Below are 280,173 nucleotides of genomic sequence, written 5' to 3'. Positions count from 1 at the left end.
TCTCCCTCCCTCTCTCTGCTAACAAGCCAGGTCGGCAGGGCTCAGGTCAACCTTTACTCCTTTGAAACACCTTTTCTCTTCACAGACCGGCAATCAGGGCACTCTCTGCAGGAAGACTGCACAGGACCGAGCACAGTTGCATTGCAAGGTGTATGTCTGTCTGTGTGTATATGTGTGTATATGTGAGAGAGAGAGAGTGAGAGAGGGAGGGAGAGAGTGTGTGTGTGAGTGTGTGTGTGTGTCGTGTGTGGAGAGGGAGGTTGTCAGGGGATGCAGATGCTCTTCTTGAGCGTAGCGCAACTCCAATCTATGCAGAGACTTCAATGGCAGTGCAATGCGGACCCACAAAGCCCTTTGCAAAGCAACACGCAGATATCTGCTGCTGACATCTCTAGCTGCCCTGCTGGGGCGGCGCACAGGCAGGGACCCTGAGGTGAAGGAAAAGTCACAACAGCTTGGCAACTCCCAGCAAGTCTTCTTCACTTTTCAATGTCCTACACGACACTTTCCAGCAGCACGCTGGTAGGTAGGATCAAATGGGGGAAATGGATAAATAAATACAGCCTGCCAACACTGGCCATAGCAAGAAATAATTGTATCCTTGGAAAATTGTATATATATATATATATATATATATATATATATATAAGACACCAAAGCCAGTCATAAGTGTCCAGTAGTTCCCAGTCCAGTCAGTTTCTTCCAGTAATTCCCACAGTTTTCCTCTCTCCCACTCTCCTGCCACACAGCTGGTCCTGGAGCCGACTGGCAGTCATCCCTTTAAGTACCCCAGGTGCGGTGGGTGGAGGGGAGGGCTCAGTGCTAGCCAGGGTGTTTACCATTTCCTTAATGGACCAGCCCTGCCCATGGGTCACGAACGGTCTCCCAGGGAGCCTGTCTTGTGCAGCACAGTGTGGCAGCCTGCGGAAAGCCAGCTGCCTGCATGTTGCTGCAGCTCCACACTCGCAGGGGCACAGGGTGCAGTCTGACAGGGGCTCCCAGCGTAGCGGGCCACACTGACACCCACCCCAGAGTGAGGGCAGTGTCAACTTAAAGTCTTGGTGGGGTGGATGGGAAAATTTCTGTGTGATTGTAAAATGAAAATTACAGGGGCAAACCGAGAGCCAGTGGAAGATTAATCTCTGCTTGTTCACGTGTTGTAGGGTTTACTGAGTTCGTTTTTTTTTTTAGCACAGCCCTCTGAGATGATGCACAGTGCTCTTCTGTTTAATGGTAACTGTTTAGTGGTAAATGGGGTGCCCCATTAGTGCTATACTCACAGTCTGTCAGAGAGACTAACCAGGCCTAGCCATGCTCTCCCTTCTGTATGTTGGCTGCATTGGTGCTCGTTTTAAATGCAGGGGAAGGGGTCGGTCTGTATCTGTTGTCAATAGAATAACACAAGGCACCCCCTCAAAGTTCTCCTCAGAAGCCCTGATACAAATGTGTTTTTATTATATACCTGCTCCTCCTTCTCCCTCTCCCTCGCCCGGTCAGTCTGACCACGGGGGGCAGGTGGGGATATTTGTTCCAGGCATGATTCAGCGTCATCGGCAGCACACTCTCCCTATCCGCAGAAGCAGTGTAAAAGTCACGCCCCGGTTAGCTAATGTCCCGCAAGGTCGTGCCGTGGGGGCTGCGGGGGACACGGTGCGCTTGTTTACCCGTGTGTAAGCTGCATTAGTGGCACTCCAGAGCCGGGGCTGCGCAGCATGGAGACACTGTGTTCCTGTTTGTCATTAAACTAACATTATCACACACTCCCTGCACCTTGTCTTGTCAGGCTGACACAGTTATAGATGGGGGGCTGGCTGGGGATTGTTTTTTCAATTGTCCCCCCCACCCCATCGCCGAACACCCTCAAAGAGCATTCTCCTGTGAATTAGCTCTCAGAGCCAGCGCCAAAATATGAAATGCCCCCTCTCCACATAATTACTCTGGGTAAACAACAGTAATTGAGCTTGGCTGTTTGCCCCTCACAGAGTCCGGGCCAGGTTGCGGTTGCCACACATGCAGCCCCCTCTGAAACTGGCACTACTGTCTGTACCTGCCTGTCTTGCGGCCTGCTATCAGAACACATACTGAAACCGCTTAGGGCCTGCGACGAGGTCAAAGATTGAAAACTGCTACTCCGGCCAAAGCAACAACACAATTATTTGTGTTAATTATTAGGCTCACAGTGCTGCCACAGCAACTGAAGAGAAAGGCTGCTGGCTAATGGTTGTCTCCACACGGCACCACGGACACCTGTGTGTATGTGAATCTGTGTCGTTTGCCTCCCTGTGTGTGTGTGTGTGTGTGTGTGTGTATCTATGTATCTTTTTTTTATATATATATAGTTTTTAGAACATACTTAAATAGTTCTAATCCTACATACAGTAGCCTTTTAAATTTATTATTGAGCTTATTGGGCTTGTATTTGCATATTACAAAGGATTTATTATGTAAAAATAGATTAATTACTCTTGATCAATACTACTACTAGTACTACTAATAATAATAATAACAATATTTACATAACATAACTAACTTACTATCATGATCATGTACATGCTACTTTGTAGAACAGCTACTAACCTACCTATTTTTATACTTATACTACTTCGACCTGATATTATACAAAACTACTACGAGTCCAAACTATCACTGATATTAACCTGCATACTACTAACATACGATAATACATATCCAATGATATATCATCATATATTTACAATAACAGAGGATCGCGCAGTAGTGCAAAAAAGGAAAACTACAGATCCCAGAATGCTATTCGTCGCCGAAACTCCTTCGACTCGCGGCGGGGGGTCAAGGAAATCCCGCGAGAAGTGCCCGCCCCTGTCACGTGACGGCGGTGAGTCCCGCATTAATCACGTGAGTGGCGCACGGCAGATTCCTGGTTCGGGCCTGACGCAGCGGAGGACAGTCGGGAGACGAGACATGGGACCGACGGAGACATAAGCAAAAGAGGTGGGGGACCGCGGTAGCGTTTCTTTATCCGGTCGGTTCTGTTGGCAAGCCGCGTCCATTTATGTATGTATGTATGTATGTATGTATGTATGTATGTATGTATGAACACAGCGCTCCATTTGGAACGCTGTAGAGGAGAATTGTTTGTTTGTATCAGCTGTGTGAGACGATGCTGTTTTTTTTTTACCAAACACTGATGACTATATTTTGTATTTATTCACAGCCTCACAACCAATATGCTGTTAAAGCCCATGTTTATGTGTCTGTTTCACCTGCTTTGTTCGCGTTGTGCAGCTGCAAGTATGAAGACGTCAGCGTCTATTAAAAGCGCTTGTTTTTCTGCGCTGTTTTGAAGTTGAGCTCACTTCCCCTTCTCCACAGCACTCGTCCAACACCGTTCCGTAGATACCAGTTGAAGGCCTTTTACAGTCAAGCAGACGGTATAAATCGCACCCGAAGCTGTTACCTGCACTTAAATCGCATTCACCCATTGATGCTTGGATTCACTGTAGTCTTTGTGTATACTGGTATATCAAGTGGGATTATTGTGCTTCTCGGTAGATCTACGGACTTTATTAGTAAACGGACCCTCTTGTTTTAAATAGGCCCGTTTTCTGACACGTAATGATGAAGAGGCACATGATCAGCTGTGTGTCGTGGTGGTTCGTTTTGTGTGCTGGAGCTGTAACGCCAGGACTCTGCTCATGTAGTTCAGCACTTGCTACCTGTGCTTTAATAAGTCAGATTGGCAGGATCCATCACTGTCACATGATAGTGCGAGAGTATTGTGAAATGCATGGTCTTCGTAATGTTTACTTCTGTGTTATGCATGGGTCACGTTGTCTAACCCATTCAGTGAGGTTGTTTGCATCAGGCAACTTGTTTAGACATTGCATTCCACTGCATTTCTGTAATATTGACTAAAACTGTGTGTTAGGAACTCTCTCTACCCATGAGTTTCACTAAATCCATTCTGACTTTTTTTTTTTTTGGGGGGGGGGGGGGTGGCAGTTTTTGTTTGTTTCATGTCTGAGAGACCAAGCCGGCAGAAAATCGTGCACAGAGAAACGGGGTGCAGTGAGAGAGAAGGGGGGACAGAGACTCAGCAGGTTCAGGAGCAGTCCGTCCAAGAGGGGGCGATGTCGAGCACAGCCATGAAGAAAAAGGTGTGTGTTTAAATTGCATGTCAGTGGGACAGAGGATGTGAAAAAACAAGTTTGAAGTTCAAAATATATTGCTTCTATCATCCACTAGGTGGTGCACTTGGCACACACGAACACTAGATGAAATGAGCAGCATGTACAGGGAAAGCTGGGGAGCAAGTGGTTGTCCTATATTGTAGAAACGGGGAAAAGACACCCTTATTAATAGATTTTGTAATGTAGGCTAGTGAACTATAGTGTGTGGACTCTTCATTCATACTGAACCTGGTACTTTTAATTTTCCAGCTGAAGGAAACCCATACATTTCCACATCCTTCTGTTTAGTTACAGTACCCTCTGGTGGGCAAAGCTAACCAAATTAATGTACCTGCTAGTGGGTTTGGGGAGGGCAGGGGGGTAATGACAAAATGCTTGAAAGTGATCCAGCAGGGCAGTGAGGATGTTCCTGTGCTCTCATTGGTCTGTGAATTCTTGTACACAGGTGCTGCTTATGGGGAAGAGTGGGTCTGGGAAGACCAGCATGCGGTCGATCATCTTTGCCAATTACATCGCTAGGGACACCAGGAGGCTGGGGGCCACAAGTAAGTACTGCATCTCTGTCAGGGCCAGGGCGGGGTACGCTCTGCAGCACCACTTTGCCTGGCTTGCCCGTCTGTGGCACCTTGTTTCTTTCTCTCTATCATGGAAGGAAAGAGCCAAACTCTGTGGCCCTATTCCCAGGCCGATCGCAATGCATCATGTCAAATAAGGTTCTGGGAGCCACCAGGACTTGCAGAGCACAGGGGCTGTTTGGGAAAGGCAAGGATGCGAGCGTGAACTCCATCGTGCTGTTGTGCCTTGCTGCATGTGTAGTCTGACCTGTAGTGTTCTTCTATCAGAAAGAAAGCACTACAGCTGGTGTCCATTATTGTAACCAGGGATTCGGTGCCGCAAATATTTTGAAGTTTTGCTCCGGTTTGGCCAGTTTGTAGCTGCTGCAGCTCTGCTCCATGCTCTGGCTCAAATTAAATTAACTGTATAGGCTAAGGAATATTTGCTTTGTTTGATTTGACTTGCTTCAATTACAGGGTGATGGTCCCTGAGGGGTGTGTGTATACAAATAAATAAATATAAATAACTGTGTATATATATAAGAACATAAGAAAGTTTACAAACGAGAAGAGGCCATTCGACCCATCGTGCTCGTTTGGTGTCCATTAATATCTAAGTGATCCAAGGATCCTATCCAGTCTATTTATAAATGTTCCCAAACTTTCAGCTTCTACCACATCGCTGGAGAGTTTGTTCCAGATTGTGACGCCTCTCTGTGTGAAGAAGTGTCTCCTGTTTTCCGTTTTGAATGCCTTGAAGCCCAACTTCCATTTGTGTCCCCGGGTGCATGTGTCCCCGCTGAACTGGAAAAGCTCCTCTGGTTTGATGTGGTCGATGCCTTTCATGATTTTGAAGACTTGGATCAAGTCCCCACGTAGTCTCCTCTGTTCCAGGGTGAAAAGGTTCAGGTTCCTCAATCTCTCCGAATAGGACATTCCCTTAAAACCTGGGATAAGTCTGGTTGCTCTCCTCTGAACTGCCTCTAGAGCAGCGATATCTTTCTTGAAGTGTGGAGCCCAGAACTGCCCACAGTATCCAGATGAGCTCTAACTAGTGCATTGTACAGTCTGAACATCACTGCCCTTGTTCTCAATTCTACACTTTTGACAATATATCCTAACATCCTCTTTGCCTTTTTTATTGCTTCCCCACATTGTTTGGATGGAGAAAGTGAGGAGTCCACATAGACTCCTAGGTCTTTCTCATGTCTTACTTCATCTAGTTCAATTCCTCCCATAGTGTAATTATAGTGGACATTTTTGTTACCTGCCTTTTGTAATACCTTGCACTTGTCCACATTGAATTTCATCTGCCTGGTGTCGGCCCACAACTGAATGTTATCTAAGTCCCTTTGAATAGCCTGTGCTGCCTGGATTGTATCTGCTGAGCCACCTATTTTAGTATCATCTGCAAATTTGACAAGTTTGCTAACTATCCCAGAGTCCAGATCATTAATATAGAGTAGAAAAAGCAAAGGCCCTAGTACTGATCCCTGTGGAACTCCACTAACAACCTCACTCCAGTTAGAAGCGACTCCTCTAATCGACACCCTGTTTCCTATACATCAGCCAGTTCATAATCCATCTACTTACATTACCCTGAATGCCTGCAGCTTCCAATTTGAGGATCAGTCTTTGGTGTGGAACCTTATCAAAAGCTTTTTGAAAATATAAGTATATCATATCATATGCTTTCACCAGATCTACAGCTGCAGTTGCATGTTCAATTTTTTTAAATAAATTAGTAAGACATGATCTGCCTCATCTAAACCCATGTTGACTATCTCCAAGAATATGGTTTCATTAAGATGCTCCTGTATTTTCTGTCTAATCATTTTTTCCAACATGTTACAGGTAATGCAGGTGAGACTGATTGGTCTGTAATTTCCTGGCTCAGTTTTGTCCCCTTTCTTGTGGATTGGTATGACATTTGCTGTCTTCCAGTCAGTTGGCACATCCCCTGTTCTAAGTGTCATTTGGAATATTTGAGTTAGAGGTCTATCATTGGAAATATCCCATCTGGCCCAGGTGATTTGTTTGTTTTTAATTCTGCTAGTCCCTTTAGTACCTCCTCCTCATTTATCCTGATCTCTCTTAGGGTTTGACTGGACTGGTTGTCAACCTGTGGCATGTCATCTGTTTTTTCTTTTGTAAAAACCTCTGTGAAATACTTGCCACATCTTGTTCGTTTTCCAAGATACCTAAATTTTTGCCCTTTATCTGTTTCACTTCCTCCTTTATTGACCGCTTGCTGTTGTAATTTTTAAAAAAGCTCTTTGCATTGGTTTTAGCTCCAAGAGCTATGTTTCTTTCTATTTCCCTCTTTGCTTTCCTGATCCCTTTCTTAAGATCTCTTTGCAGCTCAACATATTCTATGTATTTTGTTTAGTCACCATCCCTTTTGTATGTGCTATATACAACATTTTCTTCCTCTTTATATTTTTTGCATACTTCTATTAAACCATTTTGGCCAATGTTTTTTGTTCCTCAATTTGCTAAGTTCTGGTACAAATTGCTCCTGAGCCTCAGTAGTATATTCTTAAAATATACCCATCCATTTTCAACTGACTCTGTATCCAGTGTGCTCCAGTCTACCTCTTCTAAGTGCCGCCTCATACCTTCAAGGTTTGCTTTTCTAAAGTTGTAGAACATTGGTTGAGACTTGGTCCTTGTGTTTTGAAAGAATGCCTCAAAGCTAACCATGTTGTGATCACAGTTTGCCATTGGTTCTCTAACTAGTGTCTCTCTGACTCTATCTTGGTCATTTGAAAAGATCAAGTCAATGCATGCTCTCTCTCTGGTTGATTCCCTGACAAATTGAGTTAGAAATCAGTCATTTACCATCTCAACCATTTCTATTTCTGCTTCTGTAGTCCCCACTGGGCTTTCCCAGTCTATGTTTGGGAAATTGAAATCTCCCATTATAACAGCCACATCCTTGCTACATGCAGTCCTGATTACACTGTACAATGCAACATCTTTCTGAATATCTGAGTTTGGTGGTCTATAACACACTCCTACCACTAATCCTCCAGATCTCTTGTTCAAAAGTTTCACCCACAAAGATTCTGTTCCGTTACTGGGATCTAATACAAGTTCTTATGCCTCAATGTCATTTTTCACATATAATGCTACCCCACCCCCTCTTTGATTTTTGCCCGTCTCTCCTAAACTGTGTGTATCCTTCCGACTTGTATTCATCCCCATCATTTTCTGTAAGCCATGTTTCTGTCACTCCTACAAGATCATAGTCACACGCCAGCACTGTGGTTTCTAGGTCTAACATCTTGTTCCTTATACTCCTGACATTGAGTTACAAACATTTCAGGACTTTCCTACTGGCAGTTTCCCTTGGTTTTCTTTCCTTAGTGGAACATCTCCCATTGTCAGAGCTCCCTGCCCCCCTGGTTCCTAGTTTAAATGATTCTCAATTTCACTGCACACTGCCCTGCTCTCCCAATGCATTAGCCCCCCTTCTGTTTAGATGTAGACCGTCCAGTTTGTACAGGTCCCATCTATCCCAGAAGAAAGACCAATGCTCCATAAACCTAAACCCCTCTTCCCTACACCAAGCTTTCAACCACGTGTTAAACTTTCTAATCTCTGCCTGTCTCCCTGGCCATGCACGTGGTACCAGAAGTATTTCGGAGAAAACTACTGTGGAGGTTCTGCTCTTTAGTTTTGTTCCTAACTCTTTAAATTTGTCTTGCAGAACCTCTGTCCTACCTTTTCCCATGTCATTGGTTCCAATGTGGACCATGACCAGTGGATTCCCCCCGGCTTTGGCCAGTAGCCCGTCTACTAGTTTAGGGAGATCTGCAACCTGAGCACCAGGCAGGCAAGATACCATGCGGGTCTCCTTGTCACTAGAACACACTGTGTGATCTACGCCTCTAAGAATTGAGTCTCCTACTATAACTACCTCCTTCTTCTGGGGGGGAGTGGGCACCATGGTGCTCTGGTGCTCAACTGCCCCCCATCACCCTCTGAGCTGTCACTGTCCAACTCGGTGTCTAGCAGTTGGAACCTGTTGGGCAATTCAAGCTCTTGGGGTGTCTCTAAGGGTTGTGCGCGCCCTTTTCTGCGGTTACGACCTACTGTAGCCCAGCAGTTCTCTACGCTGTCCTGCTCTAAGGTCTCAACTCTCCTAGGTTTTGGCGTGCACACCATTTCTCTCATGGGCTGATTGACCAATTCTTCTATATCCCTAATACAGCGCAGATCGCCAAGCTGAGCCTCAAGATCACAAACCTTGATCTCTAGGATTTCAACCTGCCGACAACGTTCACAAATGAAGCCTTCTTGGATGAGTTCATCCAGGAAGGCGATCATTCTGCAAACCTGACACTGTAGTGGCCTCATGCTTCTAAATGTTACTTTTTTGTTTTGTTTGTTTCTTTATACTTCACTTGGTTCCTGCTGCTAGTCAACTGCCTAACTTTTGTCAGTGAGAAACAGCACAGCTCTTTCTCAACAGCTGCTTTAAGTAGCTTTTGTCTACCTGACACCAATTCACACCTAACTGGCCCCACCTGGCTCCTCCTGCAACAGAATTCCTACTAGTCCTAGACAGAAACTCCCTTCTACAACCTGTTTACTTTCACCAACTCAGCAGCTGAACTGAATTGACTTCAATTTAGGCAAACACAAGTGCACACCAGTGTTCGGCAGCATCTGCAAATAGGAACTCCCATCTTCAGACACTACACCATTTTTAATTATCTTATCCAAAGTACATCTATGCAGTAGATTTAAGTTTCTGAGTTGGAAAAGATCTTTGTCAGGCATTTTGTGTCCAAAATAAGGGAAACTGCTTGGTGAGTATTATATATAGAATTATATGCATATGTTCTCAATCCACTTTTCTAAAGCAATGCAGAACCAGTGCGGCTTATGTCACAGAAAGGTTATATACTGTAATTATGATCAATCATGTGCAGCGCAAGAACTGGCATCTATACTGTGGTAAACGGTGTGTGGTGGGGGGGATGCCAGGTTAAAACTATGAAAATAATTATGAAATGTTAAAATGAAGATTGCTGAGGATAATTAGACTTTAGAAACTTTTGGATTTTGTTGTATGGGAATAGCTTTAAAATGTTCTGTTGCAAATTAACATTCTGCAAGGTCTTTCATAGACCCAGCTCTAATCATGGACTACCCAATGTAATTTTGGGTAGAGTAGTGCTAATCAAGGTCTGTGAAATCAGCCTTGACAGAATTGTTTCAGTTAAGCCTCGGTTATATTGATGCAAGCACACTTGCTGCCTGATTACAGTGGTCACTAACCCTGATGGCATGTGACCACCGTGCAGGTCCGTCCCCCCTCCTGCCGGCAGCCAGCTATGCCTGCACAGTTGACCTCGTGATACACAACACGATCCAATCAGATATTGGAAAAAAGCATGAGGGGGACTTCGTTTTCACCAGGCCTCTCCAACGTCCACAGCTGTATGTACCCTAGCACTCCCAGTGCCATCCGCATATCCGTACTCAAGTAGAATTAGTCCCCACAAATCCTTTACGGCTCGCCCTACATCACCGTACCCAGCACTGCACCTCTCTACCCACGCACATGCCCCAATATTCTCCTGGACTTCAAGCATCTTATATATATTTTTTTTTTAACACCCATGTGGTGTTATGATTCATACTGCGATGATTTGATTGCTAAGGCTATAGAGGGGTCCATGGGGTGTCCTGTGTGTACCCATGTGTTAGCCATTTGCAAATGGTGTTTCTCATTATACTTAAGCTCCCAGGGGTATGTAAGTGCAGGTGGGTCTCGCCATGCAAAAGATCAAAGGGACTTTAAAAGGTCTGTGAGCTTTTGAGTAATTAAAACCCTGGTCACTTAGTTTTTCTTCTTTCTTTCCTTCCTTGCAGTTGATGTGGAGCACTCTCATGTCCGATTCCTTGGCAACCTTGTCTTGAACCTTTGGGACTGTGGAGGGTGAGTCTCACAGCCGGTGTGCATGTAGTGTTCTGGGGCTGTTCGTTGGGTGTAGACGGACACCAATCCCAGTGATCGATACTTCAAAAGAAAAGCCATTTGACTTAACTGCAGCCAGAGTTTGTTATTGATCAATCTGCACATTGGTGGGTGTGCGGCACTGTTTGGCAAGAGAGAAAAGGACATTTTCACATGTCGCCAACATATTGGCGAATATTTGTGCCGCTGCTTATCCAATCCAAACCTGTTTTGAATTAATGTGTAGACCCCTCCCATCAGCCATTGTCCTCCTTCAGTTAACCCAACAGAGCCATCAGTATTTCTTGTGAAGCTGTAGCCATCACCTCGGCCACAGAGTAAACTAATACAGTAGTATCTCTGCAGTCTTTTTAGCTAAGGCTGAGCTTGTGGAGGTGTCCGTGAGAGATGAACATGACCTCCAGCAGGTATTTCATTTCTGAGAGCTTTTGAAGGATTGGCTTTTCATAATTGCTGTTAATGGCTTAATTTGTCATTGTTTAATTTCTAACAGCTTGTACATTTTGAGGGGTTCCTTGGCAACTAGTGATTTATAGCCATTTCAAATTAAATCTTTGTAATTTTGATGGAGAGCTCCAGTGGTCTTCTCATAGTTCATCACTGAACTGGGCTTCAACACAGAGGTGGAGAAAAAACCTTCATTCCTAAGGGAGTTGACATGGTGCACACAGAGGCCTTGTAAAGTACTTTAAAAAGCCTGTTAAAGGTTTGTGATGCATGTGTCACAGTGGGTTCTTAAGACATGAAATGTGTAGATCGTTTTATCTTTCCTAAACTCAACCGGCAGTCAGGACACGTTTATGGAGAACTACTTCACCAGCCAGAGGGACAACATCTTCCGAAATGTGGAGGTGCTGATCTACGTGTTTGATGTGGAGAGCCGGGAGCTGGAGAAGGACATGCACTACTACCAGTCCTGCCTGGAGGCCATCTTGCAGAACTCCCCCGATGCCAAGATCTTCTGCCTGGTGCACAAGATGGATCTGGTGCAGGAGGACCAGCGTGACCTGGTGAGTAGCAGAGCAGCAGCACAGCAGCCTCCCCCCCCGCGAGACTTGTGCCCGAAGGTTGATTTCATTGGGGGGATTGTCACAGTCCTGGGGTGTCTGAATCGTTGTGATTTGCTTCATGCAGGAGAGCCTCATTTCTGTGTTGGTAACCCCTGCTTTTTTCTTGTTAGATATTTAAGGAGCGTGAGGAGGACCTGAGGAGGCTGTCACGACCCCTGGAGTGTACGTGTTTCAGGACATCCATCTGGGATGAAACGCTGTATAAGGTCAGTGCTCAAGAGAGGATGGAAGCAATGGTGTCTGTCTCTGCATCGGCCCATGCATGTGGACCATATTGGATGTGGACAAAATGAGTTGCGTGTATTGGGGGGGGGACAGGTGGGTGGGGTGTAAGGTGGGATTGATGTGAGACGGGGCCCTGTGTGAGCCTCTTCCCCCTGTGTTGTGCAGGCCTGGTCCAGCATAGTCTACCAGCTGATCCCCAACGTGCAGCAACTGGAGACCAACCTGCGCAACTTTGCCCAGATCATAGAGGCCGATGAAGTGCTGCTGTTCGAGAGAGCCACCTTCCTGGTGAGTAGAGGAGAGAGGGAGGCACAGTGGTGCTTTTCCTTGGCCAGGGACCCTTGATAATATGCCCTGCTAGAGCTGTGGTACAGAAGCAAGAGGCTTAAACCAAAACTCCCCACCCCCAGGTTTTTCAGGACTGAAGCTGTGCGTTGCTGTTGCTGTGAAACAGACATTTGGTTTAAGTAAACCTCTGGCTGCATCCTGCCAGCTGTAATGCTCCCTTTGGAGCAAGCTACAGAGAGCAGGGGGATAACTGTGGTTTTGTTCCTTGATTAGATTTTTGCATCTGAAAAATGACCCTTCATAGAAAACAATCCAGCAGGTGGTGGGAAGTGAGCCAATCCTGAGTCTCCATGACTCCGCTTCAACTTTATTTAGGAAATTATTTTATCCCAAACAAATCTGGACCTTTCCAGCTGTAATAATGTTGGAGCCGTCACGGTGTCGGCTACTCTTGGTTTCTGTAGGCTTTTTATGAGTGTGCAGCTGTTGCTGTGGTTGACGATGGTCCTGGGGGGGTTGCCTGGCGTGTGCTGACTCAGTCTATCCCTCTCCCCCCAGGTCATCTCTCACTATCAGTGCAAGGAGCAGCGAGACGCCCACCGGTTTGAGAAGATCAGCAACATCATTAAACAGTTTAAGCTGAGCTGTAGGTAAGGACAACCTGCCCCTCTCTATCCTGTTATTCTGTATTTTCCCTTTTTACTCATTACTTTAGTATTGCTGACTTCCCCTCTCTTAGCTTGTTTCTTTCTATACAACTTCACTTCCTCTATTGTCCTGCCCCCCCCTCCTTCTTTCTGCTCTGTCATGTGCTTCAAAACTTGTTTGATTTTCCTTGGGAGAGGTGATGCATTATTTGGTTGAAAACAAACATCCCCTTCCCCACTTCAGTAAGCTGGCTGCCTCCTTCCAGAGCATGGAGGTCCGGAACTCCAATTTTGCCGCTTTCATCGACGTCTTCACCTCAAACACTTACGTCATGGTGATCATGTCAGACCCATCCATACGTAAGTACCCAGTAATGCTTCCCCTTTGGCATGACATGGATCAGTACAGACAGGGGAATCAAAGGGTCCACTATCATTAGTCTGTATTTCCTGTGGAAATGTGAAGGAGCTGCTGTTTACAGGGGTACTTTTTTTTTGTTGGTCTTTCCTGGTGGGCATCATTAAAAGCTCTTCTCTCTCCGTCCCTCTCCCTAACACCTCCTCTACCTCTCCATGTCCCGCCCCTCCTCCTATCCCATCTCTGTCCCCCTTTCTGGCTCTCTCTCCCTCCAGCCTCGGCAGCCACACTGATCAACATCCGGAACGCCCGGAAGCACTTTGAGAAGCTGGAGCGTGTGGACGGGCCCAAGCACAGCCTGCACATGCGTATGCGCTAGGCAGCCATCCTCTCTGGCAACCCACGTTGGCCAGTAAGGCAAGGTGTGTGTTCCCAGAGGCACCCAACCAATCAGTAGAGAGCCCTGAGCTATGGAGGGGAGGGGGGAGTGGAAGTGGGAGGGGCTGACTCTGAAATTTCTCAGGCAAAAATAAACCGCCCGAGATGTGAACCATCCACGTATTACTGTCCCACTCAATCATACCTTTTCATACCGTAATACTAAAAATCTGTTATCCTATTCTTGTTGGGACAAGAGACTTTTTTTTCTCTTCAGTGTTTTTCTGTTACCATTTTGGAAATGTATCGAGGCTTGTGTTTTCATGCGGATATTTATATAAAAAAAAAAACACATTTTCAAGGAGAGTTAATGATTTAGTGCGTTCTGTGCGTGTCTGTACGAAGTGCATTACTTTGTTTGCCATTTAAACTTTAAGGATTATGGGGTTGAAATAATGGGTGGGGGGGTGCCCTTGGTTTTGTACCTGTGTGAAGGGGAGCAGTGTTGGTTGAGGAATCAATATGCCACTTTTAAGAATGGTCTTGGTCCCATCAGACCGAGAATGTCTTTTGCGGCCACAGTTTCTGACCTTGTGCAATTTTTTTTTTTTTTGGACTGCCAAATATGCAAATGCAGAGAGAAATAAAGGGCAGGCCACCTGGAGTGTGGCCTGCAGTGTTGGACTCTTGCCTTGTGTTGTTTTTTTTGTTTGCATGGTAGTGATAACCTGGCACTGACACATTTAGATTTGTCTATCTATCCCATCTAATCTATCATTGTATCACTTTGCTAATCTTTCACTTTGCTCAGCTGGACAATGCAGCCATGCCCCTACCTTCAGCTGAGGATGTGGTGCAGCTGTGCAGGCTGCATGTAAAATGAGTGTTCAAATGTTTCTTCCCTTCATCACTTCAGTCCTAACATGTAAAGCCTGTACGACATCTCCATCTCTAGTGAGGAGCAGGAGCAGTACTGATCCTGGCTGATTGCTTGTTTCCCTTCAGACAGGTTCAATGTGTTTGTCTGCAATTCCACAGCTCTTGTCTGCCAATCTTTTCCTCCACACCAGATAACCGGGTCCTGATTGTCTCTGATTTGGGAAGCAGATAAGTACCTCCTTAGCCAATACTGAATAAATCATCTTGAACCAAGTGTGAGGTTTTAGTTATGCGTGTATGCAAGTATTTAAGTAAATCAATTCTGTATGGTTTTCTGAAACCTCTCTACTTAATTAGATAAATGAACGGCTGAGTTAAGACTTTGGAAGAGAACCTCTGCAGCATGCCAGCCTTTCCCATTCCTGGCTCTGGACATGCTTAGTCATGGCTAATCGCAAATCCGGTTGGCGGTTCATTTTCGTGTTGGGGGTGTGTTGGTTCAGGGAACCGTGTTGGGGATGTCGCACTGTTCATGTTTTTTTTTCACAATCTTTAAGCTGTGTGGTTAAGGAAGAGAAGAAAGGGGAAAAAAAAAAAAAATGTGACTTCTGTTTTTTGTTTGATCTGGAAATGCAATCTCACCCTCTCCCTTTTAGCCAGCAAGGGAGTAACACACCAGCCCCTGCCCCCTCTGCTAATTGCCACATGATTCCTGGGTGTCTAGGGGAAGAAACTCAGATGAAAAGAATGTTTGTTCAGTGTCCGGCTAATCAGGAAGTGTCCCCGCTGCTGTTGCCCCTGGGTGAACTGTCAACCGCTTTCTCTGATATTCAGCCTAGTGTTCCATTCCATTCCCCTGCCTGTTCTAAAGATTGCTACACAACTGTATGCTTGCCAAGTGAGTTTTTGCAGATTCAATTTGACATGGGGAACACAATAAAATGAGGCTGTTGAGTCGAATAGTAACTGTACTCCGCTTGGAGTACAGTTTGTGGTATGTAGTCTAAAGCTCACAGCCTCAACTCTGAACTGTGTGCTTTGACTGGGATGTAATCCCCTCCCAGATGCCTGAGCCGAGTTTAAATCCATCGGATTTGGCGTCCGTCTGGTTTTCCTTGTCTGGCAGACCAAACGCTGACACGCCCATGACCTGTAGTGTTACCGGAGAGAAGTTTGTCCTCGGCTTTAGCTCTTCTGTTTGTGCGGGGGGCTTCATGTAAAAAGCAACTGATACCCTGTGAAACAATCAGCGGGACGTGTGTATGTGGCCTTCATCTACGTCGGTCTGAGCACTGCAGCAGTGACATTAGTTGATATTTAAAAAAAAAAAAAAAAAAAATGGGGATGGGGGGAAATCAAAGCTAGGCTGTTAAAAAGATAATGTACTATTTTGTGATCACAAATACAGGGATTGAAACCAAACTCCCCAAACATAGCAGTTGCACATCTTATGGTCTGCAGGCTCCTGTGTATGAGGTAATATCGGGTGCTGAAAATGTTGATTTGCCCAAACCAGCATTGGCCCTAAGGCAGTGGTTCCCAAACTGGTCCTGGGGGACCCCCTACCCTCCTGGTTTTTGTTCCAACTGACCTCTCAATTACTTAATTGAACCCTTAATTGAACTAATTTCCTAAATCAGAGACTTTTAATTATTTTAAGCTGTTTTAAGTTAAGTATAGAATTATATGAAAAAACGTATTGAAGAAACAACTATTTTCTTACACAATTTAAAAAAAGTAAAATCTAAGCAGATTGTTACTTCAATTAAAGTTTGATTAAGTAATTGAGAGCTCGGTTGGAACAAAAACCAGCAGGGTAGGGGGTCCCCCAGGACCAGTTTGGGAACCACTGCCCTAAGGGAAGCTGTGTAGAAATCAATAACCGAGTGGTGCAATTAACACCATCCCACCATCCCTCCATCCCCCGTGGCTCAACCCTGCAGCAGGGTTAGAGTAAGTTCAGCTTGGGCACCACGTTGTTTTAGGTTATCAGAGCCCTTCTAAATGCATGGTACTTTTAAATAAGCCCGTTCTTTTCATTACTTTAAACTAGATAGAATGACATGAAGAGCAAAACGTTCTGGTATTAACAGTACGTTGGAAAAAAGACACAATGTCAATGTCCCCAGTTTCAGTTTGCAGGCTTTATTTGGTCTTAAATGGAAGAGAAGTAGAAGTCCCTAATCAGGGATACAGGGTCAAAAATGTTTTAGAAATTTCAAAATGTTTTCCATATTTAGGCCATCCGTGTCTTCTAAGTTAACTTTGTATGGATTATTGTAATGCACTCTCATACTTTCTTGGCACCAAATACTTTCTTGGCTTTCTTAAAATCTTGTAAAATAAAACAAATCCTTTCAATGCTGCATTCTTCCTGCTGAGCTTTGAACACATTGTATAAACGCATACCTTTTGATAATGGAGGAATGTACAAAAACAAAGAACCAAAGTGAAGACAAAGTAATCCCCTTAATTAACTGTTCAGCCTGTCGAGGTCGTCTGCCAAGTTTGGCTATGCAGACCCCGATTAATGAGAACTTATTTCTTGGGTTTTCTTTTCTTTTTAGTTGGATTTGCTGGATACCACAGCTCTGTGCTTAAATGAAAACAGACTGGCTGTGTGGGAACTGTTTCTCAATGAAACATTTGTACCTAACGTGCTCGTCAGTCATGGTTGTCTGGGGGGGGTAATGATCTTTTATCTGCGCATGGCCACATGACCAGGTTATTGTATAAGTTACTGCAAAGGTTTATTTTCATTAGCAGTCGACAGTGATGTATAGCATTGGCTGAAGATATAAGAAGTAATGTAGCCATCTGTTAATGTTGTAAAGCTGGGGGCCTTGAGCCCTAGAACTCTACCCTTGTCTCTGGTTTCTGTTTCTTTTAATCAAGGTCCCTTTTGATGCTGTGAAATAGACAATCTATTTTTTGGTGTTATTGAGTTCACCCCCAGTTAAAGTAATTGCCATGAAGCACCATGGACACAGTGCACAGTGTGGTTACACATCCAAGGGGAAAATGGGCCAAAAACCTGAAAATACTTTTGAATCGCATTCATAATTGTAGACTAATAATAACTAAATGCTTATCTCTTAAAATGTAAAAAAAAAAAAAATTGTAATCTGTTTGTGGGTGCATGTCTGTCTTGTGTCTCTAACCCCTGAGCCACTTGTTGGAGATCCTGGAAGGCCCTCAAATTCTAATCCCCGGTGCCCTGCCGAACTGCCCTGCACTTTCTCCTCCAGTCCTTCCCCAGGGACAAGTCCCAGCTTTGTGCAGGAAGGAGTTTGGCCTTGGTGTCCAGTGCATCCTTACCACTGTGCACTGTGAGACCCCTTCCCTGTGCCTCAGGAATGCAGATCGATGTCCTCCACAGACCTGGCAGTCCCTGCTGTCACTAGCCCTTTGTGTGCTGCCCGTCAGGTCCCCTGTGTCAGCTAGTGGGAGGTCAGTGCCCCAGTCCCACACACACATACACACACACACAAACACTCATTCTCCTCCCCTGAGCTTTGCTTCACCCCTATGTTAAACAACGAGAGATGAGGGGTTAGTACACAATGCAGTGGTACAGTGAAACTTTGTCACCTTGCCTGTGGAAATTTCAGACTGCGCCAACCATTGACCGCAGCTGTCAGCACTGCTCCCCCAAAAATAGTTGATTGTGTCATTCCGAGAAGTTATCGATTAGATATGAGTGTTTGGAGCCGTGGGTGGTCTTGGAAACCCTGTGTTTGGTAGCTTCCAACTTGCTGTGCTCCAAGTCTGATAAAAAGAGCAGCAGGACCATGCATGCCTAGATGATTTATAGTATAGCATATGTGGAACAATATAGAGCTGGTCACTTCAAATCTATAGATAAATAGCATTTAAACTTTGCCAAGGACCTCAGGTGAGACTGTTTCTGGTGGTTCAAAAGCAATGAGGAGCCACCACTAACACAGGTGACAGTGTCTACATCTCTCCCCAGTTGATGTGCTCTTCTGAGGGCTGATGCCAAAAAAAAAAAAAAAATGGTGCTGCTGAAAAACCTGAGTAGATGTTGCTTGATGCTTGATGCAGGGACATACAACCCCCCCTTAATAACAACTTGCCATAAAGAACAATATAATAAGTGTCTGTCCAAGTGGTCTTATCTCATAGAAATCAGAGCCCAAAGGCCTTACACTTAGAACCCCAAGCCTGTCAATGAAGCAGCTTCCTGGAAACAGAGCAGTTACAGAGGAAAAGAGGAAGAGATTCAATTTAGTGCCAAATTAAAGACCAACACAGTCCCAGAGACTGCAGTGTATCCAGGTGTTCATTTTCTTTAATGGATTTGTTTTTTTATTGTTTGCCTGCTTCTTATTTCAGGGACTTTATTTGAATTCAATGCTGGGGTCCTGGTGTGAAATTGGACAGTGGGGCACAAAATTCCCAGATTCTCCTAGTATACAGCTGCAGTTCCCAGTAGCGACTGTGGGAAGGGTTCCAGTGTGCTGGGTGCAGTCGGCCCTTCCATTGCATGTCGTCTCCATCCTTTGCCCCCTTCTCCAGAAAAAAACGCCAGGAATTTTACTTTGTGCTCTGCTCAGGACTCTTGGGTTATGGAGGTTGCAGTAAGGACGTGTGTGTGTGTGTAGACTGTTTCACTGAGCAAAATCAATTATATTTGTTAATGTGAATGTGCAATTTCATTGTTTTCCATTTTTTAAATAGCTAGCTGCAGCAAATTAGGGTAGCTAGCTGAGCTAATGAGCACTTATTTATTGAGCTTACCAAAGGCTGAACAGAGAAGATATCAGCAGACTTTAAACATTAAAAGAGGTTGTTCTCAGCCGGATCCACTCAAGGTTTTAGACATGATTTTTCATTTGATTTCAAGCTGCTACCGGAGGTAACTTATCCCGATGTTTACCACTATCTGGTTGATACCGAGTGCGTTTACACGAGAGAGGCCATAAAAGCAAACACACTCTTATCATAGAGTGTGTGTGGTTGTGGAGAAATAAGCAAGTTAACTCATCCAGTGATAGTGTTTAACACGGTAGCATCACTTTGGACTGTCAAATAATGTAGCATTTATCTACTATAGATTGATCTGAAACCAGTCTGAGATTTTTCTACAAAACAATGAGGGAAATGCACCCTGTGTCAGTAGTTTCACCAACTCAAACTTCAAAATGGCTTTGAAGGTAAAGACAGCATTGTCATAGTGTGTCTCATCATATGGATAATGGAATAACAGTAAAAATAAAGATAGGTGTGCTTTATACTTTATAATTCCAGACTCTGCCCTCTGAACAACAAGGTCCTAATGTTCAAGAAGATTGATTTGAAACGGTCTATATATACACGTGTGTGTGCCCGATCCGATCTGTCTTGCCTTTTCTTCAGTGGACAGCAGGGGGTGCCAAACCTTTTTAGTAGCACTTCAGACTTGCTTTCTGTGGGTTCAAATTCATTCATAAGAAGTGGAATCCTATGGGATTGTCATGGGGCTCTCACTGTAGCCAACTACACCACCTTGTGGTAAGAGTAGGGCAACGGGACCCACCAAAACATTTAATTAAGATCAAATTTCTACCCAGGTCTGTTATCTTGTGAAAGTGGGAAGTAGCACCAGAGGCCAACACTCAGAGACAAGACAGCATATACAATTTTGAACAGGGTTTATTACCCACTGAATGTCTAGGGTGCAAAGTAGCAAAAGAAAAGTAAAAGAATAAACTAGTAAAACCACCTCCGCTTGTAGGTCAGCAATACACTCAGCAATACACAGTCAGGACCAGAAAGGGAGTAGGGATGGTCCTGCGTGGCATCTCGCAATTTGGTTTATTCCACACGTTACCAAGCAAGCCTCTCTTCCATATAGCAGGTCAAATCAATAAGACCATCAATCTTAAAGAGTAAAAAACAGGCCCTAATTAAAAAATTAAAAGATTAAAACCCTGTGTAAATAAATGACTGCGCGGGGCAACTAGAAAGAATAGCACAAGAATAAAACTATTATATTGGGAGATCAAAGGCTCAGAATCAGATTGAATAAGCATCAGCACTTGACTAACTCCGTGTGGGCTTTCCCCAGGCTGTCCACTCTAGCCCGCTGACTTCAGCCTTGCCTCCTAAATCCCCCAGGTGCTTCTCGTGTGATCCTGCAGTATCTTCACCCTGTGATTTCTGCCTGCTTGTCAGTTGGTCGGTCTTCCACTCTGCTGTCGGTACCAGCGCGGTCCACAGATCTCTCCCTTCAGTCGGGTCCATCTCGTTCTCCACAGTGCTTCCCTGAGCTCGCTTTCTCCTGAGCGGTCCGGCTGCAGGTCTTCTCTCTCCTTTCCTGGTTTCCATCCAACCTAAATACAAAGAGCCCCTCACTTCTACTTCATCAACCTATCAATTAAAGATACCATTCTTTCCCCTGGCCAATAACCATAGAGCTTCAAACCTACAAATTTCAGGTCGCAACCGAGACTATCCACAAGTCCTGTCTGTGCACAAAAAAAGTAATCAATCAAATGTGACATAATAAAAAGAAGAATGTAATAAAACATAAGTATACAAGTACTTCAATAACGAAACAAAAAAATAACAAAAGAAGGTGCTCAGACAGTGGGATATAAATAGTCACTACTGTGGCAGGATCAAAGTATTGAATTTGAAATTAAATATATTGTAAATGAAAAATAAAGTTGAAAATGTAACAAATATTTTTGAGTAAAAGTGAAATAATGGATGTTGAAATGAAAAATAAAACTAAAGCAAAATGTCTAGAATTGTAAACAAAAAGTGATCTAAAAAAACAAACTTGCAAGCAAATAATTTTAAAGTGAGAGCAAAACTAATTGATTGAATCTCATCTGGAGTTACTACCAGTGGTTACGATACTAGAATCTTTGCTTTCCCTGTATTTTTTTTTTCAATTGTGAGTTTTTGCACAGTTGTTTTTGTGAAGGGTTTAGAGGGAGGCTTAGATCACGGATTTCCATTGGTCCATTCGTTTTTGTGTGAAGGTTCTACCTAACCAAATCAATGTGCAGGGTGAGGTGGTCTGACATGTCACCACTATGCGCCAAATCGTTTACTTTACCACTGATTGTACCCATATGACTGAGTGGGGTGCAACTATGCTTCTTGCATTACAAATACTTGTATTATTGATTTCCCCTTTGATCCCTTTCCCGTAGCCCTTGACTGTGACCTTACATCTTGACTGCACTTAGCTTTTACTTTCCAGGATGTAAGACCTCATTTATTGTATTTACTTGTGTAAACTGGAATTTGTACAATGTATTAGGCTTTGAATTGCTTTGTATAATGTAAATTTGAATTTGTAATGTTTGATGCCTTGTACTGAACTGTAATCATGCACTTTGTATTGCACTTATATTTTGTAAGTCGCCCTGGATAAGGGCGTCTGCCAAGAAATAAAAATAATATGTGGATTTAATTATAAACAAAGCTTGTTTTTTAATGAAAGCTATAGACATATCTTTTTATAATCACTTTCTACATATTACACAGTTGGAACGGTGACAATTGATTGTCATCTCACACAAAAATCACATAGTTTACAAATAAACATAACGGTGCATAATTCAATATTTATGCCGCTAATTTGATTCTATAGAATCTTTGGGTCCACATTCTGCAGGGGCTGTGTTTATCTGTGTCTGTATCTGTGGTTCTGGGTTATTCAGGTGCTGGGGGGTCCCCAGAGAATAGACCCAAAAGCCTGTTATCCTGTGCCCTTTCTTGTTTTAAATCGAGACAGTAACACATTTTTAATGGTGCTCAGTTTAGATTTATGGTGGTTTATATTTAGTCTTTGAGTGCCGTGATTATTGCGGGGGTTGGGGGAGAGATCCATGAAAGCAGCCTTTATCTTTTACAATTTCTATTTGCCATCCCGAAAGCAACTGTTTTGCTTTGCTTCCCTGCAGGATTGCCACGGAAGGCCCAGGGTTCCACTGCTGACTGGTGAGTCTCGTGGTGTATTCTTATAGATGATATTTTTGCTGTCAGCTACACATCTGTCTATCTATCCATCTCCCTACCCACCCATAGACATGTCTGCATTTCCAGCACCAACACAAAACAGCCTGCTCTGTGCTGTCCCCGGTCTCATTTTATGTACAATCCCAGTCTCTCCCATGAAGTAGGACCATGCCATCTTGATCTTGGAGGAGTAGAACTATGTGGCCTGTCCTGCTCGAGGGGATTACCCAGGTGCCACAGCTTTCCTAACTCCCCAAAAGGTGTGCACTGTCCTAGTCCACCTGAAGGATCATGAAAAGACAAGTGGAAAATTTGTAATAATGAAAGAAAATGTTAAAATGCACTTGGGACTGGAAAGAGGAGGGACTCCACATCTGGAGCTGACATTCATTTTTCACTCTTTAAGTTATTTTGTAGTTGAAGAGTATTGCAGAAAGCACCTCTACCTTTAAGCTGGTGGGCTAGTAGGGGTAAGCGTGGCTGTAAGCTCAAAGCATTGCATCCACCTGCTGCGTGTATCTACTCCTGAGTGGGACACAGCATTTGCGAATGCTAGAGTGTTATTTTTGCCTCATCTTTAAAGGGGCAAGAACTGTGCAGTACTGAAGGGGCCGTCAAGTCATTCCTGGTGGTTGGCACAACATTCCTAACCTCACCGGTATAAACACAGCATAAACATCCCCCAGTATTCAGATAGGCGGAGGGCCGAGAGTTACCTGGACCTGCAGTTTGTGTTAGTGGTCTGGAGTCATTTTAGGAGCCATGCAGGGAAAAAACTAAACCTTTTTGTTTTTCTCTATGCTGACAAGGTGGGAGGGGGTTACAGACCTGACCTGGCTTCCCTGACTGATCGTTGCCAAGTGCAAGCTGCTGCTGCTGTGACAAACAGACAACAGTTGAAACCAGAAAGGGAGTGGGAATGAGGTGAGGCAGACAGAGAGAGAGAGAGAGAGAGAGTTATAACAGGCCAGGGAGAGAATGAGAAATGGAGAGTTGGGGAGAGAACAAAATTAAAGAGGGCAGACAGATGATGATGGTGGGGGTGGACAGAGGGAGAGGATCCAGGTCTGCTCAGACTTGGCTCATCCCTTCTCCATCATCGTGCACATGGCTTTGTAATTAAGCTGCTCTTGCTGTTGTTCTCCCTGTTCATTTCAGGTTATTTTCCAATGCCTCTGTAGTATATTAATCGCTCATGCAGGCTGCCCGCAATAGAGCCAAGGTCATCTTTGTTTACTACAGATAGGGGAAATTGCGTTAGAGTTGATGGCACAGGAGAAATTCACTCTGACAACAGCAGTTAGTTTAATAGTTATTTGTTGGTTTTGTGTTTTAAGTTGTTTTTTTATGTGCAATGTAGTGCTGAGGACAGGGGTGGCGTGGTCAGCGATACTGCTCACTGGCATGCATGTTCATAAAACCCCAGACCACAGGAGCACAATGAAACTTTATTTCATTGTGTGCACCCTGCTGCTGGGCTTCAGGAACGGGGAGCTCCCTGACATCGTCAGAAGAGCAGGAAGTTTGTGCAGGCCAGGCTGGCTGATGTATTCCATTTCAACAAAGCAGATTCTTAAAAGAGTTGAAAATAACCAGACTGCACCCACCCCCACTCTCTATTTTTAAATTAAAAAATGTCTGATATTTTATTAGCCATTAATGAAAATTCTTCTGAGCTGACAGCTCTCCTCTCTGGCTGAAGGTTAAATGTGCATTGGCGAAGTCCAGCATGGCTTCTCCCTGCCCACTAAAGATCATACCTGTTGATTAGACGTTTCTAACACAAGTTTGTGTGATTCCAGCCTGTCGGGTGGTAATCTGGCAACGCCTCGGCTGTAGTGGATGTACCTCACACTTTTATTCACACCCTGTTACCTGTTTCTTTGTTATATCCCGCATCTCAATGATCTGTTTGCACTGTGATTGTCGACGGGTCTCCAGAGGTTTATAATGCGAGTTTATCCTTGAATGCAAATCGCTCTGGGTCAAGGTGGCAGCCTCTAGAACTCATACTGGGAGTAACAGTTTGCTGCAGCCCAAGGACACTGTGGCCCATCAGGTCTGTAGTAGTAGTAGTAGTAGTAGTAGTAGTAGTAGTAGTAGTAGTAGTAGTAGTAGTAGTAGTAGTAGTAGTTGGTGTGGGTATTAGCTGTTGTCCTTGTTCTTTTTCTTCACAGCAGCATTTCCTCTCCATGTCCTGCTGTGCTGTTCTGTGGCAGTGAACACGCCTGTCTACCAGCGAGGCGCAACGGCTCGTCCTGCCAGCCCAGCATGTGCACATGGTCCCTGGGTGGAGTGCAGCTCTCTTACTTGGGGAGATGTTCTTCGCAGGGCTCAACTGCTCTCTCAGAAGCTCGTCCAAGTGAATATCCCAGGTGGGAGAGGCATGTGCGGCTGGCGCTCTCCAAACACTTCTGTACAGTTCGTGTGGGGTTTAGTTTTCCTAAGCAGCCACGCTAACTACACTTGCACCACACCCGGCCTGCTGTTTTTGGAAGGCGTGTGGTCAGAGCCCCCCTCTCGGGTCCGAGCCGCCGTCTCTCGGGCACCGCAGAGTGACAAACCCTGCTCAGCCCAAAGACCGATGCACTGATGAAAGGCGTCATTCAGAGAGGGATGGCTTCACCATGATGGGCCCCTGGACACGGTATTTTATTTTGTGAAACATTTCTAAATCTCAGAGGTTTAGGCAGAGGTTAAATAAGGAAATGCACTCATACTTTCAGTTTTGTGAACACAATGTAGCTGTAAAAAAACTAACTATATTTGGGAGTATTCATCTGCTTGTCTACGTCTGTGTTTGCGCACATGCAGGTACATCCCAGACGTGCTCCTATTGTAATGTCTGGGCTCATACAGCTGCGACTTTGAGGGATGTCTTTAGACAAAGATCTTTGGCGAGTTTCTCATAGTTGCTATATATATATATATATATATACACGTTAAAGGGAGTCATGCTGATAACCAAACTGTAAATGTGTCAGATAAAATGTGATGGAGTGGTCATGGTCTTAGTTTAGCGTGTTTACAAATACACGGGGCAGACGCGTCTGGTCAGCACTATGGAGGAGGGCTGAGGAAAAAATAAGTGAAACAGTCCTGATTTTCTCTTTCAAGTCTGGCCTCACCTTTGCTTATTAATTTGTTCCGCAAACGTTTTCCTTGGCTGAGGAAGGCTTGAGCCTGGGGATGCAACCCTCCCCTTCCCCTCATGGGACCAGCCTCTATATCAGAGCAGTGTGGGCAGACAGCCCAGATGGATGGATTTGGCATCAGGATGAAGCGGGGGTGCTCTGGGACCCTATTGGGAATGGAAAGGATCCACATTGACCAGCTGGTGACTGGATGTTTTTATTTAGTTTATTTATCACAATATTATTTATTTATTTATTTCCTCAATGCAAACCCTGCAATGGATGTACATGCTGCAGCCTGCAGGCTCTGTGATCTATGGGCTTTACAAATTGCTAGCATATGCTCTGTGTGTACAGTGAGGTTTCTGAGTGTGGTGCCAAGACCACAGACCGATAAATGAAGCACATTTTAGCTGACTGGAACAGGTGACCCTGTCCTGCTGCAGGATGGGCTCTGCTGTGCCGATTACCTAACTGTGGGCTGTAGGCTTAGGTTACAGAGGTCTGAGCTACAAATTCGTAGACCTCTTTTCCTGTTTGTTTACCCCCGGGCTGATGCCTCTGTTAATTGTGAGGTGGTGGTGTTACAACTTTAGGAGCTGTATGCATTTCAAGTCTTTGCAATGGATGACACCCCCCCCTTTCTTTCTTCTTTTTCCTTTACTATAAACTACAGCCAAGGAAATGCACCACACTGGAACAAATTAAGAGTTTATATAGCTGTTGGGGGTGGGGGGGTTGTATTTATGGGCATTGCAGAGGAGTCAAGCATTAATGCTGTGTTTGTGTGTATATATATATAAAATATTTTTTATATATATGCTGTGAATCCTCGGTCGGGTTGTGTGCACCAAATGTTGCCAAGGTCACAGATAGCCTAAACACTTGTATCAGCCACGCCTATTTAATTTCACACCTGAAAGCGCTTTGTCAAAAGTGGTTGTAAGGCCATGGTGCAGATCGGGGCAGAGAACAGCAGAGGTGTCTTGTCTTGGGCAGCTTAAAATCTCCCATCCACCGCTGGAGAGCTCAGGTGAGTATCCTTTAAGATCAAAGAGAAACTGTGACATATTATTAGTTTATTCAGATAAATAAATAACTAAGACCAGGTCTCTCATTAGATCATTCTTGTAAGTGAATAATATGTGCCAAGAAAGGGCTATTACTCAAAATGGTTTGGGACTTTTTGCTTTGACCCTCGGGGGGGTGGGATGTATTTTCCCTAAAGCAACTGAAAATACACGTTACATACATTTTCTGTTTCATGGAAAAATATTTTTTGTATTTCTTAAGCCCATTACCCAAGACTTGATTAGAACATTCCCTAGGCTGAAGAACCCTGTCTGTACATTCGGGTTAATTGAGTAATTGGCTGTTTTCGTGCTTACTCACCAGGAGTGATTATTAATTCTGGGGGGAAGTTTTTATTTCTTGAAAAGATCGTCAGGGGACAGTAAAAAAAAATAAGAATAAAAATATATAAAAATGAGCATAAATCAACAGTTTCAATCTGATCATGTCTTTTTACTATCTTTAATATCAGCTGCTAGTCAGCCTGTCCCACCTCTACAGATGCCCTACTGGCAACAGAACACCTCTCTGCTCGGTGATATCGAATGCAGTCTCCAGCCATTTTTGTTTTCTTTATAGTGCAGGGCAGAGGGGAATGACACCTACAAAGCTTGCAGCCCATAGAGAACCAGCACAAACATGAAAGTCCAAGTGTTGGACAAGTTACAGTGGGCTCTGATGTGGCCCAGAATGGGAGCAGTGATATTTGGAGTTTGTGGCCTGGTCTGCTCTCTCTCTCGCTCCCCCCCACTTCTTTCTTCTCTCTTTTTTCCTCTTTTCTTCTAACTCTCTGTGGTGTCCTGGCTCTGTTCCAGTTCAATCTCTAGTTCCATAAAACCTGCCCTCTGTAGTTATATTTTTTAATTACTCACATTGTTAACATATCTTCACCATGCATTAAGCAGAGTGATTGCTGTGTGCGACCCCGGGGGGGTTGCAGTCTGGTTAGTGGATGAAGTAATTGCCCTTGTGCTGCAGCAATCTGATTATTCAATTACAGGGAATTGGGGTTTTCAAGGACAAGAGGAAGGCCAGCAGGGCTGTGTGGTCATGCCTGGGTTCTCCCTGTGCTGGTTTTCAGGCTGTTGCAGTTTGAGTTTGGGGAAATGAAGTGTTGACTTCCAGCTTGGTGAAGAATTCTTCTCCTTTCTCGTCCGGGCAAAAACGTTTTTCTCCCTTCTGTGACCACACATGACAGCCAGGGTTCACAAAACACTCACCGCAGCTCTTGTATCCATCGCTCTCTCGCTGTGTCTGAAGCCAGGAACGGTGCAGAAGTCCTTCCCGTCAGTAGTTTCAACGTTTGCGTTTCCTCTTCCTAAACAAAAAATAAATAAATAATAGAAATAGAAACTTTTCAGAGAAAAACGAAGGGTTGCAAAGCTCAGTGTGGAGGGGGATGTGCAGCCTGAAGGCCTCAGTGTATGTCAGTCATCCTCTTCTGCAGGGCTTGCATGCCTGGGAGGCCGTGCATATTTAAGCCCCATGGCAGACGGTCTTTGAGGGGCTGCTCATTTAAAGGGGAAGGTGTTTTCTGCTCGTGCCTCTCTGCCCTGGATCTTATCTTAACAAGATAGTTGGAATGGATTGTGAGGCTAGGACTTTAGGAGAGGCTTCTGGTGGGAAGGGAGGTGTGGGGTTGGCGGGGGTGGTGGGGGGCAGCTGGTGATCTGTGCTCCATCTCCATCTCCAAAGCTACTCCTCTCCCTGTCTGACTGTCGCAATTAGCTGGAGATATCCCAGTGCCTAACTGACACCCGCTGACAGCCTGGGAATGAGCTAGTGAATTGAGATACTAAATTCCTGGGATAGTGCTGTCTGGGTGCATGGTGGGGGCAGCAGCAGGATTGTGTGTGTGTGTACTCTGTCTCTCCAGTGAGCTATGATGTGCTTTTGTCAAGTGTCACAGCTCTGCTCCTGGAGGAACAGTTGCAGTGTCTGCTGGGTTTTTGTTTTTGCTGGATCTCTTTCTTTCTCTCTTTCTCTGTCTTGCAGGTACAGAATGGAGAGGGGGGACAGGAAATGTGGGGGTTAGTGACTCTAGTTCCAGCAGCACTGAAAAAACAGTGTGTGGGGTTTTCTATTTCATTTCCCGAGCACCCTCAAGGCTGTTTCTCTCTCCCCATGTGCTCTGGCTGTGATCGCGAGGATGGGGGTTGGGAGGAGGAGTGTCGCGTGGTGTCTCTTGAGCCAGATAGTGGGGAGCTGCTCTCTCTTTCACTGTGCCCTGTGACTGCCTGTACCTAGCCTGGCACCCACAGACAGGCACCCAAGGCTGCCTGGTGACAGTGGTGTGTTTTTCAGCCTCACACCTTCTAAATACCATCCCCTCTCTGGGTTTAAGTTCCACACAAAGGCCCCATATTGAGGTGGGTGGGCGGGCGGGCCGGAGGGTGGGCAGGATGTTCTGCAGTTTCAGAGCCAACCTGAGGTGTTCTCAAGTCGTCACATGCCAGTGAGTGCTAGTGACACTCATCGTGTTTATGCGAAGCTGGATACGGAGGGTCAAAGGCTACAGTAAGTGGTCCTCCAAAAAAAAAAAAAAAATATATATATATATATATATATATATATATATATATATATATATATAGGAAAAAGAAGAGACTTTCTGACAGAGGTTATGTATCACGTCTCCCTTTCTCTTCCTATGGGCTCACACTTCTCTGGCCTCAACACTTGCACTGATGTCTGCAGCAGGTGATGACTGAGAGAGACTGGATCCCTGAACCTGTGACACTTGTTGTTGTTTTGTTCTTTGTTTCCAATGAGGAAAAATAAAAAGATTAGGATAAATGCGTTTTCATCCCCCACACACATCCCCCTCTTTTAAAGGGGTGTAAAACTTGATGTTAAAATGTCATGAATTTCTCAAGGAGGGCCATAGACTGCTGGATCCTGGGGGACTGGTGAGAAGCGCAATGAGTACCGTCTTGCTCCTCGTTACCCAGAACCCTCCAGAAGCTCAGGTTTCTTAAAGGGGCAGAAATCAATGTATAATGTGCAGCACAAGAGTGGAAATGTAACTCCCTGTCGCTAAAAATAAATTTGAAATGAACTAATTCGTTATGATCACTTCAGATACCTCCATGCTGATTTATATCAAAACTGTGCCCTTTATCCATGGGTGGCAAATTATAGAACTGTGACCAGCTGTGGATTTGCTTAGTCAGAATTCACGTTCTACTACTACTCATTCTTATTCAATAAATACATAATAGGCAATAGGGTAGCTCACATCACTCAAACGCTCGCAAAGTGTTTTTCAGAAAACGTTTGACCTAGTTCTCGTTAATGTTTTGGTAACGTCCTGGCCTGTTGTAATGAGAAGTGAAAAGGGTGCTCCAGTGCGCTGATCTGTGCGCAGAGGAATTACTTCAGCAGTGTTTTATTGAGAGCATCTGTTCGGCAACTTCCTCTGCACTCCTTTCCTTAAACCAAATACCTACATACATCCACAGACCTGCATTTCAAACAGTTGTTGTAAGCTGTTGTCAGATTTTAGGTGGATTGCGTCACTTCATGTTTCATCTGTTGTCTATTCAGTGTCTCATCCTGCTCACCCTTTCTCCGATGAGGAATGTGACTTGAGATTGCAGACGCCCTCGGAAGTCGGCCCAGGCCCAGTTACAATCTCCCCGGACCTAAGATCATGAATCTGCTGACACAGCTGGATAAGACTGCCTTCTCTGCCCAAACATTGCTCTAGGGTATAATTGATTTAGTCTTAATATCATTTGATCAGTACCAAAACAATTGCGTCGTTTTTTGTGTCTGGTTTTGGTCTGGTTCTGGTCACTTGCCTGAGTGCCGGGCAAGGGAGAACAGTGTGAAAATTGATATCGAATGAGGATAGGTCTGTTGAAATCCTTAATGGTTTACTTAAGTATATTATATACAAATTGAGATTTCAATGCATAGTATACTGTGGTTATCATCATAAGCTGCTGTATCACACTTGCACAAAGGGATCGTTTCTAGATGCTCCGTAATGTGACGAAGGTCTCTGCAAAGCGGATCTATTTCTGACATCAGAAATAGGAATAACAGCTTCACAGCCCCCCACACTGTCACACTACAGAACTGTCACTGTGACGTGAGAGCTACATCCCGGAAAAGGCGAAAAAACAAAAACGAATAAGTCTGAAAACCGGAAACAAAAGGATCTGTGTCTTAAATTAAAACCATAGCTACTGAAAGCACATCCAAGCTGAACTGCGTTTGTATGGGCTTGTTTATTATTCTGGTTGAAGCTTGTTTGACATTGTGTTTTGTGTGGTTACATTGGACTGCACTGCAGCTCCAGAGTTTCATTTTATTTATTTAGAGAAAAACAAAATCTTAAGATCTAAAATCTAAAATGTTAAACAGCATTATAATGACTACTGGAAAATAAACAAGATTGAATACCACTAGTTTATTGTACTGAGACTAGTATAGCCTAGAGAGATTTGGAGTGAAGCTTCCCATGATGCAACAGACACCTAGAGTAGCTCATCCCATACAGTATATTTTCTTCTAAACAGTTGAAAAAAATAAATAGAAAACGTCTAAATCGATATAAACAGAATGTACAGCTGGGGAAACTAACCCTTCACAGCCAACTCCTCCCCTCTTCCACTGCAGTGCTTTCAGAATTGGTCTTGTGAAATATTAAGCTTCTTTTATTTTTGTACATAGACCTCACGAAACGAGTTCATTTGAGTTCTGCTTTGATCTCGGTAGAAACCACGATGACCACAATAATCAGCTTCATCAACTTCATTCATCAAGTCCAAAACAAGAGGAGGACAGGGGGGACTTGAGGGAGACCCGGGCTGTGTGTGCTGAAGAGTGGCAGATTGAATCAAAATAAAGATAAGAGAGGGGAAATAAATATCCACAATGGGATTTTCCCCTCGGTGAGCGTGTGTCCTTCCATCTGTTCCGGGTCTGTGGTGTGTTGCTCTCCCAGGAATGAACACCTAGACTGGCTGCTTCTTTGGTTGATGGGAATCTGTGTTCATAACCTTTTTCTATGTAGTCGTAATGCTTACTTGTTTGTTTCTAAGTTATTTGTTGTTCTCTGGCACAAATGTCTCCCCTCCCTTCTCACTCTGATTCTCAACAGCAGGATTAATGACTTGGGAAAAATGTGAAATTACTAAATTAGCAACTGCAATAACAGTAAATAAATAATTTTCATAAAAGCTCCTTGTGCAGGGGGAGAGGGCTGAACACTGCCTGGAGGGACCTGAGAAACTCGGCCACCACAGAGCTCTGGGAGGGCAGGGCACTGTGCTTCACAGGTACAATGGAGCATTGTCCATAATAATAATTTTTAAAAATCAAAAATATATCAAAACATTTTTTAAAACAGCTGTTTGCATTGTCACCTCAGACAAATACTGACATATCCCTGTGACACACATTCAGCACCTACAGTTGTGTCCATTCTGTGCCAGTGCAGTTCTGCCCGTTCTGCACAATCGTCCCCCGTTCCTCACAGCATTTTCACACCATGTAGATGAGTGGCACTCCCTGGTGTGCAGTACAATGCTGCCGCTGATCTTCCACACAGGTCTACACTGGCACCACAGTCTAATGGTTTTTCTGCTCCACCAGGGCTGTGATATTATAATAATTAGACTATTAAACTAATTCTTCACTGAATGGGAGCCAGTCCTGTCTTTTCTCCAAAGTACGGCTTTAAAGCATTTATGCATAACCTGCTGGACTGGGGCCAAGGAAGCCTGTGCCAAGAGTGTGGTGCAATGTCAGGGGTGATACTCGTGTTTCATGTGTTATGATGTTATGCACCAGAAATATAAACTTTCAAGACATTCAGTCATGACCAGACTGCACTCAGAGCCAACTCAGGCCTCAGGTCAGCGCCAAGCAAACATCTACAGGGAATAGAGTAGTCTCTGGTCAGGGGCGCAGAGACTGCAAGAGCAATCGCACAGAGCTGCACAGCCCTTTCTCAGAGAATATTCTTCCATTTTGCCTTCCAAAAAAAAAGTTAACTTTTTTTCCGTTCAGTTCCAAATCAGCCCTAAGGAGTATCAGGGCAGTTGTAATTATTGCTTTTTTTCTGAAAAGAAGGGCTCATGCAAGCGACACTACACAAAGGGTCTGTGAGTGTGTGAATGGTGAGGTCTATGCGCTGCAGTGTGGCTGGCCCGGGCCCTCCCAGCGGGCCTCTATGTGTGTTTTGATCAATATTGTTGGGCTGGTACGGAGTCACAAGACGGAGACGCATGTGACTACAGCCTCTGCCAGTGCAGCTTCTCCTCAACAGGCGTGTTTGTGTGGTGCTGAACACATGTTCCTTCCTGATGTGCACAGTGATTGAGACATTCTTGGTTTGCTCTGAAAACCGCACATGGAGCTGGTGTTTAGGCCTATCTGCTCATAGTTCTGTCCTGCGGTTTTGGAGACCTGGAAAGGACCTCAGCTATTGTCCTACATGTGGGTACCAGTTCTAAGGCTGACCAAACAAAAAGAAAAAAAATCACACAAAACCAATGGTAGAGCCACGTGCAATGTGCTCATATACCATACCAGTTATGACGGCAACAGAGGAGTGAACATTCAGTGTGTTAAATCTACTCAAAACATATTTGCATTCCACTGTGACAGAAGAAGTATTTTATGGGATAGCGCACCTAAATAAGGACCTCAAACTATTTTTTGTAGATGTTATTGATGAAATTGGGCATCGTAACAGGTTGCATTCACCTAGAAACTCTTACATCAGCAGCAGAAACCGCTTATTTCCAATGAAGATGCATATTTCTAGTAAGCACACAAATCTAAATTTGTGCATCATCACCCGTTTCAATTACAGAGCTCCACCGACATACATCTCTTTGATTGACAGGAACCAGAAACTGCGTCTAGTTTTCCTGCATAATGTCGGTTGATGTGTGATTTTTTGCCGGATGTGTCCCATAGTGATGTGTGGTTGTGCTTCATTTCAAGGAGATTTTGAGCTAAGTTCGACTGCATTTCAGGTATTTAATTTTTTTTTAATTCTGGGGGAGGCCCCCCACACCCCCCACCGTGAATTCCTCATCACTTTGCCAACATTTTGGTCCCCTCTCTGCGAATTCCTGGCTACGCCACTGAATGCGTATATGAGTGTGTGAGTGCTCGCTGCAAACAAGTTAAAGTTTTTTTTTCTCCACAACCTCATGTTGTCCAGTTTCTATACCGGGGCCCCTGAGAAGACATCCTTGTTGATCTATTAGAGATAATGAACACTGACATGTATTGCTCATTATGAGACCCTTGTTGAGCTGGCCTCTCGGTGTGAGAACAATCAGACTCCTTTTGCAAAGCCTCATGTACTTATGCTTGCAGGAATCAACAGTTTTATTATACTGGTATCGGGTCTCAAACTGGGTGCGTTCAGCCAGACCTGCTCCCAGCCTCTCTCTCTACACTACGTGAGCAATTGCCACACTTTGTCTTTATTTCAAAAATATATGGCTTTGGCATGAAAATCAAAACAGCTGCAAATAGCAATGTCACATCCAGTGAAGTTGTAAGTACCTTTTGTAAGTAAGCCTTTTCTTCTCCTACTCCTCCTCCTACATTTGTCATGTTTAAGACATTGTTATTACCAGCCCTGGGCATGATTCATATGAAAAGGAATTCATATGAAAAGGAACTTTATTATGCTTTAATTATTGTTGACATCATAGATTTTACAGCCTTTTCAAGGTGAGCATTATTCAGAAGTGTAACTGTGGCCTACATGCAATTATTAAATGTATTCTGTGTAATGAAAAGCTATTCCAAGAGCAGCACTTGTGTGAAACTCTTTTCGTCTCTGGGCCACTGGCACTCTCACCACACTCCAAGCATTCTCTTGTCTTGTCAGTTCAAGACCCAACCCGTACTTAAGGAAGGTCATTTAAAGGTACCACAGGTGAAGGCTGTGCTGGGTTTATAGCATAGGTAACTCCTGAAGTCAAACCAATCACAAATGCAATTGAAATGCACAAAATAAAAATAAGACGTAATTAGAACTGGTTTGCTGAAGATTGATTGAGGTGGGGTGGGTGAGTGTCAGCAGGGTGCTGGTAAGAGGCGCTGTATGTGATTATAGCCCTGTCATGTCCTACTCTGAAGGGGGTGAGAAGGTCAATGTGCATGATTCATTTACCATTAGATGGAGTTGAGAGAGAGGGTCACCAGCTTTATGACTGGTGCAGACTCGAGAACAAAAGACTTCCTCAGTCCCAGGACAGTGCTGCTCTTTGTTACATTTCTCTATCAGAAACATAGTCGAACATTAAACAACTTCTCTGAGATAAAAAGGGGGTCATGTTAAATATATATTTTAAAATGCATATATATCCCCATTTACATCATTTTAATGTAAACTAACTGCCTGTCGCTGCATCGGTCTGCGTTCTGTATAGTGTTTCTGGGCAGCAGTAAGTTGTACAGATCGTGTCTTAACTGTGCACAGTCAGATTAAATGTTGAGAGCTTCTGTCGCAAGCCTGTCAGCTGCCTGGTGGGTGTAAAGCACACGCTGGCTGGAGGAAAGTTATGCCTGAGCAAGATATCCCAGTATCCCTTGTGGCTGATAACTCTGCGGCCCTGACTGTGTGCCATTGATGAGGATTGTCAAAGCAGGCCCGGGAGGGGGTATCCCAGAGCTCCCGAGTCAGCGCAGCTCGTCTTGCTTATACTGGCTACTGAGGTTGAGTCCAGCTCTTTTCATAAGTACTGTTAACGGCACTCTGCAGGTATCAGTGTGTGTGTGTGTGAGAGAGAGAGAAACAGAGAGAGTGTGTGTGAGTGAGTGAGAGTGAGAAGCAGTGTGTGTGGTCTCCAGTGCTGTACCTCCCAGGGAGTGAGACAGGGACGGTGCACTGTGCTTTCACACCCTCCCTGGCTTCACTCAGTCTTTGTGCCCAGGTGGTCTGGCAGGGCTGTCTAGTTTCTCCACTACAGTAATCTGCTGTGGTGAGGCATCATAGGCGCTGGAGCGTGGAGCATTGGATAGTGTTACAGTTGCAATAACGAGGACAGCCAGTCGACGACGACATGTTCAAAACATACATAAGGATTAAGTAAGGGCTGAATCTCTGGAGATGAGTTTGTATTCTAAATTCTTGCCCTGATTTAATCCTGCCTAAAGCAATATACAAGCCTTTTATATTATTCAAAGTTGATAACAAAAGGTTTAAGTCATTAAAATAAATTATGATACTGATTATTACAATAATTTGGGTTTAAAGAGGAAAAAGAAGTAACCCTACCCTTAAATTTGCAATATCATTATTAGTGATGATGACAGGTCACCTTGGGCACCACTTACCCTGTGTTATGCTCCTGCTAACCCTGTATATAAACAGCCATTCAGCCAATTTACATTGACTAATCGCAATTTAGTAACCGCAGAAAACAATAACCTCTAAACTCTAAACACTTGTAATAATATAGGCTAGTTTCCGTCAAAACACCCTGTCTTCAGCGCCACCTTAAAGCAAAGATGCAATCTCTCTGGAACTCTTCACGCCACACTTGCAGAAGTGATCAAGACTTTGGACTGTGTGGAAAAAAGAAAAGAAAAACGAAGAACAGCAGGGTTTATTTGTGTGGCTGATGATTTGCAGATGATTTGAGTTGCTGATGATCTGCAGTCGGCTTTGCCAACACACCTGAAGGCGCGTAGCTTTGATTACAGGAACTGGACTGGAATAAGAGCAGTCATGTGCAACAGCTTTGTAAAGTAGATTAAAAAAAAAAAAAACATCACAGTTATGTCAACAAATCAGCACAGATAATGATCTTTAATGGAAGAAATCAAGAGGAGCGTAAAAATGCGATGGAGTGTGCTTGGAAAATATGTGATGAAGGAAATCTGCCCCTTTGCATTCAAGACAAGAGTACTTGTTCAGTCTGTATCATCAGAGCTCACATGTGGCTCAGAAACATTGTCATCAATTGCAACAATGACAGCAAAACTCCAAAACAATTTCAAGGGCAGGCATGGAAAGAGGTGCGCACTTGGGATAACAAGAAGTGATGGAAAAACAACTAAACAGATCCAGAAATAAACCGAAGGACAATTCAGAGACGGACTATTGCAGCTGTAGAGAAAGAAGAGCGCTTAGGAGATGGGCAGAGATGGAATCGGAAGCATCGATTTCTTTTTTTAAATCACTGGATCAGTTCAGTGAGGGCAGCTGCTGGGTCTTACACTCAGCCTTGCCCAGAGCTAAATGAAGTGGAGCAGGGATAGGCTGGGGATTTAATGACCATCCTGCGTACTTAAGAGTGGAGTGCTTTCGCGCAGAATCAAGAGCTACAAAGTGCCTCATCAGAAAGGCAGGAGGTCTGCAACTGGGCGAGAGATAGGGAGAGTGAGGGAGACCACTATATAGACTACTATATACTCAGGGGGGTGGGTTGATGGAAATGTCAGTCCTCTGGCTCAGACTGACCGTACAGTCCCGCGTCACAAAGCTGTTGTGTTTGGAAACAAGGGAGCAGGGAGTGGCAGGGACAGGACCCAGGCAGATTGTGCTGGGTCTCTGTGCTGTGCTGGGCTGGGCTGAGCTATGTAGTCCATCCAGGTCTTTATCAGTGTCAGCGATGAGCAAAGTCAGAGGAACCGGTAACCAAAACATTCCCAGGAAACAGGACCCCCACCCCCGGCTAAGATCGTTGGGGTTGGCAGGTCAAACATGCAACAATAAATACAAGAGGGAATCTGTTCTGCCCACAGAGCCAGCAAGCCCCGCCTGGGCCAAGTGCGGGTATGTGTGCAGCACACAGAAAGCAATCACACAGCATGGCCTGTCAGTCAGGGACAAGGGGGACAGTGACGGGGTGTTTACACAGCCGCTCCCTGCCACCAGAAACATGGGTGTTGGTACAAATATAAATACATAATTCAAATGAAGAGAATTTGAAGTAGGTAGTTGGATACCCATATGGAAAACTCATATACATATGTTTTCATATATTCCAAATACATACAACACACTATAAATATATTTAAAGTTTTGTGGATAGAATATGATACTCTGTGGTTTTCAAGAACCTCAGTTCCTGGTGAACCACACAGCCTTCAGACTGGCTCAACTGAATGGTGATATAACTCCAGAGGCCAGCGTGTGAGCTCAGATCTTCTCCAGAATGCCGCTCCCTGTGGCAAGCTGAGGTCTCTTTGACTTCAGTCATTCCTACACAAGTCTCAGGCCCCTTCCTGTTGGTCAAAGGGTGCTAACAGAGAGCGTCAACACACAGACACGCTGCCTGTGGGTGGGGTGTCCCAGAGAGGGTATCAGACCAATCACATACAATAACAGAGCTTTGCTGCTCTTGGACACATGTGGGAAACTGTCTGTCTACCAGTTTCTATATTTATTATCATTCTTCACCCCCCCCCAGATCAGTGTGGATGGAGATCCTGGGACGAAGCCTGTAGTTCTCCACTAAGGCTTCCGGAGTGAGGCCGAGCATCCTGGGGATATTAAGTGCAGAATTACCTTTTGAAATAAAACATGGAGAGAGAGCAAAAGCAAATAAACATGGCCTGGCAGGGAGCTGGGGCTGGGCTTAATAAAGGGAAATGGGTCTGGCCAACTCTGAGGAACTCCCCCGTTGAAAACCTTGAACAGAGAGAGAGAGAGAGAGAGAGAGAGAGAGAGAGAGAGAGAGAGAGAGAGAGAGAGAGAGAGAGAGAGAGAGAGAGAGAGAGAGAGAGAGAGAGAGGTAAAGAGTGTTCTCATCAACCTTGATAAAAATAAAAGGAGTAAAGTAAAAACAGCCCCCCTCCCCTGTACATTCAGATTAAGTGCAGTCATCTGTTTTTGCGACCGCCACTTTTCTCGCCTCCAGAGGTCACGAAGCGCATTTTACATTAATCAACGTCACTAATTTCCCTGTGTTTTGCTAAACCTGTGAGTTGTTTTCTCAATAAAAGATAAAGAAAATTGAAATCTGGAAGTAATTCGTGAGCAAAATACGCAAGAACCCTGCAGATAAAATTCTCTTAATTGGCGAAGCCTTCGTAATTGCTACACACTTCAGCCTTCCTATCGGCATCTTGGCGCACCAGACCTGGTCTACAAGAATTTGAAGGCACAGATCCCTGCCATCTCATTAATAACCGTTGCGACTGAACCTCCCCCAACGGTTTGCTGAGCACCCTGCCTGGACCAAGACAGCAGCTTTCTCCTCTTTCAGCACCTAAACACCACACCACCACAAAATCGTGCAATGCAGAGGGCCCCACCTCATGCATGAGAGTAAACTAATCTCTGACAATCTTTTTTTTTTTTTAATAGCCTGCGAGGTAAAGTTCTTGCTTTTTTATTACTTACAAATGCGGCCTGCCTGGCCCCGAGTCAGGCATCAGCTGGTTTCTGTTAAATATTAAATAGTACAAATAAAAAGGCTGTGATGCATGTGTTGGGGTCCCTATTGTGTGACCAGCATCCCACCCAGACCAAACTTGTCTAGCTTTCACACAAGACACGCATACTGTACTGATTTAGGGGATTAGCCTGGTCATCTTCCGTGAAGTTGGAAAAACTCCGTTGGTGTGAGTTAATGCGTTACCCCACTGCTTTCACACAGCGCCCTATTGGTCCCAGGACTGGCACTGGCTCTCCAAGCTTTGAAGAGGAAGGTCTCTCATAAGGGCATAGAGAAAATCCTTAAGAACTACACTGCACTGCCCAGCCCTCACAGAGACCAGCCGCATCAACACTGGGACCAAAAGCAATCACTGGCACAAAACACCAGACATCAGGTGCAAGGGCAGACCACACACATGTACACATGTACCCATACACAGAAACACAGAAAGACACACAAGTCCTGTCTTCGTCACTGCCATTACCAGATTGCTTGTGCTTGATAGGATGATTATTACAGATTATTGCCAAAAGTGCCGTGTGTGTGAGCCGCACTGAACCGCTGACAAAGCATGCAGACTGTCTGGCTCTCACCTCAGCTCTGGGCGCCTCAGCAACTACAATCACTCCAATATAATCCCAAGAGCAGGTACTGAGAAGGAGGATTAACTGGGGTAAATCCGCAAGAGACTGGCTGCCTGGGCTTGGGATTTCTCTGAGAGGAAAGGATTTGGGCAGAACATAAGAATACACAAAGGATGTGGAATTTATGGTGGCTTACGTTCTCTCTTTCTCTCTCTCCGTGTGCAAGATCAGCTGTGTAGCCCTGACTTTGCAGTGAAACTCTGCTCAGGAGGAATACTTATTTTTTTGTGCAGCTGGACCTGACATAAAAACAAATACAAAGGGAAAAAAAATACTTGACTCCCTATTCCCTATTATTCCCTAGTTGACTCCCTAATTCCTATTATTCATTGAGCTTAAAAAAAACTGTAATAACAACATCATCTACAACAACAACAACAACAACAGGAAAACAACTTTTATTTTTTTATTTTGGTCTCTTTGATTGGGAAGAAGAAGGAGATGAAAGAGTTGGGAAACCTTGAGATGAAGAGCAGCTGGCACAATGGGTGTATTCACCCTGCCCCCGTTCCACTGAAACATGACATCTTTCCTGGAGGGCACCCCCCCACCTTCCCAAAAACAAATCAAGAGAATATGTCTTTTCATCTGATTTCTCATGGAAAAGAATATATATATATATATATATATATATATACACGACGAGAGGGAAATATGGAAGGGAGGGGGACAGAGATCCGATAATTCACGGCCACCAGCTGCAAAGAATAGCGAATTAAATGAAGAATTTAAACTAAAAGAGAATAAGACCATTTAAAATCTAGAGGGCCTGTGCTGCTTGTACCATCTGAGTGCCTTTAAGACATGTCTTGAAAACAGCCTGATAGTCCTGCAGAGCTGACAGGTAAGCTAGTTCCTGTACTCACAAAACCTAATCTATTTTTTTAATTGTTATTTCCCCAGGTATCTCCGTATGCCCTCGCTGTGGGGCTTGAGAACCAGCCTCCTCGTTTCCCTGTCCGTGGAGTTCACCCTCTCCGACAGGGCTGCCAAAAAAAAAAACAGGAACCCAAAAAGAAACGTTCAGTACTCCATTCTGAGAATCGTACTTCTTGTATGCTCCCCCCCTGTGGCTCTATCTGGATGTCCTTTGATCCTCCACAATCAGCTGCCTGATTCACCGAGATGTGCAGAGGCCCAGGCGGCTGCTGTTACTGCCATGTTGTCGTTCATATCCAGATCACTATCAGTCATCCATCAATGAGAGAGGGGAGGGGGGGGACAAACACATGTATTGTATTGCAAGTCCTCTAGTGTCACAATAACCAGAAACTGGAGTCCTGCCTTCCCCCAGGATGAGCCACAGGGCACCAAACACAATCAACACTGAGAGGCTGATCTGCTGAACACTGCACACAGAGGGGGAGAGGAGAAAGAGAGAGTATGAGAGAGAGAGAGAGAGAGAGAGAGGGAGGTAGAGGGTGACTGAGATAATGTCACCGCTGGAAATCAGCAACACAACCACATGCACTGGGTCAGCCACAGCCAGGACTGAGTGGGCGACAGTGATGCTAACATCACCAGACACAGGTAGGGGTAGGGACGCAGTGTAGCTTGCAGGCTTTCCATCAGACCCAATTCTGCAATCCTCTAAAGTCATCTGTCAATCACTATTATTTCCTTTTAGATTTTTCTACATTTCTTGCCCCCCCCCCCAATTGTTTTGTGTAGTGGGCTCATCGGCTTCAAAGGGCCGCAGAAATGTATCCCACCCCACCCCACTCCATCAGAGGCAGTGGCTGTATCGGAGAGTACACTTCTGCTGATCAAACAGCTTAGTGAATCCTTATTAATTCCTGTTATTTACATAAACAGCTGAGCTATACCAGATGTAGCATCAAGGAGGAGGCAGAGAGAGAGAGAGAGAGAGGGAGAGAGGGAGGATGGGGAAGCGTGGTTCCTGATTGCACTTGGGAATAAATCATCTGGAAGTTCAAACCCTCAAACAAGCAAGTGGAAAAATAAATACTTGACAAAATTGCAAATACATCATGCAATTAAAAAAGAACAAAATAAAAAATAGCCAGACAGTATGTTTACATGATGTGCATTATTCAGAATCAGGAGACTGGTGTCCCCTGTTTCCATGACAAGCCAGTTAAAACTCTGACTGGGCTCCATAGACCCTTCTATCCATCAGACAGAGAGCGGAGCGGACATTTACTTCAGCTGTCACTTAGGAGACATTAGGAGAATACACTTTCCAAAAACTGAAATTGCTTGGCACCATTTTCCAGGCAAAAAGTATTTTGGGACATTCTGACACATTTTCTGGAGGGGGGATCGGGGGAAGCTCCCTAACTGGGTCTGCTGTGTGAGGGGCTACCATCCTCTCCCCCAGTGTGACCAATCGTCCTGACATCACAGCACAGCGCGGCGCCACCCTGGCTCCCAACTTCACTGCACATCACTGCACACCACTCCTCTGATTGAAACAGACTCTCCACTTAGCAATGCTGGTTTGTGGGCAGGGTAAAGGATGATAGGAGCTGGGGAGGGGGTTTGATTTAGTGGTCAGGATGTTGCAATTATTCAATCAAGTGAACGGCGCTTGACTATAATATTCCCATTACAGACCACTCTGCATTCAATCAGGAAGAGGGTGAAAACATGAGGAGAAATAAAAGATATGTGATTATGTATGAAGGTTTACCTCCTCTTTCTCCTTCTCCCTTTTCTTTCCACCACCCCCCCCCCCCCAGCTCTTTCAGATTTGTTCCAGTTCAATTCAGTTTGCACCCTCCCACAACCCAAATATAAAAACAGAAAGAGTCCCCTCCCATCCCCCCTTCCTCCCCTGACTGTCAGCAGGTATTCTGCCAGGGTATAATCTCTTTTTAGGGCCCGATAGCAGGCAAGTCTGTTTGATTTAGTTTTGTTGTCCCAATGTGAGTCTGGGTTACTGTTCTTCAGTTGTATCCAGAATTTGAGTGCTCTTTTCTGTATGTTGACAAGCTCCCCAAGTAGGTGTAGTGAGCGGTGTGTTCTAGAGCGAAGTGGTATCTGCTTTCCTGACATTTGGGCTTTTTTTGAAAGATAGTTATTTTGGTATTTGTTAGGGTCACTGCCAGGGACCAGGAGCCGCTGCAGCCCCTGTTCAGTGGGCGCCAGCAGGACTAGGTCATCTATGAAGAGCAGGAACTTGATCTACTGATCGTAGAGGGTGAGGCCAGGGTGTCTCTCTCTCCCTCCCTCTCTCTCTCAAGAGAAAGCCACCTCCTTTGTGGCACTGACACAAATAGTTCATTGGGTTTGACAGTGTAAATGCCCTGTAAAGTCCTCTAGTGCTGATCATCCATCCCTTTTGAGGAAACACAACCCAGGTGTTCTTAGTTTTTTTTTTGTGAGGCAATTAAAAATGTCAGATATAAAAAAAAAAAGAAATTCAAGCCCTCTGTGTGGAGTGCTAAGTTAACTTAGTAAATTCGAAACAGACAATTGTTAAAAAGTTTTACAGCCAGAGCAGAAGTGAGCCCATTAAACATACAGCACGAGCACTGTGCTTATCACAGAGCTCATAAAGCCTGACCCTTGACTGCAGATAATGGCGGCTGCCCTCATTCACCCTATCCCGTGGCCTGTAGACAGCCCTGCATACCTTCTTCTGTTGAAGTTGCTCCATAAGCAGAGATGAGTATCTGTTCTTTGTAAGCACACAGCGGCCTTTTAAATACGCACTACAGCCGAGCGCACGAGGCATGGGGGATACTGTACCTGTCAAACCCCCCACCATCCCAATTCACAGCTGCAGAAATCTCCCACCCATCCTGTCCCGTCCCCGCTGTGCTATTAACTTGAGCTCCAGCACACCAAGGGTTAAGGACACCGTAGTGGGAAGCAGGCTGGACCGGTGACCTTTGCCCTCCCCTGCTGCTGTGCTGCACTCCCCCTGTGCCTGTCAGTATCTATAGGAAGACAATGTACATCACTGAGGCCAAGGCTTCCATCACAGACACGCCTCCCAACACCCCCGCGGAGCTGACAACCCCTGTGTCTGACGGGTGGCACTCCCTGGCACAACCACCTGCCGCCTGGCCACAACTGTGATGACCACTGTCACGCTATCCTGATGGAACTGCATTGTTGTTACATTTAGTTTTAGTTGTAGATCAAGTGTCACGGCCCCAGTTCACCACTAGTCCAAGGCATGCATGTCAGTGACCAACGTCTGGAAAGGCTCAGGGACCCTGTGATTCGTGTACTGCACAAGACTGGCCGCAATATTCCAGATCAGCTTTGCTCCTTTTTATGTCACGTCTTTTGCAACAAGACCCATCGTGATGGCGAATTTGTATTGATTTGCTGTAATCAAACTCGTATTGTAGCTCTGCAACACAGAGTTGTTTAATGTTTTACTTGTTTTGTTTTGAAAGCACTTTCACAGTGTCAACTCCCATCTGTCCTTATTTCCTTTTCTCTCTACTGCGGGCCTGCATTTATTTATTTTGTTTTCTGTGTTTAGGTTTAACTCCCTGTTTCTGGTTGACCTCATGAGAGACAGAGAGAGAGACAGAGAGAGAGAGAGAGAGAGAGAGAGGTGGCGAAATAGGAACTACCCACCTATCCTGTCAGATTTTTATGTTTGGTTTGATTTTGATTTTTGTCATCTATTTTTAAAGAGAGAGAATGAACTTTTGATACAGCAAACAAATGACCATGTGTCCCTCCAAAAACAATAAATACATACATACATAAATACATAAAGCAGAATAAAAGAAACACAATTTAAAACCGTTCCCGGGTGAACAGGGAGGACACCTGATGTCAGTCTGTCCAGTTCCCAGGAACTTCCTGTCAGTGACCAGTGACCGAAGACTGATGGCCAGTGTGCTCCTGTGTGAACCCTGTGCTGCAGAACAGAGCCTCCACAGCTCCACACTTCAGTCCATCAGTCCATCCATTTTCGATTAACTCGTCTGCAGTTACTGTTTTGATAAAGTGAAGAGTAAACAGGATGGTTTCTGGTAGGGGGAGGGGATGGGAGAGAATGCTGGAGACATCCTAGCTTTCCAAAAAGAAAAAAAATGGGGGGCCCCCAAATTGCTTGTTAAAATGTTCCCACCCCAACCCAGAGCAATTTAGTAAAATTAGGCTTTGTAGCCAAGCTCTTGGGCTGAAGGACCAGCAGACATACTGTACACTCACACTCACGTGCAGACACGGACCCAGACTCTGCTTGGCAACATTGTGCAACTCTGCCAAGAAAGCAATAACAACCACATGGCTACGGTCTGTGCTGCAGGGACGGGGGTACTAAGACACTTCAAATCTACTGAAGTGGAAGTTTACAAATATCCCCTGGCTTGGCTGGCTTGTGAACAGTGCAAGAGATGGCAGGGTGGGGCCTGGGGGGGGGGTGATTTCAGAAGGAGCCCGAAGCAAATCAAACGCACTGTCTGTAGGCCGCTGTTTGGTTCCCCCACCCTGTTTTCCAGAGACACAGGGTCCAAAGGGGTTAAGGTGGCTCTTTTATTTCAACTGCATTTCTCGCCCCTCAGAGCAAGGGAACACGCTTGAGAGATACGCCTGTATGTATTTACTTATTAATTAAAATTCATCGAGCCATTCAATTACGACCCCCTTGAGCATGACCTGCCCACTATGCCAGACATAACTGCAGGGCCCTGCTCTTTGTGCAAATTATGAAACTCCACAGCTGCTGCTGGCAGAGTGTCTGTGGCAACTGACAACACCTCTTGCTCCAGTACCTCTTTCACACCATCAGCTGTGTGTGGGGTGGTGCTGGACACGCTGCCTGGATCTGCTCCTAAAATCTCCTGATAACCCCGGGACTGTAGGAGGGATTGTGAAAGGGTTCAATTAATAAAAATAATAAAAAACAACCAAACTCGTATATACAAATATCTAAAGTGAATCGGTCCTGGATCAATGCGCTAAGCAATGGGGATTTAAGAGCGTGCGCTCTACTGTCAGACTGTAACATGAGGAATTGTTTTCCTTCGCCAGAGAAAAAAAAAGGAAAAGACAAGATGGCCCAGTGAGAGAGGAAAAGCATGAGAAAGAGAAATTGTAAGACAGAAAGGAAGAAGAAAATAACTGAGATGAGGAGAGGGAGAGAAAGGGAATCGAAGGACAGGTGGACAGAGAAGTGAAAGAAAGTGTTGGGGGTAGGGAGATAGAGGGGGAGAGAGAGAGTGATTACAATGTCTGTACCCCGCCACCCCCCACCCTGGCAGGAGAAGCAGAGTGAGGCAGAGTGAGCAAGGTTGAGGCAGGGCAAAGGATGGGTGAGCCAGGGTGAGGAACACACCTGCTGCATGTGGCATAAAAAGCTCAGGTTGGAGCAACTCCAGTGTGAGAGGGAGCATCTTCGACCCCAGGTGTATTATCTGCAGTGCAACACTCAACAGCAGGATTTAGGAGGAAGCATCGTGCCGCTGCTCCTCAGCGCTCAGCATGAAACCCCTGAACTCCGACCTTGCAGCCCCAGCGTGTTCCCTGTCCCCGGCAGGCCGCAGATTTTGTTAGGGAGGGTTCTGGACCTCTCTGCCCTTGCACACTGACACAGCACATACACTACCAGTCAAAAGTTTTAGAACACCCCCATTTTTCCAGTTTTTATTGAAATTTAAGCAGTTCAAGTCCAGTGAATAACCTGAAATGGAACAAAGGTAAGCGAAAAACTGCCAAAGGTTATATAGAGTTATATACTGTTACTACACCCTCTTAAGCATTATTCGGCAGTGTTACATGCAGCTCCTGTTCATAGAAGTGACACTGTATTCCTACAATGCGCACATCATTTGAAAGCTTATTCTCTTGGCTACCAGTGCATTTAATTCTCAAACACATCAGAATTACAGTTTCCGTGTCACCCGCCGTCATTCAGAGCCTGGGGGTAAACGCGTAGTCTGCTCTGGGTGGGGGGCGGGGGGGGAGGTTTAATTCAGATGGTCACAGAAGAGTTGGTAAACAACACAACAGTGAAGAGTACACATAGGATTAAAGAGAAGAACATGGGTTTGGGTACGAGAGGGGTTTGTCAGTTTAAGGGGTTACATTTTGTTAAAACGATTCCATGATTCAATAAAAACTGGAAAAATGGAGGTGTTCTAAAACGTTTGACTGGTAGTGTAGCACACAGCACACTGACACATAGTGCACAGCACACATTGCACAGCACACAGGACATGAAGTATAGCGCACAGTTTAGCACAGGTTGTTTCTCTGCATGCTGCTGTTTTTATACATAACACAGACAAAGATGCTAAAAAACAGGAGGGAATTTAATTATATATTTTATAGCCCTGACATCCATAAGCCTGAACAGTTTTGTAGGCATCCGGGTTCCATGTTTCTACTCTATAGTTACTTTATTGCACCTAATCAGTTCATAAATGTGTTAAGGGCAGAGTTTTGGACTGCCATGGGGGTTTGCAGTTATTGTATGTATATGAATAATAATTTAACCAGTGAACCGAAAAACTAGGAATCAGAAAATGAAATGCCACCAGAGGTTTTAGGGGCAAATGTAGTGTTCTGTCCCCTGGCTGCATACTGAGCTTGTCTGATCATGGAGGTGGCAAATATGTCTCCATGACCAGAGAGCAGAGAAGACCTGACACCCTGCAGTTGTCATCTCCGAGTGTCCGCCACTGAACCCCCCACCACCACACACAGCACAAGCGACCCCTGCCCTGTCCTTATAGGACTGCATCGTCTGCACACTGCCCCCCCGCCCCACTGGTGCGCTCTTAATGTCAGGGGCTGTTGCACAGACACACAAGTAACTGGCAGCCAGGAGACCCATTAATCTACGTCTCTGGTCATTAGCCTTTTGCTCGCTTGTACTTAACGCATTTTATGGGCAGATAAGTCTGTTTGAAGTCCCCAGTCTCATTAGGAGACTTGTCCTTTAAATGTCAGCAGCATGTTTAATGGCCCCGCTGGGACAGTGCCGGTTAGCAGAGCGCAAAGGGCCTGGTCTGCTGTTTTGATGAACTCCCTCTCTCTTATTAAGCATGGGGCCAGCAGCCTGAGGGTTAGACCTGGCAGAGCTATGGCTAAATCAATACATAATTCATAACAACAATAATAAATTAGAAAGATTAGAAAGAAAAGTACAGTTAGCTTTGATGCATTCCTTTTTTCTTTTGTTTGTTTCCTGATCTGCCGCTTCGGTCCAGTACTGATAAGGTGTCACAATTACAAACACAGCTGCTGGGTTCAAAAAGGTTCTGCCAAAGTGGCTCCACTGCTCTGTCCCGCAGCGCCACTGTGTATCAGTGTAAGAAACACAAGGAGAGACGGGCCTCCCCAGTGAGCGCTGTGGCGTGAAGCCGCCGGGGGCAATGGCACGGACATTGGTGCCATGCATACTGGGTAGGAGGACCAACACACCCCCAGCTCTTCCTTTCATTTAGGGGACACACCAGATCTCCGACTCTGAAGAGCACAGAAAACAGTGAGTTTAGGACGGGACAGAAGGACAACTGCTATCAGTGGCAGATTGAAAACCAACCACTTTGGACAGCGGGGGTAAAAGGCTGCATCTCAAAATGGAAGCTCCCGGCAGTGTTGACCTCAGTCCGTTTGGTGGTGGGGGGGAAGACTCTGTGAGAGCTCTGCATGCTCTGGGGAGTCCTGTAATGGCTGGGCGTGGAGGGCTGTCACGCGCTTCGGGCAAAAAGGGCAGCTCACTGGGGAACAGCAGGGAGTGAGGAGGAAGCTGCCACGGGTAGAAAACCATAAGAATTTTAATAGAGTTGTTGAGGCGATAAATGCCAAACTCAGCTGGGCAACAAGGCACAGGGTGAGAGAGCAGCAGAAGCCATAAAATGAACAAACAAATATAGAAGAAGCAGAGGAAATGGGAAAGGTGATGGCTAAGCGTGCCACTTGGTTCTGGCTGTGGCGGTGTTGGGCAGGTGGTCCAAGGCTCTGTATGGACAGTGTGTTTAAGAATCAATCGGCTCTTAACGAGTGCAGGATGAGCCGGGGGAGCTGCGGTGTCAGTCCTGCATCTCCTGTCTCTCTCTCCTTCTGCGCTGTCTGCAGCTTCATAGCCCTCCAGACACAACCTGCAGCCGTTATCCACACCCCAGGACTGGCCCACTGCGTGAGTGCAGTGAGATGTGGGGTGACTGTGTGCCTGTGTCCCTGTGCAAGCAAGTGTGAGAGTGATTATCTATGTGTGTGTGTGTGTGTGTGTGTGTGTGTGTGAGGGTGAGTGATTGTCTGTCTCTGCTCTATTGTGTTTGAGTGATTGTCTGTGAATGATTGTGTTTCTGAGTGATTGTGTGTGTGTGTGTGAGAGTGAGAGAGTGATGGATTGTGTGCGTGTGTGTGTGTGAGAGAGAGAGAGAGAGATGGATTGTGTAGGTATGCGTGTGTGAGTGATTGTCTGTGTGTTTTTCTGGAATTTTGGCTCCTCTGTCAGTCATTCCCAGTCTCTGACCCTGCCCTCTCCCACAGAGCTGCAGTAATAATCTATAATATCTATATACAGCCCCTGCCAGCCTCCCCAACAACAGCCTCACTGTGCTGCAGAGAGTGTATACATGATATATATGTGAGAATCAATGTAGCTGTTTACACACAAACTCAGAGATTCAAATCATTAGTGACACAAACTGGGGAATGTGGTTACAAAATTCTCTGAGGCCAGTCTGGAAATATGCATCTGTACCAGGGCTCTCAATGCCAGTTCCCAGGGGAACGGTGCTGTCATCTGCTTTTCATTCAAGCTGTCTCTCGTTCTTTTGTGTGTTCTCTCATTCTCTCCGCTTCTTCTCTCCTTCTCCCTCTCTCACTCCTTCATCTGGTCATTTTATCAGTTAGATAGATGCCACACTATTTTAAAATTACATACACCAGACAGCCTGCATGGGGTACATCCAGTTCACCGGCTAATTCAGAGAAGTGAGCAGGAGCTGGTCGGATGAGAACAGAGGCCCGAGGATGCTTTGGCTGCTGGCAGCACAGACCCCTGTACTGTGTACTTTGTTTTTGTTCTATTCTTACCATTATTATTGTCTGTACTGTTGTAATTATACCCTGTAAGAAAGATCCTTTAACGGTTTAATGATGATTCATAGCAGTGGATTATTAACAAAGGGCATTAGAAGCAAGACCTCAAGGGCTTGCAAATGCCGTAAGTCACATGTACCAGTGGTCACAGGTTTGATAGCTGGCCACACCTGGGTTTAAATGATGGGTTTAAACTATCTTCTCAGCCTCTAAGTGGGACAGCAAGGGGCCAGGCCTAGACTAGCCATCCCAGGTCTTACATTCATACAATATCTGCAGAGGAGGATTGCTGCAAGAGGACAGCCATGATGAGAAATGTCCAACTTTAAAGAGTAACAGTTACCAGAATACACTGTAACCCGGCACAAGACCCCCGCATGGTGCACCAAGCCAAGCTACACAACATTCAGGTTGCATTTGTTTGTGTATGCTCCATGTTGTGCTCAGTATTTTGTTGTCTACATCCAAGCTGTATGTGATGACTGTCCATGGCAATGTGATAAGATTCCATACAATAAATTGGAAGAGAAGAAATACTTGAGGCTGTCTGAGCAGCACTGCACTCTCCCCACTAATCTGTCAATCCCTGCCTCATTCCCTCGCCCCTTTCTGTCCGAACTCTGTTGCAATCAGATAACTGATAAGCACACTTTGCTGGCCCCCACTGTCTCATGCCAGCGCGTGATTTAATAGGAGAATAAGTGACCCATTCATCTCTGGCACAGAACAACAAACTTCCATCCCTGTGCTGTCTCTACAATTTGTTTAAAAGAAAGGAAGAAAGACAAGAAAAGGCCTTAAAGACAAGGGTGACAAGCCTGATGGACTGTTTACACTGCTGGGGTCCAGACAAACCTCATCCAGACACTGCAACTTTCTGTCACCCAGGGACTTCATGAAACAGCGGGGAATTTTCAAGGCAAGAATAAACATTTCACCGAAATGGAACTCACGGCAAAGGGATTACATTGTACAGAACAGAAGACCCCTCCAGGCACTGATTTATACATGTATGGTACGTGAACACAAGCACTCACTTATTGAAATCATGCATCTGTGACTGTAAAAGCGTTTTGGCAGGAATGTGTTTGTTGCGCCGTGCGTTTCCGCGCCATCCTCAGAAACAGATTTGCTGGCTACACACTGAGAAGACAAGTCAACCTAGGGCGTGCTCCAGAGGGCTGCAGGAACTATCTGCACTGGGAAACACAAACCTTAGAAGTCTTACACTCCCAGGCAGAAAGGTCTTGCATATGTTTTTGTGAGTCTTTTTTGATCTTTTTGTATTTGCCTGTGATGCCTCATAAAACATATATATTTAAATCAATAAACCAAACAAATCCTTAAATTATATTACCCTGATGCATTTCATTATTGTTTTCACAGTATATTTACAGATGTGTGTGCGGACGCATTGAAATGATCTGATTGACAGTACCAATGGGCTTGTCAGCAGAGACCCTGCAAAGGTCTGCGTGTGGCAATGTTGCACAGCTGCTGCAGAATGGGAACATGCACAAGAGTCTGTGAAGAAAGCCAGGCAGACAGACAGAGAGGTGACACATGTTTAAGCTAAATATGTCATATAATATGACTCTCTAAAAATACAAAGAATCTCGCAAACAGCACCAAGAGCATGCACATCTCCACAGCCTCAGATACACAATACACCGGCTCTACAGATTGTGAATAAACAAACAAACAACTGATGAAGGAACATGGGCACAACCCTGTGTGCTGTGGAGATTGTCCACCACGTTATGCTGTTATATAACCCCCTCCCCTCTTTTTTTTCCAATCAAGAGCTCAGAACTATCTACCCATGTTAAGCAAATTGCGCTTTGAACGGGGGGTGGGATCTACTCCATACCACAGAAGGAAAAGAGAGGCTCTTTCTAGGCTCCTGCGAGGGTTAGGGCAGCCTCCCAGCATCCCGGACAACAGAGTACCGGAGCGCAAAAGACCTCGACCAGGTGATGGAGACTAGCGGCTAAACAAACAACCTGACACGCCTTCACATACCTGTCTCTGCATCCACTGACTGTCCCCTCCCCAGAGTTCAGGTTCTTCCTTTACTTATTTTAGAATAAATCGGACCTTTTCGGAATATGCAACCTGATTAAAATACATTTTAAAACCGCGCGTAAGATAAAGCCCTCGGCCTAAGGAACAATACGTCCATCTCTGTATGGGTATACATATCTCACATGGTACAAGGCACAGTTTCGTGCAGCCCTCGGGGCTTCCCTTGTAAAATTGAGATATGATTGACCGGGCCGTTAAAAAGACAAGGATGTCCAGTATAATTTACGAAAAAGTATGTTTCTGTTTGGTCTGGCGAGGGGCCTCTTTCCTACTCTGGATACACGGCTTAAGCCTCCCGCCCCTGGCCCTCTCCATCACAATCGTCTTACTCAAAAGCGCAGCGCTTCGGGGGAGCCATAATCCACGTTCCCTGGGGAAAAGGGCTTTTGCACGGCAGGCCAAATCGCAATGTTTATTACATTATAGCTAGAAACACTGTCGCTAGTTACAGACGAAGTTGTAAGCATTGGCATCCGCTACCTGGTCAGAAAATGTCAATGATACACAACCTCCAGTAATAGGTTTGTTCCACTTTCACCCATGCTATCAAATAATAGAAGAAGATGGAGGAGGAGGAGGAGGAGGAGGAGGGGGTGTGGTGGTGTTCAGGGTTGCCAGATCGGCTACTTGTTTCTTCACTGAGAGTGAAAAAAATTGCTTTAGGCGGGTACCTATAAAATACTGTTTTATTGGGTGTAGTATTTTACATTTTCATAAAAAAAAACAATTCAAATTTTTAATACTTGTGATTAAAAACTTTTAAAATCAATTCTTAAAATCACTTAAAATTTTTAAAATCTTTGTGATTTTAACGAAAAACAAAACAATTAACTTAAAATAAACGTGCACAAAACAACAAAACAAATGTGATTAAAGCAAAACTGCTCACCAACATAAAAGTCAAATACATTGAAAATAACTGAAAATGCATTGGACAAAATAAAGAAACAATTAAAAAGGTAAAAATAAAAAACACACAAAAAAGGTCCAATGCATTTAAAATTAAATCCAAAACGGTCAATGTATTTGACAAAAGAATATAACTAAACTAAACCAAAAAAACCCTAAACAATTAGTGGTTTAAAAACAACTAAATCTTTAAAAACAATTAAGATTCATTTTTAAATGAAACTATAAAAGAAACTACACTGGAGTCCAGTGATGTCTACCAGAAGACTAAATAATGGATGATGAAATAATTGTGATCATGTGCTTTTACCTGATCCAGGCTATGGTTTGTTTAATTATATTACAGAGCTGGACCTCATTACACCTAATTATTAATATTTTCATGCTGCATGGTAATGTTTTACAGCACATGTGCTTTTTAAAAATGTATATTAATCAATCAATTAAAAAATACCAGTGCCGGCCCTGGCTTGGCGCAGTGTGCCTGGTGCAGTATGGCAAACACGCTCGGGTCCGAGTCAGTGTGCCAAGCCCGCTCCTGTTAATAGGATTAGATGCGCCACTTGCACCACCAAGCCACAGTTACAGGGAAACAGGTCAGTGTTTGTAAATGCTGTGTGCAGTTACATCTTTTTTTTATCTGGGGTGAAATTAAAAATTAGAATTAAATGGTCAACTTCACGCTGGAAATTGTACAGTTTTATACGAATTACTGCGGAATCGATCATATCAAACTAAAGTCGATTCATAAATGCTGTTCCGTCCAAGTTTCGGAATTGATTTGGGACTGGGATCGAGTGGTCAATATTATTATTATTATTATTATTATTATTATTATTATTATTATTATTATTATTAATAATAATAATAATAATAATAACTGTGTTTCTATCACTGTACTCCACTCTGCACTTCACGGTGTCTTACACAATACACAACACTTGACCGTATCTTGAATTATTTGTGGAGGAGGCGGCATTAACCGATGATCAACTTCAAGATGGATATTGTATGGAGCTGTACAGGTCTGTGAGACACTGCAGTAAGGTACACAACACGTACCTGTTATTGATAATCGGCATAATCGTGTGATGCTGGAACATATTGAAATATGTATTGTTAATATGACAAGTCCACAATTTTATCTAAAAATGAAGATAATCTAAAAACAGGCACAATTGTCCCCCACACTTTAATTACGCCACTGGTGTGTGAGAGTGAGCATAGACTGTATTGTGTGGGGGGTGATCTTTATCTGAGGGACTCCAGCAATCTTTATGCATTTACTGCACCGACACAGGTCCCCTCACCGCCCTGTGCTGGCCTGAAGCCGCGCTGCCTGCGCTGTGATGGATAGAGAAAGACCCCCTCCGTCCCTCCCCCACAGACAAACACACGCTCACACACAGACAGCACCATGCTGTTTATAAATACTGTAGTACAGTCCACCACTGACTCTGCCATGTGATTCCCACGGGGCTGAACATCACGTTGAAGATGTGGGTCAAGGTGCGTCTCCACTGCAGGACTGCATTGTAGGTGGCGGTTGTTATTAGCGAACTGAATGTGTACGCAATTGTCTGTGATTCCCTGATTCCTGTCTTTTGTTTGTTTGTGTAAATCTCAAAACAATCTATCATAAGAATAATAACAACAACAACAACAACAATAATTGAATTTGGCTAAATAGCTAGTTGAATCGACTTATCCGGTACAGCGGGAATTTCTCTCTAAATACTCAAATATCTCATGGGGGGTCTGGTCCTGTGGGTGGTGCAGTGCTGCTCGGGCCCGGTCAGGACAGACAGACAGACACAGCCCGTCAGAGTCGTTAGGGACTCTCTTGACATGTGCTCTGAGGGCATATTTTAAAAGTAGTATTAGTTAATTAAGCAAGTAACTAAGTAAGCAAGTAATAATATGTTGTTTGTCATCGAAACACACCCTGGTAGGCTGTTTTAAAATAACTATATATATATATATATATATATATATATATATATATATATATATATATATATATATATATATATATATATATATATATTAGTATTATTCTATATATTTTAAATGGTTCGCCGAACAACCGCGTTGGAAAAGGCCATTGGTTCTGCCGGAAGGTGGGGGGAGCGGGGAGGTGGGGGGGTCTTGGGGGACAAGCGGACAAACATCTATAAAACTCAACTCTGTCCCTTCAAGCGTGTCAGAGAGAGAGAGAGGGAGAGAGAGAGGGAGAGAGATAGAGGGAGAGAGAGAGAGAGGGAGAGAGAGCACCGACGGAGTTCACACTGCGAGAAGAACTTTCGTTTTGATTAAAAAAAATATGTATTTTATTTTTTAATTTTTATTTGGGCCGTTTTCGAACTTTTCCCTTCTTCTTCCTACTATATGTATAGTTTTTATCAGTTTGGTGAGGACTTGGCCTGGATGGAATAACGTTTCTCAGCTCCTAGGAACACGTCGGCGGAGAGAGTGACTGAATTGCTCAAATACCCCCAGAACAACAGAGCAGGTAGGCGAATTTGGGTTTCTCTCATAATAGAGGCGTTACATAAAATAACAGGAAATACATTTTGACTATTCTTCTGCGCAAAATATCTTGAATATGTTAATAAATAACCAGCTAGAATATCTGCCAGTAAACTGATAATTAACGGATTATTTACAGCGTCAGGAATAGTACAAATTGACGGGAGATGGGACATATTAAAAAACTTTGCAGAAGCATCGACGCACAGATCAGGCTGACAGGATCAAAGGGGTGGAGAACGAGGCATCCCGCATGCTGTATTGTAAAGCTATAGGACCCAAGAAATGCACGACTGCAAGAACAGGAGCCAGCGGGACAGCCGGGGAGCCGGTGCGGAGCCGTGGCGCTGGCACTGCGCATCACGGGTTTAAGAGCTGGACCACATCTTCCAATTATACATCATCAAGTAACACAGCTTCTCATCCACTGCTATTAAGGCGGTGGCGTTTTAATGTTTTAAATATATGACTTGTGATTGCTAATCATTATATATATTATACATCATTATATATATATATATATATATATATATATATATATATATATATATACACACACAGACATACACACACAATGACCCCAATCTGTGTCTGTCCCAAGTTGTGTGTTTTTGGTTTGATTTCATACTTTGTATTGTAGCCTTCCAACTGCTCAAAGCTAACCGATTTCAAAACATGACAGAGTTAAAATTCAAGGAAAGGCAACATCGCAAATAGGCTAAATTAGTTAAATACGACATAGGTAATTATTGGTCGTGTCCACTGCAATCCGCGCCCACACAGAAACACGTGGTGGAATAAACGCACAATTAGATTAGCGGAGGTGGGTTACAGGGGACCCGCGCTGTGTGCGTCATTCATCAGTCAGCCCAGCTCCAGCAGACACAGCCCTGTGCCTGTCCTCTCCTCTCCTCTCCTCTCCCTCTCCGTGCAGATGCCACTGAAGTCCTCAGCGCTGGGTGCGCACTTCAGAGAAAGTCCCCACTGTGTAACATAGTCTTGCTAGGACTGATGCCTACAGCGCTTGAGCATGGTGGAATTCTTTCTAAATTGCATTTAAACTTATAATTTCCTGTTTGCCTCTGAAATCCTTAAAGGGGCCCATGAACATACTACTAGGCTTCTTCTTCTTCTATTATTATTATTATTATTATTGAGTTTATAATACCCTGGTGCATCTAATATCCTAAGGATGGTGCACACATCTGCCCATGGCTTGTTTTTCCCTGGCTGTGCGGACACCAGCACTGATAAGGAGCAGTCTCCACTCCAACCAGAAGATGTTCTCTTATAGACACCGATAACTGCCTGTATGCGACTGCAACGCTGTTTGTTGTCCCGACCTGAGATTGTTTTATGACTGTCTGGATGTGACTCATTATTCACACAAGTACCGTGCTCTCCGGCCCTTCAGGGATTAGAAAGAGCCCTGTCTCTGCGGGATGCGGCTCGTAAATAATAAAACTGCACGGTGATGTTTTCATCACACTAGTATTACTAATATGATTTCATTTGACAATAGGGTATCACGGGGCCAGTAATTTGTTTTTGGCTGCACAGATCTTAACTGGAAACACAGCCCTCAGCAATAAGTGCGGTACGGCACTGTTTTCACATAGAGGGACTGGCTCCATTCAGGACAGCGTCTTTGCAACGTCAAGCCCGGACTGCAACACACGCGAGGAGGGGGTCTCTGCTAAACGCTAGACGCACAAGGGTTTGCAGAAAAGCGCATGTCGGTGCAGCTCGCCGTGGTCATTTTCGCAATTGCAATGCGGAGGTCGTGCGCGTTTGCTGTATGTGCACATTGCATTCATCATCAGCACTGCGCTGAGGTGCACGTCCTCCCCTGCACCAGCATTGCCAAATGCACTGCGTGAGCACACAATATCACTTCAACTGTCTATTAAGAGCACCTGATATTATATTTCCAGGTATCTGTATGTGAAATAATTATTAATTATAAGAATCTATAATAATAATAATAATAATAATAATAATAATAATAATAATAATAATAATACATGAATTAATTTTGTCCTGACACAGTTGATCTCTCTAGGTATAAAATGCAGCTCTTCCTATGAACCTCTGTAACACTCACTCCTCGGGCCACCGTGTTCTGTGGATTCAGTTTCAACCACTCCTGTCCGCTGCCCTAACCACAGAGCACGAAATTAAACTGAATTTACTGCCAGGAGTCAATAGAATGACCTTGGGTTGCAGGTTGGTACATTGCTATCTGCGGGTAGGTCTGGATTTGGTCTGGGCTGGTGATCAAATAAACTTGATTATGTGATTAAGAGAGCTCCAGCTCCGATGAAAAGCAGGAGACACAGTGACCCCTATAATACTTACTAAAGAGTAATACAGCAGAGACTGGGTACTGAGACACAAGCACATGCACTAGTGGCAAACACCACAATGGTCTGGCAACTTGTCAGGCTGCATTAATGTTAACACAATGTTAAGAAAAATAAAGTTATCAAACTAAATAAAAAATGATTGCCTGGTGCATTAGCAGTAAACTGTATTGTTGTGGTTTGACAGCAGTGGATAGTTGTAGTTAGTTGAATTGAATGGTGTTTCTACCTGTACGAGCATTGTGTGCGGTTCAATGGATTGTGGTTTGACATTAAATAGGACAGTGACAAGAGGTGGAGACACAGAGTGTGTGTGTGTGTGTGTGAGAGAGAGAGAGAGAGAGAGAGAGAGAGTGAGCAGATGAGTGAGAGAATACAAGGCCTGTGTTGTGAGTGCCTCCTTTATCTATAATGATCTTTTAGCCAGCAAAACCAGCAATTCCTGCAGAGTAATGTTTCAAACACATGGGAAAGTCCCAGCTTGATACGCACACACTCACACAAACTCAGAAACACGTCACATCAAAATAGTATAATTTGCAATCTAGTGAAAAGTTATTTCTATCAGCCATTTCACAATGGCACAATAAAAAACAACGGACACCAGCACTGAAATTACTTTCAAGGTCATATTTGGTTTAAAAGATGTGAAACAAATACCCAGAGGTACATGTGACACTTCCACACTTTGCATCATTATCCTCATGAGGAAGAACAAAGTGTTAACGTAAGTTTTAACTACGACCCCCCCGGCTCTGCTATCCCTCTCGCCCCCCCACTCTTCACTTCCTGTCCACAGGTGGCCTCCACATAGCCACTCCACTCCTGGACATCTGACAGAACCAGAACCAATATCCAGGTTGCCTTCTATACCTGCCCATGATGATATGATGATAAGAGATCTTAGGAGAAAGAACGAGGGAGAGGGAGATGGACGTCCAGTGACTAATACAACCACAAAATACCAGCCCCTGGCCATGTCAAGTTTATTAATGACTGGCTCTGTGGACCAGTATGCCAAGCAGTGTTTGCTGGTGTTGTCTCAGTTTCTCAGATCCCCTGGTGCCGTGGGGATCACAGCAGTATTAAAAGCCACCTGGCATAGGAGGCTAGGCTTTCTGCTGGTAATAATGGGCTTCATGCACAACTTAATTGGAGGAATCAATGGGTATTACTTTTGCTGTTATAAAAAGAGAGAGAGAGAAAGTAGAATGTAGAGTCTACATTCAACTCTACACTCTACTTTCTCTCTTTTTATTACAGCAAAAGTAAAACCCATTGAGACTTCCAGGGATGGTAGAGGGATGGTGAGAGGGATGCAAAAAAAGCAAGTGAAAAAGAGATGAGAGGAAGATGAGAGGAAGAAAGAGGGAGAGAGTGCTTACTGTTACCCCGGTATGGTCCCACAGTGGTTGTACCCCTAGGGTCTTTTGACAAGGAATGCTAGAGTTCGTTGTTTGATTTTTTTTTTGTCTCAGTAGGAAAAAATATATTAATCAAAGTCCCTGACTGGCCTGGGGGCTCATGTGTGCCCTGCAGATGTTCAGACAGTCAATCAGTCCATTGAGAGGCTAGGAGGCGCGTGGAGAAGGGAGCGAACTTGTGATAGCTGCCCGAGACCAGGAATCGCTCGGCAACAATATGGGCCCCATGATCGATGTCATGGGTGCAATTGAATGACACGCACGAGTCTATGGCACAGAGAAGCATGGGTCTATATACAGTACCAGTGGCATATACAGTATACAGTGGAATTCATCTCTAGGATTATGTATAGTGATTATTTCACAGGGGGGTAAAGGGCCTTTATTGATAAAAAAATGCAATTAATAGAATAATACTAAGAAAATGCAATTAATGGGAATGTTTCCTTCACTTCCCGCCACAGGCAGTTACAATTAAAACAGATGTATATTAAACAACAACAACAGCAAGAGCAAAGAGCAAAGGTGGAAGTGGTCCTGTGAAGAACAGTGATCTGTGTTTCCAGGCATCCGTGCATGATGGCGGTGTGCTGCGCTGTGGTAACAACACGATCAAATGTAGTGTAATGAACCGTGGTGAAAAACAGTGAAGTAGTGTGGTGTACAATGCTACAATCAGAGTAAAGTTTGGTGTGGTGTACTGTAGTAACAACATGGTAAAATGTAGTGTGCTGCACTGTGGTAAAAACAACAGTAAAGTGTATAGTGCTACTGTGGTAGCATTGTAACACAGTACCGTGTCCTGGGGTGGACCTCAAATTCTCCACCTCTGCTTAAGATTCCAAAGTGACCACGATCTGAGGGACATCAAACCTCAACGATACAAAATTAATGATTGCAAATGTGTTATAACAGTGATGACTGAGATATAGAGAAAGGGAGACATGAAGGTGATAGTCAGCTATGGGACTGAGCAACTGACAGCTCTGGGTCTCTGCAAATTTCTACCATGTATTTACCACATTTTAACCAAATGTTACCATGTTTTTACCATGATTTCCCAATGTTTTTACAAGATGTCCCCTTGTTTTTACCACGTTACATCATATTACACTTTACCATATATTACATGTTTAACATGCTACACACCACTATGATTTACTGTATTTTTTCTAGTAGGGGACAAAAGTGTCACAGCCTCATATTTGGCCCCTGGTCCCATAAGACATTTCTTATTTTCCCTTATGACAGTTTTAAGCTGCATTCTACTCCACTCTCTTTTCATTATTGGGCTCATATTTGCATATCATAAAACGGTTATTATGTAAAAACAGCCTAATTACTCATTGGGCTATTTCCATTGTATGATAAATAATACTTGCAGTTACTTACAGTAACTTACATACTATCATGCACATACCTGATATTATAATACAGCTGCTAACCTCCTTACTTTTACATATTGCTACTGATGCATGCAATTCCTAACCTATATTACACTACACTACTTCGATTACAAACTATCACTGATATTAACCTGCATACTACCATAAAAATAATGTATATCCAGTAATATAAATGCAAAAAGTACTGTCACATACTTCTAGGTTGTCTTTTTTGCCCCATGATGTATTGCCAGTGTCCAGTCCTCTCTGGAAGAAACGCACATGAATGCACACTGATTGGTTTAGGGAGTGCTGTCAAACCTGTCATAAGCATACAGAGCTACAAACCACCATGGCACAACCGCCATTGCACTACAGTGACACGCCAGCCAAGGAGTGCCCACTTGTGCAACAGTGAGAGGCTCAATACCAGGACAGGCCGATGGGAATACACCCCTCTGCCTGTCTCAAACTCACCCTGCATGTGTGCTGCTGATAGGTACGCACTGCTAGCTTGTACCCATGAATCACCCAGTCAGTAATGTGTTTAAAGATTGATTACAGTCCACTGTCATCTTCTGTGCTCTTCCCTCAGAGGTCTGTGGCTGCGTAGGAGACAGAGGGACAGACAGACAATGACCCTACTGTGATTTTGTTTGTTCTGCAGGATAGTGCCTAGACGAGAACCTTCATCTGAACACACGACTGACCGCCCCACACCTCCCTCCATCCCTGTCCCCCCCACCCCAACCCCAATCTCACATCCAGGCGCTCCCACACACCCTCCCTTCCCCCACTGAGCACAATGAAGGCCACGCTGCTGCTGTCCCTACTGGTGCTGTACCTGGGGGGCTCAGCAGCCACTCGCTTCCCTCGTGACACCACGCAGACGAGTCCCAGGGAGAACGCAGGACCGGTGGGCGCGGGAGTGGCGGCAGCTGTGGAGGTGGCTTGGAACAGCTCCTCGGACGTCCCTGCCAAACCCCCGCCCCCCCGCATTGGCCCTTACCCCCCCATGTGCGTGAAGCCCACGGAGATCAAGCACGCCTTCAAGTACATCAACACCGTGGTGTCCTGCCTCATCTTCGTGGTCGGCATCATCGGGAACTCCACCCTACTGCGCATCATCTACAAGAACAAGTGCATGCGCAATGGCCCCAACGTGCTCATTGCCAGCCTGGCTCTCGGAGACCTGCTCTACATCCTCATTGCAATCCCCATCAACGTCTTCAAGGTGAGAACAGGGGGGAGAGAGAGAGGAAGAGGGAAAGGAGGGAGAGGGAGAGAGATTAAATGTCGAGTTTAGAGCCGACGTCGAGTGCAGCTTTACTGTGGATTTTAATTGACAATAAAGTACAACTGAAAGTTTAAAAAAATCTCTCTTTCTCAGCTGTTGGCAGAGGATTGGCCTTTCGGGGTGCATATCTGCAAACTGATGCCCTTCATCCAGAAAGCCTCAGTAGGCATCACGGTGCTCAGCCTGTGTGCTCTCAGCATCGACCGGTAAGACACACCTCTCTGCCCTCCCTCCCTGACCCCCACACACAAACTCTGTACAGGAGTCTGATCCCCTTCAGAGTTTGACTGCCCACAGTCTCTGGTACAAACATACTGTGCTGGTGAAGCAGCATTTAGTTTAGTTTTACACTTGTGCTTTCAAAAAGAAATGCATAAATACATAAGTAAACAAAAATGAGTCCCATAATCCTACAGCCCCAGGGAGAGAGCAAATTCACAGCTGTGTATGGCATGGCGATGATGGCACAGGGGAATGCCAAGCCACAGAAGCTAAGAGGCCAAATTGAGTTAGCGGAGGCTGGCCATGGCAGCCAGCAGGATTACACATTGCACAGAAGCACACTGACTCCACGCGTCAGACCAGGCCTCTTGGTTGCCTGATGTCTGATGTCTCTAGATGCAAGAGAGACGCAGAGAGAAACAGAAAGACATACAAAAGAGACAGAAATAAAAATGAATCTATCCTGGCTTGTTACAGGCTGGGGCTCCTCTCTTAACCTGACTTTCTCTGCCGCCCCCTGCAGGTACCATGCAGTGACGTCGTGGAGCCGGGTGAAGGGGATGGGGATCCCGCTGTGGAAGGCAGTGGAGGTGACACTGATCTGGGTGGCGGCCGTGGTGCTGGCCGTGCCCGAGGCCATTGCCTTTGACATGATGGAGACGCCCTACAGGGGCAGCAAGCTCCGCGTGTGCCTACTGCACCCCCAGCAGAGCTCCCAGTTTATGATGGTACATCAGAAAGACCAACCGATCTCTGACCTCTGATCCCTAACCTTGAGCAAAATCAAGCCGCCCCCCCCAACACACACACACACATACACACAACCCCTAACCCAGTTCCCAAGCTTTTGATTTCCACTCATGTCTTTGGGTATTTGTTACCTTGTTATAAAAAATCAAGGGGTGCATGACCACTCAATATCGCCCCCACCACCTTCCTTGAACACTGCCTATTCTTCAAACCAGCAGCTTAATACTGTGTGATTTGTTTATTTTTGGCTTGAGGCGCGACGAAGCGGTTCCCCCCGGTGGATGCTGCCACCGCCAGCCTGAGCGAGCTGCAGTGTAAACCACGGAAGAGCAGCTGCATTTAAACGCATTAAATGCTTCCCAACAGAGCCATTTCAGACTGCGCTGTTGTTTGGGTTTCAATTACAGATGACCAGGGATCCAATACCGCATCCAGACGAGCAGCTGTCAAGCTTTGTCAACACGCCAAAAACAAAAAAACACCTTATTGATAGCAATGTCCCATATACGTCAGCACAGCTCATGAATGTATACAAGTTTTTTCTTCGTTTTAATGATCTCGAGTGATACTGAGCTGTTTTTGTTGTGGTCAATAATATGTAATAACAAGGTTCAACTCCTGTTCGGGTCACCTGGAAGGAGCGCATTAGAGAACTCCAGAGCTGTTCCCAGGCATTCCAGGGGGCTGCAAATTACAGAGTAAAACAGAAATATAGTGCAGTGGTGATGACAGAGAGCCGCTAAGTAAAGACCGCGGACTGATGTTGGGGAATCAAGAGTGCACCAGCACTCATTCCTACAGGACCATGGGGGATAGCAGCCCAGAATACCTGAGACACAATTTTGTAATTATAAACAGCAGGAAACAACCCTTTCCTTATGTGCTGGGTATCCTTTGTAGAGTCTGACCATGTTATAGCCCTCAATCAGTGGACTATGTTTATTCCGCATACCAATGATATTGAATATATGATAGAGATCTGGTTATTTACTTTTTGTAATGCAATCAGCTACAGAAAGGCAGAGATGTTGAGAAGGCAGAACATCCTTAAAGGGTGTTTTAAATCACCAAGCTCTTCTACAGAGCCTCTCTCTCGCTCTCCTGCTATGTCCTCTGAGAGTGCTGCTGCTGTGGCTGGCTGCAGTCAAGCCATTGTGAGATCCCCTCTATCTGGACTCCCCCAAATAATCAGATCATGAAAGGGTGGCTTTCTGGCCAGATGCATGTAAATAAACCCCTTCCAACTTGGCCGAATTCTATGCAGAATTCCTTCAGAGTTTAGTCACAGAGAACACAAAAGTTATTGTCACTGAATGTTTCTCGTTCCCATTGGCGTGAATAGACGCTCGCTCAATAGATAATTAAAATAAATAAAAAGTCAGAATACTGTTGCTTCCCAGTAAATGTGCCTCTTGCTGAGGTCAGTCTCAGTTCTCCATCACTGCCTGTCTGCGTCACACAAATCACCATGTGCTGGAGTTCACATGACCTTCTCCCACACCTGCCCAACCATGTCCTTCTGTTTCAGAGACCAGACCACACAGAGGCAGGCAATGTCCTGGCTGGGATAGGGATTCAGAATCCATTGATTCGAGGGTGCAAGGGTGTGGCAGTATAAGTGACCCCTAACTCCCTCCACTGCCCATCTCTCCCCTTGCAGTTCTACCGGGATGTGAAGGACTGGTGGCTGTTTGGCTTTTACTTCTGCCTCCCGCTGGCATGCACCGGCGTGTTCTACACCCTGATGTCCTGCGAGATGCTGAGCCTCAAAAACGGGATGCGCATCGCCCTCAACGACCACATGAAGCAGGTAGGCCACAGCCTCCAAGGGGCACCGCCATCTACCCCTTATCCAGCAGGCTGGGCAATGCACCACCCTGTACCTGTTAGTTGGAGTGAGCCTGAACACAGAGGCCGCTGTGTACAGGACTCTGGCCGTGCCAGAGAACAGGGGCACAGCGCAAGCACGGCTATAGAGGGTGTGGACACCACACAGGACCCCACATGGCCACCACACTCACACCACGTACTGAGGGACTTATCTGCTGTTCAGGGGAGGGCTTGTGCTCTGCAGAGGGACCACAGTTATGGATGGCGGGGTGATGAGGGGGGATGGACAGGTTAAAAATTCCACTTCAGAAACTACATTACTGAATTTCCACACAAACGCAAAAAAAAAAATACTCCCAGAAGGCAAAAGGCGACCTCCCACAGCGTCAGCTTGTGCACAGCACAGCCGCCTGCGCTCCAGGTATTGAACCAGCAGGATGCACAACCAGAATTACGTAACATATTGCTTCCCTCAACCCAAAATAAAAACCTTAATAAACAACCCTACAAATATTTCTTGCCAAAGTCACATATTAAATGTGTCCCAGCAATGTTCTCACCAAGGGAGGAGCCAGGGGGGAGTGCATGAGAAATCAGAGCAGAAGTCTCTTCACACAGCAAGGCTTCCCTCTTGGGGGCCGGCACTGTTCAGCTGCGGGGAGTCATATGACAGAAGTCAGGGACTCCTCAGCCAAGAAGCCATCCTCCATGTCCGTTTAAAAAAAAAAAAAACTGGCTGGCCAATCAGTGCTCACAAGAAGTGGGGGCCACAGGTGACTGGCACCTGGCCAACACGGCTGGTGACGCTACGCCATTCAGAGCTCATTCCTGTGGTGCCCACATCACTGGCCAGCTCTCCACCACTCCTCTTATCCCCACCCATGGTCACTTGTCACTGGGAGCCCCCCGCCTCAATCCACTTCGCTTCAAATCAATGACACCCTGCAAAAAGCCAGTCTGCGCTCACTCTGCAGCTCTAATGAGATAATCCTCCTCGCCGCCATCTGATGAACTGTCCTAATCCATTTGCGTGTTGATTGTCGCTGAACAGTGAATCTCGTCTGTGCCGATGTAGTGTGGTGAGCGTACTGGAAACGTAACAACAGATAATGCAGGACGCAATGTTTCAATCAGCGGAGACTGAGGATCAAACACAAAACAGATGTCCAGTTAGACCTGGGGGTGAGGCATGCGTAGGGGGACAGGATGAAGTGTAGGGCCAAGAGGAGGTGCCAGATTGCGGCTCTCAACCCTGGCCCCCCACTGTCCTGCTGCTTCTTGTTACAGCCAAGCTTTACAGTTCTTACTTGAAGCCTTTATTTAACTAATAAACAAGAAAAACCTGAGCTTTTTTAATTATTGTAAACTGCAGAGATATTAAGTTATAATATCATAATATTATATAAATGCACTGGTATCTTCCTTTTTCTGGGGTACGCTCAGGGACCGGAATTGAGGTTAAGATTAGGGTTGGAGTTGGGTTTTAAGGTTAAAGAGGGATAAGGTCAGTACTGTGGTGTAACAAGACAAAGCCGGGTACCTGATCCAGAGTTCAACTGTGCCCCTCCTCCCCCTCTGCAGCGCCGAGAGGTTGCCAAGACGGTGTTCTGCCTGGTGGTGATCTTCGCACTGTGCTGGCTGCCCTTGCACCTCAGCCGCATCTTGAAGAAAACCATCTATGACATGAACGACCCGAACCGCTGTGAGCTGCTCAGGTACAGGCCAAAGTCCGCCGCCTGACACTCTCGCACATGTCCTAGTGTCCCAGTGTCCACACAAGCTCCCTGAATCATCTGCCTCCTCCAGCCCAATAAAGCTTATGAGAGTGCTCTGCCAGTATCAGTGACTCTCCCTCTCCCTCTCTTGATAAGCTTTCTGCTGGTGATGGACTACATCGGAATCAACATGGCCTCCCTCAACTCCTGCATCAACCCTGTGGCCCTCTACTTTGTCAGTCAGAAGTTCAAGAACTGCTTTAAGGTGAGGCTGGGATGGAGGCCTGGGAAGGCACCACTTCCACATTATCGCTGTTGTGTAGAGTTTGGCTTCTTCAACTAACTGAATAACTCCTGTTCTATTCTCTGCTCCCTCCTCTCTACTTCTTCCTACTCCCGTCTTCTCCTCTCTGCTCGCAGTCCTGCCTGTGCTGCTGGTGTCAGAGGCCCAACAGATGCAGCGTGCCCACAGACGACCGGGGCTCTGGGATCCGCTGGAAGGGCCACTGTCACGAGAACGGCCTGGACCGGAGCAGCTCGCGGTCCAGCCACAAGTACAGCACCTCGTAAACGGATCTGGTGGTTCATGTGGGGGGGGCGTGGGTGACCAGAAGACCACAAACCCTGCTCCTTTTCCCTTACACCCCCCCCCCCCGAACCCCTCCAACTCCTCCGCACCCCAGCCCTGTTCTGCCACATCAAACCACTCAGACTAGCAGGCTATAAATCACACTGCTTCTCAAAAGAGGAGGCTGAACGAGTCATACTCACGAGGAGCAGCTAAACTTGGGATGCTCCCTCAGTTGGCAAAACTGCAAATGGATCTGGACCGGACTCGAGATACGGAGCAACACTTGAAAAAGTTATACAGAAAATGAAATATACAAAGAAACAGCAATACAAATGTTGAAAACAAAGGAAGATAAACGCTGCACAAGACAATTTTTTGCAGGCTGTGAGCAATGTCACTGACCTGCACTTTAGTCACTGGAAATACATAGACAGTGATAAATATATATAGCTTGTTTTTTTAGTTTTTTTAATTCTCACACATGCCTGCCCACACACGGCAAAACTCATACTTACACATTCCAAAGTGCAGCACAAAAATACATCATAGCATACAAACACACACACAATCACAGCTGCCCAATGCCCTTACACAGCACAGCACAAAACACACATAATTTGTCGATCAGGCTCACTCGAGACTCTCGGCACTCCTGGAGAAGAACACCTCGACGAGGCTGGACACAGGTCACTGCAGGACACACAAAGGAGCGTGTGACACTTCATTACAGCGTGGGCGCTCCAGATCCACAGAGACTGACAGGCTACCATCCACAGACTTCACACAACAGCCACCGTGAGCAAGACTTCTAACTTCAAAGATTAAAGAGCGCATTAATTCCGCTCTGGCACTGCTTTTGTACAGAAACCCCTGAAGGGACTTGGATGAGAGAATTTATTTTAAAGCACTATATTTCAAATACATATAGATATAAAATAACTTGCGGTTTTATCATAAAACGCACACAGACAAATACTGCCGTTCACTGAACTAAAACGTTTTTATTTTCGTTTATTTTTTCATGTTACGTTGTCTCTGTAAAATAATCTCAATGTTAGGTGCACCTGTATTTCCAAGCTGTATCAACATGATATTTTCAGTATGAGAGAAAATGCAGATTACCCACAATGCTCCAGATTCTCACTGGAAGAGAGCTGGCTCAGAAATGCACCATCAAACTGGGTCAAGATAAATACAACAGCAAATTTGGAGGAAAAAATAAGAGAACAGCTGGAAAACATACAAAATGGCTTTGAAACAGGATCACAATCAGTGTTCAACACCCCCTTTCTCCAGGCCACTCATCCTGAGATCAGACGTTATTTTGTTTTTTGGGCTAAACTGAACCGGGTGGGTGCAGATTCCAGATAGGCATTTACAGGAAACTACAGTACTCTCCCTGTAGGACCCCCCCCCCGGCACTGCAGTGGTCCTCAAAGCTGTGCCTGTGAGCATTTTGTACAAGTATTAAGGGGCTGGGGTGGTGGGGGTGATTGATTAAATTGATAGATTGCAGAAAGTACAGAAATAAATAAATAAAGATGACAGAATTGAGTGCTTCACTTCACACCTCTCCAGGGAACTCAGAGAAAGCCAGTATTTGCACACAGTCGGGTGCTTTTGAGGACCACTGTACCCCAGTATGAGTCTCAGAACCAAGGCTGAACATGATCCATCATGCATGCAGCAGACAGTGCTGGCATGCAAGAGAGGGCAACCACTGAGCCCCCAGCTGTGAACACACACTACCCCGCCATGCAGCATTTTAAATGTTTGTTGATTTGCCCTCTTTATATCAGGAGGGCCCAATGTATTCCACTTTAAACTATGTTTGAAGGTATAAAGGTATATATTGTATACTTATAGATTTGTTTTTGTTCATGTCTGAAAAAGCCAAAGATGTTTATTAAAAAAATATATATATTATAATTAAAACCTCAGAAGCTTTTTATACGGTCTGTCGGTGTGGTTTTGACACAAGACCAGCCAGCAGTGAAATAAATGCTATTTTATCACAGCTCTGCTCCCAGCATTCTTTTCATTCTGCAAAATCAAATGGGACTGATTAAATAGAACAGTTCAGTTTCTTGTTTTGGTCTTTTTGCAGGCGCTGCAGGCTGGCCTCGTCGGGAGTAAACAGCATTCCTTAAATCAAGAAACCTTGAGATGCCATAACTCAATTTATCGATTCCGCATGAATGGGGTGTGGGTGGGGGTTGGTCATCTATTGTACTGCACACGTTGCAATAGTTACAATAAGTACAATTCCTCCCTAGAGTGGTCAGATTGGCAGGAGAATGAGGTTCCTTGACAAGCTGATTCAAAGGGAATATTATTATGTTGGCTATAACTGATGGCCCAACCTAATTACATTCTTCTCTCAAAAGCAATACATTTTAGAAGCTCAGAGATGACAGATTTTCCTTTCCTTTTTTTATTTTGTATTCCCCTTGCTTCCTCTTTGGAAAATATATACTATAACCCCAAAGGATGGGCCTGACCTCCCTGGCTAACTTACCACGAGTGGGGGGTGATGGAGGACAGAGGGGAAAGGTCACACCAGGGGTCAGGTGCCATTTAATTTTTGTGTTTGACCAGTCAACACAGTCACAGCACAGTCAGAGCACAGCAGGTGCATTACAGTGTGGGGGAGTCATGGGGGGGCTGGGGTCATAGGGGATCTGTCAGAGTAAAGGTGGGATCACAGATATGGGGGAAGATTGATTCTAACTGAACCATGATTAGAGATTCATTAAGTCATTAGGCTTCTATACATGTGGAGAAGGTGGGAGGGGAATCAAAGCAAAGATCAGTTCATAGGGGGAGACCCTCAAAGCAAAGCCAGGTGTCCACAGGTCAGTGTGAAGGCAGGTTTTACGGTTTTATTTTTAGTCTTGGTCAAGGAGAGAGACTGCTGTAGGCTGGAGGAGGGTAGGCCAATGGACTTGCCACCTGCAGACTTCCTCTTCTGTCCAGCAGTGGGGGATGAGTTGGATGGTGTGCATGTCTGTCTTGTCTCTGTACTGGGGTGGGGGGGGACTAGAGTGCTGGTCAGGGCAGGGAGAGGGAGTCGTGTACGATAAAAAAAAGGTGCTTCCCAGGGCCCCTCCCGCGGTCTCCCTCTCCCTCCCATCCCTTTCGGGGTGGAGCAGCTTGAAGGACGCAACTCTGGATTCAATTCAAGAGAAGAGGCCACGAAGCCGCCCCCCGGCTGCCTGGCGGTGATGCTGAAGACTGCCTTGGACATGGTTTCCTCCAGTCTCTGTCAGTCCAGACACCAACTTCCCCTCCTAATCCATGGGCACTTCCTGGCGTTCTCTGTAAGCCTTCATGCTGGCCTGCAAAAGATTAAAAGCACACGCCACCATGTGAGGGCCGCACAAGTTTACAGCACTCAGTCTGGCAGGTGTGGGTCACGTGGAGTAGATCAAACAGTCTGGGTGGGAAGAGCGGATGCGCAGGCCTGGTGGGGCTGAACGGGTTATTTCATTGGGCGTGAATGTGCAATGTGGCATCAGATCTCTGCGACTGCACGGAGAGGCAGACGTGGGTTAACAGTGCTAATACAGCAGCTTAATTTAAGGCAGGTAGGGAGAGCAGAAACATGTGGAAATCTACTAGGCCTACTTCCAAACTCAGGACCCTCCTACTTGGCTTTAATTTTACTTGCTTTGTCAGTCTGTCAGCTTTACAATGAGCTGAATACCAGACCGCAATGACCCAACTGGCACAATACATAGAATAAAAATAGAAGGGATAGGGTAGGGGGGAGAGAGCTAATCCAACATGGTCAACACGGTGCATCAAGAATGGAGGGAAATAAATGGAACCCCAGGATGAAATCCACTGATTCAAGTGGGGTAGATGGAGAAGGTGGGCAGGGTCATGGTTTTATGCACCACTTCTCCAGGTTATTCCCAAATACACAACTCAAAGGCAAGGTTGGGACACTAAGCAAGAGCAGATTTGGGCGTGTACCAACTCATACTAATGTAACCAGCGAAACACCACACACTCCAGCGCAATGGACTGGCCCTCAATGCCAGGAAGGGCTGCCAGTGCACTGCAATGCTGGGCCTTACTCCCCAGCCCTGTGTGCAGGTAAGGGACATGCTAATACAGTGGGGAAGCGGCTCTGGGCAGCAGGGGCAAGGGAAGGCAGTGCCAGGATCTGTCAGCCAGGATGCAGTCGGCACGACCTGGAGCCCAGGAGATATCCTTGAAGGAAATCTCCTATCGGGAGACTTGCCTTGAACGGGAATATGCATAACAACTGTGTCTGGAAGGAAGAAGAGAAATTGCTCCCAGATTGCCCGTCTACATCCCTTCATTTCTTGCTTTCAAATTGTATTCACTGAGAAAGTTCTTATTTTTTTATTTTACCATGTTGCTTTCTTTGCCGTCCAGTTTCCAAGAAAGGAAATAAAATCCACAGCCGCCACATAATTCACATTCATGAGCCAAGAGCTACTTGGGAACCCCAACATAACCCTGACAGACAGCAGGGCCCCTGGGGACTGGGCAGGTGTGGTGGGGGCACATAGAGAGCAAGGGCCCCCAGCTGCAGAGGCAGGGAGTGGGGGTCCTGGGTGAGAGAGCAGGGAGATTTACCTCGAAAGTGTGCAGGATGTGCTGGCAGACCTCAGTCAGCTCGTTGAGGCCGTGGCGAAATGGATCCACTGCCGGCAGCCCCCCTGAGGACACAGCAAATATATGGCTCACGCACTGAAACAGGACCAATAACCATAACAGTAACGGTAACAGGGAAGGAGGAGGAGGGGTCTCCCCTCCCCCAGACCGTGTGTGCTCTGTTCCAGGATTTCTGCACAAAGTTGACCCCCAGCTCCATCCACACTACCCAAACTCAACTTCCTACCAGCAGGTAACTAATAAAACAGTGAATATTTATTTTATTATTATTATTTATTTTTTTAAATTGCATAATTACAGCCCATTAGTGGAAAAAGCAGACAGGCAACTGGGAACTGTAAAGCTGATGCTTGTTAATTTATTTAAAGAATGTATGTTCAGGGTATTCTGGCCTGACAGGAGAGCCCTGTGTGTCATTGACTCCACAATCAGCAGCAGGGGGCCCGGTGCCAGAGACAGAACTCCCAATCTCGCTGCGAACAAATTCCATCCCCCTCCCCGGGTTCAACATGGCAGCACTGCAGCCCATTTTACATGCAGTGGGAGGATAGGAGGGGTGTCCCAGAAGCCCTGTAATTGCCCTAATATAGTCAGAGCACACAGTGTTGTCACTGGAATTCTGCTTTGATGCGAGTTGACCTTTGTAGGTGTCACGACCCTGCAGCGTAGTTCCGAATTTTAATTCCGAGTCTTTGACTCCCATCGTGTCGGGCCACTGCTGTCTGGAACACACACCACGATGATCTCAGTGTCAGACAACAAAACAAAAAAAATATTCTGCTTTGAAGATGGTCAGCCCTGCTATTCAAGAACACCACTGCCTTATATTGCAGTTTCCTAATAATCAAGTGGAAACCATTTCTACACTGTAAGACAGCAGTCCTCAGCTCTGCTCCTAGGGAAGCAACTTCCTGCTAGCGTTGGTCTCAGTACAGCTCTTGGTGACTCATTAACCTGAATAATAATTTGCCTGATCCGAGCTTAATAATAACTTAACACAGTTGGCAATCAAAGTATATATAAAATTGTATAAAAGCACATGAAAGCAACAATGTTTGGTAAAATAAACAATTTCAAAAGTCAAAATTAAGGTAATTACACCATTCAGTTAAGGTCTCCATTAAATAAGGCAGCTGGAACACATGCCCAGGGATAAAGACGAATGTCGCAAAAGATTATAAAGCAAAGCCCGGCTACCATAGTTACTTCCCGGGCCCCACCCACTGGGACAGGGCCCCGGGGTGTGACACAAGGGGCCTCAAAAGGGGAGGCCCTTCATCAGCTGAGGCCCTTCATACCAATTATGAAAAAGACACCCCTGAAAATAAATGAAATCAGGGTTTTCCTCCAGTACAATTGAACTGCCAGGATCCAGATCATGAATTCACTTGACAGGGGGCGAGCAAAACGCCAGCCCCCAAAAAAATGACAGAACATTTAACATTGAGGTGAACGGAGAGAGTTTAGAATTGAAATGGGGTTTGGGGGCCATACACAGACTACATTAACAGCAATCTGGACGGATATTCCCCCTTTTGAGTGGTCTCGTCTCTGTCTCGTACCATCAACGTGTGTCTCTGTGTGTGCGTGTGTGCGTGTACCTGCTTGCGATTGTCTCTGCTCATTAGGGCAGACAGTGAGACAGGACCCTGTGTTCCCAGTGCACAGAGACACAGCGAGAGAGAGAGAGAGCATGCTGCATTCCTCAATCAACTGTCAGAAAACCACACACCAGACTTCAATCATGCCGGTTTTGTTTTGAGGATTTTGTGAGTTTAATAGAGTGTGTTAGACATTGCACAGCTATTTGTGTTTCTGTTTTTTTTTCCTTTTCATTTTCCTTTAAGTATGCATCTCAGCCTGGCTTGCTGTATGGAGGGAGCAGGGGAGAGGGGGAGAAATAAAAGACAAAGGAACAAAGGCAGTGTGGATCACTACCGGACAGTGACCCGCATAAGCTACACAAACAAATTTATATACTAGGGTTTCCAGCAGCTATATTCAGGTTCGGTGCCACATGGCCAAAAAAAAAAAAAACTTGGGACATCAAAAAAAATGAATAAAACACAAGCACCTTTGTAGTCAGTGTCACTGTGCATAACTGTGTAATACTGCTGTGAGACTGTGTGGGTGTCAGTGTGTAGTCCTACTATAAGAGTAAGAGTGTGTGTAAGTGTGTAGTCCATGGGCCACTGTCCTCCGCCTACAGCTACAACAACTGCCAGGTCTGTTGTTCAGAGCAGTACAGCGGTGGGGGTGGCTCTCTATTAATAAGAGCCTGTTAAACATCTGCCAACCCCTCACAGACACTGGCACTCTCTCCACAGACTAACTCAACTAACACAATTAAGAGCTGAGCTGGTTTGTTTCTGTGCTGCTAGACGCAATGCCAGGACAGTCTTCTCTCATTGAGCTGCACATTGTGACAAACACTCTGTTAAAACATCTACTTTTAGATATCATGCATACACACTTTTTCACCCCCACATTGAAGAAAAACAGGACAGGGAGGTATTGTAAACAGGGTTGCAAAGAGTCGGAAACTACCTTCGATGTCGAATGTTAAATCATCAGCTTTATATAAACACACTATCATAAAGATTTATGTTGAAAACATATTTTTTAGAGGAGTTCAACTTATTTCTGTTAGAAGGGTTGCAATTATGTCTGCTTATGATAAGGTATAAGGTTTGTTTCTGTCTGTACAGCACATGGTAAATACAGCCTATGCAAATAACCCCTACATTTCCATTTTATTCCCGATAATTCCCATGGAAAGTTTCCACCAATGAATATTCCCAAAACTGTGCATCCCTAATTGGTTACACACACACAGACACACACACACACACGTGTAACCACACTCACCTCGTGTCTGAATCCTGAAGTTGATTTTGCTCTCGGAGGGGTGAGTGATGCTGTAGCCACAGAACTCCACTTCCGGGCTGCGGACACAAACACACATCACTGACTGACTGACCACGTGGGAATGATACACAAAAAAAAAAAAGGGAATGATCCTGCTATTCACAGGGACGATTCATCCGATTCCCAAAGCAGCCATTTTCTCTAGCCACCTCTTCCTGTACCAGACCTGCCACCTAAACAATAACACTTACAAAAATATGCTGGCAAGGACACTAGACTGAAGTCAAACACAGTGGCACTGGAAAACCTGAACCCTGAGGAGTAGCAAAAGCCAGCTGTGGTCTTTATGGAACGAGAGGGCGAGGGAGGTAGAGAGACAGGACACTCACTTCTTCATGACCATGTATCTGAGTGCGTTGCCCAGGGTGTGGTCTTCTTCATGCAGGACGAAGGTGACACAGGAGTTGTCATCACCCTCGGCCTGGACCTGCAGAAGACACGGGAGGACAGTGGTCACAGGGAAGCACGCTCTCAAGAGCAGAGACAGCACACCGCGCTATACTGCTCACCTGGAGCACTGTAGGGTGCAGAATGACTCCCACTCTACAGCACCCACCAGGATATGGTTTATGAGGTGCAGTGAGACAGGCAGTGACGCACAAAGCTTGGCACTGTCTCAGAGGGACTGCGCTCTACCGGCTGCTCCCACACCTCACCACAGTGCACAGGATAGCTGCACCCTGCTCCTGCTACTAACAGGAAGAGTCTATTTTCAGACACTGGGGGGGGGGGTTAGAGAGGAAGGGAGAGCAGAAGGATGAGATCAATAAGATTAAGAAAAGGATAAATGTGTGTGTGTATATGTGCGTATTTATGAAGTATAAGTAGGACAGAAAACCACAGAGGTTTATGTTAACAGAAGACATAAGGAAGAGGAAGCATGGGAGACGGCCGCCATCTTGGCGAAGGAAGATAAGACCATGATCAAACCCGAGACAGACCAGCAGGCACAGATGCATAGTTTGGCTGTGTCCCTCTGTGTGCATGCGTGCTTGGCTGTCTGATAATGAATTAAGAAAACAGGGTGTAAGAGTTCCATGGAAGGGAAAGAATGGATATTTATGCTAGGAGGCATTTAATACAAGACAGGTGCAGAGACGCGAGAAGAGATTTAAAGCAGGATGCACCCCCCTGAGCAGCCCTGCAGCAGACACCAGTGTTAGGGGAGGGGAGACGGGCTTCAGCTGCCTCTCCACACCCAACACGCATGTAAATCTGCAGCACTGGAGACGCCAGAGACCCATACACATGGGGGTGGCACGGCAGGGTGTCACCGAGAGAGAGTCACCACACAGACTCCAGCAGCACTGATCCCAGATGCCTCTTTTATTGGCAGAGAACATTCCAGGCTGTTTTTGCAGGAAGCACAGAGAGAGAAAAACATAAGACTAGACCTATCCCCCCCTCAACGTAAAAAAGAAAGAAAAAGTAGTTTTTCCAAGAATAACTCAAACAGCAGCCAAGGGGAACACTGATTCCGTTATCCCGTCGTCTCTTCGTTTGTTGATTTAGAAGACCAGCAGGATTTCGGTGTGACATTAGGAAATCCTTTTATTTGGACTGGCAGGAGCACACAGCAGCCTGTGCAGACTTGAAACATAAATATTAAACTGCATCGTAACGCCACTTCCCCGCTGCCGCCCCCTAGCGAAATAAATCAGTTATCTAGCTTTCACCTCCAAAGCAGAGCACAATTCATGAGCAGGATCCGTGCAATCACAAACATGATTATTGATTTATTTTAACTACATTTTCATCTTGCAGCCGCAGTGTGGCTCTCCGCTGATGTGACCACGACTTGCATCCTGGACTGTCAATTTGAGCATATTTGCATTAATGCTGATAAGGATGTTGTGAAATCTGTTATCCCAGAGCAATCCGCTATAAAGACATCCCCATATCATTGGCTTGCTTGTGTTGCTTGTGTTTTGAGGTTATATCAAGAACGTTTTTATGTATTCTTTTAAAACACCCTTTGAAACTCACTCACTTGCTTTGCACTTCACCATAAGCAGAAAACGGATATCTTGCAGGATTTTGTATTATTATTCAATCTCCTCCCACAACCTTTGCGCTAGAGACGCGAGTGTCTCTACCTCAGCAGGCGATGTCTGTTCGGATGTACTTTACATTTTAGTTTTATGTATGTATGTATGTATGTATGTATGCATGTATGCATGTATGTGTATGTGTGGTCCAGTCTCTTTCACGCAGGTCAAAGAGATACAACCCGTCTGTAAACACGTCTCTATAACAGAAAAAGCAAAAACGTAGTTGTATCGATTCTAGTAGCGGCATCAGAATGTCCTCGACTGCAATGGGTCGGCATGAATATATCTGCAGGTCTCTAATCGGCCCATAAGACATGTCCGATATTGTACATTTAATTCGCCTAAACGCTGCTGGACTGTTGTACTGTATTGTTATAAAATACTGTACTTCATCAAACTCACCACTTCCAGCACAGGTCTCTTTTCTGCCTCCCCGGTTGCCATGCTTGTTGCCTCTGCGTTTCAGCACAGTCGCAATGAGATGACGTTGAACCCACGACGCCGCTGAGAACTCTGGGTAATGTAGTGCAAGACGTCTCTTTCGGCGGAGATACTGTGCAGTTTTTAGTTTAGACTGGTTTCCCCGAAAGGCGACAGTATACAGATAGCGTTTTTATTTATTTTTGTACCTCTTTATAACAGTACCACCGCACTCCTGAAGAGGGGAACCCTGGGACAGCTGGGAGTTGTAGTGAAATTGCGAGAAATACAAAAATGCTCTCCCCGAGGATTTGCACGCGTTTCCAAGACATGTTTCTTTTTGTTTTAAAATAACTACTTTTTAAAAGCATCGTCCTTTGCCATGTGTTTAATTAAACCCGGAAATCCAGTGTCTTTGAGGACTACAGCTCCCATGATTCAAGAGTAAGGGGAGGCGGAAGTGGCCCTCTTGTCCGATGCAGCAGGTGACTCACAAACTGGGAATTAAAAACATACGCGCAGACGGCGAGGGACGCGGAAACAGCTTACAGGTGCCAGTGAAACCGCGATTTCGAAGAAAGATTCAGCAGAAGGCGACCCCGAGGTAGGGTACAGCGGAGTGTCATCCGGGCTGTGTCTCTCTCTGCATGCATATGTTAATATATATACATACAGGGCCGAAACAAACTGAAAGAGAAAGGAGTTTCCCCCCCAAAGCCTGTGTCGACTTCTGTGCACACAGCGGAGGGCGTTTGGTCTGTGGTTCACAACACTCCCACCGTTCATATAAAGTCATCCTACATAAGACGACAGCGACGCACGTTACTTGATGGTGGTTGGGGGCAGAGGTTAGACTCGCTGGTGAATTATAATGGTTACGCTGGTCGGTCATTCGGCTCGGCTCTCCAGTAACATTGTGAGCCTGGATGACATGCTCGCCCTTCCTCTTCTGTGGGGAAATGGGCTCCGAGCCGCAGCCCTCACAGGACCCGATGGAGAGAGAGAGAGAGAGAGAGAGAGAGAGTCCTAGACACCTTGCCAGACGTATGTTGTCTGCTTTCCGTGGGAGGTGAGAATCAAAATAAGCATTCCTGCCAAATACGAAAATAAGTAAACCAACCCATTGCTTTAGTTGCGTTCAGTGTGTGGTCTTCAATCTGACAGTCTATCCACCTGAAAACAGGCGCCCAGCGCTGCAGCAGTGTTAGGTGTATATAGGACCTTTGCACCCATGGCCTCTGTCACAGGATTCACCAGCTGCGCTGCTGCACCGTCCCATGCACTCCTAACACCTCAGTAGTGATGATTGCCTCTTTTCAGGTGGACACTGTCAGATTGAAGACCACATGCTGAATGCATCCAGAGCATTTCCACGTGTAGGAAGTGGGCTTTCCAGGGAGAGACGTGTGTTTTGTAGACACTGTCTGGGTTGTCCTACAGACAAAAGCATACCTGTATTGTAATCTTCCATGTGGGTGTCTCACTCTGTGGTTTCTCCTCCACAGCTGAGCTCCTCCTTCTCCTCCTCCAGCCCTTTCGTCTCTGTGTTTTGGCCAGCTGCTACCTGTGTATCCCATCCCCTTGACCCCTACCCACCTGCCACTTCTCCCCCCTCCTCCTGGGCCATGGCGATCTTGTTCGCGGTGGTGGCGCGTGGCACGACCATCCTCGCCAAGCACGCCTGGTGCGGCGGGAACTTCCTGGAGGTGACGGAGCAGATCCTGGCTAAGATCCCTTCAGAGAACAACAAGCTCACCTACTCACACGGCAAGTGAGTGGACCCCCCCCACACACCCCAGAGCAACACATCTGTACACTGTCAGTGTGGACGATATATTCCACAACATGTTTTTCTTTTTAATTAATTGACATTACTTTAATTCAGATGATGGATGCTAGATTCTGATCTGTGAACACTAATGTTTTCTTTGTTTTTTCCCCCCCACTTTTTCTTTTTCTACCTTTGTCTCCACTTTCCCTGCAGCTATCTCTTCCATTACATCTGTCAGGACAGGATCATTTACCTGTGCATCACAGACGATGTAAGTATGAGACCCACCCCCACCTCATTGCCATGCGGGAACACCAGTGAGTCACCCAGTGCACAGCCGACTTGTGCAATTCGGATGTTCACTGAATTGGGAGCCTGTGTGCCTGCGTTTGGGCAGATGGTTGAAATGACAGCTGGGTTTCTTTGCTGCCCAGTCAGTGCAGTGTGCTTCAGGGGTTGCAACTCATTAGATCTGCTTCAGGATTTGATCTGCCCTGGTGTGGGTGTCTCCCTGCATTTGTGCTCAGTGTCTCCCTGCGTTTGTGCTCAGATCCCAGGCCAGCCAACTCCAGTCCAATCCAACCAATCTTGAATCATCAGCTTGTATCTTGTATCAGGGTAGCAGTGTGGAGTAGCAGTTAGGGCTCTGGAGACTGGAGCGGAGGGTTGTGGGTTCAGTCCCAGGTGTGGGGCACTGCTGTTGCACCCTTGAGCAAGAGACTTTACCTACATTACTCAAGTAACTTACATTACCTGCTCCAGATCCCCTTCAGCTACCCTCCAGTTCTAGAACTAACAGACCCCACACCACTAGGACGGGCCAGGCCCAGCTCATGGTGGCAGTCACATGATGGGTGTCTCTTTGGTTTTTTCCCTGCTGCAGGACTTCGAGAGGTCGAGAGCATTCAGCTTCCTCAATGAGGTGAAGAAGCGCTTCCAGACAACATATGGCTCGCGGGCGCAGACGGCACTGCCCTACGCCATGAACAGCGAGTTCTCCAGCACACTGGCTGCCCAGATGGTGAGCCTCACCACCCCTGTCCTGCCCTTACTCAGCAGTGTGTGTGTGTGTGTGTGTGTGTGTGTCTGTGGGACTGATGGTGGTTCCCTTTGGGCTGCCCTACTGTTCTTGCAATGCCTTGACACCCATTTTGGGTTTTGAATGCAGGAAACGGCACAGGAAAGCTGGATCGTGCCACATGAATATTTCAGTGGGCTGATTTATAAGTGAATCCACTTCATTGACCCTGATTATAGCTTTGTAACATCATAGGGTTTATTTATATAACTTAGTCACGAGTTAATCAATAAGAACAAAATACATTAAAAAAAATAGTCTAGTGTTAACATTGACTGATAATATTACCTCTGACTTTGGGGGGGGCAGTTAAGGGGCTGTGTGTGCTTTGAGCCCCCATCGTAGAAAGCAGCAGTGGTGGTGTCACATGGTTGACATTAAATTAAGGCCCTGGCGGGGCTGGGTCTGTGTTCTGTGTGATTTACAGCCAGTGCAGTTTATAATCCATGCTTTACCCGGTCTTTATCCTGTGCAGAAAAATATAAATAATAATAATATCAATATAGCCTCAAAATATTACAACGACACCTTAGAAACACAAGGCCATGAAGTGGTGCCACTGATAAAGACTAGTACTTTCTTGACTTAAAGCACTGTTCTTTGTATTTTATTTTTAAACCTTTTACTCCAGGGTTCTGTAGCGCTGCTAGCTAAGAGCAGTAGCCGATGCAAATGCATGCATGCAGATTTAGCTCCAAATGGTCACTACTTAAATTAAGCTCTACAGTTGTTCAGACCTCAACTGGAACTGAAACCCAGAAGTCCTGTCCTGTGGCCCGGCAGCACCAGAACTCCAGGCCCTAGAACAGCAGCACCTAACAATGGAGCAAAACACAAACAAAAAAATGAAATGGTAGAAGTAAATGAGCTGGGACTAAATCTGCATGCTGATATCTACATATGAATTCTGGGGTAGATCTATGGAGAACATGTTCCAACCAGCCAACTGCTGGTCCTGGCAGGCCATGGAGCCTGCCGTCTACACGTGCACCACTGCCAGGCCTGTGGGGAGCAGTCATCAAAACCCAGCTACGTCCATAAGCAGGGCACTGGCGTGTCGCAGAGCTGGGCGGCAGTACAAACGGGGAGTGATACTGTTGTGGGCTGAAGCATGGCCGCCATCTCACAGTGTACCTCTTCATTTCCTGTCCCTCCTCCAGAAACATCACTCAGACCCCCGGGGATCTGACCGCGTGGTCGAGACACAGATGCAGGTGGACGAGCTAAAGGGCATCATGGTTCGAAACATTGGTAAGCTGGACTATAGGTGCATGTAGTAGTAGTTATCAGTAGCAGTCCATAGTATTGTTATTAGCAGTTTAGACTTAGAATTAGTAATACATTTTTGTTGTTCTTTGTTACTTTTTAAGTCCGTTAAGCTGCAGCAGTCACTACCACAGCTCGTTTTCTAACTGAGAGCAGTCGCACTGGTGGAACCTGCTTTTTGTGTTTGGTTATAAAAACAATGCAGTGTCCATCGCTCTCACTCTCCTGCTGTCTTTCAGACCTGGTGGCCCAGAGAGGAGAGAAGCTGGAGCTGCTGATTGACAAGACTGAGAACCTGGTGGAATCCGTGAGTCGCACACTGCCGCCTCACAGTACAGCCGCACACTGCCGCTCTGCACACATCTACACCAACACCAGGACCTGCGCAGCTCACTGCTCCACCTGCCCGACAGTTTAACACGGTGTACCAAGCTTTGTCAAGGCGTTTGTTTGAATGCAGACTTTGAATACTGTATACACAGAGATGTATATTTACCAGATTTTGTAAATTGTTAATATTCTGCAAATGCATACACTGCTCATGGGGCCTAGCTTGAATGAATGTTGGGAAGGTATGAGTCTTAATTGAGTCTCTCTCTTTTCCCCCCCATCATTTTCTGTCCAATCTCTTTCTCTCTCAGTCCGTCACCTTTAAGACAACCAGTCGGAACCTGGCCAGAGCCATGTGCATGAAGAACCTGAAGTTGACGCTGATCATTGCAGTTGTGTCTATTGTAAGTACCCCCCCAACACACACACACACACACACACACACACACTTGCTTAGTACTCTCCTACTCGTTTACTTAGTTTCGCCCCCTTTTTCAATCCACGGACCCCCTTCCGCCTCCACCCACTGCTGTGCTTCCTGAATGCACAGATGAGTTATGAGAACACATGACTGTTTTCAGGGAACAGTGTGATTAATTTTCGGAGAAATCGGATGATTCTTATCCCTCCACAAAAGCTTGTCCGCTTTTCACTCTCCGCCCACCCCCCCAGCGCCACTATTCCGCACACCAGACGTGGCAGATAAAGGCCTTTATTAATCCAATGTCAGTCCCTGTGTTTGATTAGCACAGAACAGAGCTGTCATTGCAGGTTGTTAAACTGCACAGCGTTCGGACTGTTACTGATGATAAACAACCAGACTATTGTTGCTGAACTATAATCATTTTACAGTCTTGCTTGTAGGTTTTTAATAAATCAAACTTAAAAAAAAAATAAAAAAAAATGTAAAAGCTTCTTTTGTGAATCAGCTTTTATATTGAACGTGTTTACTTAAAATCATAAATAGTATATAAAAATACATATCACATGGTTATATGCCTAAAGCAGTAATAAGTTTGTGGTTGCATACGTTTGAGTTTCATAAGCCTGCTAATGTAACCTTTGGGACTAGCCTGAGCTCCGGACATTCAATGAAGAAATCTAGTCTTGAGGCACTAATAAATTGCACGGCCACACAAGGTTGTGTTCGGGGCGCCTCTGTGTGTCCTTGTGTGCATGTGTACTGTTGTGGATCAGGGTCGGCAAGGAGGTATGTGTGCAGGGTGGAGCTGGGTTAGCGAGGTTTGTGTGTAGGTGGGTCAGGGTTGAGCTGTGTATAGTGTTGTGTGGCTGGGTTAGTGAGGGGCTGTGAGTATGTCTGTTTTGTGTATCCGAGATGGCATGGACCCGAGTTTGTGGTGCTGTTGTTCCTGCAGGTTGTGATCTACATCATTGTGTCTGCGGCCTGCGGGGGGGTGGCCTGGCCCAGCTGTGTGAAGAAGTAAGGGAATGGGGAGAGGACAGAGCAGAGGACAGAAGTGGAGGAGAGGAGGAGCACCATGACACCCTTCCATCAGCGCCCCTCCCGAGCCGAGCCCCGCTGGAAGGAGGAACAGAACCTCTTACCAGACCCGACCACCTGGACTCGAACTGACACCCAGAGACTGCGATCCCACAAAACCCTGCACCCACCCTCCCCTTCCTCTGCTTTCTCGTTTCACACTAGCAGAGAAAGACTAATCCCATGGCCGAGCTTGCCTTATGAAATGGAGACAGGGGAGTATACATTTTATATGTGTATATATAAAATCCAGATAATGACGGTTGCAACACATTCCCCCACACCAAGCCCCCCACCCCCACGGACCTGGGAGAACTCTGACTGTCGTGGTCTGTTTGCTGTACAGATCGTGATTGCGTTTTTTTTTTCTGCGCTGTTGATGCCTGGAATTATGGAATCATTGATTAATTTATAGAAGAGGAGTAGGGAAAAAAAGAAGAGAAACACACTTTGGGAGAATTAACTGTTAAACATGTATATATGTTTGTTTGTTTTAACCTTAATTGTAAACCAGTCTTGTCACCACAGAGGGAGAGTGGCAGTAGACTGGGGGGGTTGAGAGAACAGCCCTGGGCAAGGGGCTCATAGTACAAGTGATGGATAACCGGTGCACATTGTACAGGGCTGCGGTTGAGTGGGCAGTTCACATTTTCACTGGAGCTGGTTTAAACGCACTTGATCCCTTGGTTTCCTGAACCCGCCTGATGAGAGGGCGTCTTGTACATAGCTTATGTTATCCAGTCCCACACTGGCTTACACACCACCAAACCAATTGCCCGACTGACCTTTCAGCTATTTGATTGCAAGTGCTTGGATGTCAGCGGCAGAGAGCCAAGCTGGAGAGGTCAGGCTTCCCAAGAGAATGGGCTCTTTGAGGGGGTGGGGTGGGGTGGGGTGGGGTCGGGGGTAAATAAAAATTATCCCCTTCCCTCTTTCTCATGCTCTCCCCAACCCTGGAAGGCTGAAATACAGACACAAGATCCCATGACCCCTGCCCCCTCCAGCTCTGCAGTGATGGATCACCCCGTGTCACAGCAGAGTGTACTTGAACCCAGACGTTGTGTAACAGCGCACAATATCCCTTATTGTGTGTGGAGTACTGCTGCCCATCTCCAGTGGGAGTGGCTGGAGAAGCTGGGAGCGCTCCCTCTCTGAGCCCTTGCCTTGCGTGTACAGTACAATCCGGTGCACACCATTCCCTACAGTTTCCGGGCTGGAGGAGTCTGGCGTTTCTGTGTTTGGGATCTGTCTGACTGGAGCACTGATCATGGTGGTTGGTGACTTTGGACATGATTTTCACTTATTTTTTCCTTTTCTCCACTGCTCTAGAATCTAAGCCTCCCCGTCAACAAAGCCCTCTATAGTGTTTGGCTGTAAACTAACCCAAAATGATTTGTTCTTTCATTCATGAAGTATAAGTAAAGAAGTGTGTGAAGGTTGACAGTGTCACTGTGCTGCTGGAGATGAGGGCTGGGCGGGGCTCTGTGGCTGGTGGGAGGAGCCAGGAGCTGCCGTTTCATTCTGGATAATAATGGCTTTAAGATGCTAAACTGGGTGTGGCTGTTTGAGGTGGGCACTTTTAAACCCCCCCCCCACCCCCACACACACAGATACACACTTTATCGTTTTTTGTTTTTTTCACTCCTTGCCTCATATTATTCATTGTTGGTGTTGTTTGTCAAGTTTTGTTATTTAATTCCCAGTTTTAAATACAATTATAAAAAAATAAGATGCAAATGAAAAATAAAATGTAAGAATGTGTCCGGCTGTTTTAAGTTCGGTGAGAGAGCATAAGATGCAGTTTTGTTGTGTATAAACACCAGCTGCAGTATCTGAGGTCAACAGTTGGGAACAGAGGGATCTGGAATAGAGATATGCACTGTACCCAGCCGTCAGGATTAAAATCTTGATCTCATTCTTATTGCTTAAAATCAGTTCTTAATTCCACTTTATTTTTAATGAAGTCTCAGTCCTATAGAATCTCCTGATGGAAATTGATTTGCAACTTTTTACGACTGGAAAAGGAATTGGGATTTGGAGCAAAGACTATGCTATGTTGTAGCCCAACACCTTAATAATTCAGAATCCTTATTCTAGATTGTGATGCTGCACTGCACTGCAGAAAGGGGAAGTTTTCACTGCACCCATGGTATTGCAGCAGGAGGTTACCTGCTCTGTATTAAGGCCAAAGCACAGAGTGTGATTTTACTGGGGACTCTGATCTATAACCAATATGTAACCCTAATTTAATAAATTAATGCAGGAATCCGCTAAATTACTCAAAACAATGCTCTCTAAACAACCTAAAATGTTACATAATTCCTACCTTCATCTGTATCTCTAATTAAAACAACATTTCTAAATTGGATTTTGATCTATTTATATATGTTGAAAATATTCTTCAATATATAAATAATGTCATACAAATATGGCAATTAGCCTAACCGTTAAATAATATTCAGAATCTTTGTTCTGAACTATAATACTGCATTATATCAACAGGAGAGACGTTGCACAGTGACCCATTATTTATTTCTTAGCAGACGCCGTTGTCCAGGGCGAATTGCAAAATATAAGCGCAATATGATGTGCAATAATCCAGTGCAATTTACACAAGTGTATATGAGATATACAGAAAACAATATATAAGGTCTTGCATCCTAGATAGTAAAAGCAGATAAGTGCAGACAAGATGTTAAGTCACAGTCAAGGGCCAGGGGAAAGGGCGCATAGGGGAAATCAAAATAAACGATTCGAGTACTAGTAATGCAAAGCAAACAGTATGACCAAACGTTGTATAAGTGCTATCTTACAGGAGGGTAAAATACTAAATTACAAGTACTGTCTGAAAAGATGTTTCTTGAGTAAGCGCCGGAAGGAGGTCGGGGACTCGGCTGGTTTGACTTCGGTGAGAAGGTCATTCCACCAGCGATGAGAAGGAGCGGCTCTGGAGGAAGGGGAGTGGAGGGGAGGCAGGGTGGTTAGTCTTCTTGTGCAGGAAGACCGCAGTGGTCTAGAGGGGATGTATGGAGAGACGAGGGTCTGCAGGTAACTCGGTGCAGTGTGGTCGAGACAGCGGTAGGTGAGGGTCAATGTCGTGTACTGAATGTGTGCCGGTTTCAGGAGCCAGTGGAGTAGCGTGTGCGAATGTTCTGGATGAGCTGGATCAGGGGGTTGTAGTTCCAGGCAGGCCGGCCAGGAGGGAGTTGCAGTAGTCCAGGCGGGAGAGGACCAGTGACTGGACGAGCAGCTGAGTCGAGTAGTTGGTGAGGAAGTGTCGTATACGGCGTATGTTGCTCAGGAAGAATCTCCAGGTGCGTGTCAGTGTGGTGATGTGCTGGGTGTAGGAGAGCGCAGGATCGACTGTGACGCCTAGGTTCTTAGTGGATTAGCGTAGATTCCAAGGGGATTGAGATGGAGAGGTCAGCAGGTGAGGAAGAGGGGGGAAAAGAGGAGATCGGATTTGGAGAGTTAGAGCTTGAGTGCATCCAGGTGGAGATCGCAGAGATGCGAGAGGGGATGAGAGGGTCAGAGGAGGGAAAAAACAGGAAGATCTGGGCATCATCAACATAAAAATGGTAAGAGAAAACATGGGAAGCGATGAGGGGGCCCAGGGAGCAAGTGCAGAGAGAGAACAGGAGGGGGCCCAGGACAGAGCCTTGGGGAACGCCTGTGAGGAGAGGTTGGGGGGTGGATGAGGAGCTTCGCCATGTCACTTGGTAGGACCGGTCACTGAGGTAGGAGAAGAACCAGGTGAGAGCAGTCCCAGAGATTCCAAGGTCAGTGAGGCAGGAGAGGAGGATGGAGTGATCGACAGTGTCAAATGCTGTGGAGAGATCAAGGAGGATGAGGACTGAGGAGAGGGAGGCCGCCCGAGCACAACTGAAGGTGTCAGTGACTGCCAGGAGAGCCGTCTCAGTGGAGTGAGCTGTGCGGAAGCCAGATTGCTGCAGAGGATCAAGAAGTGATGGGTTAGAGGAAGGGGAAGTAGGGAGACAGGGCGGTAGTTCTGAGGAGAGGTAGGGTCAAGTGATGGTTTCTTGAGGAGTGGGATGACAGCAGCATGTTTGAAAGCAGAGAGGAAACAGCCAGAGAGGAGTGAGGAGTTGAGGAGGTAGGAGATGAAGAGGAGTAGATCAGGAGCAGTCGCTTGGAGGAGTTGAGTGGGGAGAGAGTCCAGGGCACACGTCATGGGTTTGTGACCTAGGAGGATAGAGGAAAGTTCGAGAGAGTGAGAATGAAGAAAAGAAAGCTTGATCGGTGGGAGACTTGAGTGGGATTGGACGGGGGGGGACATAAGAACATAAAAACGTAAGAACATATGAAAGTTCACAAAAGAGAGGCCATCGTACATGTTTGGTGTCCATTAATAAGTAAGTGATCCAAGGATACTCTTGGGACTGTTGAAGAGCTTGCGGATGTCTGTGATCTTGGAGGAGAAGGAGGCAAAATCATCTGCAGAGAGAGACGAGGGAGGGGGAGGGGTAGGAGAAGGTGGAGTAGAGTTTGTGGGGGTTGTTGACAGAGGATTCAAAGAGTGACTAGAAGTAAGACTTCTTGGCTGAGAGCAGGACTGGAATCGGAGAGATTGTCATGGCCGCCTGGTGTTGCTGTGCGGCGTCTTCTCGCAGTCTTCTCCTTGCTGGAACCCCTGCCCTTTGGAAATGTGGCCCTTCAGAAGGGGGCACTGAAGGCTGCTGGCGCTGACTGCTGGCGCAGGGGGCTGTTAAATATCCACCTGTAACTAATTAGGAGGGTACACACCTGCATTGCATTGAATGACACAAGGCTGTCAGGATGGCACAATCCCTCCAAGGCAGGACTGCTAATAGCACAGTTAATAGCCACTTTAGATCTGAATACAGACAAGGGCAGTGCCGGACACACACAGTTACACTGATCAATAGCTCGCATGGCATTACATCACTAGGTTACCTGGTACATTATAAGACCACATCCCCGTGAACCGCACTGCACTGTGTTAGGTAGGTGTAACTTCAAAGGGCTGGGAATCACTGCTGTAGTGTATGGAGACATCATGAGGGGAATGCTGGCTCTTACTGAGAAATGTTATTGACTGTATGAATGCAAGGGGAGAAATGGCCTGTGACTTGACAAATTCTTGAATAGAAAAGAAAAAAGCACATGATTACTCACTGTAGCTGCCAAGTCATCTCATTCATTTCATTCCTACAACTTCCTGTGCTCTGTTGCAACCGTCGGCACCGTTTTTTTGTGATGCAAGCATTATTCAATGGCAAACCGCCTGCAGAAAATCATCCAAATCAACCACGTCAACAATACTAATAACCTCAGGAGCTGCCCCGGCTTTGCTGTGTTTCTCAGTGAGTGGCTCACTCTGCACAAACTCCTGGAGATGACAGCGCACCCCACAGTTCTGACCCCTGGCCTTTTGTGCATGTGTGTGTGTGTGTTGGGGGGTTGATGGGACTGGGTTAACAGATGGAGAAAGAGGAAGTGTGGCAGGTGTTTCCGTTTCAAGCTTGTGATGGCCCTAGTTTAGCTACAACAAGTAGGGCAAACAGTAGTAAACAATCAGCAAAGAAGTGTGGGGGGTTGCAACAAACGGATGATCCCGTAGTTAGTCTAGACAAAGTCAGACCTGAAGGAATTCGACTATTACTATTACTACTACTATGACAAACTATCACTGATTATAACCTGCATACTACCATTAAAAATAAAACACATCCAGTAATATATAATGCAAAAGTACCTTAAAATGCAGACAATTCATCTTCAGGTTTATTTTTTTAAGCCACTCCCTCACCCACAGGGTTTGGAACTGCCTGACATTTGGTGTTCCTCCACCAGAAACCGCACAACATGTGCTGCTACAGTACTTCATTCCCCCCTGCTGTGGTTCGACCCTACGGCAACACTGAGGTGTCTCCCCACACGTTCTGAAAACAGGGCTCAACCTCTCAGATACAAGAGCCACCTGGGGTGATGCGGTCATTGGTGTTTGTTGTGCTCTTCTTTCTCACTCCGTGACCTCAGTGCTCAAACCTTACGTTCATAGGTGAGGGGGGGGTCTGGGGGAGTTCAGATCATGGTCAGTGCACTCTCAGAGACAGGTGGGAACTAGGTGTGAATCACCACCGTGCTCCTCCTGCGTCTCTCCATCTCTCAGTTTTTCAGTGTGGCTACAGCAGGGGTTCTGAGGGGAAGAATCTGGTCCGTCTCAGGTCCTGAAGGCTTGGGGGGTGGGAGAGGCATCCTACTCCAGGAAGGAGTTCATAGTGTGTCTGCTGCCCCTAGGAAGGACTCCACTTTTGCTCTCAGTGGGGTGACGGTGGTGGTGGGGCAGTCTCCAGGACCCGGTCATTTTCTGCTGCGAGGCTGCGAGCACAGCAAGATCAGAATTCAGAAACAGCTTTTAAAGTACTGATCTGTATACAGCAGGGGACGAAACATGACAGAAATAAACAGATTCGTAGCAAAGAAACTGGGCTGTGTTCATGTTTTGGATATTTGTTTAAGCCCTGTGTTGTCAGTGCCCATTGTTCCTGCTCCATACACGCAACAGGGCCGTTTTAAACGCCATGCACAACAGTGCCACCGGAAAGCGCTGTGCGAACCCCAGAGAGGAGGGGAGAAGGCTGTGGTTTTCGGTGAGCTTTACCTTAGGTTTCACTTCCAGGCCAGCTTTTGCTGATGACCTCTTTGCTTCTGCTTTCCTCTGTCCTTCTGGCTCCTCAGATTCTGGACAGAAGGAGAGAGAGAGAATGAGAGAGAGAATGAGCAAGAAAGCACTAAGGATGAGAAGGGAGACTGACAGCAGCCACGGCTTGGTAGTTCAGTCAGAGCAGCAAAATTAAAAAGGCAGTGGTGAACCACACGTTTCAGAGCGTACAGCCGCTCAGACACTCAGGCACACATGCAGGGTTGGCATGATACTACCAAGTGTGCTGTTCTGCCGCTTTACTGGGATGGATACTGGGGCTCTGCAGGTGGTAACAACTGAAATGGATCAGACTGCCGTGCAACATGAGTGTGGTGTCCCTCCCCCGACAGGACCATGCCTGCTCACCCTCGGGGTCGTCCGGCTGTGGCTCATCTGACTTCTTGTAGTAATAATCCATGTCAGGTGGGCCGAACCTCTGGGGGAAGAGTTGGTACACACCGTGAACACTGTGGCAGGGACCCACACTGGCAGACTGCTCACACACATAGAGATAGAGAGAGTGAGGGAAAGAAAGAAAGATACGAGAGGAAGATATAGAAAGAAAGAAGGACAGGGAGAGAGCAACAGGGACAGTGACATAGGAGAGAGACGGACAGAGAACGAAACTCAATCAGAGAGAGAGACAGAGTCAGAACATTTCAAAAATCAAGATGCGGTGAGGCTGACCTTGTCGGGCCAGACGAAGCTGATGAAGAGGACGACGGGCAGCGCCACGGTGAACACGTACACCCCCCACAGCCACGGCCGCTTCATGGCAGCCCCCAGCAGCCGCTGCACCACGCCGGGCTGGAGAGGGAGGGGATTAGTATTGGTGTTTGAGCATGTGTCAGTGTGTGTCAACACTGTGGTATCAAACTCAAGGTCAGTCTGCAGTATAGGTGTGTGTGTGTGTCAGTGTGTCAGTGCTTCAGGGCCTCCCTATGTCAGTGCATCAGTGTGTCATGTGAGTATGTACATCCGTGCCTGAGACTGTGAGTGCATCAATGGACCAGTAATTCAGTGTGTGAAGGTGACAATGCATCAGTGCACCTGTGAGTGAGTGTGAGGGTGTTAGTCAGCAGACGGCAGGCTCACAGCAAGAATGCGCTCGGCGGTCAGTCTCTGTCCCCAGGTCTGCTCAGTCCAGTACTGAGCCACCCGCCTGTCCCCACACACCAGCACATTGTCAAACAGCACCCCACCAGTCAGCGCCCACAGCTCCAGCCCCACTGCCCCCACAGGGGCCGGACGCACGGGAGGGGCCCCCTCTCCCTCTTCTACATATTCAGGGTTTGGGATGAGTCGGGGATGCCACTGACCCTGAGAGGAGAGAGAGAGAGAGAGAGAGAGAGAGAGAGAGCAGAGAGAGGTAGGGAGAGGGAAAGAGCAGTAGAGCAATACCCTTTCAATCATCAACTTCTTTAATGCTGGAAAAATGTAACTACCAGTAACTTCTGTAAAGGAGGGAGAGAGTAGGGGGGCGGGATACCTGATAGTTTGGGTTGGTGATCATAGAGGTCTTCCACTTCCCCCTGTAGGCAGGGTTAGAGATCATGGGCGGGATCCACGGGCCACAGCCAATCACATGCTTGCAGGCGGGGTTCGGAATCCAAGGTGCCTCCCACTCTCCATCCATCTCCTCATCCCTATTAGACAGCAATGCAGACAGACGCAGTAAGCACCAATCAGCAACAAGGAGTCAGTCAGGTGCATAGAGAGGATTCAGGTTTGGGTTCGTGGGTCTGAAGGTCAGGCTCCTTACCAGTCCTGCGGACGCAGTGCATGGGGATCGGGCACTAGAGGGGGCTCCTCCTCCAGCCAGTCAGAGGGCCTCTGGGCTAAGGGGTCAGGAATCTGCGGGGGCGCATCCTCGTCCCTGGGGGAGTGTGAGCAACACAAAAGGGAGTGGAAGAGGGAGAGAGAAACAGGTTTAGACAGGAGAGGAGGAGAGTGTGAGGGGGTTTTGTAGATCCAGAGCCACAGAAAGAGCAACAGGACGTGGTGTCAGCCATTTTGTTTAGGTTACTTCAACTATAAAAATATTACAGGAACTGTGATATTTACTAAAACACTTTTGGGAGTACTGTAAGTCACCCTGGGTAAGAGTGTCCCTATGTACTCCTGACTGATAATCGAATATTATGTCACTTTAGCAGCTGAAGTTTCTAATCAGAGAGTGCAAAGCCTACCAGTCCACCGGTCTTGTGACCATGGGATCAGGGATGAGTGGCCGGTCATCCCAGTCTGAGGGCTTGGTGTCCGAAGGGTCAGCGACCTCTCTTGGGGGGGCCCCAAGCAGGGTGGTGTCCGTCAGGAGGCTGCCCTTGCTGATCACTGATTGGTCGATCTGTATTTCGTAATGATTATCCGGGTATAAATCTACAGAGACACAGATAGACTCTTTATCTCTGGACTCACTCAGTGTGGATAGATGAGCTCTCTCTCTCTCTCTCTCTCTACTCACTCAGTGTATACAGGTGTGGTCTACGGTCAGTGAAGTACTCGCTCAGGTCCAGCTCAGGCTGCCGGGCATGTCTCTCCTGGTACTGGCCGGTCCGTGCGTCCCAGTGTCGGATGATGAAGTGCAGCGTGTGGTTCTGGCCGCAGCAATCCGGTCCAAACATGACGGAGTAGGGGGTGACATCACTGAACTGCGGCTGAGACAGAGAAGCAGCCAGGTGGGCAGCAGGTGAGGCACACAGACATGCATTACACAGACACCATGAAGATGCACACGCATGTATACACAAGCAAACACACAAATAAATTAATACAATGTCAAGCCCAACACTATCACACACACAACATTTAAACAAAATCTCACAAAATCTGTTACATTACTATGTTTTCTGTAGCAGAGGTCGTACCTCTGCCTCCCTGTGTTTTGCATGCTCACGTCACCCCTTAGATTTACACTAAAAGTCCCTGAAGATGCGCAGCTGCATGACATGCAAGTCTGCTTCAGTTCTCTGCAGGTTCCCCTTAAGTTTGCTCTGACACATGCCAGGCCTGCGTGGTCATGGGCAGCCCTGAGCAGACTCCCCGCATCTCAGCGGACCCAGCTCTGCAGCAGCCGACTCACCAGGTGGAGCTGCTCGGAGTGAGACAGCAACTTGATGTAGGCACCTCCGCACTCCATGCCCTGCTGAAACTGCACCTCATACCTGTGGGCAGACAGACATGCCTTCAGCCCTTGGCACGCATTTGCCCGAGTTGTGTGTATGTGGGGGGAAAGGTTGAGCGTGGGAGTGACAGTGAACTTGTATGCAAGTGTGAGAGAGAGTAAGTGTGTGGGTATATTGGAGTGCCTGCAAGGGAGTGTGCAAGCTGTGTGTGAGAGAGAGAGAGAGAGAGAGCAGTGTTACTCACTGCACGATAAGTGGCTTGTCCTGGAAGTGAAAGGCTGTGCGCAGGGGGGCTGCGATGGCGTGGTGTCGGCCCGGAGACTTCAGTACCATGCCTCTGTTACCGGGCAGAGGCTGCTCCGCAGGCTCCTCCACTGACCATTGCCCTAATCACAACCACAATCATAATAATAAGCTTATTTCTGCATATATATGGCTTCCAAATCACTAAACCCTTAGCAGATTTGAAGCTGCCTAGATCAAGGCTGCAGGGCTGGTAACTCTGCACGGGAGCAGGGCATCTCTGAAATAAATGGACAAATCAAAATTTGCAAGTCAATTTTCCACTTTACCATCATATCTGATTGTTTTCTCCTCTCCTTCTCCCTGCTTCACCGCCTGGGACAGGACCCACCTCCTACCACAAGGAGAGAGATAGAGACAGAGTGAGAGACACAGAGGGGGAATAGTGACTGGCCACAGAAGCCCATTACTGAGTGATGTAATGGGTACATTACCTCTCTAGTGAGCCTGTGTCAAATGACTCTGCAAAGTGGGCTTCTGCTGGTATCTGTGGGGGTTTGTAAACAACCTGCAACACACAGAGATATACATGACACCAAATAAATATGATGTCATATAAAAGGACCCACCCAACCATCCTCATTAAAGACTGACCTGCAACCTCTCCTGTGATGTCACGGACACACACAGCAACACCCACACAGCCAGCGCAGCTTCCGACATCACTGCAGACACAGAGCAAACTGTATTGAGAGGTAATATCTGCTTAGAAAACTGTCAAATTAATGTATATCATCAGTTTTATATATTACCATTCCAGTTTTGCCTTTTGCACTGTTCTGTTCTGACCACCCTGGACTACAGAATGGCAAATCTTTGGAAATACTTGTTGCAAAAAAAAAAAAAAGAAATCCTTGTAGCAAAAACTAATTTGAAGCTTGATTTGAATTTGATGAAAAAGATCGAGAGAGACAAGCCCACTAATAAAACACAGATGAATGGAGTGTTGTTCACACAGAAACACAGAGTGGACAGGCAGATTAGGCCACAGGCCCAGGAATTAAAACAGGCCAACTTCCTCCTGCTAGGAAACTCAAGACTTTTTACTGGAACAGCAGCAAAAAAACACCACTTCAATGAAGTGAGAAGAATAAAGAAAAGAAAAAGATTGCTATTGATGATATCAACATTACTAATAATAATAACGATAAAGTGGTGACCTTACCTGCGGCCTGGACGCCAAGTTCTAACACACTCGAAGGAGCCGATTCTTTCACTTCAGAGACTGAACTTTCCCCCTGGCCAGCACTGCTATGGCAACCTGGTGGCTGCAGGTTAATAAGTTTCTGAGCGGGCGGGCACATGAAGTTAAACACCCACTGGGCAGGCGGGCAGGGAGGTGGGCTGGGCCCGCCCAAGCATCAATCCGCACTTTGTGCTGCCGTCTCAGATTGATCCTCTGGTGTGTATGTATGTTTGCATTTTTTACTTTTGTTTGTATGTATGTGTGTACTCAAATTATTACATCTACAGTGCAGACACTTTGATTTTAGCCACGTAATATTTGCAATGCAAATTTAGAAAAAATAGAAACCCTTCCCTTTGGCAATGCTGTTCTTACTGAAATGGGCCCAAACCCAGCTTAGACAGCTGTCACACGTGTAATTAAAAAAAAACAAAAAAAAAACAATACAACTAGACTATTTTGAAGAATGCATAAGAAATGTACATCATATTTGAAAAGGTTACAAGACACTGTCCTCACTGTCCCACCCTGGCTTCTATGAGGTGCACAGTAAGGGGACGAGATCTAAAAAGGACCCTTTCATCACTGTGGAGATTGTAAGATTCCTTGAAAGCACACAGGTCTCTGGGGATGTGGGGTGACACACTCGGTACGAGCATGTATCAGAAATAACTGATCCTACATTATATAGCTTTACACACATAAGACCAGGAAATATATTAATAAACCAAAAGAACAGAGCAAACCAGAGCTAAAAAAGCACAGCGAGGATGAGTCTCTGCATCAGAGTCAGGACAGCTTTTCTTTTTCAGTTTCCCCTAAAGGACATGTCGGCACTCCTGTCTCACTGCAGGAGGCAACGCATTCCTCGGTTAACAGACGGACGTGAACACAGCACTCAGCTCACATTGCTTCCCCAGTGGAGCTGTGGACTGGGGAGGGTACACTAAACTCCTGTCCGTGACTCACCATCTCTATAACACCACCACCACCATAACCACCACCGCCCGCCTCTCACTAAACTCCTCCACTCATGCTAAAACACACAGCTGGTTTAAAGTTTAGTTAAAATCCAGTCTTTATTTGTAACAAAACGGCCCCCTTTACCAAATACCCAATGGACCCCCCCCACCCCTCCGAAAAAAACATCAGGTTTCACTTCATTCACATTCAACAGAAAAACTCTTTTATATATGGTTTTACAAGATAGGAGAAGTCTGCATTCAAACAGATGTTATAGTTAATATATATATATTTTGCTGTGTTGTCGTATTAGTACTGCTCAATCGAAGGTGATCCGGAAGCTCTTCTCCTGCTCCTTGCGCCGACTGTCGCAGAGCTTGGACACCTCCTCCACCCTCCTCTGCAACAGGACTGCAAAGGCAAACGGCAAAACAAAATTATTTTTTTAAGGACAAAGGCAGAAAAACAAATCTTTCAATACGGAAAGGAGAGCATGTGAACCCTCCACAGTGCACAATGCTGTTAAAACAGCATTCGAACCACAGGCCTGCCACTAGAGAATGTGTGTGGTGTACAAGCACCCTGCACAAAACAGAAGAGCCACACATGCCCATGATCCGGTGCATCTCAGGCCTTGGGCGCCGCTAAGGGCATGAGGCGGAATCGCTGGCATACGCTAATGCTGGGCCTTGAAGCCACAGCGTGGGGACAACTGGCAGTTCACAGGGCACTCAGCCTCACAAGGCGCAATACTGTTTGATTTTAAAGAAACTTCTATCCGAATGGACGAGTTCGATTGGCAGTTTTCTGAGCGCCACCATGCCCCCATAAAGGATAAGAACAAAATAAAATAAAGGCAATAGGTTAAAACACTGACCGGAGTTTTGATCGATCCACTGCAGGGAGTCCATGTGTGCGTTCAGGATTTTGCAGATTTGCTGAAGCTGAAGATTAATACATAATATTAATGCAAAGAAATCAATTAAAATGTGAATACTTATTTACTGGAGCAGTAGGTCTTCCCCACCCTTGGGTCCCCACATTAACCCTCTACCTCCCTCCCTCGCCGTGTCTCCTCCACCATCCTCCGTACCCCTCCCGCACCCTACATCCCTCTTCCCAATCACTCTCTCCCAGCTCCCTCCTTCTACTACGCCCACCTCCCTATCCCTCATGACCCTTCATTCCCCTGCTCCCCTCCCCCCACCATGCCCCCTCCCTCTCCTATCCCCAAGACCCGGTTGGTCCACACACGGCATCCCTGGCGTACCGGGTCGCTGGTGTCGGCCGGGCCGCTGGAGGTGTTGAGATGCTCGATGATCTCCTTCAGGTCCTGGGACATGCGCTTCAGCTGGGCGTCCACGTTCTCCGCCAGCTTGTACCTGAGGGGGGAGAGAAGAGAGTCAGTGCACAGCAGGGGCCCCGATAGTAAACTTATCCAAAGACCCACAGAGATGTTCCCAGCCCTGCCCCGCACCCCCCCCCAAATGCAGGAAGGGGAACCCACGTCCTCTCTCGTTCCTCGTCTGCGTTCTGCATATAGATGGTGCCATTCTGCTCCTTCACCGACTCTTCCAGCGGTGACAGCAGGTCCTCCAGCTCCTTCTGCTGGGACAGTATGAAATCCAGCTCCTGGTCCAGCCTGCACACACAACCACAGCACAGGGTTGTCAGGGACACAGCACTGACTCACTGTATAGCACTACATCAATGTATCTAATAATCTATACTCACGAATGTCACTAACAGCACCCACACCCCACCCCACCAGCCTTACCTCCTCTGATCCAGCTTCACCTTCTCCACCTCCCTGTGCAGACACGTGATCTGAGAGAGACCAACAGGGCAGTCATTAACCACAGTCGCTGGGGCTTCTCCCCATCCCACTAAGACTGCCTACCACCTCCCCAACCGCTCTTTATTTTACATTGCGTTCTACCACCTCCCCCTCTACCTCCCACCTCTGCCTCTTCCCTCTACCTGCCTCACCCTGTCTGCCCTCCCTATCCCCCCCACCTCTGCCTCTTCCCTCTACCTGCCTCACCCTGTCTGCCCTCCCTATCCCCCCCTCTGCCTCCCTCTCCACTTCTCCCCCTTGCAGTCATCTCCCACCTCCCTCCCGTACCTTCTCTCCGTTCTCAATGAGCACACGGTCCCAGGCGTTGACTTGTGTGGCCTGCTGCAGGAAGTGCCGCTCCTGATCCTCCAGCTCCAGACTCCACTTGTTGATCAGAGCCTCCAGCTGAGTGTATGACATCACTGGGGGGGCACTGGCAGAGGGGGAGGGGAGGTAGAGACAGGGTTAACATACACACACACACACACACACACACACACACACACACACTTGCTGACACACGTCTCACGCTCACAGTCTCACTTACACTCCCCCCTTGCACATATTATGCACACTCACTCACACCTACACAAATCAGCATTATTTTTGCTTTGGCTTAAGGCACCCCCACGCAGTGTCCTGCACTGGCTGTTGTACCCAATCGAACCACGTTACCTGGCGGTTGTGGCGGTGGTGGCAGTGATGGTAGCGGTGCTGGACGCCATGGTGCCCACAGCCGGGGCCCCCGCTGACTTCAGGCCCAGAGAGAACACAGTGGCCGCACTGGAGGAGGTCACTGAAAAAAAAACACGGCCATTAAAACTATCCAAGCTCAAATTCAACACTTATTCCTGACCAAAAACAGTTGATCTGCCAAACCTCTTCATGCATGATTATCACGGTCTTTAGGACTGTGGTGATTACAACAGTTACAGATAATGAATCTCACCAGTGGCAGCAGTGCTGGGTGTCGATGTAGCACCCAGAGGCTTAAGCATGAAACCCAGCCCTCCACCCACAGAGGTCATGGCCGGGGTGGTGGCAACTGACCCCACTGCAGAGAGAGAGAGAGAGAGAGAGAGAAAGTTGGCACCTTTTTTTTTTTTCCTTCTTCTTTCTTGAGCATTAAAAATAAGTTCATATTTAAGCTTTAATATTATTTCATAATGTATTTTAAATTGAGAAGAATGGCAGTGTTTGAGCAAGTGAGAGTGTGGCTGTGAGTGGAGTGCTCGTCTAGACTCCAGAGGGCATGGCACAGGCATGGCTGTGGACACTCACAGTTAAAGGCGTTGGCTGCGGAGGAGGCTGCGGGTGGAGCAGAAAAGAGGGAGGAGCCTGTCGCTGTGACAGCCTGGGGAGCAGGGGTTGTGGTGGCTGCAGCCGGGGCAGCTGGTGGGAGAGGGAGAGAGACTGAAATATAAAAAACTGTAAAACTTCTGGATTTTCCACTAACCAGCACCTGGTCCACTGCTGAAGCTCTATCCCTGTGCAACACTATTTAACACCCTCGCTATTCTCAAGACCCAGGTTGACCTGAACATGGGACACCCCCCATCCCTCCACCCCTTCCTCTCCCCAGCCTACCTGTGGGTTTGGCCCCAAAGGAGAAGCCGGTTCCCTGGCTGGTGATTCCAGGGGCCACTGACGCTGTGGAGGCTGCAGTCATGGAGCCCAGAGTGAGGCCTGAGAGCAGGAGAGACGAGAGACTTTTACCATTAAACTTAACCATTTTAGATAAATCCAAAAAAATACATAAATAATAAACAATAATGACAACAACAATAATACAAATAATACAAAAAGCAGGAAGCTCACCTGTAGTCTGTCCCCCCAGGGAGAGTGTGGGGGTAGCAGTGGGCTGGCTGGTTGCCATAGCAGCGCTGTTCCCAAATGAGAACCCGCCTCCCATGGTAGCGCCGGTGCTGGAGGTGGCAGGGGCGGAGACAGGCATTGCCGCTGTTGCAGGCATCTTTGCCGCTCCAAAACTAAAGCCCCCCGTGGGCTGGGAGGTAGCTGTGGTGGCGGTGCCCCCCCCCAGGGAGAACCCCCCCATTGCTTGGGTCTGAGGCTGAGGCTGAGACTGAGCCTGAGCCTGAGCCTGAGCCTGGACCTGGGGCTGAACCTGGACCTGGGGCTGAAGCTGAGCCTGAGCCTGAGCTTGCAGAGTCGCTCCCCCCAGACCCCCTGTGCCCATCCCGAAGCTGAACCCCCCACTGGAGGGCGCCATGGTGCTCTGTGTGGTCAGGGCCCCCCCCATTGCGAACCCAGACCCTGTGGAGGGTGCCAACCCACCACCCATGGACAGCCCCCCTGTGGCAGAAGGCTGGGAGGTGGTCGGCATATTCAGGCTGAGCTTCGGGGTGGAGTTACTGTGGGGAGAGGAGCATATGGGCTGTCAGCATCTCTGGGACCAACAGCACTGGGCAAACACAGCAGCCATGAGGAATCAATGACAATTCTGACCTTGCAGTCTTTGTGCTATTTGTATGTTCCCTTTTTGCCCCATTTAACTTTCCTCCCCTCCCACCACATGCAATGCTACATGTTCCACTCAAGAATAGCTGGTCCTGGGCAGAGCAATGAACTGACCACCTGGGGGTCCCCTGAGCAGTTCACTGTCACTTTTACACTGTCTTTTTACAGCAAGCTTATATAACACACTACACAGATGGATAAGAGCTGACGTTCAATGCAGCACCTCAGGCAGGCAGTCAGTCAGTCCATTAGGCAGTCTGCTGGTCAGTCTGTCAGCTGACCTGGTCACAGTACCACTGACCTGAAGGCAAAGCCAGTCCCTGTGGCGCTGGTCTGCGCTGGGGTGCCGAAGCTGAACCCCCCTTGTGTGGCAGCATTGCCCTGCGCTGGCATAGAGAAGAGGCTTGTGGCGGCTGGGGGCTGGGCCTGAGGCTGAGGCTGAGGCTGGGCCGGGGTCCCGAACGCGAACCCCCCGCCCACAGCAGGGGCCCCGAAGGCGTTTGCCGGCGCGACTCCCGCTGTGGTCTTGGGAGTCCCGAAGCTGAACCCCCCAGAGGCAGCGGAACCAAAGTTAAACCCACTCATCACGGCACACACACTCTGGGGAGGAAACACAGAGAGAAACATACAGTGAGAGAAGCAGGGAATAAACAAAGCTGGGGAGAACGTTGAGAAAGATCAGGAAAGAGATGAAGAGAAAGGTGGAAAAACAGATAAACACGGAAACACAGGAAGAGACCACGAATAAGGGAGAGATTGTGAGACAAGGAAGAACAGGAAGAGGGAAGGCGAAAGTAATCAAACCCAAAACTCATAGAACTGCCAACCATTAAAACTCGCGTGTTATGAGATGGATGCAAGAGAAGAGACAGTAAATGTTAAGCGACGCCATACCGGTCGTGCTCAGTGCAATAACTGCAATTATGCTATTTATTTAATCAACATGGTATACAATAAAACACGAAGGATGAAGAGCAGGATACATGTGCCAGCTATGTCATATACAGTATCGTAGTTAACCGCATCCCTTCAGATTAATACTTACCGTTCCCGGTCAACCAAACACACAGTCTGACAGCCTGCGGAGGTATGGATTATAGAGAGCGATAATACTTTACTGTAGGTATATATAATATTTAATAAAACTCTGCGGTACCCGGTACTATACTCTCAAAAGCACGACAACACAATCAGCTTCAGCGCCATTTTTGCGCCATGGCCACCATAAGGACCCCGTTGCTGCAATAGGGTGACCGAGACATTGCCGGTGGGGTCGTGTTTTCTTTGTTAAGATGTACATTCAGACTATTTGAAAATGAAATTAATTGTGTTCAAATGATATACTGGTCATACGAAGAAAAAGAGTCACTCCAATATAACAGGCAATAGCTGTCTTGGCAGAAGCGGGGCCCGCCTCTCCCCAGTTCGCCGCGTTTTATTGGCTGTCGTCCTCGCTGCCTGGCTGTGATTGGTTAATCGTCACGTCAAGTCCGTTACCATAGCAGCGGGAGAAAGCTAGGAGAACATATGGGGTTGTTGACAGGCTTTTAAGGCCTCAATAAACACTGACTTTTTTGCTTTCATCGACGTAGGCTATTAAAACAAGACAAGAAAACAGGTCTGCACTCGAATACAGAATATAACCATTGCACTGTTGAAGTAGCTAACCGTAGCTGAGCCGGAGTTTGTCCCGGGGTGGTGTCTCCTGTCCCGGCCGATGGAGGGCCTGTCTTCCTTGGACACTCTGCAGGCGCTGTCCACACTCCTGTCCCCCTCGCCGGAGTCAGACGATGAAGACAGTTCGGTACTGTATTAGGCCTTACAGACTGCAATTTCTGTTGCTCTTGTCATAATAATGTATTGTATTATTATTATTATTATTATTATTATTATTATTATTATTATTATTATTATTATTACCCCTAGCGTTCATTAAAAGTATTTTGTTTACTGTACATATGAAATACATTATACAGAGGTTCCTAACCCTGGTCCCTGCTTTATTATATGTAGGCTAGATATAAGTTTAAAAAATCATTACAATAATAGGATCCAAACCATAGTGATTTTTAAGCAAGTAAATCTAAGCTTATTCAGTCAAGGCTAAAAGTAAATTGTTATTGTTATTATGACATAGTTGTTATTTTCTTTGTTAGTCGGTTCAGTCTACTGCCAGGATGGGTCCAGGTCAGATCGGACCCGCAAGAGCTCAACAGAAAAAAGGTACGTCGGTATCCAGTTCCCTCTCAATTCAAATTCTAAAAAGTTGAGTTGGCATCAGTATTGCCATTGCATTGACAGACATGTCCAGTGCTCTCTCTCTCTCTCTCTCTCTCTCTCTCTCTCTCTCTCTCTCTCTCTCTCTCTCTCTCTCTCTCCTCAAGTTTGTTGAATCAGTTATTGAATCCAGTAGGTGTCGCTGTTATCTACCTAAACGACAGTATTACACGTGTCTCTACATTCTAATACTAGTATATATACAGAAGGGTGACACATTAAAGGAAAAACCAACATGAAGTGTCTCAGTGAGGTGTTGGGCACCATGAGCCCCAGAACAGCTTCAATGCTCTTGGCACAGATTGTACGAGTCTCTGAACTCTACTGGAGGGATGAACACCATTCTTCCAAAAGATATTCCCTCATTTGATGTTTTGATGATGGTGGTGTGGAGCGCTGTCTAACACATCGGTCCAAAATCTCCCATAGGTGTTCAATGGGGTTGAGATCTGGTGACTGCAAAGCCCATAGCATATGATTCACATCATTTTCATACTCATCACACCATTCAGTGACCCTCGTGCCCTGTGGATGGGGGCATTGTCATCCTGGAAGAGGCCACTCCTATCAGGATAGAAATGTTTCACCATAGGATAAAGGTGCTCACTCAGAATAAGTTTGTACTGATTTGCAGTGACACTTCCCTCTGAGGGGACAAGTGGACCCAAGCGATGCCAGGAAAATGCCCCCCACAGCATAACAGAGCCTCTGGACCCCCTCACTGTAGGGGTCAAGCAGTCATGCCTCAAGGTCAAGGTCAACTGGACCTGCTCAGCATTTGTATACATACCACAGAGCACGATAGGATGTTAATTGCTTAATTTTATCATGCAGTACATAAAATGGATTTGAAAGGAAACAATTAAGATGTGCTTTAAGTGTAGACTTTCATCTTTAATTTGGGGGTAGTTACATCCTAACTGGGTGAACGGTGTAGGAATTACACCCATTTTTATATGTGGCCCCCCAGTTTTAGTGGCTCAAAAGTAATTGGACAAACTAACATAATCATAAATTAAATAGTTAGTTTCAATACTTGGTTGCAAGTGCTGTAGATGTAGCACTGTCTACTCAGCTCAGGGTTAATTTGACATATGAAATTGATCCAAGTTACAAAAGTTCTGAGTGACTTTTGTAACTTGGCGAGAGTGAAAGACACAACAGAGGCACAAGATTAACTGGATCTCTGAATAGTTTGCCTCCCTGTGTCTCTTCCTTCCTGCCCCTCTCACTGCAGTTGAGTTCACAGGTGGTTAACTGGCAAATGCAGATAATTAACTGACACATAAATCAAATATTTACATCCTCTCTGCCTGTCTGTCTTTCTCTCTCGATCTCTCCCCCTCCCATTTTCTCCTTCTCTCTCTCCCCCCTCTCCCACCCTGCCCTCAGTGCCCCCAGTGCCCCCAGTGCCCCCAAAGAACAGCAAGGAAATCTGGAGTGCAGAGGAGGTGGCGGAGGGCTCGCAGTTTGATGACATCATGGACCCCCGGCCACAGCCAGAGTGAGTTGGCCCCTGGCTTGCCTGCATTTCTGTCTGTCTGGGAGAGGCTATGAATATGCAGTTGTACTAAAACCTTGGTGTAATGCCCAAATTCTAGGCTTTCGTGTTCACTGTGTAGCGTCTCTGAGGTGTGTTTGAATGGTTGCGCAGTGAATCAGGATAAACAGCCCAGTCCTGTCTGGAAATTCTGAGATGGAACAGGCTGCTTGCATTACAGCTGCCACGTGTGCAGCTATTAACTATGCCTGACTGACTGATTGACAGACCATGTGGCTAGTGGGTAACCTGCCTGACTGTAGGTGTATAGCTCACTGCCTGAGTGGCTGAGTGAGTGTGGGTGTATGATTATTAACTGGTGGACTGTGCAGGCGTTAACTGATTACGTGTGTAGGTATTATTATTATCATAATTGTAATTGTTATCGTAATGTTTGTTATTAATTTCTTAGCAGACGCCCTGTTGTCACAACATTTCTATAAACATCAGTGTATGTGTGTTGGTATTAACCCTGATCATCTGTGTGTGTGTGTGCAGGTATGAGGTGATGCTGCAGCAGAGTGTGGGCACAGAAGACGTGTTTCTGGGAATGAGCAGAAAGAACCCGTCTTCAGCCTGCTGTGAGCGCATTCTGGTGCGTACTGCCCCCCAGCCCCCTCCTCGGACATACAGCTTTTTCAAGATCCGACAGCAGAACATGCATGGGGTTCAATCACCCGTTCATTGGCTGAGCCCAGCCAGAGCAAAACAGTGTGATTGAGGCCCGGGCTGAGATGGCCCCAGGCGGCGTGATTGCCCTCTCTCTCCCTCCCTCCGCAGGTGAGGATCAAACTGCCCGACACCAAGATGGCAGACGTGGTTCTGGACGTGAGGGAGACTTTCCTGGACCTGCGAGCGCCCAACTAGTAAGAGCACCTGCTTACATCACTAAACCTGGTTGAAGGATAAAAACAAACAAACAAATATATCAATCGATGAATCATGACAGAAAGAAATCTGTACAAGAAGGAAGCAGATCATGTAAAATGATAAACTGTTTCCTCATACACTGTCTTACCGCCCCATGAAATAACCAAACCGTTGCCTTCTCCTCCTCTCTGCATCTCTCTACTCTCCTCTCTCCCTTCTTTCCCCTTCTCACCTTCACCTACTCTCTCTCCCTGCTTCTCCCACCATTCCCCTCTCTCTCCAAACCTTCTCCCTCTCTCCCTCTCTCTGCAGTAAGTTGGGCCTGCACCTCCCCCACCCTGTGCACAGTGAGGAGGGGAGAGCGCGCTTCGTGTCTGAGAGGGGCGAGCTGGAGGTCTCTCTGCCCACCAAGCGCCCGCTGGACTGCATCAACCTGGCCTGAGAGAGAGAGAGAGAGAGAGAGAGAGAGAGAGCAGGCAAAAGAAGGGAGGAGAGAGACCTAGTCTGGCCCTGTCACAGAGACAGTACAGGGGCAGAGCACTAGGGGACAGGAGAACCAAGCCTGAGAATCATGTATGGACTGAACTGGCACACTAAACTGGATTGATTATTTGCTAACACACTTTCCAAGTCTTTGCTCATTGACCCCTCCCCCAAATAAATATATTAATCCTATACAATCGTAGCAAAAAAATGTTTATTTCTTGATTTTGTTTGTTTCCAAACATTAAAAAAATTCAAATAAAACAAGTGTTCACATTAACAGTACACACATCGTACATTGTTTGGGTGTAATTCTGTAAAAAAATATTGTAAGAATATTTTTTTTCTCCCTCCTTTACACTACAGAAATGTTTAAGGCATTCATATTATCGTGATCGTTATTATCATCATGCATTTATAATTCAGTACAACCCAGCTGCACAGGATAGCGATTGCAGAACGTCCTCAGACAGGGTGACCCAAACACAGCTTCTACCCTGAGATGAAATAAACGAGCCGCTCCAGATTTCTGTTTTTTGTTTTTTTTCTTAATTGAAAATGACTAATTATAATATATATTTAAAAAGCTGAATATAAATCTCTCTGTAAATGAGCATGGCATGAATAAGAACAGCATTGGATTTCACTGTCCAGGCCCTCAGTCTCTGAACCACAGGCCTCAGAAAGCTAGTCTAGTTCTGTCCCAGTCCTGTACAGTACAGTTTAGTGGACTGAGGTACAGACCAATCCAGTATGGTACGGTTCAGTCAGTTTGGTGTTGTCAGCCCAGACAGGGAGTTACCCAGCCCCTCAGTGGCCTCTCTCTCGTCCTCTCTGTGCCCCCAGGGCTGTGGGCTCCTCAGGCTGCCATAGCCTATGTGGACTCCTGAGGATTACTGTTCATCGCTGCAGACGTTGCATCATCATGAAAAGGCTGTGTGTGTGAGAGTGAATGAGAGAGAGAGAGTGTCTATGAGTGCGTGTGTGTGAGAGCGTGCGTATGAGTGTGTGTGAGTGTGTCTGGTCATTGGGGCAGCGAGGGGTCAGACACGGGACTGTGTGTCGCTCTCCTGGGCGCTAGCATCGCGGTGACTGTCCGGGGGGCTGCCGGGGCGACGCAGCCGGCGCTCCAGCACGGTGAGGCGCTGCTTGAGCTGCTGCTGCGCGCTGCTGTACTCACTGAGCAGCCGCGCAAACCGTGTCTGCAGCCCATCCAGCGCCTGCTCCAGCCGCTCCATCTTCTCTGCCATGTCCTCCTCCCCACCCAGCCCGCCCCCGGCCCCGGCGTCCTCGTCTAGCAGCCCCTCCTTCAGCAGGATCTCACGCCCACGCTCCTCCAGCACCTTCTTGGCGTCGGGGTATTCCGTCACGGCCTCCATCAGCGCGTCCTTGGACAGGCAGAACAGGTCCGAGTAGCCGATGCTGCGGATGTTGGCCGTGCGCCGGTTGCCCATCTTGCTGCCCTTGATGTTGAGGATGCTGATCTCACCGAAGCAGCTGCCAGCGGTCAGCAGGGCATACTGCGTCACACCATCGTCCGCCACCACGGCCAACCGGCCCTCCTTGATGATGTACATCTCCTTGCCGATGTCGCCCTTGCGGCATATATAGTCCCCAGGGCTGAACACCTGGGGCCGTAGCTTCAGCACCAACTCCACCAGCAGCCCGGCTTCGCAGTCCTGGAAGATGCGCACCTTCTTGAGCGTCTCCAGGTGCACGTTGATGGCGATTTCGGCCCTCAGCTTGTCGGGCAGGTTCTTCAGCACCTCCTGCTCGTCCACGGCCTTCTTGTTGGTCCACAGGTAGTCAAACCACTTGATGACCCGCGCCTCCAGATCTTTGCTGACGTGGCGGAACTGCATGTAGTGCTTGATGGCATCGATGCGGGCCTGGAACTCGGCCCGCGTGGCGTTCATATTGGAGATCATGGAGCCCACGTTTCCCACAATGGTGGCAAAGATCAGCACGCCGACTAGGAAGTCGAACACCACGAACAGGTACTCCTCATCCCGCGCGGGCGGCGGCATTTCCCCGATGGTGGTGAGGGTGAGGGTGGACCAGTACAGGCAGTACACGTAGCTCTGGGACAACGAGTCACTCTCGGTGTCCGAGACGTTGGGGTACACCCAGGTGTCGGAGCCGAAGCCCAGCGACTTGGAGATTGCGTAGTAGATGCAGGCGTTCCAGTGGATGATGACCAGGATGTAAAGCACCAGGTTGCAGATGCGGAAAATGTTGGGGTAGTTGGTGCGCGTCTCGGTGCGGTCAAAGAACTCGAACATGCGGGGGAAGCGGAGTAGCCGGTTGAAGCGCAGCTCAGGGGTGTGGATGCCCGTGGCTAGGTAGGCCAGGTCAGTGGGCAGGATGGACAGTACGTCCAGCTTGAACTGCAGGGTGTGGACATACACTGAGCTCAGCTTGGACAGGTCCTTCACCAACAGGCCTTGCTCCAGGAACCCTGTGGGGGGGGGAAACAAAAAAGATGGGGTGTGAGAGGAGCAGGGTGGTGGGGGAGAGAGAAGAGAAAGGAGGGAAGAGAAGGGAGAGGAGTGAGAGAGGGAGTGAAGGGAGAGGAGAAGGAGAGGGAGAGAAGAACAAGACTGGAGTGTTATAGGAGCAAGGTGAGGCAGACAGGGATGATGGGACCTGGTGACAGGAAGAGAAGCGCAGGGAGATGAAAAGCCATCAGCTCGACTCAGGTTAGGCTCGTGGGTGTGAGCACTCACCGGTGCGCAGGCGGACGCAGGTGTCCAGGATGTAGAAGGAGTCAGACACATAGTCCAGGACCAGCCAGAGGATGAAGCACGAGGTCTGCAGATTATCGAAGCAGGCCCTGCACACATAGCACACATACAGCCCATATAATTTTTTCTACCATTATGACACTTTCCTTGTCTTCAGCACATATGGTCTTTGTGTATGTGTTTGTGTGTGTACTATACTTCTACCATACTACAGCACACTACACTTTATCATTCACCACGATTTTACCACTGTACACTGTACGTTACCATGATTTTACCACATTTTTAACATGAACACCCCCTCATCTGCTGGGAATGGTTTAGTCCATTCTCTCTGAAGCCTGCCTCACCCATAGCTACAGGTCACTGCCAGTTTATAAAAAATCCCCAAAACTTAGCTCCCTGTGAAAGAGTGCAGGCAGAGGGGCGCCCTCACACTGCACTCCAGCTCCCTACCTGGCCACCAGGAGGCACCAGTTGTACAGCACAGCGGTGGCCATGATGAACAGCCAGCGGTAGTAGAGGTTGTCAGCGGGGTTGACCACGAACACTTCCAATTTCTTCCTGTGAGGAGGGAGTCAGGTCACACGCCAGACACTTCTGAAAACACTGCACCATGGTGACACGTACACACCCAGGGTTCCCCATAGGCACACAGACAGAGAATATCAGGCAGACAGACAGGCACCTAGAAAGCTGTTCAAACAACAAGGACAGATGTACAGAGAGACGGGCAAGATGGCAGAAGTTCAGACAGATGGGGTGATGCAGGGGCACACAGTCAGAGAATCTGGGTAGCAGATGCACAGTGACAAGGTTGTAGGCAGACAGACAGACAGACAGACAGATATACAGTCGATTAGTCAGGAGGGGCATACTTGGCTTTGCTTCCTGGGTCGTCTGTGCTGTTCTGGGCTGGCTGAGTGTTGCCGTCCTGACTTGGTGGGGGGCGCAGCTCCGGCCCCCTGAAGCGCTCCAGGAAGGAGTCTGGCCGCTCCTCCTCCTCCAGCAGACTCTTGTGGGCCCACTCCCTCAGAGTCACCACCAGCCGCACCAGCCTGCAGGGGGCACCACTCACAATCACACTCCCACACAGCTGCTGTTATAGACACTGACACTGTCACACACTCTCACACTGACACTGTCACACACACTGACGCTGCTACACACTCTCACACTGACACTGACACACTCACTCTGTCTTGACTCACCGGGACATGGCCCCTTGACCCCGGAAGGAGTTCTGGGAGTTCAGCCCCTGTGGGTCGAGGCCTGCGACCCTCTGAAGCTCAGAGGAGGTGTCATCGCACACTGACTGGGCCCTGCAGACACACAAAGACACCGAGACACAGAGTCACACAGAGCGGCAGAGCCCGACCCTGAGACAGACCGAACCAAAAGAAGAGGCAGACAGACTGATTTGATCTATCCACTCTGGAACTCCCCACACCTCTCACTCCCCTGTCCCCCAACTCCTCCCTGCCACCTTTCTAACATTTCTGACCCTCCCCTCCCTTCCTTGTTTCCTCTTCCCCTAAGCCCCTACCTTCTCCCCCCGAGCCCCATCCCACCCTCTCCCCTATCCACAAAACCACCCTCCCAACCACGCCCCTGCTGCGGCCCCCAACCCCCTTACCGGCTCAGCGTGCTGTCAGCTGGGTCCAGCTCGTCCTCTAGGCAAGTCTTGACTGACAGCCGGTGGACCGATAGGTCTGAGCTCTCCACTGCCCCCTGGCCCGTCATCGTGACACTGTGCTCTGACAGTCCTGGACAGAGAGGGAGCAGGGGGATCTGGGAGGGGGGAGAATGGTGGGAGAGCTGGAGGGTAGAAGAAGAGTGAGAGATCGGGGAGAGAGAGAAGGGAGGGAGGGCGTGAGAAAGAGAGGCAGAGAGGCAGAAGAGGGTCGATTGAGTTGGGGACAGGGAGACACTGAAGCTCTGATTCCCTGTCCTCTGGCGCATTTCACACAAGCTGTCCGATTACTCTCCCACGATTGCTCTCTGGCGTGCGTCAACGCCAAACGCTCCATTCCCTCGGAGGTCCCTGGAGCATCAAGTAAAATTCTGCCTCCCTGCAACGCACACACACCTAAACACAGACCAGCTCTGCAAATCAGAAATGCAGCGTTTTTTAATATGCTAATTTAGTCTTCTAAGAAATATAAAAATAATATATACATACACATTTCTTTTTTTTATCGTGTATGTCTGTCGTGATTGTGTTTAATCTCTGTTGTCATTGTTCTTGCTAGATCCTATTAAACTGCAGCTGGGAGTCGTGACGCTTGGGGAGAGAGCATCATTAAGGCAAAGCCACCCGTCACAATATTTACTGTACCGTACCGCTGTAAGCTGCTCCACACGGGAGGAGGGGGGATGGGGGGGCTGTACCAGGGGGAGATTTAGAGGGGGGGGGGGAGACCCTCTCTGAGGAGACGCTCACGTTGCCAGGGATACAGCCTTGGCAGCCATAGCAACATCAGGGACGCCAACAATGGCTTCTCCTCCCATTCTGACAGAGGGAGGGAGGGAGGGAGAGAGTGACAGAAACGCACTCGCATTCTCCCCTTCGGTAACCACACACCTCTACAGCCCAACTCTGCCCTCGGTCTGTTACTGTAACACTAATCCTACACTATCTCTTCATCCTGACCCAGACGCTACTCCCCGGACGTACTGTTACCACATCTGTGTCCCGAAAACCCAACCATAACTGTCACAGATCTGTATCCCAAACCCACACTACTATAGCCCTGCTGAGATTCTGCAGGTGTGCTGAGTGCGTGTATGTGTGTGTGTGTGCTGCTGTGATGGAGGGAGTGCTGTCTGGGTTGATGATGCTGTTGGCGTGACTACTGTTACGGCCTGTAAGTACTGTCCCGAAGCGCGCTGGGGGGTGGGGACTGCATAGGAGTCTAATGAGGCACTTAGAGTCTGAGTGACTGTTTCTCACTAATTACCTGCTTGTTAGGGAGAGCCTCGGAATGACACGCGTTACCTCGCACCACCAGGCATTTCCATTCAGACCAAACAATCAGACTACAGCTGGGCCATTTACAAGACAAACAGAGGACAACAACAGCAAATATTTCATATATATCACCTCACATTTGTTGGGCCACATGGCAGCACCAGAGACAGTGACTGTCCCACTGCGCAGCCCGCAGCATGAGTCACGCCAGGCTCCTTGAGCTACAAAGCACCGTGGGTTGCAGCTGTGGATCACAGCGCTCGCTATCTGGCTCGTTGGATGCACTTGCCCAGACATGTGGAGTTTCCCTGTCAGGCCCTTGTCTGCCCCTCTGCTTGGTCAGAAGAATACAAACCTGCACGCTACGGTGCTCCCATCTCCTTGCGCTGCCAGCAGTCTGCACAGGCTCCACTATACTAGTCCACCCTGCACGGGCGAGGGCAGGGTGTGCGCTGAGAGGAAGGTGGCTCCTCTCTTCTTCTCTATTATTATTATTAGTAGTAGTTTTTGTACTGTCATGACTATTCACCGAAAGCACTCTCTCTGGGGCAATTGCGTGCGAAGGGTACTTGTATACTAAATAAAAAGTGATCGCTTGACTGAGCAATCCCAGCCACTTGGGGTGCACAACTGCAACTCTCAACAAGAAGTATGACTGACTGACTGACTGACTATTAGCCTTTGAATTAACTATCTAACTGCTGGAGTTACTCAGTGACTAACTAGCTGCTCGGTATGAAGGCGAAGGAGAGCCAACACTCACCTGGTCTGATTGGCAGCTTCCGGCGTTGCTCAGTCAGTTCTGTGCCCACTGCTCCCCACAGACACCATGCTGGCCAGAGCCCCTGCAGGGAAGGACACACACAGCACCTCCAGCCTGGTTTACTGTGTTTGTATCTCTGTGTATCTCTCTCTCTCCTATTCTGCCCACTCAGTCTCTTTATTGCTCTCCCTCTCTCTCTCTCTCACTTTCTCTCTCTCTGCGTCTCTTGGCATAGCCTGGTAGTCCAGTTCTCTCTGTCTCTCTCTTCTTCCTCTCCTTCTCCCTTTCTTCCCTCCCTCGCTCCCTCCCACCCTCCCCGTAGTACAGCTCTGTCTCTGTCACACTTTCTCTCTTTCCTCCTCGCCTCCTCCCTCCCCAGGCACAGACCTGTCGCACAGCCCTGCCTCACAAGGCACGGCGGTGTAACACAGCTAAGTCTAACAGTCTGTCTCTCCGTCCCTTGTCCTTGTGTGTCTGCAGTCTGCTTGACCAGGTTAGTACAAGTCCTCCTCCTCTTTCTCTCTCTCTGCGGCCTCCTTCCCTGACTCTCTTTATATCAGGACTGTGTTCTGTCCATCTCTCTCCATCTCTTGCTGTAGATTACAGCTGTAGTGAAGAATATGTACCTCCCCTCCCTCTCTCTCTCTCCCTCTCTACATCCCCCTGTGCCCACTCCTCCAAAAGCATTGAATAGAGACTCCCATACTCACACACATGCATGCACACACACACACAAAGACGCTGGAGAGCAGAGGCTTATCCAGATTGTTCAGTGAATATGTTAATGAATGAGCTCTCTCTCTCTCTCTATTTTGGATATTGTGTATTGCTGTATGGCTCTGTTCTCTCTCCTTCTCTTCCAGCTGTGCTGACAGTAACTTAAAGCACTTCTAGTGTCAAACCAATAGACTTGGTAGTGTAATGTAGTGCAGTGCAAGGCAGCGCAATGTAATGTAGGGTACTGTGTTGTAGTGTAGAGTAGTGTAGTGCAGTGTACTGTGCTCTGCTGCAGTGAACTGTAGTACAGTGTACTGTGCTGTAGTGTGGTTTTCTCACTGGTCGGTGGCAGTGATGTGTGGCAGCAAGGATGGCAGGTCGAAATCCAGGGAGTGACAGAATACATTACTTATGTAGTGACTTGTTTTCATGGAGAATGCCATCTCAAAGTGCTGCACATTCAGGGGACAACAGGGCCCATGCAGTATAAAGCAGGGGACACCTGCATCTGGTCCTGGAGTGAGGCAGGTCTCTTAGGATCACTATACCCCCTTAAAAATTAGGGAAAGGGTTAAACTGGCCCAACTAAGCAACATAATTAGTTCAGTTAAGTCATAAAAGAGCTCGGCTGGAACGTGACACAGAAGACACTGTGGCCCCCAAGGTTTACAGAAACGCAAACGGAACAGCTAAAGACAAGTGCCCATATGCACTGAAGCCAGCAGTTGCAGGCAGAAGACTCTGTTCACATTGTTTCAGTGGTTTTCAGTGTTTCAACCCTGTCTAATTAATTAATTAATTAGCATATTTGTCTGTCTAGAGAGTGGGTTAATTTGTCACATGCTGTCGAGTCTCTGACAGAGCACGACAGACTCCCCCCATCAGGGAAAACCTCAAGTAGCATTAACCCAAAAAAAATAAAGTAAAAAATAAACACACTGGGAAATCTGGCAATATAAAAGCAAGGAGCAGCAGCACTAGACACTGCAGACACGGGGGGGGGGCAGTGCTGTAGTGCCAATGTTGCTGTATTTACAATAAGACTATTGAACAGCCCTGTGTGACAAGAACAGTCAGGTGTTGCTCAGTTCGTTCAGCCCAAGGAAAGCCAGGCACCCCGGCATTGAGAGGCTCTTAGGTTGGAGGCAGAGGAGGCAGGGCAGCCCCCCCACACTCTGGACTGCTGTTTGTATTTGTATTTTTTGTTTTATTTCATGAGCTTCCTGCCTGGTCCGCTGTCCCAGTCCATGCTGTGGAGCTAGGAAGAGGGTCTGCGATGGAATATATACAGGGAGAGTGGTGGACTGGGAAACAGGAAGGGAGAAATGGAAAGACAGAAAGAGATGTTGTTGAGTCTCCCCACCTCTTTCTCCCCGAGAGAAAGAGCGTCTCCCCAGAGGAGCAACACGGAGAGCAAAACAACAGGCAATGGCACACCACCCAGGAGAGAGGAGAGAGAGCGAGAGGATGACAGGGCGTGGGTGGTCAGGAGGTTAGGAAGCCGAGACCGAGGGAGGAGGTGTGGGGGGTACAAGTTTATATTAATGTTTGTATTCGTATTTTCTTGGTCAAAAGTATATTGACCTTTTCAAAGACACATGTGATGAGTGGGTGTGTCCTGATTTGGGAGGGCGTTCCTGATTGGCTGTACAACTAGACAGACAGAATAGTGTCCAACTGGCTAGGGAGTGGGTGTGTTCTCAGAGTTAATGGGCATATCCCATTGAGAGTGTGTGTGTGTGTGTGTGTGTGTGTGTGTGTGTGTGTGTGTGTGTGTGAGTGTGTGAGTGTGTGTGCCACTGGGTGTCTGGGTGTTTATACAAGTGTGGATGGCTGCAGATGGCAGGTGTGCCTCAGTAAGCACTTCTCAGCCATGACCCCCACACCCCCCTTCCCCCAGGCCGGAAGGATTAGTGCTCTTTGATAATTAACGAGCTGGACTCTGATTAACATTTGCAACAGGCTTCTGATGAGGTGCCAGGCTTTAACACCACCCCCCCCTTCCCTACTCCTCCTCCACCACCTTCTGTGCCCCTTTCATCTCTCGCTTTCTCTGTCGGTCTCTGTCCCTCTCTATCTCTCTCCCCATTCTAATGAAGTAATTAATAATCGCTACTTAAGGACTCATGAAAATTCAAAACCCACCTCCCTCCTTCAGTAAAGTGGGAAAGAGAGAGGGACAGAGAGAGGGGAGAAGAAAGTGGGGGATTGGTGGGGACAGAGAGAGACAGAGGGAGAGGCAGTGGAGAGGTGAGGACAGAAAATGGAAGACAGGAGAGAAAATGGAGAGAGGCTGGAAGTAGGAGGAGAAGACGGGAGCAGAGGAACAGAGAAAGAGAGGAGGAAAGAGGAGAGAAAAAATAACTGCACTCCTCCGATTAGTGGCACAGCAAATCTGAAAACACTGAGAAACATCTAAAAAGAGAGAGAGAGGTAGACATAGGTTGCTGAAAATCTATGTCCTATTTTATGTCCAAACCATAGCCTGACCCCCAACCCAAGCCAACACCAAAACTTCAAGCAAAGAATTCAGAACTACAACCCCTACCTTAACAAATGTCTACGTTTACCTGGGACTCTTATTTACACTAGGCTGTACCAAAAGCTAACCCGAATTTGGTGGCTATATTAAATATTGGTGCATGATTTCGATACATTTCTCAATGTAAATGTAACCGTTCAACAATTCCTACCTGTCATCCCTAAATAAAATTAATCATTGCCAACTTTTCTTATTTTCATTTTATCTTTTTTTTTTTTTTTCCTCTCTCCACGATGCAATCGCTTGCCCTCTGCTCCAATCCCAAACTACTTGGAGCCCCAAAGATTTTAATAAACATGTTTAATATTTACGACTTCACGTGAAGTGTGAGCTGCCCATGGTTCTCAAAATCGGGTCAGATTGTAAAATTCACACAATACAGCATTGTAAAACATTAGTGGATTACCTCTGTTCCTAGCTGGTTTTATAGATTTAGTGTGTTGCTGTTTTGTAATCCTGGTATGCAGAGCCCAGTCTGAGTGCATGTCTGATCGATGCAGCTACACAATTCAGCGCTTCTCCGAGCTCTGAAAGGCTTTGGAACTGCGGGGGTGAATGGCAGAGCTTTTATCTCCCGTTCATCAAGGTGTAAATTCTGGAACATTCATCATACGGTCCATGGATCTCAATCCCTCACACACTGGCCCTGCCTCACACACTCACCGATGCTAACTGACACTCTCACACACAAACCCACAGGCGTGACAAAAAGAATACACAAACCACAAAAATACCAGGCACCACATTTACTGAGTCTGCTCCTTCGTAAACATATTACCACTATTATAATTATTATTGTCTGGTTCTACAATATGCAAGGGCACACATGTTCAGCATATAGATCTATAAATTAATAAATGTGTCATATTTACAAACTATACATATTAAAAAAAAAAACATACACACACACACCCCCTCACAGCAAATGATACTGCAACAGACATGCATTCTCTCAGAGAGTCAGTGTTTCCGTTGCAGGAGGGCCAGTTACTCTGCTCCAACACAGCGAGCTGCAGCGTCCTAGTCGCAACGGGTGTGTTACTAGCGATCTCTGGCAGGGCAGGGCAGGGCAGGCTATACAGCAGCGTGACTGGTGCCTGCAGGTCGTTTTAGATTATAAAGGGAGTATAGAAAAACAAAACACTAAAACAAACGAAATCTGTCAAATTAAAGTTAATTCTGATCAATTAAGCAATTACCTATCCTGATTGATTAATGAGTCGGGCTGGAATGAGACAGTAGGCCTCTTGGCTGTGCTGTCCTGGCCCCTCCGCCCTGCTGAGGGTCCTGCGTGTGCGCGTTGTCAGGGATGGGGTGTGTCTGCACAACTGTGGGAGGTGTTATCTGCGCAGCCAGAGACAGCTATTGACCACGCAGGCGGACAGCAGCAGGGAGAAGAGCAGCAGCTCCGTGCGTCTGTGCTCAATGTTCTGCCTCTCCAGCCCAGCCAGCCGCCGGCTCATCTTACTGACCTGCAACACAAAACACCAGCACACTATGTAACAGTACAAGACAGCACATTGTAACACACACATACACCTCAATACAGCACATTCACACAGACTAATACACTGCACACAGTGTACACACAGTATACTCGAATACACACAGAAACACAGCACACAGACATGGTTTTGGGTCTCACACGTTTCCCCAAACACACTACGACACACACACACTTCTCACCTGTCTCCTCAACACAATGACCTCCACCGCACCCCCTTCCTCCGCCTCAGGACTCTGCCACTGCTCTGCAACACTGCTCATACAGAGAGAGAGAGAGAGAGATGCTAAGACTCTGTACAACCCACACCACAAACAACACAACCACAGGACCAGGGAAGTGAGGAGGAGTAAATTAATAATAAACAAATATATATATAAGAGCTGCACCTTCTTTTAATGTGGTCAGTGGAAGGGGGGCCATCAGAGGCATCAGTCTGAGCGTGTTCAGGAAAACTGTACCTTCAGAAAATTAGGAAAAAAACCTTTCAGTTTCACTGTTGGAACAGAATTGACAAAGGCTGAAAATAACTACACCGCACACTTCTGACTAGTGGCACTGCAATTGAGAGAACACTGTGAAGCTTCTTAAGATCAAAAGAGCTTTTTCATCATCTGTTTACATGCAATCAGTCAAACATGCAGGATTGATGGGGGAGGGAGGGGGAGAGGGGGAGGTAGGGGAGCAGGAGGAGAACAGTCCAGATGTTTTGCAGCCCCGCAGCCCCGAGCTCCGCAGAGACAGGCCCCAGCAGCCCAGCATCAGTTCAGCCTCATGCGATTATAGGGCCCAAGACCTGCACACCTGCACAGGCACACAGAGACAGGCTGCAGAGGGGAGAAGGGGTTCACCTGAGGTTGTATTTCTGCCTGAAAATCTGCAGGAGGCGCTGTGTGGCCTGCTGCCCCAGTTCCTGTGCTGATCGGAGCACGCTCTGTGGGGACAGCAGGCTGGGGGGGAGTCCTGGGGTTTGGGGTGGGGAGTCTGGGCACTGAGGGGGTCCTGTCCTGCGGCTATGGGGGAGGGAGCGATGGTGGTGACAGAAAAACACACAGACCGACTGGTTACGACATTCACAGAAACTGCACAGAAAAGTGTGCGTGTGCAGAAGAGTCACTGGTGGGGGCTGATGGGAATTGTAATTTGGGCAGCGCAGTACTACAGCTACTACTCACAGGGGGTGCAGGTGGAGCCGCTGTTTGGAGGCACTGGGGGGCGCTAGGGGGCTCCTGGAGATTGTACAGTCACTGAATGACCTGCGGAGTGAGCCCTGGATGAAGAGAGAAGGAAGAGGTGAATTTGCAACAGTGGTGAGTATCCCGTTAATAATGCAGATAAATACAGAGCAGAGCAATGACAGATTCACGCAGACTATCGGGTCTGAGCTCCTGCTCTCCTCAGACCTGCACAAGGACCTCCAAAGCAAGTCACCTCCTCTGTGCCCCTTAAATGCCCATATTCCATGGGCCATGAGCATTTCATTTGCAGTGGGCAATAACATCACCAATTAATTTGCAATTAACCAATTTTAAGCATACGGGCAACAGCTGCAGCTTTTGATTTTAGGATATGCAAAGATGGATTATAAAAGTGTGTCTGCAGTCCGCTTATAAGTCTCACTCCTGGCTGTGCATGAGGAGGGAGAGACGTACTCTCTGCGCTCGGTCTGCTGACCGCCTGTCCCAACTTGTAGGCGGCGTGTCCGAGAGTGCCCCCATGGTTCCGGAGTTCAGCTGCGTGGCGGACCTCATGGTGGGGTGGGGCAGGAAGAGGGGCCGCGGGCTCAGGTCGGGGGCATCTGCCAGGGGGCGGAACACACATGCAATCAGCACAACATCCAGAGCACAGCTGCAGCCGCCGCCTCCTGCCTCCAGGGGTGCTCAGTTCAAATGGAACAAAATGAATGATAACCCAAACCGCCTCTGCCCACCTGACAGTGATATCCTATCGGGGATGTGCATGCTGAAAGAAGGCGGCGTGTCTTCCCGTGCCCCTTCCTCCTCCTCCTCCTCCTCCTCCAATGGCACGCCAGCCACCCTCAGCCGCTCCGGCACACGCATCTGCTGGTTGATGACCTCTGTGAAGCCGAGGTCATGACCCCCGCAGCGACCTCTCAACCCCTCCTCCCCCAGAAACACCTGAGACGCCATGGCAGCTGGGACCAACACCTGTAGACAACACTCTCTGAAGATTAGGAATCAGCTCTCAATACTTCAAGAGTCCAATTAATATAATTAATTTAGAGCTTGGCAGGAACCAAAACCTGCAGACTCAAGAACAGGACTGACATGCACTAGCCTAGCTGTCAGTGCATCTGTGCTGGCCTGGTGAAAATATTTTAAATCCTGACCCTCCGTTTACTCTGTACTGTATCTGAAACTGGACAAGATGCCCAGAAAAATATTGCAAATACAAATCCACAGTTTAGTGAGCTGGATGCTTCCCAGTGGTCCTTGTGATCCAGTCTGCTGCAGGATTAACCCGCAGGTCAAGTAAAAGTGTATATATTTTATACTGTGCCAGGTGCTTTAATGGTTCGTATGAAGTTGATCAAGGGGGTACTTTTCCTGTCACTGGAAGAGATTAGTGAACCTGCGTGCGAGTCTGGGGCCTGTCAGGCCTGTCAGTGTGTGCAATAAAAACTGACACACTTTCACAAGCACAGCCAAGGCTCTGCTCAGTTTACCGCACAGCACTCCTGCAGTGAACACAGCAGACCGCCACAGGAGAAACGACATCGGTCTGCCTCTATGTTGATGTGTAGGAAGACAACTAATACAATACATCAATTACATTAATATTATGAATAATCTAAATGAATGCACACGCCGGGGCATGCCACTTGTTTTGCTTTTTGAGTGACATGTTACATTTGTCCCACAACGTATCAATGCCAAGTTTAAAACCTATCGACTGAAATTTGGCTATTGTAGCCTAAATACGACACAATCCCCACGCACTAGTCGAAAGCTGTAGATTAAAGGAAGAGAAGAAAACAAACCAAAAACACGCCCTTCGATAAACTTCTTGGTGTTCAACGACCTGTTGCAAAAGCTCTCGCCCGACCCTGGGCAGTGACGTCACCGGTGCATGACCCCGCCCATACTCGTCATCTACGCTCTTACATCATCATCCCCAGCCCCAACGCACTACCCCATTGGCTGGCGGCTAAGTTAGTCCCGCCTGTTGTGAGAAGACAGTTGTTTGGCGACAGAAAGAGTGGTAGAAACACCAATACTAATTTAAAGAAAAGGATGATAGAGAACCTCCAACAGAAGTTCAGTTTATACCGGTGCACTTTTGATATAATGCAGACAATACAGCACAGGAATCAAAAGTGCACCTGTCTAGCTAATATATTGAAATGCTATTCATACCAATACAAAATAAAGTGAAGCAGTCTCTAAGTCCCACAGACACATACATACATACAAACACAGTCCCAACATCCCACAAACACATACATACACCGATCAGCCATAACATTATGACCACCTGCCTAGTATTGTGTAGGTCCCCCAAAACAGCCCTGACCCGTCGAGGCATGGACTCCACTAGACCTCTGAAGGTGTGCTGTGGTATCTGGCACCAAGACGTCAGCAGCAGATCCTTTAACTCCTGTAAGTTGCGAGGTGGGGCTCCATGGATCGGACTTGTTTGTCCAGCACATCCCACAGATGCTCGATTGGATTGAGATCTGGGGAATTTGGAGGCCAAGTCAACACCTTGAACTCGTGATTCATCAGACCAGGCCACCTTCCTCCATTGCTCCGTGGTCCAGTTCTGATGCTCATGTGCCCATTGTAGGCGCTTTCAGCAGTGGACAGGGGTCAGCATGGGCACCCTGACTGGTCTGCGGCTACGCAGCCCCATACGCAACAAACTGCGATGCACTGTGTGTTCTGACAGCTTTCTATCAGAACCAGCATTCACTTTTTCAGCAGTTTGAGCTACAGTAGCTGGTCTTCACTCCCCATGTGCATCAGTGAGCCTTGGCTGCCCATGACCCTGTCGCCGGTTCACCGCTTTTCCTTCCTTGGACCACTTTTGATAGGTACTGACCACTGCAGACCGGGAACACCCCACAAGAGCTGCAGTTTTGGAGACGCTCTGACCCAGTCGTCTAGCCATCACAATTTGTCCCTTGTCAAAGTCGCTCAGATCCTTACGATTGCCCATTTTTCCTGCTTCCAACACATCAACTTTGAGGACAAAATGTTCACTTGCTGCCTAATATATCCCACCCACTGACAGGTGCCATGATAACGAGATTATTCACTTATGTTATTATGTTATTCACTTCACCTGTCAGTGGTCATAATGTTATGGCTGATCAGTGTACATACATACATACATAGTCTTGATGTCCCACAAACACACAGTCCCAGACATCATTCAGGTTTTTAATATCAACAAAAAATTAAAATAGGTTTGTTTGTATAAAAACACAGTTTAATATGTGCACAGAGAACATGGTGTTTTCACAGACAGATATTTGGCACTTAGTCTTCTGAATTGTCGCAGGCGAGCAGGTAGTCTGCGTGACGGGGAGGGGTGTAGACAGGAGGAGAGGCGAGAAGCGATGGACTCTGTACCTTCCCCTGTGGTTTGAACTATGGGCCACACGAGGCACCACTGTCTGAGCTGAGGCATGGTCCCTGGAGGCACACGTTTGGCACAAGGGCGGAAACTTGGATCCAAGTCCCTTTGACAACCCCCCCAAAGCTGTCTCCTGCACTCCCTTCACTTGCCCTCTGAAAATCTCTCCAGGTCCAGCAGCACAACCCCTGCCTTGACCCTAACCAAACCTGTGACCTTGGCTTCTCCCCTGAGCAGGCTTAACCATTACCTAGACCCTCAGCAGAACTGTAACACTAACACCTCCATACTCCACATTATCCCTAACTGGGACACACTGCCCTTATGCCCATACTCCATGACCCGAACCCTTGCCCTTTTCATAACCCCCCCAGTGACAGTAACTGTTCTGTTTTATATTTTAACATCACTTAATCCAGAAGCCCTGACATTAACTGTTAACACTTGTCCCCCTAGTGACACCAAACCCAAGGCCTGACCCCAGAGCAGTGGCTGAGCTGGGCTGCATTAGACTGGGTTCTCCCTGAAGAGGTTTAAAGAGGCTGGCTGAGCAAATTCTCTCTGGTCACCCCAACACACATACACACACACCCCTCCACCTACAAGTCACAATCATGAGAATCAAATGAAAACACAGTCACGTACAAAGCTCACACAGAACCCCCTCACACACAATTCAATTTGGTAAAATAACATTTAAAAATTATATATGGCAGGAAAGGTCCCGCTGTGATATATATAAAAATTAAAGAAAAATAGGGAGAGAAAAGCTGCAATTAAAGCACTTCACATACAGAGTTGCTGTACACTGTGAGTTAAAACTTCACTTGCAGTACCACTGACTAGCCCCTTGATGTCAGCCTTGCACTGACCAACACCGGGAATACAGTGTAGTTCTGAAGTCAGAGGCCTCTGTACTTAACTGCCTTGTTCATTAACTAATTATTGTTGCAATAGCAATCCAATTAGGCGCCATACTGCTGATAATATCAGTGATTTAAATAGAGCAGGAAGCCCTCCTCTACATTTTGTAAAAACAATGTCAAAAGTCAAGGCTTTGCTGAGAAGGGTTTCCTATCCCCAATGCAGTGAAGTTTTGTAAACTGTATAGAAACCTCTCCCTTGACTGCAGTCACTGGCTGGAAGCTCATTTATTTGTCCTTTTTCTCCCCACACAAGATGGAGGCACCTCTGCTTTTTGCAGTGACCTCTCCATTGCAAGACTCCATTGCATTGTCTCTCAACTAGCCCTTGATTATTTAAATGATCAGACAGCAGAGTCAATTAAGTAATCAAGCTGCCAATTGAGCAATTAAGGATCAATTAGTGATCAGATGCATTTTATGGTTGTCCCCACCCACATCTACCTTCACATCATCTCCTGCCCCAACATGTGGTCTTGACACACAGCTGAGCTAAAATCTAACTACTTTGTGCTAGAGAAAGGGAACAAAAATAAAAGCAATATAGAAAAATATACATCCATGCAATACTCAATTATAAAAAAACAGTGGTTTATATACAGATATATATATGTGTGTGTGTGCGTGTATGTATATATAGAAATATAAAAGGAGGCAAACCCATTTTGGGTGAGTGGGACACATACAATGTTAGAATAGAGAAAAGCCATACATCCTATAGTAAGAAGGTGTGTTTGTGTGTGCGTGTGCGTGTGTGTACAATAAACACCTTAGGCAAAACACAGGGTCGTCACCTCAGAGACACCTACCAACATGGCCCCTACTGAAACACTCAACTAAAACAAATGCTCTCCTCAGTGTCCCGTTACAGCCGTAGTCTTTTTTTCTTTAACCTCCTGCCACATGGAGCATGAAGTTCACAGAGACATCAGTTGCTGGTCAGGGTTGCCCCCCACACATACATTGTTATGGAATGCATTTTCTATAAAGAAATATATTGTGTAAAAACAACACTGGCAGTATAAACAGGTGACACACACACACAAGAGAGGGAGAGGAAGTGCGAGTGTGAGTGTGTTTACTAATACTTAGGATCTGAAAGTGTCATATACAGGTAGGGTGCTGTGTTGTGGTCTGGGCACTCTGGAGCTGCGTCTGTGTGTGTATGAGTGTGTGTGTCAGAGTATGTGTGTGTGTTTGTCTGTTGGCCCCCTGCTGACCCCCTGTCAAGCCAACACTGCAATTCTGGATGAGCCAGTGCATCAAGGCTGATCGCGCTCCAAGGGGACCCTCCCGGCACTCCATCACAGTAGCTGGGAAGCCATTGCTGTCCTCCAGCAGGCCCCAGCGGTTTGTAAGTCCCTGGCTCCTCCAGGAAGCTGCTTAAAACTAATTTAGCAAATGAACTTGAAGGATCTAGCCAGCCTTCCCTGCAACAGTAAGCTTCCTCTAAGGGGGGCTTGGCCTGGTGGGGCTCCCCTCTGCCCACAGCTCTTTGGCCTTCTAGGGCGATCTCCCGGGGCGCTGATCCTACAGTGGGAAGGGGAGGGGAGGGGGGTGGGGGGCACAGCAACCCGATCTAACAGCCAGGTCCTGCAGGCTCCTGTACACACTGTGCAAACTTGTACCGCTCAAGCACACCAGCATGTATACCTCACATGCATTTTATATTCATATATAGGTTATATATATAAAACCAATGATGTCACATTATTCAGTATTGAGGTACAGTTACTGTACCGGTATATGCATCTTATTATTATTTTTTAAACGGTAAGCTTGTATGTGTCAATACTTGCACGCAGGTTAATGGTTTTAACTCCACACAACGGTGCAGCTTCACTCTATACGAGGTTATGAGAACTTCAGATGCCGCAATTGGCGCTGGCCTGTCTATGTGCAGGAGCCTGCAGGAACTGTACTGCTCCTTCCACACAGAGCGAGAGAGTAAGAGGCAGAGCGAGAGAGGGAGGGAGGGGAGAGACAATTAAGTACTGGGGGCACACGAGGGAAGGTGGTGGGGAAGGGTGGGTCCGGGGTTACTTCTGCTTGACGATCTCGTCATACTTGGGAGGGGGGTCGCTGTAGGGGACGGTGTTCTCGTCGCTGCTGCTCTCCACATGTCCGGTCACCTCCTCATAGGACGGCGGGGGCGTGGCGCTGGACAGGCGCGAGGCCATGGAGGCCGAAGAGTCCTGGACGTACAGGCTGTGGCCGGGGAGGGCATGGGGGCCAGGGTTGGGGCAGGAGCCGGCATCAGACCCCACTGTCAGACAACCGCCTCCTCCTCCTCCTCCGCCGCGGGCGCAGGGATCAGGCGGGCTGGCATCCGTGGAGGAGACGGCGTGGGGGGGGTCCCTGTGCACCAGGATGCGGGGCAGGCTGCGGGAGGTCCGGCTGGCAAGGTACCGGTTCTGGGAGTAGGTGGGCCGGCGCCGCGTGGCCTTCTGCAGCTGGCACCTCCAGATGATGAAGAGCGCGATGACGATGAGCAGCGCCACGCCCAGTAGTGGCACCACCATGTACACGGCCTCGGCCCGCTCGCCCTCCCGTGCCTCCGTGTTACTGCCGCTCGTGTAGATGTAATTCTTCCAGAACTCCATCTGAGGCAAGGAGGGAGAGGAGGCAAGGAGGGAGAGGAGGGAGGGAGGGAGGAAAGGAAGGAGAGAACGAGGTAAGGGGGGAGGGAGAGAGGGAGTTTGATTTTCAGTGTCACTGCAGTCTGTCGGAGCTGTTGCAGTACAGTGTAGTGCAGTGTCCACACAGTGCCGTAACAGTGCAGTACGGTGCAATCAGTATAGTACAGCACAGCATGCTTTACTGTGGGTCAGCGTGTATGTGTTGAAGTAGAAGACGTGCATGCGTCTGTGGGAGAAGGACATGTACAGTGAGGCGTGGCGCAGCTTGTGTGTGTGTGTGTCTCTGTCTGTGGGAGACGTGGGACGCAGTGTACCGTGCGCTCCTTGTTCTCGAACACCTCCTTGGCCTCCTCGAAGCTGCAGCTCTCCTCGACACACTCGCGCTCGATGTTGCCCTGTCGCAGCTCCTCCAGGAAGCCGTTCGCTCGCCGCAGCCGCCTGAGGAGAGAGTGAGCATCCTTCTCCTCTAGGAACGCTGCGGGAGGGGGGGGGCAGGGACATGCTGTCACACAGATACCCGGGCGCACGGGCATTCAGAGACGGGGGGTGCGGAGAGCAGAGGGAGTTGGGGCGAGGCAGAGGGAGAAACAGACAACCAGAGGAACCTAGGCTGACAGGCACTCAGATAGACAGGGAGAAACCCAGAGAAGGACTCAGACAGATGCTCACACACGGTCTCCTGATCTCAGCAGGCTGTGTGTGCAGCATGCCAGGCTCTCCACAGCACTGTCACAGTTATCAGGGGAGCTCATTAGCCCGCACACCGTTTGCTTTAAATCAAAGTTAAACAACGCTCTGCTCTGACAGTGACGCACTGCTGTCATTGGGCTCCAGATCTGCAGACAGGAGGAGGAGAAGGGGCCTTGATATACATTACGAATGCTGGTACACATGCATCTTTTAAATCAAGCATTAAAAAAAAGTTTATTTTATAATGAGCTGGCTTATTTGTGAGTCTTGTGTTGCAGGGCATGGCACTCTATAGGATTGTAGCATACTTGTTTTGCACTGTACTGCACCATAATATATTATTGTATTGCATCTAAACTCACACAAAACCCTGTAGTCCAGCACACATAGTCACCCCTCTCGGTCTTCACTAGGATCTCTCCCTACCTATGGGTCTGTGTTGCTCTGTTCCCTCACTGTGGGAGAGGCAGACTGAGGTGTTGTGTGTGAGTGTGTCTGTATGTGTGAAACATAGAGAAAGGAGAAACAGGCCTCCAGGCAGTACACTTGCCTTCAGTCATGCTGCCAGGCTGCAGCTCCAGACAGAATACATGGACCTACAGCGACAGGAGAGACCTGGTCAGTGCACGGCAATAATAACAGCAATATTAAGAACATTATACAAATAATATCAACAATCACAATACAAAAATAGAAATACTGAGCAGTCCCGTCTCCCGTTAAATAGCATGCTAACTTCAGCATGCTCAGGTACTTTGTGTAGCACTCGTCAACTCAGGAAAACCTAAAGGGGACATTAACCTACTATTCAATACTGCTGAGACACGGAGCTGCGTCTGTGCGGACACTGTAGCGCGATGTGTTCATTCACTTCAACGTCTTTAACATTACCATTTACGACGATGTTTATTCTGACCGTAAAGATTAAAATACAACTTAATATGGCGCGAACGCCTCTAGTAGTTTTCAACGTCAGCCCGCAGCGACGGGTTTAAACGGCTCCATCCGTTGCTCTACACTGTACAGCGGGATCTGTAGCGTCATATGCGCACACATACACACAGATACTGTATACTCCCTTAGCACACGTTCGGGGTACGAGATTTATCCTTGCGATAAAGGGAATGCACACACAGCACAACGACAAATGACGCCTATAAATACACCGTCTTCACGGGAGGGGGGTGTTACCGTGGCAACAGAGGAGGCGGAGGAGGAGAGGGATGAGACAGGCAGGGGGAGAGATGAGGCTGGGGGAGATGAGGCAGGCTGGGGGAGAGAAGAGGCTGGGGGAGATGAGGCAGGCTGGGGGAGAGATGAGGCTGGGGGAGATGAGACTGGGGGAGATGAGGCAGGCTGGGTGAGAGATGAGACTGGGGGAGATGAGACAGGCAGGGGGAGAGATGAGGCTGGGGAAGATGAGACAGGCAGGGGGAGAGATGAGGCTGGGGAAGATGAGGCAGGCTGGGGGAGAGATGAGGCTGGGGAAGATGAGGCAGGCTGGGGGAGAGATGAGGCTGGGGAAGATGAGGCAGGCTGGCGGAGAGATGAGGCTGGGGGAGATGAGACAGGCAGGGGGAGAGATGAGGCTGGGGAAGATGAGGCAGGCTGGGGGAGAGATGAGGCTGGGGAAGATGAGGCAGGCTGGGGGAGAGATGAGGCTGGGGAAGATGAGGCAGGCTGGCGGAGAGATGAGGCTGGGGGAGATGAGACAGGCAGGGGGAGAGATGAGGCTGGGGAAGATGAGACAGGCAGGGGGAGAGATGAGGCTGGGGAAGATGAGACAGGCAGGGGGAGAGATGAGGCTGGGGAAGATGAGACAGGCAGGGGGAGAGATGAGGCTGGGGAAGATGAGACAGGCAGGGGGAGAGATGAGGCTGGGGAAGATGAGACAGGCAGGGGGAGAGATGAGGCTGGGGAAGATGAGGCAGGCTGGGGGAGAGATGAGGCTGGGGAAGATGAGGCAGGCTGGGGGAGAGATGAGGCTGGGGGAGATGAGACTGGGTGAGAGATGAGGCTGGGGAAGATGAGGCAGGCTGGGTGAGAGATGAGGCTGGGGAAGATGAGGCAGGCTGGGGGAGAGATGAAGCTGGGGGAGATGAGGTTGGGCGAGATGAGACTGGGGGAGATGAGGCAGGCTGGGGGAGAGATGGAGAACGCAATCCTCATCGAGACTCTGCCCAGGCGATTCCTATCGGCACCATAAATATCACACACAAAAATCAAACCTAACAATACAACACGTCACCGTCTTGACTGGGGAAATACCCCGCGGTGGGAGAGGTCGCGGTGGTGTGTAGGACCCGCACGCAAACTGGTATAATCTCAATGCACAGCAAAGTCGCGTCTATCGCTTTCCCCGCGCTAGTAACTTAATTGCCAATTACTACCAACACGCACATTTGACTGATCCCGCACTGGACAGAAACAGAAAACGGCTGTGGGCTCTGAGTAAACTCCAGCAGAGATGTGTCCCCCTCATAAAGAACCAACAACAAGTAAAATACATCAAACTACTATTTTTTAATATTTTTGTTTTTAAAATGCTTGAAAAAACAGGACGAATCTTTATATACACACCGGTTTTGGATATTATTAATGAAACATGCCGAGAAGTGGGGTGGGGGGGGGGAGGAGACATTATTATTAAATATTTATAAACAGTCATTTTGAGTTTTTTTTTTCATTGAGGTTTTTCTGAAGGCTGCTCTGAGAATCCAGGAGCGCTCATTTCCCAATCCCAAGCCAGCATCACACCTTGCCATATACGACGTGCATATGTCTTCGGCTGTCGTTCATTTACAAATAAATAAAAAAGAAATCCACAACAATACAGAAACACAATCCTACCTTCCCGTTACTGGCGGATCACATCCATTCCATTCCTATTTCCAGCGAGAAAGCATCTCCAAACACCAGTCACTCGCAAGTTGTGAGAGACGGGCGCCCCGGCCAATGGGATCCCAGGAATCACCGGCTTCACCCAATCGAAACGCTCGGAGAGTTCCCCTGCACGGCTGGCCCCGCCCCCCGTGGACACAGAGCACGCTGGGTGTTGCAGTTCGTTGGCGATGGATGGCGTCTTCAGTTAACACGGAGGGAGAAGCTGAAGCCGGCCGTCGCACCGGTGCATCTGCTGCGCGTCTTCCTCGGCGCCGTGGCTGTGTCAGATCCACCAGGTTGCCGACAAACTGCCCACAACCCCGTTTTGTTCTTGCCACACCTTACGCTAAAAGACTACATTTCCCAGAATCCCCAAAGCCACATGGTCCTCCAGCTCCGTTTTCACAGTCTACGCTGGCATGAAAATAAACAGCGAAATCCCCAGCGGAGACGAGTGGAGGCGCGGAGTGACGGAGCTGCATTGTGTTATGCTGTAGTGTGGTGTACGGGGAACCTATACTAATGACGTACACAGCGCACAGCCCATTTACCATTTCTAGTCATTTTTAACAATGGCAGGCTGCTGTTCTCTGGGCTGGTCATGGCAGCTCTGGTGCAGCTGTTGGGCTCGTCAGAGGTATTTTAGGAGGAATGCGTGGGTGTCAGGGGCAGAGGAGGGGGGCATGCACGACAAACGCCCCCGCTCTGCACGCAATCCGCAGATGCCACAAACAGGCAATAATATTAACATGCAGCAGCTTTAGATTAACAATCATAAAATCACGATTTCCGACCAGAGCGCCAATGAGAGCGAATAGCAGACAAACAAGGGGAATTATATTGGGAATGAGCCAGCTGTGTGTCACGCAGGCTCGGCTCCCACGGGCGGCTGTGACGGATCACCCTGCGGGGGAGGACCTGGCACCTCGGGCGCAATACAGAGAAGGAGTTAACAGATATTAAACAAATAGTGTAGTGTGTAATACTGCTACTCATAATACTCATAACTGCCTGTATGAAGAGCTGCGTGAAAACCCCAATGAAATAAATTCACCCACAACTTTTCTTGGTGCCTGCCAAGTGTCAACCTTAATGCGTGTGTGTATTTTATCCTGACTTTATAACGTATTCAAAAATATGTATATAACAAAGCCTGCATCTGAAGGCAGTCAGAAAGGTGATGGAGGTCGTGTTATGGGCAGTAAAACTGACAGCAACAGGAATGCACTGTGCCCTCTGATCTGGCAGATCCTGACTTCTGACCCCCCCAGGTTATTAGCAGAGGGGATCCCCAGGAGAGGCACTGATGTGAAACAGAGAGAAGAGAGAGAGACAGGCAGAGGGTAAGACAATAGCAGGAAGTTAGATCACAGACAGGCAGGAAGGACTGAGGAGAGAAATGCCTCTTCTCTTTTGTCACCCTTCTGCTGTGCTTTATATATTGACCAAGAACAGGCAAAGACAAACCACCCAGGTCAGAATGAAACAGGATACTAGTAGACCACTCTTGTATTTATTCCAGTTTATTTATTTATTTATTATAGTAACTTTGTTTGAGAACAATGTGTACAAAACTAGTTCAAGTCCCCCCCTCAAAAAAACAAAGTATAAAAATAGCACTTTTAAATTCTTCTTTATATCATAAGTTATATATACAGGTAATACAAAAATACAATCTATATGTGTCTATATACAGAAACACACCAGATTTAGATCCCTGAGATGACTGGAGTCTCACTGGCAGGTCGAACTGAAGCACTGATCCCAATATGGGACCCAACTTCTGTGGCTTTCATAACATCAAGCATGCAGGACATCAGCAGTCATGACTTTGACAGCTCACAGAGTTCTGCGCATCAGCTGGATAGGAAACAGGGCTGTGTGGACGCAGACCTCTGAGCTCAGCTGGAAAGTAACTGTTTTGAATCTCAAACAGTTACATAGACTCCTAACAACTGCATCCATACATTAATGGCATGGCTGCATTTCCAAAAAGAAAAAAAACAGAAACTATAGGTCTCTCCTGCGTCATTTTTCATGATTAGAATCATATAGGAAGTTACAAATAAACTTGTTTCGAGACATGTTTGTTTAGTTGTAACTGCCTATAACATTAACTAATAATACTAATAAGCAGCACCCACTTAAAGAATACAAATATTAATAAATACAATAAATAAATAAATACCAATATACAATACATGGAATTGTCCAAGTTTCTGTGTACAGCACTGAGATATAAACATCAGCCCACCCAGATACAGAAGGTGTGAGTGCCTGCATCCTGTTTTACTTGGCATTGGTGTAAACGGAGCAGGAGACGCTGCAGCGGTGTGCCAGTTGGCTGGCTAGGGCCGAGGGGGTTAGTTGTAGCAGGGAAAGGCAGCTGCCGCTTTGTGGTGGTGCTCCCGTGTTTGACAGATCTCCACTTTGCTGTCTTCTTCCTCCTCCTCCTCCTCCTCCTCTTCGTCCTCGTCCTCGCTGTTGGACTCCTCATAGAAGCTGATAGTGGCTTGCACTGGGAAGGTCTTGAGCAGGACCTCCCCACAGCTGTACAGGTAGTCATATGACTTGGACTTTGGCCAGAACAGCCTAAGGGAGAAGGGGCGGAGGTCAGGTTAGCTACAGACCACAGTCTTGGCTTACAAAGAGTTTAATTAATTAATTCATTCATTTATTTAGTAATCTATCCAGCTATAAAATGGTCTTTTCACCCGCAGTGATGCTGGGGGTGAGACTCCTGAAGTTTTTATAGCAGTCTCTTGCTTATAAAATGCTTATGACCTGCATCTAAACGTGCACACACATTTATACACACCCACCATTAAACTAATATGCCTATGCAAATGTATTACAATCATGCAATGCAGTGATTACTAACAGCTTAGGAGTGAGTGAAGATTAGAGCAAGTGTGGGAGCCTCTCACCTGACAGGGTGCTGGAAGGACTGCTCCTTGTCCGTGATCAGGCCGCTAGCTGACTGGGCAGCTCTGGCGTAAGGCTGGTGAGAAGACAAACAGGAACGTCAGTATGGATGTGTGCACGGAAGCATAGACCTCATGTATACGTTTCATTCTTCATAAAGTGCTCTGTGGCGTTTGCATTGGCAGTATGGAATAAATATGGATTGACTGAAACGGCACTGTGACAGGCATGGACCCCTGTGTAAGATGAAGGGGTGGTGTCTCCCCGCAGGCCTGAGAGGGGGTCAGGCAGGGTGGTGGGAAGGTCGAGTCCCAGTCTCTCCCAGGCCCAGAGGGGTTTGCCCTGCCTGCCCCAGAGATACCAGAGCAGAGACAGAGTGCCAGACACTGTGTGAAAGTGTCGTCTGTCACACCTTCAGTCTGGCACACTCTGTTAACACCCTTCTACACCCACCCCCCTACCCTCACTCCCTCACCTCCTAGTCTGGACTCCTGTAGCTACATTTCTGAAGTCTTAATTAGTAATGCATCAGGACTGGGTTACTTCTAAAATCCAGATTTTTTAGTTTTTTACGTTTGTTTCTTCTTCCTCTCCGTATGCAACGTCTGTGGCGGAGGTGTTCAGAGCGCAGTGCAAGAGAGGCCAGTCACGCATGCGCTCCCACGCACACTATACCTCAAAACTTCAAAGAGCAACATTCACAGAGCCCTTTCATTCGTACGGCAATGGTGCGCACTTCACGCAACGTCTATAAATATACGCTAACGTCTGCAGGAGACGGAGAGAGACACTCACGCAGGCCAGTTGCGCTCTCCGGGCTCCTCTCTGCGCATCCTCGGCGGTCACGAGCCAGGGCCTCCACGGGGCGGGGCAGCTGCGCGTGGGGGGCACGAGAGCAGGGGGTCAGGGTCGGGCAGCGCGCGACACACACGCTCACTATTGCGCTGTCTATCTGTAGTTGCACATTATTCATCAACACAGCTGCAGAAGTAAAACTAAGCATGCGGCAATACATAAACAGGGCGATTTACATTGCACACAAGCATGAGTACAGTAATAGCCGTACAAATCAATGCACAATTCGATCAGATTTGTTAAGTGTAAGGTGCACGGCCTCACATGCATTATTTTCCAATTAAAGCATCATTTACCTCCCCAACCACACACTCGCACTCAGTCCGACTGCAGTACTGAGACACCAAACGTGTGTTCCGCAGAGCTACCTTATTCATTTTGAAAGCTGCAGCGCATCCAATATTCCCTACTGCACAGATTAATACTAATAATGCATAATAAGACAATAATAATAGTTTTGACACGACATGTTAAATGCCACGTTAAAGCTGGTGAATTGTAAGTGGTAAAGCTTACCTGTGCGCTGCCATTGTGTACCCGAGCGCCGCTGGGGGAGATGCCGGAGATGTGTGCGTGCTGGCGGCTTGCATTGCGGTGTTCCTGCGGAGATAAATTCCCTCGAAATCTTTGCACCTTCGCTGCTTGGTCTTGTCCCGCTCGGTCTGTCTGTCTGTCTGTCTGTCTCTCTCTCGTCCTCTGTGGATCTCGCTGCAGCCGGCCGTTCGCTTCACTTGACAAAGTTCACTCCTGTGTGCGTCTGCGGAGGTGCATCTCTGCCCCGGCTTATAAAGCTCTTCAGCAAATAAAAGAGAGGGGGGTGGAGGAGAAGGAGAAGGAGGAGGAGGTTAAGGGGGGGTGCGTACCGCTGCCAAAAGATGGGGGGGGGGGGGGTGCTGCTGTGCATTTTGGTGTCAGGACTGTCCCAGTTGGATAAACAGAGCGCCACAGCCGGGGGGTGAGAAATTTGGTACCAGCGAGGCGAGCAAAGAAAACACAGAGGGGGAAAGTCGGACACCATCTGCGAGAAAAGCGGCGGGGGGCAAGAGCGCAGGAGGGAAGGGGGGAGTTGGGGTAATTAAGGCACAAAATTACTTTCCAGCCCAGAGGCGGACAACGGGAAAGCCTCGCCCCTGCTTAATACACTCTCTGTCTACTCCCCCAGAGACCAAATAGGGACACCCATTATAGTCTACTATTGCTGAATAATCATAATACAATCATAATAGCATTGATCTCTGAAAGACACAATATATATAGGCCCATATAATGAAATATGTACAATTGTTTTAAATATCATAATGCACTGTCTATATTTGACCAGAAAGGTGCGATTGGTTGTTGATTTATTCATTCAGTGATTTATTTGTGTTTTCTGTGCATCGCTCTGGTTTATCTCTACTAGCACAGCAAAACGAGCTCCCATTGTCTGATTGGCGTATGTGATCACGGTGATAACAACAAACAAAAGATGATCATGATGTTTAGGATCATTAAAATCTTCTGGTGCCCCGGGGCTGACAAATAACACGATTTACTGAGAAAGCAGCAATCTCAGTCATTAGCATCACACGTACAACAAACACATAGAAATAGGCCTACACAAAAAAAACACAATCATCTTTAAAATATATATTAAACTATACACACGTTATGTTTCATGGTACGGGTGAGATTTGTCTTGTATTGTATTTGTTATTGCATGGTTGTACGTTCTATAATAATAATAATAATAATAATAATAATAATAATAAAATGTGACACCTAGCATGGCATCTATTTGTGAACGAGTGTATCGAGCTAGGCGATTTGAACACAAAGGACAAATAACAAGGACCAGGCAGTGGCGCAGTCTCCATTGCGGCTCTGGGGCAGATTGCACGCGTCGCAGCCCGTGTTTGCGGAGAGGTGTGAGGGCCCGGGTCGGTGTGGCTCTGTAATGAGGCTGTAATGGGATGTCGATGGACTGTCCTGCGTTTGCAATGGGGCTGCTGGGCTCCCCCTCCAGCCCCCTCTGCTCTCCCGTCCTCTGCTCACCGCCCCCCCGTCTGCAGCAAACTGACACAAACGGCACAAAAGGACTGACTGTGGTTCACCAATTGGCACGGCCATTAATTCCCACAGACACGCAAATGCCTTTTAAAGACAATTAATCACGTATAAACTGGAGCTCTCGGGTCCCCTCACCCCGCCAATAACCAAAACAGTGGGACCAGAAGAATAACTTTACAGAATGTTTATATAGGCTATTCAGGTATGTATGTATGTATGTATGTATGTATGTATGTATGTATGTATTTAGTTATACCCCATTATAGCATGCAGCTCTCGCTCTTTCTCTATCACTTCACAACTGAAATGTACTGATTATGTATCAAATCGTGCACTATTCATCGCCATACTGTTGCCTATATATAACTACCCAATTGGCAATTACGTATATGCTCCTAGCCCAATGTACACACGTATAGTGTAACCACTGAACAACATTATGTACCTGATTTTAGCTTAAATAGGACTGATGCTGTATATGTATTTTGCACTTCTTGTATTTTTTATTTTAATTAAATTTGTATTTTTGCGAAAAGTTTACCTTACCCTGGATAATAAATTACTAGTAGTATTAATTGTATCATCTCTATTAATCGGACAGTATCAAAGTTGATTTAAAATTCTGAGCACAGTGTTCCAATGTAAAAACTATGTATTTTAAACATGCTAGAATATATAACTGTATATAAGCGTTTTTACAGCGCATCTGTGCAGAACATTAGCACAATATTTACCACCCAAAGTGACACATACTGTTGCAATAAAACGCATTCCGACTTTTGTGTAGGCCTACATATTCCGCTGTCAATATTTCGGATTGTGAATGTATTATTATTTGTTTTACTTTATGATTGGAATTTGTATAATTCAATTAAAAATAAACATAGAACAGACGAGGAAAATAAATATGTATCTGCCAGTCTGTCTCGCAAATCTTATTTTGAAAACGTCACAGGGCAGTTAAGGAAAAAACATTTGGAGTCTGCAACACAGATGTCAGAGAGTACTTTATTTTCTAATTTTTTAATCTCGTAATCTCTGTTTCTCCAGATGCCGGCGCGCATGCGGCGTGTGTAATATAGCGCCTCTCTCTCTGACAGACGTGTGCAAATGTGCGCGCTCGGAGCCTGGAGCCTGCGAAAACAGCGCCACTGTCGGTTTGTTTGCTCGTTTGCCGTGGGGGGGCTTTCACATATGTTGCCTGTCGAAGCGCAGAGATCTGTAATAACAACCCCCCCACCTCTCCCCTCACCAACAACAGGGACCCTACTGAGATAGGAATTTCACTTCATCCCCCCTCTGTGTATTCAGATAGAATTTGAATTGATGATGATAGATGATAGATTCAGAGGGATAGTTAGACAGATAGTTAAATACATATGGATGCAAAAAGTACTATATATATAGGTGCAGACTGGGTAGTACAGTGGTACAGTTTCTGTTGGGACTGCAGGCAGGCAGTGCCCACTCTAGCCAGCCATTGCCCAAACTTAACGCCCTGCGGCCTAGCACAGCACCCACCACAGGACAGGGCTGGTCAGGTCCAGGAGAGCCGCAGTGCCTTCTGGGATTTCCTCTCTCCACATCATTAGATTCCTTTATTGAGCCAGTTGGTGGGCTTAGTTGGTCATGATATCCCTCTGTTCAAAGGCGTCCAGTGATGGGTGATTGAGTGAGACTGGTCTAGCCGCCCCCTTGACCTATACTGACACAATGACGGGGCTGAGAAATACCCTCTCCCACTTTGTGATGGGTCTGGCCATCACATTGTCTGACCACGCCAATAACAAAGGTCACCAGATTTAGGATTATGAATAAAAAGTTCCTTCTGGTGACCGGGAAACGAAAAATAATACATTTGACTGAGAAAAGCAGCAAGTCTCAGGCAGGATTCCACTCGGTTTGGAGACTTGCGCCTCAGACACAAAAGAAACATACAAACTCACAGTGGGCTTTCAAAGCCTTTTTCTCCAGCCCTGACACTGTCTCCTTCTCTTTCCAGCTCTCAGTAGGGTCCAGCTGACTATTTTCAAACAAAAGAAAATCACAAATAGACAAATAATCCTTACTTCCATACTTTGCATTACTTGTACTCGTGTTGTTTATTTTGATTTCCCCTATGCCCCCTTTCCCTTAGCTCTTAACAATGACTTTGCATCTTGTCTGCACTTTTATAATCTAGGATGTAGGACTTGTATTGTTTACTGTATATCTTCCTATACACTTGTGTAAATTGCGTCATGTTTTGAACTGTACTGTATTTTTTCACTTTGTAATTGTTAAGGTACAACCACTTCACCAGAAGTAAACCCTTCAGGTTCCCTGGACTAGGATAACCCCTGGACTAGGATAACCCAGTGCCATCAGTGCAGGATGGTAGATCCTCCGCAGGAGACGAGGTCGGGAAGAAAAAAGTCACCGACACAATGCCAGATCGTTTGTCTTCTGTTTATTTCTGCCGCAGCACACAGATTTATACATGTCAGAAGTCCGTTTCAGGGCAGGACATATTACAGATTAAGTTGCTAGGCAGACATGGAATGTGTCCGATATCATAACCCCTAACACACTCGAGAGTTTCAGTTGACATGTCTGCACGGTTTGCCTAGCAGTAGATGACGTGGGACTCTAATGCTGGTTTGTCTGAAGAGCAGCATGTATATTGTTTATGTTGTCAGCTCTGAGTTGTTCCTCAAAATATAATATAAATATACACTCACCTAAAGGATTATTAGGAACACCTGTTCAATTTCTCATTAATGCAATTATCTAACCAACCAATCACATGGCAGTTGCTTCAATGCATTTAGGGGTGTGGTCCTGGTCAAGACAATCTCCTGAACTCCAAACTGAATGTCTGAATGGGAAAGAAAGGTGATTTAAGCAATTTTGAGCGTGGCATGGTTGTTGGTGCCAGACGGGCCGGTCTGAGTATTTCTGCTCAGTTACTGGGATTTTCACGCACAACCATTTCTAGGGTTTACAAAGAATGGTGTGAAAAGGGAAAAACATCCAGTATGCGGCAGTCCTGTGGGCGAAAATGCCTTGTTGATGCTAGAGGTCAGAGGAGAATGGGCCGACTGATTCAAGCTGATAGAAGAGCAACTTTGACTGAAATAACCACTCGTTACAACCGAGGTATGCAGCAAAGCATTTGTGAAGCCACAACACGTACAACCTTGAGGCGGATGGGCTACAACAGCAGAAGACCCCACCGGGTACCACTCATCTCCACTACAAATAGGAAAAAGAGGCTACAATTTGCACAAGCTCACCAAAATTGGACAGTTGAAGACTGGAAAAATGTTGCCTGGTCTGATGAGTCTCGATTTCTGTTGAGACATTCAGATGGTAGAGTCAGAATTTGGCGTAAACAGAATGAGAACATGGATCCATCATGCCTTGTTACCACTGTGCAGGCTGCTGGTGGTGGTGTAATGGTGTGGGGGATGTTTTCTTGGCACACTTTAGGCCCCTTAGTGCCAATTGGGCATCGTTTAAATGCCACGGCCTACCTGAGCATTGTTTCTGACCATGTCCATCCCTTTATGACCACCATGTACCCATCCTCTGATGGCTACTTCCAGCAGGATAATGCACCATGTCACAAAGGTCGAATCATTTCAAATTGGTTTCTTGAACATGACAATGAGTTCACTGTACTAAACTGGCCCCCACAGTCACCAGATCTCAACCCAATAGAGCATCTTTGGGATGTGGTGGAACGGGAGCTTCGTGCCCTGGATGTGCATCCCACAAATCTCCATCAACTGCAAGATGCTATCCTATCAATATGGGCCAACATTTCTAAAGAATGCTTTCAGCACCTTGTTGAATCAATGCCACGTAGAATTAAGGCAGTTCTGAAGGCGTAAGGGGGTCAAACACAGTATTAGTATGGTGTTCCTAATAATCCTTTAGGTGAGTGTAGAGAGATTGTGGTTTGACATTTCCAAAATAGAGGTGAGGGGACGGCCGTGGGTTCAAGTGTCTAGACTTTCACAGAAATAGTTATGCACGAGTATGTTATTTATGTTATTTCTGCAACAATGACAAATTTCAGCCCCCCTTGCCACGGCAACGTTTCCAGTGAGATATGACAATGTTAACTCTGCAACTTCTGTTAAAGGCTAATCCTACAATAAGAATACAATACAATGAGTTACATGGTTACAGCAGGTTAAATAATCAATATGCCTACCAAACTTAATTATCCCATTATAATTATTAATTATAACAGTTAGTATATGAATATGTTATATAAAAATCCTTGACCTCTGTTCTCCCAACATGCAGAGTATTATACAGTGGTTATATACAATACATAGGGGGCAATTTTACCCCAACAGTAATGCTCTGGATAAGGACATCTGCTAAAAAATAAATAATAATAATAATAATAATAATAATAATAATACTTCCATGATACAAACAGTAATGTATGTCACCCAGAATTATTACCATGAATAGGCTCATCAATACTAAAATTGGATAGCTTTGTATCACTTTCCCACTGTGCGTATATGAAGCACTGTATCTGAACAATTGTAAAACCTTGTAATTTGCCCTCAAAGTGAAGAAAAAAGAGAACCTGTAACCCAGGGGTCTCAGACTCAATTCCTGGAGGGTCATGTGTATGCTGGTTTTTCGTTCCAACCGAGTCCTCCATTACTTAATTGGTCTAATTGTTTAATTAGCTAGACACATTTAAACACCTATCCAGGCCCCAGGATATTTTATAAGTAATATGTACCATGAATCAAATGCACTTTTAGACCATCAACCGTAAAATACCTCGCAATATATTTTTTAAATATGTCAAATAGAAAAATTAATTGGACAAATTAAGTAACTGAGGACTCGGTTGGAACGAAAACCAGCATACACATGGCCCTCCAGGAATTGAGTTTGAGACCCCTGTGTAACCTGTAAGTCACCCTGACTAAGGGCATCTGCCAATAGATTAGTAATAAGAGAAGGATAATACTGATAATCATAATAAGCAGCTTCAGCTCTTAAATGGAGAAGTAATCCCAACACAGTGCAGTGTACGTGACCTCGGACTGGGGGTCAGGGTGGGGTAGTTTGGTGGTGGCTGGTTCCGGTGGGGTGTGGGCTGGGTGCTGGGGCATGACACAGGGGCTCTCCCTCCAGGCTGCAGCTCACGCCTCTCCCCCTGGTAGAGAGGTGTTACTGTGTATGTGTTTGACACACGCGGGCTCACACCTCCACAGGCACACTCTAGACTGGGCTTGAGTGTGGGGGAGAGGTGTTAGTGAGCCCCAGCCTCTCCCTCACACCTTGTTAGACTCACGCCTCCAGGAGAGACCTGCAGCACCTCTTGGATGGGAATGGGATTCCCACAAAGTTCCTACACACACACTGTACAACACAGCACAGCTACTACATGAAGATGAATAGGTATAGTAGCATAAAATGAATTATATGCATTTGAAAAAAAAAAAGCCAACACACAAGAAATGGGATTTAAAGAAAATAACCCCAATTCAAGTATTATAACTACTATATATTTGTTAGCAAACAACCCTATAAAGAGTGACTTATGATTGTTACAATATATCACATTATCTTTACATACAATTACCAATTTATACAGCTGAGATTATACAGGTAAAACACCTTGCTTGAGGGTATAGCAGCAACATCCCCCACATGGGATTGAAGCACTACCAATAACCACTACTCCACACTGCTGCTGTTCTTCTGTGGACAGCACTGTGAGCAGGTACTGGACAATCTCATGGTATAGAAACAAGTGAGAAAATATACAGAGAGAAGGGTTTAGTACAGTGGTTCCTGGAGGACCCCCTAACCTGATAGTTTTTGTTCCAACCAAGCTCTCAGTTATTTTAGCGAACCTTTAATTTAACTAATAATTTCCCAAATCAGAGCCCTTTCATTGTTTTAAACAGTAGGGGTTTTAAGTTAAGTTTAGAATTGTATGAAGAACCAACTATTTTATTACACAATTTAAAAAGTCAAATCTAAGCATCTTGTTACTTCAATTAGGGTTCAATTAAGTAATTGAAAGCTCAATTGGAACAAAAACCAGCAGGGTAGGGGGTCCTCCAGGATGAGGATGTGAACCCCTGGTTTAGTAGAAAACAGTCCACTGTCACTGAGGAGAGCAGGACTGGGTTCTGTTCACACTCATCTCTCAGTCACCACTGGAAGGAATCAGATATGTAAGGAATACACAGGACCACAGTGAATCAATAAGATGTTTATTAGATAATGTATTAAAACAGAGAGTAGCAGGTGACAAAGATACAGAGGATCCCTGGACTCAGCGACGGTTCTGAGCCCTGAGGAAAAATAGGCCAGGTGAAATCTTTTTCAAAGATCCAAAAATAAAATGGTTTGATTCTTTTACATGTGCATAGGTACAAACTCACAGCAATTATGCTCTACAGTGGCTTTTCTACAAAAGGAAAACGCCAGAACAGGATTAATGCACTCTCCCTCGGATCCACCCCCCCTGGGGAAATGTGCTTCAAGAGAAAAAAAAGACAAATGCAAATAAATGCTTCAAAATCAATCAAAGACCAAAAGTCAATACAACTGCTATGCCAACATCTTAAGTGTGCTAAACTTAAACCAGGTAAATACACGGCACACACACTAGGGGGCAGTGACACCCAGGGAAGCCATATAAAGATCTCCCAGCCCTCCTCTACTAACATGGCGTGGTAGAGCCCTTCCATTTAAACACAGGGTTACAATCAGAGTTGTGAACACACCAGGTTGTCCTCTTACAGTTTCATTTAAAAGCAAAACACAACTCGTTTGAGAAACAATAAAAAAAGGGAAAAATGCATAAACTACATAGTCCTGAAATTACATTTAACACCAATAAAATGAATAATTATACTATTCAAATTATTTTTTTCTAGGCTTGGATATATCCCTTCCTTTCTGGGTCTTTTATGACCACATTTAGAGAGCTCTCATCTAACTTAGCCATAAACTATTATAAACTCATTAGTTTGGGGGCCTTTAACATGCATACTGATATTAGGACCCCTTACTGCTAGTTTCTGGTCCTTATTGGAGTCTACAGGCTTTACTCAGCATGTGTCAGGACCCACACATCGTCACAATAAAACACTAAATTTAGTTATTACCAGTGAGGTAGATATTCATAACTTAATAATATCACCCCAAAACTTGACAATTTCTGATCACTGCCATATTACATGTGAGCTGCTTGCAGTAGCAACACACTCACAGGAGAGGAACATAAAATCTCGTTGCCTAAATGCAACTGCTATTAATACATGTACTACTCTGTTGCCTACTGCTAGCTTTATCAAAACAGGATCTGTAGATATAACTTCAACAATACTCTAAGCACTGTTTTAGATACAGTAGCTCCATTAAGGACCAGAGTAATTAAACCAAAGAAACACTCACCATGGTTTAACGAGCTCACTCACTCACTTAAAACAGATTGCTGTAGATATGAACGTAAATGGAGAACTACAAAATTTAGAGGACTTTATGGATAATTTCAATAGTAAAGTTGCTGGCATTAGAACAGATAGAATTGGAAACATACACAAATACTATTACTGATGCATGCAGTCCTTCTCAGTCCCTGCCAACCTTGGACTCATTTAATGCAGTAAATCACCAAGAATTAGTCTCTTTAATTACTAAAATGAAAACTACAACCTTCGCATTAGGCCCTATACCCACTAATTTGCTAAAGAAATCTCACCCATTAATTATTCACCTAATACACAATATTATTAACACCTTTAAAATTGCTGTAGTTAAACCACTTCTTAAGAAATCCAGTGCTGACCCTAATTCACTCAAACACTACCAATTTATTTAAAATTCTTTCTAATGTTTTAGAGAAAGAAGTTGCAAACCAATTGCACACTCATACATCCCTAAGGAAATGGCACGAATCCTGGGTGTCTTCTGTGACCTTAACCTATCCTGCGAATCACACATTCAGAATGTGTCGAGATCTTCCCTCCTTCAGTTTAGAAACATTGGACAAATAGAGCTACAGTTGTATGCAAAATATTGGGCACTCCTGGCCAAATTACATTTTTTGTTGATTTTCTAAGTTAAAAGAAGTTAACACAAACTTCACATATTTCTGGACATTTTAATGTGCAGTTACTATTTATTTGCTGAATTTAACATACTGAAAAAATAAAACAGTAAATGTGGCATGTGCAAAGGTTTGGGCACCCTATCAGTATGTAATGTCTCAGAATTTAATTGACTCGTTAGGCCTTAATCTAAATAAGGTGATGAACATTCCAGAGTTTAATAAATTATCTGACTCTTTGAACCTCTCGGGGTGTTGTGCTTACACTCAGCAACCATGGGCTCCTCTAAGCAGCTAACTGAGGATCAGAAAATAAAGATAATTGACTCTTACAAAGCAGGGGAAGGCTATAAAAAGATATCTAGACGCTTCCTGCTTGAAATCTCCACTATCTGCAATGTCATTAAGAAATGGAAGTTAAAGGGAATTGTTGAAGTCAAGATAAGATCCTCAAGACCAAGTAAAATCCCTGATATAACTGCTGGTGGACTGGTCAGGAATGCAAAACAAAATCCCCATATCCCTGCCAAGGACCTGCAGGAAGGCTTTGCTGGCACGGGAGTAGTGGTTAGATCTCAAACATGCAGTGCATACAAGATGACCTAAGAATATTTCTTAACTAGAAGCGGTCTGCAAGGAAGAGTGGGAAAACAATCCTAATGAAATAACAGAAAGACTGTTAGCTGTCTACAAGAAATGTTTGGAAGCTGTGATTTCTGCCAAAGGGAGTGTTACTAAGTACTGTTAAATTCAGCAAATGAATAGTAACTGTGCACCCTAGAGACACCGCACCACGGATGGCTAAGGTTGTACCCACACCCCAATGTCTGACGAGCCATCATCGCCACCCAAGGGCTGTTGATGTTGATACCCCTCCCCCCAAGGGCTGGCAAGAGGCCCCCACCACATGGAAGACCACAGCCAGCAGCACCATTTAAGAACTTTTTGATCTCCTTGCTGCTGTAACAACTATACTGCCTGGAGGGAAGGCAACCATTAGGCCTAGGCCTTACACCGTGAACCCTCAGAGATTTATTTTCTCCTATAACAATCTGACATCCAGAGGAGTTTTTGTTTTCTCTCCTCTGTGCCTAATGGTTTATTTAATGTTGGTTTATTTTATGTTGGTTTACTTGAGTTTTGTGAATTTTAACTGTTAAACTAGTATGTTTATCACTCTGTAAAGCGCTCTGCAGCTACCATGCGAAGGGTGCTGTACAAATTAAAATCGATTGATTGATTCAACAAAAATGGACAATAAATTAAAGCAATTAAAAATACACTGAAACAAACGTGGTCAACTTTGGTCCTCAAGAGGTCCGAACCGGGTCTCCTAAAAAGTAACTTAAATTAATCAATTACTTAATAATAATCATAATATTGAATCATTAATATTGACTAGTATCTCTTGGTAAGAACATTGTGTAAGCCACACAGGAAGGACCACCCCCTAAAAACTAAAAAGCTAAATAAGAATCTGACTCAGACAGGCACTCTGGCCCTGATGGACACACTGCTCCTGATTCACAGCGTCCAGGGTGTCAGGCATGTCATGTGCAGTGTGCAGTGTCCAGTGTCCACTCTCAGCGCTGCAGCCAAGGGTGGTGTGATGTGGCAGAAGGCACTTGGTGACACTGTGGTCAGGCAGGTGGGCAGGAAGTTGCTGAACTGGGCGGTTGGCAGTAGCAACCACTCTCCAGCAGCACCTTGTACAGCCCCCATAGCCTCATGTCAAAGAGATAAGGCACAATGTTTTGTGTGCTATATCACACCAATCTTAAAATACAATCACACTTTCAGAAAGCATGAGAAAACACAGTTCAAAATTCCATGTAACCTTTCCTAGTGCACAACATCTAGAAGTAGACATTGAAGTATGTATTGTGGAAATTGAGAAACATCTGCAACGAGGGAAATTGTAACTTTTTAGATTTCATACAAACCAGACAATCTGGAGTGTATCTACTACTTCCACCTTGGCGTTGAACACTTCTTATGGACTGGACAGTGCAGGAGGAGATAGGATAGTATGCAATAGGATGAGACAGCACAGAGCAGTGAAAAACAGAACAAAGCAGCGCACGGCAGTACAGGACTGTACCTGAGAGCACAGTGCAGTGCAATAGAGTGCATTGCAGTAATGTGTGCTGCAGCGCAGTCAGTCTGTGGTATGGCTTGTCTGCAGGCTTCCTGCATGCTGCTCAGAGACCAATTCAGTGAAAGCAGGCCCAGATTAGGCAATAATCTCATTACTCTGTTCCTAAACATGTGAGAAAAGATTAGGGCAGAGGTGAAGGAGTGATCTGAAGGAGGGGGAGGAGGAGGAGAGGGAGGAGGAGGGGTGTGTGTGCCAAGACCTCAGACATGCTCTAGAGAACAGTGACTGCCTGATAGTCTGCACTGGATGTTCTGCACTGCCCCCTGCTGGAGGGCTGGCCTGGGCTACTGTCTGTGTGTCTGTGTGTCTCTCTGCGCTGGTGGGTTGCTGTCAATCTGTCCGCCTGTCTATCCGTCACCCTGCTCCAGGAGGCCACATCCAGGGACGGTGAGTGCGGGTCTCTTGGCACCCAAACAGTAAGCCTCATTAACAGATTACTGAGCATGCCACCTTCTCTCCTTCTCTCTCTCCCTTTCTTTCCATTTGTTTACTTCCTCTTCTCCCTCCATCTTTTGTTGATTCTGCTTCTGTCTCTCTCTTACTATCCTCTATGCCTTGAACCCTTGCCTTGTCTCCCCTTTGTGACTGGGGGGTGTATACCAGCCCCTCGTTCCTGCCCTGATGTGCTATCTGGTTTGAACAGGGGAGGGGGTGTCAGGTCTCAGGGCTGTGGGGGTGGGGTGGGGAAGGGGTGCAGCACATGCTGGCAGTGGAGAAACTGTTGGGTAAGAAAACCTCCCGTCTCCCTTCTATCTGCAAAAATTGATCTCCGGCCTTGATGTTTCTTGCTCATTTTCCTGGAATCCCCCCAAAGTTCAGCCTGCTTCTCTCTCACAGGGAGGCACCCACAAGTGGAGGGCCAGGGTGTACCAGGAGCAAGACCACAGCACAGGCAATGCCCCCTGGTTTTTGATACACAAAGACAGAAAGATGACTGAAATGCATTGTGCTGGACACTTGTGAGAGGGAGATATTAGTGGGCATGTTTATGGTGCTATACCCTGTAATGGCTACCTTCAGGGCCAGGACAGGAGGGCCAGGTCTATTCCACCCCGCCCCACACCACACCTCTCTGCCACACCCTGCTCCGCCTGCCACTTCCACCCGACCTCACCCCGCCCTGCCATGCTCCACCCTACCATGCTCTGCTCCATTCCTGTGAAAGAAGCAATTAACCGATTAGTCAATTAGCCAATTTATTAATGTAGAACAGGGGGGTGAACTATCTGTCATTTCAGTCCCTGCCATATCAAGCTTTTTAAGTTGGCGGCCAGCACATGAGTTGCGAGGGTCAGAGCAGAACAGGACTAAGAAGGTAACAGGAGCTCAGTCCTGGGCAGTGCAGAGCCAGGGGCAGCTGGGAAGGAGGGCGGTGCTGTGGAGGGACAGCCAGAGTCACAGACTCACCACCCCTCCCATCTGGTTGAATATTTACAAAGTTGGTTTATCGATCAGAGGTCGTGGACAGATAACAGGCAGGCCCGGGGGGGAGTTAAGGTCGAGAGTTAAGTTTCATAAACATTCAGGATCGTGTTTTCATGTTATCCCAATGTTTTCTGCTTAACACACCTCTCCCTCTCTCCCCTCCCCCCCCCCCTCCCTGTAATAGCACTGTCTGTCCAGAGGTGGGCAGTATGTTCGCTCCCCAGTTTCCCAGTTTGAACCCAAGGTCGGGCTGAGGAGGGAGTGAATGTTTAACCTGCCCACTGTGTGTCTGTATTTATAGAGCGACTCGGGAGACCAGGGGCACAGCGAGCACTTGGGGACGAGAGCGAGAGAGGGAGAGGGAGCAGGACAGAACCCAAGAAGAAGACGGACACGGAGACACTGAGCCTGTCTTTCCAACAGAGAGAGAGAGAGAGGGAGGGAGGGAGGGAAGCTGCCTGGACAGCGCCGGCCAACATTGCCATCAGACAAACAGACACAACCAGTCAGTCAGTGCGTGTGGGACTGTGTGTCAGCGAATGTGAGTGTGACTCTGGGCCTTTGCAGGGAGCGATTGTTTGTCAATGAGAGAGTGAGCGATTCAGTGAGTGAGTGTGTGAGTAAGGGACGGTGCATTTCAGTGAGTGTGTCAGTGTCAGAAGCAGCAGGAGCAGCAGTTTCAGAGTGTACAGCCAGCAGCGGGTGAAGCAGGAGAAGGGGGAGTCATGGGTTCTCCGGGGCTGGAGCTGCTGGGTTTCCTGCTGGGGCTGCTGGGGCTGCTGGGCACGCTGGTGTCCACATTGCTGCCCAACTGGCGAACCACGGCCTTCATCGGCTCCAACATCATCACAGCGGTGGGCTACATGAAGGGGCTATGGATGGAGTGTGCTTACTACAGCACTGGCAGCTTCCAGTGTGAGACCTATAACTCTCTGCTGGCCCTGCCGTCCGACCTGCAGGCCGCAAGGGCCCTGATGGTGCTGTCCTGCGTCCTGTCCACCTTGGGCTGCGCCGTGGCCTGCCTGGGGATGCAGTGCACTGTCTGCCTGGAGGGGGCACCTTTGAAGCCGCGGGTGGCCGGGGCCGGTGGTGGCTGCTTCCTGATGGCGGGCTTCCTGTGCCTGATCCCAGTGGCCTGGACGACTCACGAGGTGGTGCAGCTGTTTTACAATCCCAGCGTGCCATCCAGCTACAAGTTTGAGCTGGGCGAGTGCCTCTACGTGGGCATGGCCGCTGCGCTGACCTCCATGCTGGGCGGGGGGGTGCTGTGCTTGTCCTGCTGTGGGGGGGAGGGGGAAAGGAGAAGGGGGGGGCACAGGCGTGGACAGGGGTACCCTTACCCTTACCCATACCCTGACCCAGAGCGTGGCCCCCACACCCATGCCCACTCCCAATCCCATGCTATGACGTTCCGGAACCCGCTGGCTCATGCCAAACCAGACGCTGTCAGCAAGGGCCAGAGCCAAACCCGAACCCAACCCCACCCCAATCCACACCCCCCGAGCCACAGTGATGAGAGCAGGGGCAGCCAGTCCACCCAGAGCCACCACCCCCCACCGCAGGGCCACAGCAAACGCAGCCCCACCGGCTATGATCTCACTGGGTATGTCTGACACCCATTTGACCGCTACCTGACCTCTCCATGACCGCCTACCCTTCCCCACTCCACTCCACCAAACTGCCCTGGATTCAGCTGAGGGTGAATTATGGCATTAAGCTGGGAGAACTGCAATCATCCTCGGCTGCACATTGATCAACAGAGACAACAAACAGCTGCGCTCAGAAAAAACAAGAAAACTGGAAAAAACAACAACAAGAAAAACTCACACTGGGCATCACTCGGGCCTCATTAACAAACTGGGAAGGGTCCCTTCCCATCAGACTCCAGGACTTGGCCTCAGAGCACAGGGACAAACAGCTGGGCTCTCGAAACAGAGACACACAGCCCTGTTGGACAGATCCCCCATTTCAGAGGGGACTCGAACCTGGGACACCCCCCTGCTGTGAAGGCAAACACTTTGCACTTCTCCTGCTGAAGAGGAAAACTGTACTGTGCTGTGCTGTGATATGTGTCTGACTGCCCACTCTTGTTACAGCTGTCTGTCCCAACAGTTTAGCCAATGCTTTATTTTTTCAGTGCCAAATCAATTAACAATGATAATAATTATAGTTTTAGTTTCAAAATATATTGCAAGCAATTTTGTATGTATATGTGTGTGTGAATAAGTATATATTATATGTGTGTATATATACAAAATATAGGGGTCAAGGCTGTGTAATAGGAAATCGATGGTGTTTACTGGAGTCTGGTTTTAGTCTTTGACACACTGAGATAAGGCTCATCTCATGGTCACAGCATCGCAGAGCAGTTCATGGCTCTGGTTGACAACAGCCACTCCAAGGGCTTTACTAACACAACCCTCAGCAGCAGCTCAGCACGAGGATGGACTCTTGAACCCTGTGGTCACTGCTGCTGTTCACACTGTTGAGTGTTATCTGATTGTTCGAAAAAATATATATAAACTGCCGCTGATTGTACTGACAAGAACCTTGAATGGATGAAGTGGAAAATGAAAAATAACCCCCCACCCCCCCACTTGTCTCATTTAAAAAGTCACAGTTACGTCTGTGTGGTTTGTTTGTTTATTTACAGTAGAGTGTGGATTTCACTTGCTCTCTGCAAGTCCTTCACAATTTTACTGCATGAAAGCTCTTTTGTTTGTTTACTCGCGTGTTATCTTTGCAAGAAAAGATACATTAAAAAACAATAATCTCAACAAAATTAACAAATTATAAAAATAATAATTCAAGAGCCTCCCTTGACTGAGCAGAAAGCCGGATACAGAACCGTCAGGATTGTTTTCTTCAACTGAAAAGCATTGCCAGACCTGAGTATTTGATGTGTAACAACATAGTGCATTTTCTGTTCAATGTGTGCGAGTACAGAGACTGAGAACCCCACCCCCCCAAAAAAATAGTTATTGCTTTCATATACATATATCAGAGGAAACACACAATATGTGGATCTCTAGTGCTCAAACTGATGACAAGTTGAATGCTTTTTGGTTTTAATTTGTATCGCCTGCTCTCCTCGTTATTAAAACGTCTCACTGTGCAGTTGTTTGTGTTTGTGTGCTGTGCTCAGAGACGTGAAGATGCAAATCGCAAAGGGAAGTTTACCGTGCACCGGGTGGGAGGGACGTTATATGTGCGTGGGTTGGGGGGGGGGGGTTTCAACACATTGCATCATCCTGTGCGTCTGCTGGCAGGAGCAACCTGTTCTGTCAGCCCCCATGACACACTGTGCCATGGTGCCGATGTTTGTCCCGGTGCCAGTGTTTACAGCACACTGTCAGGGTTATTGTGCCTTAGTCTTCTTTAGCAAAGTGGCTCAGTGTCAGAGGTGCATCACAGTGATTTTTCCAGCCAAATTAAACAGCTGCCTGAAATGTGTGTAAGTGCATATGTATATTGACACACAAACACACAGATATAAAAATATGAGAATATATATACAGTATATATATAAATAGATACATACATGCACACCACAGACTGTTGCTGTTGCTCTACATTATAATAGCAGCCACAGTGGCAGATTCTAGAATATCTGCTCTGACTCCCTGCTGTTCCTCGTCTCCTCAGCGACACTCAGGCAAGGTGGGATGCTGGCCATTAAAGGGAGGATAGTGCACACAGCTCTGCCCAGTGCCGCCCACTGCGGCCTGCCGCTAGAGTAATAATAACAAGAGGAAAAACCTAATCACAATAATAATAAAAAGTTGATAGCAGCAGTGCTTCCAGGGAGTCGGGGACCTCTGTGTACTGCTGTGCAGAGATCTTATTGCCTGCGTTCTCTTTGAATGATGAGAGACAGCCAGCTCTCTCATCCTGCGAGCGGAGGACATAAGGCACAAACACAGGAGTGCAGGGTGTGGATACAGTCTGTCTGTGGGAGCAGCGTGCGTCTGTGTGTGCATGTGTGTGAGCAGTGTGTCTGTGTGTACAAGTGTGTGAGCAGTGTGTGTCTTTGTGCTTGTGTGTTTTTGTGTGTCTGCCTGTTTGTGTGAGAAGTGTGTCTGTGCGTTGTGTGAGCAGTGTGGGTCTGTGCGTGTTTGTGTGTGAGCAGTGTGTCTGCATGTTTGTGTGTGAGCAGTGTGTGTCTGTGCATGTTTGTGTGTGAGCAGTGTGTCTGTGTGTACATGTGTGTGAGCAGTGTGTCTGTGTGTACATGTGTGAGCAGTGTGGGTCTGTGCGTGTTTGTGTGTGAGCAGTGTGTCTGCATGTTTGTGTGTGAGCAGTGTGTGTCTGTGCATGTTTGTGTGTGAGCAGTGTGTGTCTGTGTGTACATGTGTGTGAGCAGTGTGTCTGTGTGTACATGTGTGAGCAGAGTGTGTCTGTGCGTGTTTGTGTGTGAGCACTGTGTGTGTGTGTGCATGTGTGTGGCTGTGTTTGTGTGTGAGCAGTGTGTCTGTGTGTCGCTGTGTTTGAGCAGTGTGGCTGTGTTTGTGTGTGAACAGTGTGTCTGTGTGTACATGTGTGTGAGCAGTGTGTCTGTGTGTACATGTGTGAGCAGTGTGTGTCTGTGCGTGTTTGTGTGTGAGCACTGTGTGTGTGTGTGCATGTGTGTGGCTGTGTTTGTGTGTGAGCAGTGTGTCTGTGTGTCGCTGTGTTTGAGCAGTGTGGCTGTGTTTGTGTGTGAACAGTGTGTCTGTGTGTACATGTGTGTGAGCAGTGTGGGTCTCTGCGTGTTTGTGTGTGAGCAGTGTGTCTGTGTGTCTGTGTGTGTGTTTCTGTGTGTACGTGTGTGAGCAGTGTGTCTGCATGCATGTGTCTGTACGTGTTTGTGTGTGAGAAGTGTGTGTCTGCGTTTGCATGTGTGTCTGTGCGTGTTTGTGTGTGAATGTGAGCAGTGTGTGTCTGTGCATGTTTGTGTATGAGCAGTGTGTCTGTGTGTGCATGTGAGCAGTGTCTGTCTGTGTGTGCATGTGTGTGAGCAGTGTGTCTGTGTGTACAAGTGTGTGAGCAGTGTGTGTCTTTGTGCTTGTGTGTTTTTGTGTCTGCCTGTTTGTGTGAGAAGTGTGTCTGTGCGTTGTGTGAGCAGTGTGGGTCTGTGCGTGTTTGTGTGTGAGCAGTGTGTCTGCATGTTTGTGTGTGAGCAGTGTGTGTCTGTGCATGTTTGTGTGTGAGCAGTGTGTCTGTGTGTACATGTGTGTGAGCAGTGTGTCTGTGTGTACATGTGTGAGCAGTGTGGGTCTGTGCGTGTTTGTGTGTGAGCAGTGTGTCTGCATGTTTGTGTGTGAGCAGTGTGTGTCTGTGCATGTTTGTGTGTGAGCAGTGTGTCTGTGTGTACATGTGTGTGAGCAGTGTGTCTGTGTGTACATGTGTGAGCAGTGTGTGTCTGTGCGTGTTTGTGTGTGTGGCTGTGTTTGTGTGTGAGCAGTGTGTCTGTGTGTCGCTGTGTTTGAGCAGTGTGGCTGTGTTTGTGTGTGAACAGTGTGTCTGTGTGTACATGTGTGTGAGCAGTGTGTCTGTGTGTACATGTGTGTGAGCAGTGTGGGTCTCTGCGTGTTTGTGTGTGAGCAGTGTGTCTGTGTGTGTGTTTCTGTGTGTACGTGTGTGAGCAGTGTGTCTGCATGCATGTGTCTGTACGTGTTTGTGTGTGAGAAGTGTGTGTCTGCGTTTGCATGTGTGTCTGTGCGTGTTTGTGTGTGAATGTGAGCAGTGTGTGTCTGTGCATGTTTGTGTGTGAGCAGTGTGTCTGTGTGTGCATGTGAGCAGTGTCTGTCTGTGCGTGTTTGTGTGTGAACAGTGTGTCTGTGTCTGTGCGTGTTTGTGTGTGAGCAGTGTGTGTCTATGGGCACTATGTTCTCCTCCTCTTCAGTGTGTCCCAGAGGTAATTTGGAGGACAATATAAAGCATTGCAGAGGAAAGACACACGTACCTTGTCTGGTCCTGGCTGTACGGCCTGTGCCGTGAGTTGGAGCACTGAACACCTTATTCCAGGCCGTGTGGGGAGACTGGGTGTGTGCCACCACTGGTCCAACATCAAACTCATCCGGGGCCACCCAAGCACAGGCTTCAAAGATATTATATGTCACACAGGAGTGGAAAGGAGACGTTTTGTCTCTCTGTAGCTTTGCCATTAACCACATCTGTTTGCTGCCTTAAGCCGCACCATCATTATCACACACCTCCCCTATGCGCTAGGTATTTAAATACATATACACACCTGCCTCCATGCTGGCTCCCTGTTCAGCATCAGCAGGGGAATGCCAAGGGGGGCAAAGATGCTTCATGCTTTACACACACGTTTCACACAGTAATACACATGCACACAACACGCAAACACAAATGCACAAATACCCAGGCATTACTCACTCATGTACACACACACAACATACACACACACACACACACACACACAGCAGTGGGTTGTAAGGTTTCCTCAATACACATTTTGTGGGAAACAAAACTGAACCAATCACGTTAAAATAAAAAAAAATAAAAAAAATAAAACAGCACAAGCCCAGAGCAGGCTGCAGCAGCCCTCCCCAGGCTCCCCTTTCTTTTGTTTGCAGGTAACTGGTTTGGTTTTAATGCCAATGTCCAACACACAAGAGAACTGAAACTGAAACATGAAAGCGAGGGGAAAGGCAGGAAGTCTGACTCACAGCACAGACACACAACACAGCCACACTGTCAGAGCCCAGCACAGTACCGTCACACTGTACAACACAACACAGTCACACAGGACAGCACAGTCACATAGCCAAGCACAAGCACACAGAAAAGCACAGCACAACCCAGCACAGCCCAGCACAGCCACGCAGCCCAGCATAACACAGCCCTACCCAGTATAACACAGCCCTGCCCAGCAGGCCTACCCTCACCAGACCACAACAATACAGACAGACACACAGGGAGGCAGACAGACAGACAGGAGGAAACAGTGCTCCATAGGGCCGTGTCCAGTATAGTCTGCACCGCATAGACAAGCACACACACTTCACTTGCAGACCATTGTTCATTACAGAGATAATAATAATAATATAACACCCCACAGAAAATAAACTTGACAGACATAGACACAAAATATGAAATTCCATCCCTATTTTAATATATATATATATATATATATATATATATATATATACACTCACCTAAAGGATTATTAGGAACACCATACTAATACTGTGTTTGACCCCCTTTCACCTTCAGAACTGCCTTAATTCTACGTGGCATTGATTCAACAAGGTGCTGAAAGCATTCTTTAGAAATGTTGGCCCATATTGATAGGATAGCATCTTGCAGTTGATGGAGATTTGTGGGATGCACATCCAGGGCACGAAGCTCCCGTTCCACCACATCCCAAAGATGCTCTATTGGGTTGAGATCTGGTGACTGTGGGGGCCAGTTTAGTACAGTGAACTCATTGTCATGTTCAAGAAACCAATTTGAAATGATTCGACCTTTGTGACATGGTGCATTATCCTGCTGGAAGTAGCCATCAGAGGATGGGTACATGGTGGTCATAAAGGGATGGACATGGTCAGAAACAATGCTCAGGTAGGCCGTGGCATTTAAACGATGCCCAATTGGCACAAAGGGGCCTAAAGTGTGCCAAGAAAACATCCCCCACACCATTACACCACCACCACCAGCCTGCACAGTGGTAACAAGGCATGATGGATCCATGTTCTCATTCTGTTTACGCCAAATTCTGACTCTACCATCTGAATGTCTCAACAGAAATCGAGACTCATCAGACCAGTCTTCAACTGTCCAATTTTGGTGAGCTTGTGCAAATTGTAGCCTCTTTTTCCTATTTGTAGTGGAGATGAGTGGTACCCGGTGGGGTCTTCTGCTGTTGTAGCCCATCCGCCTCAAGGTTGTACGTGTTGTGGCTTCACAAATGCTTTGCTGCATACCTCGGTTGTAACGAGTGGTTATTTCAGTCAAAGTTGCTCTTCTATCAGCTTGAATCAGTCGACCCATTCTCCTCTGACCTCTAGCATCAACAAGGCATTTTCGCCCACAGGACTGCCGCATACTGGATGTTTTTCCCTTTTCACACCATTCTTTGTAAACCCTAGAAATGGTTGTGCGTGAAAATCCCAGTAACTGAGCAGATTGTGAAATACTCAGACCGGCCCGTCTGGCACCAACAACCATGCCACGCTCAAAATTGCTTAAATCACCTTTCTTTCCCATTCAGACATTCAGTTTGGCGTTCAGGAGATTGTCTTGACCAGGACCACACCCCTAAATGCATTGAAGCAACTGCCATGTGATTGGTTGGTTAGATAATTGCATTAATGAGAAATTGAACAGGTATTCCTAATAATCCTTTAGGTGAGTGTATATATATATATATATATATATATATATATATATATATATATATATATATATATATATATATAGCTCTGAAAAAAATTAATAGACCACTTAACATTGATTTCTGATTTTTTCCAGAGCTGTATATATATATATATATATATATATATATACATACACACTACCAGTCAAAAGTTTTAGAATGCCTAAATTTTTCCAGTTTTTATAGACATTTACACAGTTTAATGTCTCAATGTACTCTGAAATTAAAGCATAGAACAAATAAACAATTGGAAATAAAAAAATAAATCATGGAATAATTTTGTTTAACAAAATGTAACCCCTTAAGCTGATAACCTCCTCTGGTATCCTTAAAAGGGCACCAAATCCATGTGCTTCTCTGACTCACAGCACAGCATAGTCACACAGCATTCTGAAATGGGGGGGTGGGGGGATACCTGGTCTGAGTAGGAATACAAAATCTCAGAAAATATTGACAATTATGACATATTCTGGAACCAGACAGTCTACTGATCAAAACAAGACCATCCACGTTTTGGTAGAAGCAACAGAACGCCCGTAGACAGCTCAAAATGTGAAGATGGAAAACTCTTGTCTACTAATACACAATGATTTTACATAATTGGATCTGAATCTTCTCTGTGATTGTTAGAACATCAAATAAAAAAAAAAATATATATATATATATATATATATATATATATATATATATATATATATATATACTGGATTAATCGTTAGGTTTTTCTGAACAAAACAAGCCTATTTGCAAAGAAATCTGATTGAAACCGAGTGATCTGTGACCATCTGAATGAGACCCCCCCAGCAGACTACGCGTTTACCCCCAGGCTCTGAATGACAGCGGGCGACATGGAAATGGTAAATCTGATGTGTTTGAGAATTAAATGCGCTGGTAGCCAAGAGAATAAGCTTTCAAACGCTGTGCGCATTGTAGGAATACAGTTTAACTTCTATGCACAGGAGCTGTGCGTAACACTGCCAAATAATGCTTAAGAGGGTGTAGGAAGTAGTATATAACTCTGAAACATACATTATTTTTCAGTTTTTGGTAACCTAAACTTCTTCAATTTCAATTAAAACTGGAAAAATGGAGGTGTTCTAAAACTTTTGACAGGTAGTGTATATATATATGTACATATAAAACTGACAATAAATTACACACACAGGAAAAAAAAAGAATGTGCATTAAAATACTATTGCTCTGCTTGTGGCCACTATACACAGAGCACTGTAAGTGAGCACGGCTACTGAGAGCGGAGGGGGTGTGAGGCAGGGAATTCTCCAGGCAGAATGTTCAGGCGTAAACAAGCTTTCTGGACACAGTGACTTAATAATGGCACTTAACTGGGATTCTCATATATACATGTCAAAGTCTCTTTGCTGGTCCAACTGCTCACAATGATGATTATAAAAGGGCAAAGAGTTACACCATTTGCATTTTGTTTACAACAGTCCTTAAAAATATATTTTTTAAATGAGAGCAGGCTAAAAGTGATGATAAATCGATAACACAGAAAGGGGGGACTTGGCAGTGCTGGCCATGCTTGCTGTGCATTTCAATTCATTTTTGGAAGACCTCCAAAAATATGTTCTCATTGCGAGTCCCTTAAAAAAAAAAAAAACATATGTCTGAGCAAGACTGTGTTTCTCTCTCTCCCCCTAGCTCACTCTCTCCAGCAGGAGCTTTGCTGTGTGCAGGGCAGTGGAGCTCAGGGCTGCAGGTGTAGCAGGGCTGGGGAGGTGTGCAGATTCCTCGGGTGGGTGTCTGTGCCGAGGTTCCCCCCCCGCTGTCCCCCACTGCACCTCTCCTTCGTTACAGCTTCTGCACAACACAGCTTCTGCCAAAACCATCTCCCCCCAAAGTGTCGGGAAGCACACAGACACTGGTGACAAATCCCACATGAATAGGGTACAGTGGGATTCCTTAGCCGAAGCAGGCTTGTGTCCACCTCCACAGCAGGGGGGGTCCTGGGTGCAAGTCTGGGGCGGGGGGGAAGGCCACCAGGGTCGAACAAGTGAATCCTGACTTAGGGGTGGCAGTCGGCACTTTGATTTCTGCTTGCCATCATAGCCCTGGCCATACACAGCACAGCCCTCCCCAGCCCACACTGGACACATGCTGCAGACAGACTTGCAGATTGCTACAGATATCAATAGAAACATGCACTATAAAATCTAAAGCTGTGGGACGAACCTACAACCACCGTCTCTGTTGGACTGTCCCAGATCTTGTGTGCTCTTGTGTGATCTTTCTCCACTTAATTAAACCATAACAGACACACAATCCTCCACTCTACTGTACAGTAGCCTACCTTGCACTACACTACAATACCCCATCCTACACTACACTGCAGTACTCCACCCTACTCTACGTGATCATACACCACAATGCACCCCGCTACACCGCACGCTCCGCACCGCAGCCTTGGGCTGGTCAGCTCTGTGGGGTTATGCATTACGGACATGCGCCAATTAGGTCATGCAAAGGGTGCCGTTTGAGGAAGTGGCCACTAGACAGCAGGCAATGCAGCCTGAAGCTGCAGGGGGGGTTCCGCGGAGAAGCGAGAGAGTGCACATGCTGTGGACTGCAGTCCGAGCGCCCCAGTGACCTTGCAGTGAAAGAAACAAAAGAAAAAAAACAAATAATACAAAAACAAACAAACACACAAATAAAATAAACACTCCATAAACACAGATAGGATTGTGTGACACAGGTTTTTGTTCTAGAGGAGCCCGAGTGGAGGGGCAGGTCTACTGATGCAGAGGCTGAGCATTAAGTGGTGCTCGGACAAGAGTGGGGCTGGGGGAGTCTCTTTGCTCTGCCCCTGGTGGTCAGGAAGGGTTCAGGCCCGGTGGGTAGGAAGGGGTCAGATCCTGTTGGCCTCAATGACCTGCCCCAGGATGTTGTCGATGTCACCAGTGTCCAGGCTGATGCCCTGCAGGTCCAGATGGGGCAATACAGAGGACAGCAGGTTCACCACATTCTGCCGCAGGGCACGAAGGCGATCTAGAGCAATGCTGGGGGAGGGAGAGAGAGAGAGAGAGAGAGAGTGAGGGAAGGAGTAGAGGGGGGGCAGTATGGGGTACAGATGCTCCAAAGCGATGCTGGGGGTGAGAGGGAGTGAGGGAGGAGAGGTGTGTGGAGGTACCTGTTGGCTGGGCCCTGAGTGGGGGGTACAGGGTGCTGTGAAGGGCGGTACCTGTCGGCCGAGCCGTGGGGGGTGCTGGTACTTTGCTCGCGGGTGTCGCGGCGGTGGTGCAGACTGATCTCGGCCTGTCGCAGCTGGCCTTCCAGTTCCCGGTTCTCCATCCGCAGGCGCTCCTGTTCGGACCGCAGTGTCTCCAGCTCGTGGTACTGGAAGTTGGCGTACTTCTTGCCCCAGTAGATGTCCTCACCTGCTCCCGAGGGGGGGGTTCGCAACAACAGCACCTCCTGCTGGCTCTTCTCACACTCCTCCTGCAGCCGCGTCCTCTCCTGCTGAAGCTCCATCACCTGAGCAGCACAGCACAGTGTCCGTAAGACTACAGTTTTGTTACACAGCACAGGGTCAGTAATACTGCAGTATTCACACACAGAATAGGGTTAAAAAAGAATTGGGTCACACTGACACACTGAATAGGGTCAGTATTTACACACAGCACAGGGTCAGTAATACTGCAGTACTGACACACAGTACAGGGTCCGTGTCATCATTATAATAACAGTAACAACACAGCAACATGGCACAACACACAGCTGGAGATCTGGTTCTGAAACTGCCACCAGTGACACAGCAGTGACTCTGACTTTCAGGTAGTGGAGCCATAGACTGGTGATAGGACTGGGGGGTTATATTTAACACAGTTTACTGTTCCAGACAAATCCTGGTTTATGTAATTTAATAAATAGAACGGATGGCAGACTGCACAAAGGAGCAGCAGTATGTGCCGGCCCAGACACACCTGCCCACTTTGTAGGAGTCTGAAAGTGTCTGATCCACTCAGCCATTCTCCAGTACAGGCTGACCGGCTGTCTGAAGGCCAGACTTGTCGCTGGTTGGGGGAATTTTATTTGGAACAACAGCCAAAGAGTGCTTCCCTGTGACCTCCCAGCAAACTTAATTAAAAAACTCAAAATCAAACTGCAAACATCAGCATGCAACAGTATTAACAACAGGTCAGTAAACCCACCACACACTGCAGCTGCGACACACATGCTCATGGCAGGGGGGAGGGGGGTTCCAGTTCAAACACCTTTAAACTGACCTGTGGCGGCTTAAATCACATGCTGAGTAACTACCATCCAGACGCAGGTGAACAGACACACCTCCTACTCCACTCCACCCCTGAAGTGCAGCCCCAGATCATTGCAGTTTGTTATCTAGGGCAGGCAGTGTTCGGCGAGAGAGCAGCTCAGAGGCTCACTGCAGGCCGAGCTGGGCAGCACTCTGTTCCCTCCTGCCCATCCTCCAGACCATCAGGCGGTCAGGGCAGTGGGAGGCCTGTGGGCAGGGAGCTGCAGCTCAGACTGTTTCATACTGACAGCCCAGGCAGCCAGTGAGGCCAATGGCACCGTATTGCTACAAACCTCCTGCTATTACCATCTACTGTAGAATATTGTGGTCAATACAGTGAAATTGCAGTATATCACAGAGAGAGCCAGGCCTATAGTATAGTTACCTTCAGCTTGTACTTGTCCCTCTCCGCAGACATGACCACCAGCTTCTCTGCCGCCTCCGTCAGCCCCTGGCTCAGCAGCTCCCTCTCCTGGGTGACCTGCTGGTACAGGTCAGTTATGTGCTCCAGGCTCGGGCTGGAGCTGGGGCTAGGGGAGGGGCCAGGCTCTGCTAGAGGGCTCCGGGGCAAGGGAGGGGTGCCCAGAATCCCACGCAGCCGGTCAGCCTCCCTCTCCAGCTGAGCCACCCGTTGGCACAGCGTCACCCTGTCCATGCCCTCAGCACAAATGCTGAGGGGGGGCGCGGGCCTGCGCAGCTCCCTCTTGCCTGGTGAGGGGGCGGGAGCTGTGGGTGATGCCAGTGGCTTCTGGGAACTCCCGGTCATTGGGGGCGTCCTCCTGTGCTCCTGTTTGACAGTGACTTCGATGGGGTTCTCCTCCCCATCATCTTCCTCCTCATCCTCCTCCTCATATCCATCCTCCTCCACCTGCCCCCCCTCCTCTTCCTCCTCTTCCTCCTCCTCCTCCTTCTCTTCCTCCCTCTCTTCCTCCTTCTCTTCTTCACATTTGGCCCTGGGGTGGGACAGGGCTGGGCTCTCTAGCCCTGCGCAGAGCTTTTTATCTGCACTGCACTGCCTCCATGGGGCCTTCCGCTTGTTGCTGCTCAAGAGACAAGGGAAGACAAGAAGTCAGACTCAGCTGCTGATGGTGGCCGTGTCAGGCCAGCCACGAGACACGCCCAGCGAACAGCGCACAGCCCTGGCACAACAGAGTCCAAACAAGCTGCAGAGATGCATTATTTCTCTTTCTTTCTACAATGTGCTTGGCTGAAGCAATCATCATGAGCAGTTGTTTTGCACTGTGAAGACATAATTCCAGTCCTACACTGAGAGCCTGTCTGTGTTTAAGCGAGCAGCAGCGAGACCATCAGAGAGGGAGGGAGAGAAACTCAGACCTGCACACTGCCTGCAGGTCCTCCTCGCCACAGGGGGCGCTGTACTCTGATGTCTGTTCCTCCTCCTCCTTCTCCTTCACCTTCCCTGTGCTGTGATTGGAAGGCTCAGACATTCCTCTGGCCAGGCCAGGCCGCCTCTTCGCCTCCTGAAATGTCAATCAAATGCACAGTTCAGCCCAGTGTCTCCCAGCTCTGGTCCAGGCCCCAAAACCAGTCCAGGTTGTGGGTCCAGCTCTCATTCAGTCTAAATCTATTGACTCTTTGAATCTCGTTCTCATATAACTCCAGCAACATAACCCTAGTTTTCTCAGGTCTAATGAAGGTGATGATTTAAAGAGACTTCTATATAATATCTGCTGGCCTCTGGCCCTCCAGGACTAGGTCTGAAGGTCACTGCAGTAAAAAGGCTTTGACTGCTGTAATAATAATAATTGTACTGGGACTTAAAGTGACTGTGGGGAACTATATTATCTGAGCACAGCTACTAATCTATGCAAGACTTTTGTGTTTCATTGGGGGGGGGGCTTGGGTCTCTGGCACTAAGGTGGGAGAGACACAGTGAACTCTCTACAGAGCAGTCTACTGCACATCCCCTGCAGCTGCACGAAAACAGACCCACTTGGGAACACAAGACAAAGGAGTGAGGAGCCGGGAGACCAGGAGACAGAGATAAATAGAATAAATAGGCAAACAGACAGGGAGACAGAGACACCATGCAACCCAAGACAGGTTGTAAACATGAGAAATCCCATGTTGCTGGTTAATCTGCTGAGAAACGATCTATTCTCAAAACTTCATTCAGCCCGTTCTTCAAGGGAGTCGGCTTCGGTGTTTCATATTCACAGTGTACACTCTCGCTATGACTTGCCAGTTTCACAGTGGCATCACTACACTGTGTGCATATAAAGACTGCCCACAGAAACAGTGCTTTGAGGGCCAAATCTGCACAGCACCTCCCAGGCACCCACTATGGTAGAGCACAATGGTATGGCAGTCTGCGCTGAAGCCACATTGAAGGAGGGGGTAGGCTTGTGTCAAATCTGTGTAAAATGCACCACAGAATCACAAGGGGGAGGGAGGGGCTGCTCCAATAATGACAGTATAGATTTAGCCTGACCACAGTTCCCGTCAGGCCTGCCTCTCTCACATTGTCAGCAAAGGTGCTAGTGTGTGTGCATGGGTGATCGTGTGTTTGTGTGGGTGTAATTGTGCATGTGTACCATAGTACTGCTGGGGTGCAGGAGGGTCAAGGGTCAAAGGGTAAGAGGAATAACACACAGCAGGTCAGATCACTTTTATTCTTCTCCAACAAAACGAAAAACAATATATACAAAAATACATTCAGTAAAGCTAAAATCTATGTGAGTGTGTGATTGTGTATGTTAGAGAGAGAGAGAGAAAGAGAAAAATAGAGAGGTGTCTGTTTGTGTGTGTGTGTGTGTGTGTGTGTGTGTGTGTGTGTGTGTGTGTGTGTGTGTGTGTGGGAGAGAGAGAGTGAGCGTTCCGGCTATACACCCACCTCCAGTGACCGGCTGCGTTTTCTGTCCCAGGTGGGGTCCCTGTGAATACAAACAGATTGGTCACAAACAGGATTGAAGAACCCCGCAAACACACCACCCTGTCTAGAGAAATAAGTTGTCTGCAACTGAATTCACACCTCCTTCTGATCTCACTCACCACCACTGCCTAACCACAGCTTCACAGGAACACATTCACTTAGTCACACACCAGCTGTCTCTCTGTCAGACACACACCCACCCACACACACCCACACACTTACACTCACTCACACTTACTCACACCCACACATGCTCACTCATTCACTCACTCAGTCACAGTGACACACAGACACTCACTCTCTCACACACACAGAAAACCTACTGTTTTTTGAAGGTCTTCTCATAGCTGGGTGTCAGCTCGTCCTCACTCTCCTCTGGGTCCTCTGGAACCAAGCAGCTCCTGGAACATAGCAAACAAGCATCAACAACAGCAGAGTCCTTGAACTCCTTCCGGCGCTTACTCAAGACACATCTTTCAGACAGTCCTTTTAATCCCCATTAGATAGCACTTCATAGCATTTTATCATGCTTCTTGCGTTATTGATTGATTTCCTCCTTGCTCCCTTTCCCGTAACCCTTGACTGTACCTTACATCTTGACGGCACTTAGCTTTACTGTCCAGGATGTATGTCCGCGTTTACTGTACTTTACTGTATAAATTGGAAGTTGTAAAATGTATTATATCTTGAATTGTTTTGTTTAATGTAAATTTGAATTTGTAATGTTTGATGCATTGTTCTGAACTGTAATCTTGCACTCTGTATTGCACTTTTTTTATCTGCCAAGAAAAAAATAAAAAAATAAATAATAATAATAATAATAATGCCACCACATGCCAAAAACACAGCAACACGTGCCAACTAACACTCCAGAGCACAGCAACATATGTGAACAACATACAAGCAACACACCAACAAAATGACACACAATGCCTCGCACATACCACCAACACAGCACACAGCAACACAGAGTGTTTCAGTTAATGCCAATTAACTAATTAATATCTCAACTGGAATGAATACCAGACATGACTCGGCCCAGGGAGACTGGGGCTCTATCAAAGCACTGTACCAAAGGACTGCCACCCCCCTCTCCTATGCCTTGGAGACAAACTGGACTTTCCTGTCTTGCCTTGGACAACCTGTGCTGTGCCCTCACCTTGACCTGGGGTCGGGGTGCAGGCTGCAGTTCCAGCGCTCGGGCAGAGACTGAGGCGACATCCACACTGGCATCTTCCTCCACTTCAGACACTCCTCGCACTGCACCCAGCGCTGGTCAGGGCTGAGACAGACAGGCAGACAGAATGAGACATACCATACTATGGTGAGACAAACATAATATTCTACTGTGCAGACAGACTGTAAGAAAGACAGATCCATAGTTAGATAAGGGAAAATAAAAATAAACACACACACAGACAAAAAGACACACACACAAACAGTTCCTGACGGTTTGGAAAGTTCCTGCTTCTCCCTCCCCATGGCCTGGGGCTGGAAAATTGTCAGGTCTGAGAGAGCACTGTAACCACAGAGAAGAGCCCAGGCCATACACTTTCTCCTCTCCTCCACCCCTCATGCCACCCAGAGCACTGAGCACACTGACAGAGACAGGGAGAGAGGGAGATAGAGAAAAAGCAGAGAGAAGAGAAACAGAGAGAAAGAGAACAGCGGGAGAGTGAGAGAGAAAGAGAGAGAGGGAGAGAAAGCACAGACCAGTGCTGACACTCCGCATTCACTGGATTGCGTAACCGGGCATGCCCTGGATAAGGGCGTCTGCCAAGAAATAAAAATAATAATAATAATAATAATGACCTTGACAGCCAACACACAGGAACATCAGTCACAGCCCTCCTTCAGTCAGACACGAAGTCAGTCAGTTGTTAGGGTCACAGTACAGTGACACCAGAACACCCGAGTAATAATCTGTTGCACCTCCACGATATCCTACTGCCTCTCTCCCCCTCTCTCCTTTGCACACACACACTCACTCAATCTCCTCTTCCTCCTCCTCCTCGTCCTCCTCCTCTTCCTCTTCCTCCTCCTCTTCCGCCAGCTGTTTCTCCTTCTTTGCCTTCGCCCGGGCTGCTTTCTCCTTCGCTTTCTTCTCCTTCTTCTCTCTCCAGTAGTCATTCAGCTTCATGCCCAGAGCTGCCAGCGTCAGTCTGCCAGATCAACCAAAAAGTGAGCACAGAGCCCACCAACAGCCTCGTCCCCCCCAATCATCCAACAAAAAGACCCCCCTGGCGCTGTACCTGTACTCCTTGGTGTATTCAAAGTCCTGTTTGTTGTGTGCTGGCTTCAGGAAGTTGCACTCGATGACCCCGATGACACCGACTCCTGCCCCACGGCTGGTGGACTGCAGAATAAATAATAATTAGTACTATTATCATTATTCCTGAGGTATTCTGTGTCGTTCGCTGTGATTTTGAGTTAGTGTGTGTATTGAGGGGGGCGGGCAGATGTTACCTTGATCTGGCAGCCCACTTTCTCGTAGGACTTGATGAGCCGGTTCTTGTGGTACATCATGATGCCACAGTGCTCCCTGTTCTTGCAGTTGAACCCGAACGTGATCTTCACTCTCTTGTTCTGGGATGAATCATTAAGGAAAGAGAGCCACAGACAGACACACTGACACACAGGCACAGACCAGATACCAACACAGTCTGACACTCTGACACACCGACACTCATTGAAGCACTGATTACATACTGATATACTGAAACGCTGATACATATGCATAGTGACATCAATAAATACACTGATACTGTGGCTCATCAATATGCTGCGTGCTGTGTGAGTGTATTTGCCTGCGATTTGAATGCCAGAAGCTGTTCCCAAGGTTGCAGCTCACTGTCCTGCTCCCCTGGGCCCCCTATGCAAACCAACGTCATTAGACAACACTGCTTTGCAATGGAAAACAAAAACATTCAAATTACTACTGGAAAACAAACACTGGGGAAAATACACAACCACAGAGCAACAGAGAGAGGCAGTGCTATTATATTTGGGGCACTAAATGAAAAATACTTTGCCCCCCGATCTGAATTTCAATTCAACATATTTTTTAAATACTGATGTGCAGAGGACATTAAGAGGGCAGGGTCTTGACCGGGTGGGGCGGTGCGAATTGAGGACTGATTTCCGACTTGGAGGGTGGAGATAAGTTATCGTCAGTGGGCCCCAGACACCCCTGCCCCCCACTCGACACGTCCATGTTTAAAAATGTATTTACTAAAAAATCAACAATTGACTATAAAACACCAAATATTGTTCATCCCACATATGAGGGGCCCCCTGGGCATTCCCGGGGCCCTAAGCAACCACTTAGTCTGCTTATAGCTGATGCAGGCCCTGGAGAGAGGCAGAGGGGGAGGGGGGAGGGAAATGGGGACACAGGCAGGGGGAAGAAAGAGAGCAAGAGAGGGAGGGAGAGGGGGAAAGAGGAAGGGCTGCAGAGAGATGGGGAGAGAGATGGAGAACGAGGAAGAAAGTTGGCGGGAGAGTGAAATGGATGGAGACAGAGAGGTAAATATCACGGCGATATTACTATTGAATCCTATTCAAATTTAAATTTGAATTCCAATCAGAAAAAGAGGAAGGGAAAGAGGAAAAGACAAACAGAGTAAGACAGAGAGATTTCCCCTGCCCAGTGGACAAATTAAAGCAAAGGGAAAAGATTGTCTCCCCAACCCCCCAGAGCCAGCCATAGAACCACAGACCCCGACCACTGGAGCCCCCCCACATCACTGTAGTCATGGATACAATGAAGCTGGGTTTGTAGACGTCATTCTCAATGTTGGCCAGGCTCTTGGCCACCAGCTTGGACTGGACTTTCCTCTGGCGCAAGATGATCTGGGTGCGAGGCTTCAGGTACAGAATGCTGCAGTATGCCTGCAGAGCGAGAGGGTGAGAAAAGAAGGGTGGGATAGGGGTTGCTGAGGTCACACACATCAGGGAAAGCCCAAAACCACAGACCTGCCCAATAACTAACTAACTAACTATCAATTAACTATCAATTAATACACAGAAAGCAGCAGAGCACTCCAGAAGTGCAGCACAGGTTCTAGGCTCTAGAAGGCTTCTGGGATGAGGTTCTGAGCTGCATGCACTCTGCCTAGCAACAGTCAGCCTCAGGCAATCAAGTGTGGGTTAAACACGCACAAAGCAAGGGCAGGGGCCTCAGACAACACAACAACAACAACTACACAACAACTGCAACAAAAACGCTTCCTTACTTGCAGTTCAATTGCTCACTTATACAGACACACAGACACACACACAGAATGGTGTAGTCTCTATACTGCCACTACTGAGAGAGGATGTTGGGGTCTCTGAAAGCGAAAGTGCTTTATCACACTGTGCTTCAGACACATGAGCCGCATGTCGCCACACGCTGTCTGCTGTGAAAGTGAAAGACAAGCAGCAGCAGCAGTCCAGCAGGCCTCCTGTTCTCTCTCTACACTCGCTCCCTGGGCCCCCTCATTGCATCCCATGGTTTCTCCTACCACTTCTATGCTGATGATGCCCAGATCTTCCTGTCTTTTCCCTCTCATCCCCTCTAGCATCTCTTCCTGTTTGTCTGCTATCTCCGCCTGGATGCACTCGCACCACCTCAAGCTGAACCTCTCCAGATCAGATCTTGTTTTTCCCCCTCTTCCTCACCTTATGCTGATCTCTCCATCTCGATCCCCTTGGAATCCACCACACTCTCTCAATTTTCTTCCGCCAAAAACCTAGGAGTCATCCTTGATCCTGTGCTCTCCTACACTCGGCACATCACCACGCTGACACGCACCTATAGATTCTTCCTGAGCAGCATACGCCGAATCCGTTCCTTCCTCACCGACTACTCGACTGAGCTGCTCGTCCAGTCACTGGTCCTCTCCCGCCTGGACTACTGCAACTCCCTCCTGGCCGGCCTGCCTGCAACTACTACCCGCCGCTCCAGCTCATCCAGAACTCTGCGTCTCGTCTGGTATTCTCTCGATTCGCACACGCTACTCCACTGCTCCGCTCCCGCCACTGGCTCCCGATAGCGGCACGCATTCAGTTCAAGACATTGACCCTCACCTACCGCTGTCTCCACCACACTGCACCAAGCTACCTTCAGTCCTCGTCTCCCCATACTACAGCCCTACAGGGTCAGGGCTCCCCACTGCGGTTCTCCGGTGCCAGAAGACTAACTCTGCCTCCTCTCCACTCCCCGTCCTCCAGAGCCCGCTCCTTCTCAACCCTGGCCCCTAAGTAGTGGAACGACCTGCCCACTGAAGTCAAGACAGCAGAGTCCTTGACCTTGTAACGGCGCTTACTCAAGACACATATTTTCAGACAGTACTTACAATATTAGTCATTTTAATCCACTGTAAGACAGCACTGCTTCTTGCGTTACTAATACTTGCATTATTGATTGTTTTCCTCCTTGCTCCCTTTCCCGTTGCCCTTGACTGTGACCCTACATCTTGACAGCACTTAGCTTTTACTTTCCAGGATGTATGACCTCACTTACTGTACTTACCTGTGTAAATTGGAAGTTGTAAAATGTATTTTACTTTGAATTGCTTTGTTTAATGTAAATTGAGTTTGTAATGTTTGGTGCCTTGTACTTAACTGTATTCTTGCACTTTGTATTGCACTTATGTTGTAAGTTGCCCTGGATAAGGGCGTCTGCCAAGAAATAAAAATAATAATAATAATAATAGTGACTGTGTCTCAACTGCCCAGACTCCGAGTGTGGCTCTAAGAAGAAGTGGTAGCCAAGTCCCCTTGTGAGCAGCAGGCCCTGAAGCACCAATCTTTACTTTCTCTGTGTCCCCCACCTTTTCCCTCTACCCTTTCCTACTCCTTCTCCCTCTTCCTCTCACCCTACTATCATGCTGCCTCCCCCTCTTTCTCTCCGCCCATCCCCTTCCCTCCCACTCACCCTTAATGAGTAGTCCATCTCAGGCACGCAGTGGTCAGTCCTCATGGGTCCTGGGAACCTTTTCTTGGCTCCTGCCCCCGTCTCCTCAGGTCGCAGGTCCGGCATCCTGATGTCATACTTGTCCGTCTCGAAATCCAGCTCTGGCTTCCCATCCTTATTCCTAAGATCAAAGAGAGAGGAAGAGAGGGAGATGTAGAAGGAGAGGGAGAGGGTGTGTCTGTGTATGTGTTTGTGTGTGTGTGCATGTGTGGACATGTCTGTGCATGTCCATGTGTGTGTGTAGGTACCTGCGGATGTTCCAGATGACGATCCTGGTGCCCTTCTTGGTGGGGATGCTGTCAAACTGCTGCAGCAGGTCCTCCTGTGAGCTGAACAGGGAGTGGGAGAGGATTGCCTTCAGGCTGGCCACTGAGTCCTCCGTCACAATCGGGTTCTGTGCAGCCGGGGGCGCGGGGTTAAGGACAACAACCTCAGTACTGCCACACCTGGGTGGTAGGGGGCTTGTTGACAGGAAACAGTTTATAATGTTGGAGAGAGACATTAAAGTTACACTGAAGTATGTACTGTAAGCTTGTAGATGAACTGAACGCACCCATTTGGACACACTAATTACATAATCAAATCACGCTGTGTTGAACTTTCCCTTCGCAGTTTAATAACAACTTCCTGTAAACAAAAGTCACCGCAGTAAATTTTAAATCTCTGACGACTATTCATTTACACACATTGAAATCATTCTTAACATAGCTAGCCTATCTGTACAGTGTTTGCTACCTACACTTGAAAACGCCCCCCTTTTTCCATATGGCTTTATGTGATTGAAAAGTGTCCAGTGCTCAAATACTTACTGGGTACTTACCATATACCACATACCACTATATTCATACTGAGTATTTGGACGTACTACTAATGGTGCTGTAATATTTTGACATACTATTTAGTATGGTAGCTTGCGGTTTTGGACGCAGCCTGTATGAATCTGTTTGTGTGTGTATGTGTGTGTCGCTGTGCAACAGCAAAGAGAATGAAATAGAGCTAGTACTAGAACTCGTACTACTACTACTACTAATTAATTATACTTTTACGACTACTACCAAACACTACTTATACTATTACGAGTACTACTAACAAACACTACTACTACTAATTACAGTCTTACGAATCACAAAACTACTCATACCACTTCCAATTCACAGTAATATTACTACACCAACTGCTATAACTTCTACTCCTGCTACTAGATTATTGCAAACCATTGCTCTTCCTCCTCCCCTCCTGCAGGGGGCAGTGCTATGGAGGATATTATTCTGCTGGTTGAAAGGCACGATGGGCACAATGACAGCCTGTGCCTTAATGCTCTCCAGGTAAGTCTGTGACAGCAGCCCCACGCTCAGGCAGCCCCCGTTCTTGGTGAAGATGAGCGCGTCCTTGCCCAGGCGCATGGACCCTGACTTGAACCCGTTGCCATACACACCGATGGGCTGGTGCGTCTTATTGGAACCCTTGTCCGTGAAGCCGAAACTGCAGCACAGAGAGAGAGATAGAGGGGAGGGGAGGGGGAGGATTGAGTTTACTGTGTTCGTAATGGTGACGTTTGTTTAATCTCCACTCACACACATAAATAATGTTAATATATATACACATACACATACACACATATACAACCAAGAGAGATAAAGAGAGAGTGAAGGAGATAGACAGAGAGATACAGAGGGACACGCAGTACCAAACATAAACACACACACACCCATATGTTAGCAATTAGCAAATGATGACACCTTGAAAACACACCCCTATGGCCCCACCCAGCTACCCTATTACATTACTCGATTTCTTAGCAGACATCATTAGCACCCAATCAAATGACAGTGAAAGAGTGGCTGTTTCACAGCTGCGGAAAAGATATGGGGGTTGAAATCGAGTTTTAACAGCACATACTGTGCAGCACAGCTCCACAGCACAGAGACACAGCATGCCAGCACAGCAGAGACACAGCACACCTGCTCTCCTGTTTACAACAGCCTCACACACCCACATAAACACATCGCACAAACACCCAGATGCACACATACACCCCCCCACACACACATACCAACAAATTGCACACACACACACACACACACCTACAGACATGAAAATAATAAATAAAGGAATCCACTTTCTTTCACAGCTTGTTGCGTGTTAGCTTCAGATCAGATTACAACAGGGCTCCTGGATAAGCCGCTAGTCATGTGCTGAAATTTCAGCTCATCCGACTGCACTTTCTGTGCGCGCGTGTTTTTTCCTGTTCTTTTTTCTCATCAGTGACGACTTCACATGCTCAGGGAAACACAGCCTCTACGATCGAGAGCTGGGAGAGTACACATTCCTGCCTGTCCTGTGAAGAGCGGCACCCCCCCTAGTGCTGTGCCCCCCCTCTAACCTCCCCCCTGCCCCTGTAGCCCGCAGCCATGCCCCTCCCTTGCAGTGACTGGTCAGCTGCAGCCATGTCTGAGAGGCAGGCAAAACACAAAGCTCTCAGCAAGGAGCATGCACAAACACAGCAGGAGGGAGCGAGGAGTAAACAGTGTAGTTGCAATTCCACTGGGGCTTGCAGGCGTCGCAGAATAACCCCAAAACCACAACCTGAGACAGGGATGCAGAGGTGCAGAGGTGCAGAGGCGCAGAGGTGCAGAGGGCCCCTTTCTTGTGGTGCCAAACTGTCTGGTTTGGTCATGCTTGTGGCAGCTCAGTCAGCCATGCGATCACCTCCAGACATTTCTTGGAGGAATACAGGAAGTCGGCTGTAGCTCTATGGCTGAGGCAGTCAGATCCTGAAAGGGCTGAGCTGACACCTGTTCTGTTCTGTGGCGGTGTGTGTGGCCACTGCTGCAGTGTCTCCCAGCCATGCGGAACAGCGCAGAGCAGAATAAACCTCCTCCGTCTGCCTGTATGAGAGTCAGTGTGTCTGTCTGTCTTCACAGCAGAGATATTAATAGCTTCTGGTTGTGCTTCTGTGGCTCTGGCTGTGACTCATCCTTCCTCACTCTTGTTCCTCTTTCTTTTTTCTTTTTTCTTTTTAATTCTGTGCAAACATTTCAGCTTCAGCAAGTGAATGTTTAAACAGATTAAAAGGCCGGGGAGAATGCCAGACTAACGAACTTAACTCAAAATCGTCCATGTGCCTGACACAACTCCTGATCTGTCCCTCGGAGAGACTGATAGAAGAGGGCCACTCTAAGAGCTCTACTGCTTCCCAGAGGCCGGCTGGTACAGCAGTCTAATCTTAAAGTATAAGGTGGGTAAATTCTATGGGAGTATTGTTTTCCTGCTCCTATGATTCAGCTGAACACTTTCGGACACAAAGAATCCAAAAAGGAGAAGATGCAGTATGGTTGGTAGAATTTGATCCTAAAACTCGCAGCCAGCAGAGGAAGCTGAAGTGAGACTATGGTCCTCTGACACTCAGAGGGGGTGATCCCAGCCCCTGACGTCCCTCTGTAGCCATTTCTCAGCCCAGTGATCTCACAGTGGGGTCAATACAACTGCAAAAACACTACATCGCTGTGGATCTCCAAACTCTGCTTTATGTCAACTGCAGTTCCAAAGCAGCGGCCCAACCGCCCCGTGAAGCTGCCTTACCCTACACTCCTGCTGCACTCCCCACTGTGCGCTGCAGCGCTGCAAATAAGGAGCTGTAGGGTATTGCCATAGGCGGCGGAAGGCAGGGGCTAACAGGGCTCAGCTCGCCCAAACAATCAGTAAATATATATATAAACTTTTCTAAATCTTTACCATAGTGATTCCCCCATAATTAAATCCCAAGGTACTCAAAAGCACCAGAGAGGAGCCTTGTAAAATACAGTGGCTGTGGATGGGGGTGGGACGCGGCGGGTGGCAGTCCACATGATTTGTGATGTATGCAGCAGCTGAGATTGATTTATCTACTTCAGAACAACAATGAGTCAGACATTACAAGAAAAATCGACACTGCAGAAATTATGAAGCTGTATTCTGCCAAAGCAAACAGGAAAGTTCTGCTAGAGTAGCAAGGTAAGATTATAGTTTTATTATTCTTCTTTTGTGTTTTGTTTAATTTTTTCTTATTGGGAACTTCAGATATAGGCCTACAGACAATACTGGTGGTATAAAGCTTTGTTTGGCTTCTGTATGTATAGCTGCAGCCAGTGTTCGTTGTATGTTTTTCTTTATGGTGTAACAGGACAAATCCCCAGTGGTGACGTGACGTCACGTTGCTACAATTTATGTTGCCAGCGCATTGACTCATTAAGCTAGTTTTAATCAGCCCCACTGAATAATTTCTTCTACCACCTATGGGTATTGCACACTTCTGCAAAGAACAGCCCCCCTCCAACACCACTCAGCTGGAAGTGAGCAGGTGTCACACTGAGGATAAGGACAGCAAGAGCCAAGCCTTCGGCTGCCTCGGGTCACTGCAGCAACACAAGGTTGGGGTTACAATGATACATGCAGCTACACACACATACACACACACACACACAATAATAATCACATACATTGAGACAAACACACATGCAAAAAAACATTTTGGAAATGACATGAAAAAACTAAGAAAACATTTTATTTACAGTTTATGTAAATGAAGAGAAAACAAAGAAATGAAAAAAGATGGACAACAGGATATGACTGCTCCTGAAGTCAGTTTTCTCTCTCCCTCTGTCTGTCTCAGTCCCTTCTGTGTGTCTCTCTCTCTGTGTATCTTTCTGTTATTCTCTCTCTCTCTCTCTCTCTCTCTCTCTCTCGCTGGTCAGAGGCCTGTTTCCTTTCTCAGTGTTGACATGCTAACCGGGTCTCAGTGCAGAGAGGAAGTGTGTGAGAGAGAGAGAGAAAGCCCCCCCCCACCACATCTGCCCCGCCCCCACCACACTGTGTGGTTAACAACTCCTGCAACGGAGGGGGGGCATTTGTTTGCGTCAGAGATGAGATAAACACAGCAGAGAGAGAGAAGAACAGAGCAACAGATCAGCACAGCACAGATTGTTGCTCCCCTCTTGCACAACACCCCGGCTCTCTCTCTGCGTGGGCTGGGCGTGTCAGCACTGTGCTCTCTCTCGGAGGAGGAAAACAAAGATTCTATCACCTGGCCGGACAAAGACCATGACAAAGCTTTGCAGCTACAGCTGTAGCTGGTGCAGTGACACCGCAGCCACTGAGCTGAGATCAGCCGTAGCTTGGTCATCATGTATATACACGGCAGTGAGCAGGCCTGGTGCATTTCGACACATCTTCCTGCCGTTCCCTACACGCCTCTGAAGCTGTTATCTGCGCCATTTATCCATATCTGTCTCTCAGCAAAATCGCATAGATCTGAAGACGGATTACCCATTTCATAATTAATTAATTAATTAATTAATTGAAGGACAGATCAGGTGATGCACAGTCAGTCAGTGTGCTGTGCCATAATCCTTAGAGCAGGGGTAGTGAATTATTTTGTGTCAGGGTCCAAATTTCTTGGTCAAGGTCTAGTCAAGGTCAAGACATAAGGGGAGAGGGGGGGGGGAGAAATCACACTCTCAAATGACTCTTTCCAACACACACAAACAATTCTGTGCTTTAATAATATGCCCCGTTGCTTATATTTAGAACATTCATTTGACAAAGTACAAAAATAAACTGTTTAAATAAATGTAAATATTAGTATTAAAATGGGTTCAGACCACTTTTAATTTTAATTTGTTAAAGATCATTATAGGCATGTAGAGAAACATAACAAACTTTTCCAGCATTTCGTGTCTTATTAGATTCAAGTCTTTACCATTTCCCTTTGCCCCACTGTGCACTGCATGAGTGAGTAATTCAGGGCGGGGGGTCTGGGGATCCCCCAGAAGATTTTGACAATTTGAGACCTGAAATGCGTGATTCTGAGTCATTTCGAAGTCAAAAAACATAACTATAAATCTCCATGAAATCAGGCAGATTTGGACTCAAACATATCTTTGCTTCACAACCACATATCACCAGCGAAAAATCACACATCAACTGACATTGTACACGCAAACTAAACGTGGTTTCTGGTGCTTGTCAATCACAAATCTATTTCAGTGGGTCTCTGTAATTGAAACTGGTGAGGATGCACAACTCTTCATTTGTGCGCTGTTAGAAATATGCGTCTTCATTGGAAATCAGCTGTTTCCGCCGCTGATGTAGGAGTTTCTAGGTGCATACAAGCTATGGCACCGTGCCCCCCCCGGCTTGTGTGTATGCACTTTTTGGAGGCGAGGTTGAAATATGTCCACACAACAAACGATCTGCAGTTTAGCTGTTTATTTATAGAAATCAGGAAAACAAGCTGAATAGGTTTTGGTTTTGTTTTTCTTTTGCTCTTGCCCCAATCCAGAATGTGTACAGAGTCACCAGAACCGGGAATCTGTGAGCCGTCAACTAACGAACTAACTATTGGGAACACAAGCTCTGTATAGGACATCGCATATTAATACATCACATCCCATTGGCTAATAACCAGGAAGGGCTGCTACTAAGTTCCACACAATAACAAGCACTGAGTGGAACAAACCTCCGTAACATTACATAAAAAAAAAAAATCATGATAATAAGTTCATTAAAATTATTCTCACGGTCCAGTCAAAAGCGTCTGGCGGCCCGGATTTGGCCCGCGGTCCACCTATTGACTACCCCTGCCTTAGAATGAAAAAGCAAGACTCTTTGAGAGCAAATCCCCTAGATCTATTTATATTGAATGGTTAGTATATTAATGACAAAGTAGTGTTGTGAAGAAGCAGGTGGAAAAGTACCAGGCCTAGTACCTCAAATATGTGTGAGTGGGTGTGTCTGTGGTTGTGGTGATGCATGCGTGATTGTGTGTGTGTGTGTGTGTGTCTGTGTCTGTGTGTGTGTGTGTGTGTGTGCATGCATGCGTGTCAAAGTGCTTTTGATTTGCTTTTTGTTTTTTTGCAGGCGTGTGTGAGCGAAGACACCTCATCATTGCCCTGGAGACCTTGAGTGCTTTTGTGGAACAGAGAGAGAGAGAGACATGCTGGGAGGAAATGGGACACACAAAACTTCGGTAGGAGCGGAAATGCAAAAATCAAAATAAACGTAGAATGGAGAAGGAGAGGGAGAAGGAGGAGGAGTAGGACAACAAGAAGCAGGCAACATGAACATCCAGAAGAGCGAGAGGGACAGAGTCTCACCCACACACACATACCCTCCTATTTGTTTGTGGATCTCAGCCGAAGACACGTGTGCGCTACATCCAGTGAGCACACACACATGGGCCAGGAATGGAAGACCTATGTAACGGGGCGGCCACACAGTGCCACATTGGTTCAGAATCAAACGGAAGGGCTGCAGGCCTGTCCCACGAGAGCAGTGTGTGTGTTGCAGCTAGTCCCCTGGGCGGCTGACATGGCAGTGCCAGCATATCTCCGTTTCTAACTGTGTGGTTGCGTTTATTGCTGCCAGCTAGGCCACTTGCAGAATGAAGGACCAACACGGCCTGCAAAGCTTTTGATGGGTAGATTCCTTTCACAGTGTCTTGTCACTGCACACACAGGCAGACAGGCAAGGGGGTGAGAGAGAGCACGGCGCACACGCACACGGGTGGCAGCTTCTCCACCCCACCCACCCCCCAGTCTGTCACTCTCTCTCTCACTCACTCTCATCCTCTTCCACTCTTGGCTCGGCTCACCTCAGCATCTTGTGCAGTTTGCTGGGGGTCATGCCGCTGCCGTTGTCTGTGAAGGTGATGCACAGCTGGTCCTTCAGGCTTTCCACGTCAATACAGATCTGCTTAGCGGTGACACCCGGGTCGCAGGCATTGTCTGGGTGGGAGGAGGGAGGAAGAGGATGGGAAGGGGGAAGAGGGAAGGAGAGGGAGGGGAAGGGGGTGAGGGAGACAGGGAATTAGAGAGAGCGGCAGAGATGAAAAAAACAAAAATGGATAGTCAGTTGGCCTTGAACACAGAGGAAGGGAGGAAGGGAGGGAAGCTGTCTCACTCTCTATCAACTCCTTCTTGTGGCGTACAGCTCTAACCACACAATTGCCTTCCTTCCCTCCCTCCCTGTCAAGTCGCTCAGCTCAAACCATTAGCCCACACTTCTGCCTGCTTCCTTCTCCTGTCTCTCCACTGTCCAAACCCTGGCCTCTCTTATCAGCTTGCTAACCCTGAGAACATTCAGAAGCAACACCACCAAAAATGAAACGATCGGCCTGATAGCATTCAGAGAGGAACTGAAGTGTGGAGCCGCCCCCACACCAAGGACGAATCCCGAAATATTGTAATCTCCCGAAGAACCGGGGAGAGGGAGAGGGAACGACGAACAGCCACTGCCAAAGACACCGGGGGAGGCTTGCTTGGTTTTCCTTTTCTCTTTCCTTCTCTTGTTGACTCTTTCTGCAGTGTGGAAATGGCTCTGTGTCAAGGGTTCAAGGATGCAGGGATTCAACAGCACTTTATTGGGGAGACGGAGTTGTATCAGTATTGCCAAAGCACTCATGCAAAAATAGTAAAGATAGTGATAACACGGCTACCCTGATAATAATAATAATAATAATAATATAGCATATTGGATTTCGAAAAGTATGTGAAATCGTTAGGTCTTAGCAAAGCTTGCGTAAGGCGATCTTTTTCCAACTGTCAACAAAACGAAACTAAGCTAACTGATGCATCGAGGCTGTGGCTTTTTGAAGAGAGAAAAAAAAATCTGCCTGTGAAGGACGGAAGTCAGACACATCCGCTGAGCTGAGCAGCCTGACAGCACTGAGCCTCTGCTGCTGCTGTAGTGGGTCCCTGCTGCACCCACCTCCTGCCACCCCACGTGGCTCTGTTATGATTACTTTGCATTACTTGATTGGACAAATAACGAAAATGCGCAGAGCATCATTGTTAGCCTCTGTGTGTGCGTGTGTGTTTGCACACAGAGAGACTGACAGGAACACTCAGCGCTTGGCGTCGTGTGCTGTTTACCGTGGGTGTCACAGGACGTGTCTGTTAACTGATCTCTGGTCACTTGTCGCCTTAAGTACAGTGGCCCCACCCAGCAGCTTTCCGCCAATCACATTGTGCAAAGTGTACCGAGCCGGCCGCCGATTGGCCCACAGAGATGCGGATTCGAGAAGCTGACCTGTATGAGATGTATGGCTATCAAATACTACTTATGCTACTCCTACTACTTAAACATACCGATTAAAAGCGTAGGAGACTTTACACACTTAAATGCTCCAAAAACGTATGTACCTTACAACAATATATTATTAATTTTCCTGTTTCTGCTACAGCTAATACCATTGTTTTTATTGTCTGAAGGCAAGTATCGTAACGGACACTGTCACTAATGTAAGGGAGTTATTATTATTATTATTATTATTATTATTATTATTATTACTACTACGTGTGAAGTTCACTGTCAGGTGCGATGGACATGCGCTCCTCTGCTCAGCGACAGTGCAACAGGTGCGCACTTCCAAAGTCCAAACGTACCCACAACAAACAGCCACACACGCACCCAGTGTCACACAACACACACAGGCTAACACACACAACACATCACATCATACAGGACACACGTACGTCCGCACTGTAAACATGTAGACACATACAACACGCACACACACCCGCACAGCCCCGCACAGCCCCGCACAGCGCTCGCCGCTCCGACGCGCAGCTGAGTGCAGACACGGGCAGGACTCTGCAACTGCCGCTCAAACTGCACTGAAATGTGGCTTCACAGGAAGATTTATTTTTATTTTTATAAAAAGCCAATAAATGAAACGTCATACACTGTTTAAAATAAATATATTGGATTTATATGTATCTCTCTGTCTCTCTCTCTATACATATGTGTATGTATATATATATATATATATATATATATATATAGAGAGAGAGAGAGAGAGAGAGAGAGAGAGAGATACATATAAATCCAATATATTTATTTTATTAATATATTGAAAGAGAGATTCTATTGAATGCAATTATTATATGCAAGCTCTTGTTCCACTCACCAGGCGCTGACATTTAAAAGTCGCATAGACTGAACCGCAGAAATAAAAAAGGAAATAGGGCTACCGAGGTAAGACGTTTACAGATCAATGTAAAATGTATTCAGAAATTAATCAAATAATTTTCCATGTGATTTTTGTCTTCCTATGATGTCTTACCTATAAGTTCTGCAACGGCGCTGAACGGCCAGGTGTGACTGGTGGAGTTACTGTGCAGGTAGGAAGGGCTCATCTGAATAAAAGACAGAGCAAAATATCACTATTATTATTTCCACGGACAGACAGATGTAGCTCCTGTAAAATTCTGAAAAATCTTCCAAATCCCCCTTTTTTGCATTTCTGAGTCCAGCTCTCTCCCTCGGTGCAGGGTTTGAGGTCTCGCAGCCGTACTCACGCAGCTCAGACGGATCCCGTGCTCGCTCAGCCTCGCCATTTTCACGAACTGTCACAAACATAAATAAGAGCGAGAGCGGGGATGCACACCCGGGCGGAGAGACACACAGCTCTAGGGAACGCGTTTTTGGTTTTTTCGTTAACTGGTGTTGTTTGGCACAAGGCACCTGCCGTACGTCTTAAATGCCGTACAGCATGGTGGCGCACTAGAAAATAACTTACAAGAGAGTCGCCCTGTTGTACGTTTGGAAGCCATCGACGCCCATATTGGTAAAGTTAACTGCGGCCATAAGTAATTGAATATGTATTCTCAGATTAATTAATTAATTAACACAAAAAACATTCCAAGGTTTGGAAACACCATTAAATTTATAATTTATTCGAAGTGATTGTAACTTGAAAAACCTTCCAAGGAAGGTTTTTCATGTTACAATTGCATCAATTTTGTATTTCTCTTGTTAATAGACATTTACATTGTGGTGCTTGAATACTAAAGCTCTAAACCACTAAATTGTATAATGCCCATTACTTCAATCAAATGAGTTGGATATAACACATTTCAAAACCATCATCTAAAGCCTTTCAATTGCCACTATCATCTCAGCAGGCATTGGAACAAATTAAATTTTAACTTTGTATTTTTAAATTATATGCTTACATTGATAATATATTATATTTATCAGTTATAAATAAGGGCATCTGCTAATAAATAAATAAATAAATATAATAATAGGTACACTTGCACAAAGTCAGGGATTTTGTAGGCATATAGTCAGGTGTATGATTAAACAATTATACCAAACAGGTGCTAATGATCATCAATTCAATATGTAGGTTGAAACACAATCATTAACTGAAACAGAAACAGCTGTGTAGGAGGAATAAAACTGGGTGAGGAACAGCCAAACTCAGCTAACAAGGTGAGGCTGCTGAAGACAGTTTACTGTCAAAAGTCAGACACCATGGCAAGACTGAGCACAGCAACAAGACACAAGGCAGTTATACTGCAGCAGCAAGGTCTCTCCCAGGCAGACAGGGGTTTCCAGATGTGCTGTCCAAGCTCTTCTGAAGAAGCACAAAGAAACAGGCAACGTTGAGGACTGTAGATGCAGTGGTCGGCCAAGGAAACTTACTGCTTACTTCCCTGTGGGGGATTTTGTCAGAATGAATGGTCTCCTCAGTGCTGAGACGTACAGGCAGATGCTTATCTATCATGCAATCCCATCAGGGAGGCATCTGATTGGCCCCACATTTATTCTGCAGCATGACAACGACCCCAGACATACAGTGACAGTCATTAAGAACTATCTTCAGCGTAAAGAAGAACAAGGAGTCCTGGAAGTGATGCTATGGCCCCCACAGAGCCCTGATCTCAACATCGAGTCTGTCTGGGATTACATGGAGAGAGGAGCAACTGAGGCAGCCCAAATCCACAGATTGGTTAGTTCTTCAAGATGTTTGGGCCGACCTACCTGCCGAGTTCCTTTAAAAACTGTGTGCAAGTGTACCTAGAAGAATTGATGCTGTTTTGAAGGCAAAGGGTGGTCACACCAAATATGGATTTGATGTAGATTTTTCTTCTGTTAACTCACTTTGCATTTAGTTAGTTGAATAAATATAATCTATTAACGTCTATTTTTGAAAGCATTCTTACTTTACAGCATTTTTTCACAGCTGCCTAAAACTTTTGCACAGGTGTGTGTGTGTGTGTGTAATTGTGACACAAAGTTTGAACTGTTAAGGTTACTGTGTTCTGGTGTCTAGTATTTACTACTTTCAGTATAGTGTGTGTTTTTTTTTTTTTTAATGTTATATACTCAAACTTACACATCTAAAGTAATACACACAATGTTGTTTTATTGGTACAACAATGCAGCTGTGTGTAGAGAATTGTGGTGAGCATCGCCCCCTGTTATTCAGACTTATTTTTTTAATTGGGTAACTGACCTATCTTTTGTCCACTCCCAAACCGATCCAGTTTAACTCCTTTGTTCCCAAGTATTGTACAGGTGATGGTTGTACTGGGGCTGACTGGTCTGCCACTGTGCAAATCTCTGCTACACCCTTCTCCTGTCCTGAGGAGTTTGTGCACTGTACTGTAATGAGAAGCAACCCCCAGCACACACAGCTGTAAAGAGCAATACATGATTACCATCTTTCATGCCAGTGAGGGGGGGTCCTGGACCTGGGGGGCCACAGTCAGTCCTGCAGGCTCTGTATGTCTCTCCCTACACCATTGCACCGCTGCTCTGTTCACACCGATTGAAACAATCCTCAATCGTTCAATTATGTGATTACGATTACGAGTTGAGACAAAAAGCAGGAGACACTACGGCCCCTCCTGGTCAAGGGCTCCCACCACTGTCAAAGTGTTGTCTGCGCAGCACTGCCAGCGTTTAGCCTGCATTTGGCCCTCTCCTGGATGCTCAGCAGACCAAGCTCCCCAATTTTGATGGTGCACAGCGCACCCATGTGGTGAATCAGTCATTACATTCCACTTTTTTTCATCCCTGTCAGTCTATTAACTTAGGACATGCTTAGAAGAGTGTAGAATTCTGTGAGGTTGAACTTTTATTTTTCTTAATTATATATATATTACAAATATTTTTTAATTGAACTATACTAAGGACATGTGTGTGTCTATATCTATAGAAACACATTTCTTTATTTCAATCCAAAAATCTTAAGTACAAATTCGAACACCACACAAAAATCATTGTATCCATTCAGATGGATTTGTTTTGTCACCTCTACAATTTCAAAGACATAAACAAATCCTCTGTATAGAAGTCAATTCCTCACTTTTGAGTGCAGGAGAGGGGAGAATGGCGTCGTCTGTTTCTCTCTTTCCTGTTTCCTGTTTTTAAGACAGCAGAAGGTTAGGGGTGTCCCCCCTCCTCTCTTTCTGTTTTTCTTTCCTCAGCCCACGCTTCAGTGGGAATGTATCAGGGCTTCTCCCAACCCTCTCCTATCTCTCTCTCATTTCCAGCACAGTAAATGTGAGGTGGATCTGATTCTCTCTTTTGTCAATGTATCAGTCCTGCGTTCCTGGAAAGATAGCAGGCTGCTGCTTCCCACCCCCACTTCTTCACAATCTGTGTCTTTCTCTGCATCCCAGGAGGGCATGGTTCTCTCTCGCTCTCTCTGACCGTCAGTCAATCTCAGCACTATCCCCATCTGTCTGTCTGTCCGTCCGTCTCCCTCTGGCTGGGTGCCTCAGTCCCTGTGCATGACGTGGTCGGGGCTGCTCCGTGCTCTCTGCGCCTCTCTCCTTCCCTCCCGCTTTCTCTCTCCCTCCCAAACTCGATGACCAGAGGCCTCCCCGTCAACCGGAATCCGTTCACCAGTTCCAGGGCGTCCGCCGCAGTTGCCCTGTCTACCGTGGGAAATCACAAGGGGTTAGAGGTCACAGGGGGTGTCATTGAGGCTACTGTCTCTCTCACACATCAGTAAAGGGTTTTCTCCAGCGGCCAGTGATTTCAGATAGACAGACAGACACACATGCAAGAGGGCAAAGACATCAGGGCAGACAGACTGCAGACATATTTTGTTTACTGCAGCTGGGAGAACGGGCTGCACTGTGCGTGTCTAGGACTGAAAGCTCATCAGGTTGTGAAGAAACACACCAACACTTACAAACCAGCTACTAAAACAGCTGGAGCAACACCTGGGGTGGCACAGCAAAATATGCCACATTCATTGCATGTGTGTATGCTGAGCTGGCGTTTTCAGTGCACGTGTGTCAAGGTGGCATGTGCAGTGTGTGTATGAAATTAAAATTTGAGTGGTAGACCACATTTTCTTTATTGATTTATTTACTCACTCGGTTTAAGGCTGAATTTGTATATTGTATTTTCGCATGTGCTATGCATCGGGATGGCATGTTCATAGTGTCTGTGTATGTTGAGACAGCGTGTTCTGTCCAGGATTGTGTGTTGGGCTGGGCTGGTGTGCTCAGGTCTGGTGTTACCTGGGAAGGTGATGAAGGCCTGGCCCTTGAGCCTGCCAGTCAGCAGACGGTACAGCAGAGGTGGGGTGGTGGGAGGCTGGAACAGTGAGAACACTGACACCAGCTGGGCCAGGGTGGCTCGGGGGCTGAGGTTTCTCACGAACAGCACCTGAAAGACAGACAGACACATGTACCTGTCACACACACTGCACACATCTGGCACAGATATGAACATCCACACACAAAAGCACCAACACAAACAGTCGATTGCTCTTCTTTGTGTGAGTGTACCCTCACCTTGGAGGGCTCCCCCTGCTGGTAGTTCTGGAATCGCGGGATCTGGCGGATCTCCTGCACAGTCGCCCTGTTGCCCCGGATCTCGTGCTCTGTGATTGGCTGCACTGGTCCAGTCACTGTTAATGGGGGTCCCGTCCCTATGCTACAAAGCCTGCCAATTGGCTGGCTTGCACTGAGGCTCTGGGGGACAGATAATCCTGCACTGGTTTCCCTGCTCTGGGACTGTGATTGGTGGATAATGTTGCTCTTGTCCTGTGATTGGCTGAAGATGCTGCTAGTCTCATTCTGTGATTGGACAGAGTGGCTTTTTGATTGGTCAAAATTTCGGCTCTCTATCTGTGTTTGGCTGGGATTCCTGCTCCCACTCTGTGATTGGCTGGAGCTTTTAAGGTCGATGTTTGATTGGTTGTAGCTGCTACTGCTGCTGCTCCCACCCTGTGATTCACTGGAGTGTTTGCTCAAATTCTGTGATTGGCTGGGCTGGGATGAGTCCGACCCCTCGGCATCTGCAGGGATGGAAGGTGTCTCTGGCCCCCCCTGACTCAAGACGTCCTGGTAGAGGGAGTCCAGTGGGTCAGAACCCACAACCCCATCCTGGACTGGCTGGGACTCTGCCAGGGAAGAGAGAGGCACAAAGTGCTTTCATTCTTTTAAATGAATGTAAATGATTGTATGTTAAAATAATATGATGATTTTATTGAAATGATTTGTTTTTAAATACACTTGGTGATTTGTTTTTACTTTGATTGCTTGGTAGTTTTGTTTGATTTGTCTGATGCATTGGCCATTCTCCTTTAAAAAATGCATTTGATGGTTTTGTTTTGTTTAGTTCCTTTCATAGTTTTTTATGTTCTATAATTTGTCTAATGCATGTACTGTTCTTTTACAATGCATCAGATAGTTTTGTTTTGAATTGTTCTTTTAAGCCTTATGAATTTGTGCACTGATTGTTTTATGAATTTGGTTCTTTTTGGGCTTGTTTATGATTTATTTCAGAATTTTAATGTTTAGACAATTTTAGAACTGAATTAAAACAATATATAATCACAAGTATTCAAATTTGACTTGTTTTATATTGTAATGTAAAATACTATATCAAATAAAAACAACAGAAAGAGAGTGTGGAGACACTGAGGCAGGGCACAGAGGTGGCCTGGAGAGACACTGAAGACAGACATAGATACAAAGACAGACAAAGTCCCAACACAAAGAGAGAGAGACTGACTGAGATACAGAGACAAGGCTAGCAGGCAGACAGGCTGACGGACAGGTCGCACTCTCTCACCCTGGTGGTAAAGCGCGGACAGGAAACAGTGGCGGTCAGAGCCGCGGAACAGCGCCTTCTCGATCTCCATCTGCCGGCGGCTCAGTGGGCGACTGGCAGAGAAGCGCTGGGGCCGCAAGAGCAGGGCTCTCCGCCATGCCACCTTCTCTTCCAGCTCACGCATTCGCTGCTCCATCACGCCCGGGGCCGCCCACACTCCCCGAGGCTGCAGGCACAGAGAGATGAAGAAAGAACTCAGACTGGCACTTACACACTCCCACACACTCTTTCACTCCCCCTCATACCTTCTCCCCAGCCTCTGGCACATTCCTGTGCCTCCAGAGCTGGATCTCAGTGTCGGAGAGGCCCAGCTCCCGCAGGCTCGCCACCTCCTGCTCCCCCTCCTGCAGGGCCCGGAACTGGGACAGACTGCGCACTCCGGCAGCCTGCTCCCCAAAAGGCAGGTACAGGGCCGCCGGGCCAAAGCATTTCTTCTTGGCCAAACATCTGCAGAGGGATGGGGGCAGTGACAGTCAACCAGCAAGCATGAGTAAGAGGGCCATGGGATCACAAAAGGAGTAAGTATAATACATATAAATAAGAAAAAATAACAGACTCCCCACTTGTTTAATCAAAAGCGATTATACATGTTCCTGCCAGAGTGAAACAGCTCCTGGGTAGAAGGATGAAGCTGGGGTTCCCTTGAGAGGCGGTAGCGTTTCGTTAATAACAGGGTGGACGGGCAGGTGTAAGGGACCACCGCAGCGCTATAGGTGTCCCTTAACCCAGGAAAGGTGGCGAAGCACTGCTATATACCACCCTTCGATCCATCTGTGCAGCCAGCATCACTCAGCTTCACTTCATGGTCCTCTCGCCCAGAAAGCACAGGATGACATCTCTTATACAATAAGAGACAGCCTTCACGTTAACTATTAACTTATAAGGCAGTGACAGTGTCTGAAGTGTACAGTACAGTGACCGTGTGTCTACAGTGTACAATAATGACAGGGTTAGGGTATACACCTTACAGTACAGTGACAGTGACAGCACACCGCCATGGGGTCTCACCGCTCGATGTCGGTGTCGGTGTCGAGCTGCTGCAGCAGGAGGCTGTGTAGCTGCCGCTGTCCCTCCGTCTCCTGCTCCTCCGGGGCGGGAGCATCCTCACAGGGCCGCCGGCTGACTCTGCGTGTGGGGGACACAGACACATGCTAACAAAGCATCTCAGTGACGGCAATAATGACGGCTCTTCACAACACAACGCTTAACCGCATTGCAAATTTCATTTTACACGAAGGAAAGCTTCACATTCTCGCCACAGAGTGTCATAAACATGACAAACAAGCCGCTGCAGTGTGCGAGTAACACACACGTACAACAGTAGTAGTAGTAGCGCACATTCCGCAGTTCTGCGCGGCGCCACAAATGGGATCAGCGGGATTGTGCAGAAGTGCGGAAATCTGCGACCAGGGCACTCAGTGTCAACACAAACACGGTCATTTGCTCACATGAAGATTGTTTAACTTTGAAAAATCGTACACAAATGTATTACTTTTCATTGCTTGGTTAAATGATCAATTCAATAAAAACGACTCGCTTTACCGGCGCATGGCTGACACTCTGCTTCCGAAACAAGACGATTTCCTGCGGCTCAACGCAAAGCAGCATGGGAATATCGTGTCTGGCGCTGGAGGATGCTGGGATTTGTAGTTTCAGGCTGCATCGCCGTGGGCTGATGGCTGTGCGCAAAATAACTGCTGGAGGACCTGTTTTTATAAGTTGGTGTCCGGCAGTCATTGTCGCCCGTGTCGGTCACCTAGCCCGTTCAACCACAATGGTCCTGTATATGAATTATACAGCAGTATTATTCATGTACAGATGTACTTATTGACTTTGCCCTGGTTGTGCACATCACTGTACTGTAATACACTGTACTGCACTGTGAAACACTGTACTGAAATATATTATATTGTATTATAATGTAATGTTCTGTATCGTGTGCTGTACTGTCCTGCGACTACAACTCCCATCGTATTACTACAGACAGACCCAAAGCTATAACTTTTCAGCGAATGTGTGCATGTGTCCATGTCTGTGCTATTATTTTTCTGTGTGTATGAAGTTTGGCTGGCTGGGTTAAAGCTAAAGAAAATTAAAATAAATCAATAAACACATTAGCGCAAGAATGGTAAGTTAGTGTTTATAGTGATAATAATATTTGTTCTTGAATACGTCTTGCAAGAGAACAAGATTCTGTATGTTCTCAATGCAGACAAATAATAACAATGCTATTTCTGTAAGGGAACAAAAAATGCATGTGATCCGCAGAGTAATAGTGCGGAAGACTACGTCAAGTGCATACTAACGGGAGGTGTAATGCGCACATGATCCACTATGGGGCGCTAGGGCCACCGGTAGCGTTTTCAAAAAGGGAAGCGCTGAAGCCACGCCCCCTGCAGCCTGCCGCACTGCGATGACGTCACAAGCCGCCCACCCCACCCCGCCACTCCCCTTGATCTCGCAGGCTTCTCCAACACCTGTCCCTGTTGTGTCATACTGTATTACAACTGCTGTATCCTTAATCTACTCACCAACAAATACATGCATGAAAAGAAAATGTTTTAAATTAGTTTAGTTGGTTTGTTTTACAAAAATAACAACAACAGCAAACAATTATCTATTACAGAGCAGGGCAGATAAAGGTCAGACTCCACAGGGCTGCATTTAGGAGAGCTGTTGGGTTGTTAGCTTTCCATTTACAGTGACATTGTTCTCCGAGTATAGAAGCTGCAGCCCACGACTCCACTGCACTGGCTTTACAGGAGAATGCACCTCAGCAGTATAATTAACAATTATATAAGGAGACATGTGGACAGTCTGATCTAGGGACCTGAGACCTCATCTTTTCTGATTCTTCTTCGTGCTCTGCGTTCTCTGTCTGAGCGACAGGACCCTGTGGGTTAAAGTCTTTAATGTTGTGGTTTCTGTATTAAGCAGACAAGAGCTGGGCTACACTCATTTTATTTGCTTTGATTTGACTTTATCTTATCTGCAGCAGCAGGGATAGGCAACACACAGGAGAGGAATAACAACGACTCCAATAATGCAGTCCCGGGGAGAAGACGAGGGCATAGTAGGGGGTGGTAGAACCTGGTTCGACAAGACCAGGACTGATTGATCAATCATCATCAGCCAATCGATCAGCTTGTTTTCTGCAGTGTAAGCAGCTGAGGAATGTGCCACGCCCAGCCACACCCTCACCTGGCCTTCTCTCCCTGTGTGTGCGGTGGGGGTGAGAGAGAGTTCCTACAGAATTATCTTTCAAACACACAGGACTGAAAGCCACAGTTCGACACACACACACACACACACACACTCTTGCACACGGCCCTGTGTGTAGTGAAGTGTGTATAGAGGCTACTGAATGGTAATGGTGATAAGTAACAAACCCACAGCTAACATCAACCCTACAACACAGTAACACACCGTCTCAGCCCACACACTACAACACAGTAACACACCGTCTCAGCCCACACACTACAACACAGTAACACACCGTCTCAGCCCACACACTACAACACAGTAACACACCGTCTCAGCCACACACTACAACACAGTAACACACCGTCTCAGCCACACACTACAACACAGTAACACACCGTCTCAGCCCACACACTACGGCACAGTAACACACCGTCTCAGCCCACACACTACAACACAGTAACACACCGTCTCAGCCACACACTACAACACAGTAACACACCGTCTCAGCCACACACTACGGCACAGTAACACACCGTCTCAGCCCACACACTACAACACAGTAACACACTGTCTCAGCCACACACTACAACACAGTAACACACCGTCTCAGCCCACACACTACAACACAGTAACACACCGTCTCAGCCCACACACTACAACACAGTAACACACCGTCTCAGCCCACACACTACAACACAGTAACACACCGTCTCAGCCCACACACTACAACACAGTAACACACCGTCTCAGCCCACACACTACAACACAGTAACACACCGTCTCAGCCCACACACTACGGCACAGTAACACACCGTCTCAGCCCACACACTACAACACAGTAACACACCGTCTCAGCCACACACTACAACACAGTAACACACCGTCTCAGCCACACACTACAACACAGTAACACACCGTCTCAGCCACACACTACAACACAGTAACACACCGTCTCAGCCCACACACTACGGCACAGTAACACACCGTCTCAGCCCACACACTACAACACAGTAACACACCGTCTCAGCCACACACTACAACACAGTAACACACCGTCTCAGCCACACACTACGGCACAGTAACACACCGTCTCAGCCCACACACTACAACACAGTAACACACCGTCTCAGCCACACACTACAACACAGTAACACACCGTCTCAGCCCACACACTACAACACAGTAACACACCGTCTCAGCCACACACTACAACACAGTAACACACCGTCTCAGCCCACACACTACAACACAGTAACACACCGTCTCAGCCCACACACTACAATACAGTAACACACCGTCTCAGCCCACACACTACAACACAGTAACACACCGTCTCAGCCCACACACTACAACACAGTAACACACCGTCTCAGCCCACACACTACGGCACAGTAACACACCGTCTCAGCCCACACACTACAACACAGTAACACACCGTCTCAGCCACACACTACAACACAGTAACACACCGTCTCAGCCACACACTACAACACAGTAACACACCGTCTCAGCCCACACACTACAACACAGTAACACACCGTCTCAGCCCACACACTACAACACAGTAACACACCGTCTCAGCCCACACACTACGGCATGGTACCAAGATCCACCACCACCACTGAACTGTCATTTGGATTGTACTTGTGCTTTGGAAACCTTGCTGGACACCTCGATGGCACCACGGGGCCCCTGGAATCGCAGCCCGTGTGAACCGGTCCGAAGAGTGACAGACCGACACAGGACACCGCTTACGGTGATTTATTCTCTGCTGTGCAAAATGCCCCGGAGCTACAGCCCTGGCACAGTCCGCCTCAGGAGAGGATTACAAAACAAAAAAACAAAACAAAAACACTACACAACAAACAAATAGGGGACAGCAGCCTTCCAAAAATAAAAAGGGGGGGTGGGAGGGGGAACTCTAATTCAAATGGAGGGGGTCGGCCAATATATTGCTCTAACACATGCAGCACAGTACCTTGCATAAAAGGCAACAACTGCGTCTCTTTGTGTCAGTGCTGCAGTTTCAGAGAGGTGTGGTGACAAGGTGTGTGTGCATGTCTGAGAAAGAGAGAGAGAGAGAGAGAGAGAGAGAGAGAGGGAAGAGTGAGAGCACGCTATTGCACTACCACACCAAATGCACACGGATACTGTATGCATGTATCTACAGAATAACAAATTAGGCAATTGCCGGAGCACTGTGGAGCACTAGGCTGCCTCGACGCCCGGGCTCAGTGTGGCTGCGTTACCTCTGATTGACACCGCGAATCGGGTGCGGGGTGGGGACGAAGGGTGGGGTCAGCGGCAGGGGAGAGGCGGAGGAGACCGAGGGAGAGCCCAACCCTAGCGCAGCAACAACAGACACGACACAGAGAGAGAGGGAGAGAGGGAGTGTGTGTGCGAGAGAGAGAGAGAGAGAGAGAAAAGAGGATTTTCGACGACTGTGGAGCTATGATCTAAAAAAAGGCGATCACCAGGAAGCGGCCGAACTGATCCGGGGGCTGTTGCAGAAAAAGCCAAATACACCACCAACTAAATAAAAGAAACAAGAGAAAACTGCCTGCGAGATCACACTACACCCCCTCCCCGCCTCCACCCCTCCTCAGCACCGCGCCCAGCCGGCAGTCAAGATGCACACGGAGACCCGGAGCAAGAAAGTAAGTCCGTTTGCTTATTCTGTGTCTGCCGTGTATCCCTCTCTGGTCCCGGTGGTGGTTTTTATTTTAACCGCTACCCACCCGGAGCACGTCGTGCAACCGGATCAACATGTGTCGCCCCCGGAACAGCCCGGGCGCTGGGCGAGGGGCACGACCGCCTGTGCCGCGTCAAGCCGCTCCTCCCCGGGCAGGCTGGCCCAGCTCCCCCCTGGCTGGCACCCAGTTACGGTGCAGTCCCCCTGCTAGAGCCGGGACGTGAGCAGGGGTGCGCGGCTGGCACTTTCCTGCACGCCGATGGACGCATCCCCTAAGTGTGTGTTTAAGGGAGGACCACCGCGATCATTAATCCGCAGTCTGTGCCAGTCCGCTCCGGTAGCTGTCCCGCTCTCCTGGGTACTGGACTGGACTGGCACGTCGGGTTCAACAGCCGACTTAGAGAGACCTGCAATACGCATGCCCTCTCTAGTTGTCTGTCATCCTCCCTCTCTCTCTCTCTCTCTCTCTCTCTCTCTCTCTCTCTCTCGCTGGGGTTTAAAGTGCGGGCAGCGCAAGGCAGGAAGGAAGCGGCGCCGCTGCAGCGAGAGAGCGGCCCGGCACCATCTTAGCTCCTTAAAGCGACAGTACCGCCTCCCCCTGCACCGCCGAGCACATTAACCAGACATTGTTTGCGCTGGCACCCCCCTCAGCCTCTCTGGCAACCCCCCCCACCACAAGCCCTGCAGATGCCCGAGGATCTGCCCTATGTGTGTGTGTGTCTGCCCCCCTGTGTCATCTCCAGCATTGCATTCTCCACAGGGTTGCACTGACTCAGTATGGTTGTTATTATCAGTGTTGAAATAAGTCAGCAGGGAGGTAAGGTGTTGTGTGTGTGTGTGCATGTCTCACTGGCCACACTGAGGTGGGATTGTGGAGTGGTGTTGCTGGACGTGGGGGGCTTGGTGCCCTGCGTAATGAATGCGCCCCTGAGCGTTAATAATATGCCCAAGTTTATTGGCCAATCTGTTATCTCTGGAGAGCGGAGCCGGCCGGCCCGGTGATTGACAGGGTTAGGCCGGAGTGCAGCACGTGCTCCGGGGAGGGACAGGGGAGGTGAAGGGACGGTCCTGGCGCTGGGCATCGAGGGCCCACTTCTACCCTAGCGGGGCGCAGGTGTAGCTCAGTGACAGGGTCAGGGAGGTCAGAACGGTTTCTTATGTAAGTACACCAATTAAGTGGGTTATGTTTAGGGGATTATGTCTGTGAAGGCTGCCTTAAACCGGTAAGCGACGCGGTGGTATAGGGGTCCAGTGCTGCACCGGCTTGGCTGTGTGGTGTCGGTTTGCTAGCACACCTGAGCTAAGCTGTGTCTGACTGCCAGGAACACCGTTTCCTGGCACAACACCCCTCCCCCCCCTCTCTCTCTATTTGAAAACATGCAATTAAAATACTTAAACATTACCATCATCGCCATCATTAGGATTATTAATGTTGTAATCATAATTAATCACTTTAACAGGCAGTCGGAGTGCAGGGGGAATGCACTGAGCTTAGGGAAACAGAAAAACAGCCACCCCTTTCCAGCCAGCCAGGGAGAGAGTAAGGCTGGGCAGCAGTGTAGTGTAGTGCTCTGGAGAGGACAGAGTGCACTGCCTGGCTGTGCAGCTGATACAGCAATACACGACACACACTGGGGCGAGGTGATCTGTTTGTCATTGGAAGGAGCAGTATGTGAGTGTGTGTGCTGAATGGCTGATTGCAAGTGTGGTTTGTATGTTTTTTCTTCCTTGCTAAGCTGCATGCCGTCCCGGCCCTGTTTGTGTCAGTGCGGTGTGTGTCGGCGATGCTCTGCATGTGTCTGGGGAGCTGCGCAGGGCTGGGCTGGGCTGCGCTGTGGAGAGAGGTGCCCACACCCATCTATCTGCTCAGTGCAGACGGGTGTGTAGTGGCTTACTTATATATAGCTGCAGAGCTGGCTTGGGTGTGACCGTTCTCAGACATGGGTGGGTGGGATTATATTTAGGTCTGGGGTCCTGGGCAGAAACTTGCACAGGCAGCAACAGAGACATTCAGTGGAAAAGGTGTAAACTGGGACACAGCAGACTGGGCAACAGCTGGGCAAAAAAACTCAGACACACACACTCACACAGATAGACAGTCATATATACAACGAGATAAACACAGATAAACATACAGACACACAAATGCATGGTTACACAGATCCACATGTACTCAGTCAGACACCCACAGACATAAATACGCAGACTCATACAGTTACACGGACTACACACACACAGAGGGGAACTCAGCCACACCGAACACACACACACACACACACACAGAGCGACACTCCCACTTTTTCTCTCTCTCTCTCCATCTGTCTGTCTCTCTGAGGAGAGAGGATCCTGGGAAGCGGGCTCGTTGGGATGTTTTTCCTAGGGAGTGGTCGAGGAGATCCCATGGATGCTCTTGGGGGGGTTGCCATCTAGCGACCAAGCCTCCGCAGTGCTATGACACTCCTATGCAAGCTGTCTGGGGTACATTTCTCACCTTACTGGAGCCACAGGGAATCCTCAGATCGCAGAGAGCCCCAGAGTAGAAAGACAAGAGGACAGAAGACAAGACAAAAGAGGAAAAGAGCGAAGGAGGGTTGGGAGAGAGAGAGAGAGGGAGGGAGAGGCAAGGGGGGGGCAATAAGGACACCTCAGATCACAGGGAGAGCTTTGGCCTAATCAAAAAGATCCTGCCCACTCGCTGTGCAGACGTACCGTACCCCGCCGTGGTTCAGTCTGTGTATGGGGTACGCTGGGCTGTGTGTCACGTCTTTGTTAAATCACCGCTCAATATGTAACCTTTGCACGATGTAGCGATAAAAAAAAACGAAAACTAAAAAATATTAAACAGCCGAGCTATATGTGCTGAAACGAACCCCCCCAACCCTGCTATCTGCATTTTACAGTAATAATCAGTAGCAAATGCGACTCGTGTATTGTTACTGTTGTTATTGTTGTTGTTGCTATTAGATTTGTTTGAGGTGTGTGGTGTCTTGGGTTGTAGTTTACAGTTGTAGTACCAGTTTATCAGCCCTTCACATGACTTCAGCCAACCTGTATCCCCCCCTCTCTTTTGGTTTTCATGGCCTGGCAGGAGGACTCCGGTATTTCGAAAGCGCTGTATTCTTCCACAATTTCTCTCTTCCTTCCCCTCTCTTCCTCTGTGTTTGAGTATGAGAGTATGTGCGCACACAGCGTGTGTGAGTGTGGGTGAGAGTGTGTGTGTGTGTGTGTGTGTGTGTGTTCGGGTGGGAGTTTCTGTGACAGAAAGAGAAATGCAAAGTGTTTATCTGTTTGGTGATCTCGAGTGCGCTGGGCTGGACAGAGACAGAAAGGAAGGGAGGCTGGGAGAATTGGAGCGATGGGTGGGGAGGAAGAGGGTGGGAGAGAGGGTGAGGGTGGGGGCTGCTGTGGTTTTAGTCTCGGGAGTTGGGGAGCGAGAGAAAACGAGATGGGGAGCACGAAAGCGTGTTGGGGAGAAGAGGGGTGAAAAGGATGGGGAGGGGAAAGGAGACAGAAGAGCAAGTGGGAGGAGGAGAAGAGAAGGTAGAGAGGGAAGGAGAGAGAACAGGAGGAGAGAGGAAAAGACAGAAGGCAAATATGAGAGAGAGAGAGAGAGGAAGAGGGATGGAGAGCTGAACTGAGTGAGAGGGAAAGCAGGGGAGAAGCGAGGGGGGCGATTGGGGGGCCCTGTGGGGATGAGTGGTGTGGCGCCAGTGGTGGTGGTGGGGGGTGTGGCAGGGTGGGAGGAGGAGAGAGAGTGTAACCCACTGCCCCCCCCCCCATCCCACCAGTGTTTAAGCTGATTGGTGACCTGACACAATGACCCCCACAATGACCACACAGTCACGAACCAGGGGAAAGAATCCCGTCCCCATGGTTACGCCAGCAGCCCTGCCAAGCCTGGCTGCGGAGGGGGAGGGGGGGGTTGAGGCTGAGAGAGAGAGGAGGGGAGAAGGAGAGGGACAGAGAGAGAAGGGGGAGAGAGGGAGAAGGTGAGGGACAGAGAGAAAGAGGGAGAAGGGAGGAGAGAGGCAGAAGGAGAACAGAGAAGAGGGAGAGGGACGGAGAGAGGTGAGGGATGGAGGAGATGGACAGACGGAGGGAGGGAGAAGGCGAGAGAGAGGGAGAGAAGGAGGGGTGTGTACTGTGGCTGGGTGTGTGTGGTTGCGTGTCTCTGCACTAGTTTGTGTGTGTGTGTGTGTGAGGGTGGGGTGAGTGTGGCAGAGAGAGGGATAGTGTGTGTGGTGAGTTAGTAAGAGTCTCCCTTTGCAGCACAGATGAATTCTTTTTTTGGGGGGAGTCTTTTCTTTTTCAAAGAGAAACCTTTCCCTTTGAAATCTCTTACACTGACATGTTTTAGGTTGGCCTGTTGGGGTGAGGCGATTAGTGACCCGCACACAGAGCCAGCCCCCAAGGCCAGCCCAACACTGGTCATTTATTAGTGGCGGGGGACACAGAGGGGCCTACTTACAACACTGCTTACTGAACACTAGGGTGAGTGTGTGTGTGTGTGTGTGTGTGTGTGTGTGTGTCTGTCTGTTGGAGAGTGGCAGTGTGCCCAGAGGGAGTGCTTGCATGAGCGTATATATGACTGTGTGTGTTTCAGTGTCTGTGCGGGGCTGTGTGTATAGCAGTATATGTTGTGCTGTTGTGTTCTTGTTGTTCTTGCTGTGCTGGGTTGGTGTTGTGCTTGTGAGGTGCACTGACAGACACACACCCAGCTGGTACCCCGACTAGGGGAGGAGAGAGAGGGTGGGCAGTGTGTTCTGTTTGTGTGTTTATGTGTGTGTGTTTGAGTGTATGAGTGTGCTGTGCTCACACAGCTGTCTCTGTGGCGCGTCTTCTGCTCTCTCTGCACCGCAGCCCTGACCCTCGATGACGCCCAGGCTGCAGCATGTGGGGGTGGGGTGGGGGGGGGTGGTGCTGGCCGCTGCAACTCATTAACCAAACGGCACACTTTCCAAAACACCCACCCCCCTGACAGGAGCAGAAACGGAAAAGACATACAGACAGAGAAGCACGCACAGACACACACCAGGCTTGACAATCTGACTGCGGGGGGTTGTTATAAGCAACTGAACTGATACCTTGACTCATTGACTGACACACCAATTGACTGAGGGATTGACAGATACACTGACTGGCGCACTGACTGACTGACTGACTGACTGAGACACTGGTGGTGTACTGGGTCTGTGTGCTGCTCAATTCCTGCAGTTAGTTATGGGCTAATTCTGTCTGTTGAGTTTGTTGTGCCTCCGGTGGAAAACTCTGTGTTCCGACTGTGAACACATTTACATTTTATTGGAGCTTACAAATTCTGTGCCAACAAAAGCTCCCTCCCCCTCTCTCTTTCTCTCTCGCTCTCTCTGCCTACTCCTCTCTCCCTTGCTAGGTGAGACAGTTTTACTTTTATTTCCTCACTGATCAAGCTATACAGTAGGAGGTGCCTGTTCCTCAGGGTGAGGGCATTAATAATCACCTCAGTCAGAGTCAATCTGACCCCCTCCTGGGAAACACAGTTACAATAATCTAACCGGCTGTAACACACAGGTCTGCCAAGGCACACAAACACAACATACACACGGATGGCCACAAACCTGTACAGTTACACACAAAGCAGGCACACAAAACCACAGTCATCCTCAACCCCACACCGTCACACTGCTGTAGTCCCCACACACACATTCACACACACACTACAAACACAATCTCACACACAAATACCCCTACTGTCCTACACACACAAACATGCAGATAGTCAGCCGGACGCTCACACACAAACACAGCTTGACTCCTCCCTCTTCCTCTCCCTCTCTCCTCCTCGCTCCCACTGTGGTTAAAACGCCCGCACAGGGCTGACCTGGGGAACAATGTCCATCAATATGAGCACTGGTAGACAGAGAGAGAGAGAGACAGGGACATTGCACTGCTGCTGCAGAGAGAAAGAGAGAGAGAGAGGGACTGCTATGAAAACAGAGGAGGTATTCTGTGTTGGCTCTGTGTCTGGGCCTGTACCTTTAAGACAGAGTGGACTGATCGAGTGAGAGGGAGGCAGAGAGAGAGGAGGAGGAGGAGGAGGATACACATGGAAGGTCACAGCTGTGAGGGCTGGGGGGGCCGCGGGGGGGTTGGTGACACACGGAGTGCAGTGACGCAGGGACAGTGACAGCAGTGCCTGGTACCCAGCCCAGCCCAGCCCTGTTAGCCCAGTGCTGAGCGGCAAGATTACTGGCAGCACTAACACTGAGAGCCACACTGCCCTCACACACACACACACACACACACACACACACACACAAGGGCAACTTTGGGGACTCTGCAGGCTGTCCCTCTCCCCCTCTTTCACTCCCTGCTCTCTCTCCCAGGGCTGCAGTGTCCGTGGGTGTAATGTGCTTTCTCCTTCCCACTCCTCCTCCTCCTCTCCCTCTCTCTAATCTGTCGCTCTCTTTGCAGACATGCTGAAATAACAAAGGTGGCCTACACTTTCACTGCCTGCTAATAAACGAAATGTTATCTTTCTACAGCTTCAGTATGTTTGATGTTTATTTAATTTTACTCCCAATTAGTTTGAATGAGATTGCGTGTAGTTTTATCAGTTACTGTCATGCCAAAGGTGAATGTATATATGTGTGTGTGTGTATATATATATATATATATATATATATATACACACACACAAACACAGAGCCCTGCCATATTAAAATGAGCAGCCTTTGCACAGAGGTTGTAGGTTTGTGACATAATGCCTGGCACAAAACAGAGCATGCTCAAACACAGGACATGATATTTCAACAGGAAGAGTGGGAAGACTGTGCTGGTCCGCTAGATTGTGGCTGACATTAACATGGCCGGGCTAAGGGTGTGTGTGTATACATGCATACATACAAACCTACACATACTCTCTCTCACACACACACAAACACACACACACTCACACAGACTGGACATGGCTCCTCCACTGCCAGGCAGCCCCCCCTTCCCCCAGGACTCCATGCTTGGGGTCAAATTAGGATGAGCCAGTGCTGCCAATGGCCAGGAGGGCAGGGGGGGTGTAGGGCAGTCTGTCACTCTCACATATCCTGGCACTGGGACCCCTCCTCTCTCACACACACACACACACACACACACACACCCTGCTCCCAGCTGGCAGGAAGCTGCAGTAGAGAAGCAGTATTGTGTTCTGGGATTCCACCCCACTGCGCACCCCCCCCCCTTTTCCTCCAGCTCTCCCCTCTCTCACAGCCCATACAACCCCCCACGTCCCTGCTCCACCCCCTCCCCCCCACAGCACTGTCTCACACTGGGAGGGAGAGAGGGCGGAAAGGACAGCAGGGGGAAGGGGGGGGCTTGTTTGCTGGAATTTGGGCAGAGGTTTGTTGTTCTCAGAGCTGAATTGGGGCTGTGAGTGTGAATGTGTTGGGGGTGACTTCTGAATCTCTGTACATTACAGGGAGACATCTGTAGTGTATGGCTGGGGAAAGGGTTGGGGGGGGATGGCGGCTGTTTCCCTTTGGCTGAGGGGCAATGTTAGCAGTACAACACAGACAGCTGCTCCACTGCGGAAGAGGAATGGATAGAGTGAGAGAGACCTCACTGGCCTTTTTTTATTTTTATTTTTTATCTTGAATTAACTGTGTGTCTGGGTTCACCACCAACAGAAGGACAGAGAAGAGAGAGAGAGAGAGACAGAGAGAGACAGAGAGAGAGAGACAGACAGACAGACAGACAGACTCATAACTGAGCGTACCCAATTTCCACATCAACTTAACCACCCCCCGGTGACTGCACACAACAAAAACACCCACCCCCCGCGCGAGATAAATGTGGAATAGCCCACTCCCTGTTAACGCTGTGACTGCACGGGTCACAACCAACTCACCCTGGGGGGAGGGGAGGAGGGAGGTGTGACGCACAGACCCAGGTCAGCGCACGGAGGCACAGTCCAGGACGGGCAGAGCCGCACTGTTGTGCCTTCACCCTTCTACGTCACTGTCTTAGCCAGGCCCTCTCCAGGCGGTGGCATTTGCTGGAGAGGGGCCTTGCAGACCCATATCGGAGTTCAGGGGCCAGCACCCAACCCTACCACTCTGTGGCCAGCTGCATAAAAAACACTTTTTTTTTAAGTTTAAGTTTAAGTTTCTCTCCCTAAATGAGACCTATAGTGGCTCAAACAAATGTTTTTTAATCACTTGGGATACATCTTATTTTGGGAATAAAAAGTTTTAGATGCATATATATATAATGTATGTATGTGTGTATGTATATATATATATATATATATATGTATATGTATATGTGTATATATATATATTATATATATATATATATATATATATAATGTGTATATGTATGTGTGTATTCTGTTCAGCACAGTTTGAAACAAATGTAACCATTCATATCAATATATTTTTGCGGGAATTGAATCTCAAAATATCGATCGCCTCAGAGAGGTAGCGAGGTGATGTCAAGTAGCTGAATACCTCGATTTCCTCTAGCGTGACCAGTGTCAACAGTGGCAGGAACCGGCAGAAGGGAAGACATCTGGCAGATTTTTCTTAAAAATAATAATAATAAAAAAAAATAGGCTGTAGGTTCTGTGTGCTCAGTCATGGGGTTTGAACCTGTGTGTGTTTGGAACACGCTGTAGGCAGCCTGTGGCGCTGGGGGAGGAAGAGGGGGAATAGAGAGAGAGAGAGAGGGATGGGAGAGAGAGGAGCTGCAAGGCAAGCGGAGAGAGATCCAGTGTGAGTGTGCTTGAGAGCGAGAGAATGTGAGAGAGAGCGAGCGAGAGCGCGAGCTGTGACCCAGATTGTGTTCAGTCAGTGTGTTGTGCCGCCAGCTTCCCTAATCCCACCCCCCCTCCTCCTCTCCTCTCCTCCCTTCCTCCTCTCACTGACTCTGCTAATGAGACCCCCCCACCTCCTGCTCCCCCTCCCCCTGTGAAAGAGAGAGAGAGAGGGGAATGGGAATGGGGTCACACCCACTGCACCCTACCCTCTCTTGCACACGCACTTTTTGTTCCTTGCTTTTTTTTCTTCTTTTTTTCTTTCCTGGAAATCTCCATAGCAGGGGGGAGCACAGAGGAGTAGCCAGCACAGCATTCATAACCCTCCAGCCCCACCTCCCCACTGGGAACAGCAGCCAGAACCCAGCCTGTAGAGACCCCCCCCCCCTCACTCCGTTGGCCCAGAACTCCTTCCTGTCTCCCCTATGTCTGTTCACAGCTGCCGGGCCCTGGCGCGACTCGGCCTGTGTCTGAGGGCCAGGTAGCAGCACAGCTCTACAGTACAGTAGGGTGCGGTGCAGTGTAGTACAAGGTAGTGTAATGTACTGCAGTGTATTAATCTGGTGTAGATTGGTATATCTGAAACAGTGCTCTCTTAATACCAGGCCTGTTTAAGTGTCAGGGAGTGTCAGCGCAGTGTGTGGGTGTGTTAATGAGGGCCTAGTGTCAATGCCACACCCAGCCTACCCAGGCCTCACCCTCCACTGGAATCCACTGTGCCTACACGAACACCCAGCCACCCATTGCGGCTCACTGTCCCTCCCTGTCTCATTGTACCTTTCTGTCTCACTGTCCCTCATTCTCTTACTACCTTTAACTCAAAGCCAGATCATAAAAATATGGTCTGTATAGGCAGGACAAAAGCTCCCTCCTCCTCTCTTTATTGCCCCCGCTCACAGACCGCTCCCCCTCTCCATCTTGCCTCTCTGCCAGCTCCCTCCCACACTCTCACCTCTCTCCAAGCACCCCACTCTCACCTCTGTACCAGCTCCCTCCCCCTCTCTCTGCCATCTTTCTTCTCTCTTATCGCTACTCTGTACAGTGATGTGTCAGACACAGGCGTTGTGAGGCCGAGTGAGAGGCCTGTGTGCCATACAAACTGGAAGGATGGGGAAGTTACTAACTATGGTCACCACTGTTTCTCAGACTGGAGTCAGAAGAGTACAGAGGAAGGGGAGTCGGGGAGGGGTGTGTGACCTGGCTGTGAATTTGAGTGTCAGTGTGTGTGTGTGTGTGTGTGTGTGAGTGAGCAAGAGAGAGATGGAGTGTTAGAGTCAGGGTGTGTTGTGTTTGTGTGTGTGTGAGAGAGAGAAAGAAAGAAAGAGTTGGAGTGATACAGAGTGACAGTGTGTGTGTGTGTGTGTGTGTGTGTGTCAGTTGGGGGGTGGGGTATGCGGCGCACAGTTGGGGTTAAAGGATAAGGTGTTTTCTGGTTGCTGGAGGGGGAGGGTGGGGTAGGGTGGGGTCTGTCTGCCTCTGCGCAGCCCCTCCCTCTCGCTCTCTGTTCCTTCACTAGAAGTCCCTCACTAGGCTCAGATGGTGAGCTGTGTTTCTCTCTCTCGCTTCCTTCTTTCATTTTGCCTGGCTTTCTCTGTTTCTGTGGCTTTCGTGTTGATCCAGTGAGCCCCTCACAGTCTCATTCTGAGCGTGTGGGCTGGGTTGGGGGGAGTGGAGGGTTGAGAGGTGAGTCACAGACAAAGGGGGTGGGGGTGAGGTAGAATGGATAACATGCTGAAGGAAGCAGTGCTGAGCAAGGGCTGTTTAAATCTGTTTATTTACATTTTTTGTGGGGGATTTATTTGTTTCCTCTCATTCCTATAGCCTTGTTATTTTGCCACAGATCTCTTCCTCTCTCTCCCTCCCTCTCTTTTTTAAGCCTTTACATTTTATCTAATTTTCCTCACCCGTGTTTACTCACATTTGCTTTCTTTTTATTTAGTCTCTATCTCTCTTCTCTCAGTCTCTCTCAATACTGACCTGTGCCTCTGTCCCACTCTTTCTCTACCTCTCTCTCTCTCAATGCTGACCTGACCCTCTGTCCCTCTATGTGTCTCAGTGCTGACTTGTCCCTCTGTCCTCAGTGTGCCAGTCGGAGAGGTCCTGGTTCTGGAGTGACCCGTTCTGAGAGAGTGTCCGTCACCTGCGTGAAACCTGAGCCTGAAGAGATGGCGTGTTCGGTGAGTGGGGCGGTGGGGGGAGAGAGGGGGATGAAGTGTGCTTGGTGAGGGGAGAGGGGAAGGAGGGTGTGGGGGGGAGGGAGGTGGAGTAGAAGTGGGGTAAAGAAAGGGGAGAGGAGGGGAGGGAGCTGAGAAGAGGAGGGAAGAGGAAGAGAGAGGGTTAAGGAAAACAGGCATTTTTTTGGGGAGAGGCAGGAAAGGAAAGGGAGAGAGAGGAAGACATTGGGGGGTGAGAGAAGAAGAAAAATAGAACAAGGGAGGGAGAGAGGGAGGGAGGGTGGGTGGGGTAGGGAGTGACCTAGAGAGGAGGGGGGGTGAACGTGAGAGAGAAGAGCTGGGGGAAGGGGAAATAGAGAGAGAGAGAGAGGTGGGGGAAGGGTGAGAAAAAGTGGGTGAGAAACAGAAAGTAAAAAAGAGAGAGAAGGAAATGGAGAGGCAGTCAGTACAGTAGTGGAGTGTGCCTGTGAGTGCGTGCGTGTGTGTGTATTTGTGGTTGGTGCAGAACTACAGGGGGTAACTCACAGTGACTGACTGACTGATGCACTGTCTCACTGCCTGACTGCCTCTGTCCCAGTGTGTCATTCCAATTACTATAACTTTGCAGAACTTTGATGTTTGCACTTTATATCTGTACTCAAGATATGATTATAATCAGCCCTCTATCGCATGATGGAAAACAAGTTATTTATTAATACTACATAAAACACATTTTTTCCCTCAAGTATTTGGGGAACGTGGTTCTGGGTGTTTATCCTGGCAGTTCTGTTCATTTCTAGGTGTGTGTCCTGGAAATGATCTTGTGCAATTGCCTAACCAATTATAATGTCACTTTACACATTGTCTCTTAAAAATAAGTTTTATTTTTGCTACATTAACAATATTCTAACAGTTCTCACTCCTCTGAACTCTTGTGAACCAAAGCTACTGCACATGAAAGTCCATAAACCAACATTCACTGATCTTGCACCTCAGGGCCTCCAGGGCCCTCTTAACTTACAGGACATACCAAAAAATGTTTGTGACCAAACTGCTGCCTGTCACTGGTCATTAGACTGTCACCTTGGACTAACAGCCTGCAACCACAGAACTGAGCCTCTTTTATGTGTATTATGCAGCAAAACGGGATTGTTACAATATGCTATAGAGGGTTAGTAGCAGCAGCAGTCAGTTCTCTGTGCTAGAGGGTGATACTGTTTCCTGGCTTGACTCAACTCCTGCCTGTACCCCCAACTGTCTGACTGTCTGTTTAGGAGTTCTCCAGTGGATAGTCCCTCCCTCCCTCTCTCTTCTCTTTTCTTTATCTCTTTCTCCTCCACTGTTTTTTTTTTTTTTTTACTCCCCTTCCCCCCTTCCCCCATGTCTCTCTCTCTCTCTGTTTCTCTCTCTAATTCTCCCCAGTCTCACCCAGGCCTAACGGAATGGATGGGGAGGCATCATTCCTCGGTTGCCATGGCGACCAGGCTCTGGCGGGAGTTCTAGCGATTGTGATGTAGCTGTTCCACACCCCTCCCTCCCTCCCTCCCTCCCTGCCCAAGATACAGAGAGAGACACATACACATTTCTACTGTATATAACCCACACCCTCAGAAAGCCTACACAAATACAGTATATCTACACATACACACACACACACACACAGACACACACATTGGAATAGAACATACACAGTCACACACACACGCAAAGAACAGCCGAGTGGAAGAACAAATGACAACAACAACAAAAACACCACAAATATCCCTGCCAAAAAACAGCACACACACAAGTGTGGGTGTTCGGGAGCCTCAGTTGCAGGGTCTGAGCAGACTGGATCCGCTGCCTATTTGTAATGACCGGCTTCATTCCGATAACCTGAGTTTGACACAACGCCAGGCACAACACGGAGTAGGCACTAACATAGGCGCAACCACACTGGCTGACAGACACAGACACAGGTAGAGACACACACATGGGCAAGACAAGAGAAATACACACAGGCAGAGACAGACACACACACACGCACACAGACACAGACACACCCTTCTGTATAGGGCAGGGCTGCAGCCCCCCCTTCCTCCTCAGCTCTGCTCTGTAATATCGTTTGCAGCTGTTTCTCTCTCTCCTTTTTTTCCCCCCTCTCTCGCTATCTTCTGGTTCACACCCTGTGTTGATCGGCTCTCATTGGCAGGCCTGCCCCCAGCTGTTTGCCACAGAGACGAAAAAAACAGTCAAACATAATAAGAATAATAAAAATAATAATAAAAACATTTTCCAGAAGCCAACAGCATGACAGAGGGAAAGGGGAGGTAGAAACAGAGCAAAAGAAAGAAAGAAATGTTAAAAGAGGAAGAAAAAGAATGAAAGCAGGAGAAGAGGGGTGGGGAGAGAGGAGGGATGGAATGCAGGGCTCTCTTCCACCTCTGTTACAGAAAAAAACATTTATTTTTTTGTTTGGTTTTGGTTCAGTGTTCTGAAATTCTCTTGCTGCCTTCAGATTAGCCTGAGCACAGAGGGGGGAGGAATGGAGAGAGGAGAGAAGGGAATGGCGAGAGAGGATTGCTGAAGTTCAGTGTTGTCTTTGGCCCATGACCCTGACCTCCGAAGACACCCCTTTTGCTGTGCTGTACTGGGCTGTAGTGCGCTATAGGGCGTTGTACTGTGCTGTAATCAGTGTGCTGTGTTGTAGGGTGTTATGGTGGGTTGTTGAGAAGTAGTGGGCTGGCCTGTCCTGGAGAGGGAGAGCGGGTTATAGGTGTTAATCCTGCACACTGTGCAATCTCCTGTTTATTTTTATAAAGAGAGAGAGAGAGAGAGAGAGAGAGAGAGAGAGAGAGAGAGAGAGAGAGAGAGAGAGAGAGAGAGAGAGAGAGGAGACTCACTGGCTCTCAGGGGTGGAGAGAGAGAGAGAGAGAGAGAGAGAGAGAGAGAGAGACTCACTGGCCCTGAGGGGTGGAGAGAGAGAGAGAGCGAGAGAAATAAAGGAAAGGAAAGGAGCTCAGCCTCAGAGAAGGTGGAAGGGGGGAGCAGACACAGGGAACTGAGAAAGTGACAGATACTGAGGAAGGGAGAGAGAGAGGGAGTGACTGAGGGAGTGTAGTCACAGAGCCACTGGGCAGTAGAGAGTGTGAAACTGAGATATGAGGGGGTGGGGGTGTCAGTACTGTCACTGGTGCAAAAAATAGAGAGAGGAATTCACCACAGATACAGAGGACAACAGGGAGTGGGAGGAGGTTGGGGAGGTAAAGTGACAGAGAGAAGGGAGTGAACGCTTAGGGAAAGCGAGAGAGAGAGGTAAAATGAGAGCGAAAGAAGGGGGAGAACAGTGGGGGGGGAGAGAGGAAGAGTGGAGGATGGAGAGATGGAAAAGGTGTGAAATAAAAGTTGTGGGTGGGAGACGAGGAGGTGGTAGTGGGTGGGAGAGAGAGAGAGAAACCCAGTCAGCTGACACTTTCTAGTTGCCATGGGAACCAGAGGCCTTTCCCACCCACTCTGCATTCTCCCACTCCCTCTCTCTCTCTCTCTTCCACTTTCCCTCTCTCCCTTGTTGTTCTCCCCCCCACCCCCTCCAAGCCCCCCCAAACTTGGTAACTCGTCTCTCAATAATGTATTTTACTAATTTAAATCGTGATTCAAATGTTCAGATTTCAACCAGGCACTTTACAAATGTGAGTGTGTGTGTGTTTGTGTGTCCGAGAGAGAGTGATTGTGAGTGTATTACAATGAAATAATCATCTACCTCTCTTCCTCTCTCTCCCGTTTCCTGTGTCTCCTCTCCTCCTTTCCCTCTCTCACCCTCCTCTTCTTCCCCTTGTCCTCCCTCTCCCTGTCTGTCCCTCATTAGCAGCCCGACGCCCTCCCCCAGGCAGCGGTGGTGAAGATGGAGATCACGCCCTCTTCTTTGATGCGCCACGTGAAGCAAGAGGCCCCAGAGGAGGAGGAAGAGGAGGAGCTGGACACAGAAGAGGAAGAGGATGTAGAAGAAAAGGAAGCGGAAGAGGGGCAGACGTCTCCGCCCGTGGACAGTGACCAAACGGAGCCCGTCGACCTGTCCCTCAACAAGCCCCGCCCCAGCCCGCCGCTCAGAACCATGACGCTGACGGCCCTGAAGACCACTCTCCCGACCCCCACCGCCTTGCTCCCGGCCCCACCCACGCTGCCCGCTTCGGCCACTCCCATCCCCGCGGTGCTGTCCCCGGGGTCCATCCTGGCCTCCACGCAGGGGGTGGGCGGCCAGCAGATCTTGCACGTCATCCACACGATCCCCTCGGTCAACCTGCCCAGCAAGATGGGAGCCCTGCAGACCATCCCCGTGGTGGTGCAATCGCTGCCCGTCGTCTACGCCACCCTGCCTCACGACGGGGCTGCTGCCGCCATCACCGTGCCCCTCATCGGCAGCGACGGCCGCTCCGAGGGATCTGGTGAGGATGGGGGGGAGAGAGGGAGGGGAGGGAAGAGAGAAAGAGGGCTGGGATAGGGTATGGGATGGATTGGTACTCATCAGTGTGCAGGCGTGTGAATGTATGCATGTGTGTGTTTGAAAATGACCCCTTCGTTGTTAGCTGGGAGACCCCTCACTGGTCACCTGATCACCTGCAGATTTGCACTTTACTCCCTGAGCTCTTCTGCAGCGCAGCCGAGCGGCACAGGCCAGCGCTGCCTCTGCACTTTACACCTAAGTGGGCCGCTGACAGCCCGGCCACACAGACACAGGCCTCCCCCACTGCTGGTCAGGTGAGCAGAGCAGAGCAGCACGGACAATAATCCTTAGCACAGAGCTGCCACCCCCGCCCACTCTCCCACCATGGCCATTCAGCGCTAATAGTCAGGAGATGGGCTGTTTACGATTTGTAAAGGCTGAGGGAGCTGGAGGAGGCTGGGAGGGGGTTGGGGGGGGGGCTCTGTGGGGGGGGGGTAGTCGGTGAACAATGACCAGTGGTGTAGCCCCCTCCAAAGCAAAGTAGCCTCTGGCCTAGAGCAGTGTCCCTGTTTCCTGAGCACTCGGGGCAATTACAATAACAACAAACTGCTTTGTGTCCTAAAGGGGACCTCTGTGTCCTTTTTGTGTCTCCTCCTGCAGTGCGGATCAAGCCTGGCTCGGCGTCGCCAGTGGAGATTCACAGCGACAGTGACGCGGAGAGCGGCACAGAGTCGGGGTCGGCTTCCTTCAACCACCTGAGCCACGACATGGGGTGAGTGTGTCCTCTGTCCTTCTGTCTCACCATCCCTCCCTGAAACACCCTCTTAGTGTCTCACTAGAGCCCTGTCCTCCTGCTGTACGGTCTCACTGTCTCGCTCACCGCTGAGTCAGTCTACCCCCACGGTGTCCCCATCGACTGCCCCTGCCCTGCCCACGCCTGGACAGCTGGAGTCAGAGTGTCGCTGTCCTCAATACCCATTTTCTCGGTGCTCTCTGTGCCTTTCTATCTATCCCTCTCTCTATCTCCCTAGCCTGCCTTAGTCTCTCTCCCACCCTCTCCCTTATGGCCATTTCCACCCCGGGGGACGTCTGACAGCCCCGGCAGGGAGCACAGAGGGTGACGTAATGCTGCACATTGCGCACTGTGCACACGAGTCCTCTTCGTGCTGACGTGCGACTCGCAGCCTGTGTCCTGAGGGGCTGCAGGGATTGCAGGCCGAACTGCCTGTGAGCAGCTCTCAGCAGCACTGTCGTCTCTGCCACTCTCCAGCCCTCTCTCTCTCGTCTCTCTCTCTCTCTCTACATCTCTCTCTCGTGTCTCTGTGTCTCTCTGTCTCTTGCTGGCTTTGTGGGCATGTGTATGGAGTCAGAGGTCAGGCTTCCAGCAGGCTGTTCTGGTATAATTCCTTCCCTGGTGTGTCAGAGTGTGTGTGCGTCTGTCAAGTGTGTGTCAGGGTGTTATTAGTGTGAGTATGTGTGTGTCAGAGTGTGAGTGTGTGAGAGAGAGAGTGTATGTGTATATGTGTGTGTGTTGCTGGGCAGGGCTGTATCTGTACAGGGTGTAAACAAGGTTATATAACTGTGTGTCTGCAGTCACGCACCCCTACTGCAGGGAGGGAGGGAGGGAGGGACGGGGGTGTAGGAATTAAGTTCAATTTTATCACCCCACTGGTACAATGCAATGATGAACTGACAAGGGATAGAGTGAGTGATTGAGTGAGTGAGTGCAAGAAAGAATGAGAGAAACAGGGAGGGGGGGGGAAGGGAAGGGAGTAAACTGAGTTGGCAGGCAGGGAGGGAGGGAGCAGCAACTGGCTGGATGATCGCCAGAAGGCAGAAGCACAGATGGGGACTGTGCCAGTAGCCCCCTCTGGTGGCAGCTCTGTAGTACTGTACTCAACCACTACAGCCAGCTGGAACTCAACTCCCCACTGCCTGATTGAATCTGTGCTCTCCTGGCACGGTCTGATCTGCTCTGTGCTTGACTGGCGCTGTCTGATCTCCATCTCATACCTGTTCCGTTCCCTTCTCTCAGTTCCAGCCCACATCAACAGACGCAGCCCCCCGATTCGCCAGACATGAAGAGGAGGCGTGTTCACCGGTGTGACTATGATGGCTGTAATAAGGTCTACACTAAGAGCTCCCACCTGAAGGCCCATCGCCGGATACACACAGGTATAGCACACCTACTCTGTACACTATACACACTGACATAAAAGTACAGCACACCTGCTCTGTACACACTGAAACACAGGTACAGGTACATCTGATGGGTCCCCCTGTTTGAGCTGCTGAAAGGTTCCTGCCCAAAAGCCCCACACACTCGGTGTGACTGCTTGTGGGGCATGAATCCGACAGGGGAGCTGCGCGCGCATCCTTGACAGCCTGCAGGGCGGAAGATAGCTGCTGGCTGTAATCACCGGCAGCATATAAAAGACCCCGCCACCCTCCAGACCTGGCAGAGTACCTGAGGGGAAAAGCGTTTGGACAGCTTGAGAGCGAGAAAGAGAGAAGAGGACAACATAGTATTGACAACCTGGAATTTGACCATTGCCTCATTGAGATCCTGACTTGGAAACACGACCTGGACTGGCTTACCACACACTTTTGACCCCTAATGACTTTGAGACCTTGACACCTGTAACAGAGTTTTATGACAGGGAAACTGAGTAGTGGCCCAGGAGTAGTTAGGACCGAAGTAAGTGTTAGCTTGCACCCTAACCCACGCTAGGTATTATTTTCTTCCCACGGCCCTTTTCAAGACCGCTCTTTATGATTACACCTCGTTGCTGCGATCTGCAAACCAGATCCCCAAACGCCAGCATTCGACACCCCCGTACTGTGTCACATCTACAGTACACTAGTAGACACAGTATAAAAACCACATTACAGTATGTGATACACACACACACACTCAAACACACTGGCACACTACACTATACACACACACGTGCATTGCCATTGTACTACTCACAATGATTGGTAAGTGATTAAAATTAATCTTTTTCCTTCCATTTCTCCTTTCTCTCTTCCTCCTCTCCCTCCCTCTGCACCGCAGGAGAGAAGCCGTACCACTGCACTTGGGAGGGCTGCACCTGGAAGTTCGCACGTTCGGATGAGCTGACGCGACACTTCCGCAAGCACACGGGCATCAAGCCCTTCCGGTGCACGGACTGCGACCGCAGTTTCTCACGCTCCGACCACCTGGCCCTACACCGCAGACGCCACGTCATGATGTGAGCGCTAGGAAGAGCAAGGGCATCCCGAGGGGAGGCCACACTCCCGAGGGGAGGGGTAACCCAGCCTGAACTGCCTGATCTGGGGCGGGGTTAGAACTCTAGAACTCCCTCCCCACCTCCCGCCTCACTCAACCCCTCCTCCTGTGTGTGGACCCCACCTCCTCCTCGCTCCCCCGCCCTACGATTGGCTCTGGAATACCGCGGGGCGTGTCCCGAAAAGGAAGGAGGCAGGGGACTGTTGCCGCAGGTGAAGCCCTAAGAGACACTTGGATATCCCCCACACCCACACGCCCGCCCCTCTCCCTCTCATCCTCTTGCGATGTTTAACTGTGAAAGATGCCAGCCCCACAACAGGTGCCATCTCTATAGAAATATATAAATATATTTTTTAATTTTTAAAATGAAATAAATAAAAAACGATGAAAAAGGAAAGGCTAGTGAGCAGCAATCAGGGATGTTCTTTTCCCAGGATGGAAGAGGAAGTGCAGCTGGAAGAGGGGAAAAAAACTCAACAGAACTAAAAACATCAAATTAAATAAAATAGGGAAAAGCTTTCCTCTGGCTTGGCTCCAACCATAGCACCACATGAACACAGACCCCCCCCCCACCCCAGCCCATGACAAAAAACAGCACAGTGAGTACACAGGGGAGTCTGTCTGTCTGTCCATGTTCATATATGTTTATGTTAGCCCTGTTATTTTGCGGTTGTTTGGTCCATGCTGCGTGTGGAAGAGTGTGAGTGTGTGTGTGTGACTCTTGTCGCTTTGAAAGCCTGCATGTGGGCGTCTGTGAGCGTGTTTGTGTCTCTAAGTATGTGCGTTGCGTGTGTGTGTGTGCGCTGAGAGAGATGGGGTCAGTGTGCTATTTTAAGAGATGTAGGGACTCCCCCACGGCCTACTGCCCACCCATAAGAGATTCACTCCAGAGTGGAAGTGTCCTGTGGCTCAGTGTCTACAGCCCCCCCGACCCCCTCACTGCTGGCACAGGGAGAGGGGCAGGGGGATACGCGACTGTGAATCCAATAAGCTTCGCCTTTTATTGTATTTTCTCCTTCTGACTTTCCTCTCCTCCTCCATGTTGTGAGCCCAACGCAGAACAGAGCTCTATACCTCTTAATCTCTGTCCCTAGGCTTGTATTAACAGTTCCATGTATTCATAGTATTTAAGATTTGCTTTGGGATTGTTTGGCTGCCTGTTCGTCAGCAGAACGGGTCACTCAAAAAAGAGGGCCGAAAGACTTGAAGTTAAAAGCATGGACTCTTTTATCCAGTAGGGAGCAGCAGTGTCCAAGTTACATGTAATTCCTACTGACTTTCACCCCCTCCGCACACACTAGGAATTCTACAGTGGTGACAAAACATGGAGCACAAAAGGGAGCATGCACACGCGCACACACACACAAATGTATGTGTGTGCTGCAGATTCTGCCACAGACTGCATTGGGGAGGGGGGGTGTAGGTAGTGCGTTTCATCCTTTAAGTGGTAGGCAGGTCGGCAGGTCGGTGCTCTGGTGTGTGCGTGTGTGTGCGTGTGCATGCGTGTGTGTGTGCGTGTGCGTACTTGTTCAGTTTGAAGTAGTCTCTCTCAGCCCTGCCCCTGAAAGGAACTCCAATGGCTGCAGGTTTGTGTTCCATCTGAGCACTAACATTACCTCACTAGAAACCTAATTAAACCATAATTGCTTAATTGTATTTGTATTTGTATTTTATCTTTTTTAATGTATTCAATGCATTTATGTTCATTAAAGGTTAAAGGATTTAATTAAGCTAACTGAGGAATTAAATTCATAAGACACCAGGGGTGGGGGGTGCTCCAGAACCAGGGCTGTGAGGCAGGATTGGGAGAGACAGGGCTTTCTCCGTGCCAGCTCGTGCAGCCGCTCAATGCAGGAAGGAAGGGGAGCAGGGTTGCTGCCAGGCCATCAGTATAGCCCCCCTGTCCCTGTCTTTGATATCACAGCGCTAGCGCACACAGCGGTAGTGGTGGGGGGGCAGCCTTGGTCCTGGAGCAGCTCGCAGCCCTGCAGGGTCGGCTGACCCGGATTGCATTCGTTAAACAGTTTGTCCAGTTCAGGTGCTCAGCTGGGATACCCTGCACTGTAATGCATCATACTGCATTGTACTGTACTGCACCGTGCTGGTGCTCTCCAGAGCCCTGGAGCCTGTGCTGGTGAGGGGCTACGAGCAATTGCACTTATCAGAGGCACTGCAGTCTGCTTACAGCGGCCCTCACACACCCAGAGGCTGCAAAGAGTCCCTGCAGATTAATTTCACGTTCAAAACCTGCAGCAATGCAAGACTCCGTATTCACGCTGCTTCTCTCGTGACTTGCACCAGACTGAGTCCAGCCCAGTCCCTTCCAGCACGTTTTAGTGCCGGATTCTGGGCCCACCGGCTTGTTTACCAATTGATTAGCAGATAATTGTCAATTGAGTTTTGCAAGTCAGGAGAGGGTGGTGCCACAGACTGTCAGGGGGAAGGCATGGGGAGGCCAATGGGGGTGCAGTGCAGTCTGTGTCAGTTTGTATGTGTGTCAGTGGAAGTTATTTTCCTAGAATGAACTGAATGCTTTTTGATTTTATATTAAAAAAAAAATCTTTAGTCTTTTCCCTGATTCCAGCATCCTCTCCCGCTGCGTTACCAAGCACATCCTTAGTTTATGGCATTTCCTTCCTGTGTCTTCGATTTGTAAAATGTCAGTAGTTGTAACAACGATGACGAATAACACAAAGCAGAAAACAGACACTGTACATACTGTAAATACAAACATACATGTTGACGGGTGTATTTCAATTTTTAACAACTGACTAGATAATGTGAACACATTTTTGTTTCGTTTTGTTTATTGCTTTGTTCTTCTTTGCTTTTATAAAATTGTTTGCGTTTTTTTCTTTGGTTTTTCTCCACTGCTAACTCACAGCGGCCGGGTGTTTGTCGAGCTTGCCTGTAAGACGGAGCGTCGCAGTGGCTGTGCAGTACAGGGGTTGCAGCACACTGTACACACAGTGTGGTAGAGAGAGAGGAGGACGCACAGTACAGTACAGTACAGTCCCACAGCACTCAGACTTTCGGGGAAGGTGGGCCCAGACTGCTGGACACCGTGTCATGTCTGAGCAGCTGCGGGCTCCTGCACACTAGCAAGAGCAGCCCCACACCACACGACTGTGACACTGGGGTCTGATTCACACCCCCCTCTCACACTACACGCACACACACACCAACCCACACCACAATATACTCAACACTGTGAACTTAAAGAGAGGGGGTGGGGTTGTCTATAGCAGGTGTCAAACAAGCCTGTGCAAATGCAGTTGACTGGCGAGTTTTAGGGGAAAGCTCACAGGTCATTCTTTCAATGGAGGAGACTGACAGTCGGTGCCCTTGCTGGGGCAGTGGACAGCTTTGTGTGCGTGTGTGTTTGTGTGTGCGTGCATGCGTGCGTGCAGGGGCTTGTTCAAGTCCACTTCCCTGAGGACACAGCGCCACCTTGTGGAAGACAAATGTAAATGCTGTTGAAGGGGGGCTTGTATTGTTTATTCTGATGATTTTTGTGGAGTGTGTGAGTGTGAGCTTCTAATCATAAACTAATTCTGTTTCTTTACAAAATAAAAAATAAAATCATAGGTATTTTATATTGAATGCAGTAACTTATGGGCCAGTTATGTAATATCAGTGCAATGCAGTTATTATTATTATTATTATTATTACTATTATTGATATTTTTTTTGTATTTGTACAGAACAAATGTTTAAAGACCAGTGAGGAAACTGCAAGTTTTTTGATACTGTGAGAACTGGTGTGTAAAGACCTGTTTCCCTGTACAGTCCTGAGTACACCCTCCTTTTATAGAATAAAATGTTTTTTGGTGGAAATCTCGTTTTCTTTGTTGATTTTTTTTTCCAGACATCCAACAACAAATGGATACAATAATAATAATAATAAAAAAGGCAGCACACATTAAACCTGAGGTTTAAATTACTCGTCAAAGTGACTCCACACCAGAGCCACTATTAATGCTAGTCAGTTTTACATTTAATAACGTGTTTATAGCTGCATTTAACTATCCTCTGATACTGTTCATAGTGTATACTCCTTGTTTGGACTGTATTGACAAAGAGAAATATACAACCAAAACTGATCTCTTTTTTGGTAAATAGTAATCCACTGGTGTAATAATAAATCATTAAATAAGAACACAAAAAAAAAAATCTTAACTTGCCCGTCCTGTGTAAAATTTAAATTCCACTGGCTGCAGTACTTCTTTTTGACCACCATGTGGTGCACTTGGACAACAAATCTTAAGTCCCGTAACCACACTTAAGCTATGAATGAGCTATTTCAAGACGAAATGCATGAAACTCTTAATATCATTATACAGGGGAAGCACTCTAGTCGAAATAAGGTATTGCATAGTGCAGTGGTTTTCAAACCGGTCCTGGAGTACCCCCTGCCCTGCTGTTTTTTGTTCCAACCAAGGTCTTAACTGCTTAATTGAATCCTTAATTGACCTTAAAAAGCAATATAGCATTCAATTAAGTAATGAAGACCTAGGTTGGAACAAAAACCAGTAGGGCAGGGGGTACTCCAGGACTGGTTTGAAAACCCCTGGCATAGTGTGTGTGTGTATATATATATATAATCTCTGAAAGTATTATTGGAAGACACACATGCACACAAGGTCCCATTCTTTCTGTTGGTGTTGACCTGGCCACATGCAGCCGGTCCAACTGTGGTGCAGTCGAAAGCATGGAGAAATATGGGGCTCCTTTTGACAATGTTGTTCTGGGTTTCTGCTTCTGAAGCCTTTTGGGGATTTAGGGGCTCCAGCTCCCCTTCTGAGCACGCTCCACTGGAATCCCGCCCTGCAGTTCTGTGTGCAGGGATCCAAATTCTCATGGTGCGTTCTTCTCACCTTAAGAGAATCGGTGGATGCTCCCTCGCTCTCTCCTCCAGACATTGTGCTGAAGCCCCATTGTGCACAGGGCTGGGGAGGGGGGGTCAGGGAGGCAGGGAAGTGACATGGAAAGCAGAGTAGACTTGGAAGGTTATCCTGCCATTGTGTGACTGCTGGCACCGGCCCAGCTCGCCACCAGTGCAGTTTTCTGAATGAAATTGTATCCATAACCTCTCCAACTGTGAATAATGGGACCCTGTTCCCAACAGGGCAAACACACACACCTGACCCAGCTCCTGTCAGCCCTGCAGTCACTCTTCCAGTTTGCTTTTTTTAATTGTTTGCTTTTTTGTTCGGTTATGAATTACAAAAAGGAGAACAAAATTAATCCCAAACTGGTTGTACCGCCAGGTAGCCGTGCTCTCCACACCACCCTCCCTCCCACACACCTGAGATTTCCCATTCTGTTTCCATTTTCTAGGAAATACTGAGACAATGTGAAACCAGATAGACGAATCCTCACACAGACAGAGATGCACACATACACGCACGTGTACTTAAACATGCACGCACATGCTCAAACATGCACACACTCACACACACACACATACAGCTCTGGAAAAAATTGAGAGCACTTAACATTGATTTCTGAACTTGGAGTAGTCTCTTAATTTTTTCCAGAGCTGTATATATGAATACATAGAAAACACTATAATGTTGCTCTGGCAGATGCTGTGTCACATTCCTTTGCGTGAACTTTGTAACTGTAAAGACACTCTTACACACACACTCTCACACAGTCAAGCTATTGCATGTTGCACCCTGGGGCCGGAGAGGGAAGATGCAGGGTTTGGGGGTGGGGGGGCACTGATTCCACAGAGGACAGCCTCCTCCACAGTCTCCAGCACATTCCTATGGATTTAGCTTTAGCTTGAGGTTGGGTGACTCGGAGCTCAGAGGGCACAGTGAGTGACAGCGCCTGTGTTTTTACAGACACCGTGCCGTCTGCGCAGAGGCGTTCCCCTGTCTTAGGAGAATAGCTGTCCCGTCCAAGGTTGCTTGCCATGTAATACAATGCCAGTTTAACCCTGAAGGACAAAGGGGAAATGTTTTTTCTTTTTTTTCTTTTTTTACAGCCCTGACTGTCCCGGGAGTTTCAGGTATAATTCAGGCTTTTATGAGTGAATCAGCTCCATTTACAGCCCAGCGAACGTCATCAATTTCACAACAGGTGTATGTGTGTGTGTATGCGTGTAGGCGTGTTTGCGTGAGTGTGTAAGAGTGCATGTGTATGTGTGTATGAGTCGTAGTGTGTGTGTGAGAATGCGCATGTATGTGTGTGTGTGAGCGTGTGGATGTCTGTGTGTGTGAGAAGCTGTGTGTGTGTGTTTGCCTGACTCTAAAAAAGTGGGAGCAGCTCTGAGGAGCAGCGCTGAAGAGCAGGCCGGTGCAGTCATGATCAGACTGATGGAGAATTCATCCACATCAGCTATGGAGCGATGACTTGCAATTCATACCATACCAACAATCTCTCTCTCTCCTTCTCTGGAAAGAAAAAAAAAAAGTTTTGCAAGAGGGAATAATAAACTCCTCGCGGTAGAGCAGAGATCAATCAAGTTACCCGCTGTGAATCTCCCCTCACGCACACAGCTACCTCCGCACTTCTCCCGGACCGCGTCCCTCTGCCTGCGGGTAGCTCGTGTGGCCCTCTGTGGATCAGGGGGCCTGGAGATGTCTCTTAATGAAAAGCTCCTGTAAGGAAAAAAAAAAAAAAAGGTTAAACCAGGTTACATTTCTGAAGTTTATTACTGTTCAGCAACAATAAAAGGGTTTACGGCCGATTTAACAAGCTATCTGAGAGGGGATATAGATACATGCACAGTCTAAGGAACTTTGTTCTCATGGCAGCAGCATTTTAATATGATAATTGTATGAATGGGCAAGTAACCACAGGGGGTTACTCTGGTGGGGGTTCAGTAATTTCAGTAACTTGTTCCAGTCAGTCCCCCCCTCTCCCTCACCCTGCAGAGAGGGCAGAAACAGGCAGGAGTGTCTTCTACATCCCACCCCACCCCACTCTGCTCAGCTACCTCATTGCTCCTAATTACATGATGAGCAAATTTAACACTTCTCGCTCCCAGGCTCCAGAATTAGTACTGTGGGTACTGTGAGCCCACAACATGTGTTATAGGTATCAGCGGTAAGAATAAAAAATAATCTCCAGCAGAGAGAAATCTGAAAATATAAGTTAAAATTAGTAAATGAGTAGCTGGGTTCATTGACTGCTTCTCTGCAGGTAGAAAGTCATGTGACAGGAAGTGACATCTTGAGATAGGAGAATGTGGGACGCTAGGTTCTATTCATTTAATGGAGCTTTAAAGTGAAGTTCAGGAGGACAACCCACTGTCTCCCTTCCCCCTTCCCAAGACTTTCCCAGAATTCCTTGCTTTGCATCCCTCCTCTACCCAACGCCACAGCTAATTGCATCTAGGGGTCGGGGTTCTAGGTTCCACTGGTTCCAGTGGTCTCATCCACTTTGGCCAGGTCATCATTCCCTCAGTCCAGCGAGTCTAGGCAAAAATATTTACCTTCTGCCGTGTTCTGTAGATATAATTGTTCAATTCAGTGGGGCAGATAAGGACCCGAGAGCTTGAGTTGCTGCAGAAACCGAGTGAGAAGGCCCTGCTCTACACTTCCTTGCCACCAGGTGCAATCTCATTGAACAAACCACACCACCTCCAGAGCTCTATAAACTCTTTATTGTTGTTGTTGTTTATGTACACGAGTGGGTTTTTTCCTCTCTTGCAGGCACACACAAAACAAACAAAAAACAGAAAACATTGTTGTTCAGGCTGGAATTATGTGCACAGAAATTGATTTGTCGTTTGCAAATGATCAAAAACATACTAACGCACACGAGTGAGAAAAGGTAAAAAAAAAAAAAAGACGCTCTGCCACCCTCCAAAAAACGAATGACATCATTACAACCCCCCCACCCCCTTTGTTCAGAGTACAAACATCAGTCGATCATTTGCTAATCAAAATGAACAAAATATTTACAAACGTGTCTTTTTTTCCTTTTTCTAAAACTACAATATTTACAGAGATTTTATTTTCATTCATTTATGGATTTGTCTGTGCTTAAAAAAGGTTGGACCTCGCGGAGAGATGTGGCCCCCAAGAGCCCCCAGTTCCTCTCAACAGCAGAGACTATATACAGCAGTAGAACTGGGACTCTTCCAGGCATCAGACCGAGAACCTTACAGAGGAACAATACAGTACTGCACTCCACTGTATCCACACCCCCACCACACATTGCTATAAGTCTGCAGTCACTAAAACAGTCTGTGCTTCCTAGAAGTGCAGTGTTTTTTGCATTAAACTTGAAACTACCATTATTATTATTAATAATAATTTTAAATACTGTATATACAATAGATGTGAAGTTGAGTAGCCGAATCTCAGGCTATACAATTAGAAAGTGGTTGTTCGTCAAAGGCAGCGGACCCCTGAACTCCCCACCCGTGTGGGTGCGCGCTGTCCACAACCATCACTGCCCAGGCTGCACTGCTCCTGATCTCCAGATGCAAAATTAGATTTTTTACATTTTATAAGGTTGTTGCAAAACCTGCATCTCGCATATCAACACAGAAATAAGTACACATATATACAAACACATGTATTTGAGATTTGTTTTGGCAATTTTAGAGGTTTTGCTGGGAGAGCAGAGGGAGAGGAGCAGGCACCACAGCACAGCTTCTCAGTCAATTGGCCCCTCGCCCTGCCACACTTCAGTCCTGCAGACGCACAGGCAAGAGAGCGATCTAGGAGGGTCAGGCTGACACCACTGTGGGTGTCGGAGGGGGGTGGGCTTGCAGCAGAGGAAGGCAGAGAGATGAGCATCCACAGCCACCGCCACCTCAGCACAATGTCTGCGAATGCTCTAGATCTTCCAGTTGACTGGGAAATCTGCAGTCAAGGAGGCTATAGGGAGGTACATTCCTTGTGATCTTGGCATACAGACATACATGAAGATATTATATTTTATATACACACACACACCTCGATCAGCAGTAATCACTCCCCTTTGGAAGAACCATACCTTGTTTTGTTTATGCAGCTGAGTTGTAGTTTGTATGCATGTGTGTGTATATATACACAAACAATAGTTTTGATCTTAAGGTTGTTTTAAAAAAATATATACAATATAATTTATAATATGAATGAGAACGGCTTGCAGGCGAGGAGAGAGAGAGAAAGTCATTTGGGGTGCTGTGGGGGGTGCAGGCAGCACTCTTTAGTTCTGGTGGCGTTTCATGTGCAGGGCGAGGTGGTCAGAGCGCGAGAAGCAGCGGCCGCAGGACATGCACTTGAAGGGCTTGGCGCCAGTGTGCTTGCGGTAGTGGCGTGTCAGCTCGTCCGAGCGCGCAAACCGCCAGTCACAGCCCTCCCAGCTGCAGCGGTACGGCTTCTCCCCTGCAACACACACACACACACACAGGAAACACATGGGTCACACACAGGTCATATATGGGACACTTACTGGTCAAATGCATTAACCATGGGTTAAACACAGGGCAGGAATGGAGTTAACCATGAACTAGGACCACACATGTGCATCAGATGTCACACACAAGGCTTACATATGTGTTGAAGACACACAACAGGGAGTACAGCCCAGAGCCAGAGCCAGCTCCCTACACAGTCATGGCTGGGACACACTCGGAAACCGCACGGGCGAACACGGCAGCGGGTACAGCTGCACCTCTGCCGACCCCGATAACAAGAACAACAAGAGGGCTGGGGAGACGCACGTTGCAGGGTAGTACTAATGAATTACCTATATACCCTGCTTTAGATTTGCATTATTATGTATGCTATTATTGGAAATCTCTTTTTCTTTTAACCAGTATACATTTCCTGCTTCTTACAGTTACTGTATTAATCATGTCAACACCCCCCTCCCACCTCCTCCTCCACAGCTGGATTAGCCAAAGCACTCACCCCAGGTATCGATGAGGCTGCATGGAATTCAGCCACAGTGCAAGATAAACACAGACAATCGTCAGAACAGGAAAGGATGGCACAAAAGCCTGCAGTTACTTGCTTTGCCAGCCATACAGAAAGCAAATGGGTACATGCCTGCGGTTTCCACAGCAATTGTGTTCATTTTCGTATGTAAACAAACTGCGTAACTGGAGCGATTAGAACGAGCGGCAGTTTCATTGTGATTCCACGGAAATTTACCGGGGGGGGCGGGGGGGGGAATAAAATCCACCATTCCAGTCATGACATACTCCACGTTGTACACTAAGAATTCCAGTTCACACACTCCAGAACTCAGACAGAGAACCCAAGCACAACCAAGTACGGAGCGTGTACAAACTCCGTAAACACAGCCTGGCCATAGAATCAGCTCGACACCCAGGGGACAGGCACTGTGGTCACTGTGAGGTGGAGACAGAGAGGCACTTTCTTCTGTACTGCAATAAATATTCCCAAACTAGGTGAATATTATTTAATAAAATAATAATAATACATAAAATAAGAAATGCCCAGGTGTAAAGGAGAGAGGAGAAAGAGATGCAACAAACTGACAGCAGGGAGTTCTTCAGAGTCCGCACAAAAAAAAATGCCAGTGGAAATCAGCAGGAGCTCCAGGGAACAGCAACGTCCGTTCCATGGACACATTGGGAATGGGTCCACAGGGCTGCCACTCTGACACATTCACTCAGCTCCAGGGAATCTCTACACTTCAACTTCTGCTTTATCCCTCTCCTGCTCAGGGCCTAAGAAGGGGCAACAGGCTCTGGCTGTTCTGGCAAGAGTGTTAAGTCTAATCCCCAGTCCAACCAACATTTTCCTCTGCCTGAAAAGAAGGCAGATGACACATTGGTTGAGAATGTGGGCTGGGGCACAAGTGAGGAGTCCACACCTTTAACAGCACGTGCACCATCCACCACTGCAGTCCTGACTCAACCCTGACTGTAACGCACCAAGCACAGCAACAGGCCCTCTGCCACACCGGACATATCTCTCTCTCTCTCTCTCTCTCTCTCTCTCTCTCAGGGATGGAGAAAAAAAGAGAAAGGGGCCGAGCTTTTTAAACTGTGTAGACACATGGTGTTAGGGTGTGGCTGACAAATATTAGCATTGGCACTGAGCTAGAGAGATGGGGGGAGCAGGGAACCTGAAGACTTTCTGACCCCAAATATTTACCTTTCTCCTGGCTGACACTCAAAGAGAAAGCTAATTGATTGAGGCTTTTTAGGGGGGCTTTGGACAGGATGTGCAGATGAAAGGGGGGGGCAGTGGGACGGCTTTACATTTTCCAACTTGCTGGCATAGAAACAAAGATACAACGTAAAACATGTTAGAACTGTGTATGTTTACAACAGTGACTGCATTTCAAAAGTATGCCTTTTGCATGCACTAACAGCAGTCAAGTTACCAAGCACTCTATATTGTTAAAATCAGTCAGTAAAAGCGCAGACTGAGCCCTATGAGCCGAGAAAACACAACTGGCCTAGCGCCGCCTAAATCGTCCAGGTTTCTCAACTCGTTGCTAATGAGCATCCCCTACCAGCTACTTGGGCGCCCGCAGGTTTGCAGTTCAGCAAGAGGGTGTAAAATGACTGGTGGGTGGTGGGGGACATGGTGATGAGCTGAAATGCATTAGCACAATTGGTGATTCTAAAACTTAAAACAATAATACAATTGTTGGGGTGATCCAAATTTTAAAAAGTAAAAAATATATACAAATCTGAAAAGCCATTTATTTAAAAATAAATATAAACCATGTATAGCCAGGGCACATTATCTGGAAGTGGCTGGGAATCTCTCAGAGGATGTTTTTAACACTTGTTGATATATGCAGTGTGGTGGGGGAGGGCAAGACAGGGTCAGCTCAAGTGTGCTTTTGTGTATGTGGGGGCTAGTGCAGAGCTATTCCTGGAGCTCAATGTCTCAAACTGTATTAAGGATGGAACTGGAATTTCAGGTCTTTCAGATGAAAAAACAGCAGCATCGGATTACCGCCAAGCACAACACCCCTCAGCACACAGTCCTCCGAGGACCTCTCTTTACACACTGCCACAAAGCACCTCCTCTGACTACCTCAAGAACTGCACCCCCTCTCCCCCGGTCTAAGATTCTCTGGACTCATAGGTTGTAATATATTCTCCTGCCCTAGCAATGAAGACCGCGGTACAGTGTTTTTTTCCCCTTCTCTATCGCTCTCTCTCTGTCCCTCCCAGTCCCCCTTCTCTCCCTCTCAGTTCCTCTCATCCAGTAAAGCAAAATTGTGTGCAAATGTGTGTATAGCAGTATCCTTGTAGCCCCTTTGCACCCCATGCACCCTTGTTGTGTGTGGAGAGGCAGTGTTGGAGTGTGTATGTGTATGTTGGGGGGGGGGGGGGTACCAACAGGTGTGTTTGGTTTAGCGCTGGTGTTGGAGGGGTCAATGGTATTGCCTCACCCGCCAGGTCTTATCGCAGTCTCTGCAAACACAGCGCCAGATAAGGGAGCACTCAATGGCACGAAAACTTGTTTTTCACTCCCCTGATGAGCTGACGCAGGATCGATTGCCACCCCCCCACCTGGCAGGGGGCCCCACCAGCGTGACATTTTCTCTGTGGTCTCATCGGAACCCAATCTCAGCAGGCCTGATCGCGTTGCTGCTGCCCGCACGCTGCCCGGCAGCAACACCACATGGATTTCAAGTATATTGTCAAATAGATGGCACGTATAAGAGCAGTCGCTCAGACAGGGCTGGCAGTGCTCTTTGTGTGGTGATATCTTCATATTTTGCAGTGGACTGTGAGCCAACACTGTGTGTGTAGCCCTGCCCTCCCCCCCTCAGGCTTTCATGCACTTTTTATTGCCTCTCAGCTGTAACTGAATGTGTGCAAACAGTACAGTGGGCCTTCCTGCTTTCAGGACACTCATAAACTGCTCCTCCAATAAAAAAATTTTTACCCCCCCCCCCTTTTCATGCTGCTTGGTCCTGTATCGGCTGCCAGTGTTTGTAAAGGGAGGGATACAACTCTGCAATCAGTTGTGTAATTCTGTAGTCAACACACACACACATACAAATGCTCAAGAAGTCTGCAAAAAGCTAAATGATCAACACACACACACACACACACACACTCGAAATCAAATCAGTCCCTTATATGTGACACTACCCCTCTCTCAGCTAAAATGAATGCTACAAAACTATTAATTTGATTAGCAGTGGCCCACTGGATGCCTGCCTGAACCCCCTCACTGGCCAGATGTGATCCACTTAAGCAAACTGACCTCCAATAAGCAGGAGCCAGTACGGGCAGGGCTGCGGCACGGACTGCACTGCTCTGAATGGTGCCCAGTGCCAATGCAGCCCTCCAAACCCACTGCACTGGCACTGCAAACCAGCTCTGCCACATCATCCACATGCATCATATGCACCATCGCCTGTTATATATGAACAAACAGGCCATTGCAACACCTTCCTGCAGGCTTTGGTTTGAGTCTTATTAGAAAGCACCTCAGGCTTGCTCTCTGCATCTCCCTTTCACTCTCTTTCATGCTCTCCCCTCGAGCACAGTATCCAGGTGTAAATCTGAAGGGCCGCCACCACAGTGCTAAAAATACTCTTGGAGGAGATATCTCACATTGCGGTGAAGGCGCAAGATACTGCATTCCGAGTATACCTGAGTGGTGCGTTCACTGTGCGCAATGTGTGCTGATGGAAACCCCTCCCCAGCAGAACAACCCTGTCGATTGCCTCAAAAAACAAGAAACCACGCCTCACACATGTAAACCACGCATTACACTAGGAGCCATCTCTTTATCGTTCAGTGTATCTATACTAATGTATTTATTAATCTATCTAGTCTATCTAGATTTTTATCAGTTTATTTGGCAGATGCTCTTATCCCAGGTGGTTTAGAAGTGTACACTGTAATCAAAATACAGTATTTCCAACGTTACATTATCACACACTGGGGAGAGCCTTGCAGGCCTGGGGAAGGCAAGAGGATTCCTGATTGTTACCAATGCTGTGTGGTGGGTTATGACTGGCGGGCCCTTGTTGTTGAAAGTTAGACCTCACACAGCACAGGTCAGCAAACTCTGAACTTAGACAGCCCAAAGGAATCTCTGCTGCTCCAGAGGATGTGGTGTCTCTCTTCACTCACATTTACTCTGCTTTTTTTTTTTTTTCCTTCTTATTCTACTTCATCTTCCCCCCCGCCCCCCCGTGTGTGCGCGTGCATGTGTGTAGTGGGGCCAGCCGACCTGTCCGAACTTGGTGCCCATGCTCCCCATGCTGTGTGACTCGGAACAATGGTCGCATTCCTGAAGACAGTGGTGTCCTGCCCACACTTCTGTGCCTTGCTGCCTCGCATGGCCTATGGGTTCAGACCTCGTCTCAGAAATGTTATCAGTGAGACACCTCCCAGCACCGGATTCACACCACCGCAAATGGGTGAAAAACCCTCTACTCATTGCTACACAATCCACTCTACACCGCTCTAAACAGTTCCCCACACTGTATTACAACAAAAAATCAATGCAGTCCCTGACAAGGTTCTTGCCCACTCACCCTTGCATGTCTAGGTGAGCGATGTCACCTGTGTGACAACCAGTGAGCCCCGAGTCTCCCTCTGTCACTCAGTGCCATGGCTGTGATTGCCGAAAACCCACTGAAACCTCCACAACCCTTCCCCCTCTCCCTGCAACTCCCCTGGTTACTTAGTATACAATAGCCCATGCCTGTGTGTTTATTCTGGGCGTCCCTGAGGACTGTGCTGGATTTCAATTTTAATGACCAGTGAACAATGCACTATAATGAGATTTGGCTGGGCTGCAGGGCACACTCCACACTCTAGCCTCGCTGTTTGTCACTCTGCCCCCGGAATGCAGCTCAGTTTCACCTGTTGGAAGCACTGCAAGACCCCCCCCCCCCGCCCTCCAACGAGCCAGCAGGCCGTGCGCGAGACGGTCAGGAAGAACAGGTTTTTCTTGGCTGAGGCATTAACAGCCTCCGCACTGCGCAATGGCCCAGTCTGGCTGTCTGCGGGCATGTGAGGACATGCGTTGGAGTTGGGAAACAAAACTGATAGAATTAGAGCAATCCACTACCCCCCACCTTCTTCTTCTCTGTTCCCACCCCCCTCCCATCTTGGAAAATCACAGCTACAGGCTCAGCAGCTCCTCTCAGACCAGCCCCCCCGACTCCCTTGAACCCCCACAACACACAACACTGACAGATGCAGGTACACAACACAAAGCAACAGTGGCCTCCTGTGCCTATCCCCCTGCCCTGTTAGGTTTTAGAATTAAAACAAACAAAAATGTAAGTGCTTTAAAAGCAATTCTGTGTGATGTGCCAAAAAGTCACAGCACTCGATTCCTGTCCATCTCTCCATTCCCTTACCTGTATGTGTTCTTTGATGTGCCTTCAAATGTGAACTCTTGGTGTAAACTTTGGAGCATCCTGCAAAAACAAAAAACAAAAAAAATCAGGGAAAACACAAACTGTTCATTCCTCAGCTGGCTGCATGTCAGTGGGAAGATGGTATGAGTGTAGCTTGGTGCCAGGGCTGCCTCTCTCACTGCCGTGGGAAGGGATGTCCCCTGATGCCACACACTACAGCACCCAGAATGTTTTGAACAACCAACAAACGCAACCACCACCACCACCACCACCACCACATCTAATTCAAAAGGAAAACACTCCTTGCATAGGGATCCTCTCACTGCAACAGCCCCACCCCTTCCCCGTTCCCAACCTCCCATTACCTCTACTCCGCCTCTTCTCTTTCCTTTGCTATCCATTTTTCCCACGTCAGTCCCCCCAGTCTCTCCCCTCTCTCCCTGTCCCTTCCCAGTCTCCCCACAGCTGCCTACCTGGGAAGTCACAGTGGTGGATCCTCCTCTTCTCCAGCTCGGGGTTGTTGCGGCGGTTGTAGCGGGGCCCACTAAGGGTCCCCTGCCCATGGGAGGGCATCAGCACCAAGTGGGGGTGCATTTGGGAGGGAGCCGACATCAACTTCAGTTGGGGCTGGTAAGGGGGTGGAGGAGAAATGGTATTGATGAGCTCACCAGGCTGGTTCTCTGGGCTGCCAGGCTGAGAGTTTGGGGGTGACGGGGGCAGGCTGAGAGACTGGGTGTGGTAAAACTGTTCGGGCATGACAAAGCCACCCTGGGTCCTCATGGGTCCATGGAAGGTCTTGAGGGAGCCTCCGACTCCGCTCGACATGGTGACGCAGCTGAGCGTGTGCATGGTCGTGCTGCTGGTGCTACCGATACCACTGCTCCCGCTCCCGGATTGGCTGCCTGGGCCAGACAGGGGCATTGTGATGTCATTGCTGCTGACGGGTAGCTGGTAGACTTGGGGCTGCTGGGGTCCGATGTGGAGGTCGTCGTTGGTCATGCTGTGGTCCTGCTTGATGAAGAGGTTGTTGACTGTCTGGGGGACATTGAACACCGAGGTGAACCCGGGCAGCGTCTGCACGGGGGGCGGGGGCTCCAGCCCGGGTTCTGTCTTGATATGGGCGGTGGGCTTGTTGGGCCGGTACAGCCCGGTGCGCAGGTGTGTGGTGTTGGGCAGGATGACATTGATGTTGACGCTGTAGGGCGCTGGCTTCTCCTCCGAGAAGTACTCGTCCACCACCGATGCGCTCTCCCGCCGGTACTTCCTGTCGGTTACAGCGGGTGCCGGCGGGGAGGCACTATGCAGCAGGTACTTATCCAGCTCCGAGCACGTCTGCTTGGGAGACAGAGAGGAAAATTAATACAACTTTCTCTTGATTATTATTATTATTAGTAGTATTTTTGTCAATCCACCTCATGAAACAGGTAAGATCTGGTGACTGTAGGTCGCGTGTGTAAGTGTTCGCATTCGTGCGAGTGTGTGGGCGTGAGTAGTTGTTGAAAACCCTGCCCCTCCCATCTTCACAGAGGCATATGTTGTGTATAACAGTTCTTGAACACGACATATTTGTACTTGCGAGTCAGTGAATGTGTGTGCACGTGTCTGGGTTGGGCCCCCTAACCTCCAACCTAGGAATGGTAAATAATCAGAGAAGCAGAAAAGATTCCAAACTGGATGCCATTTCCCACCTCCCACTACACAACTGCCAACTGACAACCTGTGGAAGCGGTTTCCAGTCAGAGCCTGGAGGACCCCTCTGGCGGGAAGAGAGAGTGGGGTGAGGGGGGGCTCGGTTAAAAATTGCCAACGGAGGGGGGCAGGGATTTTAGAATGGTAAAGTTGCAACACCTGGAAGATGGTCAGGCGGTCTCCCTCATAGAAATACTTTGGTCTTGACTGGGCCCACTGCGAATGTGTGTATGCACGTTCGTGCGAGAGATGGTTGGCTCATGTGGGAGGCTGGATGGTAGTACCAGTACACCCCCATCCCGCCCCTCCCTCCTCTCCATTCTGTGCATTCCTGAGGAAACACTTGGAGAGCTCCTGCTTTTCTCCAGAGAGAGAAAGAAGCGGGGGTCAGAACACAGGTCAGGGCTTCAGCTACCTGCAACTCCACCCCAAACAGGCAGTGCTGCTCCTTAAGGGAGCCCCATGCCTCAGTGGATCTGCCTTTGAGGCCTGAGCCCCACTGGGTCTCACATCAGGAGCAGCTCTGTCCATTTGGGAAAATTTTACAGCAGTTCAAAATCTAAATTGTCAAGCATCTTCCCCACACCTCCATCTCCTTGTCTAGAAGGACAGTCGTTTGGGTCGGAGATTTGAACTGGTGAAGAAGTAAAGATGGGACCTGATTTTACAAAGCTGGTCAAAGATTCACAATTCATTTAAGACAATTTTTTTGTTTTGTTTTTTTTCCCCTTCAAATTCAGATAATCTACAGCTGCAGTATCTGGGGAAGGCAGGCTTTCCTAGTTAGAACAACCAAGGGGATATTGCGTGCCATAAGGTTTCTGCATATGTGGATGACATTCCTGCACATTATCCGAGCATGTTGCATCACTGTAGAAACATCTAGAGAACTGGTCGGGCTGTGAACCAAGAAAAAGATCAAACAAAAATGAAATGATAAAAACAAAAAAGTAGAAAAACAAAACAAAAAACGTTAAAAAGGAACAAAGCAAACAGCAGACACTGACCTTTACAACAGAGCGGCAAGCAGGTTTTTCTAGAAAGCCATACAGCAACAGCAGCTACCACCCAGTAAAGATGCTTTGATTGAATTCCCTGGCTTTTAAGAGTTGTGGAAATAAATCATGCTGTAATTAATGTAATCTTAATTCTTCAGATGCAAATAGTAACATTGCGCTCTATTAGTGCACATGAAACTTGGTGGCACGCAAACTTTATTTTCTTGACAAAACTACATCTTGATACTAATTCTTATTGGGCATCTTATCTCTCATCGGCTACGCAGCAGCACAGTAACAATTCAGTATAATTTGGGCTTAAATAAATAAAATAAATAAATAAACATTGTTTCTGTAATCTCTTGCTTGTTGTTTGCATTCATTGCTAGTTCCATCCCTGCATGCCCTGAGGCCACTGCTAAGAGATCTCTATATAAATGTATATATACACACAGCATATCAACAGTAAACACGGATTTTAAAAAACAACAAAAATGTATATCGAAAACCAGTGAACAGGAAAACACTGAATTATTACACAGCAATCTACCAGTGCTGGAGCAAAAGGGAGGAACACATCGAACCCAGAGGACATGGCTGTGAGGCAGGAGACAGCAGCTCCTGTGACCTTCACACAACTTTGATCCTGCCTTGGGTCTTAATTACTTAATTGGAGTCATTACATTAACAAGTTCATGTAACCTCCAGGTCAGCCTCCAGGTCTATAGCAGTTGCTAACTGAAAGGTAACTATATAAAACCCAGCTCTGGTCAAAAGTCTTTTGGACTGGGGATCTGCTCTCACGAGTGGTCGCGGCAAATGAAGTGTGGGTCTGCTCAGTCCTGCTACGCACATCACATGGACCCAGCCCCACCGTTGCTGCTGGCCACATGAAACCCAAACAAAACACTGCAAAATCAACAGGAGCAACACTGCTTTTCATTAATGTTTGCAATACTCTGCTTAATCAAACAGCAGATGTGTGTACCCACTCTGTGGCACCCCGGCGCTGTTTTGAAACGCACACTGCAAATCCTTCTACACACCGAGTTCGTGTTTAAAGAACTTAAACTTTTTTTTTTTTTTATTAAGATAATTTATGATTTTATGCAAAACCAGACAGACATAACACTGGAATCTGCAGCAACCAGTACAGCACTCTAAAAATATATCAGAATCATCATCAATACTATTCCAGTCCAAGCTAGTCCAGGCTGAAGGTTAGGGTGTCTAGCACCCCTCACCCCCCTAAGCTGGACTGGAACTATTTGATTGCAGTTCTAGCTTGCGTTTGATCTGTGCCTCCAGCTCTGTTAATCAGTTATCCACATTTACAGCCACCTTGTTATGCATTAAAGTACAGGAAAAGGTAAGCCAAGACGGAAACAAAACTCAAAAATTATTATTTTATTTGTACATTATTATTTTTTTAAACATGCATTACTGGGGGTGGAGTGGGCATACAGTGCTGCCAATTAATGTCCCTACCCCACACCTTAATTATTAGCACTTGCCTGACAGTACGATAATAACCCATGAAGAATAGTGAAATAATGAATCGGCCACACGCTGGGCAGGGCAGAGTTCAGCCAACACACACACACACTCACAAATCGATCAATAATGTGTGCGGGAGGGTCACCAGTGCGTTTTCAACCCGAATGTTTTCCTTGATATGTACTGCTTTCTATACGATGCATGAAAAATGTATCTGCAACTGTAGCCAGCCATGACCGGAGCCCCCATACAAATTATCCGAGACAACAGAGAAAACAAAACCTTTGAAACCTCAGGGATGTTTATGACTTCTGGTTAAAAAAAAAAAAAAAAAGGAGAGATAAGCATCTATTTTTATTCAGGTGTTTTGGTTTCGGAGCGCTAAAACGCCGAGGGAAACACACACAAATTATCTCACGGATAGCGATAAGGACACAGTGATCGTCAACCAAAGGGCACCTGCCACAGGGGGTTATAAACTCCTTTTCTTTGTAAAATCTAGCACCATCCCTTGACAGCCCCTCTCCGGCACGCACAACTCCCACAGTTCAGCGGGCTGTCGAGAGGGACTGACGCAATGGAGCAGTTGCTTTAAAAACGTTTAAAACCTCTGCGTTAGGAGAATGGATGATTAAAACAATAAGATGTGTGCAATCTCTGGGGAGCTCCTCGTCACCCCACCCTGCACCAGCCGCCACTCGGTTCACAACTTCCTCGCTACTGATACATCTGTAACAAAGGCAGCTCCAGGGCGCATCAATATCGCATTCCACACAAGAAAGCTATTAACACTAGCTGCTCGCACAGCTACTTAATGACATTTCCCTGCCGCCTGAGGTCAGGTCAAGACAGACGTTAGGCGGCGGCACCAGCAAGACACGCAGTTTGTTTAAAAGTTTGCCTTCCTGAACTTTACAAAGTTACCCCGCCCACTAAACAGTCCTCCAGTGTAAGGCGTTCCTTACAGAGGGATCCTGCTGGATTCCACATAAATAGGTATTAAACAGCCAATCAATCAAGCCATTTTAAATGTACTATAGTATCCTTTGCAAGGTAGCCACACAGCACTTCACAGTTTAAAACAACGAATACAAGGTGAAGAAAAAATCCATTAGGCACAGAGGAGAGAAAAACAAGATCTCCTCTAGGATGACAGACGGTTGTAAACCTGGCTGTTGGCCCAGGCCTAATGGTTGCCTCCCCTCCAGGCAGTATAACTTACCCAACAAGCAACCTGAAGACCAGAAAGTTCTGGGGGTTGGGGGTCGGCTCTTACTTAAATGCACACATTTCCCCAGTACATCCTGTATCTCAGTTGTACATTATAACAGGGCTGATCAAAGGAAGCTGTAACGAGCCATTTAATGGCTAGCCAGGGTTTAAAGCAGAGCCTGAAGGTACAGTGAGGGGAAAAAACTATTTGATCCCCTGCTGATTTTGTACGTTTGCCCACTGATAAAGAAATGATAAGTCTATAATTTTAATGGTAGGTGTATTTAAACAGTGGGAGACAGAATAACAACAACAAAATCCAGAAAAACGCATTTCAAAAAAGTTATACATTGATTTGCATGTTAATGAGGGATATAAGTATTTGACCCCTGCTGGAATACCCATCCACGACCCATTTTCAATGCCCTGGCTGAGGGAAGGAGGTTCCTTTGATGCGGTGCAGTTGTCCTGTCCCCTTAGCAGAAAAACACCCCCAAAGCATAATGTCTCCACCTCCATGTTTGACGGTGGAGATGTTGTTCTTGGGGTCATAGGCAGCATTCTTCCTCCTCCAAACAGGGTGAGTTGAGTTGATGCCAAAGAGCTCGATTTTGGTCTCATCTGACCACAACACTTTCACCCAGTTCTCCTCTGAATCATTCAGATGTTCATTGGCAAACTTCAGACGGGATTTCAGTCCTTCACGGCGTAGTGTTACCAATTGTTTTCTTGGTGACTGTGGTCCCAGCTGCCTTGAGATCATTAACAAGATCCTCCCGTGTAGTTCTGGGCTGATTCCTCACCGTTCTCATGATCATTGAAACTCCACGAGGTGAGATCTTGCATGGAGCCCCAGACCGAGGGAGACTGACAGTTATTTTGTGTTTCTTCCATTTGCGAATAATCGCACCAACTGTTGTCACCTTCTCACCAAGCTGCTTGGCGATGGTCTTGTAGCCCATTCCAGCCTTGTGTAGGTCTACAATCTTGTCCCTGACATCCTTGGACAGCTCTTTGGTCTTGGCCATGGTGGAGAGTTTGGAATCTGATTGATTGATTGCTTCTGTGGACAGGTGTCTTTTATACAGGTAACGAGCTGAGATTAGGAGCACTCCCTTTAAGAGAGTGCTCGTAATCTCAGCTCGTTACCTGTATAAAAGTCACCTGGGAGCCAGAAATCTTGCTGATTGATAGGGGATCAAATACTTATTTCCCTCATTAACATGCAAATCAATTTATAACTTTTTCGAAATGTGTTTTTCTGGATTTTTTTGTTGTTATTCTGTCTCTCACTGTTAAAATACACCTACCATTAAAATTATAGACTGATCATTTCTTTGTCAGTGGGCAAACGTACAAAATCAGCAGGGGATCAAATACTTTTTTTTTTTACCGATACTTTCCACAGCAGTACAGGCAACACCAGAAATCTCTGCTTTTCCCTGCCTGCACAATCTGGCCTGGACTGAAGGCCTCTTACTGAGCAAACACACAGGGATCCCACTAGAGCAAGTCAAGAAAAACTTTTTTTTTTTTTTTTTTTTTTTTTTAAGATGGTTAGTCAGCTCCACTTACACGTCAGGGCTGCGGTACCCATGGCAAAATACATAAATTAATAATAAAAGCGAATTCCTTTGTGCTGATTTCCACTGCAAATCAAAGGGGGGAATCATAAGGGTTAGCACTGCAATTCCACAGTCTATATTTGGAATGCCGTTAATCAAACGAGGGCAGAAATAGCTTGGTCACTGCAGATAAGAGCTCTCCTACTGCACTCGAGCGAAAGCCTGATTTCATTGCAGCATAATCTCCCTCTCAGTTGAAACTCTTCGCCCAGGAGGGACGGGTTGAGTAACAGTCAGTCAGTCCCTGAAGATGACCACTCAATCAGAGACCTTACCACACCCTGTACTGTACACCACTGAGAAACACCCTGGTATTCAATGGAAATTTTAAGGACTAATGGGTCATTTTTTCTCGCTCGTAAAAACACGTAAAAGTTCATGGTTAAAATCTCATGGATCCCAGATCGCCGGGCCCGCCATGGAGGTGGATGCGACCTTTTCCCAGAGATCCTGTGTAACTACTTCTTGCAGACGATTTTTTCTCTCTCCCATGAGAAATATGTACAGAGATGTATCGATCCCATTCCACATCCTACACATCATCCCACATGCACTCCCTGCCTGACCCCGCATGCTGTAGCTTCCCCACAGAGCGGGGCCTGTGCCCAGGGCAGCATCGTGCTCTTCAGCCATGGCTCTCCTGCCTTGGTCCCGCAGCCCCACTTTCCTGCTCATTTCACTGACAGAGAAGCTCTCGGGTTAATTCATTGAATCCTTAACTGGGCTAACAATTGGGCAAAAACAAAACTTTACCCAAGGGTTGAAGTCGTTTTACCTCGGTATTCAATATCGTTCTTTACTTCAGATTTGTGCTTTTGCGCCTAGATGGATCTCATCAATAGCTTTCATTTGATATTAAATACTCCCAAAAATCACACTAACTCACTTCTGTTGAGTTACCACCAGTACAAATACTGCAATAATACTGAAACTATCATCAGTACTAATTCACAAACTACTACAATACTACTACTACCTAACTACCATTACTACTCATACCGATAAATGTACACCTACCTCATAATGCCATACAATAAAACGACATGAGAGAAGCAGCCAGGCCGCGCTCTGGGTACTGAGTACCTGGGGCAATGGCACAGAGGCCTGATGGGATTGAAGCTGCTGGTATCCTAAGGAGCCCAGAGCATGCTGGGACATGGCCTGGCCTCCTGTGCTCTGCAACAGCTGCTGTAGGTCACAGAGCTCCTTGGCCAGGACTGTCACCCAGAGCAGAAGCCTACACACCACAACATTGTCCCACTGCAGGGCCTCTGCCCCGGGGTAGAAGGGAGGGGGCCGGGGTATGCTGTAGGTACTTTTCAACCAGCAAGTGATTTAAGACCGATTAAATTAAATCTCCAATTGAATTACTCCAGTTAAGCAATAAAGTAATTAAAACCTGAGCAGGAATGAGAAGTGGAACCCACTGCGGCCCTCAGGGACTGGAGCGGTCCAGACCTGCACTGAAACTGTTCTGGCGGTGTACTTGTCATGTAAACGTAGGAGGTGTGGTCTTCAGTTCTCTGGGCTCTGACACACTGGGGGACGGACAGACGGACAGACCGACTCTGTATTCTACTCTAGCCAGCTCCCGATTACAGATTTTTAAATGGATACTTGTTCTGCCATCCGAGCCCTTGGCGTCTGGCAATCATGAGAACAACAAAGTGTGTGGGTTTTAGGTTCTCTCTCATTAATGGCTGTGTCCAAAAACTTCGGTCTTTCAGAGAAATGCAGAGAGTACCATCTCATCACCGTACAGGACTCTTTCAGGAGAACTCAGGGAGTTACCTCTTTTTTTCCTTTGGGTTTCAAAACTGCCGACTCCACACCTTCACACCAGCTAGGAATACCAGTCTGTGCCGGTCACAAGGACAAAGCTTCCTGGCCACCCAAGTCCCACCCCCCTCCACTCTACTCTACTCCCACATCTTCAGATTTCAAAGATGATAAAAAAAAAAAAAAAAAAAAAAGTTTAGACTAAACCTAATTGATTCACCAACAGCAACAGCCTCAGCTGCACGGGTCTCAATTAGTTAGAGTGCAACTGCAGCCGGATGTACATTACTGTACAGTGGAGTGTGGGCATGGGGATGGGGACGGGGACGGGAGATTACCGGAGCTAGCTGCGCAGTGGCACTGTGTTGTATCAGTTTATTATCATGGCCCCAACGACTGCAGCTGTTCAAACACCACCCAGAGCCGCCAAAAAAAAAAAAACCTGCTTCACAAGACAGAGCGTGCTGGCAGAGCTCTCTGGCACATTCCCACAGCACAAACCAGGAGGGGGAGGAGGGCCTACTTGTCCTGGTGTGGAGGAATGAAAAGTTTTCCAGGAACCTACGAAGAGCTACACAGGGAGTCAATATTCTACAGGTGTGTGTGTGTACATACTGTTGGCATCCTGTACACCAGGCTGCTTCTCATTATTGCTGCATTACTGTTAGTTTGATTTCCTGTGTGTGACATCACTCCGTGTTGTGTCACTGTCCCACTGCTGTCATTATGTACTGCTTCTGATTGAACCCAAGTTGCTGTGGACAAAAGGGGTGTCAACCAAATAATAATGCTTGTACTTATGGCAGGAGGCAGGGTATTTTAAAATTGATTTTCTATCTTAGTCTTTCTGGCTACATCCAAGACAATGAAGACAATAACATCAATTTTAATAATACAAATATTAATAATAGCCCACAGCAAGTCACCTGTAAACAATTTTCCATATTCTGGCCCAACAGGTCTAACTACATACCAATTTCTAAAGTACAGGAACGCCTGTTTTGGTGAAGCAATTATTTTCTTACCCTTTCCACAGATTAATGTAGATTAAGATAAGACGGGAGGAGTGTGTGCATGTGTGTGTGTGTATATATATATATATATATATATACACACACACACACACACACACACAGCCAACTACTTACACAAACAAACTGGAGTGTAATTATACCATATTCATTCACTACATAAACACGATTTTTTCACTCTCAAAACTTACAGCTAATATTGTGATGACCTCATTACAGATATTGGCGATTCCATGGAAAAGTGGAAACCCATAAGAAATCTGCAAGATTGCTAATTGCTTTGTCCAGTGGCCCATCCATGCAGTAGCGTAAGGTGCGACTTTGAAGTAAATTCTTTACAAGTTATTTCGTGTCTCAGACTTGTGCGTGTTATTTTTGTCTGCCATTATTCAGAAGAAAAAGACGTACTGGATCAACATGACACGGAGACATTAGTGCGCTGTATTCTGACGTTTTTTTGTATGCTAAACCCACTACAACTTTACGTATATTGCAACTTTAAGACAGTACAGGTGACAACACAGGTGAAACATCACCCACACTACACAGCAACAGTGCGTGTGCAGCAGTGGACACCAGCCCCTGGACGCACTGCTGTCAAACCACACTGTCCAGCCCGGATCCGGCTCCGCTGGCTGGACAGCTGGACAGCGGCCAAAGCCTCTTCCTCTTTCCAATCGTCAGCCACCTGACGCGCCACTCACTCACCTGCTCCAATAATAATTAATACTGTTGCGGTTAATAATAATTCCAACAAAACAATAATAGCAACAAATAACAATAAATGACTTTAAAATACCAATACACAATGTACATGTCAGGTTTAACAATTCGATCCGTGTCCTGCGTTTTTAAAAATGCTGTCAGTCATTCCTCGGTTCCCGCAGACGGCATAGTCTAATGGTTTTAAAAAATAATAACTTAAAATAAATAAGAAAACTGTCTAAAACTACAGTGTTGTATACAAAATGAAACATCCTCGGCGTCAACTGTTCACTTCTTCAGTCTACGTGCTTTTCCAGCACACCAGATCTGATTCACAGACTTGCCAGAACAAAACGCATTTTTGTAGTTCGCCGATTTTAAGAACATTGAAGACATATTGCACAGTCGGAAACTCATTTATAGAGATGAAATGTGTTCGAAAAAAAGTCAGCACATAATAAACACTACTTCTTCTACTATTCATTATAATATTATTACTATTAATAATACATCATCGTACCTGTCAAAATCCGTACAATTTCGTATTTTTTTATTTTATTTGATTATTATTTTAGTTTGGAAGTAAAATATTTTGAGGTTTATTTTTTTAATTGTTTCGTCTTTCAGTCTTATCTAAACAGAGAGCAGTTAGTGAAACGATCCATTAAATGCATCTATTATTTTTTTAAGACATAACAGATTAATAATAATAATTTATAGAATACACCAACTAAACGTGCAGTGCATTTCAATGTGCATTTGCTTGGGCACCTACCTATCATGAGGGCTATTTTTTTATGTTAGGTAACAGTGCTGAACATAACCGATTTAATTTGATTATATTAAAATGAGTATTTCCTTAATTGCAATGCAGTAAAACAACGCAAATTCGGGTCGAGTGTATAATATACAAATATGAATGAATATTCGAAGATACATTTATACAACAAACCGCTAAGTATAGTACATGTATGTATGCATTTGTTTACGTACATTCCCACACACAAACAGATGTGTGTTAAACAGGTGGTTAAAACAAATATAGACCCTGACTACACGGATTATGTAGACTAAATCTTAATTCAAATCCGGCACTGTAAATATCAAACGACAGTAATTATTATTATTTATAATAATAATAATAAAAGGATTACTAGTAGTAGGAAACAATACAAAATATTAAAAAAACGTTGCTCTATCATATTAAGTAAAACTTACATAAAAAATAGTTAACTAACAGACAGTAAGACCATATTTGCATTGCAGCCGCGCAGTTTCCACTGGGTGTTTGTATGCCAACACTGCGCCACAAACACGCTGCCGCCGCTCCCGCTCACCTCCCCGGGCACACAGCGCACATTTGCGCACAACTGCGGAAACATGACCACAATCTACTGCTCTGGAAGACGTGAAAGACCAAATGCAATACCGTAAGCACAGAATATACTGTAATTACGCAACAGTTTGAAAGTTCAGAAATGGGTATCGAAAAAAAGTGCAAACAAAGTTAAACACATTAGCTGAGAGTTAACAGAGAAAATAGTTTAAAAAATGGCAAATATGAAATAAATGACCACAGCCTGATAATGTTAAACAAAACGTAACTTATATTTATTAAATAAATGTAACATGTCTACTCTCAAATATTTCAGCTTGCCTTTTCAGATTTATGCAAGACTATACCACACTGGAAGGGCAATCGTTTCAATATAATACTTTGGAATTGTACAAATGTATGAATTAGAAATATCTTAATTATAATACAAAAAAAAAAAACAATTGCTATTATTTTAATAAGAAATAGTACAATAACAACTGTACAATTACAATCCATTATCCAAATCTATTATTAAATCAATAATTAGAATACATTCTAGATTGAAATTGAGCACTCATCATCAGCTGTACAATTGCACGTCATTGTCAACTATGTGGAGGAATCGGGCGCTTCTTCTCAGGGTGAAAACGTGTTTAAAGCTCTAGGCTCCTGGAATAACCGCCAGAGCTGATCCCGTCTCTTCTTCAAAATCAAACGATAAGACTCGCGTTTAGTTTTCTTTCGGGGTTGAGAAGCGTGACGTGTCTTTGACAGCTGTGGATTAACTAGCCAGCTCCGGAGGCTTTTCCCGTTGTTTAACTAAAAGCTTCTCCTGGGATCCGGAGCCGAGATAATGCGAGGGGACGAGTAACCCGAGCCAACGTGCAGCACAATCGGGACAAGCCAGCCGATCCCGCCCGCGCCGGCGCAGCTGACAGCGTGTCTTAACAAGTCGCTTTACGCAATGTTACAATATGCATGTGTATTCGTTAAAATGTGTCTGTTTATATAGGACTAGATTATACACTTTATTCTCACTTTCACTTAGTTGCGTTAGACCACTGATTGTTTTTTTCTTTGTTTACAGTGCCAAACATGTCCTTTTTGATATATATGACCTAAATAAACCCCTGCACATCAAGGGTCGGGACATTTGAGAGCCACAGTATGAAGAGGGCCCTTCTGTAATGCATGCACTCTCAGTCGCAATCCGCCGTTTTCCTCGCCGGTTTTAGCGGGAGCGGGGCAGCAGCGCTCCCGGTCGGACCCCTCCCAGCGGGGCTCCCCACCCCCCCACCCGAGGCGCGACAGTGGGAGAGTATCCCGGGGCGTACCTGGGCCAGCTCCAGCGGGGTCCTCACCGCCGGCTTCACTTCCTCAAACACGGCTGAGTCCTCCACGCAGTCCCCTCCCGACATCCGCACCGGCTTGAGCTGCGTGAAAACGGCATTCTCCTCCGTGTTGGGCACGTTTATAGCCAGTCCTATACTAGCCATAGCTCTCCAAGGTGTAACAACACAAAAAGACTCTGTTTATTTTCTGGAATAGTATGTGAAGTATTCAAACACAGACTTCAAAATACTGTCTTATAGCTGTGCATCAATCCTTTGTCAAATCCAGGTGCGCCGTTGAAACAGTGCCCTCCCTCTGTCACTCAGGCCGCCTTACCTGTGCTGAAGTACAGGAACAGCCGCGCCGTGCCTCTGATTGACAGCGCCCCGCCCAATCACGGCCCGGCACAGATTTGCAGCCAATCACCGGCAGGGAGGTGGCCCTCACCTTCAGGTAGGTGGAAATAGAATGAAGTCTTTCGAGTCCGCTGGAGGAATGCTTGGGAAAAGGGGGCTTAAACATCTCTTTCCTCTCTTCTTTCTGTCAGTTTGCAAAGACAAAACTGTAGTTAAGTAATGCACATACCTATGCACACGTTTGAAAAGGATGTTGATTATTTAACAGAAGGTAGCAAGAGTACTCTAACCTCGCTCTCTATTAAATTGTATGGTCTGTATAATTACAATAAAAACAGCATCGGCGGTGAATCTATAATTCTGGTGAAAAAAAAGAAAAAAAAAAAGAAAGCATTTGCCTGCATTTACCAAAACAGTAATTTGACCGCAGGCAAAAACAGCACTTTAGTCTGCGCTGTCTGAGATCTGCAGTGAGAAGCTCGGGCCCAGAGAAAGCCAGTCTCCCTCTGTAGCAATGAGCCTAACCAGCAGCAGAGCGAAGAGGAGCAGGGCAGAGAGCCCCCCAATTACACAAGCTGCCACACGTCAGCCTGCACACACTCCTCTCTGCACATTCCTTAAAGGAGGGGTGGGGGGGCAGGTACAGGTTTGACTGAAGAGGTACTAGGAGCTGCAGGTCAGCAAATGCTGTCACACACTGAGCTGCAGATGGGCTGGAGACCGAGCAACATCATTGGGCTGCGTCGTAACGGAGCAGCAGGGCGATCTACTCTTCCAGCACACTCCCACACTCAGCATAGTGAGGGTACAGCACAAGGAGCTGTGTGATCACACACACATCACACGCAATAAAATGCCCATGCACACACACATACACACACAAATATATATATATATATATATATATATATATATATATATACTGAAACTCAAACTGAAGAAGAAAATGTCCTGATTTTTAGCTCTTAAAAATAAAGGAATACATAAAACATAAATAGAGAAGGGGCGAGAGACAGAAGGAAGAGCAGCGGCAGGTGATTCGTAATTGTGTGGAATGCTGAAGGTCAAAGGGTTCAGATGCACTATGCCTGCAGGGCCACACCTGGGCTTCCCTCACCTCACTTCAGGTGAATATTCAGTCACTCCCACCTCTGCAGGACATTATATTTAACTCTGCCTCTCCTGTATTGGAGAGACACATACGTAGATCACTATTCATAAAATTGTGTGAATATAATACGCTCTAGTGCTGTGACTTTTTACTCTGGAATGCAGATTTCCTGTTTTTTTTTAATTGATGAAATCAGAATGTGTTTTGCAATACACACACACACACACATACACACAAAATAAAGGACACCATGTTCTTATGTACACCCCCTTGCTCTCCACACACCTGTACCCCTCTCCAGACTACTTGCACCTTAAGCTGAAAAGCACTGGGGAGGTCCACACAAAACGACACACAAAATTACTGTGAGACACAAGAGTCTTCAAGACTGCAGCCCTGGTAGCCCTGTAACTGCTCTGCCTGTCAGTTAATGTCCCCAGTGCATCTATAGAGAAAGGCATCACAGATCCCACAATGCCTATTGTACACATGAACTGTGTGTATGTACATATATATAAGTATGTATGAATATATGTATGCAATATGTATGTGTTCACTTGGCATTTTAAACTTTAAGGTGTTTGTAACAAGCTTCGCCATTGGGTGGTTAGGTATTGGTTAGACAACATAACTCACATGTTGACATTGCACCGCTGCCAGGAGTAGATCCAGACTGGAGACGTCACCGCTGACTGCTTCGCATCCTCACTGATCCAGCTGACACTTTGGCTTAGCGGCTGCGCCACGCTGGTTGGAAAGACAAACGTCTTGCAAGTGGAAAAAAAACGAAAAACAAAACAGAAAAACAGAAACATTTGCAGCAGTTGTGGACATTGTCAATCTGGAAACTGAAACAGTTGAAAGCTGGAATTCCCCACTTTGCTTAAATAGCACTGACTGGTACATTCTTTGATGATTTATTTATTTCTGAATGTGCGGGAGAGAGAGAGAGAGAGAGAGAGAGAGAGAGAGAGAGAGAGAGAGAGAGTGGGGGCGTGAGTGGAGAGAGGTTAAATAATTTGACATAGTAGGGACCAGAGCATTTGCATCTGCCCTCCTGCGTGTTCTTCCTTCATAATGCAGGACTGAAAGAGGAAGGGAGACAGAGACAGTGTGTGTGAGAGAGAGAGAAACAGAAAGGGAAAGAAAGAACAGCTGCCACAGAAAGCCAGCAGATGACCTATAATTTACTATTCACTAATTTACTTTTGTCTACCTCCATTGGTGGTTGTTCCCCATGAGTCTAACTGCTGCGAATGGGACAGGCTGTGCAGGCCTATACCCCTGAGCAGTGAGCATCCAGGTAACACAAGGTTGCCCATTGCAATGTCCCAAAAAAGGAGTGATGCACGCCCTGCGAAGGCGCCTGTTGGTTAATCTAAATGTCCTTTCAGGGTCAATTGGATGGTAAATGCCGCGCTCCTTTGCCTGGTTTATCTGGGGATTTCACCGGGAGAGAGAGAGGATGTCTCTATGTCTCTATCCCCGTTTTTTGTGGGGGCAGCAGTGGGCCAGAGAGATATGGCCAACAGCAGGCAATGACATCACTTGGATTTGGTTTTCTGCCCTGAGAGAGGTGTCTGTAAATGCTTTATGCAACCATATTTCAACTTATTGTTCTGGTTAATTGACATGTTTGTGGCTTTAAAAAAAACCTAAAAAAACTGATGAAACCTCAGGCAGTGTAATTCTCAGCTAATGGCTTCCGGGTAAGAGATCCAGGGCCTGGAGATCACACAGTGCAGAGGAGACAGGAAACTGTGGGAAGAAACACAGAGTGACATCCACTGCAGGTCTCAACAGGTGCATGGGCACCGACTGGCCACACAGACAATCACTCACTTTCACACCCTCACACCTCTCTCTCTCTCTCTCTCTCTCACACACACACACACACACACACACACACACACACTGTCTCTCTCTCTCTCACACACACACACACACACACACACACACACACTCTCTCTCTCTCACACACACACACACACACACACACTCTCAACCTTGTTCTGCCGCACTCAGAGATGACCTAATTTGCACTGACCACAGGTCAAGCTTTAAATCTTTTATTATTTTTGGCTATAGTTTGTTTTTCTCTCTAATAACAGGCTCTGCGCTGACTTCACTGCAACACTGATCTCTCCACTCATAACCAATCCCTGGATTTATTTTACACACTCACATACACTCACACTCACACAGACAAATGGACATACACACAAACTTACACCTACATATACACACATACACACACACACACACACACACACACACAATCACTTACGGTGGAGGGGTATGGCAGTGTCAGTGTAGTTGGGGGACGGGGGACGGGTCCTGGAGGTGTGTGGCAGAGCAGGGGTGCAGGGTGCGCTGTGCAGCTAAACCAGCCCAGGTAAGAAGAGAGAGAGGACAGACAGAGGGTATAAATACAGGCAGGTCTTTAAAGCTTGTTTTGCAAGATTTTTTTTTTTTAAGAATCTGATCTTTATTAAAGTACAGTGACTGCAAACGTTTAAAAGCACTGATGTGGCAAGAGACGATGCAGTTGTTGAAAGCACATTCCTATCTATCTTCCTCTCTCTCTCTCTATCCTATCCACAACCTACCCACATAGGTCAGGACCACTGCTCAAGACAAACTTGTTCTGACTATCTGTAATACGTCATCTCCTGGACATCTCAGCACCTTTGTGCATCATCTGATTAAACTGATGTGCCCCCTTGTGCTCCTGATTACTGATGTAGTTTAGCACTTTTATAACTACTTCTGTGCTTCAGTTCTGCACTACCCTACCTGTGGCACACACCAAGCAGTGGGAGTGAGACATGCTGTATTTACAGACTGAAGAGTGAGACGCACTACATTTACAGACTGAAGAGTGAGACATGCTGTATTTACATACTGAAGAGTGAGACGCACTATATTTACAGACTGAAGAGTGAGACATGCTGTATGTACAGACTGAAGAGTGAGACGTGCTGTATTTACATACTGAAGAGTGAGACGCACTATATTTACAGACTGAAGAGTGAGACATGCTGTATGTACAGACTGAAGAGTGAGACATGCTGTACTTACAGACTGAAGAGTGAGACATGCTGTATGTACAGACTGAAGAGTGAGACATGCTGTATGTACAGACTGAAGAGTGAGACATGCTGTATTTACATACTGAAGAGTGAGACGCACTATATTTACAGACTGAAGAGTGAGACATGCTGTATGTACAGACTGAAGAGTGAGACATGCTGTATTTACATACTGAAGAGTGAGACGCACTATATTTACAGACTGAAGAGTGAGACATGCTGTATGTACAGACTGAAGAGTGAGACATGCTGTACTTACAGACTGAAGAGTGAGACATGCTGTATGTACAGACTGAAGAGTGAGACATGCTGTATGTACAGACTGAAGAGTGAGATGCACTGTATTTACAGACTGAAGAAGTGGAGAGAGTTCTTGTTCTGGAGTAATTTTAAATGTCATCTTGTGCTTAAGGCAGAAAAGCAATTAGTAAAATGAAAATAAATAAATACACAAGACACAAGGAAAATTCCACAATCAAGGCCACAACAATTACCTGCACTGTCTTCAGAGATGTGTGTGAATCAAAAGGAATAATAATTCCCAGTCCCAGAATCACCAAAGGGTCAGAAACACTTGATAGGTCGGTCTAGGCTTCTCTCTTATTGCATCACCCTGTTGCACCTCAACCTCCCCTCCAGCAGAGGGCCCTGTCACTCAGCATCACTCTGATCCCTGCTCAGATGAGTGGGAGGAACCTAGTCAGTTGTGGGCCTACACAATTCTTCAACATCTACAGGATTTAAATCACCCCCCCCCCGCCTCCCCATGACTGTGCTAGCGCAGATTGGAAATGATGTGCGGTACCTTTTGGGATAAGATTTGTCTGTGAACAGAAGAGGAATTTGTCTGTCTGTGATAGGCCTGATAGGAAGCTGCCCAGAATGGACAAGGCTATTAAGTCTGTCTGCTGCCCAGTGAGTGTAAGTGTGAGTGTGAGTGTGTGTGTGTGTGTGAGAGTGTGAGAGTGTATGAGTAAGTGTGTGTGTGTGTGTGTGTGTGTGTGTCAGTGTGTCAGTTGATATCTGCATGATGCCACATGCCAGCAGCAAAGGCCCCGGGGAAACCAGAGCAGCAGGAATCACTGCATTCTCCTCCGCCACCTCACCTGTGTACTTGTGCACCAAGTGAGCGCCTAGGTGAAATGAGGTGAGCAGAGCTGGCATTTGGAGCCCAGGCAGTGCCAGGGGGGAAGATGTGTTTTTATTTAAGACTTGTTTTTAAGAAAAAAGGCAGTGCACCTAACCACTACAAGGAGACGCACCGACAGCCACACTGCAGCTACAACCGCAACTGTGATGTAAGTCTCAGTGTGAGTAATAATATGCAAATAATTATAATACCCTACAGCACAACAAAACACAATGCAACACAATAATTATCTCTGAAAGGACTAAGTAAAGAGCCAACCTCATGTTGGCTTAAAATAAACAAATACAACTCTGAAAAAATATAAGTGGAGATTGTCCATTGTAATTGTAATTCCGAGCCTTTTGAAAAGAATAATTTAAAAAGAGCTTCAGGAGGATTCAGCCTGTTGAAAAGACGGTTGGGGAGGAGATCAATGCAAACACATAGGTATCCCAGCCTGCCTGTGAGTGTCTCTGCTCTGGCCACTCCAGGAGTGTGTGTCAGACTTCTTGGGAGACAGGCACCTCCTTCACAGACAGAGAGTGGCACCTGTCTGTCTGTGTGCTTGCCTATGTCTGTCTATCCCTCTGCCAGCTTGGTCTCTCTGCCTGTCTGCCTGTCTGTCTTTATCTGTCTGTCTGTCAGTCTCCTCAGTAGCAGGCAACATGCTTCACTGTAGGAATATGTTTGCAGGCAGGGCAGTCCACTCAGTTTATGGCCTGTGTTGACGCTGGACTGGAAATCCGTATAGTGATGAAATTCTCTCACCCGATAAGCAAGGATATGCAGCACCGAGATAAGGGAAGAGGTGGGCAAAGGGTGATGGTGGGTGGGTGATACTGCACAGTGCCAAGCAACAACAACAATAACAACTTTTTGTATATATATTTTTTTCTTCTTACTAAGTACAACAGTTAATAATCTCAGATAATCATATAAGTATATCAAACAAATTGTTAGGTCAATGAGATGGGGGGTGCAGTGGGGAAAGCAGAAGGGGGGAAAGAGGTGAGAACAAGGAAGAGGGTGGGTGCAGAGAGGCAGAGGGAAAAGGAATCAGGAGGGAGAGTGAGAAGGTGAAATTGAAGGAGAGAGGGATGGGGGAGGGGGGAAGGAGAGGGACAGGAAGTGAGGTGGGCATGGCTGATGCAAGGGGACAGTGCCAGCCTGTGGATGTGTGTTCATTACTGTAATTAAAGAGCAAACAGCAGCGCTTACAGCCTCAGATTAGAGGGCAGCTCACTGGCAGCACACTTCAAAGGCCTCAGACTCAGGTTCGAGTTTGCTTTCACTTGTCTGAAATATTCCTCCACGCTGCTGAACAAAACAAAAAATAGCTCATTTGCTCTTTATGGACTTAAATGACTTTTCTTTTTCATACTTTGTATTTATAATGATTTTACTTGATTATGTTTTATTTATAATAATTATAATTTATCATAATTATTTACATAATTGATGCATTATTTAATTTAATTATTTGTGTATTTTTGGAAGATCCTGGGGAATCTAGCGCTTCCCTCAACCCCAAAGCAAACTCTAATGCCAACCTTGTCTTGGACCCCAAAATAAGAGGTCGGAGAATGCAGCGAGAGATAGAGTGAGAGAGCGCAATGGAGAAGGAGAAGAAATTAGAATAAAGAGAGAGGGAAAGAGGCCCCTCTTTGGAGACAGTCAGTGCCTCAGGGCAGCTCTTCCTGTACACCTCTCTCTCTCTCTCTCTCTCTCTCTCTCTCTTTCCCTCTCCTTTTACAAACTCTCTCTCTCACTCCAGAGTCAGCTTTCAGGGAATCAATAAAGACCGCCACAGGTCCCCCCCTTGGTTGCCATAAAACCCGAGCCGTAGCGATCCCAGGGTTGTCTGTCCTGTGGAACTTCACTCAGACAGACAGACACTCAGATTGCCGACCCCATGCCGTACTGCCCACTTCACCACCGCCACAGGAACCACACCCTCACTGTGACACTGAATCACTGCCATCTGGTGCGCTGTCTCTTCAAAGGTTTCGACCGAGGTTGTATCCGTGCCCCACTACCCATACACTGGCACCTGGTAAGGGGTCCCCATTGCTCAAAGGTGTGTTTCATGTTGTATTATTTCTAACAAAGAGATCAATATCAAGCCAAAAACTGTTAAAAGGGAGAAAACACCCTGTGGGGCTGAATGCTCTGGGTCACGTCAGACTCTGTGCAATAAGAGCGTGTTGACAAAAGCCACTCTCTGTCACACACACACACTCACACACTCTTTCACATTCACACAAACTCACTCACGCACACACACACACACACAGTCTGTTTGCTCTCCAGCATCGCTGCCTCTCTGCCGGATTGTGTACTTTTCAGCTCGCCTGGAACTGCCTTTGATACGACACAATACAGGGCTCACACAAGGGCTCAGGGTTCAGCCCAACCACACACAAGCCAATGAATCTGTCTATCTGCCTATTTATCTGTCATTATTATTATTGAAACTAATTAATAAAGGTTATTTTAAAGCTAAAACCTTATCTATCTGTCTATTATTACTATATTATTATTAGCAGATGCCCGTATTCAGTCAGCTTACGGTTTACACAAAAAACATTTTAAAGCATTACAAAAGTGTTGTAATACGGTCAGTACACAATACCCTTAAGCACACATCCTGGTACAAATACTACTACCTCTTAGTACTATCTGTCTATCTATGTATCTATCCATATGTATCTATGGGTGACCTGACAAGCCAGGGAAGTTCATGCAGAACTTGTCTGGCATTTTTTTTTATTATTATTATTATTATTATTATTATTATTATTATTATTATTATTATTTGTATTTCTTGGCAGACGCCCTTATCCAGGGCGACTTACAACTTAAGTGCATTTTCTTATGGCCTCTGAGTTCTTTTTGTTGTTTTCCTCTCTCTCGGCTCTGTCAGTTGAGTTAAGTTTGCACACAGGCCAGAGTTGAGTTATGTGAGTTATGTGCTGTCGGGTTTAACAGTGTGACTGCAGAGATTTTTTGCGATCGAGACCTCCTCCTTCCTCTGCAATAAAGCTCTCATCTGCACAGGGAGTCGCCGGGGGTGTGCTCTGCTGGCACCTAATCCTCACCCTCACCCTTCTGCACGTTCACCCTGGTCAATTCACTGCAACCGTTCTGCACTGGTTTTACTGTGGTTTTGTCATAACATTACAGCTGTGTCCTATGGGGTTCAACAGGCCTTTGCTGTGCTCCACCACACTGGGCCCTGACACAACCCCCATAGAGGTTCCTAAGAAATGTCGATTGTGGCAAGACGTGTGGGTTTATTTGTGGTAGAGTGGAGTAAAGCCCAGGGAGGGTGTGGAAAGCACTGGAAAACTGCACTTTAACTCAAACACACTCACACTCATACACACAAACCCACAGCAAGACTTGAGGAACATATAGAGTAGGAGATGTTCCTCTGTCTAAACCGTAGGAACACGCGCCCTCCGACTGGCAGCCACCCTGACTGCAGAGCCGCAAAAAATGCCTCGACTCCACTCTAGAACATTCAACAGCAAGATCTGTAACTGTCACCAATAGAGCAACCAGTTTCAACAATCGGACTCAGCACTAATATGCCCAGGACATTAAAAGGGTGGGGGAGGGGTGCTGTCAGTGTGCAGATGGGGGAATGACGTATCATCAGCAAAAATGTATACAGCGCAGGCACTGGTGGGGGTTGTGAGGGGCACTTGGCCATGAGGGCAGGGACTTGAGCCCCCCATCCCCCACTCAGGGTATATATCTATAGATTTATTTCACTACGGAATCCAACACATCCTCCTTCAGATTTTACATTGATCTCTCCCTCTCTTTAGCATCTTTTCCTTCCTTCTCCTCCATGGAGAGAACACCTGCAACGCCAGTCAACAGGCAGTGCCGGCCGTGACACAGCACGTGGAGGTCTGATTTCTCAGATGGCCCGTGCTTGGGTGCAGCACTCCACACCAGCTATCTACTCAGCCGCATGGTCACAGTGGTCCCGCCCCCGCTGAGTCACAGCACTTCTACTTCACTGGAAGTACTCGGGGGGTAATTTGCATTTGGCCACCAATGCGGAGTTCTGACTATCAGGACAAGCAGCCAGCCAGTCAATCTGGAAGCTTCACCCTGGGCCGGATGCATGCTTGACGCCAGCAGTCATCACAGAGGAATGCTCCAAAGGTCACATTTCTAATCCTGGTGTATAGCATATTTAAAAATTATGTTATCTATATATCTATATATATATGTTATTATTTTTTTGGTGGCAGGTTACAAAATGTACTTTTGGCCAAGAATCAGGTCAAGTCTCTTCAATTATTTTACCCAAAACATGAGAATAACACGCCACACAGATCTCCCACACAATCCCCTATTTTTATATATTTATGTTTTTATGTATATATGTATTTATGTAGTTAGTTATTTTTTCGGCCCGACTGTGTTTTGTACACGACACAGTACACGACTACCGAATGCTATCAAATACTTTTTGGCAACAGCCATCTCCTTGTGTTTCGATTGTAGTGGCAGAACATTTAGTGTTGCGGTGTGAGTATGCATGGGAATGTGTGTGTGTGTGTGTGTGTGCTAAAGAGCGTAAGACTCACTGACACAACAGCATGGCACAGCTCTGGGCCCACGCCGCACTGTGAGTGGGTGAGATCTGTAGCGATAGTGATAGTGGAACGATTACAAAAATGTGCCTATTGTTTCGTCCTTTGCACAATCACACAGGAATGAGTTGCAACACCGACAGGGTACAGTGACGCGCTGTCTGTGCCACTGGGTCACCTGGTGCTCCCTCACTGCACTGCACTGCATCTCACTCCACTCCACTACACAGCACCCCTCTGCACAACATCACATCACTGCCCTACACCCGGCTCAAAATATTGTCTCACTACACAACACCACACTCCACTACAGTAGCAGATTTTTTTGTATTATTATTAGTATTATTATATATGTGTGTTTGTGTAAAAAGGTTTAGATCCTGATGTGAACCTTGACCCCACTGGGACACCGCAGTCTCTGCTGTGAGCCAAGGATCTGAGTGCCTGGCTCAGTCAGGCTAGCTCAGCGTTTTCTGTAACCCAGTGGGGGAGCTGAGTGGGCAGGAGGGCAACAGGAGGCAGCATGCCACTCTTAACATCAGGAGAGGAAAGGGGGCAGGGGCGGGGGGCGGGGGGCGGGGGGCGGATATTGCGCAACACCGCAGGCAGGAATCTGCAAAGCCCTGTGACCATACATGGGTACGGACGGAAGTCCTGGAATTCCTTCAGGTGTGATCGGGGTTCTGGAATCTTCACAGAGAGGCGGGGCCAGGGGGAGCGCAGCGTTAACCCTGCGAGTGCTGAACACACCTGCAGAAGCAGAACTGCTACCCCAAAATCTGGCCCATGAGTGGCTGGTGACATGGGGCTGTCTGTTACTGTGCCCTGAGACTGTAATACACTGTAGCAGAGACCCAGGAGCAATGGCTCGACTTAAAGAAAAGCAAAAGGAATCTCTAGACAACCAGGCATAGTCTCAAAATGTTTCCTGGACATTCGGAATATTTTTCCCACCTTTATTTATTGATTGTTTGTTTGTTTTTAGTTGTGTAGGAAGGCCTGTCTCTTTAAGACCCTTGGTGACAAAGGGTCAGAGATGCGGGCTTCCTGGTAGTGAGTCCTGCTAGAAAGATCCTGGATTGCAACACACAGGGAGAACAAAGCAAGCCTTGGAGTTTACTTAGCTGCAGCACTGAGCAAACAATATCCCCACTTTGTTTGCAGTAACGTGGAAAAAGAATTAAAAAAAAATAGCCACACACACACACACACACATTCTCATAAGAGTGCCAACACATAATCTTGAAGGCTGACAGTGCAACCCGAGTCTGCTGCTGTCAACAGTGTCACTTTGCAGTCAGGCCTCACATCCTCTTACCTCCTCTGCCCCAGAATGATTCTAGGTGTTGGGAGTGCTTTCTAAAGTCCACCGTGACTCCCAACCCTAGCTGACACCTACACTTCCACCTAGGCCGAAACCTACACCTGCTTCACATAACTCAGTAGTAACTCAACCCCAAGCCTAACGTGAGTCCACCAGGGGCTCTATCAGAAACCCCAACCCCAGCCCAGACCAAAACACAAACTAATTTCATCGCTGAACTTCTTTTGCAACATTTCACTACATTTCCCAAAATAACATCCTTCAAAACAACCAGAATGCAACTGAGTGAGAGACAGAGAGGGAGAATGGGGTCTTGTTAACAGAAGACAGTGGGGGGAATTAAACAGGAACCCCTTGCTGCATTAGCGGCTTGTCAGCGCAATACATTTTCTGTACATGCTTTACTCATGCTTTTTGCCCTGGCCCGTGAAGAGTTAACACAAAAAAACAAACAAAAGAGGAAATAAAAGGAAGGAAACGAAATTGTGACGTAATAAATTCCTTAGAGGGAGGAGGCCCTGGTTGCCCTTTCCACGGGACAAGAAAAATACTCCCTTAAGTACTCCCCTTGTGTGAGGACCTAGGTTGATGTGTGAAGGAAACCTCTGTGAGGGGAAAAGGCATCCAGTGCGTACAGCTACAGGAGAGCCCAAGCACCCACCTAGCCACATCCGGGAGCCCCTCACAGCCAGAGCTGGTGGCCTCTGGCAGATTATGATTAAAGATCGCCTCATGCACTGTGCCTCTCTTTCTGGCCACAGTGTGTGGTGGCGGTGGCTCCTAGAGAGGCACAGCACATAAGGGTGTTTTAACCTGATTTTCCTCTCAATTATTGTTAATGTAAAACAACTTGTCACAAAACAAGACCTTGCAGAAACTCACAGAGCACATATTTCCCCTCTGGCTTCAGGCCACAATCTCTGGAGCACAGCAGCATCTCCAGCCAGGTTAACTTCCCACCATAGTTTTAAGCGTACAGTTACCTTGAGTTTCATGGGTGTTGCACAAGGCATCTTAAGACCGTGCTATGATCACCCTGGGAAAGGAAAGCACAGTTGTGTTTACATGCTCAAGCTCGCCGATACTTTAAAAGACCTTTTCATGCAGCTGTCCCCTGCTGACAGTCTGTCACACACACCCAAGTGCCTCCTCTGACTTCAGATATCCTGGCGACTGGTGCACTGCAAAGACAGAGCACAGGACCCAACCAGGAGGGGGCACTACAGTCTGGGGCAGGTCAATATGAAAATAGCCGCTGCCCAGTGTTAGACCCGAGAGCAAAGTTCAATACAGAATCCGTGCTGGACAGCTGCAGCAGTAGGGTGTCCCCCCAGGGCCTCCAACGCAAGTCCCTATGGGAACTGGTGCATGCTGGGTACAGTACAGTGCAGGAGGGTTTGTCAGCAGCTTTCGTCCAAACTGGGGAGATTGAACCCACAGTCTTTGGGTTCAGAGATCAAGGGGATTTGTTTTTTCAGCTTCCCGGCACTGCCACCGGCGTAGTGTCATGCTGTGTAGCACCTCTGTGCGCACACTGGTGTGATTGTGCTGTGAAAGGCACCCCGGGACAGAATGAAGCCAGTTTTTCTTGTGTTTTTGCGTGCGTGTGTTTTTCAAAATTACTGGCTATATTTCTTAATATTTTCTTTTGTCAGTAATTCCACCCAACTGACATCACTTGTGAAAAATTCAGCAATTAGACAACAAACACCCTCAACCCAGCTAGAAGTGAAAGCGGGAGCAGGTTCTGCAGTGCGAGGACTGGTCCCCTCTGCGTGCTCAATAAATCCCAGTCTGTCAAAGATAATCGCCGTGTACAAAATTGACAGGGTGTGTCCCAGGCTCCGGGCCCTGGGTAAGGGGGGCCGCTGCAGATTGTTTTTTTGGTTGGGTCTGGGGGGCAGGCAAGGCAGGAAGGCAGTGGAGATGCCTTGTAGGCTGTGAAGAGAGAGGGGGGGTGGGCAGGCTGGAGCACCATGAGTCCCTCTCTCTCCCCCTGCCCCACTCTTGCCTCTTGGTGCGGTGTGACTGAGAACATATGTGTGTGTGTGTGACATGGCCCAGGCTGAACACGCCAGCAGCACGTTTGCTACTCTGCTACAGACATTCTCTGCTCAACTGGTTCTCCTTGCATCACCACGCATGCCGGGACTGTCACAGCTCCCCCTTCAGAGAACCCCCTCGACATTCGACATCCTACAGCTCAGGGTCTCCTTCTCCACGCTGCCATATCCTACAAGTGTTCAAGGGTCGGGATTTGTGTTTTTATTTTGTGTCTGTGGTGTAGGCGGAGCTATGTACTGTGTTACTGTGCACTCCACGTGAAAAGAAGCCACAAAAGAGAGGCCTGGCTCAAAGCAGAGGGCCGAGAGTAAACAGATCTCTGCCAGGCTGAAATGCACTCACTCTGCAGGCATTCTTCGCTCTGACTGCGTTGTGTGCCAATATTCTGTTTCTTTCCTTCGCTTTAGATGACTGACAGAATCCCTCTCCCAGCGGGCGCGCTCCCGTATTTTTCCAGCTTGGTCATCGATATCCATCTTAGAACTGGAAGAGCTTATACACAGCCAAGTTCTCACGGTATCTCACCTCACAGCGCAGCTTCCCCACCACACACACACACAGATCAGGGTTTTCTGTAGGCAGGGTTGACGTCAGAGATGGAGGAGGGGGGGAGCCTGCGGCCAAGGAGAGGGACCCTGTAATTTCTTTTTGGGACGCGTTGCCAGGGCAACCAGGTAACACTAACAGTGCACTGTAAACACACACGCACAGGAGTGAGCGAATGGAAAATATCTGAGAAGAAAGGCAGGGGAGTGGTGCGCCCCTGAGAAGTGCAAGAGAGAGAGAGAAAAAAAAGAAGAAAAGAAAACTGCTCGAGATTGCGTAACGAGCCCCCTGGCAGTATCGTCCCAGCAAGTCTGTCTCACAGCACTTATGCACCCACTGCACACTATAAACACACTGCACACATGCTGCACACTGCACACTATACACATATAACACACTGCACACTATAAACACACTGCACACATGCTGCACACTGCACACTATACACATATAACACACTGCACACTATAAACACACTGCACACATGCTGCACACTGCACACTATACACATATAACACACTGCACACTATAAACACACTGCACACATGCTGCACACTGCACACTATACACATATAACACACTGCACACTATAAACACACTGCACACATGCTGCACACTGCACACTATAAACACACTGCACACATGCTGCACACTGCACACTATACACATATAACACACTGCACACTATAAACACACTGCACACATGCTGCACACTGCACACTATACACATATAACACACTGCACACTATAAACACACTGCACACATGCTGCACACTGCACACTATACACATATAACACACTGCACACTATAAACACACTGCACACATGCTGCACACTGCACACTATACACATATAACACACTGCACACTATAAACACACTGCACACATGCTGCACACTGCACACTATACACATATAACACACTGCACACTATAAACACACTGCACACATGCTGCACACTGCACACTATACACATATAACACACTGCACACTATAAACACACTGCACACATGCTGCACACTGCACACTATACACATATAACACACTGCACACTATAAACACACTGCACACATGCTGCACACTGCACACTATACACATATAACACACTGCACACTATAAACACACTGCACACATGCTGCACACTGCACACTATACACATATAACACTGCACACTATGGTCAGATACAGCAAACAACAAAACAACACAGTAAGCATAAAACCACATTAATTTCAATAAACAATATAATACACACTATACTGTACAAGGCATAATGTACTTTTGTCAAAAGTGAAAAAAAGGAAGCGAGAGAGAGGTAGAGGGAATAAATATGGGAATGCAATAGAACAGAAAGCACTATAATATAATAGATTTAATAACTTTGGCATCTACTGAGCGCCGTGGTCGCCGTGTCACTGTGGGGCTTTCAAACCCCTGGAGGGGATTACGTGACCACAGGGCAGCACTCAGCCATGAGTATTCCCAGGTTGCAACATGTGGGTCAACAAAAGATGAAAAGAATAAAAGCAATAAAAATATGAACAAGCAACAACGTGGTGCCAGCTCATGCTTTTGCACAAACCAACAAGCCTGGCAGCAGCTTTGGCCCTACAGTGCGACCCTGGGCTGGTCTCAACCGCAACTCTCACTCTTTCCTGTGTCTTATCGCTGTTCCTTCATGTGGGTATTGCGTGTTTTGTGTTGTGTGGTTTTCGATTTTGCAATAACCCCCCCCCATGAAAGGAGAACTTTCCAAATGCAGTCCCAGTTTGGTACGAATGTGGAGGTGGACGCTGCTCTATGGTGGTCTGGACCAGATCAGCACGTCACCCCTGTCGCAAAATGCGCTACCTGGTACCCCACTGTGGTTATAATTTCATTGTCAGCCCTTCCATGCTTTCCTCTAGTTGAATATCAAAGACACAACTGGCTCCATGCTTGTAATTTAGGATTGGCTGGTAGTGCAATGTTTTGCTGAGCTGGGCTGTAGTGTGTTGAGCTGTACTGTGTCTCTGTGCTTTAGCTTTACTGCGTTTCTGTTCTGTGCTGAAAAGGGATGTTCAGTGACGGACTGCGCTGTGCAAACACTGTGATTTCTCTGTGAGTTCTCCCATTTGTGCCCAAACAATCTGGGCTCGTTCGTTACACCCCATTGCACCTGCATCAAACAATCAAACCTGCCAACTGATCCCAGTGATGGAACAGGAAAGGCCTCTAAATCAATACGCCACCAGCCACCCCCCCCACCCCCAGCAGATTAATCTTTAATGTCTGCAGACTCCGGGGGGTGGGAGGGCTCAACCCTGGGGCCAGAGTGGGGGGTCTGCCTAACCGTCGTCAGTGTTCAGGGCCTCAGTGCGATCAAAGGAGCAATCGGTGCAAGATCCAAGAGATTAGATCTGCCTCCGTATTCAAGGGAAGGAAACTGCACTGCACTAAACACACTGTCCCCCCCCCCACCCCAGATCTGTCCGCCACTCATTTTACTCATTAATGGGGTGCACCAAACTCGAGAAACTCCTGCTCTCTCGTCTTCCCCAGATTGCCACCTCCAGCCGACCTGTGTTCCCTTGGCACAGGTTCGATCTCTCTGGGCAGGAGGTGGAAAAAAAAGAAAAAATAATAATAAGACGAAGAACAATTTGAACCCAGAACATTCACACCGTGCGCCCACAGACCCATCCACTGCAGCAGGCTGCTCTAGAACTGTCCGCCTCCTGCTCCTGCCCCCTCTCTCTCTCAACTGACCTTCTGTGACCCCTGGTGTGACCTGCTGACCTCCTGACTTCCTGACCCCGTCCTGGCAGCTTGGCGCAGTCCCCCCCCACCTTCCCCTCCTCTGCCAGTCTTGGGCAGATAGGCTTGTGCTCCCAGAGTAGAATCTAGAACACCTAAGTCCCCCTCCCCCCGCGCTTGCATCGGGAATGTGCTCTCACCACCTAACCATTTCTCGAGGCGGCAGCCAACACAAATATTATGGATTCCCGTGTTTAAGAAAGAGCATATTGCATGTCCTCTGCAGCTTATGATCCCTATTGTATGTCTCGAGTTATTTTTGTGGAGGCGGTGGTTAGTTGTTTAGTTCTTGCGTGTTCATTATTATTGCTCTTGTTACTCATCACGGATGGGACCGGTCTCCGGATCTTTCAGCGCTTGCTTTAAGGTCAATACATTGTAAGCCTACATCTGAACAAGCAGAACAACCAACTGAAATATGTACATATATATATAGTGGCACTGTGGGGGGCAATGGCAATGGGCTGGATGAAGAGGCGGGGTCTAGGGAAACAGGCACACACAGGCTGAGATAAGATGTGAATGGATTATATACAGGGCTGTGTGGATAATCACAAGAAAACCAAACCAAACAAAAGCCTAACTCCTCTGGAGCCCCCTGCACTCCTTGGGTTTCCTCCCTATAAAGCAAAGATGGACACGGACACACATCACCACAACAGACTCCTGTATACAGGATGTATGTAGAGTGACCACAACACTGGTCAATTCACACACACACATTCACCAAAACCGCTCTGAAGTACAGCTAGTGCTTTGTGGACTTGAATGCTTACCATCCCTTCATCCCGGGGGTGGGTGGAGGACACCCAGCAACATGCCATCGTGTGTCGGGGTGCCCAGAAACACCCCAGAAGGAGCACAGCAAGTGAAATCGCGTTCTGCAGGAGCAGGTGTTGAATTGCAGCATGGTTTCACACCAGTCACCTGTTCCCACGAGGACAGGACCCACCCAGCCCAGGCACTCACAGCAGGGCACAGGGAGTACCAACCGCAGGGATGCCCCCCCTACGTGTGTCTGAGGCACGCTGAGCTCCTCAGGAGAGGACACACACCCACACTGCGTCCACCCCAGCCCTGGGCATGCGTGGATAATTAAGCCTGAATGATCCATCTTAAGGAATGTGTGAACGCCTGCTATTCAAGGCAACAAGAAAATGGGCAGCCAAACGCAGCAGCAGGACCAGGGCCAGGCAGGAGCTGGCGACACAAGCCAGACAATCGCTGCAGTGTGTGGCCCAGCCTGGACTTGTCCGCGTCAACACGGCATCGCTCACCGACCCGCTGTCTCTTCTGCGCCCTGTCATCTTTCCAGCGCTGCCCCCCTCCCTGCATGCTGCCAAGCTCCAAACAACACTGAGGTTCTGTGCTTCTTCATCAAATCAGCAACCACCCCCCACCACACCAATGCCCAGACCGGATAGGATTGTGTGGCGTGTCCCTCAGCACCCACATGCCACACACTGGCACTCTCCTTGCTGTCTCAGCTCGCCCAGCCTCACTGAACACCACCAATCCTGCTCTACAGCAGGCACTGGGATGGCAGTGCCCTGTATTGGCTGTTGTGCTTGTGTCGCTGAAGGGTATGGGGGGGTGGGTTGAAGCATGGGTGTAGCCTGCTGGAGGAGAGAGGGGAAGGTCAGGTCAGCACGTCCTCAGTCCTCGGAAACACCCTGTCAGTCTCGGGCAGGGGGAGCGAATGTGTGTGTGTCTGTGGGGTGGGTTGTGGAGAGAGGAGTGTCAAAGTCAGTTTGTGGCTGCCAGGAAGGGGACACTGTGATATTGTGTGTGCCTCTGTCTGCCCCCCCACCTAAAAAACAAGCCTCGGCTGTGTCGCCAACCCCCCAACAGCACAGCACCGCGCAGTGCAGACACTGATAGCTGCCTGAATGCCCCCAGTGTTGGGAGCCATTACTTCAAAGCCAGGCAGACCCCCCCCTTAGTGCTCTATCCCACTATCCCAAATAAATAAAGAGAGATATTCTAATGGCTCCAAGTCCTCAGTCCTGGTTTAAGTCCAGGCTGGACTGCTTCACTCAGTCAGTGCTAATGATATCACAGCTGGCATGTTGTATCTACGCTGTATGTGCCTAAAGATGCTGAGTTTCTGTTTCTCATTTTAATACTTGCGATTTACTAGTTTGTTAAAAATGAAATCTTATTGAAAGTATTTTGAATTGAAATGATAGGCTATAACCTATATGTTTAATCTCTTTCTGCACCTTTTCACCACAGCCACTTTGTCAGCAGACATGTTCTAACCGTCACCGGCTCTCGAGTCCTCCCTGTCCTCGGCATCCTTTTGAGCAACTTCCACAGCAGCTTGGCAATTACCAATGTAGGCCACAAGATGGCACCATGCCCCAGAAAATCACTAAGTCTCTTATCTTGCGAGAGAAGTCAAGAGCAAGGTTAAAACTTAAACAAACACAACAGCACCACCTCGTGGACAATGCGCAGAGTGGCACAGTGTTTCACAGGTAGCGGTGCGGACCTGAGCGGAGCCCACGGCCGTGCTCTTACGTGTCATCTGCGTGGCACTTGTACAGCAGGGCAGCAGGGGTGGAGCTGCAGCGAGTGATTTTATTCAGGGCATCACACTGCACTGCCCTTCACTGTACTGAACGGCACTAACCTGCAGTGAATGTAAGTGTACTGTACTGTACTGTACTGTACTGCACTGCTGTTCATCTCAGTCACGCACAATATGATTCTGTTTGCACTGGGCTGACAATAGTTGGGCCTTGTTTCAAATTCAGGCTAATATTTTATTTTTTGCTGTTAGGAAACACACACACAGACATGACACTGAGCTCTGATTTACACTAGTAGCGTGACAACATACGTAACTTACATATTTTCTTCATGGCGCAGATAACACAAACACAGTGGACGGTCTAACTACTTGCGATTCTGTTTTTTCTTTTGAACATGATGAACAGTGAATGAAGGTGAGAGAGAGAGAATACATCAGAGATGAGAGAGAGAATGAGATTTTTTTTTGGCTTATATAAGTAGGAATTTGGTATTCTGGAGACAGGTGCACAGAAACAGTTAAAGGGAGAGTAAAAGACAGACAGGGATAGTGGACAGTGCCCATCCCTCACTGCCGAACCGGACTGTCAACAGCAATCCCCGTCCCTGGCTCCATTAGGGCTGACATTAGGGCACAACCACCCCGTCTCCTTCTGTGTGACGGGGTGTCTCTCCGAGTGTCCTGGGGCGAGACGCACCTTCCCAGGGGACCCTGACCTCACTTGTCAAATGCCCCCCCGAGGACACACACTCACTGCCTTTCTCGCTGGGATATTGACAAGCTGACGTTCTGGCTCGTTAAAGCGATAATTTTGAAAAATCTGCTCTCGCTTCCCATCACACACAGGAGCGCTGGTATGCATGCGTCCCCTGTCCCTCTCTCCCTCCCCCGGCATTTCTCCTTTCTCTTCCTTATTCCCACTGCAGGCCTGTGCGTCTCTGTGTAAGTCTGGTGGTCTGTCTGCATGTCTGTGAGCATGTATGTAGTTTAGTAATAGCAGTGGTAGTATGTTACATTCACTCATTAATATGGGGTAGAGAGCAATGACGTGTCGTAGCGGGCAGGGGGTGTGTAGTAGGAGACAGGGCTGAGTTGTAGGGGACAGGGCAGTGTGCAGTGGGTTGCTGTTGCTGCCTGTGTTATTATGCAATAATTCACACAGTGTCTCAGATAGGCTCACGGCACACATGTGCTACAGCAGAGCCACAGTGCAGCCACCCTGGGCTGACAGGTGAACCAGTGTCTGCCAGCAACAGCACTGGGACTTCACAGACCTGGGGAGGGAGGGGTTAGGTCTAGAGGAAGAGGGGTTGGTGGGGGAGGGGAGTCCCAGAGGTGAGCAGGATTAGAGAGTGTGTCTCTGAGGGGGTCATTATCCAGTCCTGATTACCTAGAAACATACCCCCCACCAACGGCGCCACCTACGCACCCACGCACACGCACACACAGCACTCCCCTCTCTGCAATCCACCACAACGCCCCCAACACCGGCACCAACACCCGGCAATCCAGATCTCCCCCCTACTGCCATCCCTCCATCCATAACGTTGAGTGTGTGTTGGGGGGGTGCTAGGGGAGCGTGAGGTACAATATTTCTCGGTCAGTGCAGCGAGGCGAGAGGGGAGTGGTGCTGCAGTTTGGAGGTGTCAGTATCAGAGAAGGAGCTTTCTATTGCTAGACTGCGAGTCCAGCCTGCTGCCACCCTGCCCAGGCGGGCGATGCGGAAGGTCAGCCAGGAACTTGAGCAGCGCGGGTGGCTGTACCTGTACTGATCAGCCAGACAAAAACACTTCAGTCGGAGTTTCCCATCCTGCATGAACAGGAGCGCCACAGATTGTAATAAAATCAAGACACACAAATTAGTAAACAAACAAACTCTCATTGATCACAATCCAGCAAAGGCCATAGCAATGCTACCCCAACCATAACAAATACCTGACCTAGACCTGGCCAAAATGCAACCCTAATTTCATTGCTCAAGCTCATTTTAATGCAAAATTATGCAAAATTACTTAGAATAATGCTCCTAAGACCTTCACCTGTATTAAATGTAATGTATACTGTATTTAATGTATTATACATTAAAAGGTAAAATAGACAATAAATAATATACTGTTTAATGTAACTGTCCACTGGTGCTTAACTGGCACTGCCACTCCCTGCAGTGTCTGCACAGCAAGCAGCATGTCACTGTGTTATAGACGAATGCATGACTGTCTCAAAGGGTAACACAGCTGTGTAGCACATCCAGACCCAGGCGCTGCAGCTGCTGTAACTCCACTAGACAGCTAGAGCCCTTCCCTTCCAACAGCATGGCAATAACTGAACATATCAAGGCCCCACCCGACCAACCAAAAGAAAAGGAATCAATTACCATCAGAATTGACACTTCAAAAGAAGAGGAAAAGCAAGTGAATATAAACCAGTATCAAGATCTGCCCCCTTTCCCCTCACTCTGACTGTCTCTATAGTGGCTCCAGCTCCAGTACCCACCAGGGGGCAACGATGCCCACAGTTTAATTACCAGCCAAACAAACCCTAAGCTGACCCGCCAGTGCTGCCTAATTGGCAAGCTGCCATTTTACATTAATGGGCAAATAATAACAGCTAATTAGCACCTGATGTTCTCCAAATTAAGACAGTAAAAAGATCCGCAGAGAGCAGAGAGAGGGCAGGAAGGAGGGGGGGGCAGAGAGAGAGGATGAATGAGAGAGAGAGAGAGAGGGGGAGGGAGGGAGGCAGGGAGATGCTAGTTGCTCAGTTGCATTCTCATGGGCAAAATGTAATGTCTCATTTGCGTTTACATTTGCATGGCAGGACTGGAGAAGATGAACAAAGGATACACCTAGACTCACACTCAGGTACAGTATTTCAGATAGACAGTTATAACTCTGTAAACTGTTCATTAGCAACAATAAAAACTGCCTGTTGCTCAGCACAGCACAATTATATTAGTTTGGCTGTGAGGCCGAGGGTACTAGGTCCAAAGACAGAGTGCAGAGTCACACGCCGACACCGATTTGGTTGGTGCTCTTATTGGATTTTATTGGATCAGTCACCTATTCGAATTACACTCTCCTGGCTCTAGTTCTGGTTCTGTACCAGCTGATCCTCCCAGCCAGGAGCAGTACCCACCTTACCCTGGCACTAGAGCACTATTACAGAAACCTCCCATTAGTCAACTGTCCAAACCTCCTCTGAGCTCTTTTGTTAAACCATGCGTTGCAAGCCAGGTTTCAGCCAATACTGCAAATCATTAATTGTTTTAATTGCCGCTCGTTAGCTGCTCCCCCCCTCCACTCCCCCTTTCCTCTCTCTCTTGCTGTTTAACCCTGCCCTGCTGAGCCCTGATGGCTCTTCCTCCATTAACTCCAATGGCAGGCCAGGCTCATCAGGCCAGCTGTCTCTGGGCCGTCCGCTTGGGCCTGGACCCTTTCCTGCTCTAATAGTCCAGCTGCCATTAGCGTTTCCATTAGTGCGCAGACAGACACTCCCACCCCGCGCGGTACACGCTCGCACTTTATGGTGCATTGGAGACGCTGGCATTGACTCTCTGCTGAGCGAGGATTGACTGTCTTTGCAGCCTCCCAGTTTGCCCATTGGTTACACCAGCTCCATCATCTGGGCTCTCGGGCATCGGGGGGGTGGGGAGATGCTTCCCCTGAAACCTGCACTGACATACCAGCTACTGTGCCCCCCCGGCATGGACACACTGTGTGAGGACCTGACTCTTATGACGTATTATTATTATAATAAATGTATTAATTTAACTAAATGAATGCTTTTCTACAGCCTTTCGAGCAAAATAACTAGATGCTCCGTGACCCTACTGTCCATCACACACGGAGACACCCCCCGCCAGCGATCACTCAGACAGGAGTAAAGTGAGTGAAACAGGCAGTAAAAAAAGATACTGCCCCCAGCAGACGACCAGCAGCCCGGCAAAGACACAATTACTGCCATCGATCCCTTCAGCATCCAGACAACTGACACCGGGCAGCAGACAGAGAAGGAGAAAAAGAGGGAGGGAGAGAGAGAGGGGTAGAGAAGAGAGGGAGAGCAAATACAGGGATTCCTCCCACATCACAACACACACCATCACAGACTGGTGCCACCGCTACTTGGGCCAGGCTGAGGCTGGGGGTTAGCATGAGGAAGATTTGGATAGCTGATGCTGCGGTTCCAGTGTCAGGGTACGGCAGCAGGTTTGTAGGTACAGTCACCGTCTGGCTTCAGGGTTGAGCTGGGATGAGGGTTAAGTTACCTACCCCATTATCAGCCCCAACAATAGCCAGAACTCAATCCTCTAGGCAACAGCAGAATTCGAAGCTACAATCTATCGGGTCCATGTGTAGAAACACAAAGCCTGATCCAAGTAAGTATGTTTCTTGAGAAATCTAACCCAAACCTAAAGTCTAAGCCTAGTTTGTGCAACTAAATAACAGTGAAAAGATAGTCAAGAGGAAATGAGCAAACGTTTACTGTATGTTCTCCAAACCTGTGCACAACAGGACCCCATGCCAGGATATGTCGACCTCGCTGTAGCAGCAGAGATTGGTTCTTCTCGGCGCAATTTCTGGGACATGCATTTCCAATTCCTGGAGATTCTGGGACAGTGCAGTCAATGGGGCCGGTAAACTTACTTGCGATGTCACCAGAAACAGAAACTGAACGGTCACTGAATTCCAAAGGAGGCCAAGCAGAATTCCAGCGGAGAGAGAAATTCCCGCCCTTGGCGTGAGCATTCCACGCATACATTTTTCATAGGATTCCCTGCCTCTCTGCGTCGCAGTTTGCTTCAGGGCACCGGGAAGAGGATCGGAAGAGAAATATTAAATATTTAACTCCTTGACTGTTCCCAGGGCTCAGGCTGGGAGACTCTGAGAGAGAGAGCAGCTCTGAAGTCCCAAGAGTGGGGCGAGGAATTGAAGAGGTTAAACACGGAGCCAGGGAATCAATTGATCAATCAATCAATCAACTAGCTTCTATCCACGATGGCGTATTTTCCTGGTGAGCACAGTCTCCCAGCACCGCACACAACCTGGACAGCAGAAGGCATGGTACAGGAACAGTACAGGGGCTTCAGAGCAACATGTAAGTTTCAGATAAGCAGAGCAGGCTCAGTCTGCATTAAGCACAGCACAGTTATTACAGTAATGCCATGTATCTCACACACATTTCAATACTGCAATATATTTAAAGCCGTGAGTGTTGAGGTGAAAGTTGGGCCAAACACGTGTGTCGGACAGTTAAATCCAAACACAAGGTGGCGCCCTAACAGTGGGAGAGAGTGATAGAGAGAGAGGAAAGAGAGAGAAAGTACCACCAGTCTAGCAGCAAAATGTGTGTCTGCCTGCCACAGCCTGAGGGACAGTGAGTAGACACCCTGCCTGCTGTCAGCACACTGTTACTGTCAAAGGGAAGGGAGGGAGGGATTGTTGATTTAAAAAAAAGTTCATTTTTTCCTTTAAGCTTTGTCAACACCACAGCGTCATGCCAATAAAGCTTATTTGAATTTGAATTGAGAGTGAGAGAGAATGAACAAGCAGTAGAGAGCAAGAGAGGGAGAGAGAGAAACCAAGTGAGAGATAGAGTGAGAGAGAAAGAGTAAAACAAAGAGAAAGGGATGAGAGAGAGAGAGAGTGTAACAGTGACAGTGAGGTCTTTAAACTGGGCCTCCACACAGAGCACCTTAAATACTGCTTGGCTGGCACTGTGAAACACCTTACAAGTTTACATGCTTTAAAATTCACAGCCAACACATTGAAACTCAAAGGATGAGCCTTAGTCTGGACGCGTTTTTGTAGCGGGTGTTGCAGCAGCAACAGAGGGTCCATCCATCTCTTCTATTACTTAATTGGAGTTGATTAAAGATCAATTAGGCAATTAATGACTGTTGTGGTTGGAGTGAAGCTAATGATGGAGAGGACTGTCAGCACCGTACATGCCCAGGGAGAAAGGTGGGGGGGTAGAGAGTGAGGGAGAGGGAGCTTGAGGATGAGGGAGGGAGAAGATGAGAGAGAGAGAGAGAGAGAGAGAGAGAGAGAGAGAGACAGACAGACAGACAGACAGACAGAGTAGAGGCCAAGCAACAAGGCCAGGCTAGCAGAAACCACAATGATAGTGTGTAGGAAGGACGCAGTGCAGTGTGTGCAAGCAGGCTGGCAGCAAGGTTGTGCAGAGCTGGGATGGGTAGGCAGATATTAACCTGCTGACTCACTGCTGTGCTGTCAGGGGGCAGGGGGCAAAAGCGGACTACACCCCTGTCTGCTTAACCCACTCACCTGCATGCATGTACTATCTGTCACCTGTTTTGTATTGTTCTCATTATTTTAACTAATTTAGTTAATTGGTAGTTGTTAAGGGGGGGAACGCTGTGTTGAGTGCCGTGCTGAGTACTGCTTGAGAAGTGAGCAGAACAAAATGGATATATACCTAGTACTGCGGAGGGAGAAAAGTAAAGTTGGACAAACCCCTCTCTCTTTAGAGTTTGTGACATTTACCACTGGAATAATACTGCATTGAAATTACATTTTAAGATCAATTCTATCTACCTTATCATAATGGAGTGGGGCATAGAAATAAGGGGTTATTTTAATCCAGTGGGCTACTATTGCCGTTTGTCTACAGCATATTATCAGAACCTAGAGGGTGTGTATTAATTGCCGTTCCAGTAGTTGGTGCTGCCTATGGGGGTTTACAGGTGTGCATGAGTTAATCTTTTCAATCGAAGGGTATGTTTTTACTTTTTTGTTTTTTGAGTTATCAGTTTTGAGTGTGTGTAAATTTGATTCTATGTGTTCCTGTTTGGATTATAGTGAACACTTTAGTTTGGTGTTATTTTATCGTATCCAAGAGTTAACATTTTCAATTCACGTTGGATGACTCATACATTGGTTGACTAATGAGTACTGAATACAAGTACTGAGATTCAAACCTCTCTGGCAGATGGCAGTTTGCGAATTGGCGGATTAATGAGGCATTTTATAATGGGAACGAATTCATTCTTGACGATTTTTGGTGGAATTGCAAATTTGGTGGATTAATGAGTGGTGGATAAACAAGAGTGAACATGTATATACAGCTCTGGGAAAAAATTAAGAGACCACTCCAAGTTCAGAAATCAATCTTATTTTTTTCCAGAGCTGTATATAAATTAATACAAGCTTCCTCTGTGCCTGGGATTTGTTGATTAAGAGAAAGCATTTGATGCAATATACACTCAACTAAAGGATTATTAGGAACACCTGTTCAATTTCTCATTAATGCAATTATCTAACCAACCAATCACATGGCAGTTGCTTCAATGCATTTAGGGGTGTGGTCCTGGTCAAGACAATCTCCTGAACTCCAAACTGAATGTCTGAATGGGAAACAAAGGTGATTTAAGCAATTTTGAGCGTGGCATGGTTGTTGGTGCCAGACGGGCCGGTCTGAGTATTTCACAATCGGCTCAGTTACTGGGATATTCACGCACAACCATTTCTAGGGTTTACAAAGAATGGTGTGAAAAGGGAAAAACATCCAGTATGCGGCAGTCCTGTGGGCGAAAATGCCTTGTTGATGCTAGAGGTCAGAGGAGAATGGGCCGACTGATTCAAGCTGATAGAAGAGCAACTTTGACTGAAATAACCACTCGTTACAACCGAGGTATGCAGCAAAGCATTTGTGAAGCCACAACACGTACAACCTTGAGGCGGATGGGCTACAACAGCAGAAGACCCCACCGGGTACCACTCATCTCCACTACAAATAGGAAAAAGAGGCTACAATTTGCACAAGCTCACCAAAATTGGACAGTTGAAGACTGGAAAAATGTTGCCTGGTCTGATGAGTCTCGATTTCTGTTGAGACATTCAGATGGTAGAGTCAGAATTTGGCGTAAACAGAATGAGAACATGGATCCATCATGCCTTGTTACCACTGTGCAGGCTGGTGGTGGTGGTGTAATGGTGTGGGGGATGTTTTCTTGGCACACTTTAGGCCCCTTAGTGCCAATTGGGCATCGTTTAAATGCCACGGCCTACCTGAGCATTGTTTCTGACCATGTCCATCCCTTTATGACCACCATGTACCCATTCTCTAATGGCTACTTCCAGCAGGATAATGCACCATGTCACAAAGGTCCAATCATTTCAAATTGGTTTCTTGAACATGACAATGAGTTCACTGTACTAAACTGGCCCCCACAGTCACCAGATCTCAACCCAATAGAGCATCTTTGGGATGTGGTGGAACGGGAGCTTCGTGCCCTGGATGTGCATCCCACAAATCTCCATCAACTGCAAGATGCTATCCTATCAATATGGGCCAACATTTGTAAAGAATGCTTTCAGCACCTTGTTGAATCAATGCCACGTAGAATTAAGGCAGTTCTGAAGGCGAAAGGGGGTCAAACACAGTATTAGTATGGTGTTCCTAATAATCCTTTAGGTGAGTGTATCACCTCAGTCATCAGGGCTCAAAGAAATCAAAACATTAAGGAGATCTATATAACTCTTATTAAATATATCTGTAGCAATTCTACATCAACAATCCGACTCCAGCAAGACACTGACCAGATCAAGAATTGTAAAATTGAAAATGTCAAGGTGATGCAATCTCTCCAAAAATCTTCACGGCAACTCTTTTAGAAGTGTTCAAGACTTTAGACTGGGAAGAAATAGGAATCAAGTTAAACAGAGCTTATTTGAACAATTTACGATTTGCCGATGCAAAAACACCTGAAGATCGGTATCTTCAATTTCAAGAGCTCTCAGGTACAAGCATGAAAACTGGAGTTAAAAAAAAAAACTAGCTCAACGGATATTCAAAGAAGTCTACCTGGGACAACAAATCTGTGCAGATGGAGATATTATGGAAGATGTCAATAGAAAAGTTTAAATGGGATGGAGTGCATTTGGAATAAACAGCATTTTGCTGTAGAGAAAATGATTTGATCATTGCAAACTACCAGTGCTCACTAACGGCTGTGAAGCCTAGTCACTGAACACAACAATTATACAGAAACTGCGGATGACACAAAGGAGCATGGAAAGATGTATGCTTGGAATAACAAGAAGAGACAGGAAAAAAAATGAATGGCTATGAAACAAAATACGTGGCATCATTGAAAGAGTGAAAATGTTAAAATGGCAGTGGGCCAGACACATTGCAAGAAGAACAGATCAAAGATGGGCAAAGGAAGCTATTGAATGGATCCCAGGAGATGGAAAAATCACCCAGAAGACGACCGCACAAACGATGGGAAGGTAAAATCATAAACTTTGCAGACGTGACATGGAAAAGATTAGCAGTAGATCGAAGCAAGTGGAAACATCTTGAGGAGGCCTTCATCCAGCAGGGGATCAATATAGGTTGATGGTGATAATGCATATATATAGCCTACACACAGACATATGTATATATACATATATCTCTCTCTCTGTCTCTCTCTATCACCACCCCTCCCCACCTATCCCTGCAGGCTGCAACAAGCTTATAAACTTCAACATTCACACAGATTTGCATAACGTCACTGACAGCAGGAGCAGAACAGCCTGCCAGTGAGCAGTACCTGGAGGTCTGTGACACACTTCTCTCCCACACCCTGTCCCCCTGCCCCTCCTCCTCTCTGTCCATGAAGCACTGCTGTTTGTCTCATCACCAAAACAATGGAGCTGCCAGGATACTGGAATAACACCACAACAGACCAGACTCACTCTAAAATGTCTTGCTCATTAGAACAGCCACTCCGCCTCCCCCCTATTCTTGATAGTTGTTATTTTTTGTTTTTAAAAAGCTTTTCACCCCGGGGCAAAAAGTTTCTGCACCTTTTTTTGTTTGTTTTGTGTTTTGTTTTATTGTTTTGTTTTTCCGCTGTCGTATACACCTGCTGGTGAGTGTGTGATGGCAGCAGTCTGGGCTGTTTGTTCCAGCGCCGACCGGAGGAGCCCATTGTTTTTAACTGTCACAAACAAAATGGAAAATACACAGACGTACAGTGCTATAACACCGAGGGTCAGTCTCTCTCTTCTGACCTCACATGCAGGGAGCAGGGTAGGAGATTTATAGACTGCCCCCTAAAACAACTCTAAACTCTCTCTCTCTCATTTATAAGAAATACTGTTCAGTTGTCCTTCCAGTAACTCTCAGTGCCATTTTCCGGCTTGGTGGCGTCACCTCTGTCCGTTCTACAACTCCGAACCCCTGGGATTCCAACTTGCCGAACACACATCCGTGATTGACGCAGCCCAGGGCAGGAGACCCACGTGGGGGCCACTCTCCCCTCGCAGGGCCTGTCCGTGCCTACAGCTGAGTGTCAGTGATACTGCAGCCCTCCAGCATCACTACTGTAGAAACCCAATGTAGTATCTCAGCATCTGACTTATCAGTCTTGAAGTCTCTGTTACTCTGAATTAAAATTTAATCTGCCTCTCTCTCTCTCTCTCTCTCTCTCTCTCTCTCTCTCTCTCTCTCTCTCTCTCTCTCTCTCTCTTTAGTGAGGCTGCTACAGCACAGCCAGGTAAGGGAAACACCTCTATCAGTTTACAAATTACACCTGCATGAGCAAAAACACTCAGCCAAGAAAACACACACTCCCACACATACACATAGACACACATAGACCCACACAGAGACACAGACCCCCACATACACAGACTGTTCCACTGTGCTTGCGGAGCTCTGTGTAGATAGTGCCTTGCTATGTTCGCCTGCCGGTCCCTTTGTTTACACATCCGTACGGCAATTAGACTCAATCAGGCCGGTGGGGGTTGGGTCAGGGGAGCGTTTTAACTTTTGAAAGGGAGGTCTTGTTCTCCTCACTCATATCTCTCTCAGTGTGAATGAATAGTACCTCCATTACCCCCCTCCCACCCATCTTCCTTCCTCACTTCCACAGCCCCCTCCCCTAACCCCCCCCACTCAGCTGCTGTTGGCACACACAGGATCTCCTCAGTGTCTTCCTAAGTGACAACAGCAAGACAAGAAAAAAAGACCAAACAAGAAAAACTAAACACTACAATTCTGATCTTTGTTCCCCGTCTTGCCCGAATGGGTGAAGCGAAATGAATATTGCTAAGCCTGGTAATTAGGAGAGTACCCCCCCCACCCACCCTCCCTGCTGAACTTAAGATGGAACTACAGGCTTCCCAGCTGACACGGGAGCACATGACCCCAGGGCCAGCCCGTGGTCTGTTCCAGAGGGACGCACATCATATGGCATACCTATGGCCTGAGGGTCTGGGCAGGGGAGACGGGGGGAGGAGGGAGGGAGGGCTACTGTTTGCCTGCGTGCTTCATTGAGAAATCCCTCCACCCTACCCATCTTCTACTTTACTCTTTCTGTTTCTGTCTTTGTGTGTGTGTGCATCTCTCTCTCTCCAGGAGTCTCTGTGTGTCTCCCCGTGTGTCTCTCTCTCTGTGTCTCTCTCTCTCTCTCTCTCTCTCTCTCTCTCTCTCTCTCTCTCTCTCTCTCTGTCTTCACCAGCAGATGATCTCATGCGGCTGCAAGTCACTGGCCTGGCCTGACCTGGGCTGGAATAGCTGCACAGGCTAATGACGATGTCTTCTGAAAGACTTACACCAGTACAATAAGGGAACCAGGGAATTCTGCCCTCCCAGGTAATGCAAACAACCCCCCCTTCGTCTATCCCCACCCCCAGGCTCTCTCAGCATATGGTAGAGGGGGGATAGACTTTTTCCCCCTGCCACTGGAGAAAGAAAGAGACAGACAGAGCTCATACACACACACACACACACACACACTCATCTCAAGTCTGTCAAACTCACAGGATTTGGTGACATGCCCAGACCAGCTTGGTTACAGACAGGGAGAGTTGATAACGGTTTAATAAAGTCACTTCCCAAAACAGCCTGTGGGCACATGGGTGGTGGTGGGGGGGGGGCATGGAGGGAAGATTTATTTACTTCTCCATAAGCACCTGAACATGACACATCGTGCTCAGAAGAAAGACAGCACTGCCACCCCTGCACACAGACAGCCACCCCCCTGGCAGATAACATCCCAACCGCATCACTTCTACACTTCTACTTACTTCTTTTTTTGATGCATTCAACCATTTTAGTAAATTATTTTCTTTGGTACTAGATTTTAAAGTAGTCTTGAGTCCTGTTGTGTTGCAATAAACACTGCAATAAAGGCTCCTAACACATGTTATGGGGTCATGTATTATGTGTATTTGTGGGCAGGTCAGATATTGTGTGTATTTGAGAATGGGGTCATGTATTGTGTGTATTTATGGATGGGGTCATGTGTTGTGTGTATTTGTGGGGGGGTCATATTTGTGTATATTTGGAAGGAGGGGGGGTCATGTATTCTAAATTCTGAGCGACCTCACAACTGCTTCAGCCTCACAATCACACCGCAGGAGCTGAAATGCAGGCACGCTTTGAGACCAGCCACAGTTGAAGATTAACAATGAAAGTGACAATGACTGAGGTGGCCAGGTGTGCGCTGCCACATGCCAGGAACAGTGAATCACAACGGCAACATTTACAACCTGTGGCTTCATGAAGACAGCAGAGTGATGGGGCTGGGGGAGTGTCCCACACATCTTTCAGGACACTAATGAAAAAGCCCCCTGGAAACAGCCCGGATCAACCGTTCTGCTTTCTGTTTCCCAGAGACATAAAATCTATCTCCTAAAAAAAAAACAAAAAAACTACCAAAACCAGGAGAAAGAAAAAATCAAATTCAAGCTCTCTCTTGAAAATGCCCTTTCCCTAAACCCCTAACCCCCTTAACTCTCTCTGTCTCTGTCTGTCTCTCTCTCCACTCCACAGCAGCAGACCCTGCAGTTCCCAGTGTGCAGCAGCTGCAGGAGAGACACTGCCTGCGTGCAGTCCCTGCGGAGACCGCCCTGCACAAGCCCTCCTGGTGCATCTCGAACGTTCTCCCATGATTGTGAGAATCCATAACGAACCAAAACAATCCATAATACATTACAGACATCATTTATTTATCGTGCTCCATGAAATACCTCCCTTGTCAGTATTTAAACTGGCCTGCAGTCTCTGATCAGCAGAGCGGGCTTGCAGGTGCTGTGTGTGTGTGGACGTGTGCATACGTGTGTATGTGTGTGTGTGTACATACATTTTTGCATGCATGTACATAGTCATTTGTACATGCATGTGTTTTCATATGCATGTGTATTGTGGGCATTTACTTATGTGTCTGTATGTGCATATCTATATTTATTTTAATGTGCATGTGTGTTTTTGCATGTGTAGATGTATCCATATGTGTATATGTGTGCACATGTATATATTTACGTTTGTGGTTGTTTGTTTAAATTGGGGTTTTAATGCACAGCCTCAACATCATCAATTATTCAGGGAGAGACAACTAAAATAAGTATTTGTTTTCTAATCAGCTCAATTAGCAGGTGCCTCTGCTCACTTTGCAGGTGAGGCTGGCAGAGGGGCTGAGATCCACTCCTAATTGACACATCAGCGACACTCACCTCCACAGGTATGTCCCAGGGGTACCCACACCCCCCACCTCTCTAATTGAAGGAATTGATATCTCAGAGAAATTCAATCCCATAATTAAGGAACAAGAGGGGGTGGGGGAGTGGAGGGCTTAAACAGTCAAGAGTTCCTTTAGTCAGGGGGGTGGTATAGACAGAGGAACAGTCTGAACAGGGAGACAGCTCACCCGAGGCATAACACTGTGCACAAAAGGGAGCAAACACAAACACTGTGTAGCATGCAGGAGGTATGTCTCACTCCAGGGTGGACAGTCACTAGGGTGGTGTGGGGGAGACGACTGCAGTATCCAGCCCCTCCTTCCCTCTACACTCCTGTTCACCTCAAATCTGCAGCCCTGATGTCACATGCGAGCAGATATTATTGGCAGTTTGAAGCACAGGTCTTGGCAATTAATTGTTCTTTTTCTTGTGTGTGTTTGGAGTTGGGGGGGGGGTTATTTTAATCAGTCATGGTCCTGTACAGATTCAAATAAGGGGGCAGGCACACAGTCTTGGTATTAACCCCTATTTAAAGCTGGTGAAGTCGTGCACACAGGCCCTGTGGATTCCAGGAAGTGATGCACGTGCCATTGTTACGGCCCTGCGTGGGGAGGGCTCCACCGCAGCTGGGCGCGCTTCTCTCGCAGCCCACTCCGACACTCGCAGCTCTGATAACACCACCTCATTAATATTGATACTCATGACTATTAAACTGTACTTAACCAGGAGGACGAATCCATCAAGGCCAGAGCCTGCCTCTGATACCGTTTTTAATTTAGATTTTATTTTATTACATTATATAGATTGCCTCGCAGCCCCAGCATGTCCCTTCCCTCTGAGTCAGTGGGTCACACATGATCCCAGGCTGACTGTCCCAGAGACCTCTTGGGCTGCAGGGCCTCCAAATCTTGTCAGTTAACATCACTGCTCCGCTTACCTTCTCAGTAAAGACAAAGCAATAGAGAGTACAATCAAAGTCTTCAAGTCTAGCACACCAGGTGCTCCAGAAGACACAATAAGAGGCATAAAGAGAGACCCTGATAGGCTGAGGGCTGGGCAGAGGCGTGGAGCATTCATCTCTTAATTAGCAAATAAGGTAAGGAAATTGCAAAGATGCTGCAATGAACCTGGACAGCGCAGGGCGAAAGCATTGCACCGTCTCTGCCCCGTGCAGCATGCTGCCCCAGAGCAGGACCTTGCAATGCGGACAGGTGCTCCACTCTCAAGACAGCACCCCCCCCAGCTCAATAACCTGCAGACCAGGGGACAAGAATATTTTATTGTATGGGAAACAGCCCCCCCTCCTCCATCACACTGATCCATACGGTCTCCAAGCAACTGTAGTCCATCTGTATTGCTCGTAAAAAAAAAAAAAAAAAAAAAAAAAAGAAAGCTCTTTGGATTGAAAGCCCGGGCCAAGCTGGGCTGGTTCGCAGCCTCATTCCAAATCCGATTTAAAAAGCATGTTTTTAATACATTTATAAAACCACTTTCAGATTAATATCAACAAAAATCTAACAAACAATCAATCAAATTAAAAATTTAAAATAAAAATCTACAGGTCCTCTGTCATTGCAGTCTTCACCACTAGGTACTGGTGGGCTTTTCCAGTCACTCCCGCTACAGGCGCTGGATGTGTCCGCATGCCCCTCGTTGCCGTAGATGGTTGTGGACAAAGATTAATTGAGCAATTAGTGACCTGACAGGAAGCAGAGTCTGTCTGCAGCGGGCAGCTCTGGAATTGACACGCATGGACAGACTTGCAACAATCTGCTGTTTCGGGAGCCTCCTTTTCACTGAGCCTCTCTCTTTCCCATTTCTCCCTTTCTATCCCCTGCCCTCTCTCTCACTCTCTCTCCCTCTCCCTCTCTCTCTCCCACCCTCTTCCCTGTGAAGAAACGGGGGCCTTTATCCATTTCTGGAAATCACATATTTTGTCCAGGTGTGTAGCCCACCTCACATCTTACACGTCACCTCAGCTCTTAAAACACACTGCAGATTCCCATACCACCCAGCCCAGACAGAATAAAATGAGCAGCAGCCCTACCACCCACACATCCTCAGTGAGAGAAAGTTACATGTTTTCCAGCGACTTTTCCACAAAACTTTAAATATGATCTGCACCAGTTTCGGCTCTCTGGGAAGATGTGAAAATTCTGCTGACAGAAAGACAGAGGAAGATTGACATGGAGAAATAGAAAGAGAGAGAGAGAGAGACAGAAATAAAAGGAGCAATTGAAAGAGAGTGGGGGGGCTGGGGTGGAAATAGAAGGAGGGAGACAAGAGAGAGAGAGGATATTAAGGGAATTGATTTTAAAAAGAGGAGAGAAAAATAGAATGCAGAAAGAATCAGAGAAAGGGAGAGAAAGAGGGGGAGAGAGAGAGAGAGAGAGAGAGGGGGAGAGGGGGAGAGGTGGTGCCGTGATCCACAGCACACAGTGAGTCTCTCCTGCCCTGTGGAATCGTCACTAAGTGCAGGAGGCTTTCTTCGCATTTTTTTTTTTTTTACCTTGCTCATCATTAAATATTCAGCACTCCACTCCCAGCTAATTGTTCAGAACAAGACACAGCATACAGCCTTGTACAATTAGATTAACCCATTAGCCCAACATCACCATCAGCCTGGCTCCCGGCCCCACTGCAGTGTGCCTTTTTGGAGAGGAATTTTCTGCCCTGCACAGCTCTGGGCTCTGGGCTCTGGGGGTGGGGGGGGAAAACACCTACCAGTCAAATGCAATCACATTAAACTGCTCCTGAATAGGTTACCACCACAATACAATAGGGCATTAAGGCCTTGCACTCAGCACCTGCCCAGGAGCCAGCCTCCCTCCTCGTCAGTGGGCTTGAACGTCTGTGTTCCCCTATCGCACGCTTCTGTACACAGGCACCGCAGCACAGCAGGGTCTGGGCCCACACAGCGGCAGTGGAAGACAAGGGAAGGATATTTCTGTGACCCACTAGCGTCAGGATCATGATGGAAAAAGAGGATGTTGTTCACACATTTACTTTCAACAGGGTGGAGTGCAAGGGGGGTGGTGGACATTCCAACACTGGTGGAAACATTAAACACCCCTGACCCAAATATCTCAATAAATGTGACGGATGTTATGCCTTTTATTAAAAAAAAAAAAAGAAATGAAGAAAGAACAAAATGATTTCTAAACAGCACATGAGCTCCCTCAAAGTCAGGACCACTGGAGGAAAACTTGACTCAAGATTGCTACTTTTCTGTACTCAACACTGACAAACTGAACACACTGCAGCCCAGCCCTGAGACACTGAACACACTGTAGCCCAGCACTGTGACATTGACACACTGACACCCTGAACACACTACAGCCCAGCACTGTGACACTGACACACTGAACACACTGCAGCCCAGCCCTGAGACACTGAACAACTGTAGCCCAGCACTGTGACACTAACACACTGAATATACTGCAGCCCAGCACTACGATACTGACACACTGCAGCCCAACACTGCGACACTGAACACACTGAACACACATCAGCCCAGCCCTGACACACTGAACACACTGCAGCCCAGCACTGAGACACTGACACCCTGAACACACTAAAGCCCAGCACTGTGACACTGACACACTGAATACACTGCAGCCCAGCCCTGATACACTGAACAACTGTAGCCCAGCCCTGATACACTGAACACACTGCAGTACTGACACACTGAACACACTGTGGCCCAGCCCTGACAAACTGACACACTGAACACACTGCAGCCCAACACTGCGACACTGAACACACTGCAGCCCAGCACTGTAACAAACACTGAGCTACTGATCACACTCCTAAAACACTAACATAAATACATCAGCGAAGCAAAGAGAGGTTGTCAGGTTCCCAAGTGTTCCCGAGAGCTGGCGTGGGGTAAAGAGACGTGCAGCAGCGAGCAGATCCTCATTAGAGTGATTAGAATATACAGTAATTAGCAGGGTAAACACTGCCAGAGTGTATTCATGCTGTAAGCTGACCGGGACTGAGGGACCCACTGGAGATATCACATGCGACCATGCAGGGGGGGAGACAGCGGACCCCCCAGCTGCGTACGGAGCAATGTGACTGGCGTTCGGCACAGGTCACAGACTGTGTCACCCAGGCCAGGAACGCACACTAACCCACTTGCTCCCGAATTCCACAGTTAGCGTTTAAATTAGGCACTTGAACCTGCTGCTATCTACCCTGGGAATCAGAGAGGGCTAATTACAGCCTGTATGACTATTCTTTCTCTCTCTCTGTCTCTCTCTCTCTATAGGAGGACAAACAGTTGGCTCACTTCCAAAAACAGTTTTGAAAAAGGAGGAGAGATGGAGAGAAGGGGGGGAGCAAGAGAGTTTAAAATTTAAAATAAAATAAAGAGAGACTGAGACTGAGACAAGAAAGAGCCAGTGCAGTTCTCATTGAAGTCTCCTGCCTGACTCTTTAACCCGTACATCACTTGAAAAGGCTGGGAGAAACCCAACACCGCTGCGCCCCTCCGCACTGGCCCCTCAGCTCATCGTGGGAGAGGTCAATAGTGAGATATTGACAGGCTGAAATGCCCTACTTAGCCCCCACTTAAATCTGCCAGAGAGAGGAACCCTGAGGACAACTGTCTCCAGTACCAGGAGAGAGAGGGAGAGGAGGAGGGAGAGGGGGAAAGAGAGAAAGAAAAATGAAGAGAGATGGGGAGAGAGGAAATGAGACAGAGAGATGAAGGGAGTCAGAGGAAGAGAGAGATTAAAGTGGGGGATTAAAGTGAAAGTGGTGTCCTTGTGCAGGCACATGTGTGTATGAATCTGCGTGTGAGTATTAGTGTCTCTGTGTGTTAGTGACCCCGGGTCTTCCTCTCGGCAGGACGGCTGTGCCTGACCCTGCGAGGCTAACCCCCTTCACAGCGCTGCGGAGACGCCCGGTCACACTGCTGCAGGCCTACGCAACAGGCAGGAGGCTGAACCATGCAGAATACATCAGCATTCACCTGATATACCTCTGCTCTGGGGGAATTATAAAAACGTGTGTGTGGGCGGGGGGGGGTGAGGGAAGCAGGGAGGGAGAAGGAGGAGAGAGAAAGGAAGAGGCAGAGCAGCAAACATTTAGGAGGGTTAGAGAGAGGGAGGGACAGACAGAGAGAGAGACACACACACACAGAGAAAGAGGGAGAGACCGTGAGAGAGACCCACAGGGAGAGACAGAGACGGAAAGACACACAGAGAGACAGATAGAGTGAGAGAGAGACTGAGAGAGAGACCCACAAGGAGGGAGAGTGTGAAACTCCATTGCTGAGGCGTGTCACTGCTCACCCTGACTGTCATCTCCCTGCTCTGCTCTCTCCTTAGGCCCCCTTCTCTTTTAATGAGTTTCATTTTCTGTTCCTTATCTTTCCTTATTTATTTTTCTTAATTCGTGTGGCGAACAGTAAAGACATCAAATTTGATAAACGAGGCGATCTTTAAATATTAATTATGCATTAATTACATTCATGAGACAGAACAAACACCGCTTAATGATTTATGAGACGCTCGCCCAGTTTACTTGCTATTATATTGTCCAATCAGGGGCCGGGGGGGAATTAGGACTTATTAACATAGTACTATTGCACACAGGGAGAGAGAGAGGTGGTTCAGTGGGTGGACAGACACTGTTCTCAATACTCTGATCCAGTCTGTATAGTCTGGGAAAGTGACCACTAGGCTGGTCCTAAAAATGCCCTCACATATTGTTAATTTTAGTTTACTAATATAGTCCCCAACATCACTACTCCTCCTGCTGTATCAGACCCTGCCATGCCATCTCCCATAGTCCCCTTAATGCTGCCCCCCCAGTTTCGCTCAGTGCTTGCCTGCCCTAACTTTTTTTTACAAGAAGTGTATTCTGAGACTGCCACTGAAATCCAGGACTGTCACACTGGGGCCGTGCGTTTCTGAGGACACACTTGCTTGCGTGTGTGTGTGCGTGTGTGTGTGTGTATGTATGTATGAGAGGTGGCTGGGAGGCAGTGAGATAGTGTGTGAGAGAGAGTGAGAGAGTGAGAGATAGAGAGAGCGAGAGATTGTCTGCTTCCCTTCTCCCTGGGCTCAACTTACAGCACATGTCAGGCCTGTGACCTCTGACCCAGCTGTGACCTTGGAAAACCCTGTTCTGGGGCAAGGTCAGGCGGCCCTACAGTGTGTGTGTTGGGGGGGTGCAGTGAAGGAGGCCGTGAAGCTCTGGTCAAACTCCCATCTCTGAGCCCCGCCCGCTGCTACCCTTCTCTTCACCCCAGTACAGCAACACGAACATCAAGCACAAGAACAAACAAACCTTTCGGTTCCAGTGACATGACTATGACAAACAGACACACATAACTGACCCCCCACCCCCAACCACACACACAAAAACACACACAGACACAGCTCTGCTTACACTGTGCTATTTTCTGCGATTTTTCTCATTACTGCCTCGTGGGGTTAAAGAGAACAAATGACAATGTTTACATAAGCTCTCGAACTTTAGCAGATATTGTGATAACAGTATTTTCTTAACCTTGAAATATGACATATATGATAACTGGATCCCTTGTTTGCATGATAAAGGTGTAAGACTTTCATTACTACTACTGCTACTACTAAGAGAAGGAAAATGTGAGGGACTTCCTTAATCCCGACTTGAATTTGAAAACCCTCGGACAATTTATTGTTCCATCCATCCATCCATCTTTGAAACCGCTTATCCTGGTGAGGGTCGCGGGGAAGCCAGAGCCAAATTTATTGTTAATGAATAAATAAATAATCTTTCTACACAGATGCTGTCCACCTATACCCACGGCTCAGATACAGATATGCAGAAAGGCACGTCTGAGCACAGACTCCCAGCGGCAGAAAGGCTGTGTGGGAGGGCAGAGGGGATTCATGCTCTGCTGTGATTAAACTAAGAATCACAGAGCTTGACCACTCAGACACTGTTTGCTTGACCTGTGACCCCCCCCGGCACAGCACGGCCCGACTGGTCACTGCAGCCCAGGGCAGACTATGAAGAGCAAACTCTGGCCAGGCCGTCTGAGGCTGGCCCTGATTCCCCAGAGTGTAGCGTGTGTCTGTGTGTGTGGTGTGGGGGGTCATGCTATTTGCACCCCTGATTTTGACTCCTAACTTGGGTTTGTTTCTGAACTCCCAAACCCCGTCTTCTCACCACCTCCAGTCTATGTCTCTGTCTCTCCGTACATTTGTTTCCCAGATAAAAATGGGGGGGGGTACCCAAACCAAAACCGACACAAAACAAAAAACACAAATGTACTCTATCTGCCTTCCTTCTACCTCCCTCTGTATTTGCCCTCTCTTTCTTTCTTTCTCTCTCTCTGTCTCCCTCTGTGTCTCTCTGTTGGGTGAGCCTCCCTGAACTAATAAATATTTCACAGGTGGAAAGTTCAGTAAACAGTGCTGAGAGGGGAGGAGTGTTGCTCTGAGAGACACGGTGCCAGGGGAGGAGGCAGGTGGGTGGCAGGAAGCTCAGGGCACCAATCTGGGTTGTGTGGGTCCGCGTGGCATGTTTGCAAGCACGGGGGGAGGGGGGCAGGCATTCATTTTATATGCAGAACCTTTTAAAATCAAACCAATGAAATCACCAAAACCAATTATATTTCCCCCCCCACCCCCCAAATTATTTCCAATTCCAAAGAAATGAGAATTGGAGGTTTCAAGGGAAACGAGAGAGGAAGCAGGGCAGGGATGGGTAGCTGGCTCTGAGCCCAACCCAGACACCAGTTCCCAGGGCCAGGGTGGAGACTGAGAGTGGGTGGTGGGGAGAAGTACCACACAGCCCAGTGGAGCAGCACACCTGAGCCCCTGGTCTGAAAATGTGGTACAGGCCCACCCCTCTGCCGACACTGGCACCTGGCCACTGCACTGCGGAGCTCTGCCCATTCAGACACATTCCCACACCTACATCGCCTTCATGGATCGAGCTGCCCAGTCACACCGCTGAGGCAATTTCCCTGGCACTGCCCTCCAGGACAAGAGCTGCCAGGCACTACAGGTGGGGGCAGGAGAGTGCCCCTTATCTTTTATGACATTTAATCTGTAGAAGTGATGGAATGCAAAGTCTGTTCTTTGAATCAGTTGAACCCAAAAGCTAAATTTTCCTTGCATGCAGAGACCGACCATCAGTTCTGCCATTTTGTTTGTCCTTTTTGGATGCTTTTATGGTACTGTCCATTATTCTGGGACCATTCAACTGATTGGCTGCAGTTGTACAGTGAAGGTGATAGCAAACTGACAGATAGATAGATAGATAGATAGATAGATAGATAGATAGATAGATAGATAGATAGATAGAAAGAAAATAATATCCTGATAAAGAGAGACAGAGAGGGAGAGAGATGGAGAGGCAGCAAAGGGGACCAGGAGAAGGATAGGGAAAGAGAGAGAGAGAAAGAGGAAGAGACTGTGAAAGAGGAAAAGGAACAAAAGAGAGTGAGAGACCAAAGACCAAAGAGAAAAGCTCAATAAAAAAGAATTAGAAACAAGGTTTAAAACTGAGTAAAAAGAAAAGGGACTAAAAAGAATGTGAAAGATCAAAACAGAGGGGGGGGGCGAGAGAGTAGAGTAGGGGAGTGTAAGGGAGTCTGGGAGTGAGCGGGCCGTGCGGTGACAGCAGTGGGAGCCGCAGTGTAACAGTAGCTGGCCCAGCAGCCCTGTGCAGGCTAGGGCAGTGCCCCGCTCCAGGGAGGATAATTGGAGCAGCACACAGAACATATGGCTGAGCAAGCAAACCTGCTGGCGCACCAGCTGTGAGCTGGGTGGTGGAGATCAGAGGAACATTAAAGAGCCTGCCTCTCCCCAATCCCCCTCTCCTGCTCCCATTCTCTCGCTACTGAAACACTCATTTAAATGACAGCTCTTAACAGGGTCCTCCGCCCCCCTCCTACATGCCCCGGGGCTGCTCTAATGCAGAGGGACAGGGCTGCTCTCCACACAGACAGGGAGGGAGGGAGGGGTGGGGGTGCATGAAGAGTGTTGCCTCAAAGTTAGTTGTTCATTTTTCGGTTTCTTCCTGCAGGATCCAGAGCGAGAATTTGGGCCAGATTGTTAGTTAATGTTGCTTTCTCTCTCTCTCTTTATCTGAGTCCCCCTGCTCTCTAATAACTGTGCCTTGTTGTCCAGTATGGCCGCTGTAATATGAATGAGGCTCTCGGCAGTGACACACTTTTCTAAATTAAATAGAGGCAGGAATCCCAGGGCCCGTGTCGCCCTGCGTGCAGTCACTCTGCCTGTGCACTGGAAGCCTGTCTGAGAATCTCTCCAGGGCTGCATGTAAAAAAGGGGCTTAATTTCCAAAGACGTTTTGTTGCCAGTCTTGTGAAAGGAACACTGCCTTTTATTATTTATACATGTAAAGCCATTTCAGATATTTCCAGAGAGACTGTATATGGAGACTGGGAAAATAATTATTGCTAATAATAACAATAATAAGTACAGGTGTCCACTCAGGCATTTCCAAAACAAGGGAAAATATCTTTAGAAATGATAGAGGGATCTGAAAATGACGTTTACACACAAATCTCCATTTTAAATTACAATGAGGCTCAATTATGGAAATTAAATTGAATTGGAGCAACTACAGAGTAAACATACAACGCCTAAATCATTACATTCGATAGATGGATGGATAGATAGGATATATAGCAGAATATCTCAAAGCTATAATCAGGCCATAAAATCTGCCAAAAAATGCAAAAAAAGCTCTTGCTGCGCCCCCTACTCTCATTTGCCACCCTCCCCTTTCTGCTGCTGTTCACTAAGGCTACACTAGGGGAAACCCTGGATAGGATAGATAGATAGACAGGACAGAGGATGGTAGTAGCTTAACACAGAGCTCTGCTGGGCGCTAGTGAGATGACCTGCAGTGTGAGGCGAGAGAGCAGAGGACTCTGACAGAAACAGGTGTCAGTGTGGGGAGCAGGTATCGGTGCTCTAAACATGCGAGATATACACTGGGCAGAGTGAGAGAAAGAGAGAGAGGAAAGAAAAAAAGAAAAAAGTAAAAAAAAAGAACCAAATCTAATTAATAATGAAGTTATGTTTAATAATTCACAGGTACAAATCAGTGAAGGTGGGAAGTTATTAATGTTTCACACTACAGCAGCACCTTGGCCCGGTTAATTGCTGTTTGGCTGGCGGGGGTGTCTGTGTCAGGGCCCTCTCTGGCTCACCGAAAGGCCCTTCTGGCTGAAACTGTCAGAGCAGAGCCCCGCCTTGACCCCCTCTGACTGGGACTGGCAGAGATCAAAGCACAGCATTCAGGTCTGACCCTGCCTCACGCCAACACCACTGACGTCACACGGTGAGGCCGCCCTATACTAGCCCACAGCCTTTCTCAAGGACAGTGTGTAATGGAAGAGTCTTAAGACTGGTGAGGCGATTCCATGTCCCATGCAGAGAGCAGCTTTGTTTGTTCATTTCGTTTTTAACCTAAGGCTCCAGGTGTTCTACCCACTCAGGATGGGTGCAGCACCCCTCAGAGGAGGCTGGAGCCCTGTGTGTGCACGCATCACTGCAAAACACACGCCTTATAAAATACACACACTCACAGACAATACAGACAGTTTTACTGATAATCTCCCTCAACCACACAAGAAGAACAAGAACAAGAAAGTAAGCTACACAGTTGCTAAGCAAGCAGCATTTGACAAGTACGCACACAAGTCCACAACCTCCTGACTTTACCATACTATTTCACGCAACTTTTATTCCTAACTTTACTATTACAGTGCATCGATCAGCTTGAAACCCATCACAGATCTGAGGTCTAGACTTCTCCCCCAACTTCCAGCCAGTGGCGGCGCTCTCGAACACCAGGAGGCACCCCAGTGAGCGCCTGCATGCAGCCTCCCCAGAGGTAAGCAGTTCAGAGAGGGAATCAGATTAACAACACTGTTGCTAAGCAAGCAGTTGTTCCATTATTTATTAAAGGCATCCACTGTTTAAACTCTGCGATTGGGGAAGGGGGTGAAGGGATGCGTTCTTTTTTTGTCTGTGTCTTTTGGTCATCCGCATGTTATTTTCTTAGAATGTCCTTCGCAGAAAAAGAAATACATATTTCAGACTTCGGCCCTGATCTGCTTGTCTACATGGCATCTTAAATTAAACATAACATAACAAAATGCGATGAATGAGCAACTACAGCTACAACAGCAACAGTAACCTGTCACAATGTAGCCAGGAGTATATCAGACTGCTTGTGTATGGAACCCATACAGAGCTGAGGGAAGACACACTTGACTCACCAGTGTGGCCGCGCTGGCCTGGTTCCCCCCCCTCGATGGCCCAGAGCAGTGTCCCCAGCAGACTGGACCGCCCTCTCCCCTCACTCCCCAGCGGCTGACTCTCCCAGTGAGAGCGTAGAGAGACTGCAGCGTACCAGGGCCCGACCTGGGTGCAGGACACAACTCGGGCTCCCTGGCTTCACATGATAGCTCCTGTGTTGCATGCTTGCTTCCCTCTTGGAAGGCACACACACACAAACAACACAACACAACAAGAGCAAACACAGTCCTGTTCTGTGTGCATTCAAGAAGCAGCCACCCCACACACATAGCCGAGAGATTAACTTTGTTTTCCAATCCAGAAATCCAGTGAGAAGTACCAGGAGCCCCGGCGGCGCAGGGAGGGCTGGCAGCAGCCTTGGTGCCACAGGCCCAGAGCAGCAGC

At 47.3% G+C, this 280,173-nt stretch overlaps 17 protein-coding genes and 1 long non-coding RNA gene across 28 annotated transcripts; 6 read left to right on the top strand and 12 right to left on the bottom strand.

Moving 5' to 3' along the window:
* The first annotated feature begins 2,857 nt into the window (after window positions 1-2,857).
* On the top strand, window positions 2,858-14,370 carry rraga (Ras-related GTP binding A). 2 transcript variants are annotated; one of them, XM_066715296.1, is made up of 11 exons: window positions 2,881-2,970; window positions 3,352-3,410; window positions 3,982-4,136; window positions 4,615-4,714; window positions 10,610-10,676; window positions 11,503-11,725; window positions 11,896-11,991; window positions 12,176-12,298; window positions 12,857-12,948; window positions 13,190-13,305; window positions 13,579-14,370. In XM_066715296.1, the coding sequence occupies exons 3-11, from the start codon at window positions 3,996-3,998 to the stop codon at window positions 13,680-13,682; spliced, it is 1,062 nt and encodes a 353-aa protein (XP_066571393.1). In that variant the 5' UTR covers window positions 2,881-2,970; window positions 3,352-3,410; window positions 3,982-3,995; the 3' UTR covers window positions 13,683-14,370. The 2 variants fall into 2 exon arrangements, with proteins under 2 accessions (XP_066571392.1, XP_066571393.1); XM_066715295.1 differs by lacking the exon at window positions 3,352-3,410 and having other exon boundaries at window positions 2,858-2,970.
* Window positions 14,371-54,946: 40,576 nt separating this feature from the next.
* On the top strand, window positions 54,947-68,844 carry LOC136760052 (endothelin receptor type B). 2 transcript variants are annotated; one of them, XM_066715292.1, is made up of 8 exons: window positions 54,947-55,253; window positions 61,110-61,676; window positions 61,833-61,945; window positions 62,485-62,551; window positions 64,372-64,521; window positions 66,123-66,256; window positions 66,413-66,521; window positions 66,677-68,844. In XM_066715292.1, exons 2-8 carry the CDS (start codon window positions 61,248-61,250, stop codon window positions 66,824-66,826), a joined length of 1,152 nt encoding a protein of 383 aa, XP_066571389.1. In that variant the 5' UTR covers window positions 54,947-55,253; window positions 61,110-61,247; the 3' UTR covers window positions 66,827-68,844. The 2 variants fall into 2 exon arrangements, with proteins under 2 accessions (XP_066571389.1, XP_066571388.1); XM_066715291.1 differs by having other exon boundaries at window positions 62,485-62,689.
* polr1d (RNA polymerase I and III subunit D) lies at window positions 67,804-77,019 on the bottom strand. The gene is made up of 5 exons (XM_066715294.1): window positions 76,859-77,019; window positions 74,735-74,832; window positions 74,346-74,422; window positions 71,439-71,521; window positions 67,804-70,165 (listed from the first exon to the last, which is right to left on the bottom strand). Exons 1-5 carry the CDS (start codon window positions 76,898-76,900, stop codon window positions 70,118-70,120), a joined length of 348 nt encoding a protein of 115 aa, XP_066571391.1. The 5' UTR covers window positions 76,901-77,019; the 3' UTR covers window positions 67,804-70,117.
* A 273-nt stretch (window positions 77,020-77,292) lies between these two features.
* Window positions 77,293-84,583, top strand: sybl1 (synaptobrevin-like 1). Its single transcript, XM_066715293.1, has 8 exons — window positions 77,293-77,480; window positions 78,382-78,647; window positions 78,861-78,918; window positions 79,531-79,668; window positions 80,886-80,976; window positions 81,231-81,298; window positions 81,633-81,725; window positions 82,698-84,583. The coding sequence occupies exons 2-8, from the start codon at window positions 78,502-78,504 to the stop codon at window positions 82,764-82,766; spliced, it is 663 nt and encodes a 220-aa protein (XP_066571390.1). The 5' UTR covers window positions 77,293-77,480; window positions 78,382-78,501; the 3' UTR covers window positions 82,767-84,583.
* A 3,983-nt stretch (window positions 84,584-88,566) lies between these two features.
* Window positions 88,567-94,198, bottom strand: LOC136760051 (calnexin). 3 transcript variants are annotated; one of them, XM_066715289.1, is made up of 15 exons: window positions 94,104-94,198; window positions 93,533-93,621; window positions 93,373-93,446; window positions 93,208-93,272; window positions 92,880-93,021; window positions 92,593-92,674; window positions 91,975-92,167; window positions 91,700-91,889; window positions 91,273-91,386; window positions 91,000-91,156; window positions 90,606-90,830; window positions 90,198-90,317; window positions 89,877-90,003; window positions 89,469-89,548; window positions 88,567-89,185 (listed from the first exon to the last, which is right to left on the bottom strand). In XM_066715289.1, exons 2-15 carry the CDS (start codon window positions 93,599-93,601, stop codon window positions 89,168-89,170), a joined length of 1,656 nt encoding a protein of 551 aa, XP_066571386.1. In that variant the 5' UTR covers window positions 93,602-93,621; window positions 94,104-94,198; the 3' UTR covers window positions 88,567-89,167. The 3 variants fall into 3 exon arrangements, with proteins under 3 accessions (XP_066571386.1, XP_066571384.1, XP_066571387.1); XM_066715287.1 differs by having other exon boundaries at window positions 93,533-93,603; XM_066715290.1 differs by having other exon boundaries at window positions 89,877-89,946; window positions 93,533-93,603.
* Window positions 94,199-95,177: 979 nt separating this feature from the next.
* nup62l (nucleoporin 62 like) lies at window positions 95,178-100,637 on the bottom strand. The gene is made up of 13 exons (XM_066715285.1): window positions 100,448-100,637; window positions 99,704-100,002; window positions 98,743-99,296; window positions 98,512-98,610; window positions 98,206-98,316; window positions 97,874-97,978; window positions 97,600-97,720; window positions 97,213-97,357; window positions 96,865-96,914; window positions 96,595-96,729; window positions 96,358-96,469; window positions 95,965-96,031; window positions 95,178-95,498 (listed from the first exon to the last, which is right to left on the bottom strand). Exons 2-13 carry the CDS (start codon window positions 99,985-99,987, stop codon window positions 95,407-95,409), a joined length of 1,875 nt encoding a protein of 624 aa, XP_066571382.1. The 5' UTR covers window positions 99,988-100,002; window positions 100,448-100,637; the 3' UTR covers window positions 95,178-95,406.
* Window positions 100,638-100,911: 274 nt separating this feature from the next.
* dnaaf6 (dynein axonemal assembly factor 6) lies at window positions 100,912-104,769 on the top strand. Its single transcript, XM_066715286.1, has 6 exons — window positions 100,912-101,206; window positions 101,559-101,625; window positions 103,072-103,183; window positions 103,718-103,814; window positions 104,000-104,085; window positions 104,402-104,769. The coding sequence occupies exons 1-6, from the start codon at window positions 101,120-101,122 to the stop codon at window positions 104,529-104,531; spliced, it is 579 nt and encodes a 192-aa protein (XP_066571383.1). The 5' UTR covers window positions 100,912-101,119; the 3' UTR covers window positions 104,532-104,769.
* A 71-nt stretch (window positions 104,770-104,840) lies between these two features.
* Window positions 104,841-109,296, bottom strand: LOC136760047 (cyclic nucleotide-gated channel alpha-2-like). Its single transcript, XM_066715284.1, has 6 exons — window positions 108,953-109,296; window positions 108,528-108,638; window positions 108,195-108,374; window positions 107,773-107,880; window positions 107,299-107,405; window positions 104,841-107,030 (listed from the first exon to the last, which is right to left on the bottom strand). Exons 1-6 carry the CDS (start codon window positions 109,276-109,278, stop codon window positions 105,616-105,618), a joined length of 2,247 nt encoding a protein of 748 aa, XP_066571381.1. The 5' UTR covers window positions 109,279-109,296; the 3' UTR covers window positions 104,841-105,615.
* A 5,744-nt stretch (window positions 109,297-115,040) lies between these two features.
* On the bottom strand, window positions 115,041-118,923 carry LOC136760046 (transmembrane gamma-carboxyglutamic acid protein 3). Of its 3 annotated transcripts, XR_010820144.1 has the most exons (9): window positions 118,815-118,923; window positions 117,744-117,981; window positions 117,466-117,611; window positions 116,989-117,083; window positions 116,665-116,826; window positions 116,203-116,274; window positions 115,996-116,068; window positions 115,509-115,781; window positions 115,041-115,406 (listed from the first exon to the last, which is right to left on the bottom strand). XR_010820144.1 is itself a non-coding variant. In XM_066715282.1 (8 exons), exons 2-8 carry the CDS (start codon window positions 117,961-117,963, stop codon window positions 115,650-115,652), a joined length of 900 nt encoding a protein of 299 aa, XP_066571379.1. In that variant the 5' UTR covers window positions 117,964-117,981; window positions 118,815-118,923; the 3' UTR covers window positions 115,041-115,649. The 3 variants fall into 3 exon arrangements, 2 of the variants coding, with proteins under 2 accessions (XP_066571379.1, XP_066571380.1); XM_066715282.1 differs by having other exon boundaries at window positions 115,041-115,781; XM_066715283.1 differs by lacking the exon at window positions 116,665-116,826 and having other exon boundaries at window positions 115,041-115,781; window positions 118,815-118,922.
* A 1,279-nt stretch (window positions 118,924-120,202) lies between these two features.
* prrg3 (proline rich and Gla domain 3) lies at window positions 120,203-128,135 on the bottom strand. Its single transcript, XM_066715281.1, has 4 exons — window positions 127,515-128,135; window positions 125,215-125,260; window positions 124,289-124,449; window positions 120,203-123,938 (listed from the first exon to the last, which is right to left on the bottom strand). Exons 2-4 carry the CDS (start codon window positions 125,222-125,224, stop codon window positions 123,375-123,377), a joined length of 735 nt encoding a protein of 244 aa, XP_066571378.1. The 5' UTR covers window positions 125,225-125,260; window positions 127,515-128,135; the 3' UTR covers window positions 120,203-123,374.
* On the bottom strand, window positions 125,836-126,833 carry LOC136759674 (uncharacterized). Its single transcript, XM_066714637.1, has 2 exons — window positions 126,719-126,833; window positions 125,836-126,632 (listed from the first exon to the last, which is right to left on the bottom strand). The coding sequence occupies exons 1-2, from the start codon at window positions 126,831-126,833 to the stop codon at window positions 125,836-125,838; spliced, it is 912 nt and encodes a 303-aa protein (XP_066570734.1).
* A 950-nt stretch (window positions 128,136-129,085) lies between the features above and the next one.
* On the bottom strand, window positions 129,086-131,917 carry ripply1 (ripply transcriptional repressor 1). The gene is made up of 4 exons (XM_066714636.1): window positions 131,844-131,917; window positions 131,268-131,346; window positions 130,475-130,548; window positions 129,086-130,139 (listed from the first exon to the last, which is right to left on the bottom strand). Exons 1-4 carry the CDS (start codon window positions 131,915-131,917, stop codon window positions 129,911-129,913), a joined length of 456 nt encoding a protein of 151 aa, XP_066570733.1. The 3' UTR covers window positions 129,086-129,910.
* Window positions 131,918-145,492: 13,575 nt separating this feature from the next.
* cldn2 (claudin 2) lies at window positions 145,493-148,163 on the top strand. The gene has a single exon (XM_066715279.1). It carries the CDS (start codon window positions 145,774-145,776, stop codon window positions 146,659-146,661), a length of 888 nt encoding a protein of 295 aa, XP_066571376.1. The 5' UTR covers window positions 145,493-145,773; the 3' UTR covers window positions 146,662-148,163.
* Window positions 148,164-148,541: 378 nt separating this feature from the next.
* LOC136760044 (uncharacterized) lies at window positions 148,542-153,143 on the bottom strand. The gene is made up of 2 exons (XR_010820143.1): window positions 150,993-153,143; window positions 148,542-148,779 (listed from the first exon to the last, which is right to left on the bottom strand). It is a non-coding gene; the product is annotated as an uncharacterized LOC136760044 (long non-coding RNA).
* A 2,988-nt stretch (window positions 153,144-156,131) lies between these two features.
* On the bottom strand, window positions 156,132-177,011 carry LOC136760043 (MORC family CW-type zinc finger protein 4). Its single transcript, XM_066715280.1, has 17 exons — window positions 176,894-177,011; window positions 176,659-176,731; window positions 174,187-174,319; window positions 167,814-168,038; window positions 166,805-166,945; window positions 166,518-166,677; window positions 164,360-164,488; window positions 163,064-163,183; window positions 162,850-162,953; window positions 162,586-162,759; window positions 161,757-161,879; window positions 160,921-160,998; window positions 160,559-160,598; window positions 159,040-159,185; window positions 158,090-158,744; window positions 156,631-156,923; window positions 156,132-156,448 (listed from the first exon to the last, which is right to left on the bottom strand). The coding sequence occupies exons 1-17, from the start codon at window positions 176,930-176,932 to the stop codon at window positions 156,298-156,300; spliced, it is 2,784 nt and encodes a 927-aa protein (XP_066571377.1). The 5' UTR covers window positions 176,933-177,011; the 3' UTR covers window positions 156,132-156,297.
* A 2,434-nt stretch (window positions 177,012-179,445) lies between these two features.
* On the bottom strand, window positions 179,446-184,274 carry rbm41 (RNA binding motif protein 41). Of its 2 annotated transcripts, none has more exons than XM_066715276.1 (7): window positions 184,005-184,274; window positions 183,471-183,587; window positions 182,708-182,909; window positions 182,424-182,662; window positions 181,139-181,749; window positions 180,863-181,010; window positions 179,446-180,268 (listed from the first exon to the last, which is right to left on the bottom strand). In XM_066715276.1, exons 2-7 carry the CDS (start codon window positions 183,562-183,564, stop codon window positions 180,060-180,062), a joined length of 1,503 nt encoding a protein of 500 aa, XP_066571373.1. In that variant the 5' UTR covers window positions 183,565-183,587; window positions 184,005-184,274; the 3' UTR covers window positions 179,446-180,059. The 2 variants fall into 2 exon arrangements, with proteins under 2 accessions (XP_066571373.1, XP_066571374.1); XM_066715277.1 differs by having other exon boundaries at window positions 182,424-182,628; window positions 184,005-184,270.
* A 3,744-nt stretch (window positions 184,275-188,018) lies between these two features.
* Window positions 188,019-210,826, top strand: klf8 (Kruppel like factor 8). Of its 3 annotated transcripts, none has more exons than XM_066715274.1 (6): window positions 188,019-188,323; window positions 199,225-199,320; window positions 203,144-203,717; window positions 204,341-204,488; window positions 205,752-205,891; window positions 206,775-210,826. In XM_066715274.1, exons 1-6 carry the CDS (start codon window positions 188,297-188,299, stop codon window positions 206,954-206,956), a joined length of 1,167 nt encoding a protein of 388 aa, XP_066571371.1. In that variant the 5' UTR covers window positions 188,019-188,296; the 3' UTR covers window positions 206,957-210,826. The 3 variants fall into 3 exon arrangements, with proteins under 3 accessions (XP_066571371.1, XP_066571370.1, XP_066571372.1); XM_066715273.1 differs by having other exon boundaries at window positions 203,141-203,717; XM_066715275.1 differs by having other exon boundaries at window positions 188,020-188,323; window positions 203,141-203,717; window positions 204,377-204,488.
* A 3,761-nt stretch (window positions 210,827-214,587) lies between these two features.
* On the bottom strand, window positions 214,588-235,800 carry klf5l (Kruppel like factor 5 like). 2 transcript variants are annotated; one of them, XM_066715271.1, is made up of 4 exons: window positions 235,457-235,800; window positions 222,742-223,603; window positions 222,269-222,328; window positions 214,588-216,324 (listed from the first exon to the last, which is right to left on the bottom strand). In XM_066715271.1, the coding sequence occupies exons 1-4, from the start codon at window positions 235,616-235,618 to the stop codon at window positions 216,146-216,148; spliced, it is 1,263 nt and encodes a 420-aa protein (XP_066571368.1). In that variant the 5' UTR covers window positions 235,619-235,800; the 3' UTR covers window positions 214,588-216,145. The 2 variants fall into 2 exon arrangements, with proteins under 2 accessions (XP_066571368.1, XP_066571369.1); XM_066715272.1 differs by having other exon boundaries at window positions 222,742-223,600; window positions 235,457-235,799.
* Between the last annotated feature and the right edge of the window lie 44,373 nt (window positions 235,801-280,173).

This window comes from Amia ocellicauda, chromosome 10 (assembly GCF_036373705.1).
Source record: "Amia ocellicauda isolate fAmiCal2 chromosome 10, fAmiCal2.hap1, whole genome shotgun sequence".
NCBI lineage: Eukaryota > Metazoa > Chordata > Actinopteri > Amiiformes > Amiidae > Amia > Amia ocellicauda.
Note: the sequence above shows the minus strand (reverse complement) of the source record. Positions and strands in the feature narration are given on the sequence as shown.

What these genes read in the sequence shown, in the direction of transcription:
- rraga (XM_066715295.1), top strand. Translation starts at nt 3,996, where the DNA reads ATGTCTGAGAGACCAAGCCGGCAGAAAATCGTGCACAGAGAAACGGGG. An exon ending in AACCTTTGGGACTGTGGAGG is followed by an intron (nt 10,677 to 11,502) that starts GTGAGTCTCACA and finishes CTCAACCGGCAG; the next exon opens with TCAGGACACGTTTATGGAGA. An exon ending in TCGAGAGAGCCACCTTCCTG is followed by an intron (nt 12,299 to 12,856) that starts GTGAGTAGAGGA and finishes CTCTCCCCCCAG; the next exon opens with GTCATCTCTCACTATCAGTG.
- LOC136760052 (XM_066715291.1), top strand. Translation starts at nt 61,248, where the DNA reads ATGAAGGCCACGCTGCTGCTGTCCCTACTGGTGCTGTACCTGGGGGGC. An exon ending in AGAGCTCCCAGTTTATGATG is followed by an intron (nt 62,690 to 64,371) that starts GTACATCAGAAA and finishes CTCCCCTTGCAG; the next exon opens with TTCTACCGGGATGTGAAGGA. An exon ending in AACCGCTGTGAGCTGCTCAG is followed by an intron (nt 66,257 to 66,412) that starts GTACAGGCCAAA and finishes TCTCTTGATAAG; the next exon opens with CTTTCTGCTGGTGATGGACT.
- polr1d (XM_066715294.1), bottom strand. Translation starts at nt 76,900, where the DNA reads ATGGCAACCGGGGAGGCAGAAAAGAGACCTGTGCTGGAAGTG. An exon ending in AGATACATGGTCATGAAGAA is followed by an intron (nt 74,423 to 74,734) that starts GTGAGTGTCCTG and finishes TTGTGTCCGCAG; the next exon opens with CCCGGAAGTGGAGTTCTGTG. An exon ending in CTTCAGGATTCAGACACGAG is followed by an intron (nt 71,522 to 74,345) that starts GTGAGTGTGGTT and finishes CTGTGTCCTCAG; the next exon opens with GGGGGCTGCCGGCAGTGGAT.
- sybl1 (XM_066715293.1), top strand. Translation starts at nt 78,502, where the DNA reads ATGGCGATCTTGTTCGCGGTGGTGGCGCGTGGCACGACCATCCTCGCC. An exon ending in CTCACCTACTCACACGGCAA is followed by an intron (nt 78,648 to 78,860) that starts GTGAGTGGACCC and finishes CTTTCCCTGCAG; the next exon opens with CTATCTCTTCCATTACATCT. An exon ending in CTGAGAACCTGGTGGAATCC is followed by an intron (nt 81,299 to 81,632) that starts GTGAGTCGCACA and finishes TTTCTCTCTCAG; the next exon opens with TCCGTCACCTTTAAGACAAC.
- LOC136760051 (XM_066715289.1), bottom strand. Translation starts at nt 93,601, where the DNA reads ATGTCGGAAGCTGCGCTGGCTGTGTGGGTGTTGCTGTGTGTGTCCGTG. An exon ending in CATCACAGGAGAGGTTGCAG is followed by an intron (nt 93,447 to 93,532) that starts GTCAGTCTTTAA and finishes TGTGTGTTGCAG; the next exon opens with GTTGTTTACAAACCCCCACA. An exon ending in ACCACACCTGTATACACTGA is followed by an intron (nt 91,890 to 91,974) that starts GTGAGTAGAGAG and finishes GTGTCTCTGTAG; the next exon opens with ATTTATACCCGGATAATCAT.
- nup62l (XM_066715285.1), bottom strand. Translation starts at nt 99,987, where the DNA reads ATGAGTGGGTTTAACTTTGGTTCCGCTGCCTCTGGGGGGTTCAGCTTC. An exon ending in CCTGGGGGGACAGACTACAG is followed by an intron (nt 98,611 to 98,742) that starts GTGAGCTTCCTG and finishes TCCTGCTCTCAG; the next exon opens with GCCTCACTCTGGGCTCCATG. An exon ending in ACCACCGCCACAACCGCCAG is followed by an intron (nt 97,358 to 97,599) that starts GTAACGTGGTTC and finishes CCCCTCTGCCAG; the next exon opens with TGCCCCCCCAGTGATGTCAT.
- dnaaf6 (XM_066715286.1), top strand. Translation starts at nt 101,120, where the DNA reads ATGGAGGGCCTGTCTTCCTTGGACACTCTGCAGGCGCTGTCCACACTC. An exon ending in CAGACGATGAAGACAGTTCG is followed by an intron (nt 101,207 to 101,558) that starts GTACTGTATTAG and finishes TTTCTTTGTTAG; the next exon opens with TCGGTTCAGTCTACTGCCAG. An exon ending in CCTGCTGTGAGCGCATTCTG is followed by an intron (nt 103,815 to 103,999) that starts GTGCGTACTGCC and finishes CTCCCTCCGCAG; the next exon opens with GTGAGGATCAAACTGCCCGA.
- LOC136760047 (XM_066715284.1), bottom strand. Translation starts at nt 109,278, where the DNA reads ATGCGCCAGAGGACAGGGAATCAGAGCTTCAGTGTCTCCCTGTCCCCA. An exon ending in GCTGACAGCACGCTGAGCCG is followed by an intron (nt 108,639 to 108,952) that starts GTAAGGGGGTTG and finishes GTGTGTCTGCAG; the next exon opens with GGCCCAGTCAGTGTGCGATG. An exon ending in TGGTGCCTCCTGGTGGCCAG is followed by an intron (nt 107,406 to 107,772) that starts GTAGGGAGCTGG and finishes CTATGTGTGCAG; the next exon opens with GGCCTGCTTCGATAATCTGC.
- LOC136760046 (XM_066715282.1), bottom strand. Translation starts at nt 117,963, where the DNA reads ATGGCGTCTCAGGTGTTTCTGGGGGAGGAGGGGTTGAGAGGTCGCTGC. An exon ending in CAGCAGACCGAGCGCAGAGA is followed by an intron (nt 117,084 to 117,465) that starts GTACGTCTCTCC and finishes CTCTTCATCCAG; the next exon opens with GGCTCACTCCGCAGGTCATT. An exon ending in AGGCAGAAATACAACCTCAG is followed by an intron (nt 116,275 to 116,664) that starts GTGAACCCCTTC and finishes AATTTTCTGAAG; the next exon opens with GTACAGTTTTCCTGAACACG.
- prrg3 (XM_066715281.1), bottom strand. An exon ending in TCGAGAACAAGGAGCGCACG is followed by an intron (nt 123,939 to 124,288) that starts GTACACTGCGTC and finishes TCCTTGCCTCAG; the next exon opens with ATGGAGTTCTGGAAGAATTA.
- LOC136759674 (XM_066714637.1), bottom strand. Translation starts at nt 126,833, where the DNA reads ATGAGGATTGCGTTCTCCATCTCTCCCCCAGCCTGCCTCATCTCCCCC. An exon ending in AGCCTGCCTCATCTTCCCCA is followed by an intron (nt 126,633 to 126,718) that starts GCCTCATCTCTC and finishes TCTCTCCCCCAG; the next exon opens with CCTGCCTCATCTTCCCCAGC.
- ripply1 (XM_066714636.1), bottom strand. Translation starts at nt 131,917, where the DNA reads ATGCAAGCCGCCAGCACGCACACATCTCCGGCATCTCCCCCAGCGGCG. An exon ending in GGAGAGCGCAACTGGCCTGC is followed by an intron (nt 130,549 to 131,267) that starts GTGAGTGTCTCT and finishes TCTTCTCACCAG; the next exon opens with CCTTACGCCAGAGCTGCCCA. An exon ending in TCCTTCCAGCACCCTGTCAG is followed by an intron (nt 130,140 to 130,474) that starts GTGAGAGGCTCC and finishes CTTCTCCCTTAG; the next exon opens with GCTGTTCTGGCCAAAGTCCA.
- cldn2 (XM_066715279.1), top strand. Translation starts at nt 145,774, where the DNA reads ATGGGTTCTCCGGGGCTGGAGCTGCTGGGTTTCCTGCTGGGGCTGCTG.
- LOC136760043 (XM_066715280.1), bottom strand. Translation starts at nt 176,932, where the DNA reads ATGGCGAGGCTGAGCGAGCACGGGATCCGTCTGAGCTGC. An exon ending in AAACTGCACAAGATGCTGAG is followed by an intron (nt 168,039 to 174,186) that starts GTGAGCCGAGCC and finishes TCTGTGCTGCAG; the next exon opens with TTTCGGCTTCACGGACAAGG. An exon ending in GGGACAAGTACAAGCTGAAG is followed by an intron (nt 156,924 to 158,089) that starts GTAACTATACTA and finishes TGTGCTGCTCAG; the next exon opens with GTGATGGAGCTTCAGCAGGA.
- rbm41 (XM_066715276.1), bottom strand. Translation starts at nt 183,564, where the DNA reads ATGCTCCCGCCCCGGAGGAGCAGGAGACGGAGGGACAGCGGCAGCTAC. An exon ending in TGCCAGAGGCTGGGGAGAAG is followed by an intron (nt 182,663 to 182,707) that starts GTATGAGGGGGA and finishes TGTAAGTGCCAG; the next exon opens with TCTGAGTTCTTTCTTCATCT. An exon ending in GGCCTTCATCACCTTCCCAG is followed by an intron (nt 180,269 to 180,862) that starts GTAACACCAGAC and finishes TTCCCACGGTAG; the next exon opens with ACAGGGCAACTGCGGCGGAC.
- klf8 (XM_066715273.1), top strand. Translation starts at nt 188,297, where the DNA reads ATGCACACGGAGACCCGGAGCAAGAAA. An exon ending in CTGAAGAGATGGCGTGTTCG is followed by an intron (nt 199,321 to 203,140) that starts GTGAGTGGGGCG and finishes GTCCCTCATTAG; the next exon opens with CAGCCCGACGCCCTCCCCCA. An exon ending in CCATCGCCGGATACACACAG is followed by an intron (nt 205,892 to 206,774) that starts GTATAGCACACC and finishes TCTGCACCGCAG; the next exon opens with GAGAGAAGCCGTACCACTGC.
- klf5l (XM_066715271.1), bottom strand. Translation starts at nt 235,618, where the DNA reads ATGGCTAGTATAGGACTGGCTATAAACGTGCCCAACACGGAGGAGAAT. An exon ending in CCCCGCTGGAGCTGGCCCAG is followed by an intron (nt 223,604 to 235,456) that starts GTACGCCCCGGG and finishes CTGTCTCCCAAG; the next exon opens with CAGACGTGCTCGGAGCTGGA. An exon ending in CCACCACTGTGACTTCCCAG is followed by an intron (nt 222,329 to 222,741) that starts GTAGGCAGCTGT and finishes TTGTTTTTGCAG; the next exon opens with GATGCTCCAAAGTTTACACC.